Raw genomic sequence first — 288,358 nt, 5'->3', positions numbered from 1 at the left:
GTATTGCAGAAAAGTTGGCATCAGAGAAATAACCAAGCAGTTTTACTGTATCAGAATTTCTCAATGCTTTGTCTGTATCACAAGATTATCAGTTTTAATTGCTACATCTAAAGATTTGTTTGTTGTTTGTTAAGTAATTGGGCCTATTCCTACAACCTCAGTTTGAGATGTTTTTGGTTTGATTTCCATGTTTAGGGGGTCTTGTGTACTTTTTCTGAAGACTTTGGGAGGTACGATTGTTCAAAAATCTTTGAAGTGTGTGATTCCTTCTTTTTAAACCAGTAATTTGCCTTTTTTTCTTCACTTACGACTCCTCAACCTCAGCATGGGAGGTTGGGGGTGCCATTTAATTGCCACTTGTCAGCAGTCTCCTCCTGTCCTTCCTTCATGCTCCCTTATTTTTGGTCCCTTCTCATTACTGTCATCTTATTTGTGTTGCTCAGAGAGGAGAAAGTGGCTAAAAACAAGTGGCAATGACCATAAATTACATGCATCTGCTCCCCTTCCTGTTTCACAGATGAGAAGATAAATCTTGTTTTGAATTGAGGTTAATGTCACTTAACACAAACAGGAAAAAAAAAAAAAAAAAACTTTATTTCTCAGGATTTTACCTTTTTTAAAGGTTTAAAGCAGTCAAGATAGATTGTTAGACACTGGAGACTGTAGAAGATAAACTCAGTGGCGTGTCTTCCTCACGCTTTGCTTGCCAGAGGCCATCACTAAAACTCTGCTGTGTTGGTCTTGGTGCAGAGGTGATCATTAGCTAACATGCTTCTGGACTTGTCCCTCTACACTGGCACCAGGTCTAGTTTGCTGTTCTACAGAGACAACCTGAAAATGAGAGCATTTAGTATCCATGAATCCATCATCTCTGTTTCCACTCCATCCTTGCTTGCCACAAGGCAATCCAGTTTGTGATTTGGGATGTGATGCATTATTTCAAAGCACTGAAAATGTTTGAAAATGATTTTTAAAAAGAGCTAGAAAGACACAAGGTTTGAAGGACAAAGTACCATTTATGTCTGTTTCAGTGGTTGTTCTTTATAGCAAACAGTCTGTTACTCATTGAGTAAGTAAGGCACGAGTATTCATCTTTGCCTACTGTTGTTCCTGTTAAGTTAACTAATAAAGAACTACATTCACATCTTACAGTCAGTCTGCTAGAAAATCTGAGTCTCAGCAGGCAAATGTCTAACACTGTAGCTGCCCTTTCTCAATCCCAAACAGGTGCTACATGATTCAGTGGCCTCCTCTGAAAGCTGTTAGCATGCTGGCAGACCTGATACTCACTGAGTACTCAGTCAAGGCGTGCCACTAGCATTGACCTTAATCTGTATGCACTGAAGCATCTCACTGTAGTTCTTTGCAGATAAATGCCTGATTTCAAAAGAAGTCTGTTCATAGTGTCTGGGATTTAAAAGCAGACTCAAAGGCTGCAACACAAAGAGTTTGAATAAAAGTGCAACTAACTCTCCTGGATAAAAGAGCATTTTGTTTCCAAACATTTATTGAGATTTAGGGAATCTCATGATAATTAACCACTCAAATGCTGTTTTTATTACCATTATGTTGGCTTTTAGTTCAACCACTGCCACAGTATTAACCTCATTAAACCTCCTCATAGCTCTTCCAGGCTAAGGTCCCAAAAACACTGTGATAGGGCTCAAAGAATCACAAAATTTATTGTACCACGTCTTATGATGTGTAACTCCATTTGCTGGCAGACATCAGGTTAGTGTGTTCTATGCCTGCTAACTGGCATGGACTAAAAAACATGATGGTGTTGTTTTCTGAAGAGGATTTTTTAAGCCATGCAACACTAGATGTCATATAAAAAGTGCTTTCTAAATCTAAGTTCTGGTTAACCAATAAAAAGTGGAGCTGAGGTGGAGTTTATTCTCCTGGGGAACAGCTAGAAAACGCCCATATGCAGTCATACAGTGCCTATAAAAAGTATCCACTGCCTTGGATGTTTTACCCCTCTATAGATTTTATAAATTAATCACGGTCAATATAACTTGGCTTTTTTGACAAAGAAAAATACAAACAAACCTGTTTGATATAAAAGTGAAACAGATTTCTATAAAAGTAATGTCAACTGAATAAAAATATGTAATGTAAAATAAGTTACTAGATGAATATTCATCCCTTCAAGTCCATGCATAGTAGGTACACCTTGACCGCAATCACAGCACTGAGTCTGTGTGGATAGGTCTCAATTACACTGTCAGGTTACTTGGGGATTGGGTGTGAACAGCTCTTTCAAGTTTAGCTGCAAATTCTCTTTGGATTGAGGTCTGGACTTTGACTCAGCCGTTCGAGAGCATTCACCTTGTTGTCTATTACCCTTTTCTATGTAGCTTTCGTTGTATGTTTCAGATCATTGTCTTGCTGGAAAATAAATCTTCTGCCAAGCTGCAGTTCTATTGCAGACTGAATAAGATTGTCCCCCAGATCATCCTATATTTTCTGCATCATTTTTTCCCTTTATCTTTGCAAGCCTTCCATGGCTGGCTGGTGAGAAGCATCCCCACAGCATGATGCTGCCACCACTGTGCTTCATGGTGTGTTTGTGGTGGTGTTCAAATTTTGGTGTCCAACAAACATAACGTCTTGTCTGATACTTCCTTTTCTTGATGATGGATTGAACTGAACTCCAGGCTTGGATTTTTTTTGTATCCATCCACTGACACATCCTTTTCAAAAACCTTTTTGCTGAGTTGCTTGGAGCGCTCTTTTGTCTTCATGGTGTAATGGTAACCAGGAATACTGATGAACCATTGACTGGACCTTCCACACACAGGTGTCTTTATACTACAGTCATTTGAGACACATTCAATGCACTGAGATGTTCCCATTTCACTTGTTGTGAGAGTACTAGCACCAACCTCTAGCACTGACTACTGGATTATCTCAGCCACTTTAAATGGGGCAAATATTTATGCGATCACTTATTTTACCTTACATATTTTAATTCAGTTGACAGTACTTTGTAGAAATCTGTTTTCACTTTGACATTAGAGAGGTTTTTTGTTTGTTTGTTTTTTTGTCAAAAAAGCCGAATTATATTGACCATGGTTTATTGGTAAAACCAGTAAAAGGGTAAAACATCCAAGGGGTGAATACTTTTTTATGGGCACTGTGCAGATTATTAAGGCACAACTATCTCAATATTGTAAAGCTAGCTAATCAGGTCTATTGAGTAAAATAAAGTAAAATAAAAGACAATAAGTGAAATAGTTCTGTCCAGCACTCCTGATGCCTTGACATGTACATGACATGTTTTTTGGCCATCTCAGTGCAAGTGACAGAGTAAAACAGGAGTTAAAAAGTAATTGAAAATAAATTCAACCCCTGTACCGTGTGGGAAGGAAGTCATAAAGTGTAACACATTTGTTTTAACCATGCTTTGAACATGTTTGTGCTTACAAAATTTGCTTTTTAATATTTATATGTGACTTGCAGTGCTTTTGGATTTTTTGTGCTTTTTTTGCTTCTTATTAATATTTAATGGTATGAGGTTTAAGAATCAGTGGTAGAGTTTGTCCAATATGGCCTTGCTATGCACTGTATAATTTTCTTTACAGTATTTCTCCTCCATTGCAGAGAAGATTGAAGTACAGCATGCTTATTCACCGGCAAGTACGGAAAAATCTGACATGATTCTGACATTCCATTATTCATAAAAACAAAACCCTAGTGCCAGTCTGCCACAAAACTTGCCCTGGTAAGCAAAGAAATAAGGATGTATGTGCATGCATTACCTGTGCTTTTATGGGCAGGGGGAATGATTGCATTTTGAGTCCCTGTAATCAGTTTTCAGGGCATGTTTGTTCTGAGTGACAGGAGGGCTATTGGAGGAGAGGAAAATGCATTGGGAAGAAAAATCACATTGTTGAAGTGAGTAATGCTGCTAATCCACTAACATAATGATTAAGGAGTCACCCTGTTCTCTGAAAGGTCACATCTTGACATTGTCTTAGATTAAGCCTTTGATTTCTTGGTAGTTACATTAATGACTGATGTGCATTGATATAATACAAACAAATGAAGTTTGAGTGATTAGTTTATTTTACTGTGCACATATGGAGTTATTAATAAATTTGAGGAATGAAATGGTCCTGTTGATGTATGTACTTTCAACAGAGGGACACTAAAGTAATGAATCCCCTGAGACCCACACCTGTAATATGCACTCTCATGTGTCTCTTAACTGTTATGAGTCTATGGACAGTTGCCACCCGCTTGATATGGCTGACCGTCTGAGTGATTGCCCCATTTGTCCCGCCAATGTGCATCGATTTCATCCTGACATGGCTGCAGCCCCTCATCTTGGCGCCTAACATTGGACATATCCTTTTAATAGTGCTCTCCCATGTCACATAACTGAATGGATGAGATCCATAAGCATATCTACTTTCTTTAACAAATGTCCCCTCTGATACTCCCCAACATGATATGCAGTCCATGCAGTGGAAGTGTATGTTATCAGTAATGCACACAAGTGAATCTCTGATTCAGTCTGACCCTGTGAAGGAGATTATCTTGCTCTTTTGCTCTTCTTTTGTCTCAGATACTTAATAGTATATCACGTTATGTGGCAGGTCTGATATTAACAAGGAGCTGTGGGAAAAGATTTCTGTCCTCCGGCCATCTGTGCAACTGTGATGTTCTGTTTGCTACAAGGCACATACTCTATAGCATTCTGTTCAATGATTTGCCATAATGTTGGTGCTTATATGAACCGTTATATCGGCAGCTGAGCAGTTCCTGTTTTTTGGATGAATGCCCATTTACTGTTTTGTGGCAAGAGTTTGGTGCTGCATTGGTGTTGGGAATGTAACGAGAGACTCAACTGGAAGAACACATCTATCCAACTGTCACATCTAAAAATAAAACAAAAACAAAGGATATCAGTGTGTGACAAAGTACTCATAAATCGAGTATTATATCTGATGCAGGCAAAAATGAATAAGAGTTTTTCTTTTTTTTTTTTAGTTTTTTAATTTATTCCTTTTCTTTTTTTTTCTTTTTTTGTATGTTTAATTTTTTTACACTGAGAGCAAACTAACCACAGTCAAATTTCTTGCCAGTGGACCTGATTTGGATTTTAACCATGTGAAGTGGAGGATGTAATGCAATTGTTGGACATGCCTATGAAACAAGTCTCAAACATGTAAACAAAATGCTCTTATTGCAATCAAGTACATGTCTTAAATTATGAGAAATGTATTTCATCTCTCAATGTTAGAATCAATTCTACCTATTCAACACATATTTCACTGGCAATGGAGTCATCTAAATGTTCTGCTGGTATGTACAAAGCTTAAACCAGAATTGAAAGGAAACGACAATGGATTTAATCACTGTCATCAGAGCCAGTACTGGCTTCCCTGGGGCCCTAAACACAGTCATGCTATCTGTCATGGTCCTGACAACATTTGAAATGCTCCTTTGACATGGGAGTCCAGAGCCCTTGGGTAGTCTTTGAAACCACCACAGCTTTACATTCACAATGCATCAATGAAATGAAATGAAAACATGGGTCAGAGCTCTGAGTTTCTTTCCCTCTATGACAGTTATCATGGAGTGGTGTATGGTGGAATGGGGAAACAAATACATGACCACAGATCGATAAAAGGCCGGCCTCAGTTGTCAGCTAATGAACAAAAATGTGTCTCTCCTCCTTTTTATAGCCACTTGGCAGATATGTGTCTTGGAAAACTAACCAGAAATAAACCAAAATGTGTGTGGAAAACAAAAAGACTTAATGATAGATGACATTAAAGCAACATGCCCAACTGATGTAAGACTGCATTGGTTGATTAGGTAGTTTGTAAGAGGTGGTACAAGCAAAAACCTCCTTGTCTACAAGTACAAATGGGTTAAAGGAATCTGTCCTGTAAGCTTGATCAGTATTATAAAGAAATACCGCAAATATCACCTCAACATCTGTGCACTTGTATGTTGCAATGACAGATGCTTTCATTTAATCAACAAACCGAGTTAGACAGGTGTCCGTGGCATTAAGGACCTTGCCCAAGGGCCCACCCACACTGGATACTGATTATGCTCTGACCAGGATTTGAACCCCCATTAACCTGCACCAAAGTCAGTGACGTAAACCACTGAGCTATCCAGACACCAATTATTATCTTTTCTGTCAATACATATGACAGCCGATGATGTGAAAGACATCAAGGAGAACTTAGCTGCTTCAAAGTCATGACAACATTAATTTTGAGGGGGAAGAGCTGACCACAAATCAGCCTCAGGATTCATCCAAACAACCCCCTTCAACATTCCTTCTCTATGATCACAATGAAAGTTTGGCAAATTTAGCATGTGAATGCATTTAATTTACATTTCAAGTAACCACCTACAACTGGATTACACTTTTTAGCTGCCTGTGTAAAAATACATACTTTTTTTTAACAAAATTATGTCAAAGGAAATGGTTGTGAAGCCTAAAAAAATGTGTTGACCAACAAGGGCACAGGACACAGGAGCATGAAACAGACATGAATGTATTTTTCTTTTAATGTTTCAGTCATATTGGCATTATTTGGGAGGTGACCAAAGGCAAATCTCAAAACCTGCCTTACTTAGCTAAGACTCTTGAATAAGCAATCAGTTATAAGACTTAATGCCAAGGATCAAAATGCTGAACTCATATCGTTTGGGTTTCAGAGTGGGCACAATACTATTAACACTAAAGTTGTAAATGACATCACATCAGCCATTAACTGCTTCATTGACATTGGCATGTAGCTGCTTCGTGAGCATAGCTTTAGCTCAGTAAGCTCCGTAGCTCTTGTTAGCTTATGCAGCTACAATGTACAGCCTGTGAAAGTGACTGTTAGAAATGTACAGTCTGCAGCAAGACTGTTTTTTTCATCATTTAATCTTTGCACAGCAAGATTCCTTATTGGTCAGACAAAATTCTGATATGAAATACTGGATTAGAGAAATGTTTTCTTTAGTACTGCCACCATTAAATCAAAGCCACTTGATCAAATTTAGCTGTCTTTACCAACAGTGCTGTATATTCAGTGATGTTTTTCTTTCTTTTAATTTCAGTTTGACAGAAAGCTCACTTTTGAGCATCTGAGATTACAAGAGACCAAACTGGCAGGGCAACAGGCACATCAGTGTCAAATGTATGACAGCTCTTCCTTGTTATGCCTGGCTGAGGGCCTCTCCCTGATCTACTTGTTGGGAGTTTGGAAGGTACGCACACAGAATGGCCGAGCTGATCTGAATACACAAGCGAGGAGGCTGCTGACAGTGCTTGTTTTCAAGTTAATTCCAAAGTACATACTGAGCATGTGTTCCATCAGATGGGTGATGGGTTGTGTTTCATTTTCCAAGAGCGTTACGCTTCCTGAGAGTCTGATCAGGTAAATGTGAAAAATGTTTCCCTCCTGTGTATTCAAAAGATTTCCAACTTTAAAGGGGAGATCTAGAAAGAAGTGGAGACAACAGAATTTGCTGGCCTAAGGTAGAAAGTACAATTTAAGAGAAAAAAACACACTAAATTTCAGTCGATCACATAATAGCTGCACATCAGTTGCTGCTAAGGGAAATAAATGCACTTTTGTTCTAACTGCCAACATTTCAGGGAGTTTATGCATCCCTCCTTTTTGAACACCAAAAGAAAAATATGCATTTCTTTTAGAAACTACATGATAGCAAAAAAAAAAAAAAAATTACATAGTATATGTCCTATACTCCCCCCAAACTAGTTTAAATCATACCTCTCTGGTCACACTCAGTTTATAGAACTAAAATCCTTCAAATCCCTCCCTTTTCCAGTTTCTTCCAGTGTTTTCCAGGGCTCTGCTCTCCCCCACTTCTATCCAGTATCTATTTACTTCTTCTTTGACAAATACTCTGTAAATTCAACATCAACTTTTATCGCTACACAGATGACACACATCTCTACCTATCCACCAAACCTCACTGTGTCCTTCCACCCTCATTCCTCCGTGATTGCTTACAGGAAACCAAATCCTGGTTCTCACACAACTTCTGCAAACTCAACAATGATAGGTGGCACTAAATCCACCTTAGCAAAATCAGAATTTTTTTTTTCCTCACAAGGGATCTGAAATTTTCTCTGACATCAGGTTAAGAGACTGCGTGTCATCCTCAGCAGCACACTATCTTTCCAGTCACACATCAATAATGTTACCTGGTCTGCATACTTATATCGATGCAATATTAATCCATCCTTCACTCCAAAATTTGCTGCTTTAGTTCACATTCTGGTCACCTCTCAGATTTACTACCATAACTCCCTTCCCTTTGGTCTCACTCAGAAATCCCTCCACAAACTCCAATTAGTCCAGAATTCTGCTGCCAGTATCCTCTCCAGAAATCCATCCAGTAATCACATCACTACTGGTCTTCTGCAGCATCAATGGCTCGCAATCAACTACCGCATCAACTTCGAGCTTATGCCTCTCACCTTCAAGGCCATACATAACCTCACCCCTCCACACCTTTCTGACATCCTGCACATGAGCAAAACCTCCTGTACTCTCAGGACATCCTGCTCTATCTATCTCACTGTCCCACCAGCCCCTGTAGGCGGTGTAGAGCCTTTGGCCACTCTCCTCCCACCAGAAAGACATTTTAGACTTGCATATCCAGTCTGATAGATTTCAGTCTGCCAACCTACGCACTGTTCTATTCAATGTTTAAATTCACAGTTCATTTGGATTTTTTTTTTCTTTTTTTGGTTTTATTCACATCTTATTCTAACTGTACCACGTAAAATGACCTTAAGTGCATTGAGAAACCTATAAAGTGTCTATTATCATTATTATGTAATAAGAAGAAGAAGAAGAAGAAAAAGAAGAATATATATACATATTTTTTTCAATACATGAAAGACAACCATTTTCCAGTATTACTTGATAATATAAACACTTTATTCTCCCTTTAGTTTGTTGACAGATACTTGTAAAAGTAGCAAGAGAGACATAGACAAGTTTTTGCTACCAACCACTCTACAAGACATGCACTTTATACCAAAAAAGCTGGCTCAAGAAACATTTGCATACCCCTCAGTTCTATCACTCTCTATGTCTTTGGCAACCCTAAATGACTTATGTATGAGTTTTATTCAAAATGTTAAAACAGTGTCCCCACTACTGAGCTCTTCTTTGTTGGGAGCCATTTGCTAATGAAGCTGTGTTTTTAATTTTTAATACCTTATTGAAAATCTATAAGGGAAATGACTGAATACACAGGGGGTGGTCAGAGTTCACTAGGTTCTCAGTGGGAATCCATGTTTGAGGGATTAGTGGAGTTCATACAACACAGGTCAGGAACAGAAATAGAATATAATTACAGGAAAATCAAGAAGTTTAAAATCTACAGTGGGTTCCTTATATGCTAATGACATCAGTTATATTAATTTAAAACATTTGCATGGTTGTTTAAGCGTAATTCACTGTAATTTCTCAATGATTATAAGGACAGAATGTAAGGTTGTTTTAAACTCTACTTCACATTATACCTAGGCCACTCATATTTAACATTTCCTTACTTTGTTTTCTTCTTCTTCTGGTCTCATACAAAAGAAGGAATAAAGCTGAATGGCAATAAATCAAAGACTTATAAAGGGAACAGTGTGCTTCTGTTTAGCCGAGTAATGTTTCATTTTTAAAGGTCGCTATGAAACTTTAGTATCTTAACTGAGCTGCATTAAAACTAAATACAGATGGATGGGGTGTACGTCTCTCTTTGTTAACTCGATGCCAACACAAAATGGCCTTTAATGGGCTAACAAGTTTAGCATTGGATTGCACTTATTAAATAATCTATTACACTCAACAATATCAGGTAGAGTTGACCATTTAAAAGATCATTAAATTAAAATTTGTCTGTGCAGTTCATCATTCATCGATTTTTTGACCAACGATGTTCAGTAAAATAATTTAGTTTCTAAAGTTAATAGATGATGAGTCAGTTACTATTTCTATGGTCTGCAAGGCCACCCATAAGGGGGGCAAACGGGAGGGCTTTCAAGGGCCCAGCAAAACCAGTGGTCCATGGAGGTCTGCAAAATCATGGTCAAGTGTAAATTCAAGCTTGGAAAAACTTTTTTTTCCTGATTAAAACCTACTGTTTTACCATTTCTTGGGAAATGTTAACAATGTGTATAGGTACACTGAACTAAACCATAAGAAAAGTAATGCCAGACTTCAAAGCTAAGCCATAATGTGCACAAATGTCAGAATACCAAATACGAAGTAGAAGAAATTGAGACAACTTTAATGAAAAAATATCAAATAATTGTGAAAATGAGTTAAAAGAGGCAAGAATGAGGGAAAACTATTCAGATTGGTTAAATGTGGGTAGAAAAATTACTTTGACAGAGAAAAAGTTGTGAAAAGGGGTTTAAAGTGGCAAAAATTTACAAAAATAGTGGTGAAAATGGGTCAAAAGTGGTAAGAATTAAATGAAATAGTGGTGAAAAGGCATTAAAAGTGGCAAAAATGGACAGAAAAAGTGGTGAAAATGGGCTTAGAAGTGGCAAGTATTGTTGTACAGTGCCAAAAATGGGTTGAAAGTTGCAAAAACTGGAGAGAATAGAGATTTCATCATAAAAACGAAATAATACCTTGACACAGTTTTCATTTCCTGAATGAGGAAACTTAGAAAGGATGCATGCTAGCCCTGATGCTACTGATCAATACACATGAACTGATATCATCAATAAATCACAGGTGGAAATGGCTCATTCAGTGGGTTTTTCAGGGATCAAGCCATTTTATGGGCAGGCAGTCTGTACTGTCATACTATAATTGTGTCCTTTCACTAATGCTTTCTTCTTCTTCTGTTTATTGATAGTGATTTTGGAGACAGCCTACAAACAGAAATCTTCAGTATTTTAATAAATATATGAGCATTTGAATGTTTGAAAATTAAGTCCCATTGCAAGTGAACACTGAAAAATAGTCCAATGAGGACTGAAAAAACACTGAAAAATGGTCACCTCTCCTGTGGACACCTCCTGCTCACAATTTCGATTCAACAGATTGACTGGCTGATGGGTGGTCATGCACTGCCAGGGGTCCTGGTGTAAGGGTTTAATTGGTATTAATATTACATGACTACAGTTTTGACAGCTGCTTTACCTGTCTTCAAAAAGGGCTTGATAGCTAAAGAGAGTCTGTTTTCTCCATGTTTCAATTACTAATGTAAATAAGTCAATACGATGGCATTTAAGAACATCTCTGCTGTATTTATTTAATCTCTCCACTTATAAATACTACTTCTGCTCTAAAAATCATCAAAGATTGATATACCCTGTTTGCAGTTTTACTTTTTTAACAGTTTTTCACTTGTTGTGGAGGCACTGGGGACTGCTTGGCATATTTCTACATCTCTGCCAGATGCTCTTATCTGCTCCTGGCTTACTTTATGTGGGGTAGAAAGCAGAGAAAGGCAGGAAGGTGACTCAGAGCAAAGATTTCTTCTATAAGAATAGTCAGACAAGGATCTTTTTTCTGCATGCACAAGCCGTCATGATGGCCAAAATAAATCTAGAACTGTTGTTACCACAAGTTAATCAGTTAATCATCAGAAAAACAGTCTGAACAAGTCAAGGTGAAAAGGTTATGTCAGTATTCAAGTATGTGGGAGAACTGATTATTATTGTTTCTCTTCACTCTTCTTCTATTTGACCATGGGCTATATGTGGTACTATCTCTGTGCTCACTGGAATGATAGCAAACACTAACATCAACCTGCAAAATGAACACAATTTATATAATTTTAAATACTGTAACAAACAATATTAACAGTCAGTTTGAGTTCTATCATCACAATGTTTGATGCCAGCTTTTAGACTGATTAAAAACATAGGGCTCTTTAATGAAAGGGCCAAAGCTAACCACCCCTCCATCTAATCTATCTATCTATCTATCTATCTATCTATCTATCTATCTATCTATCTATCTATCTATCCACCTATGCATCCATCCATATCCATCCATCCATATCCATCCATCTATCTACGCATCACCCATTTAACCATCCATCTATCCATCTATGCATCCATCCAACCATCCATCCATCCATCCATCCATCCATCCATCCCTCCATCCATCCAATTACTCCGCACTGATGGGGAAGGCTGATATTTAGGCTTTGATGTAGGGAATTAACTATTCCCATTCATATGCATCTGTACACTTTCTACACCAACTAGGCAGCTGACATTTGGTGACAAACAGGATAAACTGCAAATTTGGAGCAATGACTCAAGAATGAAACCCTAATATAATAAAATGGAATTTTTTTCTTTTTTGTTTTTACTGTGATGGCTGCATAGGCTGTAGAAAGAATTAGACAAAGCCTGTGTGACATCAGCCATTTGATTACAATAGGCAGACTCAAACATCTTTTGAAGCCAGTCCATGGCGGCCTCCATATTGAACTCAATCGCTGCCTTAACAGATCTTTGGATCAACCTAACTGTAGACAAGAGCCCACCCACTGAGCTCAACTTACTGTCAGCTGAGCTGGAACTAAAGCTGGTCTTCTGGAGGTAATGTCTGCCTGTCAAGCTATCTGTCCATCAAATGAGATGTGCCAATCAGTCTGCAGTGAAGTTTCTCCTAAATATAATCGAAACAATTGTGGTACAAAAAAATTCACCCCCCATACAGGGAGAGGACATGAAGACATTAGCTAATGAGACATGTTTAGTTTTTTGAACGAGGCTGTAAGCCATTCCATTCATTGTGTAAAAAACTGCTTTTTAACATATGTTGTGTACGGGGCTTCCTGTGTTCCTGCATCCAGCCTTAAGTGGACACTCGACATATTGCAATTTTTGGCACTTCCGCATTTGCTTCATTTTTCAGGACCAGCAGTTGTCGCTTGGATGGCTGGGAGATCAACAACTGTGGTTTCAACACAGCATTTTTAGTCACAAACATTCTGAGAGTTTACAAAAAGTGTACTAAGCTTGTTATTGACTTGTTACATGTTCGGGTACTGTTCTTTCAAAAGATTTTTTTGAAAAAAGACTTACCATTTAAAATTTATGTTGTGAGCATTAACACAGTTGAAATAATCACAAAACAGAAAAAGAAAAAAAGAAAAGAAAAGCAAAATGACCACAAAAGCCCCAAAATGGCTTAGAAAACCTCTAAGGGTTAAATAGGTCAATAATTTGACCAAATAAAATTGTTACAGATCTTTGATCTGATTGAAATACTTTATGTCATGTACGTATACTTCTGTGTTGTTGTTCCTTCTCCTAGCTTACCTGGATTGCTGCCTTGAATAACTCTTGGTACAGAAAGACAGAGCTATCTTGAGAAGCCTTTCTCAGCCTCTAACCTCCCCAGCATGTTTTCTTTAATTATCTTGTATTGTTCTTAATTATGTTATAAGTTGCAAATAAACAAGCTTAACTAAAGTGAATCCATCTGGCTGCCACATTCACTACAGGTCAATCAGGGGACCAAAACAAACTTCCTCCTGGCAGTAAACTACATAGCGCGAGCTTGACAGGAAGCCACTGGCATTGTTCACTACCAGTGAAGCAAGATGTTGAATCCAACTCTTGTCCAAGCTGATGGGAAGAAGATCAAACACTTATTTTCTACTAAGGAAAGCTCTAAGTGTGGTTCTTTGTTTTTTAATTAAGAAATAATGTCAGCTTTTACTGCTAAAGCTGCATCTATGCTAATGTCTTTCTTGGGCTGCCATTGTTAATGGGGTTGCAGTACAACTAAACCACACCTGTAGCTACTGCCTCCTAGAGGACAGACATGCACTCTGGTCAGTCTACTGACCTTTGCAAGGTCATGTGGTGGGGTCATGACCAAAGAAGTATGAGAACCACTGCTAAGGACAAAATAGTAATTCATGTTGCGTGCATTTATTTTGGTGGGGGGGGGTTCGCAAGATTCCAGATTAAAAGTCCAGCCTTGAATTACACACACTAACTTGTCTGTAATAACGGAAGTACTATAGCCTGATGCTTCTTCCAAAGCCTAACATCTCAGACGACACGATAAAAGCCTCGGTCCCCATTCAGTCCAAATGAATTACTGCTCTTTTATATTTGTGCATTGCTAAACGTTTCAAAGTTATTATCAGCCATCATCTGCTCAGGGGTAATTTAGATGTATGACAGTAATAATCACATATTACTTGAATTGATTTGTGTATTCATTTTTAATGTGACAGGGGCTTTGACAGCATGCAATGAATATGGAATGTGCACATTTCAGGATTCCTGGAAAACCATCCAACTTGTACACGCTCACAAGACAAATGAGGATATGAAAACACAACATTCATCACTGCAGCATGCGTTGTGCTCTGTCAGTGTCAGATAACATGAATTTGAATGAAGGCTTTGCTCTAAAGGCTTGTTAAAAAAAAAGTCGGAAGAGAATCAGGTCACAGATTATAAGTTTGCCTTTGCTTGTTGATTATTCCAGGCATCATATTCTCATGTCATCACTCTGGAACCAGAACAAGCCCTCAAAATATGTTTTTAAAACCTTAAAATGGAGGGATATTTGTCCATGTTTTTTCTCAGTCACATGAGGCAAATTCCCTCATGGTCTGAGCTAACGATACAAGACAAGCTTTATGTAAACAAAACCTGTGGCAGTAATGATTACTTACTGAAAGCACCACCCCAGTGACACCTTGCAGGGAGGTTGTTGAGATGAAGAAGAGGCAGCCCCTCGTGTCTCATTGTGACAGCACCCATGACCCATGACTGTCTGTGACATTTAGATCCCCAGAACCCCTCCGTAGATCATTTCCAGGCAGCCTTAGGTCAGCCTCGGGGCATATTTGTCTAACTCCACAGACCATTTGGGTCTACAAGCATTTGGCTCGTGAGCAAAGCAGAGAATCTGCTGTTCCAGTTCTCTTGAGCATGTCTGTTTAAGGCATTTCAATATTCACACTCTAGGATACTGAATTAAATCAGTTACAACTTGTCGTAAAGAGAAAAAGATATTCCACAGTCATTGAGGATTATTACAGGCCTTAGCCTCAGACATTTACTATCATTTTAATGCAGAATATCAGGCATAAGTGCTCTTCTTGGCAAATCCTTCAGCAGTGAGATTCATTTAAACAACTGCAGGGATTTATTTGTTAAGGATGAAGAATCAGATAGCTTGCATGACTACTTGATCTCACATAATTGAGATTTTCTGTAACGTCTGCAAAGCAAAAATGAAACCTGGAAGCTGGAATGCATTATGATTTCTCTTTATCCCATTGCAAGAGATTTTCAGTGTTTTAAATAACCCGTCTTCTGATCTGAAACGGTAAAAAAGAATATCTCCTGTTCAAAACTAGTTTCCATTGAAAGTGATTCTGCTCTTGGGACGGTGATATAACACCTGCAAAGCCTCCTGCTGAGAAACAAATAGCGATTTTCAACATTTAGACCCTGTCAGCACTTCTGGTAAATAGGACACAACAGCTTGAGGGGGGTCAAACCTTTTAGTCTTTACTAATGTGTGTTACTACTCAGTGGGACCTACTGGATTGAAGAGTGAAAGGTTTGTTCGCACACTAAAAGCTGCTTTTAACAGATGCGCCAAGGTAGGAATTATAGTCTTCTACATGCTCTCAGTGCTATGTGGGGGATATCAGGTGTTTTGTGCATGCTGCATGCACTGTCTGTGGCAGACAGCCCTTCAAAGTCTCTGCCCTGTGTGTGTGTTACTGAGCCATCTTGTTAGCTAAAGTTAATTCTGAAACACAGGTTGTGTTAGACTGTCTTTTATTTTGACAGGCATTATGTATGTGCAGGCCTCCCAACAGAATAGGCCTCTGAAAAACCCAGAGAAGGTTTTCACACATTTTTTTGCCACTCTAAACCCATTCCTGCAGGTTTTTACCCATTTGTGAAACTTGTAACCTATTTTTGCCACTTTTTTTGCCCTTGCTTTCAGCTTCTTTTAACCCTTTTTTTTGCCACTTTTCACCTTTTTGTTGCCTCTTTTCAGAATTATTAGAAGTTATTTCTGCTTTATTTGATGTTTGTACACATCACAGCTTTGAAATCTTACATTACCTTCCGAATAGTTTGGTTCAATGTGCCCATGCACATTGTTAACATTAACAATTAAAAGGTCATTTAGTTTTAAGAAAGGGTTTTTACATTTTGAACTTTTATCTGGGCCACAGAGAGCTCTCCCCTTTATTCGTCCCCCCTTGTGCATGTGCAGAGAGGAATGAAGTGAGAGTGCCTTGATATCCAAAGTGCCCTTTTTTGGAATTTGACTTTTTTTCAACAGATGCTGCCAGTAGCTTTTTGAAGTGCCATTATTAATGACTGTTGTTGCATAGTAATCTAATTTACACATGCATTATGTCTAACCCAACCCAAAATGTAACCCTAGAAGTCCCTAGAAGTAGGGATGAGGACATACTGCAGTTAAAAAGTTACAGGTAATTAATCCTGAAGGCTTCTCAGTCACACTAACCGGCTGAATGTTATTTTTTTTGCACGACAAACGAAATAATGTGACACTAGTTGTGATGCTTCAGCAGCTGCCTCTTAGCTGCATAACCTCTTAGGCAATGCTTAGCTTAACTTGTGGGCCTTTAGGCCGCCCTCTGAACCCGTCCTTCCTTTCTGGACAGCCACCTGGTTGCCCTTCTGAACTTCTGCTCTTTGTCCCTTCTCTAGGCCCCCACCACCCTCCTTACTCCTTGTGATTGATTTTGGACTTTTGTTTTGTGATTTTGTTATTGTTTGGATATCCATCCCTTGGGGGGGGGGGGGGTCCGTCATGATCCAGGTTTTTTGTTGTCATCTTTTCATTGCTCCCCTCCTTATGTTTAACCCTCTTGTGTTTCTTTACAGTGTTTCCTTAGTTTTAGTTTCTGGTGTTTAATGTGTTCTTTAGTCTTTCTTCAATCACTCAGTTCCAGTGTATTTCTTTATAATAGTTGTCTTATGAAGTGTTTCATGTTCCCTGTTTTAATTTGTCATTATATGTGATTCTAGCTCTGTCTGTCTTGGTTTGTCTCTACTTTAATGGCCCTCGCCTGTTTCACCTGTGTCTTATTTTTTACACCTGTCTCTAATCACTCCCAGTCCAGTCAGCTTCTGTGTTGCTCTTTATTTTTGTCAGTTCATTGTCCATGTTTAATATTTCTACATCTCTCTCAAAGTTTGGATTTTTGAAGTATGTTTTTTTCCTCTTTGACCCTTGGTAAAATAAATTCAGCCTTCATTTCTGCATGTGGATCCACTTTTTCTTTTAACTTTTCAAAAACCATGACACATTTGATGTTCCAAAGTCAAAATGAGGCTGGAGAGCAGGCGTCAAGCCAGTTTGATGTGCATGTTTGAAGTAGAACTATTATTTTAAATGGCCAAAGGCACACATAAAACATTGTGTAGCTCATTAAACAGCCTTGACACATAAACTCTGACCTTCTTTGGCTTTAGTGTATCAAATGAGAGCCCTCTTATTATTGCAGCATTTCTGCTTTCCTTCTTCTCTTCTATATTGTTAACTTTCCTTCAGTTAGAAGACTAGAAATAAATAATTAAGAAATATGTTTTGATGCATAGATTTGGGAAAAGCTCCATTGCCAAATGATTTTTGTCACATTTTTATTCTGCAACAGTCCCATTAGGGCATTACAGCTATACACTATCTCCTTCAAACCATGAATCCTGTATGCATGATGTTAATGAATCAATCAAAAAAGACCCTTAAATTGTAAAATGCTTATCAAGTTTGAGTACAACTTGACATATTCATGTTTTTTTTATTTTAGATACAACAGTCCAAATCTCTCAAACACCTCATATAGGAGAAATGGCAAAGAGAAGCAGCAAATCTTTACATTTAAGAGGCTGGAATCAGCAGATAGATGTTTTTGTTTAAACAGATATCCTGATAATATCTTTTCCAACTGACTGAAAATGATCAGTCATCAGTTTGCAATTTACTGTTTTATACCCTTATGGATTTGGTATAGTTATATTCCATGTGCTCATTTTAATTTTGAGCATATGCCCCTCCAAAGGCCCCAGCGCTCCCTGACAGAGCCATAAAAATCCAATCATATGGTATAATTACCCTTCTTAAATTTCCACTTTTCTGATGTGTATTATTAAAGTAAAACTAAACGACACAAACCCTCTCTATTCATCACTGTTGAGCCACAGAGAGAGATTGAGTTAGCGATCAAACTGTCATTACTGAGTTGTTGTTGCACAGGTTTTCCTCTTTGTGGTGCCAATTAGGGGCAAACTAACTTTAGCTTGTGCAGGTTCGTTGGCCTATAATAGAAGTGTGCAAGCTTTTGCAGCATCTGTGCAGCTGAAACAGAATAGCTTTTGGTAGAAAGTTTTCACTGTGTAAAAGAAGTCATGAAGGTGGGATATAAGCTACAGCATACTGTTGGATACAGCCAGGCCTGCTAGAATAGACCCTCCCCAGTTTGTGATTGATTGATTACATCAGTGTGTGTTGGATCAGTTGCACTGATGTTAGTGTCCCAGCTAACAGTTACCTCATCTGGAGCTAAAAAGTGTTTCAAGCTAATATTGAGTTCTGATGTTCAAATTATTTATTTGTGCTACTTTTAACCACTTTTTATCACTGCTTCTTACCATTTTTTCCCCCATTTTGTTTCTACATTAAACCAATTTTTGCCACTTTTCACCATTTTTACCACCCACTTCTTGACACTTTTCTTCTTTTTATTTGCTACTTTCTCAATTTTTGCCTCTTTAAACACATTTTGCCAATTTATTACTAATTTTTGCCACTCTTTAACCACTTTTCATCACTTATTTTCTTCTATTTTTGCCCATTCTTGCCTTTTTTTAGCAACATTCACCATGTTGACCATCAATTTTTGCCATTGGAAGCCAATTTTCAACACGTTTTTTAACTGCTTTTCAATTTTTTTACCACCCATTTTCGCCAGTTTGTCCTTTCTTTACCCATATTGACTGCTCTATCCCTTTTTTGCCATTTTAACCAATTTTTGCTATTCTTTAACCACTTTTTACCACTTTTGACAATTTGTGCAAAGTTAAACCATTTTTTTGCCACTTATAGCCAACTTCTGTGACTCTAAACTGATTTTTGCAACTTCTCCCCTTAAATCTGCAATTATTCAGTTATTTTTCCCTTTAAGTTATTTCGGTTCCTTCTACTTTATTTTCTGGTATCATGATATCTGTGCAGATCATGACTTACATATAAAGTCTGACGGTACTTTCCTAAAGGTTAATTTCAGTTCCCCAACCACATTTTTAACATTGCAAATAAAAAAGTAATTATGTTTCAAGAAAAATGCTTTACATTTTGAGAATGCTGTATTGTATGACAGCATAAATGAATAAAATTCATTTTTGTTGCTCTGTCAAGAGTGGTTATTGTTCAGGTTAAATGTTAAATATGGTTGTAAATGTTAAATATGGTTATCACAGATTAACTTCACAATGAGCCATGTTTTTTTTTTCTTTTTTTTTCCCTCCATGGGCTCCCCATTTGGCTGGGTCCCAGGAAGCTTTCACCTCTACCCCCCTTATGGGCAGCTTTGGTTACAGCTGTCTGTTGTCAGACAGTCTCATCTCTATTCACTGTTCACCTGCATAAGTATGTGGGGAGACGACAGGCTGTTGCGAGTGATTCAGACTGATGCAGCTTCTCTGGCCATTCTGTCCTGTACAAAATCATGCAAACATTTGAAGGATTTTTCAATAATCACAGAAAATCCTTCAAAGATGGACAAATACTCAGTTAACATGATATTTTTTTCCTGAAACTCCAGTCAAATCCATCTGTTTTTGTCTGGTTTGTAAACCTATTCAGTGTATCCTTTGTGGGCACATTTGGGCACAAATTAAACTCAGCAGGCACTGATCATTAGTCCTTAGTGTTCACTTTAACTCTGCTGATGGATGTTGGCTACAGGCACAAAAATAACCCCAGGACCTCCTGAGAAACAACTGCATGTCTGACATTTTGTGTATGAAGACAGGAGGTGGAGTGGGAACAGATCAATGCTGATTTTATATCGCCACAAAACAAAACATCAACAGTACAAGAAGTGTGGCGATCAGATATCAAATTACATTGTTGCTGGTGTATCGACAGAACATGTAATTATTCATACTGAGAAATTTCTTACCATTAAAATACTGCAAGGATAAACAAACTTTACCATGGATTCAGACATAGATGGTTCATATTTTAAAGTCAGGATTTTTATTAAGACACAATTCTGTGCATTTCACACAGAGATGAATAACTTTATGTTTTGCTATAAAATTTGATTTTAAACCAGTTTTTCACAGTACAGAGCCATTTAGTATTTCCAACACTTTAAAATATGTTACTATATACTGCAGGTCAACCATATATAATGGCTGCAAAAGGAGCAAAAACAAACAAAAAAAGACAATAAATACCTTTTTTGTACTGCAGATAAAAAATATCTTGTTGCATGATGATCCCAGAGCAGTGTCTTTATTTTGCCAATAATATTTTGTGCTTGTCTAGCCTCTGCTCCAGTGCCTCCCTCCTCAGGAGAATTTAAACTGGCTGGAATCCCGACTATAATGAGGCAGCAGCAATATGCACAGTAGGGAAATACATTAAACCTACTGAGTTTGCTCTAACAAAACAGCCTACAAGGTCTTTTCCCTTCTCGTTAATTAGTTGACTGAAAAATAACAAGTTCCAAAGATACTGATAACTTGTGAACAGTTTATGTAGAGGTTAAAAACAAGCAGTCTATCTGTTTCTTTGTTTTTGTTTTAACACTGTGAAAATTAGCACATTTTCTACATTCTCCCATTCTCAGATCAAATGTTTCCCCTGAATCTCTCCAGCATTATATTTTCAGAGTCAGACTGTGTAACCATATTAAAGCACTGATCTAATTATTCAATGTGACTTCGTTCAGTTTTTAGGAGATAAGTCCTTTGAATAATTATGGAAGAAAAAAATCAAATCATTGGCTCTAAAGTGAATTAAAGCTGAAACAAGGTGAGAAATACTTTCATTTTGCTTACATGGATTCAACTCTAGTAAAGTCATATTTGACAAGAAAAATAATTGCAGAGATTTTTTTTCTCCAATGAGGTATATTTCAGTTTGCTGCCAAACCATCCACGCTGTGTCACTGCCTTTTTGTGTCCACCCTCCAAACAGAACTTGCAGCAGTCGCTGCTTCTGCTGGCGTCAGTGCAGAGGAGGGTTTGTTTGTTTTTAGCTCTGCATACAGTAGAGAGAGGGTTGGGCGGATGGCTCTGCAGAGATGCAAATACCAGGATCCATACTGAAGGACAACAGAGGAAAATCTTATAATCCACCTCTAAACCCCCCCCCCCCCCCCAAAACCCAAGGGAGTTCTTTTGTACGTGTACAGTATGTACATCAATCAAAGTAAAGACTGTATTTCAGTCAAAGTGTCCACCGTCTGTTGTGTTTGGCAGTTATAGTTTTAATTTGTACAGTAACAGCATTTTAGATTATTAAAAGAGAAGTTTTAAAAACTTTAGAGCAGTGGTTCCAAACCTGTTTACTTCAGGGACCCCCCCGTTACTAAGAAAAGCTAAGCCATGACAATCCATGACCAAATGGGAGAAGGTTTTTTATCTCAATTTGTTATGTATGTAACTAAGTCATATCAAACGAGGTTACTACACCGTGAATTAAGTCATATGAATAAGCCTTTTTAACATCTGCATTTGTTTGGTTAGTGTGGGGATGCTTCCCAGCAGCCACCTCTAGAAGGCTTGTAAAGACAGAGACAAAAATGAATGCGGCAAAACATAGGAAAACTCAGGAGGGCAATCTTCTTCAGTCTGCAAGAGAACTACGGCTTAGGAGAAGATTTATCTTTCAGCAAGACAATGACCCAAAGCTACACAGAAGTAGTTTAAAGACAACAAGGTCAATGTTCTGGAGTGTCAGAGGGTAAAGGGTAAAACATCCACAGGGGTGAATACTTTTTGTAGGCACTGTACATTCAAGCTTTGAATGGAAGAGGAGCCTAGCATGCTTGGCTGTAAAGAATAGGCACAGTTAGTGATACCATGGGCTTCTCTTGTAACTAAGTTGCTGCTGGGTCACACCAAACCCTTAAAGAATCTGTCGTTATTTATCTGAACAATAATTTCTTATCCTTTTTGTATGAGAAAGAGAGGCTAACTGTCCCTACTGAAACAGATTATCATCATGAGTCTTCATTTGTTTGCCCTTCTTGCCTCGCCTCTTTAAAAGAAAAACAAATACAATCTTTTCTCAGTCAACACAGACTCCCTCACAAAGACATTATGATGATTTTGGAAAATGTGATAATTTGCTGAATATAAAATGATAAAATGTCTAATTAAAATAAACACTGAAACCCTTAAGTCAATATTTTGTTCAACAAGAAAAACTGTCAGTGTTAATTTAATACTGAAAAGAACACTTTGTCTTTGTTAATATTCATTAGTTAATTTAACACTGGCTGACAGAATCATCCCTGGAGCCAGACAGAGTTCATGACTGAACAAACAACTTTGCAAACATTATCAAAAGAGGAGTAATAAACTAAATATGTGGTTGATGCTACATTTCAAGAGTGCCCTCAGTCAACATGTACTTAATACAGAAGAACAGTCTTTTAATGAGCACTGTCTTTCTGTTTTGGATGGAATTGCTCCTTTAAAATCCAGCCCCCCCCGTTAAATGATAGTATCCGCTCCTTTAAGCGAACATGCCGTAGAGTCTTCATGCCCACCATCAGCATCTAAAAGAGATTTTAGCTGATTTTAATAGTATGGTTAAGGATGCCAGAGCTAAATTTTTTGCAAATCTTGTAGCACAGAACAGACATAATCCTAGATTCCTGTTTCCTCCATCACCCACTCCCTCAATTTCTTCTGATGATGAGTGTGAAAGATTTCTTTCCTTTTTTGCACAAATAACTCCATCTTTTTCTTCCGCTGTTCCCTGCCCACCTCACCAAATAATTCTGGAAAAGTTCTCTCCAGTCTCCCTACAAGAACTAAAGAATCTGGTTGGAACTATGACCATTTCCTCTAGTCCCTTTGACATAACGCCCACCCATCTGCTAAAATCTGTAATAGATTCCACTGGCCCATACATTCTTTCAATTGTCAATAAGTCATTAGAATCTGGTCATGTTCCTTCATATTTTAAACATGCTGTCATACAACCACTTCTCAAAAAAACAAATCTGGACCCCTCTCTGCCCCAAAACTATAGGCCCATTTCAAAACTACCCTTTATTTCTAAAATTCTAGAAAAAGTGGTTGCCAAACAACTTACAGCTGCCTTGGACACTCATAACATCCTGGATAAGTTTCAGTCTGGTTTTCGTCAGTCCCATTCATCAACAGAATCTGCACCTCTTAGCGTTTTTAATCACCTCTTGCTTAGGAAAAATGTTCTGTGTTGGTTTTATTGGATCTCAGTGCAGCCTTTGACACTGTGGATCATGGTATTTTAGTTCATAGGCTAAAGCAGTGGGTGGATAGTTCTGGCTCAGCCATTGACTGATTCTCCTCTTACCTGTCAGACAGAACTTTCTCAGTCACTGTTAACAACCACAGCTCATCTAATTCCTCTCTGGCTTGTGGAGTTCCTCAAGGTTCGGTCCTTTCTTTGTACCTGCTCCCACTTGGCCACATAATCAACAGCTTTAAAGACATATCCTATTACTGTTATGCGGGTGACATCTGGCTACATCTTTTGCACCTCAAAAGTGTCAGTTCTACTCAGTTGGTTGAGTGCCATAAAAGTTTGGATGGCAGATAATTCTCTTCAGCTAAACAGTGACAAACCAGAGGTCCTTGTCTCAGTCCCAGATGGCTTAGTGTCTGGTATTTTGGAGAAGCTTGGTACCCTGTCCACTTGTGTAAAATCTGTTCTTCATAATCTCTGTGTTTCATTTAGCCACTCCTTGTCTCTAGACCACCATGTCAATAATCTGGTCAGTTCTTGCTTTTTCCAACTCAGAAATATCGTTCAACTAAGACACATTGTTTCTACAGCTCAGACAGAGATGGTTATTCACACATTCATTTCCTTCCGTTTAGACTACTGTTACTCACTTTTCACCTGTCTCAGTAAAACATCTATAAATCGTCTACAATTAGTTCAAAACGCTGCAGCCAGACTACTTACCGAGTCCTTAAAAAGGTCAAGCATTACACGAATTCTGTATTATCTCCACTGGCTTCCCATACATTTCAGGATACATTTGTAAGATTCTTAAGTTTACTTTCAAAGCCCTGCATGGTCAGGCAGCAGCATACATTTCAGGACTCAAAACCTTACAACCCCAGCAGGACTCTTTGGTCCTCCAATCAGGGTCTGCTGGTTGTTCCACACTCCAGAATGAAAACCAAAGGAGACTGTGCATTAAAAGTCATTGCTCCAACTCTTTGGAACCCTCTTCTGTTGGGTTTAAGATCAGTAGACACTGTTCCTTTAAAAAGCAACTTAAGACCTACTTGTTTGGTTTGGTCTTAACTTAAATCTGTTTTTGTATACTGTGTATTCTCTTATTGTACCTTTGCATTCATCGCCTGTGTTTCCTTTACCTCTTTGTAAAGCACTTTGTGACCTTGCTGTTCTTGAAAGGTGCTATATAAACAAACTTATTATTATTATTATTATTATTATTATTATTATTATTAATATTATTATTATTAACATTTTTGTTAAGTGCTCCTATTCAAGTCAAGGACATACTTTAGTGAGCAATAAGGCCTATGTGCATCATCTATACAGCACTAGATATTTCAGTTATTCATGTTTTAATGTAAGTAGAATCAAAATATTTCTCTCTTTTATGTTTTTTGAGCTGCTGCATACTTTTTAGTGACTTACAACCAAATGTTATACATCACACCATTATGGATCAGATTTATATCCAAAACACTATCATTTCTTAAAGATTATATCAAGGTTGAATTGTGTAGATAAGTTTAACAAGAAGAATATTTGTTTTTTCAGTAATCAATAAAATACGGTAACATAATATTGTTGGATAGTGCAGAATCTTATTATTGCATTACTCTCCTGTGGTATGGAGCATTAAAAGGTCTTATGTTTTATCAATCTGCCATTGTCCCTTTGGCCCCACTTCTATTATTGCTGCCAAGACCTTCCTGTTTGTACTCCACCTTTAAAAAATCAATACTGAAAATGAAAGGAAAAGGCCTCCAGCAGTGCTTTCTACTGGTATGTCTCTCTATGTTGTTATATATGATGAAACTGAAAACATATCTGTAGAAGCAGAAGAAAAAGACTCAGACATCACTGTAAAGACAAGTGTTTTCCCCCTCTGTTTCTCAAAAGGACAGACCCTGGCTCTCAGTGGAGTTGCTTAGTAATTTTCTCCTCAGGGAGGCTTTTTCTTTATAATAGAACATCAGCCGAAGCTTTAGGGCAATAGGCTATCAGCAATCAGCCCCACTGAATCACATTTTAGCTGAGGAATGGGACATATCGACATACTGTACGCTGCTGAGAAAGCAAATGTACTAAAACTGTCAATGACTTGCAGAGGTCTTGATTAGAGGAATGTATGCCTTGCAACAAAGGTTTTCATGTGGTGATTGGAAGGAAAGCAGTAACGTGCTGCTCAGACGTTATCTTTAAAATGAAATGGTTGTTTTTGTCGACTCAGAGCATCACTATGGAAATATCTCTTCAACATCTATCAGTAGTATGAAGTAAATCTGCTTAATGATGACAGTGAACAGGATCCAGTTACTATAACAGTCAAGGCTCAGATGCAGTAAGAATAAATTCTGAGGCTGCTGACAGGCTATGTGAAGCTGAGAGGGACCAGAGCTCTGCAGAATCAGATGAACTTGAGTTATATTTTCAAACGCAGCTCATGACCTAGCAAAGCGGTCATTTCTTTCCTAGTTTTGATAAGTTAGTGATTCAAGCTGGAAAAAAGAAAAACAAACCAAGGCTGAATACAAATTAAAACAAAATTACAGTGCATTACATAAGCACTTCACAGAAACCACAGTGTATCGAGGGTTCTTAGAGCTTTTAGAGAGTGACAGTGTAGTGGTCGTTGTCAATGAATGTGATCAAGTGACTTTTAAAAATACAAAAAAAAACCCCACTTTATTGTCTAAAAATCCCAGAATTCCTCAAATAACTTTCTGATTCCATCCACAAAAGGGAGTAAATCCTCATAACCCATGTGACAATCTCAACAATCTCTGTCTATCATCGTCTGGTAGAAGATGTACGCCTCTGGGAACAAATGTTAATCTTTTAGTCATTCCAGTGTAGCCAGCAGTACGCATTACACAACCTCCAGCCAAGACGTCCTTGTAAATGAAAAGTTAATGTTGCAAATGTCCTGTAAGTATCTTCATTTTTCTGTGCACAACATCCCTCTGAGTTGCATCTGTCCATCTCGTTCTGTGAGTCTCAGTTCAACAGTAGAATGTAAGTTATGTATTCACTGTGGTTCACTACAGCAATATGAGTCTGAAAACAAAAAGAAAAGAAGCACATTTTCTTGGGATTTTCCTCCAATTAACCAGGAGAAGGCTGGCCAAAGTAACAGAATTATGTTGTGAATTTGTAGAAATAAAATTGAAAGCTTTGTATTTATCCTGTCGACAACACCAATTATGTTGCAGAATTATTTTTACAAGATTTAAGTCAAATTGAAGAAACAAGAAAAAGGCAGAACTTGTGAATCTGAGATATTTTTGTTTCAACTAAAATAATATTTAATCAGACAGTACATGCAGTTTGGACCATTAGAATTGAATAATACAATATTTATTACAGTAATTATAGACAGAGACCATGACTCCAATATTTGCTCAAACAGTCCATAAAAAAACAGTGAGGCATCTGTATTGTTAGGAATGATAGACATGTTAGATAGAGTCCCTCTTCTTTTCCTTCTTTTCTTGTTTTGGACTGGTTTTCATGTTGGAAATAAACATTAGGTTAAGCTGTGTTGGATTGTGCAACAGTATTGAATGGACCATGCCAGCAGTGTGCGTGAAGCGACTGTGTCCTCTTTAAATGACGTCACAAGACTCAGGTAGCGGGGGAAAGCTGCCACTGAAAGAAGAAGAAGATGCCAACTCAGACTCTACAGCAAACCAACTCTCACAGACTTGAATGAAACTTGTCATTGTTTTTGAGTTAAAACCCAGCTGAACTAAAATTGAACAGCAATTGCGCGCAATCGGCGGTCACCTCAACACTGCTAGAGCGAACGAGGCCGGAGGTCCAGATGACACTGCGCATGCAGGTGAGCTTACCCTGCCTGTGTTTCCAATATTGAAAACCAGTCCTGTTTTCTTTCCATCCCTTTTCTTTAACACACTGGATGTTAGGGCTTTAGTTTCTGGCTTTTTTTTTACCCAGGTTTAGACCATAACAGTATTTTTTAACTTTTGCCTAAAAGCAAAGACCTGTCTCTAGTCAAAACCCCATGCTGACAACAAACAAAACAAATATGCTTAACCCCCCTTTTGTCCTTTTAATCCAACTTTGCTGCTTTTTGTCCATTTTTACCACATATCTGCCACTTTTAACCTATTTTGCCATATTTGGACACTTTCCTTCCTTTTCCCTCTTTTTTTGTCACTTTTTTTTGCTATTTCTAACCAGTTCATTCGGCCATTGTTTGACCAGTTTTTGCCCAATTTTTCCAATTTTTTTTCCACTTCGCCCCATTGTGGTCACTTTTAACCCATTTTTTTTTCTCTTTTCACAAATACTCATTTACTTTTAAAGTTGTCTTAATTCTTCAACTTTAATTTCTGGCATCTTGATGTTAGTGCAAATTATGGCTTATGAAGCTGACATTACTTTCTCAATCATTTAGTTCAGTGAGCCCATCCAAATTGTTAACATCGCCAATTTAAATGTAATTCTTTTCTAAGGAGTTTATATTATTTAGAGGGCTGTATTGTACCAAAGCATAGATAAATAAAACACATTTTTGTTACTTTGATATGAGTTGTAATTATGAAGGTTAAATTACCATGCACAGACCTTGAAAAGCATCATTTTAAAATGATTGTGGTTTAAATAAGCTAAAGCAAGGACTCTATCATCAGTCACTGCAGAAAGTTGTTGGTAGTTCCCATCTGTGTTTCTGGTAGTCTCGTCCTATTGAGAACAGTGCTGAAAGTGGTTTATATTTCATGGAGATAGCTTTAGGGTCAGATTCACTCAGGCTGTTCTTCCTCAGCCCTTTGCATGGGACATTTGAGAGGATTATTTTTGTTTCTGGCTCTGCACTGAAACCCCTCTGACATATAAACAGGTTCTCTCATTTTGTACTCCACCCTAACTTGTACCTGAAGGCAGATTATAAGTGTCTGCTCAGCCTCTTCTCTCCCAGGTGATTTATTTGGCAGGTGAAAAGCCCAGCCAGGTGACTTATTGAAAGACAGGAGTTTGAATCCAATTTGTCTCCCATGTGCTTAGAGAGCACCCTGGTAATGTGTGCTGTCTTCAGGCTGGGTCGAAAAGGAATTAACCTTTCCTCTCTTTCATCTGTCTCTGTACTTAATAATATTGTTGTACTCTTGCTCACTTACCTTAACTTTGTGATGTCCAGGATTTAAGCCTTCCTTTGAAAGGGTTCGATGAAATGTAGTTACTTTTACTTTGTCCAAGGCGTGATATCCCGTTAACCACAGCTCTTTTATTTAAGCTGGCCATCCCTGTCATAATGTCGATGGACTATGAATCAATTCAGTTTCCCACAAAACACCTTAAAGACGTTTCACTACCTCCAAATACCTTAAAGATTCATCTTTTATGTGTAAAGGGAAGAATTCACAGTGAGGATTCCTTTTACAAAGCTGTACACTGTTATTTGAGGACATATCTACTTAGCAGTCACTATCAAACTTGATCTGTCTGTCTGTGTTTGATGATCCCTCTGAAAACAGATGCTCTTGCTCTGGGTCTCTAAAAGCAAGGCTGGAACATTTTTACACAATTTCAAAGCAAATCGGCCAGCAATGAGTAAGTGGTTTAGCAATCACAGTGACATTAATGGAACCTGATATGCCCGGCTGCACTGAGGAAACCAGTATGCCCATGCTCCAAAGCTGACTTATGTCAAAAAACAAATTTTATTTGAAAGCAGGGGTATTTCCATGTCAACACTATAAGCCTTGATGTCATGCTGTCATAACAGCAGCTATGAGGCTGTGCTTAACCTTTTGGTGCCACAAAACTATTTTAAATTGAGAACAGGCAGTATTAAATGAAATTCTCTGCGGTTCAGCTTTTATTTCATGGGTGAAAGGGTGAAAAGGATAGCTTAAGCCCAAGACTCTGAATTACTCTTTCCATATTTGTGAGCACCTTTCAGACCCAGGTGTTCTGGATCACTTGGCAACAAGGATGAGAATCAAAATAAAAAAGTGGACACAGCTAACATCACACTAGCCAGGGAAGTCTGAAGCATTCAGTCTGGCATTCTGGCCATCACTGCCTTGCTTTCTCTTGTCTGGAGTGACCACATTTGTGTGAGGCAAGGAAAGGTAAGGTATTAGCTTAGCTTGGTCAGCATCATACCCCTGTGAATGCTGTAGCCTGTGATTCTTACAGGGTTGGAAAAAGTACACGACTTTGTAGTTAAGTATAAGGACAAAAGTAAAAGTACTGGTCTATGAATTTACTCAAGTAAAAGTAAAAGTATTTAATTTAAAGTTTACTTTAAGTACTGAGTACTGAGTAGCTACTGAGGAGATGTACAGTGAAATACGATCATTCCTTATCGGCAAGTACAACAGATAATAGTTTTCCAGGCTGTTCAGGTAAAGTCACACCTCTATAATAAAGTACAATACACAGCAAAATTGACAATGTCAATTTAAGTCATATAGAGTTAATCTAACCCTTGAAATGTCAATTTTGGTCCTAACTACATGTAGTTATTCTACACTTTTATACATGTTAAATATTTGACATGACAGAGCTGCAGTAACTCCAGAAAATCTGTAAGGTGGGTCTCCTCTGGCAAAAAACAAAACAGAGGGTCAATCTCACGGCAAGGCAATGCATACTGATGAAGAATACGCCCTATGCGTCCTTAAGGAGCACCTAAAGTCAGAGGTGGGAACTCTAACTCATTGGATAACTTTACTCATGGTGCAAATGTATCCCACATCAAAAACAACAACAATCCACCAAAAACATGAGCAACACAAGCCAATTACACAACAGACAACTTCCAAACACACCAAAATAGATATAAAACACATCTAAACACTCTGTCCAAGGGCATGATGGGGAATTCTACCCTCATATCCCCCCATATTTGAAATGGCAGAGCTTAGATCACATGACTCTTTACAGAATTAAATTAACACTGGTGGATCATCTCTGTCAAATAGCTCCAACACTGAAATACATTTTACTCAGAATAGAGTTACAATTTAGGATTAAAAATCAACTTCCTGGTTTGTGATGTGGAATCATTCTCTCTCTATGTGCTTCCATGTAGTCAACAGAGGTGGAAAAAGTACAAGAGCATAGTACTTAAATAAAAGTGCTGTTACTGGGCCAGTGGCCTAGTGGTTAAAGGCACTCCCCATGTACGTGGGCAGCCCGGGCTCAAATCCGGCCTGAGGCCTTTTACTGCATGTCTCTCCCCCACTCTTGACCCTGTTTATGACTCTATCCACGGCCCCCCCCCCCCCCCGAAAAACTGGCTTAAGTAGAAGTAGAAGTACTTTAGTAGAGTAGAATACTTTTGAATACTTTTTAAGTTCTGCTTTTAAAACAGTAAAGATTCTAAAAAAGATATTTCTGTATTTCTGGAGTTTGGTTGTAAAAGGTACTGGGTAATAGTAGCAGCATTAGCCACCAGTGATTTCAGTGAGCGTTCCTCCTTCAAACAGGTTCTGCTTAGCTGACAAGTATTGTTTCTTTGCTTAATTTTGCAAGTTGACGGTAAAAATGGGCCAAATGCAATGCTCAATTGTACAACACAGAATTTTATTTTTCACCCAGAAAGCCTCTGTTTGTCACTATTATCAATGCTACGGCTACATGCGCTTCCACCTCAGTGTATCTGAACAGTTGTTTGGGCATGTGGATTTCATCAGAGGAAACAACAAGTAAGCTAAAACAAAACTAAAATGAGCAATGTCAACTCAAGTAACGATGACAAACATGTAAATTTGTGTATAGGGATGTTTTTCCATGTTAAATCTGACAGGTATAACATCAAGAAAACAATCTGGTGTTGGGGAATCTCAAAACTGTCCAGCAGTGCACCATGTCTGTGTGTATTTTTATGGGACGATAGTGACAAAGTTTAAAGTGGACCTTACACTTCACAAGAAACTGTCTGCCATCTCCCCATATGTGCCCAGGTTACTGCAGAGAAAGGTACCTGCTGGTCTTTGAAGAGTCATGGGGGATTCTGGAAACAGCAAAGGAGTAGAACTGCAAAGGAATGAAACACTTACTGCACAAGAGGCCGCTGATCTGATCTGCCAAGATGAGGAAGCAGATGGTGATTTGGGGGAGGATGGATGATTTTTTTTCAATGTTTTATTTTAATTTTGGATTACAGTATATGGCAGTGGACGATTTTTAACAATTGTGATGCTTGTGTAGAAGGACATTAAATCAGGACTGTCACTGTGTATTAACCCTGTGATAGAACACCCCAATGTTAATATCAGCCTTATCTGATGTCAATCTATGCATGATCATGTAAAAACTATCCTACTATTATAAACTCATTAAACTGGTAAATCATCTCATAACTGATCATGTGTACTTCAGGATTGGAAGCACTTCTGTTAATTTGTTGTTAAAATGTAATGATTAATTGTGGCTGATGATTAGTTATGTTTTCACTTTTTTGGTAAATTATGACATGAAAGTGATATTTTTCTCCAAAAATGAGTAGCGTAAAACCTTTTTTTAAAAATCACTATCAGTCCACTTGAAAACATTAGGCAATCAATTTCTAATTTCAGGCAGACTAATTGGGCTTATATTAGATTCCAAATCTGTAGATCAGTTTAAACTTTGGTCAAGACACCTGTCATGAGGGAGTTGTGAAGACATACAGTAGTTTGAACACTGTGTAAGGGTAAATCTGTAAGTATTTTTCAGGTGTTTTCTCCAGTCCTAATTTTGTTCTCTTGTAATCTAAAGCTCAGGTATTTGATATTATTGCATCTCATTGTGAAATACGAGGCCAGGGAGCAGATGGCAGCATTATAAGGTTATTATCTAAGAACAAAAGGCTAATTAGGCCTGTGAGTGATGCAGAAAAAAATCACCCAGGGATGAGAGGAGCCTTACCCTGTGATTTTAGATTCTGAAAGGGGAATGTGCTTTGGGCATGTGGAATATAAAATAGATGATGATTGGCCTCCTGAGTTTTTTATTTTGCCAGGTTTTTTAATGTGCATCTGGTAGAATGGGGAATTAGGTTTGCTTGACATGCTTAAGGAAAGGGCATTGATAGCACTCCATCCGAGCAGTGATTCCCATGAAGGATGTTTCTCAGTCAGGGAGCATGTCCGTAAGAGGGAGAAAAGGGGAGAGATTTGGGCCCAGCCAAATGGGGGGCCTATGAATGTGATAACCATATTTCATATTTCACCTAAATGATAAACATTCTTAGTTTAAAAAAATGGATTTATGCTGTAGTAAAATGTAACCTTTTTGAAAATCTAAACCTTTTTTCTTAAATCTGAATTACTTTTTATTTTTTAACAGTCTCAAACTTGATATTAAATAAAGGTTGAATGAATAATATATATGGATGGACACATTGACTAAACCACTTGGAAAGTAATGCCAGGCTATAAAGCTAAGCTATGATGTGCACAAATGTCAGAATGCCAGAGAAGAAAAAGGAAATAACTGAAATAACTTCAACCAAAAATAATTAAACAAGTGCAAAAAGTGGCTAAAAAGGTGAAAACTGGCAAAAAGGGTTATACAGTGACAAAAATATGAGAAAAAATGTAAAAAGTGGTGATAGAGGGGCAAACAGTTGTAGAAGAAGGCAAAAAAAGGTGAAAAGAAGCAAAAATGTGAGATGATAAATGTGATTTAAAAAAAAAAGTAAAAAATGGGTGAGAAAATGGCAAAACCCGTCAAAGACCCTGTACGTCAAATCCAAAGTTTTTGTCTTGACACATGAGAAACGTTGGAATATGGTTGCTGTAAACATGTGAAAACACTGAGATCTACATGTGACTGAATTCTGGATTTGGACTGTTAGGAGGTTTTTCACCTCTTTCCTGGCTTGGTTTCATGTGGGCGGGGCCAATATGTGGGCTCAAATCACAGCGCAGTTCACCTCAGTACAGTCTGTTGTTAGCTGATGTCACTGCCTTCATTGAAATTTAAAAGTCAGTTAAATGCTGTTTTTTTTCTTGTGAGAAAAATTTGCCAAATCCATCGACTACAGTGGTATGTGGATCATTTTAAGCATCATAACAGAGATTTGAGCCAGAAAACTGCTGTTGTCTCTTCTCTGGCACAGACAAGACTGCATTCTGCTCATAAGGTCAACATTCACATTGCAACCTTTTTTAAACCTGAGAGGATTGTATTTCTCCTGAGTGGGCGTAGCTTCGGCTAACGGACACACCCACACCATCCTGGAGCAGATTTCACTGCCTCATTTTTCCCAATTTTGAAGCTTAATTTCCTAAACTTAGAGATGTTTTAGTTGACTGAAATTTGATTTAGGGGTTTATAACACAATGACCTGTCATGCAACAAACCGAAATACAGATTCTTTTTCACTTTACAGGGTCTTTAAACAGTGGCAATAAATAGCTTATATTTGAAAAGTGATTACATAGTGGGTACAAATGGGAGAAATGTGGCAAGAATGGATTAACAGAACCAAAAATTGTATAAACGGGGCAGAAATGGGTTCAAAGAAGCAAAAAGGGGAGAAAAAGGGGAAACAATGGGTTAAAAACAGCAAAATTGAGAATAAAGTGGAAAAACTTGGTTAAGAATGGCAAATATCTGTCTTAACTGGCAAGATGGATGAAAAGTCACAACAATGGGTTACAGAGGTAAAAATGGGCAAAATAGTTTCAAAAATCAGCAGCTAAAATAGTGAATAGGCAATATAAAGCTGCAAAAATAGGCTAAAAGTGGAAGGAAAGTAAGTGAGAAGTGGCAAAAATTGATAGAGAAAAAGGTGAAAATGCTTACACAGTGGCAAAAATGGGTGTAAATATGCCAAACTGGAATAAAAGTGGCAAAATGGGGTAAGAAAGGCAAAAAAGTTCCAAAGTGGCAAAAATGGGTGAGAAGAGACGACAATGGGTTACAGGGGCAAAACAGGCAAAAATGTGGCAAAAGTGGTAGGCTAAAGCAGTGAAGAAGTGTTTAAAAACGGCAAAAGAGGCAGAGCTGTGGAAAGATTGGGGAAATAAATTGGTGAAACATGGCAGGAATAAGTAATGTGAAAGTCAGAACTCAATAACAGCTTGACATACTTTTTATCTCCAAAATGAATAACTGTTAACCAGGACGCTTGCACTAACGCTACAGATCAACACTTATGCATTGATATCATCACTAAATCATGACTGGGGAGGACCCATTCTCAGGGTTTTCAGGGGCCAAGCCAATTCTGTGGGTTAGCCTTTCTGGAAGCAGACAGGTTTTTACTCATCCCACCTTCCCCTCATTGTAGAAAAATAAAGCTTTTCTTGTTTCCCACTATAACGTTCCTCTTTATTGATAAATGTTAAATGTTTCACTTAGCTCCTATTCTTCCTTTCCTCTTTCAATTGTTTGGGACATCTCTTTCATTTTTACTATAAGCAGCTTGAGTAGATATTGAGGCCCACTAGTGGTGATTGTATTTAAAGTTTTTTTCCCTCCACATTTATAGTGGATTAAAAACCAAATCCTGTCTTCTAAAGTATATAAGCTGCTGCCTATTGTCAGTTTTCTGCTCGTTCTGCTAATCCCTGGTTGACAGCTTCTGCTTTGCAAAGACCCTGTGTGTGGGTCTCTCTCTCTCTCTGTCTCTCTGTGTCTGTCTCTTGCAAATGCACCCACTCATTTTTTCCCTCACAAACTGCTTCTAATTTTCATACTGAACACATAGAAAAATCTAAAATGTTAAAAATAAGTATAAAGGCTTGAGCCCATTACTCATATATTGAAAATTCATATATGCTAATTTCCTCTTATTTTCTACTTCCATCATAGACCTTTCTTTGATATTTTAAACATACCACCACCACTAAGCTCAGAAAAATTCACTCAAGAATCCAGCAGGGATGGAGGCAGCATGTAAGAACAGGGATGAAATTGGCTATGGTTTTGCTGACTAATTACTGCGAGAATGGCGTGCCCTCCTCCTTCCGTAATTCTGTCTCATGAAAAATGGATGAAACCAAGGTCATGTTAGGGAAAGGAGCTCACGTTTAGCTCCATGTTGGCAGACGCTGGCAGAGGGTTTCGTTGCAATTTAAACCACATCTGATAGAACGCTTTAACCTTGACCCAAGCTTCACATCATCAAATCACGCCTGGCTGCTTTGTGGGCTGACTCACCCATCAGTTACTTAGGGGAGTCATATGGGACCACGTAGGCACACACATGCTAAAATTAAGACACTTGATACACATAGAGTCATAATTTATCATTAATGAACACATGAAGGATGTCAGAGGAATTTAGCTTTGGCAAAGCATGGCAGCTTATCTTAATTTTGCACCATTATAGGCTGATAGATTTTCAAAGAGTTGAGACAAATGAAGCTAGACAAGTAAGACCTTTCAAAAAATGTCAAAGGAGCTGTGTAAGGGGTGAGGCTAAAAGTAGAAATATACTAGCTTCTAACTACATACGAATGATGGCTGCCATGTGTCCCCTGTGTATGATTGGCATGTTGGTTTGACCTCAGAAATTAACATGACATCGGGGTGAAGTTGGTCACGCCCCATGTGCGTGGATGGCCCAGGTTCAAGTCATTCCCGAATCTCTTGTCACTGTTTCTGACTGTCCTTCTCACTTAATAAAGGAATAAGTTAAAGCTGTATCATGCAAAGAAGAAGCCACATGTGAACACAATACAGAAATGCCATCATCTTCTTTGGGCCAAAGCTCATTTTAAATAAACTGAGGGAAATGGAAAACTGTTCTGTGGCCAGATTCATCAGAATGTAAAATTATTTTTGGAAGCCATGGACACTGGTCTGTTGACTAAAGAGGAGAAGGCCATCCATCATGTTATGTACAGTTCAAAAGCCTGCATCTCTGATGGTACTGGCTTGTATTAGTGCCTATGGCATGGGTAGCTTACACATTTGGAAAGGCACTATAATGCTGAAAAGATATAGAGGTTTTAGAGTAACATGTGAACCCATGCAGACGTCTATTCTGGTGACGGACTTGCATATTTAAGAAATACATACTACATCCATCACAACAGCATGGCTGAAGAGCCCGGCCCTGCCTGCAGTCCAGACCATTCACCAATAGAAAATATTTGGTGCATCAGAAAACAAAAAGTCCGGCAAAGAAGATCCATAATTGTTGAGCAGCTAGAATCTAACATCAGACAAGAATGGGACAACATTCCTTCTCCAAAACTCCAGCAACTGGTCTGCTAACTTCCCAGATGTTTACAGACTGTTGACAGAAGAAGAGGACTTGATAGACAATAGTTAATAAGACCCTGCCCAAACTTTTTTGAGATGTGTTGCTACCCTCATATTCAAAATGAGCTAATATTTTTCATGAAATGGTGAATTGTCTCAGTTTCAACATCTGATATGTTTACATTATATTGTGAATCAAATTTGGGTTTATACTTTTCAAATTCTTGCATTGTTTTTATTTACATTTTACACAGTGTCCTAATTTTTTTGGAATTGGGGATGCAAAATAACATGGGGTAACACAGCACAACAGCAGGAGGCCTTCACATTAGTGAGTGGAAAACATGGTTGCACCAGATTGAGCTAGTCACTAATTTCCATCCCTAGAACTGATACAAGACTTACATAAAACCCCAGCATAACAAAGACCAACATCTGACAAGATAAGGTACTTTAAATACTTTGACAGCCATAGAAAACTAAAACAAAAAATACATCCTACTCAGTATGAATTGTATGAAAGTAAAAAAAACTCATTAGAATATTCACAGATATATGTCTTAATTCAAATTTACTTCATAGTTGGTACAATTGCATGAGTGACCTTTAAATCCTTATTTTTGTTCCTGTATTTGTGTTCCTGTATTTAGTTTTCTCTTGTTTCTGAACTGTCATTTATTAAAGCTGGCCCTGGTTCACTCTGACTATGGCGACATTACATTGATGTTGCTGACTTGATTCAATGAACGGTTGAGAACTGTGTTACTTTGAATAAAATGTATTCAGTGAATTGTAGGTTGTCTTCTCCTCTTTCCTTTTAAAAGTATTGTGCAGTGTATCCTGTGCTATAGGAGATAATAAAAAGAGGCAGTGCAGCTCCTTTTGTTATCTCTTAGATCATTCAAATAGCTCTTACCATGGCTGATGCCTGACTACTTCTTGGTCATCTACTTCTCTTAGGAGTCTTCCTAACCAAAAAAAGACTATTTCAGCAGGATATGTCTATAGCCCATGGCACACAGTAATTTGGGGGATGTCTATCAATATTTTGCTATCTCAAAGGTGAAAAATCCCAGAATGAACCCATGGAACAGAGCTCATAGAAGATGAAGTGTCTTGATTTTAATGGTTGTGTTTTAAAAATGACTTGAATAGTACCAATCAAAGCATTATCCCTCATTCCCTTTAAGAACCAAACACACATGTCGGGAGGCATTTTATTTTCACAGCAGATTTTTTTTATTTGATTCTTCAATGGACTGAACTAAAGCTGGCTCTGTAATCTTGTCTCCTTTCATTGTGCCACTGAACACACTAAAGAGATCATGACACAATAATTAAATAATGTAAAACCTCTTTATTGACACAGATAACATTCCTTCAGGCAGAAAGACTAAGATACAACAAAGAGGATGTATTAAATTAAATGTTTCAATTAAATTACTTCCTTTTTTTGAAAAGCACTCACAGTCAATAATATTTTGGGGTTTTTTGACAATAAAAATTACAAGTGAAACTCTTGAGTGTCAAAATGAAAACAGATTTCTGCAAAGTAATGTGAATTTAATGAAAATATGTAATGTAACATAAGTGACTGCTTAGATATACCCCGGCCTTCAAGTCAGTATGTAATAGATGCACCTTGGCTGCAATCACAGCACTGAGTCTATGTGGATAGGTCTCAGTCAGCCGTGCATATCTAGATACTGCAACTTTACTCTATTCTTCTTCGCAAACTGCTGAAGCTGTCAAGTTGCACAGGATCAGGCATGAACAGCCCCTTTTCAAGTCCAGCCACAAAATCTCCTTTGGATTGAGGCCTGGACTTTGACTCAGCCACTCCAGAATATTCACCTTGTTGTCTTTAAACCATTTCTGTGTAGCTTTTGCTGTATGCTTCAGGTCATCGTCTTGCTGGAAACTAAATCTACTCCTAAGCCTTAGTTCTCTTGCAGACTAAATAAGATTGTCCTCCAGGATGGCTATATTTTGCTGCATTCATTTTACCCCCTTCCTTTACAAGCCTTTCATGGCAGGTGGCCAGGAAGCGTCCCCACAGCATGATGCTGCCATCACTGTGCTTCACAGTGGGGACGGTGTGATCGTGGTGCTGTGCAGTGTTTGGGGTCTGCCAAATATGGTGTCTTGTGTGATGGCCAGACAGCCCCTATATGCCTTTTGGCAACTCTAGTCATTTTGGCATACTTGGATGTAATTCTGACACATTTAATATGTACCTATGATGTTTTGCTCCAGAGCAGAGCTTTCACATATATTTAAGAGCTGCCTGCTGATTTTCTCTTATGCACCCTGTGGTAGCAAATATGAAATATGTATTATATTCACAGCTATACAGCCATGAACGTCTTAGTGTCAATTAGATGCATGACTTCAGCATCTAAATTTACTCTATAATGGTCTCCATAATCACAGATCTTGGCTCAATTGCATGGACCGTGTTTCTTTGATTTTCTTGAACTGGGTTAAATATTGCTTTTAGCGTCAGTGAATGGCATGCAGTTGTGCGCAGTATTTATTATAATCAAAGGAATTCACAGAGAAATTGGCCAGTTCCAACCTTGCAATTTTGTAAGATTGAATGTGTTTTTCATTTTTCTTAAAGCACATGGACACATGCATTTTTGAGCTCTTCAAAGGAGCTCATATGTGTTACATTATAAGATATCTTAATAAAACTTATGCAAATACAGTGTTTAGAAGGGCTGTGGATCTGCCTAGATTTTTCTTTTTTTTAGTCTGGAGTAGCTCTTAATGGATTCTACTTATTCTTTTACTCTGTTCATGACCAGACTTTCAATGAAATGCCTTCAACTTAAGGTTGTATTTCTTCTCACATGGGAGACTGAGTGTGACAGTGCAGAGCCAACACTTTTAATCCCAACGGCTATAGGACAGACATGCTCCTTCTTTTCAGCATAGATGAAACGGCCTAGAGAGATCCACATGGGGCTGTTTTGCATGTACTGATAATAGTCAGGAAGGAGAAATCGGCTGGGCATTCACTCGTGCATTCATCCTGTGGGGTTCTGAAGCTGAGTCCTCTGAGATTTAGATCTGACCCCTTGCCGCTGGGTGTGGAGTTGTTCAAACAGCCACACAGGAAATCATGACCTTTTAACCTTTTTGTGTTAAATTTGGTGTCCTGGAAAGCATGGATGGTACCATGCCTTGACCTCCAGGCCTTGCCTGTGATTTCCATCCATGCGAAGAGAGACGATTAAAATGCAAGGGCTTATTCATCTTCCTCTGAAACAAATTTATACATTAATAAAAAAACAAGCCTTCATTAGAAATGCATTATGATAATAAAGTGAGGATTTGTGATAAAAAACAAAGCACTCAGCCCCTGTTTATTTCAGACACACGGTCAAGTACAAATGGAATCTCTGAACTAACATATTAGCTCGGTTAATTATGACCTTGCCTGCAGTCGTGACATAAATCCATAGCAATTGGTTCCAGCAGCTATTGTATTAAAAGAGATTCTCTCAGGGATTTCATTCATGTGACTTACTTATGTTGCCTTTTAGCATTTCAACCTCAACTGCTTTCCTTTTTCATAACGCAAGCTTAATTCCACACTTTCTAAGACATCAGCATCCTGAAAAAGAAGGTGAAACAAGAAGCTGTTCATTATGTGCCTACAAAATGTCATTTTAAACCAAATCTTTTGGGAATGAGATTTTTCAAAAGGCTTGAAGCCCTTGATTTTTAGTCACTTTTAAGATTTTCATGCATGCCTCTCTGCATTTTGTTCAGTGAGAGCCTGCCAAGTTTTAATATAAAAGGAAAATATCCTCTCTGCTTTTGTTGCAGGCTTTGCTGCCTTTCTAAGAAGATTCTGGCTCAAAGTAGGGCCTAGAATTGGATTATCTGAAATACTATGTTGCATTATTGATTTACTCATCCCCTCCATTAGCACTTAAGTGAAAGAAAGGGGTTCATACACTACGCCAAGTTAATTTAGGAAGAAAGATCTGGAAGCGGGGCTGTAGTTCATCACACAAAATGAAGCTTATCATTTGGCAGACTGCGCTGACTTAAATCAAAACACAGCCTACGTGATGTAATGTTACAACTTAAGCAGATGATTTATGCATTACACAAGTTATAAATTATTGAGTACATACACACTCCCTCCAATCGGCTTATGTCAACCTGTCGCATGCTAACATTAATGCACAACTCAGAAGGTAGTGTATAATTGATAAGCTTTTTTATCTTTCATAATCACTCACACTAGAGATTCCTCATGCCACTAATCTTTGTTTACTGTCACTTTCTTTTGTTTTTAGTGTCTTTGTTCTTCAGTTGTTCTCATCTAAGATTTACAATTTGAAGCCTATGTTTCTTAGAATGAAATGTGACACATCAGACGTCATCATACATCTGTTGTTTTAATAATGTAATGTTTTCCGGCAAAATGAGAGATGATCTGTAAATGCACAACTGGAGATGAAAATATTAACCGGCAATATTAGAGTCCTTTCATATTTTTACAGACCCTAAGTAAAAAGGCCAACTTCTTGGATATTCTACCCTTTCATTGAATTTATAAATCAATTATGCTCAATATTATTTGGCTTTTTTTGACAGTAAAAATACAAAAAAAAAAAACAGCTGCATTAGTGTCAAAGTTAAAACAGATTTCTGCAAATAAAAACATGTAATGTCAAAGAAGTGACTGCATAAATATTCACCCCCTTCAAGTCAGTATTTTGCAGACACACCTTTGGCTGCAATCACAGCACTGAGTCTGTGTGGATAGGTCTCAATCAGTCTTGCGCATCTGGAAACTACAATTTTATTTCATTATTTTTTGAAAAACTGCTCAAGCTTTGTCAGGTTGCACAGAGACCTGGTGTGATCAAACCCTTTTCAAATCCAGCTCCATATTCTCTATTGGATTGACATCTGGGCTTTGACTTGGCTACTCCAGAACATTCACCTCACTGTCTTGTAACCATTTCTGTGTAGCTTTTGCTGTATGCTTCAGGTCCAACACATGGACAAAAAAGGGGTACCCAGTGTGTCGCACACAAAGGAAAGGAGTCTTGAGCGATAATCACTATGTGACGAGTTGGGGGTGAGGATGTGTTGTCAACTCATCGTCTTGCTGGAAAATAAATCTTCTCCCAAGCTGTAGTTCTTTTGCAGACTAAATAAAAATTGTCCCCCAGGATTTTGCTGCATTCATTTTACCCTCTATCTTTACAAGCCTTCCAGGGCCAGGAGCATCCCCATGGCATGATACTGCAATCACTGTGCTTCACAGTGGGGATGGTGTGTTCGGGGTGATGTGCAGGGCTTGGTGTTTGCCAAACATGGTGTTTTGTCTGATGGCCAAAAATCGCCATTTTGGTCTCATCAGACCAAAGAACTTTCTACTACTTGACCATGGAGTCTCCCACATGACTTTTGGCAAACTCTATTTGAGATTTTTTTGTTTGTTTGTTTTCTTCTTTGCTACTCTACCATAAAGCTTTGACTGGTGAAGAACACGAGCAACAGTTGTTGTATGCAGAGTCTCTCGCATCTCAGCTGGTGAAGCTTGTAACTCCTTCAGAGTAGTCATAGGTGTCTTGGTGGCTTCTCTCTCTAGTCTCCTTCTTGCACCATCACTGACAGCCTGATCTAGGCAGATTTACACATGTGCTATTTTCCTTCCATTTCTTGATGATGGATTTAACTGAACTCGGGGGGATGTCCAGTGCCTTAGAAATGTTTTTTGTGTCCATCAGCTGATGTATAATTTTCAATAACCTTTTCTCCAAGCTGCTTGGGGTGTTCTTTTGTCTTCATGCTGTAATGGTAGCTGTGAATACTGACTAACCAGTGATTGGATGGACTGGTTGGACTGTGGGATTGGACTTAAAGCTCTTTGTTTTTTACTGATGTTGTTTCCTTCTAGTGAGATATTTTCTTGTGTTGTACTTTCATTTACATTGCCTAGGACAAAAGCCTCTGCTCATTGACATTGCAAAATTGTGATAACATCATGAAGAGCCAAAATCCTGTCCTGAATTTCTTTGAGTATTTCTTTTAAAGTGTTTTTTCTATGGAACCATTTGTAAATTCTTGGTGATTATTTACAAGTACACTGGGTTGCATGACAGTAAATGACAGTATTATAAAAAATGAAAATAAAATTAATTAGATTCCATTTCATAATTTTAAACCATTGACGTCAGCATCTCTTGTCATTGTTCACCTAGCCCAGGGTTTTATGAAGTGATACAGCACAAACATGGTTACAGTGCAGCGTTTAATTAAAAGCTTTCAACTGGCGAAATAAGTTGGGGCTTTTATTGTGAAGCGCTCACAAAAACTTATTATTAATAGCCACTGAGGTTAGGACTGACTCTGGTGGTTTCTCAGAAATGCATCTACATAACAAAGCAACATTTCTCAGAAGTTGTTTTGGTCCCCCTCTTGGTAGCAAATAAGTTTTAAATATTTCAGAGAGTAATGGAACAAGACTGAGCAGTCACAGAGCACTGTCAGACAAAGAGCCAAGGGCGACAGGATGCACACCTCCAACTCCTCAGGGTAACTAACTCCACTGCGCCCTGCTGTTGTGTGGAAAACTACTTCTACTGTGCACAGCTTGAAATCATATTACAGCTGCTCATGGGATGCTGTGGAAATTCCAATTATTGACATTCTTTGCTATTAAAAGAATGAGTGTTTGCTCAGTTGCACTGTAAACATGTACACCAGATGCTGGCTTGTAGCATTTCAATGACAGATGCCTTTTATGGAGACTGAACTCTGAAAGCTGTAGTTTAAGGGCCTACATCCACAGCCCACAGCTTTCAGAGAGGGTCTCAACAATGCTTATTGTTGGTAGGTTACAAAATTTGGCCTGTGCTTTGCTGTTTATCTTTAGACTTGAAATTTCTTTTATTTGGAGAAATATCACCAAGAAACAAATGTAGACATTGGAAACAACTCCTGTCCAGGTATAAGTAGCAGTGAGACAAGTTGGATTTTATTCTCCTCACTGTGCTTTCTTGATTTTAATTGGTCGTCAAAGAGCAGAGACACTAATAAGGGTGACTGCTCCAAGCAATGAAAACTGACACTGACAGCATTTGAGCACCGAGGATGCTGAGCATTTAAAATGCTGGACTTCCCTGGTTTAAAACTGAAACTGGGCATTGCTAGCGTGATCAGAGGTCTGATCTGGGATTGAATAAACCAGTTGTAGAAGTAGCTCCATGAATAGTGATTTGCTTTATCTTTCTTAGCTTTAGCTTACATAGCTATGTTAGCTACTTAATTAATGTAACTACATGAGGCTGTGTAGCTAGTTAGCTTTAGCAACATGAGTCTTAGTAAACATAGCTAAAGCTAATGTAGCTACATTATGAATGGCTCAACATTGCTTATGTAGCTATATTAGCTATGTAGCAATGTTAGTATGTAGCTACATAGCCAAAAATAGCCATGGATAACTCAGCTACATGAATAATATAGACACTTATCTGCTTGTGAGCCTAGTTCTATCTACATTAGCTATGTAGCGATCATAGCTATGTAGCTGCATTGTCCACATAGCTAAAGAAAACTAAAGATAACTTGGCTAACTATATGACGGATACATATCTGCTTGTGAGCTTAGCTTTAGCTGCACATGCTATGTAGTGATGTTGGTCATGTAGCTACATAGCATATGTAGCTAAAAATGGTTAAATATGACTTGGCTACATAGATAACATAGGTAATTATCGCTTGTGAGCTTAGCTTTAGCTGCACATGCTACGTAGCGATGTTGGTCTTGTAGATACATAGCATATGTAGCTAAATATGGTTAAATATTTATTGGCTACATAGATAACATAAGTACTTATCTGCTTGTAAGCTTAGCTTTAGCTACATAGCTATGTCAGTGTTTTTGCTCCATAATTTATGTAGCTTATGCAGGTAACAGAGCTCCAGAAAGCTACACGTGATTGTTTTTTTGTTTTTTGTTTTTTTATAAAGGATGAGTTTTTCACCTGTAAGCAGAATGTTTACTTGTCTTAAATATTTTGTCATCAGGTTTAGCAGGTCAAGTTTTTAACTTTTAACTTTTAGTATCCTAACTGTGATCTTACCTTAACCTTCTTAAGTTTAAGCATGCATTTCCATTCTGAGATATACTGGGTCTTAAATGAATGGTCTGTGAGTGGCTGTCAGAGATGAACAGTCTGCAGCCAGACTGTCTAGACAGACATAGCCCCCTAAAAATCAAATTCCACATAGTCTATGTAGCGATCTGCATGCAAAGCGCACTCCAGAGCAATCACTCCCTTGCTCCAGTTTCTCTCCAGTGTGTGCCTGATGCCCCTCTCTGCACCACCCGAGACACAAGGCATGTCTGTTTTGTCAGAGGCCACTGCTAAAATGCATTTAGCCACATCCAGCAGATTGATCCAAATAGGAAGAAGAATGTGCAACACATCTGGTCAACTTCAAAATACGACACAATGCACAGAGTCCTAACAGCATCTCATCATTTTATCAGCATTAGCCACAGGTCATCATTCAGTCAGAGGGACACGGTGGTAACAAGATGCCACGGATACTGAAAAGTTAACTTTTTGGTGGAAAACCTCTGGATTTTTTTTTAAATCCAACTATAGACTGTATTCTGTAAAAACATGAACATTCTACCTTCCAAATGTACTTACCTTAACCTTGTGTAGCATTTACACTCAGTATGCAGTTGGGAAATCTGGAAAGTAAAAATGCTAACAGGTAAGCAATGATAACCAAAAGTATTTAGTTGATGGGCTAGAGTCAAATTATAATTTCTAGGCTCACTCTAGGAGGCTGAGGACCAGTAACAACAAGCAGCAGACAGGTAAGTTGTATTGCAGGTACCTTTTGTATTATGTTATAGTGCAGAATATTTACAATACATACAGATCAGTCATGACCATTTTAACAGAAAACAAAACAAACTCTTTAACCCAACGATAACCCAATTGGTTTCTGTCCAATATGTATCAGCAGTTCATTATGAATCCGCAATCGATATGTATCAGCAGTTCAATGTGAATCAACAGTCAATTAGTATCAGCAGTTCAATATGAATCCGCAATGGATATGTATCAGCAGTTCAATGTGAATCAACAGTCCATTAGTATCAGCAGTTCAATATGAATCAGTAGCTCAATATGTTTCGACAGTTCAATATGTTTCAATTGAGTCTCCTTATATGCCCATGAGATCAGGATGAATTCAGTGAATGTCTTTCAGTTAAAGTCCAAGGAAGAATGCAACAACAGTTCAATCCAGAGCAGTGAGATGAGAGCTGTGGGGGGCATTGGGCTAGAGAGAACTAGAATGCAGATCTCCTACCGCACAGGTGGAGAAATCAATGCTGATCAGTTCAGGTTCAGGTTCTGGGTAAGCTCGCCATCTTAGATTGGTTTAGATCAGGAACAGAAAAAAACCCGGCCAATTCAAGTCGACTTTTAGAGCGTGTCACTCGCTTCAACCGGCTCGTTTTAGGTTGTAAACATCTGCTGCAGCCCTGTATGGAGTGTCCCCCACGTCTCCCGACTGACTGAACCGCCATGATTTTCAAAGGATCAGTTCACATGACTCACGTGCGTCATGTGACTGAGTTCACGCGAAGGCGCCGAAATACCGCGAGAACTACCAAAGACCGGCTCAGCAGTTAACTTATGAGAGTACTCAACTTTTTACAGGGGTTACACTTGCAAAGCAGATGGATACGCCAGTTTCCGTGTTCCTCCCTGGCTAATCCATCTTGTAAAGTTCCCGTCTGAACCGTTTAGGCCCGGTTAGAGAGTAACAGGACCAATTAGTGTCGAGGGGCAGTACTTTCGGGCACGGCAGAGTCATGATGTAAGCAAGCAGCATCAAGAGTCCGGTGCAATTATGGCGGAAGACATTAGCGTGAGTGCTGCTAAAGCACCAGTTTTATCAGAACTTGACAACATTTCAAGAAGAACAAAGAACAGCAGTGAGTTGTTTTCTTTTCAAAAACGACAAAAGTGGTGTACCGACATGTCTGCTGTCGCCATGGTTCGCGTTAGGCAGTTCTGTATGGAGTTTACTCCTTCAGTAGGGGCGCAGCTTGGTAGCAGCTACATCACGTGTTTTGTTTCTCTGATTGGCCTGTAAAGATGCGACAGACAGAAAGTTCATCCAATCACCCTCTGAGTTCTTTTTCAAAGGCTCTGCCCTTTCCCAACGGCTTTCTTTTTTTTGGGAGGGGGGCATTTTTGTGCCTTTATTAGATAGAGGAGGACAGTGGATAGAGTCGGAAACAGGGTCAAGAGTGGGGGAGAGACGTGGTAAAGGGCCTCAGGCCGGATTCAAACCCAGGCCGCCCGCATACATGGGGAGCACCTTTAACCACTAGGCCACCTGCTCCCCCCAATCGCATTCTTTGAGTGGCGTGCCAGGTTATACTTACCCAGGGTACAAGCAAAAACATCAAAAAATATTGAACTTAACAGCCAAAAATCTTCATACAGGCAAAGTAATCTCTCGTTACATGCTAGTCTAGTGTAAATTAGTAGTTTTCCAGTAATCTTGTGATCTTTCTTTATAGTGATTCTCTAAAATTTGAAACAGAAATGAATCTGGGATTTGAGGGTTTTACTATGCCCCATACAGGTCTGTATATTATTCAATTAAGCTACCAGTTTCTCAGTACAACTGAGTCTGCCTCCAGAGGGCTAAACTGTGATCTCCAGCATCCCAAAGCCAGGCCCCCATGCTAGCTCTCACCACCGACCATGCCAACATGGAGACATTCTTTCTCCTACCTACTCTACCACATGACCATTACAGCCAAAACAGCATTTTTACATCCATAAGGTGTGGCTTCATGGGAAATTTAAAAAATGCACCAATCAGTGATAAAAGAGTGCAAGGACCACAGCATCATCCAACCAGACCTAAATGACATTTGCAGGTATGTTTACATGCTGTTTAATGTGCAGCTGAGCAGCTAATTAGCTATCAAGCCTGCAAACTGACATTTGCAGGCAGCTCCTCCCAAGTGAATGGCCGTCGATCGTTTAACAGGCTATAACGAGGCCACTATGTTTGCTCACTCTGAGTTGGATAAGATGACTTTTTGTAGGAACACTGAGTGGATTTGCTGTAAGACTCATTGAATGAAGGTGTCAAGCAACACTCAAAATACAAAATGGACAGTAGAGTATTACACTGAATTTTTTTACAAGACACTGATATAGTTAGCTGCAACCATCTCCAAACACAGGAGAACTAGACATTCAAACTACACTTGAAACAACAGCTGTTTACTTATTTTCATTGTTGCATTAAAAAGCCATTCATTATAGAACTCAGTTTAAACTCAATGACCGTTCAGAGAGAATAAATTATACAATTTATGGATAAATGACACATCATAATTTAAAAAAAGGTTCCATATAATTTCAAGGTGAACAGAACATGTTAATATTTATCTTTGTTTAGTATGAGCAGAAAAACTTCTAATGTCAAATAAGATCATCAAAAGTACGATGAATTAATGTAAAACTAAAACATAAAATGCATCGGGGTTGATGTTAAAGGCTCAGCTAGCACAAACATAGTCCTCTTCTTCTTCAACTCCTCTGTCTGCAGGTAGATTCCTCTGTGTCTTGAGGCCAGAAGAAATATTTGATGCCGGGTCACACCAGAGGTTTACTACAAGATGGACAAGTCCAAAATACCTTTTATGTCTTTCAGTGGATAAATTGTTGATGATTTTAGCTTTGAACTCAGCTTTCTTTTGCCTTATTTAGAGCCCTCAGCTTCTCATACAGATGGACAAAGTGCCCTCACACATAGAAACACTGGGCTTCTCTGTTGTTTTTCTAAGATCATCAAAATCACAGCTGTATACTTGCCGGCTTATCCTACCAGCACATCTAATTTGTCATTTTTCTTTGGTCATTAGTTTTAATACATGATATAAACTAGGCCTGCCCACAGAATCTGCTGGGCCCCAGAGGAACTCAGAGAATGGCCCTCCCCAGTTAGGAATTGTTGATGGTATCACTGCGTGTATGTTGAATGCGACTTTTACACTTTTCACCCATTTCAATAACATTTTGCCACTTTTTTGCTAGTTTGAGCCCATTTTGTCACTTTACACCCATTTTTGCAGTTTTTCGCCCTTTTTTGCCACTGTTAAACCAATTTTAGCCACTGTTGCCATTTGTTGCTATTTGTAGCCCATGTTTGCCCCGCTTTGCCACTTTGAGCTGCACTTTTAACCCAATTTTGCTCCTTCCCACAAATTTTTACCACTTTTTTTTTTGCTGAGGTTTCTTTTGCCAGTTTTTCCACTAATTCATTTTTGTATGGTTCTTGCCCATTTTTGCCACTTTTCACCTGTTTTCGACAATGTTTTGCCTATTTTTTCCACTTTACGTACATTTTTGCAGTTTGTCTCCCTTTCTTGCATATTATGCCAGTCTTTGTCCCTTGTTGCCACTTGCAGCCTTTTTTTGTCTGTTTTACTACTTTTAACCAACTTTTACCCCTTTCTGTCCCTTTTTACCACTTTGCTGTTTTATTTTGCCTTTCTCTGAAGTTTTCCAATTTTTTCTAGATTTTGTCAATTTTTGCTACTTTTAACCCATTTTTGTCATGTAACACCCATCGTTTGTGGTTTCTCTCCCCTTTTTGCCACTGTTTCACCAGTTTTTGCCACTTGTTGCCCATCCTTTGTCCCTGTATTGCCAATCTTAACCCACTTTAAACCCACTTTACCCCTCTTAACTCATTTTTACCACTTTTTAAAAAATGTTTTTTCCCCATTTTTTCTCAGTTTAGCACATTTTTGCTGGTTTCACACATTTTTGCCACCTATTTTGACTCTGTTGCCCATTTTGGCAACATTTTGCTTGTTTTTGCAACTTTTCAACCACTTTTCATCATGTTCTGCCTCTTTTGTGCCCCTTTTATACATTTTTTGTCAATTAACACCATTTCTTTTTACTGTTATGCCAGTTGTTGCCACTTGTTAACACTATTAGACCATTTTTGCTGGTTTTTGGCCATTTTTGCGACTTTTGCTCATGGTTGCCACTTCTTTTTTTCATTTCTAAACAACTTTGCCATTTTTGTGCCGTTGTTTTATCCCTTTTTTCCAGTTTTAATCATTTGTTTGCCAGTTCTCCCAGTTCTCTCAGTTTTTACTTTCCAATTTGTTTAGTTCATTGTACCCTACATTGTTGACACCGTAAATTAAACAAAAAAAAAAAAAAAAAAATCATTTTTGTTGCTTTAATGAGAGTGATTATTATTTTGGTTTAAAATTAAATGTATTTATCGCAGCTTACCTTTACAATGGATCATGAGTTTGTTGACCTTCATGGGCCCCCAATTTGGCCTGGCCCCAGCCAGTCTTCATCCAAAGGCCTCAAGGTGTTGAATCATCCAACGTTCAAGGTATCTTTATTAGTCCCTTTTAGTATACAATTTAACTTCTTATATGTATTGTAAATCCATGTATGTAAATCTGTCATTTAATAATAGTAGAACAGGTAGAAAGGACCTGTTTCAAGAAATACATAGAAACATGGCCACAGGCCATTCTTCAATTTGAGGGGCTTCGTTAAAGACTACTGCTCTTAGAGACATCTGAGCTGGCAGTCTTTCAGCATAAATACTTCAAGGCATATTAAAAACAGACAGATTTCAAAGTTCAGATCTTATGGACAGAAGAGCTGACTAATATGGGATGAATTACACATCAACTGTGCAGACAAATTACTTATTTAATTATTTAATTAAACTTATTTAATTTAATTACTTAATTATTTAACTAAGACTGGATTAGTTGTATGTGACAAGAAGACACAAAGGTTACTTTTTCAATCATTTCTGCAACTAGCTTAGCATTAGCCATCATATTGTTTTCTCACAATGTGTAATGACAGGCTGTGACAACCAATGGCAGGCTGGGTGTTATACATAAAAAAAAAAAAGCTTTGAATTTTTATTTCTGTTTTGTGTTTTTCTTTTGTCTTTATAGTCTAATAACTTTGAAAAATGTCAAGGGATGTTATTGCAGCACACATATTCTTAAAGCCCAGGTTGTCCTGAAAAAAAAAAGATGTGGACACAGTGGCATAGGATGGTCTCCAGGTCTGAAGGTATCCGATTTTGCCCCTGAAGCTCACCATTTCTAATTAACAGCTAGAACGACTGGGGTATAATCTGACCTCAGACTAGAATAGAGTACAGCTATTCAGAGAGAAGATTTAGATAAAATACAAGGTCTAGGCGCCCGATATCAATCTTAATACCTGTGTGACAGAACAGAACCTGCAATTAAAATCCATCATGACTACCTGAGCAGCTCTCACTGCCAATATTCTGCATGTCCTTTCCTGCTTTATGCTTCCATGTATCAGCTCATTAACTTTGCAAAAATGTTGGTATAGCTCGGGTCATTTCAGCCGGTCCCTGGTGTGTCCCCTGTGCCTCTTGATCTGTGCGTCACTGATAGGCCTTCCTGCTGCTCATCAGGCCTGAAAACAGCTTGTGTCTGCAGCTTTTTTCAGCAGACTCTGATGGCTACAAACAAGAGCGAGCACATTTAGCAGTTGTAGCAGCAGCCGTTCAGCTTCAGTCACCTGGCTTGAACTGCTTATTTGACAGATAGAGTGGGCTGAGCTCGACAACCTTTTTTCTACCCTTGTTAAAAGAGGACACAGCACGGGGACACTGTCAATCAGCTGTCTAGACATTAATAACTCTTCAATGTAAAATGTACTTCTTTGCCTCAGCCCTAAACACAGACAATGAGATCAGAAGGTTGTAGCCCCAATCTAAACTCTTATTAAAGGCTCAAACATGAGCAAAGTTCTGCTAGTTAAACAAACACTATTAGTGAAACCAACAGAGGAAATTAGTTGAAATTTTCACATTTAATTGTCCACAAGAGATAAGAGTGTAATCTATCAGAAAGTATTATATGGTCCACATGTTTGGTGCAGACAAACTGAAGAAATAAGAATTTAAATATATAATCCCAGTAAAGCAGCAGAATTCAAGCATTAAATTCTTTGAAGGATGGTTCAATGGTGGTCCAGTTCAGTACAGATGTTTTCTAGGGTGTTGAACATCCAATAAGAGATTCATAAATTATTATGTACAAGTGTTCAGTGCACCTCTCTGAATAGAGGACCAGCAGCCTTGTTATACAGAATGCAGATGAGTGTCAAAGGAATCCTGGATAATGAATCTCAGGGTAGAGAGATGGCTTATTTCTTGTGATTACAAAATCGGAGAAGCAGCATGTCTGTAGATGGTAGAAACACAACTGAAGCATTCCACAACTGAACATTTCCTACAACTTTCCTACAACTTCCTGTATGTTTCTTCGCATAATGCAAGTTTTTGCTGAAGTTGGCTGATGATATTTACAAGATAAAATTGTATCTGTAAATCACGTTAGGTATCTTTAAATGACAAATGCCTCTATTTTACACTTCTTATTCAACTGTTGGCAATGGTGTAGCTACCGATTGTGCATCCAGTACATCAGGACCATCGCACTTTAGCCACTTGGCCAGGTATGGTGCTGTTCATGGATTTCAGTCTGCAGCCCTTGAAAATACAGGTGCCACATAGGCATAATGTCCTCTTCTTCATATAAAGGGGTTGTAATCATCTACATGTTAATTTTTCTGGTTTTTGTTTGTATAACATTTGTGGTCCAAGATGACTAATCATCTGTCAGCACTTCAAATACAAAGAGTGTATTTACTTCTTTCAATATCAACCAAACAGGAGTGATTCAGAATGCCCACTGGTATCCAAAGAAGGATGATATGAGCCCTGCTCATGTCCTAAAAATGATACTACATGCCTCAATGCTTTTCACTTTTCCAAACCGTGACAGAGAGGTCAATGGACTAAGCTTTGTTCATTTCTGGATCTAGTTAGACACCAGGCTCTAATCACAGTTTAGTTTTATTTTTTGTCTGTTGTCTGTCATTATTTTGGATATACATTGTAGTTTCCCTGGTTGAGAGGGTCAGTCTTTTAATTTGAATATCAATATTTGTCAAATAATTATGATATTTCTATTTAAATTGTAATTCTGAGACTGATTTTTGCTCCTTTTTGGTTGTTGTTCTCTGCTACCAGGGTGGTTCCCCCATTAATCTTGATTAATAATTGCATTTATTTATATCAACAATTATAAGAATTATAATTAATATTTTGTTAATAACCAAAATCTAGCAATAAAACCACATTGACATTATCTGATGGTGCTGTATCTTTCTTCTCCTTGAAGGAACTCCTTAATTTGAGTGAAGAGCTTTTGGACCTCTAGACTTTAACTTGTAGAAAAAAAATGTGGGCAAATAAACAGCAAGACAGACTGAGAAATCTTAAACTTGTATAAACTAAACATGGACAGTTGAGAAAATCTAGAGCATTTGCGGTGAAATAAAAGGTGAAATAACTTCTTGTTATGAAGATAATCATTAGCAGCTTTTTCACTAATGATGGAATTTTTCTCTAATTATATGCCTGAGTGAAAATGCCCACAAAGTTGGCCCTTAATGGCAAGTAACAGAAACATGCATTGAAACTCTAGTGAAGAAAACTTACTTTAACAAAGACAACATGTGAGATCATGGGTGCTTATTTGAGTTCATGCTGGTGGGTGCTCAAAATCAGTAGTGAAACCCATGTGCTCCTTAAATAATAAAACAGCAAGGACTGGCATGTACTTGCATGAATGCGGAGCTGTCCTTGGTGCTGAATGTCAGAAACCACACACTGCTTTTTAGCAGCTGCTCCACTAGCTCATTAATCTTAACCTGACATTAATTCCACAGTCAATACTCACAAAGACACTTTTAATGAAAAAAATAAGGCTGTAAATAAAAAGTTTATCTAACCATACACACCAACAAGGTTATAATTATAGTGCCAAAATTATTGTAGAGAGGCTCACAGAAACATACAACATGAACAAAATCCACAATATGAAACATTCTGACACCACCTATAAAACATGTTCCTTAAGTAAACCAGTTAAAACATCAACTTAACAGGAAAGGTTAATAAACAAACATATTCGCAGATTTTACAAATTCTAACTTAATGACATTACAAAAGATCAAAGCACATGCAGTCAAACACAGTTGATGAACCAACACATAAATCCTCATAGCTAACATATGAACCAAAGGTAATTGGGTCTTATGTCAGACCCAAAAATTCCAGCCTGACCCTTAATGAGCCTTTGCACACTCTGTCCAAGCCCAGCTCAGCCTGGCCATTAATATACTAACCGGCCTATGCCAGATATAAACCTAGCGGTTTTCAAAGGAGTTGGCATATGTAATATGAGTTTTGAGTACATTTCACAGTTGTTTGAATGACAGAAATCTGTAAAGATGGGATTGTAACAAGTGTAACACAAAAGAATGTATTGCAGACGTGATCTGTTTTAAAAGAGCTTTGAGGCTGATGACAGGGCAGGTAGACACCACAGTGAATGTGTAGGGTATTTTGAAGATCATTATTCATTAAAAGATGGCAGTGCCACTTTTAACAGCTTTTCTCCCTCATCATCAGAATCAGTTTCAGAGTAAAAATTTAAATAACAATAATACTATTATTACATGAACACTGATTTTCTCAACAATCAGATTATTATATGACAAATTAATTACAAGATGGCTCATGGTCAAAAAATGGCTGACTAGGACAAAAAAGTGAATGTGGCCAAAAAACATATGGCTACTCATGTGGATTCCCATGTGGCCTTATAAATGTTGAACTCCGAACAAAAGATGGAGGAAGAAAATTAAGCTCTCAGCTACATCTCAGTGTATCAACTTTCATCAAACAGAAACTCAGTGGCCAGAACCTGGTTAGATGGCAGTTACACTGATGTTTGTGTAGGTGAATGCACTTTACTGGATATATGTGGACAAAGTAAAGGCCTTGTTTACACAACAGCGTTTTGCTTCGTTTTCCGTTTTCATTTCCAAAAAGTTCCACGTTTACACAGGAACATTTTGAAAACAATCTCCGTCTACACAGAACACAGGAAACACAAAAACGCTGTAGTAAGGTGATTTACTGCACAATAAAACTGTCTCTACTACGAGGACAGTTCTGCACATTTACTGTTTTTCATGTGTTTTTGATAACGTGTGACATTTTTAACATACTCAGGTGCATGAGAGTAACTCATCAGTAAATCCTCCTCCTCATCACCATTGTAGTGCGGCAGTGAAATTTAATGGCACATACACAAATGCTTTGCTGGACCAGTCTTGTTATATGGAAGATACCCTTAGAGACTGATTTTCCACAGACAAATGTTTCTCTTACAGCCTTTAATTTCTCCTGGATTTTCTCAGAAAGTGCAGCGCTTCCTGCACCGCTGCAGGAAAAGGATAGCCTTTTCAGAACAATATTTCTATTTCCCCTTTTTCAATTTTATCTGCTTCCTAAAGTTATCACAACTATCTTTTTTTAACCTTAACCCGAAAGCTTCAATCCTGTCTCCTCCATCAGCTGCGCACTGATGTGCAGCTGATGGGGGAGGAGACAGGAGAGTCTTCAGGCTGAATAAAGTCTAAATCATTTCCAAGAAAGAGATATATTTGAAAAAAAGGGGAAATAGAAATATTTTGAAAAGGCTGCAGCTTCATAAGCAGTGCTGTGCTTTCTGAGAAAATCCACGTGAAATTAAAAGCTGTAGGAGAAAAATTATTCTGTTAAAAATCACTAATTCTCAGCTGATATCTACGTTATAACAAGACTAATCTTGCAAAGCAGTTTTTGTGTAAAGATAAGCCATGGAACTTCTCTGCCGCACTATGATGGTGATGACCATGATTATCATGATGATCAATAAACAAGGTAAATGTAATCATTTCCACAATTAATAGCACGACTTTATCTAAAGAAAGTGGCCTTGATAGCCCTTCAACAAGAATAATTTGTCCCCTTTTCTAAATCCAGCTGCCTGTGACGACCTGAATCTGTGAAGTTGAGCTGCCTCGGCTCGGTTCAGGGTGCTGTGAACTGCGCTTGACAACTGACTGCAGCCGTAGTGTGCGTTTTCAGAAAGTGTTGTTTTCCCTCTTTCCATGGAGACAGAGATGGGGGCGTTTTGAGAAACTTCCACTCTGGAGCCCATTTCCAAGTTGTTCCGTTTTCAGGCACCAAAACAACGTTCTCATGTAAACAGACAGCCAAAATGCTATAAAAGTTTTGTGTTTTCACCTGAAAACGTTGTCATGTAAACAGGGCCTAAATCAACAACACATAAGTAGAGACAACAAGACAACAAATGCAGCTTTAACAAATGTAAATAAAATGTTTTCTGTATTACTAACCAAACAAAGCATCTTACTTGTTATCTTTTTGTGATTAGAGTCTAGTGTCCAACTTGGTCCAAGAGTGAGCAGAGACCAGTCCATTTGTGTTCCTTCCACAGTTTGGGTCCTGTGGCATCAAGATTCAGCTTTTGGACGAGAGCAGGGCTTATATCATCCTTTGGGAGATGGGAGAAAAGTCTTACTGGGAGGACTGCCTACTGTTTGAAAGTTCCCCTCTAAACTACAGAAACAGGTCCCTACAATGTTGCTAGGCCTGGGTCTTTGTTGTCCACATGGCTGATTCCCAACATTGCAGTAGGTTAGCACTCAGGAAAGTTCTTCTGAAACTGTCAAAAGAAAAACAGACATAAACTGAAAAATATAGGGTAAAGATAAAGTTATTCAACTGTCTGACAGGAGCTCTCTGACTCCACCTGAACCTGACTCAGCTTGGGCTCAAGAGGAGAGATAGTGATCCAGGCTTGACTCTGATCAGGGAGAAGGGCATGTCCTGCCAGTCTCAGGCACGGGCAAAGAACCCAAACTCAATGCCATCATATCCAGGTTTCCTATTTTAAGACAGAGTCTTGTGACAATTCATAAAACAACATGGCTTTATTGTACAATCCCCTTTGAGGACAATTTTCAGGCTGTGTCCAAAAAATGACTATTCTGAACTGCAGGAGACTACAGGGACAGCCAGTCATAACTGAGACACTGTAGTTATCCTTTAACTGTGTTAGCTGATGCATTAGAATCAGTGGCACCGGAGGAAACTGTAACATCACTTTTCTCTACCACAAAGTTATAGTTTTATGGAACAAGAGAGCGGGTCTGCCTATTTAATACAAACATATTTGCTTAGGAAGGGGGGAATTTTGCTCATATTTTTTGAAGTTCCCCTATTTTGCATGCATACAAATGGGACATGTGAGCACTCAGGATGCTGTCTGCTTGGTAGTGCAGTCTGTGTCTCTTATTTGCATGTTTAGCACTAAGCTGCTCAATTCTTTTTGGGTTCAGGCCCTTAATGTTCTGTCCAAACCTGAGCATTTTCATAAGAATAGCCTCTGCATTGATGATTAAATCCATTGATTTTCCTGTAACTGCTACAGCTGTGCTCTTAAAGGGGGCTGGAGTGCAGAAGAACTGTACTTATTAGTAACAGTTATGTTCAAGAGCTATTTACGAAAATAAAATGTCATTATGGTGAGGGAAAGAGAAACAGGAGAGATAGGGCATCTGGCAACAAACAAGTGCATAGCTGTGAGTGTGTGCGTGTGATTAGTTGCCAAGAACATCTTTAGATCATTAGAACATTGCTTTCCCTGAGTGCATTGATGACAGGTCAGAGCTATTCAATTTTCTCTGCTTCAGAAAACCCATAAAAGGATGCCATTCTTGTGTTGACATATACTGTACCTACATAAAGCACAATAACATCTAGAGGCTCTAATAATATATATTAGAAAGGTCAGAATAAAGCAAAATAAGTGCAACACTGGCAGGCAGAGGAGTTGTGCTAATATATTTCTGTTTGCCTAACAAGCTCCAATCTCTGTCAAATACTCCTATATGTCTGCTAATGAATAGTACTGAATAAACAAATGCAAGGAAATTACATTCTGACAGAGAGTTTTTCAAACCTAATTGTTTTAATTGTATTCATTTTCATGATGATACTAAACTCATCAATTGCTATGGCAATAGTGTTAAACCTGTCTACCTCATATGCCTGCAACTAACAACTTCAGCAATTTATTATTACTGCAATTTTGTCTCACAGGTTCAGGTGACATTTTATTAGAGATAATATATCAAGACACAAGAAAAGTATGTTTATCTGTGTGGAACATTAAGATGACTTAATTTAACACTCCATACAGTCGGCTTAAAGTCTGCCTAAGGACCAAATGGAGGGCGACTTAATACACTGGACCTTTCCAGTGGTACCAGTGGTACCTTTGTTTGATTTTGGTCACCAGTTTTGTCCAGCTTTGCATAAGTGATGATGACTTTCCAAACATACACTTTATGGACAAAAGTATTTAGCCACACCTTTATTAATGACTTCAGGTGTTTCAACCAGGCCTGTTGCCATATGCATATAAAATCAAGCACCTAGCCATGTAGTCTCCATTTACAAAAATTTGTGATAAAAAATGGGTCGTTCATAAGATCTCAGTGACTTCAAGCATGGTACTGTGAGGGATGCCACCTTTGCAATAAGACAGTTTGGGAAATGTCTTCTCAGCTAGATTTTCCACCGTCAGCTAAGTGATATGATTGGAAAGTAGAAGCATTCAGGAACAACAGCATCTCAGCCGTGAAGTGGAAGATAATGTAAAATCACAGAGCAGGGTCAACGACTGCAAAGGTGCATGTTGGCAAAAGTTACTTACATCGGAATCAGTGTAAGTACTGAAACTGGGTGCGTGGAGCTACATGGAATGGGATCCTATGGCTGAGCAGCTGCATGCAAAGCTTACAGCACCAAGTCCAATGCCAAGCATCAGCTGGAGTGGAGCAAAGCACAGTGGCCTGTGGAGCAGTGGAAACGTGTCCAGTAGAGTGACCAATCACGCTTTTCTGTTAAGCAGTCAGGTGGACAAGTCTGGGTTGGCAGATGCAGGGAGAATGTTACCTGCCTGACTGCATTGTAGCAACTGTGAAGTTTGGTGGAGGAGGGATAGTGGTATGGTGCTGTTTTGCAGATTCTGGGCTGGGCCCCTTATACCCAGTGAAGGGCAATTTTAATGCTTCAGCGTACTAAGACATTTTGGACAATGCTATGCCTGCAACTTTGTGGCAACAGTTTGGGGAAGACTCTTTTTCTATTCAAACATGATTGTTCTTCAGTGTACAGAGCAAGGACTACAAAGACATAGTTTTATGAGCACAGTGGGGAAGAACTCGTCTGGCCCGCTCAGAGCCCTGACTTCAACCCCATTTAGCACCTTTGAGATGAACTGCAGCAAAGATATTGAGCCAGTTCTTCTAATTGTACATCAGTGCCTGACCTCATAAATACAGAATGAATGGCCACAATTTCCCACAGAAAACCCTCCTAAGTATCGTGGGAAGCCTGCCAGGAAGAGTGGAGGCTGCTTGAAAAGGGTGCAAACTCCATGTTAAAGTGCATGTATTTGAAAACTGTCATCACAGTCTCGGTTGGGTAATGGTCAGGCAGCCAAATACTTTTTTCCAAATAGTGATGCATAAGATTCATTATTGAAGCATGGTCTGGTGAATAATATGATAGTCTTCGGTTCATAGACCAACTAACTTTATAAATATTATTATATAGAATGTGCTTCCCATGAGAAACTGTGATCATCTAGTGCCCACATTACAGATATTACTATGCTGTTCACTACATGGAAATTCATAGGTCAAGTATCTGAGAGAAGCCCTGCTAAATGTCACCTCTTACATTGAATTTATTAGACCTGACGTGTAAATGAGCAGCCGGTATTAAAGTTAACCTCTAGTGTCAACCGGATGTGGCTGCAGTGCTCTCTGGCTCTGTCGTGACTCTCACAAATCTGTGACTGCCCGTTCGAGGTGCGAGCAGGGCTCCTCACTCAAGGCTACATTTCCACCAGTGACGGACTGTTTCCTTAAATACCCACAGCAAAAATGAGCTGTACTCATTTTTATTGCTGTCACTGTTGCTCCATTGCTTTAAAAAGAGAAGGGGGTCTGTCTTTGAAAACAGATAGTATGAAGAAAAAGATACTGTGGTACATTTTGACACCACTTCAGAAATATTTCCAATTTTCACGGCCAATTCCACATAAAACAAACTACTGGGGAAAAGTGGTGGATATTTTCAGGCAAGGAAAATGTTTACTTGACATCAGTTGGTGGAACTGAGTGAAAAAGTCTGAAAAATGTTTCTCATGTTTTGTGTAATGACTTTGACTGGCATCAATTTGTAGACAGTTTGTTGGTTTGCTTATCGCCCATCAGACTGTGAAAGAAGTGTCTTTCCACAAGGCAGAAAGCCCCAAACACCGCTGTGTGTAACAAACCCCTACAGAGAAGAGGGATCTATCACGATCAAACAGGTTATCACTCAGCTGGATCATCATTCAACCTAATTAGGAGAGCATGCATGGCTGTTTAGTTAGATCTTGCTTGATTAGAGTTGACAGCACATCAGCAATTCATTTATAATTTCCAGGAAGCTTTCTGATATCAACCCAAATCACACAAAAAGAAAAAAAAATGATTTAAAAATTTAAATATCTAATTAACACACAGTGTTGATTTTAAAAAATATATATTTATTGATAACAATATGGAGGAAACTATGTGACAGCATTGGAGTCAAGGATATATGTGCTTGAGAGGAAAATACAGTGAAAGTATATATAGTACATGGTATATTTATGGTATACTATGGTAGTTTATTGTATATGGTATGGTATGGCATGCCATGGCATGGCTTTGGTATATCATATTATTATGGTGGGATACAGTATTTGGTATGTTTTTTTTCATTATGGTTAGTTGTATTCAAAGTAAACTATTTCATGAAAGTTTTTTTTTTTTTGGGATTGCATTTTAATGTATTGTATTAATATTGTGAACTGAATGATTCTTATGTAAAGCATTTTGAATGCAAAATTAGCGCTCATTAATAGCAGAGTCTCTACATTACAGCTTACACATCAAGGGACTGCAGTCAGGTTATTTATCAGACTTTAGGTTAGAAAGATAAACATTTATGGTTAAGCTGAACCATATATATACATTTTTTATCTACACTGAACCACAAGGTATGAAGTGCAACTTTGGCTTTCACAGAAAGTGTGACACAAGCATGAAGAGCAAACAAATGGACACAGACCCTGGGCCATATAGGGAAGACAGGCAGTTTTCTGATCTTATGACATGGGTACAACTGGTAGGTGAGGAATGGTGCAAGCAAAGGCAAAAAAAAAAAGAAAAATAATATTCATCAGGCACAGAGGTAGGCACAAAAGAAATAAAAGGAAGATATGCAGCTGGAAAAGATATAGAGGAAATTCTAACAAATGAGAGGGTAATTTGGTGTCACTTTGAAAAATTGATCTTTCAAATTTCACATCTCCAAATTAGTTATTATGACATGAAATATGTCTACAAACTGATTTGATTTTACACCTCTAAACTAGATATTATCATAATGAATCTATTAACAGACTAATAGTATTAATTTTACACCTGCAACCCCGTTATTATGAGACAAACTGTTTGTCACTCACCTCCAAACTACTTATTATATCAGTTATGTCTACAAACTAATCATTTCAATCTTGTACCTTGGGAGTTATTATTATGATATAAAATAGTCTACATTCCCATCATTTTCATCTGGCACCAACAAATAAAATTTGTCTACAAACTATTAGTCACTCACCTACCAACTAGTTATGATGAAAACTATGTCTACAAACTAATCATTTCAATTCTGCACCTTTGAACTAATTAAATAAAATAGTCTACATTCCTATCATTTTAATCCTGCACCACTAAATTGAATATGAAAGAAAATATGTGTACAAACTATTTGTCACTCACCTTCAAACTTGCTATTATGATGAAAAATATGTCTATAAACTAACCATTTCATTTAAGCACCATAGAACTTTTTATGATTTTCTATTGTCATAAACTATATAATTATTACAGTTCTAATCCTGAAAAAATATATATATATATTTTGGAAACAATGCAAAGACTGAGGCTGACATTTACAACAAACTTTTAATCATTAAATAACTGTGAACAGTTTCAGTTTAAAAAGGTCAAAGACTGTGAGTAAATATGGCCAAAGGATATTTTTCGATTTGTGTATCTGTTATTATTTTATGATAGTATTAGTGGTGCGTTTGATATGCAGAAATTATCGTCAAAACTGTGAATGCAATATTCTTTACTAATTTCCACAGGACAGTCCCTGATAAAACAAGAGTTTTTGGATCTGTGCTATCATCCTACATGCACAGCCTGACCTGGCAGCCTACCTCAACCTGTGATGATCAACATTAAAGAAACCTCTACATACACCTCATATTTGTCTCATGTGTATAGTTTATTACAGAACTTTAATATATTTTCTCTGTAATATATATTAAATTCTGATTCAAATAATAAAGTGTCATACCACACTTGGTTGTTGTAATTATTTGTGCAGCATGTAGATTGTGACCTATACCATGTCCTGAATTTATTTTGCAGTTTGTAGAAAGGGGTGCATCGTTGTCGTATGTTGCAGCATTGACATACTAGAGTCCTGATGTTGCCCAGCACTTGTATCCACATCTGAGGACAATTCTCTGCAATGCTGACGGACACACCCAGCTGGCTGACTTGTTGTTGGTTGATGTTTGACATGAAGGCCTGGTGGAGGAGAACCTGCTGATGCTATCTGCTCACAGATGAAGCCTGGGTCCTGTGTAAGGCAGAGCTCCAGCACTTTTTGGGACTGATCCAGATTTAGTCCTCAAATTTTGGCCTGTTGAGTAACAGATAATAGGTCTAATCACAAAATTGTGTCAAACAGAGCTTTGTTTTATGTGTCAACAGTAGGTAGGTCAAAATAAACAGAGTAGTCACCGACAATATTGTCATAGTTATTGGTGTACTATTATTAGTGAACCATTTCTAAGTGGTCAGATCCTAACTCTGATCACACTAATAAATACCTCTCCTGTTTTTAAGAGAATAAAAGGTAAAAGAGACAAAGGAGGGTTACTGACTGCTCAGTGTAGCCAAGGATAAAGGGTAGAAACCAGGCATATGTATACAGTTTTTTCAAGCCTGGAGTGTCTGACTTCTTCCTAGGTAGGGTTGAGGTGAAAATGATAAGATTCATGGTGTTCATGAGTATCAGCATTAATGTGATACCTGTTCATCAGCGCTGACCGCATAGATCATGCAGTGGTCGTGTGTCCTCTCTGAGACCCTCTGCTCCCTGGCCTGTCACACGTCTCCAGCCTCTGCTGCCTCATATCTAACAAGAAAAACTGTTTTGATATGTTTAAGTGGTGACTGATAGAGACAGAACAAAGCCAGGTTGCTATGTAGGCACCGAAAACATTTAGTAGCCAAGTCCATTCATCCATCCATTTTCTATACTGGATCGATGGATGCAATGATGAATCAAAATAAACATTTATAAGAACTTTGTAGAGTGGCTATCCCTCTCGCTTTTAGCTTCCTGGCTAATCAGGTGTTGTTCAATAGCCAGCAGTAATTAACTCTAACTGTATTTCAGATTATTATTTTCAAAAGCTAACATGCTAATTTGAAAGCTGTAAATGCCAACAAGAGCCATGCTTCTATGTTTAATTTGGTAACATTAGGAGTACACTTCATGTCATGTAAACAGTGTGTGGCTCCGTCACCAGTAGCTCTTGCTGAGTCTTAGTCCATATGAACGTTGATGGACTTGTAAACTTGGTGGTGATGGGGAGGTGGAGGGTCGCTCAGAACCACGCCATGAATGAACTGATGGAGAGGAAAGCCAGATTTAAAAGGGGCAGCAATGATTTGATAGGCTAAGAATGAGGAAGTAGAGCAGTGCTATTGGATAGGTGTGACCAGGTGATGTGAGCGGATGATTATAATGTGGCAGAGAGCAGAAAGAGTGAGTGCATGAAATAGTGCAGGCATGAACTACTAAACCCACATGGAGAATATAGTCTTTCTGACTGAACTTACGCTAAGCTTCATTTAGGAGTCATGGCTTCGGGGAGAATCAGGGAGAGAGGGGGAGTGCTCCTGTGAGTGGTGTCTTTTCAAAAACTAGCTTACACAGTTCTCAAAATCACCTACTCCAGCTTTAACTATCACATATACTATATTGCCAAAAGTATTCACTCACCCATCCAAATAATTGATATCAGGCGTTCCAATCACTTCCAAGGCCACAGGTGTATAAAATCAAGCACCTAGGCATGCAGACTGTTTCTACAAACATTTGTGAAAGAATGGGTCACTCTCAGGAGCTCAGTGAATTCCAGCATGGTACTGTGATAGGATGCCACCCGTGCAACAAGTCCAGTCGTGAAATTTCCTCGCCTCTAAATATATTACAGTCAACTGCCAGTGGTATTATTACAAAGTGTAAGCAATTGGGAACGAAAACAACTCAGTCACGAAGCAGTAGGCCGTGTAAAATGACGGAGTGGGGTGAGCGGATGCTGAGGCGTATACTGAGGTGGCCAACTTTCTGTAGAGTCAATTGCTACAGACCTCCAAACTTCATGTGGCCTTCAGATTCGCTCAAGAACAGTGCATAGAGAGCTTCATGGGTTAGGGTTAGGGTTAGGGGTTAGGGCTGAGCAGCTGCATCCAAGCCATATATCACCAAGTGCAATACAAAGCGATGGATGCAGTGGTGTAAAGCACGCCGCCACTGGACTCTAGAGTAGTGGAGACGTGATCTCTGGAGTGGCAAATAGCACTTCTCCATTTGGCAATCTGATGGACGAGTCTGGATTAGGTGGTTGCCAGGAGAATGGCACTTGTCTGACTGCATTGTGCCAAGTGTAAAGTTTGGTGGAGGGGGGATTATGGTGTGGGCATGTTTTTCAGGAGCTGGGCTCGGCCCCTTAGCTCCAGTGAAAGGAACTCTGAATACTTCAGCATACTAAGAGACTTTGGACAATTCCATGCTCCCAACTTTGTGGGAACAGTTTGGGGATGGCCCCGTCCTGTTCCAACATGACTGTTCACCAGTGCACAAAGCAAGGTCCATAAAGACGTGGATGAGAAAGTTTGGTGTGGATGAAGGTGACTGGCCTGCACGGAGTCCTGACCTCAACCCGATAGAACACCTCTGTGATGAATTAGAGCTGAGACTGAGAGCCAGGCCTTGTCCAACATCAGCGTGTGACCTCACAAATGTGCATCTGGAAGAATGGTCAAAAATTCCCATAAACACACTCCTAAATCTTTGTGGAAAGCCTTCCAAGAAGAGTTAAAGCTGTTACAGCTGCAAAGGGTGGACTGACGTCATATTAAGCCCAAAGGATTAAGAATGGGATGTCACTTAAGTTCATATGCGAGTCATTGTTCATAGTCAAGGCAGGTGAGTGAATATGTTTGGTAATATTCACAATAATTTTCAGCTATCTGTGTGCTTTTTCATCTATTTTCAGCAGTTCTTCCACAGTTCAGCTCTCAGCATCCCCACACAATATCAGCTGAAATTGCAATTTGATCTAGTTTTAGTCGACAACATTCTAACATCACATTTTCTAACGGTAGCCTCATATTGGCTCCTTTAAATGCAACACAACTAAAAGATTAGAATTTTTCTACTGCTGTCTTAAATGGGATTTTATGCCTGAAGGTTTTTCACCCAAGCGCCCACTGAGAGGTACAGGTCATGTACTGTTAAACCTATTATTATGGGGATTAAATGTGCAAATATTTGTGGCAGATTAGGCAGGCAACAATCTGCTTGAATGCACCAACACACACCTACAAATATTCAGTCATGAATATTCCCTGTTTTCAATTATATTATGAGACATTAAGATTTGACTCCAACAAGATTACTGCTGGTTTCTTATGACATGTATTCACAATTTCTTTGAAACAGTGTACACACAATTAAAACACTTTAAATACAAGGTATGTAGTGACGTCACTTTCCCACCATGGCACGCCACTTTTGTTGGATTGAGTGGCAAAACAACATGAAACATGACCGCCTTCAGTAGGTACAATGATGAGAAATGTAGAAAATATTCTCAAATTAAGGACTTCATTATTTGACTCTGGCATTTAATAAAAAAGTCTAAGGGTCACAGCAGACCCATAAACCCTAAAATAACGCATTCCTCCGTGGTTTTTAAGGCTGTCACCACTTTCAGGCAAGAAAAACACTGCTGTTTTCTGCTACTCAGTGGACTTCCCTGCAGAAACTTCTGCCACTTTTGAATTTGCACATGAATTTGAATCTGAATCTGAATTCATGTTTGAATTCGAATTTGAATTAAATTTTGAAATTGCATTTCAAATTGGTTTTTAATTCATTTCAGTTTCAATGATAGAATTATCATTATCATTTAAATTAAAGTTGAATTCAAATTCAAATTCAAATGCGAATTCAAATTTGAATTTGAAACTGAATTGAGAGAATTCTTCAAAATGGAGTCAAATTTGAATTCTCCTGTAGATGGTGAGATATCCAAATTCTTTGCAATTTTTCGTTGAGAATAATTTTTCTGAAATTGCTCCACAATGCAGTTTCTCGTAGATTGGTGAACCTCTGTCCATTGTTTTTTCTGAGAGTCTCTGCCTCTCTAAATGTTCTTTTGATACCCAGTGGCCCAGCTGTGATGAAACTGTGGCCATACTTTAGCTACATAAAGCTTTTCACTACACTGGCAGCAGCTATTGCTACCAGCTTCTGGCACAATTAAACCCAGCCCGTAGCTTCCCCCTCATTCTCCTCAAATAATGCTGATTTGTCAGGTCCATTGTCAGACTTGGTGCAATCATGTCAGATTGGAGCTTTTTTTTAGGATGGATTTGCCTGATGATGGCCTAGTTTATTGGTTTGCTTTGTAAGGTTACCATCCACACATAAACGCTGTTTCTAAAGGTCTTTAGCTTGTAATATTTGAATCGATTCATTTTCAGGGATCTAAAACTCAGTTTGCATCAAAACACCCCCACCTACCCAACCCTCCCCCTACAGTGAATTTCCATAGACTTTTTTTTAAACCATGTATGTAGCTGCTTACTTTTTTTGTTAAGTAGCTGCTCGCTGAAGAACAGAGAGGAGTCTGGATGCAGATTGTATATTCCTTACAGCCTCTTAGACTGTTCATCTAAGAAAGTAAGTGTCGTAAATTGCCGGTACAACGTAATATCAGTTTAAGATATTCTTCTTAAAATTCAACTTTGGTCATAAACAAATTCTTATGGTTACATTTATGAAATAACCACATCACAAACATTACAAAAAAGACACATTTCATAAATAGAACAGAGAAAAAGGTTAAGGTGTAATCTGGGATTAGATGATGTAAAGACCTCATTTACAGGTAGTTACACGAACCGTGGCTTCTTTAAGCTTTGTTAGCTTTAGCTAAAGCTAACATAGTTACACTAGCCACATAATTAAAGTTACATACACAGTTGTAGCTAATTTAGCTTTGGCAACAGGAGCTTGAGAAAACAGCTAAACAGATAACGTAGCTATACAGTATCTTATGTAGCTGCTTTGTGAGCTTAGTTTATGCTCCGTTAGCTCCGTTATCTACATAGCTTACACAGCTAATGGCTAGATTACAGAGTTTTCATGGAGGACAAGTTTTTTTTTTTCTGTCAGCAGACTGTTCTCTCAGCTTTATTAAATGTTTTGTAATCAGGTTTTGCAGGTCAGGTTTTTTACTATTAACTTTTGCTGTTCTGTCCATTACCTTGATGTGCAAACACTCACCTTAACATGGGTCTGGATCCAGGTCTTGGTCAACTATTTGGTGATGATCGCTCCAGAGGTGTTCTTAGAATTGAATCTTATAAAACAAATGATTCAGTGAAGTGGAAAATTACCTTTTCTTAAAAAGCATCGCATTATTAATGGGTTTGTAAAATTGGATAAAACTTTATCTAAAAATAATTTATTTCAAAACATATTATAAAATGTTTAACATATTCACCTTTTTTTTTACTTGATTGGATGTGAACTGTGTGCATATTTTTGATTTTAGAGACTGTTGTTGACGTATTTGTTTGATGTTAGAAAGATGCATTCTATTGTTAGTGAAATGTTAGTGGTTAGTTTTTGCAGACATAACATTAAGGAGACAAACTGCATTCTTAAAGCCCACGTGTCACAACCTTGATTTATCCCAAAGTCAATGCACTCAGACAAGTCTCTTTTGTCTTTGAGTCGCCTGCTCTTGAATGCTATATTCATCTTTCCATGTGAAGCAATTGTATGCTTTCCCCAGCACAATTACCAAACCATGACAGCCCATTTCAGCTTTGTCTAACTCCTCACTTACCGTTCCAAATATATCCATTACCATGCAGATTGCTCCATTATCCTCTGCAATAGGACACTTATTTTCAAGTGAGATGTTGTGATTTTCTGTGTCAGAGTTGGAGGCCTTAAATGTTTTGGTCAAGAATCTTCCTGTTGCCTTATATCCAAAATTCTTTAAAAAATAATGAAAAAAAATCTCCTGTTTCCTGGAATTTCAGAGCAGTTTTGTACCGTAAAAATGATCATCTGACTTTACAAGACCTTGGTACTGCTTCAAAGTGAGTGGTGACTGTCTTTCATGCTTCAACTTCTGACAGATAGCCATTTCAGCAATCATAGCATGAGGTCTCTACGCCACCTTGAATATTACCATCCTATTTCCACTCTGCTACCACCTTAAACCCTTGGCATTGTCCCCTGATCCCAGTCCTGACAAAGACCTGCCAAACCTCAGCTACTTCTGATCCCCTACGGCTGACAAGCCAATCCATCTTCACCTGCGGAGCAACTTTACTCCGTTTGTCATCAGCACCCGCCCTCTATCAAGGAGAACTGAAATAGACATGCTAAAACATTCACTGCCTTCCCATTAGTAGTTGGATGTCTCCTTCTTTCATTTATATCAATTTTGATATCCCCATGATTGTTTGGTACTAAAATGTAAAAATATTCACTCAGTCATACCACACAAGCACTTAAAGTACATAGTCAGAATACATTTCAGCAAACAGACCATATCAGTGAATTGGCACTAAAATATGACTGTTATAATTTAATTCTATACAGTATATTTAGAGGGCAAACAGTTCGGTCTTGAATGTTCACACACCACCACAGAGCCAATAAGCAGTGTCAGGTTTGCAGCACTAACAGGATTAAGCACCAAGACTTTATGTCTTTTACAGCCGCTGCCAGGCACAGGCCTGGAAATAATGGGATCAGTTTTGAAGCAGTTCATCATGGAGGAAACCACCTCTTCCTACATTAGCTCAGTGTGAAGGGCCCCACTGCACACAGGAACCCCGGAACACGCCCATAAATCTTAAACATGTCATGGCTTCATGAGGAAACTCGCATGAAAACATCTTAAGATGAATATTTAACACATGGTTAGCAATTTACTAACAAGACCAACCATAATAGGAGACACATGCTTGTAAAAGAGGTTGCCACCCAGTCACCCATCCACTCTTAATGACAGCATTAACTAAACACGGTTCATAAAACCTTCATTAATTGGAACTGTCTCCTTATCAGACAGCCTGCACTTCAAACCAAGTCCGCCTGTCATCATTTCTCACTTTCAAGTTGTCTTGAGCTTTCTGCAGTGCATGTGATGTGAAACACATGTAAGAGACCCAAAAGTAACATGAAGGGCAAAGTGCATGGTTTATTAAGGTTAGAGTCACAATTTCTGAGGGGCATTAAAGCTAGCGTGGATAAAAGTCTGTGCTGCTCAAAAGTGATTTGCTGCTTAAATGTAAAAAATCTGTAATAAGATCCTCTGTGACACAAAGGAAATGCTTTAATGGCAACTGAAAACGTCATAAAGATCATTATAGTGACAATATTATCAAAACTCACTTTTGATCAAAGTAGATTCATGTTTTTAATAATAAAGAGTAATCCACTCTATGATCATTTAATTATCCAGTGATATTACTGATTCATCATCAAATTAATAATTTCTATTCCAACAATTTAAAAAAAGAATAGGTTCACCAAGTACGCCCTGCCTGCCTATGCAGATGGTGAGTCCACAGAGGAGTGTCTCCATGTCGCTCTTAGGTTGAACCCTGCCTGGGACTACAGAGAGAAGCCCAGCCACCAGACACTCACCTGTCAGCGCCCCCCATGGTCTGGCTGCAGGAGGGTGTCCTGGTTTCTTACATCAAAGTGAGGCATCAAAAAGAGATGGTTGAGGTGGTTGGAGCGTCTGATCAGGATGCCTTCTGGGTGCTTCCCTCTGGAGGTCTTCCAGCCATGTCTGACTGGGTGGAGACCTTAGGGAAGACCCAGAATGCACTGGGGGATTATATACCCTGTCTTGTCTAGGAACAAGTTAGGGAAAAAAGAAATAAGTATGTAAATAAATACTGCTTTCACAAACCATTATTATTATTATTTTATTTTATTTTATTTTTTTTTACTAAAGTAATCCAATACTCCACATGAGCCATATAATTACATCACTTAATAAAGCATGTGTTTGAGTGTGATTGTACATTTGAGAGTGATAACAGAGCACGTGCTGTGGGCTGTTAATAATAATAATAATAATAATTATTATTATTATTAATTACACATAATGAGGGATAAAAGCTGTTAAAAGTGGCCTTTCTGGGCTGCAGATGGCCTCATGGTTACGTCATGCCTCATGTGTGCAGGCTTCCCGTGTTTAAGTCAGTGGCTCCTTTAAAGCATGTCTCTCCCACACTCTTTCATCCCTGTTTCTGACTCTATCCACTGTCCCCCTCTCTAAATAAAGGCATAAAAAGTCCCAAAATATGTCTTTTAAAAAAGTGGTCTTTCTGCAAACTACTCCCAAAGCATTCTGGGATCACTCAAGATGGGCAATTTTAAAAGCCTTTTTCCTCCATCAGAAGAAATCCATCCATGTAACAAAGGCGCTGGTTTAGTGTTTCACTGATAGAACATACGACGTGCCAGCGTAGTCTCTGGACTCCCAGAAATGCCTTGTGGGGCAAAAACACCATGGGGCGGGGGTAGGGGGGTTGAATCCCATGTTATGGGTATGGGATCAAGCTACTGATTGCAACCAAAAGCAGAGGGAAGTTGTGGTCTATCACAGGTAAGCTTCATAAAACATTAATCAGATGCAGCAACAGAGAGGCATTCTCTGGTGGCAGTTCCACATCATCGTGTTACAATCTCTAACGAAACATCCATTGTTTTCCACGGCAGTTATGGCGGCCTCCTTGGCTTTGTCATGACGGCAAGCATGATAAGACACATCTTGTTACTAAATTAAAAAAAAAAAAAAAATAGGAATTTCTCTGGCTTTGAAAACTGTTGGAAATCAACTATAATCTATATAAAACAGGAGTGGACATTTATTAATTGATGTGGACATTGCAGTCCAAAAAAAATCTACATTTTGTAGTTTTAGTACAAAATATAAAATGTAAATCAGACAAACCAAAAGGGTGAAAAGGAGGTATTATTCTGACTCGTTGGGAATTTTCTGAATCCTTGATCAGCCATCACAATCCCTCCTTCAAACTACATTTTAAATAGCTGATGGAAAATTTAATTTTTATCATGACAGTGAAAATTTCAATTTTGAAAGCTTTATTAAGAAAGTCAACATGCAATTTCACAAATCGTTTAGATTATTTTTTCCCATGAATAAAAGCAAAGTGTGTCACACAATAGAAAAGTAGAAAGTCTGATTTGTTCTCATCTTTCTTATCTGTATGGAGCGCTGTATGAGTCCCCTGCTGCCAGGAACCAATTATCTGTATCAGAAAAATATGTCATGCAGTTTATCAATGGTCACTGAAATAAAACAGATTATTTTTGAGTACTTTCCTGACACTGTTAGCACATGAGTCAGTGTGTCATTTAATAACGACTCGCGGGGGGTGTAAATAAATAAATACAATTCTTACAATGTGTGTCTCCAGACCAGGCCCAGAGTGTAGAGGTGAGATGCATCATTCCCACAAGTCACAGACTTAAATCAATAAAAGAGCACCCCTAAGGCTATCAGTACAGTTTTCAAATTCTGCTCCATCCCCTGGTTGCTGGCATAATCCTGTAACCACTTTCTTTACTACCCAGACCTATGACACCATGGACTTGAAAATGCGTTGTTCTTGACCCAAACAATATCTTTGTACGTCAAAAAATACACATTAAAGCATAAAATGAGACCTCATAAAAGGGACAATGAAGGATGATAAATTTCTGTAAGAGGACAATTTTGCTCTATAAGAAAATGATCAACTCTCCATCCATGAGTTAAACTGTATCAGTCAGATTTATTTTACAGTCTTTCGGGTAAACACCAGGGAAATTCATCCAAGGGCATGCTGATTAGCCCAGGGGGTGAAAGATGATAAAATATAGTATCTGCTCCAGAGAGTCTCTGCTTTATTACTCTATTATACATGAAAGGAGCAGAGGGTCTTTAGAAGCCCTCCTTCAAAGCACCAATCATCACCTTACATCTCCCTCCACCAAGTTCCACTCAGGATCCATTAATTTCTGTTTATTCTGCTCCATATTTGCAAACATTGTTACACTGGTGTTCACAGCTCTGTGTGGAAAATATGACTGGAGGGAAAACAAAATTGCATTAATGGCACGCTATATTGTCCCTTTCAGCACACTTTGGGTTCAGATACTGCAACGTCTCCCAGCAGTCATAGTGAAAAAAAAAAATAGTACAGAATTGCAATCAAACAATGGAGAAAGTGAGAGGCTATCCGTCTCCACTATCTTACTCAGTGTTTCTCAAATCACATACTTCTGTTTCTATTCTGTAATACAGCACACTCAAATGTTGTACAGAGCATTTAATCACAGTGGGTAAGTATTGTCTCCAATCATGCAATGCTGTTTTGCACCAACAGAAAGTGTCTAACCCTCACAGTTTTATTCTAGTCCCTTTTTTTTAAAGCAGATGCCTAACAGACATTAGGCGATTATAACTGAAATTGGACAGCTATTCTCACTAACTATTTACTGTATTTATGTTAACACTGTTTGCTTCAACAAAACAAACTTTTTTGCCTTAAGTGCCTTTTTCTTGGTTGAAATGTTGCAATTGCTAATAACGCGTTAGCCAGCCAGCATGTCCTAGCGCTAGCTAGTACACTAGCATACTACCAGTACAACATCCACAAAGTCACTAATATGGGGTTCACTGACAGTGTCTATCATTCAACACTCAATTCTTCGATGTATTTGTATTGTATTGTATTTGACATTTTAGTTTTATGTCCTGTTAGTTAGAACTGATTATTCTGTAAGCCTAACATCCCAACAATTATTTGGATGGATAAAAAAATCAAAAGGCAATTTAACACTGAAAACACTTTTTGTATAAGTCTGTGAGTTAATTTGATTCCTCTATTAATTTGTGAATTGTAATATGGGATTTATGGGGACTGAGGTGAGACTGAAGCAAGCCTTGAATAGCCACTTAGGAAACTGCAGCTTTGGCACTTAACACAAGGTACACTGCATGTAGACTGTATATTTAGATAGATGGGGCGACAGCGGTATGCTAGCTGTTTTTAGGATAAAGCCAGGAATGTATAGATTTCACCTTCTGACTGCCTGCAGAATGGACCACAAACCCTGCCTTCTCCATGTAAACAGATGGTACAGACAGGCTTTGGATAATCTTATTCATCTTGCCACCTTACTGTAAATGATTTTTTTAATGAATTTTGCTTTGTTTTGCCAGTTGAAATTGATTGTTACTGGGGGCGTATGAGGTGCTTGGCTATAGAAGTGGCATTAGCCTCCAGTGATTTTATGTGTAATTTGATCCTGTGGTTACTACGAGCTCAGAGAGAGCCAGCGCACAGCAGCTGTACATGGTAATGTTTTGTCAGTATAAATTAACAAGTTTTACATAGAAATTGGCCAGGAAAACATGTTGGCTCACCTGTGCGCTGTGTTGAAAATGTACAAAGCACTTAATTTCTCCCAAAAATCCCCTCTGTGTCAGGCACTAATTTACAATGCAGCTTTCTCCATTTTGTATCCTTTCGCCTCCGCTCACTGTTATCCGCTGGTCAGCTGCGTGGGTCGCAGTGTTGCAGGGTCAGACATCAGTTACGACAACGCATTTTGAGTTTTTTATTCCATTTCCTGCACATTCAGAAGACGCTGCGTACTTGCGTTATTCTGGCTGTTCCAACAAGCACACCTCCTGGACACCATACAGATTTCAACGTATTCCACTACGTGACATTGGTCATCGCCAACTTTAGCTTGTTGCACCCCACCTTCTGCACTGAAAAAGTTTATCCTTTGCAGTGCCCCTTTACTAAGCAGGACTATTTACAAGGATGACCAAAACACATGCAGCCCAGAGGAAAAATCTACTGCTCAAAGCTTGCTCTTCTATTGCTTGTGAGACAAAGTTGTGATTCTCATCTCAGCCTCATTTTGGTTTCTATTGTATCTGAAATGTTTCTCAGCTATTTCTCCTAAAATTCACTAGGAAAAATAGGTGAGACAGAATAATTAGAGGGAGTCATTCTTGAGACTTATGAGAGATACCTTGCTAATCTCAGTTAAGTGTTTTTATTGGCTCTGTTGTTTCTCCATTGGAAAAGAAATGAGCATTACTTGAGCTACAATAGAGCAATAAGTGATTCTCACCTATTTCTCCTAAAATTCACTAGGAGAAATAGGTGAGACAAAATAATTAGAGGTTAGAGGGAGTCATACTTGAGACATCCCCGCCCCCACACACACCCATATATAGAAGAATAGATATATGAACACTCACACACAGCAATGTTGGTACCAGTAAGTCTTTATTAAAGTGCACTAACAACAGTAGTAAATTGACTTTGACAAACAGTTCAATCCCAACTGAGTATTTATGATAGCTGTAATAACATGTTAGCACTTCAACAACAGCTAAGGCTACTCCACCATTGTCATCCTTATAAAATCTGAACCATAAATGTGCCTCTTATCAGTAAAACTAAATTTTTCAAAACAGACATGGACAAACAATGTCTCTAACAATGTTTCGATTAGTATCAACACAGCTTTACAACACATAACATTCAACAACTTCTTTAAGGCCCATCATGCAGCATTGTATATAAGGGCTTTTTTAAACATGGTCATCTCATCAATTGTCCATGTGTTTGTAGCTCTCATGTGACATTTGTTTATGACAGCTTTTTTGACCTTACTTTTCTCAACCGGTGTCCATCCATCCAGTGTACTACAGTGCATGATGTAAGCTGCAAGAATAAAAGAAAGAAAAACAGCACTAATTAAAACTTGGATAATCTAACAGCAGTTATCACAACAGTATTGACATTTTTTATTATCCTGATATTGAAAATTTTTATTGTAATATCTCTATGGTTCACACAAGAGAACGCAGTAAAACTGGGGACACTGAAAACCTTGAAACAACCACAACATTAAATGTAGCTACATGATATATGGGGTCCCAATAGAAAGTATGGACCAATGTAGCTATATGTGGTGATGAATGTGAGGAGAAAGAGCAGAAGACAAAGGGAAAAACAAACTAGAAATAAAAACTAGAATTATAACAACTTCATTTTTGAAAATAATGCTGCATTTCTTTAGATTGAAAAAGTTGATGGTTAAATGCATGTTAATCAGCGCATAAGGTAGATGAAGCTTTACTGAAAAACAAAAACACTTGGTTGACACAGGTTGATGTTAAAACTGAATTGTTTTAGATTTGCAACTATTAGTTTAATGGTTATCAATTACAATTGATTAAGGGCATTTGAGGGAAATAAATTTCTGATACAAGCTTCTTAAAGGCCTAGTATAGAACTCTAGCACAGTCTTGTGTCACAAACCCAAACGCTTGTGTTGGACAACCTGGTAATGAGAAAGTTGCAGTCAACCATTCTCAGAGTTCCATATAGAAAGCCAAAGTCAACCCCTTCTAGTGGACCCTATGGGACTTTATTTCTGGAAAAAAATATGTATTTTGCTATCTTGCTTTAAATCGGATATTAATAGGAATGACATCATGATCTCGACCTTCAAAATTAAAAGAAGAATCGAGGATTTAGCATTGCCCCCAGTGTCTTGTAAAGCAGGCAGGCCAAGAGGGACAAAAAACACAGAGCATATTGTGGTTGTGGCCAGTGTACTGCAAGTGAACATTATCTCCTCTAACCTGAAAGTGCCAATTAAGACACCAAGGCAACTGCTGATATAGGAAACACATGAACCAAACTTCCTCTTGCTTTTCTGAAATCAACATATTGCAGTGTTAATTTTGTCGACTAAAACTATGACTAAAAATGAACGTAGACAGCCTTTTTTACACGAGAAAGACTAGACGAAGACTAACAAAAATAGATCTTTGATGACAAAAACTGACTGAAAGTAAGTTTAGTTTTCATTAAGATGACTAAAACTAGACTAAAATGTAAGTAAGTTTTTTTTTCAGTCAATCAAAATCCGTGATATTTCTCCACTGTGGTTAAATCTGTCAAAAAACAATGCATCTGTATTTCTTCTGCCTCTCAGCTGTAGAAAGCAGGTTTGGCAGAGTGCAGAGAACACACTACCATGGTTTGGTTCCAGATTCAGGCAAGAAAATAAATTGCTTGGATTAAAGGTCAAGACTAAAAGCTTTATGGACTAAAACTAGACTAAAACTATAAAAGGTTATAAATGTTTAAAAAGTGACTTAAACTAAACAGCATTTAATCTTAAGACTAAGACTGAGACTTAATTAAAAAAACTGTCAAAATGAAACCTGATTTATTGCCTTCCAAATGAGTTGTGCCAACAAAATTAATGTTGCCAACAATTATGTTGTTAATAAATTATCTCAATTTGACAATAAGGCTATAGTGTGGCACATTGTTAACAAATAATGGAGATTATATCACTCATGACACCATGTAAACCATCTTTTAAATGAAGAATCCAAAATTAAATGTGTTATCATTGCATAAAAGCAATTAATCTAGATTAGACAGTCTAAAAGTGGTATTGCCATCTGTGCTAAAGAGAACAGAAGATCAAGAATCTAATTAATCGTGACCCTAAAATTGAAAATCCAATCAAATAAAGGATTTGGAAAATCACGGCACCCCTAATATGTATGACAGTAAATAACAAAAGACAACTTAATTTCTGATCCCATGAACTGTGAATGACTTAAAAATGTGTTAATGTATATTACTACAAAATGTTACCTTGCTGTTATTAAAAAAATAAGCATGAAAATAATTAAGAATTTAGTAGTTTTGTATCAACCTGGACAGTAAACTAATACTCTCATCTTGCACAACATACTATACATCAGTAGCATGAGCTTAGCTGTTCGACGCACAAATGTATCTTGCCTGATGTGCTTTATCCAGTGACTCATGTTCCTTTTCAGCCAGATAGCCAAAGAACAAGCAAGAGCCAATGTAGCCAATATATGTGTACCTACATCCCAGCACAAAACACACAGGCATCATGTTAACACTGGATTCAACAGCTCTAGTTAGCATGACATCACCTGTGCAACTCTTGGGTGTGTTGTCTTTCTAATTACATATTTTCACAGTCTCTTACAGTTTTTCAACATCTGTGACTTTATGAGTTGTAATGTTGTATTTTAAATTGACCAGCATCATATGTGTAAATTATGACACAATTCGAACATGATCAAATGATTAGCTATCTCTTGCTGTTCACTGCCACATATATTTTTCCAAAATAAGGTCCCAAGGGATATACCTTTGGCTCTCTATATTGGGTTCCCACATGTTTTTACCAATTAATTTCCACCAATTTTCCATAACAATTATTTTTTTAACTACTAAATGATCAGTGTACTTACTTAGAATTCCATTGACTTTGGACTGATCCAGGACTGTCTTTCCATCTGGCACCTTTCCATGTTTCCCAAATACTACAGCATTTTGGCACTCCTCTGCATTAAAAAAAAATCATCGAAAAGAAGATGGAATAAGTGATGCAAGAAACATGCTACTATAGCCTATTGGTCTCAATTCTAATCCTCTTAGACCTTAGCACAAACTCTCTCTTTACTTATGCCTTTAAATAGCATTAAATTTAGTAGCCTAATTGTGCATTTTCCTGACACTTCTGCACTCACGTGACTCTTTTAAATAGTGTTCATTATTTGATTTATGCACTCCATATTCTATCTTTTCACTTTGTTTTTCATTTTATTATTTTATGATTGTGCATTTTAATTTTTTACACATTTTCTATGACACACCTGATGCTGTAATTCTTTGTTGTAAAGCACTTTGAGTTGCAATAATTGTATCAGAGGTGCTATGCAAATAAAGTTCACTATTATTAATGTATAAACCAATAAACTGTTGAGAATAGAGTAGGATAGAAAAGGGTCATGATCTGTGTCCAGGTGTGCTGGTGGGAGTTTTTTTTTTATGTGAGATAGTTCATTTTATATCAATTTTTAGCTTTTTACAATGCTGTTAAATGAAAAGATTGTATTTAGCAAACTTTTGTTCTTGATATTCTTCTGTTTTTGTCACCTTGGCCTGTCCTCTCTTTAAAATTGCCTTTAGTTAAGGTCAAGCTGCTGAAAATGTTCAGTAAATTGTCAATACATTTTAAACTGTTAAATCCTAAAATCAGCAAACAAGTGGCAAATCAACTTCTGCAGTATCAACTTCATACCTATTTGCAATTTCATGCCCTTCCAGGCAAAACAGCATCTAATTTTTCAAGTGAGATATATATAAAAAAGTAATAATAATAACATTTCCAAATCAATCTCCCAGCCCCAAATGTTGTGATAATTTGACCAACCGTGCTGGAAAATTCTTCCACTAAAATACACACAGTTTCAATTGGATTGGAGGATTACTCTTACTTCTCTGTCATTTCTTTACAAAAATCCTGTAAACCAGTGTTTGTGCCTGAAGCTGCAGATTCATTGATAATAATACCAGTTATAGATACTAGAGATTGTCAAACAGACGTAAATTCAAAATAACAGTCACTTTAAAGACAGCCAAGCCATGTAGTAAAACAATGGCTCAGTTACCATCTTGGTCATCTCTAGGTGAGTCAGGGTCTGGTTCATAGAAATATATCTTCTTCGTTGGGTTTTCTTGCTCTTTTGGGCAGCTCCTTTTTAGTGTTTGCTGCTGGGCCATCCATTCTGTTAAATACATACAAGTGCATCACATTTTAACTAGCCAACTTAAAAAGGTGCTTAAACTCCTTACTTAATTCATCCTGTCATTATGTCTTGTATTTGGGAACAGAGTACAACACATGTAGATATATTTGGATAAGTAGATCATGTTAATTTTACCATATCAGACCACTCAGGAACTGAAAAACATAATCTAAAATCCACCAGACACAACAGTAACACAGAGGGAATCTTGAAGGAACATCAGATAAAAATCCAGACTGTGACTGAGTATTTAAATATATATATATGTGTACACACACACACACACACACACAAACATAGTCTTACTAAATGAAAAAGAAAATGATTTTTTCCCCTCAAACTGTATGTTATTAACATAAATTGGGCATATAGGTGATTCTCCCATGATTAAATGTTACTGCAGTAAGTTAACAGTTAGCTAACCTACACAAGTTCCAAACTACATGAGGTTCTGGCTAACAGCCTCGCAAGCTAGCTTTACTTTTTACCACATATGCCGACCAGTTTCTTCAGGAAGTATCAGGACCAACACACTCGAACAACATACTCTAAAATGTACTTACTTTTATCAAAATTTCGTTTGACAAAGATGTGGCTTACCTTATTTTTCGTCCTGAGACGGTTTCGTGCTCCATTCCGTTACTCCACTACACTACGAACGTTAAATCAGCCCCGTTTTGCATTAACCAATCACGATGCAGTGTAAGTGCGTGATGGCGCTCTCTTCCAATGAATTGACGACGTTGCGGCTGGGTTCACAGTTCAAGATTTGGGCCAAATGCAACTTCTGTGAGTGGTAAGTGGATAAAGCAACACTTTTTCTACTATTTCTTTGTTAATAGCCCAATCTAAAGTTATTTATGTTGCATTTTAAGAAAAAGTATCTGCCACTGGGACGTTTTAATCAGTTGAATGATTTTAGGTATGCATAGGTGAAAATCAAGTGGAGGGTGTGTTTTGGACCCCCTCAATCAATTAGACAATCAATTAATTGCCCCCACCCCACCCCCCAAAAAAATCCTCATTTCATTGAAAACATGTAATTATGTAATACATGATATGCCTTGAATGCCCTTCTTTGGGTTGCATACACAAATTAATCTGGTTAAAGATTTTAAAGACCGTCCCTGTCCCCCCTCCAGTGCTCGAAAGTGGTTCGGTCCAACCTCCCTCTCCTCTCCCTGCAGTTGAATTGATCCAGAAGTTGTCGACACTCACGGACTCAAAGACGCTGATGATAGGAGGTAGGGAGTAACTGACGCGACTTCAGGGCATCAACTCTTTAAAAAACGTATAAACATGTAATGTAACTTAATTATATACATGAAAAAGACGCTACTCATCCCTAATTTGAGTCAGGTTGCCCTCTGCCTCGCTAGCTAAAGTTAATGGTAACTTGCTAAACAACGTCCCCTGTTTACTATGATAAACTTTGATCAGAGCTGAGTAAGGTACCAAATCATTAACTACTACGTGATAGTTTCATATCATAATGCTGAGGGAAATGCCTTTATCTGGAAACGACAAAATGCAAAAGATCCAGCTATAGAAGTTGACAAACACTGCATACAGTGTCCAGTTTAAAAGGCAAAAATCAGGCCCTCAAAAGTGAAAAAATTGTAAATAAAATAAAAAGATTAATTAAATGAGGAAGGAAATATTTAAAATTCTTTATTGTAATGGCCATATCATTTCAAACATCTGGCTTTTTAAATCATTACAACTGATTCATACATGTAGCCCAGTTTTATTTATATACCTGGTAAATTTTAAACAGCTGTGTAGCTGGTTGATTGCCCACGCGTCTTTAAGTCTTCCTTAATTAAATGTGTTGCTTTATTTTGATAGAATTAAAAATAAAATTGCGACCATAACATACCTTTTTTCATAATTTCAAAGATAAGAAAGAAATAATTTGTGCAAGTAAAGTTTCCGTCAGGTTTAATTGTATTCTATTTTTTATGCAGAATTACATTGTATGTACAGAAAAAAATATCTTATTAAACAGATTTTAGTCTTGTTCCAGCTAGTCAGCATTGCTTCTCTCATATTTGTGTAAATAAACTGTAAACTGTGTATGCATGCATGTTTGTGATCATTTGTGTTTTAAAAATAGATAGACATACGGTATTATGAATTTATGTTTAGTTTATGAAATGCTTATTTCCACTTTTGCTTTTTTACAGGCATATTTTAAATATGTTTGAAAATGGCACATAAGTAAGACTCACACTGGAGAAGAAAAGTGAAGAGCCAACAAAGTGCTTGCAAAAGATACAAAAGAAAGGTGAGGAAATTTGCATTTTATAATTTTTATATATTGTCACTTTACTAATACTTGCTTATATTTCCACTCCACTACATTTTGGAGACACGTTTTATTGATCAGTCCACTACAGTACAATATACTACTACATACTACATACTTTAAGACTGCTACTCAAGTACTATTCATATGGGTAACTTAAACTTTTACCAAATTCTTATTTTAACACCTTTACTTTTACTTAAATTGGACTTTTAGTATTTTATTTAAAACTGGCCATCTGTTTTTTCTTCTCTCAGCTACATTTCATCAGCTCCATTGCTTTTGACAACATTCTTTAATGATTTTATACATATAAAAAATCAATTAAATTTGAAAGGACAGTCTGCTAAGATCACATTACATACAATATATTCCACCTCTTTTGTTTTTCTCTAGAATTATTAGACTTGAGGCCAGATGACTGCAAGTGACCAGTTCTGGAAGGCTGATGACTGTACTGATCTGGAATACTGTTTGATCACAAATTTGTGTGACCTACATAACGCCAATCATACATCCCAGTGCTGTGGACAAGCAAGTGAGATGCATCACTCTGGACTTCATGTTGAATCGGAACCTGAACAGCCATTTCACATTGATACATTTGTTGATCACCTATCAGAATTTGTTAGGGAACGTACTTTGGATGATATTTGATTATGTCCTATTGTTTGATGATGACCTGTCATTTGAGGACAGTTCAGAGCTAAAAACCAAGAGGAGGGAACAGAACCCAAAAGCTCTACAAACTCTGGAGATCATCCACGTAAAATGTAATGCTTTTTTCAGCATTATATAAACCAGATGCAAGGGTCATAGTGTAGCATTCTGTTTTTTGTTCTGATGAATAATTTCATTCACAAATGTGTTATTGGAGGCAATGATAGTGGTATTTTTAAATGACATCTGGGGAAATAATATACAGGACTTTATGTAAATACTTTGTTGAAATAGACACTTTATAGCCTTCAAGTTACTAATAAATTTAGTTTTTTATTTTACAACATGTGTTACGTCTTTTATATAGTCCGTGACAAAACTGAATTACGTGCAGTGCAGTACTTAAAAGGATTTATAGAACATATAATTAATATAAAAGCAGAATATCTTTGCAGCCTACAATCATACATTTTAAACAATTCATTGTGCACAATAATAGATAAAAAAAAAATTGTGTGGATTACAATAAAATCAAAAAGATATCAGGTGAATAAAAACCACCAAAATACGTATCTAAATCTGAGAATTCAATGAGTGCTTGTGGAGAGCTCTCCATTAGCTCTGTGTGAGCTAAGTGTGAGATGCATGAACTTAAGCTGGGATGAGAGTAGATTGAGTTCATAAAGAGAGCTCTTTTATTTCTCTACCTGAGATCACAAAGAGACACAAAAGTTGAGAAACTCTGAGAATTAAATTAGAGGCTGATGAGATCTCTTCTAAAACTTCAATGGAGACTAAACTGAGATTCAGTGCATCTTATTTCTCAGGAGAAAAAAATGAGAGACAGGAGAAATACACCTTAGTCTCAGTTTGGTGTCACACAGATCTCATACTTGTCTAGGAGAAGTAAATGAAACATTTTTGAGATCTCTTTTTGGATTTTCTTTTCCTCTGGGAGAGGTTGAAGAGCTCTGCTGTACCTACCCTTCAGGTAAGCACTACTTACCAATGTAAAAAATAAAACACATGCACAGCCAAACGCTTGTGCTTTTAACTTTTGTTTCACATGTCGAATTTCAGTACAAACTTTGAAATGCACACTTACTAGGGGTTTATGTTGAGGGTAAATTACTGTTTAGCGTGTATTTGTGGCAGAGACGTGTACTTATTACTGAGTAAACTCCATACATTTACAGGCAAGTCCAATGCAAAGCCCAAGCCACAAAGCACAGCTTCCTGATGTCCTACAGTCAACTCCAAAGAAGGATTTAACTCAGAGCCACCAAGCAGCCCCATTTGCATTACTATTGAAAGTCCTTCTGACCAGCCCTGAACACCCCCTCCCAAAAGAGCGACCATTAACATCTGGAGCTTACTTTGCTCTTCCTGCTGTGAGGTCTGACCCAGAGGTAAGCATATGGAGCCACCCACAGGTCATTGGTAGTTCACAGACACAGCAGTCACACAGCTGACAATGAATTACTGTGAATAATGTGAGTTTGCAGCTTCAGTTCAAACTGTCAACATATTAGTAGTTTGTAATAAATAATTTCAATATAAAAAAATCTAATGCATATATATTTAAGAACATAGGTCTAATGTTTTTGCGCTGCTGTAAGTGACAGAAGAGCTGCCAATTCCGGGTCCAAAAATCAAGATTGAGTGGAGCTGTTCAGGTGGGCACAGTGGAGTGTGGCAGTCTTGTCCCGATGTCAGAGGAATGCCAGAGAACAGCCTTTTTTTGTTCAGCAGCCATTCTTTTCACTGGCAAAACAGAAACCAAAATTTCAGAGTGGGTTGATGTTTTGAAGTTGCAGCTGCCAAAGAGGACAACCTACTATACATTGCAGTCTCCATACCTTATACCAGTGGTTGACGAAGTTTAGAAGGAAATACAGGATGAGTTTCACTTTCCCTCCCCTTTCCCCACCTTTCAGAAAATGTGTGCTGAAACAAGATGTTTTCAGATTTTCCTCTCATGATGTCATCTGGGGGTATAGCACCGCCCCCAGGTTCAGTTGGCCCTCCCCTGTTGGAAGAAAGTTCCGCCTTCCTCCTCAGATCCTCCTCTTAGCTGAGTATTAGGAGAGCCATATCCATTAAGCCACATCCATTTCCTGAGAGGGGTGGAGTCAGACGGCTCGGTAACATTTAAAGCCACAGACCCAGAAACAGCTCAGTCCAAAAAAGCTGAAACAGCAGGGTTTTTAGACATGCAAAAATCCAACACTGGCGTGTTTTTTCAACAACAAACTTCACAGGCATGTTTTGGGGACCTCTGAGACCAATATAAACTTGTCTTAAATGGGTAAAATATGTGACCTTTAATATCAGTGTTCCTCCTATTTGGACTAACTTTTGTATGGGGGTAGGCAACAGACACCCATTGTACACATCAAAACAGAGTCAATAATTCCTCCTTAGCACCCATAGTTTCCTGCTTGATATCTTTCAAGTATCATATCTACCAGAAATGTGATCTTATTAAAAAATAAAATTTTGTAGTATGTGCTATTAATAAAATTCAATGCAAGCATTTAATAAAAAACAGATTAAACTGCATACATCTTCTGTATAAATGACACATAATAGTCATGCTCAAAGATCCACAGTACTATAAAAGAAAGTATATCAAGGAATTACTGTACTTTAAAAACCCCAAATCCCCATTTTGTCCACTTAGAAAATGTTGTTTGGCTGAGAAAGGAATGCTGTTAGGAAGAAATAGGTTTTCATGCTGTGATGGCATGTCAGTAGTGACTCCTGAGCTGCTACTGTGGGGATAAGATGTCATTAAAGAGCTAGGACATTGTGGAATTGCAGCCAGGTGGTCAAAGGTTAGTACAAGGATAGAGGAGCAACACACCCATAAGACACATCGTGCAGCCCTGAGTAAAGGCTGAAGGCAGCGTGAGGATGAGGGGGTGTTGCTCCCTTGAGGCTAGATGGAAAAAAACAAGAAGAATGTGAAATGCATCAATTTGGGAAGGCCAGAGACAAGGGCGCGAGTTGCAGAGGGCAAAGAGAGTTGAGAGAGGACATGCAGAAACTCAGGCCAAGAATGAGTCACTATAATCCAGCCTTTGCATTTCAGTCTAAATGTTTCATATCAGCTGGGTGGTGCTTTGGATGGCATGAGGGGATGCAGTAGCCTTTGGGTGTGGAAGTGAGGAGGGCAGAGTTGCTAGACTGGAGGAGGGGGATTGATAGTGCAGATTATGTAAGTGATATTTTGAGCCAATGCCTGCTGTCACTGATTTCAAAAAAAGAGGGGAAAAAGAAACCAGTGGTGATTCCTTCAGATAGGTCCACAGACCTCAGACCACTCCAAGAGTCAAGGGAGGTGAAGGAGAAAGACCCACCATCTGTTGACTTTTTAGAAATGATTATGTGAGCTAGGCTTGAGCACAAGACCCAGACAGGCAATGCAAGTCTGAGGCAATTCGTTATGTGAGAGAGCGGAAGTGTAATTATGTGTTCTGTCTTGGTTCCAAGCAGGATTTTGGCTGCAGTCCTGGGTAAGTTATCAGTGTAATATTTAGGGTGGTCTTGGTGCACCCACACATCACTGCAGGAGTCCCTTCAGCGTGCGACATTTTTAATCAATTTGTCAGCATCATGTAATCATTACTTCAGAAGATGTAGTGTGGGGAGCATGTTTTTCTGGAAGGAACATGGGTTCAGCTGTCTTACTTGTTGTTGGGGGAAAATTTTGAGATCCTTAAAGCATCTTGATAAGAATTAAAAGCTTGCTTTTTTTTGGAATTGGCTCCCTTGAATATTGTCAAACAATAATGCTAAGATTATTGAGAACACAAACTCTGACTCAAGGCCTTTACTCATGTATATTTTAATTCAACTACAATTTTTACCGCCAAGCTGAAGCCATTGGGGGCATTTGTCAACTACGCCTTTGTTAATGAAACATATACCTTCTTTCCAACTTTCAAGAAAGTCCCTTGTGGTCTAAATAAAACATCTTTGCATGCTTCAGTTCAATTATACTATGGATTGATCACTAAACACCCTCGTCCTCCAGGGATTGTGCCTAAACAAGTAAAGCTGCATGCTTCCATGGCTGTGGGTGGAGAACTATGGCTGGAGATAACAGTTAAGGAGCGCTTATAATAACTAGAAAAGCACTCAGAGAGCACAGATCTCCGCTATTAGCCCCATCTCCCAATAGTGAAGAATCCTGTAATATATTCCTGGATCCGTCCCCATGTGCCCCCCACCATGGCATTTGCCAATTACTGTCTCCCTGGTAGGGTGGAAACACAGTGAGGCAAAGCATTGGCTTTACTACGGGTGGACTGTCATGGTGGAGGCATTGCCTGCTGGCGCCAACAGATGCACTGACAGTCTCACCCATGGTCTCACTGGACGACGAAGTCATGGCTTAGGGTGAATATTCCTCTATTCCCCCCAGCATTGTGAGTATTCTCGCTACAATTCGCTGTCTTTCTCTCTGTTATGCTCCGACTTATCTCCTTGACCGGGCTTGCATCTTTCAAACTCTATAAACTCCAAAAGTTTGAATGGAAACATACCAAAATGCTGCTGGGAATGAAGTTACTCATGGTCGCCATCTTCTGGTGTAAAGAGGTAACAGCGCAGAGCTCCGCCATTAGCCCTATCTCCCTATCTCCTCAATAGTACAGAATCCTTAAAAAAATTCTTGGATCCAGACGTTGATCCGGATCAATCTAATCGATTTTTCCTTATGCCATTTCTGACATTGCCTGAAAATTTCATCAAAATCCATCTGTGACTTTTTGAGTTATATTGCTAACAAACTAACAAACTAACTAACTAACCCACCTGATCACATAACTTCCTTGGTGGAGGTAATAATGTGTTATTTTGATGTCAAAGGGAATGAATACTCTGAAAGGACAGGCGGGCCACGAACAAAGAACTGTATTGGCTGATTTCACATTTTGTGTGTCAGTGGATACTTTTTAAGTTATGAGAAAACTTCTGATGTTTGCTGTCACTAAATGAGGAGCCAGTATTCTCCGTAGGAACAAGAAGCTAATATGGATTACAAAGGCAAAGTAGAGATTTAATGAAATGGATTGAGGGAAGGACAATATAAAGAAATGATCTCGGATAACTTAGACAAGCATATTTAGTGGACTTTTTAAGCTATGTACCAACATTTGAATACCAATAAAGTAAGACACATTTTGTGGAAGGTGATGGGACAAAACCTTTTATACTTTGAAGCAGATGTAGACCTCATAGCATTAGAATGGATACTAAAGGGATCATCTACAGGTTGGTAAATCTGGAATTCCTCATTATCTTCAGAAGAACTGAATCCTTGATGCATGCATACAAGGAACAGCAAGTCTAAAACACCACAGTGAACGACACAGTTTTACCTTTTTTTAATAAGTACAATCGCAAATAACACTAAAGGTACCAGAACTCTTAAAGGTTATATCAGAAAATAGAAATTTCAGTTTACTTCAATTTAAAATAAAATTTACTTGGACCTAGATTTTATAAAACGAAAACACTATTTGCTAATTCAGGGTGAAGTACTTTTAAAACAATTGTTAGCCAATGGGGCAAATATATTTTAGGTTCACCCTGAAAGTAAACAAAGTTGTTTACCAAGTTGTTTACTTTGAGCATGGCATTGTCCTACATGGCAAGAAGAGACATGTTATTCAACGTTAAACTACTTATGAACCACAAATTGTAGCCACTTGTTTTTTCCTCTCAAAGCCATCCATGGTACCATTCTAATGACGCTATCCATGCCTTCGTAGCTCTTACAGAACATTTTTAATGAAACCCCGGAACTTGGGTGACTCTCCAGGGTCTTTAAACAATAAATCCATACCAGAAACTCTGATTTTAAAACTTTTTTTTCTCAAAACACAAGCATAAGAACACAATACAATAGTTGTGTACTTTTTTCATCTCTGCTGTTTTTTAAATGTATGTTTCTAACATAATGAGGGGAAAAGCTGTGTATTATAGTTTATTAAAAATGTCAGGCTTAACTCAGGCTAAGGCTTATTGAAGCTCAGAGAAAGTTCATGCAGGAAGACTGTTTCTATGCATTCATTGGTCACCACTTGTTCAGATCTCTCCACCCTTTCATTAATTCTCTCTTCCCGCTCCGGAGATCATGGGTGTTCACTCTCTGAAGTACTAAGCTAATCAGATTCTGCCACTACCTCATTTGTCCTATTATCATGCACCTGTCATATTTACCTCCGCCAAGGAGGTTATGTGATCAGGTGGGGTTGTTCGTTTGTTTGTTTGATAGCAACATAACTCAAACATCATGGACGGATTTTCATGAAATTTTCAAGAAATGTCAGAAATGGCAAAAGGAAGAACTGATTAGATTTTGGGACTGATCTCAATCACTGTCTGGATCCAGGATTTTTTTAAAGTATTCTGTACTATTGGGAGATAGGGCTAATGGCAGAGGGCTGCGCTGTTATCACTTTACACCAGGAGATGGCGGACATGAGTAACTTATTCAAAGTTTTGGAGTTTATAGAGTTTGAAAGACGCACGCCCGGTCGAGGAGACAAGTCAGAGCGTAACAGAGAGAAAGACAGCAAATTGTAGCGAAAATACTCACAACGCTGGGAGGAATAGAGGAATATTCACCCTCTGCCATGACTTCCACACGTAGCGAAGCCAATTCTTTGCCTCACCGTGTCTCCACCCCACCAAGGGGGAGTAAACGGCGAATTCGATTTTGGGAGTGATCCGAATCACCGGCTGGATCCAGGAATGTTTTTAAAGGATTCTTCACTATTGGGAGATAGGGCTGATGGTGGAGGTCTGCCCTCTCTGAGTGCTAGTTTAAATCTGTCATCCTTTCTCCTGCAGTCAGCCTGTCGTCTCATTGTGGACACTGAAACCCTCCTCCACCCCAGCCACCTCCATTCAGTCCATCAGCATCTAGTCTAGTTCCTCATTGGTTTTCTGCTTGTCTCATCCTGCATTCCTCAGTCTCCTCCGCCAAGCTACCTCATTGGTTTCCTGGTCCAGCCTCTCAGAAGTCTACTCCTCATCTGATCCTGCATCCCTCATTAACACCACCACCAGTTTCTAGACTCCATAGGGAGTATCTTATTCCTGCTAAGACAGTGCACATTTGTCTTTCATTAAAATTTGTAAAATAAATAATTTTTAAATTAAGTCTTTCCTGATTGAAATGCATAAAATGAGATTGGTCAGGCCAAGCTTAGAAAGAAAATGCACAAACTTAAGAAGGCTTTGCACTACTTATTTTGTTTCTGGCATTATACAGTGGCTGGAACAAGCTTTGTGCATTACCAGCTTTCACCGTGCTGATGTGTGCCTAAAGACAAGGTTTTTCATGTTAATATAGTTTTAAAGACAGCACCAAAATATCTTAGTTGGTTGAGAGAATCACCAGGTTATAGTGGTTTAGCAGATGTGTGAAACACGATATAAAAAGAAGTACCTTGAGTCTTTTTTTAAACTTCTCCATGGGAATTGACAGGTATGGGTGTTGGCCCCAACTGTGTCTCTTTTAGGCTCCATTTTCCTCTCCAGTAACTCCTAACAAAAATACTTCTAACATCTCCACAGTGCTCACGAGTCTGAGGCTTACTTTGTCTGTCAGTGCTGAGCAGGTAGTGTACAGTGGGATTTAAAACCTTTTTTTTTGTGCTGACAACAGCTACTCTCTGTGGACAAAAAATAACTAAAACAGGGAGTTAAAAGAAGCTGACACTCTCTGTGGAAATGATCGGGGAACAGCAGAGATGAATGAAAATACTCTGTAGGCTTGTGTCTATACGGAAAAGCTTCAAAATAGGCGACACAGTCATTTCTGATCTATTGTTAACAGTGCCTGCATTATACTGTATGTTTCTGCACAGTAGCTTCATCCAGATCACCTCATGTGATCAGGAGATAAACCTCCATGTGTGTTTAAGTAGTCTAAAAGCCCTGTCATGTCTGGAGAAGGTTTTTACAAGGTTACATTGTAATGAGTCTCTGCCTGGCCATTCTCTCATCTGATATTTCCCTGTTGCTGCTGTTAGAGGTCCAAATCATGCTATCATTGTGTATACAGGGCCAGCCAGGTCCATCATTAATACTGCTCTTATCGTTTTGTCCGCCATGATTTCCATCCAAGCCTTTGTTATCAGCCAGACCCATATCAAAGCGTGTCTGTCTTGTTGGGATGTATAACGGAAGATTTGCTGTTCGGCACACTCTCTGTTAGCTGTTGCCTGTCGGGCAGCAGAGCACACACCACAACCTTGACATTAATGATTCAATGAGCACAGTAATTGAGTGCCTTTCTCATTTCCTGGCAGCCACAATACAAAGCTGGTGGTGAGGAGACAGAAGAGATACAGAAAGAGGGGGATAAGGGGCGAAAGAGAAAGGCTTACAAAAGAAGAATAATAGGTATAAGAGGATGATAGTAGTGAGTGAGGAGGATAAGACACAGCGGGAGGGAAATATGGGAGGAAAGTAAAATGTGGGGTATGACAAGGAGGGGATCAGAAGCAGAGGACAGTAAGGGAAGAGATTGCTTCAGTTCATCATCCCAGTGGACCTGGCTGTGCTCTGAGGCTGACAGTCTTGAGAGCTCTTGTCCTTCAGCCATCAAATGTCCGCGGCATTAACCCCTACTTACCATAAAATGCCTGGCATTCATTGCTACAAATCACATCCCTTTTTTACTAGTTTTAGAAATAACATAGGAGCTCCATAATTCTCATCATGAACTCCATTTAGGCTTGAAATTACCTTAATTTCTCACATAAATCTAGCATGCTGAGAAGAGAGGCATCGGAAATACTGATTCATGAAATTATAGTGTAATATCTAGGGTCATGTTCGCTTGAAACCTTATGCTCCTGTGGTTTTCAACTGAATATTACAATCATTGGTGCTACACTTTCTGGCACAACCCTTCATTCTCTTCCAGTGAGAAAATACTTATCTGAAAACTACCATAAAAGTGGTTTGACTGGGTACTATTTTACAAAGAACAGCCTTGCCACTTATAGTAAGGTATGGATAAATGAAAACAAGTCTGAAGCCTGATTTTTTTTTTTTAACTCCAAGACATGCTACATTTTTTAAAACCTCAAAAGATTTTTTTGGCGTGTGAGCAGCTCTTTCAGACTCCTACATGAAAAGGAGATGCAGTTGCCAATGTTTCCTACAGGTTTCCTATTTGGTCCCCAAAAGACATAACCTTGCAAAGCAGATGGATTCACCAATTTCTGTGTTTCTCACTGGTGAATCCATCTTGCAGAGCTCCCGTATGAACAGATTGGGCCCGGTTAGAAAGTGACAGGACCAATCAGGAGTAAGAGGTAGCACTTTCAGGCGTGGCGGAGTCGTGATGTAAGCAAGCAGCTACAAGAGGCAATTATGGCAGAAGAGATTAGCATGGTTATGCAGTTCTCTATAGAGTTTACTGCTCGGTAGCGGCACACCTCGATAACAGCTACAGTGCTTAACAAATTTATTAGACCACCTGTCATATTTGTCTCAGAGACCATCCAGCATCATGAAGTGCTTTAATGCGGACTCTTTCATTTTCAGTGTGCTCTCCACGTTTTACCATTTTGAACAGGAATGAGGAATTTCAAACTGAATTCACCTTTTATACCCAAATTTGAGCCGGCTCACTGGGCTTCTCTGAGAAGTCAGAAGTCAGATCAAGCATAACATTCAACCACTAAAACTAATTTTTCTCTTCAGGAATGCAAGTAAATAACTATAATTTGACATATTAATCAAGAAAAATTAATGTGCTTTACTATTTTTTCAGTTTTTTTTGTAAATCAGAAAATTTGAAAATTCGTGCATAACAGTAACAATTACATTTTAGCATTAAAAATATCATTTGGGTTAAAGAGCTTCTACATATTGGTGTATTGACCATCGCAGAAGCATAAAAAATGATTTTGGTAATTACCAATGCTGTTAATTTAGGGCGGCTGTGGCATAAACCTTACTTTGGGCGGTGGTCTAATAAATTTGTTAAGCACTGTACGTCACGTGTTTTTTGCTCTGATTGGCGGGTAAAGATGTGACAGACAGAACGTTCATCAAATCACCCTCAGAGTGTTTTTTCAAAGCCTCTGCCCTTTCCCAAACACTCTCTATGGAAGGTTTTTCACACATCCATCTGGCATGTCAGGTTACAAAACTAGACTACTAAATTCAGAAAACATATGGTAGGGTATATTTTGTCCCATCATCCTATAGCTAGAAAAAAAAACAAAAAAACAACCTCAAAAATGGTCAGTATTGAAACAGTTGTATCCAGAATAACTTAAGTCTGACCCAGAAATTCACTGGTCAGCCATCATCAGTAAATATGGTGTATGAAAAACACATACACACCATTCAAGTCCTGGTTAAATCTGCAGTTTTTGTGTTAACTTTCCACTTCAGGCTCTTGAAAAATGATTATTTTCCGACCTGAAATTTAAAAGAAAAGACTTATTTCCAGCATCTTTTATTTCTCACCAATCAGGACACAACATATTAATTACAAACCCAGGAATGGACAACATAGAGACCCCAGGAATATGAGGCTAAAATATCTTAATTGCTTTCTTCAGGCTGGATGGGGTATAGATGGAGGGGGCTGATCTCATTGTTTATGTCTAAAATATACAAATATTAATACAATAATATGTTAATTTAACCAAAATACTTATTTAACTTTAGTTCATTTGAAGGTCTGGCCCCCATAGTGTCTGTCAAAACAATATATGGCACCATGTAGTTGTAGACCCATGGTCTAGGGGGTCCTGGGGAAGAATTTGTACATTTTGAAGACAAATGCACCAATCTTATGCACTTTGAGAGCATAACTGAGAGGCTTTATCTTTGAAAATGTTTTTTCTTTTTAAACATTTTAGTGCTCCTGTAGTGATTCAATCACAGGTGTAGGCACTGATTGTAATTTGACTGGTTGACTTTTACATTTTGTTTAACTTTAAACTAATCTCTGCCAGAAAAATTTCGTCAAACCCTGTCACTCTTTACATTTGTGAATGGGACTGAACTAATTTAAAAGCAGCAAAAAGGGTCGAAGACAGTTGTTGCTTAGTTTGACCGTTCAATTAGTTATACAGTGTTTTTTCATTCCTGACAAGTGGTGGTTTTGGAGATACAAGATTTCTGCCCAACACCAGTAATATGTATTTTTTAGCCCAAATAAAACAAAATTAGATGGTTTATAAAGATGACAGGTGAATTTAGTTGTGTCAGGTTCACATTCTAGAGAGCAATAACATTAACATTAACATAACATTCATTATTAACACTGTTCCTTCCTGATTGTTAACATAACTTAGGAATTAATCAAATCAAAGAAACAGAGATGTTTGGAGTAGCTGTATATTCTCTGGCTTCTAGGAACATTCTGGATTATCTAACAAATAACTAAAATTAGAGACTGTTTCACTCAGCAAGAACTGAAAATCTGTTATCTGACTGCCTCTTTCTCTGCCTTAAAATATGGGTGCAACAAGTTTTTCATTGTGTTTTACATGTTGCATAACTACTAAATGATAAATACTGATATTATTTCCTGTACAGTGATACGTCTGATTGAAGCTCTGTCCTCTAGTTCACATGCTCACACACTGAGGTTTTGTCGCTTAAAATGAAAGCAAATCCTGGAATATCTATTAAATTACACTTTAATGTACTGTCTAACCCAGACCATGCGTTGGTGAGAGAATAAAAGACAGCAGAAGCAAGCACATACATGTGAACAGCACTGATACACATATCCTTCATGGGCGTTAGGTGGAAAGGAACAAGTGCAGGGAAAGTTGCATGTTTTATTTAAAATGTTTCATAGCTTTGTCTCTGCATGTCTGCATATGTCTTTAGCTTAAACACACTGTGCAAAGCATTCGTCTAAAAAAATCTACAGCTGTTACTGTGCATGCAGTATGGCTCACATGAATGTAGGGGGTCAGTGCTGAGCATGCCAATGAGATGTCGGCTTTATGGGGCAAATTAGAGAAGTCCTCCCCCCACTGAAAACCCTTCATTGCACTATTCTAATCATACCACAGCTAGTGGCCACCATATTGTCTATTTGTATCCCAGAATGCATTGTGTCAACCAATGGCAGGCTGTTCCATAGTCATGTCATGCTTTGCTGAACTGTGCATGTGCAAAGAAACTGGAGAAGAGAGCCTGGATGATTTACAATAGTTTTGTCACACTTTTACTCTTCACTAGAACCTCCACTTTTGCCAAGCTGGTCTTGTACCTTTAAATATTTGGATCAGTTTTTTGCCTTCAATTGGCAATGCATGTTGAGAGCCACTGTAGTTTATGTGCTTACAAGTTTGATAAGTTAAGTATTTTTTTCCTCACAACCAATTTTGTTGGAAAGTCTAACCAGTTGATGTGGCATTTGTTTACGTAGGTAGTGGGAACAGCCCTTTGTTGTAGTGTGCTTGAGTCCACCTTACATTATTGCAGTTTGATCATAAAATAACCTTGGAAATTCAAAGGCAACAAATTTGAGACATTATGCACAAGTTAAATAGGTTAAAGGGCCATAAAAAAATTCACATTTAGTGGTTGAATCGTTCCATGGACGCTCTTTATTTAAGTCTTATATATTTCATGAAACACTGAGGAAACCTTTTTCAACAGCATTTTTACCCAGCTGTTTTGATGGCCCATTAAAATAGTCACAAATATTCCAGACATAATTGGAAAGAAGACAGCTGAGACATCTGGGACATTGTTGTGCCTTTGGGGCGTCAGAGAATTTCACCACACAAAGAAACTATTTGAAGTGGCTGGTGGCTCTAAATAGAAAAAAAAGGATGCAAGTAGTTTGTCTAATGGGAGAGGCAGTCACCATATGGTTTCATAGTGAGGGGTTATTTGTCAATTCTAAGATTCCGTAATGATTCCTTTTCATTGATCACATGTCCAAATAGGTTAATGAACTCCCTGGTGGCTTTTAAGCTGTGAGGACCTTTTAGCACAAGTGTTTGGCAGTAATGGTGCCACAAATAGCGATGTTAGCAGATTTCCAGCAGCTTGGTGAATGCATCATTGTGTTCTGAATAAAAATATTTTTCAGTAGCTTAACTTTTTTATTGATCAAGTGGTGCAATAGAGCCCAAACAAGCTACATTTCTCATCAAGCTTAGACTCTGTCTAAAATCAAACTTCAAAGAATAAGTGGAGTCCTGATAGCATGCAGATATGTTCTATCAGTGAGATAAGTTGAACCACCTACAGTTATTAGGGAACCTTTTTGTGTATCTATTAGTGTAAGCGCTATTTCTTATGACCCAAATGGTTACAATAATAGAAGAAGAAAAAATAGCAGGTTAAATAAAACCAGCTAAAGTCCAGCACATTCAACAAGATAATCCTGCCAATTTTCAGACAGATTCCTCCCTTCTAACTAAGTTAGCACAGCCTGATTATATTATGGTTCTAAAGATTATCCTGCCAGATTGTCCCATGGTGTTTTGTGTGAAGAGAGATCTTTCATGCTCTGATCTGCTTGGAAGATGATAGGAGCTGGCCAGATAAGAAAGATATTAAACATTCAGTATTTAAGATCAGATATCCTATTGTGTGGGTGAACACCAAAGACAGCTGATCTGAGCAGGAATGAGATTGTTATATGAAAAGTAAAATTAGTAAGTCATGAAGGAAGATGACGAAAGGAGGAAGCACAGCAAACACAGCCTTGACAACAATGGTAAAAAGGTAGATGGACATTCGAGATGGAGGACCACCTTGTTGACTATAGCAGCAACACAAGTATTAAGACAAGATGAATCAAAATCACAGCTAGCCACATTTAGCTTGTTTCCTCCAAGTCACCTTTAACTGTGTGAGATTTGGCATTTTAAAAGTGAAGAATCTGTCATCTGTCAGGTCTTTCACAATAAAAAAAAATGGCTTAAAGACCCTGTAAAGTGAAATCTAAAGTTTTTGTCATTAGTATGTCAGTTGAAATTTGATGTAGGCGTTCATAAGACAGTGACCTGTCATACAATAAACCTAAAGATTTTGTCATTAGTAAAATGGTTGCTGTAAACATGTGAAAACACTGAGCTCTACATGCAATTGAATTCTGGATTTAGACTGTTACAGAGTTTTTCACCTCTTTCCTGGCTTGGTTTCATGTGGCGGGGCAAATATTTTGGGCTAATGAATTTAATACAATGATGTCTATACAACTTATAACCTTTACTCAGGGTCAAGGAAGAGAGCTGCAATGAAAAGCCTTGGCTGTATGCACTCTTGAAATTTTCCTGAGTTGGTTTTCTTGTACCTAACAGTGGGGAAACTCTCCATGATAGACGGGTGGGGGATGTCTGAAGGCGAGACATTAGGTAAAAAGTGCAACACAGAAATGTCACACTAAACAACACAGTTTGTAACACAATGCTTTGATGACAGATTTAACCTTTATATTAGTGCTTCCTTGTTTGGCACATTTTCCAAATCAATATAACTGAAAATGACATGATGCTGTTTTATTACAAGCATGGTGGTCATACCTTTAACGTGCATAAAGTCCAGGGCCATGTGCTGGTTGCAGGATATAAACATTGTCCCTCCCTCCACCTCACTCCTAAAGAATTCTGACTATTCCCTGCTGTGTTCTTATATCAGCTCAATTTGCCTTCACATGGAACATTCACTAGGGTGCTGGCAAGTAAAAGTGGAGGTAAAATTGTTGCCATTTGCAGTCAAAACTTACTGACAATGCAAGAGGTTTTTGCACATGTAAAAGCGCTAGAGGGAATTGCTCTGAAAACTACCACTGCACTATCTACACCAATTTCTAGAAAGAGCAGAAATACTCACAACCACTTCAATTGGCACACCTGCGTAACTGCTCTGTAACATAAAATTCTATTCTGCAAATCATATAAAAGCAACCACTGCATTTAAGCATGGAGACACGAGTTTCAGTCTTTTGCACCACCTACCACTTAGGGTCAATATCTTAGCCCTTCCCCTTGGTTTTGTGCATTCAAGTCAGGTGAAGGGGTATCCCAGCTCTCTTTTGAATTGAGGAAAAGAGCTAAGGGCCAAGGCCTACATAGGGGGTGAAATGTTTTAACATCAGCGTCTTTTTAGGGGGGGGGCACTGATGTCTGCGATGTCTAGACATGGATCACTATTAGAAAATGTTTTAAACTGTAAAATCATTGATTTACATGGATTTCTTTGGCCTACATTTATACTGCTGCAGCACGTAATCCTGCCTTTCCTCCTCTTCTCTCCTTCATTGTAAGCAGCAGACAGGTGCAAGTGTGACAAGTTTATGTCACTGCTCATCACAGCCTTAGTCAGAGCAGTAAATCAACGTACACACAACCTTTTTTAAATAAAAATCAAAATTGCGTTAAAATAACATGCAGTCACTACTTTACTGCATAACCACATGTCTCAAAAGTTCATCAAATGTGTGTCATAATTATATATTTTTTTTATTTGGCAGTCTGTAAACAAGGCTGAAGTAAATGTGATGTTGAATTGCTTACTGTATGAACAGGCTACTTGTTTAAAGCTTCAGCTGCAGGAACTCTTTTTAAAGAGCATATACTTTAAAATGCAAATCAAAGTGTCAAAATGTGCTTAATAAACAGTAAAGTAGATTTTAAAACACAGACGAAGACACAAATCATAATTCTAAAGTGGTGCAGAAAATTTAGAAGTTGGTTCCAGAAGACAGAATAGATCAGAATGCAGGAAAAGAAATGTTTGGAACTTTAATATATTGTGGGATAAGACCTCTACAACATTTCGGTTCGGTACGTACCTCGGTTTTAAAGTCACGGTTCGGTATGTTTTCGGTACGGTGATTGAAGCGGATAAATAAAATTTAATTTTAATTTTTTAAATTAAATTCTATTAAAATAAATAGGCTGAATAAATTATATTTAAATTATAAACAATGCTGCGACCTCTCTCCAAAAGTTCTTCAATGATGAAAAATATTAATAAATAAATAAATTTTTGACTTATTTTTGACTCATTTTTGACTTGACATATTTATACCCATTCTTTAAACACTACAATTTCCCAGCTAACATGAACGCATCATCACACAACCAAGTTAGCTTGTGAAGTACGCAAATTAGCGTCTTTTTTTGCCGATTTCAGCACGGACTTCAGCACTGCACTACTTTTTTAACCAATGGGACCTACTACACAGTTTGGAAGAACTTTTCACAGCCCATCTTTGAGGATAAAGAGGTTAAAGCCATGTGAAATCTGAGGATAACTTTACTTATGACACAGCTGCAGAGTCCCTCTCTCACTCCTCCGAGGCTGATAGTTGAAGGTAAAGTTAATATGATTCACAGAGCCAGAGCACCATTGCTATACGGATGATTTAAATGAAGCCGGCGCCTCTTCTAACTCTACACACGCCGTCACCCTTCTTTGTTTGTTTTTGTAACTGCTCCTTCTTCTGTAATGACGGTTGCTGGCAGCTTTTAGGCTCATTGCCACCACCTGGACTGAAGTGAGAACTCGACTTTTTGATACCAACTCAGAAGTATTCGTCGTATTACTGCGTGCACCGAACCCTGACAGCCATACCGTGACAGTACTGGATGAATACAAATACCGTTACACCCCTAGTACACACACACACACACACACACACACACATATAATGCATTGGCCAACAGGATGGTGCAGAAGAAATAGAGAAAATCAGAGAAAAGGTTGTTTTTCTGGTCACTAACTTGCAAATTTGTCTTAGAAATTGAATGAAAAAAATTGTGATAAAATCGAGATTGTCATCTGGCCATGGTCCATTTGATTTACATCACGCTTTTAAGAAAAGTCTCATGTATTAGAAATGTCAGGTATTGTCGTCATTTGCGAAATGCCATTGACTAATGGAGCTCAGCAGAAGCTCAAGCAGGAAGCCTGTTTCTTACTCATTAATGAGTCACCACTCATATGTATCACTCCCTCCTTTCATTCCTTTTCTCTTCTTGCTCTGTTGATCAGCGGATTGTGAGTGTTCAGTCTCTTAAATACTCAGCTGATCAGATTCCCAACCTCGTTTGACTAGTCATCATGCACCTGTGATGCTTAAAGCCTCTCCCACAGTCAGCCTGTCATTTCAGTGTGGATGCTGCAACCCTCCTCCACCCCAGCAACCTCCATTCCAGTTCATCAGCATCTAGTCCAGATCCTCACAGGTCTCAAAAGTCTTCTGCTCAATTCATCCTGCATACCATTGTCTTCTCCTCCAAGCCACTTCATTCTTGTCTTAGTCCAGCATCTCAGAACTCTTCCCATAAACACCACCACCAGTGTCTAGACTCCATAAGAGGTTATCCTATCTTCTGAGCCTACCATGTGAATGTCACCGCAGGAATCAGGACTCATCAGACCAAGCAACAGAGCCTTTTTCTAAACTTTTTTGTCCAGTATTGAAGAGCCTGTGTGGAGTCAGTTTCCTGTCTCTGTCTGACAGGACTGGCACCCAGTGTTATCTACTGCTCCTGTAGCCCATCTGCTTCAAGGCTCAACATGTTTTGTGGTGATTTAAGTTATTGTTGTCTTTCTGTCAGCTCGAGGCAGTTTGGTCATTTTCCTAAGACCTCTGCCATCAACAAGGCATTTTCTACTGGAGAAGTGCTGCTCACTAGGTATTTTCTCTGTTTTTCTCACTATTCTCTGTAAGCCATAGAGATGGTTGTGAGTGAAAATCCAAGTTGATCAGCACTTTACTCAGACTAGTCTGTCTGGCACCAACACTAGTGGCACATTTCAATGAACTTAAATCACCCTTTCTCCCTATTCTGATGTTCAGTTTGGACTTACATCATCTAGGCCATGTCTACTTGCCTGAATGTGATGGTTGCGGCCATTTAATTGGCTTATTTGATATTTGTGTTGAGAAGCAGTTTAACAGATGTACCTTATAAAGTGGTCTGTTAGTGTATACCTTTTTAAATAAAAATATGTAATACAGAATCAATGATTTCATCTATATTCATCCCCTTTAAAGTGACTGACCTAATTCAGCAGAGATTTAGCCAATTTGTTCTAGTAGTCTCACAACTGGTGAAATGGGGATCACCTGAGTGCAGTGAATGTTTCTCAAGGGATCTTAGTATAAAGACAGCTGTGTCTGGAAGGTCCAGTCACTGGTTAATCAGTATTCTTGGCAACAAACACTTCACATCACCACAAACACACAACCCCCACTGTGAAGCATGATAGTGGGAGCATCATGCTGTGGGGATGCTTCTCAGCAGCCAGCCCTGGAAGGCTTGTAAAGGTAGAGGGTAAAATGAATGCGACAAAACTTAAGAAACCCTGGTGCACAGTCTTTTTCAGTCTGCAACAGAGCTACAGCTTGAGAGAAGATTTATCCTCTAGCGAGACAATGGCAAGCAGCATAGAGCAAAAGCTAAATAGAACTGGTTTAAAGACAACAAGGTGAAAGTTCTGGAATGGTCAGGTCAAAGCACAGACCTCGATCCAATCAAGAATTTGAGGCTGGATTTAAAAAGGGCTGTTTACGCTGATCCCTGTGCAATGAGCTTGAGCAGTTTTCAAAGAAGAATGGAGTAAAATTGCAGCATTCAGATCTGCAAGCTTGACTGAGACCTACACTACATTGCCAAAAGTATTCATTCACCTGCCTGAACTCGCATATGAACTTAAGTGACATCCCATTCTTAATCCATAGGGTTTAATATGATGTCGGTTCACCCTTTGCAGCTATAACAGCTTTAACTCTTCTGGGAAGGCTTTCCACAAGGTTTAGGAATGTGTTTATGGGAATTTTTGACCATTCTTCTAGAAGCGCATTTGTGAGGTCACACACTGATGTTGGACAAGAAGGCCTGGCTCTCAGTCTCCGCGCTAATTCATCCCAAAGGTGTTCTATCGGGTTGAGGTCAGGACTCTGTGCAGGTCAGTCAAGTTCATCTACACCAAACTCTTTATGGACCTTGCTTTGTGCACTGGTGCACAGTCATGTTGGAACAGAAAGGGTCCATCCCCAAACTGTTCCCGCAAAGTTGGGAGCATGGAATTGTCCAAAATCTCTTTGTATGCTAAAGCATTCAGTGTTCCTTTCACTGGAACTAAGGGGTCAAGCCTAGCTCTTGAAAAACAACCCCACACCATAATCCCCCCTCCACCAAACTTTACACTTGGCACAATGCAGTCAGACAAGTGCCATTCTCCTGGCAACCGCCAAAGCCATCAGATTGCCAGATGGAGAAGCCTGATTCATCACTCCAGAGAATGTGTCTCCACTGCTCTAGAGTCCAGTGGCGGCGTGCTTTACACCACTGCATCCGACACGTTGCATTGCACTTGGTGATGTATGGCTTGGATGCAGCTGCTCAGCCATGGAAACCCATTCCATGAAGCTCTCTACACACTGTTCTTGAGCTAATCTGAAGGCCACATGAAGTTTGGAGGTCTGTAGCGATTTATTCTGCAGAAAGTTGGCCACCTCTGCACACTATGTGCCTCAGCATCATTTGGAAATTTGGACTTGTTGCAGGGTGGTATCCTATCACAGTACCACGCTGGAATTCACTGAGCTCTGAGAGCGACCCGTTCTTTCGAAAATGTTTGTAGAAACAGTCTGCAAGCCTAGGTGCTTGATTTTATACACCTGTGGCCATGGAAGTAATTGGAATACCTGATTTCAATTATTTGGATGGGTGAGTGAATACTTTTGGCAATATAATGTATCACAAAGATCTTGAAACATCTTAATCCTAACCTGTAAGCGTAGGTTATCATGTATCACACCAGCTATTGAAAAAATTGTGATATTATGTGTATATTTCAAGTCACATTAATTTGTTATACCCCAGGAAGCTTTACCTTGATTAAGACTGATGCTGTTGCTCTCTAATCATAGCTTCATGACAAAATTTGAAGGTTGACAGATTGATAGTGTATCAGGTTGATATACGACATGAGCTGTGCATTGTGTAACTGAACAAATAAAAGGTAAATGGGTCAGTGGTTGTGTGTGTTTGAGTGTGCCGCCATGCATCCATTCTCAGGCCAGACTGTCTGACTCAGCCACCTGTCAGCAGGAAGAGGCAGATGGGAGACATAAAACGCTCGGTGCCTTGACAAGGTAGTCTGTCAAAGTTAGGGAGAACAGTCACAGGGGTAATGTTTTGACAAGGCATTAAATGTCTCCTTCACAGACGTCCTGTATGTCATTCCATTAGATTGATGTACAGATACAGATGGCTGTATAATGCATTCCTATTGGGGGTTCTGTGTGCTTAAGTCTTGACTTTTCCTATCCTCTGGCTCACATTTAGCTCTCTCAGCTAATGATTAGCCATTAGCCATGTCACTCCAAATCTCAGACATGGCTGTGTAACTGTGTGATTAAAATCCAATTATAGATAAATTTCAACGATACAAGTCACATCTGTTAGTCATTCATCCGGATGCTTTTCTCTCTCTATTTTTGCTTTGTGTCTTCTTTGCAGACTGAATTTAATACATGTAAGTGTAGTTTGACACGATGTGATTGCCAATTAGTTTCCTTTTCAGGGCTAAACACACTAATTAGTGTTTTCAGAGGCATTAAAACATTTCCTCTTTTATATATTTCCCTTCACCTTGCTCTCCTGTGCTCATCTCTTGCACACAGGTGTGTCAAAGTGTAGATGTCTTAATCCAGACCCAGACAATTATATCCAGACTTTGCCACAGGGCTTGCCCTGAGCTCCTACAGACCTTTTACCCCGCATCTATCCATAATGACCTTTTTGGTACCCAGAGGGTTTTTATTTATGTATTTATTTGTCTTTTAGATATTGTAAATGTATGAACACCACCTAAGGCAATGCCACTGGAAATGAGGAACAGTGAATTGTGTAGATGGGTTTACATTTCTATTGCATTGCTGTACAGTAGTTTAACTTCCTAATAACCTCAATTTAACAGAGCCTCTGTGGTAACCAGAAAATGCTGAGCAGACAACTGTAACCAGCCCTAGCAGAGCTTGAATCTCAGAGCACAGACAAAGGGTGTGTTCAAATTAGGCACATACTGTGACCAAGCACAAATGTCCCCCCCGTCCCCTCCTCCATGCTCTGCTTTGACATTAGTAACATCATTCCATGCCTGAACACACTTGCATATGTACAATATGTAGTTCAATACAGTAGATGGTGATTAAAAAATATGAATGATTTTACAGAAGATTTTCTAAAAAGCCTTATTTCACTGAAAATTCTGCCAAAAACATTACTGCACTTGTAGCACTGGGAAATTCCTTGCTAGAACACACCATCACTAAAGTACAAGTCTTAGCCTACCTCCAATCACAATCCTTTGGACATCCAGCTCGTAGACCACTATAGAAAAAAAAAAAAACAAATGTAGATATTGCATAGAAAATCTCAACGGATTAACATAACATCACAGTGCAGCACAAATCTGTAGGTTGGCTAATTGCTGTAAACATGGCCAGCCTCAGCTTTGATGCAAGCTCATTACATGATCTTTATAACTTGGTATATTTGTTCTTTGACAGTGGGACAAACATGTTAGCTGCAAGGCTGCAGTTTATCAACTGCAAACCATTGAAAAGCTTGTAAAACATCAACACTGTGGTGCAAAGTCAAGCTCTAAGCATCTTTTTTTTCCAGGACAACTTAATCTTTAAGAATATGTGTGCTGCAGAGAAGTCATTAAAATAAAGTTATGGGACTATGAAGATAAAGGAAAATAAAACGGAAATCAAAACTCAAAAGGGCAGACCAACCATAAGATTTTTTTTTTCTCTTAGCGAGAGTATTGCGCCCTTTTTGCAACTAATCCACTAAAGCATTAGTGCTGATTATATGCAGACATAAAACTGTCCTCAATTGTTGGCAGCCCAGCACGCTAAGCAGGTGTTTTTCCACAGTGGCACATAGGTGGCTGTGCGCTTTGATCACCAGCACCACAATGTCAGAGGGAAACAGAAAAATTAACATAACATTTTTCAATTTTCCGACCGGGATCACATTCCTGCAGAGACATGCAGCAAAACACATGCCGCATTAGATGATTATTAGATGTTGTGAAACACAGATGGAAAAAGTATCAGACAAACTAGTATGTTTAGAAATCAGTCGCTGGTCACTTAGAGCTGAAAGAAGTTATTCTGTATGGCAGTAAACTTCCTGCTGTGTATAGCAATATTTTATCAATTAATTCATTTGAACATCCAGGATTTTTATTTTTTTTTAACTGTGACAATTAAAATCAGCCCCCACTGAAACAAACTACAAACTTCACACCACACGTTTACACAGATGTGGTCTATAATTAGAATGAGCAGAGCAGTATTTGATGGAGAGAATGAGACAGAGGACGATGATGTCTGGATGTTACTGACCATGGCACACATCACAGTTGTTTTTACAGCAAGTCTTTTACAGGCAAATCAAATTATATCAGGACCGATGTGTTTATTTTATTGTGTTTATTTTCACTGTGCATAATGACAATCCATCCATCATCTATATGTGCTCTTCTTTCCCTTTTAAAAGAATAATCTTTGAAAACAATTTAAGTACTCAAGAAATATCTGCCTATGCTGATCCTTCTCTGTCTGACAGCAGGATGAAATATCTTGGACTAGTTTAGTTGTAGCACAAATGTAATCAAAATATCTCAATGTCGAACATACACTGCACGCTGTGGTGGAGGCTTTTTACTATACAGACGCATAAACAACTTACAGTCAAGCAGGTGTGGTAACGAGCAACTAATTATACCACAAACAGATAAACTTCCTCTAAGAAGTGTTAAGAGGTGAGCCTGTCTGTCAGCTTTCTCTATGAGCAGATTCATTTAAAGTTGTCTGATATTAATGTGCAGCGCTCTGATGTTTAATCACGTTTTTGTTCCAAACAGTATGTCTTTCTGATAGAGGGTGAGAGGCACACATGATAGCAGAGTCAGATGTTCGGTTTAAACGTATGCTATTCTAAAGCGGCTCATGCCGAGTTCCTTCCATTACAAGGTGTATTGTTGTTAATAAAAGTTTATTTTGGGACATACAGTAATGACTGACTGAGGTAGAAAGAGGAGAAAGGAGAGGGAGAGAGAGAAAAGCACAGATTTTAATACCTGCTTCTTTTTGGTGGTAAATTGCACCACTTTAACTGCCTGTTACAGTTATTGCTGGTCTCTGTGGATTAGGTGCTCCTCTGATTTAAATGTTAGGTGAGAAATTTTGTGCGGGACTTTCAGTAACCCTGCTCCTACTCCTCATTTACATAGTACTGTAAATAGGACAGGGGGGCTGTGTGCTCAGTTTAGCAGTTTGCATGCATTTTGTGTCCAGATACGGTGAATTTCTCCTTTGTGTGTTCTCTGTGGATCTGGTGCAATCCTTTTCTCCATTTTTGGAGCTAAATAATGTACAAAAAAGTGGCACTATTTTTTAGTGGCTCTGCCCCAAAGATTTCTATGTGTTATACACAGTAAACAATGATGACTTTTTTTGCACAAACTTGTTCTCCCATCACTTGGGCCCAAAAAGTGAAAAAATAAATATTCTTTGTTTTTTAAAAAAAGTATTTTACTATTACAGTATTTATATATTTACAAAAAAGTCATTTGCCTGTTAATGGCTGTGTTTGTGTCATATTCAAAGCAGTTCCTGTCTGAAGTGACACAGATGGCCACATCACAGACTCTCTGTCTCTCTTTCTCTCTATTATAAGCTATTCGGGCCTTTCCCACCTGTGCACTATAGAGTTGAGCAGTTTAAAAAAGCATGACACGACAGCAGAACAGCCTGCCATTGATTGTCACAGTGTGCCACAAAGCATTGTCGGATGCAAAATGGTGTTTAACATTAGCTGCTAGTGAAAGAAACAATTGAAAATTGATAATTGATAAATAGACCTTAAATATCGGATTTACTGGTGTAGATCTGTTTTTAAAAGACTCCAAATCATCCAGTATAAAAGCTTCTGTAAGGAATAGCTCCACTGAAATGGTAAAACGGCCGGCTCCCAGAGGGAATAAAGTAAGCTACAATTTATGGTTCAAAAGTTATTCAACTCTGTATAACCTGTGTCTCCTTTTATACAACATCAATCTCAGAGTGTTAATGTTAACTTAGACGAGACGATTTTTTAATCTGAAACCATTTTAAAACTGTGGGAGACGATAAACTTCAGGACAATTTCCAAAGATTTTTCATCTTTAATCCTCTGAACGCACACACTAGACAACCCAGCCAGACTGTCAGATCACACACCTGCTGACCTGCCTCAGCCTTGCGTGATCACGTCATATGATCCGTCTGGTGACGCTACCCGGTGTGCTCTCTCTCATTGGTTGTTGTGGGAACTCCGTCAGCGGCACTACGACCTAGAATCGTAAATATCAATTATGTTGATATTTACAATTCAGGGTCTGGGAGGCTACAACGTCATTCAGAGCAGTAAATTAATCATGTTGACAACACACACACATACAGACTACTCAGACAAATAATCGTTTGTGACGAGGCTCCAGTCGGTATACGCTCCCACAATCGTTGGGGTGGGGGGGGGTCAAATCATGCTTAAAATCGGGCTTAAAATCCTGTATTGTGTGGCTGGCATTAGGCAGCATGCCAGTTGTTTGAGGGGCTTGGTGTTAAGTCAACTCATGTGCTTGACCCAGAAGAAACCAACCTCTAACCAAACAAAGAGCAAACAATCTAAGATGAAGTCCTCAATGTCTTATCTGTTTTACTAAAGGCTGGCTTAGATTATTCTTAGATTATTATAATCAGATGTATTAATTCCTTTTCAGGTAGTACAGTCATTCTATTCACTCTTGTATAGTAAGTCCGAAGAAGTGTAGCTATTTAATTTTTGTTTTCATCATTTGCATATTTTATTCAGCGCTCAAAGAGGTTTTCAAAAATGTCAAACATAGTCCGATTCTTCTTTTGTTAGTGCTATTTTCAGCTTCTTTTTGAAAAGGTTTTTTTGGCCAGGTTGCAAACACCTCTCCTCCCTGACAATCTCCTGGAAGGACAACCTTAAGTATTCCCTTGGTAACACTCAGGGGTTTTAACAGACTGTGTAATCACTCCTTTAGCTCTTCATCTTGAGAGTAGGCATGCACATGTGTGTATAAAAACTCTGCAGCTGTTGCAGCTAATTTCCTTGAGGGACAGTCACAGTGGTCATACGTGAACAGCATTTAGAAAATTAAAATTTCCCTCCTGAGCAGTTATGGTAACCCCTTGCATGCTCACGTGCAGATTCATGTTTTACCAGATGATAAGCTGTGTTACTGTTGCATAAGCAAAAATGTGGGGCATTTCTTTCAAAACAATAGAGAGATAGTTGTGTTTTTTTGCTGGGGTTTACAGCTTTCAGCTTCTCTGCAGCAGCTGTGGAGTTTAATCCGTATTTCCTCAGTGTTGTGCCAAATGAAGCCACTTCTCACATGCCCCACACCCTTATTCTTGTGACAGGTCTCTGCAACACGGTCGTGCAAATTGAATCTGCCAGTCAACTGAAGCGCCACACTTATCTAATCCAACCTGTAATACGGGGTTATGCTCTATTGCCTTTGCATAACACCCTCTCCATGTCTGTAACCCCAGCCCCTCAGGTATTGTCATTTCACTTATTGTAAACCAAGGCCAGCTCCACCTCCAGCTAACACCCTTTTTTCGTTTTTCTGTTGCTTTCTATTATTGTCAGGAGTTCTCTCCAGGGCCCCAACACTAAAGTTCACATTACTCACATAATCACGGGCGCTTACTATGTAAATGCACACACAGTCATTCACTGTGAATGAGGGGAAGAAAGATACATAGAGTCACAGAGAATTCATGATGCCAGGGACTAATGCATTCTGCTTAAGTCAGCAAGGGAGATGTTAATGCTGCAGTGAGAATTAATGGAAGTATTGGCTTACAAACATTTGGTGATACATTATTGTGGCTGCGAGCGACCAGCTTCTCCCAGGGTTGTTTTTCAATTGCACAAGCCGCAGGGGAAGTACTTCCTGTTTTAATTAGATACTAGATAAGCAAATAGTAACTCAGATAAACTGTAGGCTCTGGGGTCAGCTGTTTCCCACTGAACAGAAATATATGGTCTAATTTTTCACCATAAAACTATGAAATGATTCATGACTGAGCTTTGATAGATGATAAAGTTATATGTAGGGATCAATAAACAGTGCCATGAGGGCTTATACATTTATTTTTGATTGAGAATAAAGAAAACATTAGCAAGAAAACTGGGAGAGAGAGGGATGTGCCAAACAAATATTTCATGTTTTACCACAAGAATGCAAGCATAATGTCAAGAAAAATACATATTGCTAGCTTACTTTCCTCACCCCTGCATTTAAAACTCTATTAATGAGTTTTAATGGCACAACTACCATAACGTCACTTATTACAACAGACAGTGGAAGTGCTTTGTTGCCGTAAGGCTGCTATGCAATACAGACTTTAATCCCGTTGGAGTTGCACAAACCTTATCTCCAAAAATATTGTTGTGTAAAATGCAAATTAAAAAACATTAAACAGTGTTTTGTTAATCTTTTCCAACCTAAATTCAATTGAATTTGGCAGAAAGACAAAATATTACTGTTCAAAAAGATCAGCTTTTTATATTTTTGAAATATAAACACATTCTGAGTTTGATGCCTACGACACGTTCCAAAAAAGCTGGGGCAGGAGCATGCTTACCAGCGTGTTACAACACTGTGCTGGTCTCTGGAGACTGAAGACACTGATTGCTGAAGTACTGAACGTGGAATTCTTTCACATTCTTGCTTGATTTACATCTTAATTTGCTCAAAAGTGTGGGTTTCCATTTTTGTACTTTGAGCTTCATAATAATAATAGTAAGAAATTTTATTTATAAAGCAAAGGTGAGTTATCAGGAGTGGTCTAAATGTGAGTAGGTCTGTGCAGTTTTGAATAGGCTATGTGTTGGGAGTGAGTTCCAGAGGGAGAGAGCAGCTATGGAGAACGCTCTGTCCCCCCCAGGTTTGGTGCTTGGTTCTTGATGGCGGAGGTGGGGTTGGTGTTAGAAGAGCGGAGGGTATGAGTAGAAATGTGATGGTGGAGGAGGTCAGTAAGGTTGGGGGGGGGGGGGTATCTTGCCAGTGGGTATCTTGCAGGACAGGGGTGATGTGTTATAGATATTCACCAGGAGACCGGATTGCATGCAGGCTAGTCTAGGGCCCACACTCTTTGACTGCAAGCTACTGTTGTAACTCCTGCAGAAAGTGTCTTGCTGGAGTCTTGCTGAAATTAGCAGGGATGTCGAAGCATATGCTGGTCCAAAACCTGTATGTACCTCTTTGTGTTAATGGTGCCTTCTCAGATGTGCAAGGTTCTTTTGTCAAAGAAGGGCTTTTTTCATTTTGGCCTTTATTAGAATTAAATCCCTAAATGTCTCAGACCTTGAAGAATGTTCAAACATAAACAGGATAGTTATTTTGAATTAAATATTTCATTAGGCTCCTAAGATCCTGAACCTGTAAGTCAAATAAGCAAATGTCAGTGTTGTTATTATCACTGAGCGATGATTGTATCTACAAAATGTAACAACAGAGAGAATAATCACTTATTATTTCATGTTTGTGTCATTTAATTAGAAGTGTTTCACAACAACCAGAAATTTGGCTGAGTAAAAGCAAACATTGGAAGCTTCCTACCTTTACTTCTCCTTTAGTCATTCCCTGGAACGCCTTTCTCTTTGCACTGGTCTACCATTTTCCGAAAGAGATGTTCTGAACTCCTTCCAAGCAGCAAAGGTTCCACTTGGCCGCAGGAGTCTGGCCCGAGTTTCATCAAACTGCTGCATGAATAGACCGTCTCCAGCTGTGGACACGGATGTAACAGTCAGTGCCAAGGTCTGACCAAGTGTTTGGGTCATTATGAAATCACAGGTGACAGATAACCTGAACATGACAGGAAAGGTATAAACATAACTGATATTAACTATTTTATTGTGTGTTTTAAACAGCTCAATATCAGAGTAAATATGACATTTGTATCAAGCTATCTAAATAAATTTGAAGTGAGGTAGATCAAGAGACCCTTGATTTATTTTCTGTAGAAATGATCTACCCCACAGTCTGTGTCACAATCTACAATAGCATCACTCACCCTCTGCTGTTATAGTCAACCCTCCTTGAGTTGCATTGTATGTGCACACACCTAAGTAAACTGAAAAAGCATTTCCTCAGTGGCATTTAAAATTAAAGTTTTCAGTCCACAGCTTTAAGCACTGCACTCCTTAGAAATGATTCTTTCAGACTGGGTGCATGGTTGCTGCCCAATGGCAGCGTCACAGTTTGATTTTCATTTTTGCTTTCAGCCTGTCTGAGAGAGTGCTACATCCCATGCTAAGAATTTAGAGAAAAGAAGGCCTATGACATATAATAGAGAGCCATATCTACCCTGTTTTAACAAATATCTAGGTCCACATTGGTAGAATATGTTTGCCATGTGTATCCTGATGACCCCGATGGAAGTTACAAGCCAAAAAACATTAGTTTGATAAAGCTGTTCTTGAATTTCAAATGTTGCTGGAGCCTCTCTTTCCACACCAGTAGAATATAACAAAAGGGAGATAAACACAGTGCCATCATACTTCCACTTTATGCTGTTCAAAGTAAAAGTCCAGTTTGGCATTCCTAGAGAAAGGAGAAACCATATGTCTCTTTGTACTTAATGGTTTTAAAACTAATGAAAAGTCAAATACTATTATAATCTTTGTACCTACGTAGCTTAAGCCAGTGTAGCTAAATCAGCTTTAGCAACAGGAGATCAAGCAGATTTAGCTAAAGCTAAAACAGCTTTGTAGCTGCTTTGTGAGCTTAGCTTTAGCCATGTTAGCCACATAGCTCAATTAGCTATGGAGCTACGTGAGCTAAGCTTGCTGCATTGGAATGTTTTCATGGAGGACAAGCTTTTTTCCTGTAAGCAGACTGTTTTCTTGGCTTTATCAAACATTTTGTAATCAGGTTTTGCACATTCAGGTTTTGAACTTTAAACATTTGGTATCCTAACCCTTAACATGACCCTAAATGGACGTTAAATCCAATTTGATTTTGAAAGTTTTAGTGTGTATTTCCATTCCGGTAGCAACTGCATCTCAGATAAACATCTGCCTCAGAAGGCATCTGAATTAAATGGATTGGCCTCTTGGATCAACCTGAAGTCGCCAATGTCTGATCCAGCAATTTTAGTCAGTATCAGATCAGGGCATCCATAATATTAACTCACTCCCAAAAAAAAAAAGTCTCCCTCAAGGTCCTTTGAGAGAGAAGGTAGAATTCTTTATTTTCTGTTGGTGAAAATGTTCTTTTATGAGGGATCCTAAACCAAAATTACAGAAGGAGAAAACCTATCCAGGCAAATCGTCCATCCCTAAAAGAGAGGAAAATTCCATCTCCACCACAGGCAATTTTCTTGGTGCTCCACATGAGAGAGCTGTGTAATATTTCTTGGCATGGCTGTATTATGTATGTCAACAGTGTACAGTTCACTGAGGATGCATACACAAAATGATTTATTCAGTTCAGAACCATCCTGGTTGAACCCATGGAGATGGATTGTGATAAAGGAGGGAAACGAGTAAAATGCCAAGGATTTCACCCACAAACCAAGGTTATAAACCATCTGTTTCACAATGCTACACAATGCAAGAAAGCAGTGAGTGGGAAAAAAGTGAAATCACAAAAGCATTCAGATGTCAAAATATGATTTGTATTTCTACATGTCAAATCTGTTGACAGAAATGTCCTGGAATCATTTCTGAGGCAAGTGCAGTCCACGATTCTGCCGTTAGACTCCATGTTTGCCAAATTAGAACAAATTATAAAGGAAATGGAAATGGCTGGATTAAAGAAAAAAAAAAAACATAGTTAAAGCAGAGCAATGTAACCATATTCTGTACAGAGTGGTTGTGCTTGTTTTACTTCAACCAAAAACTAGACAAAAACGTGATCTTTTGTGGAGGGCATTGTACTGAGCCTAAAATAAATTTAAGTTGAGCACAGAAAATGCCTTGCAGTTCTTTCGTTAATTGGCTGCAGCAAATGAACTTTGCTCACTAGCTTTATGTTGTGCCCATAAATTTGTGGATTTTCTTGCAAGCTGCGATGTATAGTTCACAAAGACCATAGTTACCTCTCAGGGGAAAGCTGACCATGAAAAACCTCCAGATGTTGCACTGCAATTTCCTTGCCCAGGCTGCTCTCTTTTTAACACTCAAGCTGTCATTCAGGCTTCTGTCCTGTCACAGAGAATGCTCAATAAGAGAGGAAATGGATGGAGGAAAAAAAAAAAACAGGGAAGTTTAGAGGAGGCAACAGTGTGAAGGAAAATTCTGACAATAAGCAAGTTGGTAAAATCACACATTTTAGGCCAAACGCAAGCATGAGTAGCAATTTTCATACAGCAGCATCTTTTTTTAGGTCTACAGTCAAAGCAAAAGCACGATCTACAGTAAATTCCTGGACAAGTTAATTAAGTGACGGTGGCATCAAACAAACACCACCATGTCACTAATTCATTTGTAGACCTTTAGAATAAATCTCACATTTGGCTTCAGGGTTGCTGCATTTTGCATAAGGGGATGTTGAACCAGAGGAAGCTCAGGGGAAGTTACAGAGTTATAAAGTCAGTTATATTCATTAATTGGTTAACTGAAAGCTTTTCTTAAAACATTGTTACTGACTGAAAATAATCTACCTGCTGACAACAAATTTAAACTCATTATGTTTAAAGAGAGAGAGAGAGAGAGCCTGAACATAGCCACTTCCTTGCACACTTCTTCCTCCTCCTTCTTTGGTGAGAAAAATGGGTCGACAAAAACACAACTTCTGAAAACTAGTTCTCTTATCAGTACTGCCAGCCTTCTTCTCTTCTGGAAAACCCCAAGTACAATCCTGTCTTTCATGCGCTTGTTTCCATAAATTGGGAAACAAACTTTGAATGAGCTGACAAGCCTGGTATGGTTAATGCAGAGAGCAGTACCTGCTTATTCGGACACCCAAAGGTGTGCCAAGTGGCATCACCAAGTTGTTCTTAACCAAAGTTGAATTCCTTTTATGAGATAGCATACCTGTACTATAAAGCTGATTCTGGCAAGTATCAGCATCTAATTCACAAAGAAACATGCAAATTGCTAAAAAAAAATAAAATAAATACCAATCACTGCAGAGGAAATACAGTATGTCTCTGTGTACTGGTGCCGTTTTTAAATAAGCCACCATGGAAATGAAAACGCTATACTGCCGTTTCGTTTTGGAAAAGTTTTCTGTAAAGACGGGATTGTTTCAGGAAATATCCGCGTAAACACAGAACCACTGAAACGACTGAAAACACTGTAGTACAAATGCCAAGCCTATATGTGGCTCTGTAACACTGCCACGGAAATGCACCAGAGTAGAAGAGGAATATCACAGAAAACTAACACAAACTTCCATTTAGTTGCCATTCTGGTTCTTCTCTGCGTTGGATTTAAGAATATATGGCGTATGCATTTCGCGGTGTGGTAAAGGAGCATTAGATTTTTCTGTAAAAGCCACAATAAGCTCTGTAGCTTCTGCAGCACGAACACACCCGTGTAGTCCACTATTATTGTTTTGGCCTAACCCGCGCAGGCGCCTTAAGGGCACTACGCTGTGTGACATAATCGTTTCAAGGAAGATGCAGATAACAGTCCACACGGAGATGAAACAGTATTCGTTTATGGATTTATGCACTCTGGGACCCGGTTTTAAAAAGTATCGTTTACAGTCACCCAAAACGCCATTTCCGTGAGGATGAAATGCCAATCCAACAAAAAACTTTTGCGTATACACCTGAATTCGTTTCCGTGTTAACGGGGCCTCAGTCATCTCCCCGAGTCCCGTGAAGTCATTTAAAGGTGACACAGCAGCAGCTTTGCGTGCACTGCTGGCATGAAACATTCAAGACTACCTGAACCTTCAGTCATGTTTCAACACAGTTTAACCCCTTGTTTATTTCCCATATGAAAACCAGTCCAAATCAATTTACACAACAGAGAAGAAAAGAAAATGAAGAGGAACCCTTCATTGCATCATTCCTAACACATACATCTAATATGATAATTAAAAAGGCAAAAGAATTTGGCCAAACTTCAACAAAGACATTTGTCTGTTTTTTTTTTTAAACAGGTGCGAAAAGTACCACCTTAAAGGTATTTGTCACATTTTAAAAACATTTTTATCCATTCTTCCATTTCTTATTGTTGATTGTTTTTTTTTCTTAAAAATGTTCAATCCATTTAAATAATGATTAAATTAAATGTTAACCCTTTACATACTAATTTGTGTCATTACCACTGATTTGCATTTGTTTGAAAACACCCTACTCGAACAGGTAATTTGATTATTATATCGTTATCCTAGGTCAGTAATAACCTATAACACTGTTTTTGGTGCATTATATTTTCTTTTTTGTTTGATTTTCTTTATCTCCCAATTTCTTCCTGTTGCCAAAATATGGTCATGAAACCCTGTGCTTGGCAAAATTATGATTTTTTTTTTCTATGAATTCTTTCAAGCTGTTATGAACTAACCTCTTATTTTTGTATATACATGTTCACACAAAAATGAACAATTAAAAAAGAAGACATGGTAATCACAGGCCTCATGCACGATCATTAGTGTGCACCACAAAAACAACTTGAGGAAGAGAATTGATTATTGCTTTTATTACCCTTTTTGGTGATTAAGTAGGAGTCAGTCTGCTACTTTTTCATGGATGGGGTGGTCAACTGTTTTTATTTATTTATTTATTTTTTAATCAAGACATCTAAGCATACCAATTTCCACTTCAATTAAAGGCTGGGGAATGGTCATGGCCAAAATAAATGCAAGAAATAAAACTCAAATGACTAAACAACGGTCAAAGTGGGTACAAGGGTTGATAAAGTCTGGGACTCTACTATAATACAGTGGCTGGTGTGAAGTTTAAATAAAATACTATAAGCCTTTCTGAAGGGCAGATATCCAATTCAGAAATGTTATTCCTAGACACTGATGATAAACATAGTAAAGCAGGATGATGTTTATTGCATGAAGTTTGTGTAATACCATTTTGTCAGATGCTGTTTGTCTAGAGCCTTCTGATCTGATGTTGTTTGTCTGAGAGCATTTTTTCTGAGGCGTTGGAGGACACCTCAGACATATTTTTTTAAAATTTATTTTGTCCAGGGAATGATTCATGATGTCTTTGAGCATACAACCATTCATCGATATGTTTCTTTCATGTTTGTTTTTTTAACATCATACATTTACCAGTGTTTGGTACAGCCAACATGCTCAGCATGACAATCTAATTCTGTAACCTTGCCATGATAGATCGCTACATGGATTGGTTTAAAGAAGCCTGCCCCTAGCAGTGACAGCACCCAGGAAATGGAGAAGTGAGTGGAGTTCATGGAGGGCTCTTTGTGCTGTGGCATAGAAGGGACTCTTTGAAGATCAAATGCACATCAGGGGGCACCAAGGCCGTCCCAGTCAAGCACAATTAAATCTCTGGAGATGACAAGAAGGGCCATCCTTTAATCCAGTCTAATGATGTTTGGATCCATGGATGACAATGGGAACACAGAGGCAGTAGAGGCAATGCTTTCTTTGGTTACTTTTTTTTTGGATTGAGAAATGTTGTCTTTTGTTGATGACACGTAAATTTTATGGACAAAAGTATTTGGCCACACCTTAATTCAGGTGATTTAATCAGACCCACTGCCACAGGTGTATAAAATCAAGCACCTAGTTATTTAGTCTTCAGTGTTCCATAAAACTCAGTGACTTCGAGCATGGTGCTGTGACGGATACTGGTAGAACATTACCTGCCTGACTGCATTAAGCCAACTGTAAAGTTCAGCGGAGGAGGAATGGTATGGAACTGTTTTGGGGATTTTTACTAGGACCTTTATCTCCAGTGAAGGCCAATCCTGATGCTTCTGCATACCAAAACATTTTGGACAATGCCATACTTCCAACTTTGTGGCAACAGTTTCAGGAGGGCCCTTTTATAATACATACTGTATATCAAATACATTTTTGTCATACCAGGATTCTGCCTAGTTACTTATTGTTATGCTCTTTTATATCTAAATATTCCTGCAATGCTCTTTAGCATGTTAGCAGAGTAGAAGAGTTCTAGAAAATACAATGAAAACTAACAATATAGTCAGTGAACCGTCGGTAAACTTGAGCATCTGCAAAGCAGATTCTGCTCTGCTGTGGACGGTGCAGACCTGTATTATTTTTAACGTGTGCTGCTGATAGCAGAAGGGGTTGACAGCTTTTGGTATAGTCCAAACTGCCAGCTTGCTTGTGCATGTCTCAGCTTCAAATTACAACACCGGTACAAAAATGTTATTGTCAGGAGTACTATGGCTTCAGTTTAGTACAATAAGAAGTGCTGTCCATCACAATTCAAAGTCAATGGGCTTCATTTACCAATATGTACAGAAAATGTTTATTTAATTTGTGCTGAAGAAGATCCACAGAAAATTTTCAAACAGATTCATGAAGCTAAGAGCACATGTGCACAAAATGCACAGATGAGGTATTACGTAGCACCAGAAATGGTTCAAAAGTTTTTTAGCAATTAGTTTACGTTGTTCAATAATATAAACGTGCTAAATCAAGGAAAACACAACAACAAATAACTTTGCAACAGCATAACAGCACTGGGATGGGCATGACAGTGATCTTAAGTGTTCATAGATGTTTGTAACTAAGAATAATTCAGTCATAAGAAACTAAGAAACACAAATTGAAAAAAAAACCTTTGGTGGATATAAAGAATCTTAATCTGGAAACAAAAAAATGATACATAAGAAATTAAATAAAAGGTTTAGTTAGGTTTTCCTCCTTTTTCTTTGTTTAACTAAGTCTCAAAATCATTGTTTTAATAATCAATAATCTCTAATTATTGAGGTTTATTAGCTTAATCCCTTTCTTTCCTTCACCCTTACACTCACTTGTATAGTGAGAGAAATGAGCCTCATCTCAACCTGATAAGATTTCAAATCAGAGCTGAAATTGTTACAGGTAGCAACTGGGTCAGTAAAATGGTTCAATGTTGACAAAGGACCAAAAGAACTGTTGGGGAACATTGTGAAGATTTTTTTGGTCAGTCACTGTGTCAGGATTCTTGATCGATCATATCAGACTTATGAATTTCCAGTGTCCTGAGATCAAATCATGGTATGATTGCTCAAAGATGTGTGCTGTAGCATGGAGTAGAATGAACTACTCAGTCCAGTCATTTCCAATACAATACTTTTTGTGTGTCCTCTTCTCTTATAAAGAGGCACACTGTGCCAACTTTTCCTTGATTCAGTCCCTCTGACATTTTCTGAAACTCCTCCGCCTTTTTCTGTATCATCACACTCAGCACGTGGAAAACTATGGTAACAGGCCCGGTAGCTATGAATGCCTTATTTGAGGAATTACAGTACATTGTATACATTGTATACCTGAATTATTGTAACATTCATATCAGCTCCCAGACGACAATGAGGGTTCTGATATTGTTAAAGACAGTACACAAAGATGACAACTGGTTATAAAAGAATTGTTTTTCTTCATTTTTTTACTCCTGTTGAGTGTACTTACAGACATTAATGTCTGATGAATATCAGTAGATGATAAAATTTTTGAGACATTCAGTTTGGTCACTGAGTATTTTCTACTCATATAGTTTCTTTTCTATTATGACTAATGAATTTCTGTGTGTTTATGTATTTTTTCATATCCCTCAAATTTTAAACTTGTTTTAAAAAAACTGACAATCAATCACTTATTCTTTCATGCAATTTCTGTTTTAACTACAGTATACTGTATGAAACTTGAGGTTGTAGGTTTGATCTATTATATACCATACATAGAGATATATTCTGAGACATAACCATGAAATAAGGGCTTTAGATTCACACACAGCCATCTGAAGGTGTTTTTGAAATTTTAAGTACACCCTGGTGCCTAATGAGACCTTTGCAAAGCCGTTACTTTGACAGTCATCAGTGAGTGATCTCAATTAAATAATGTGTTTGTAATGCTGCCCAGACAATGTAATACTTTAACCGCACTTTTCTTATGCAGTGCACACTGGAAAACAGGTTTTAGTTCTTAATGACATATGAATCCAGAACATGCAGAGAGAGAAGAAACATTTAAAAAGTGTATTAGTTGTTTTATAGAAGCACAACTGTTCCAGCAATGAATGCAGGACTATTGGCTGTGAGATGTGACCATGGCATGGACTACTTAAGGGGGTAGATTAATGTTCAGCAGGAGAGGAGTGATAAAAAAATAACAGTGTTCTTCCTAAAAACAGTCTGGCCATCGCTCATCAATCTGGTGTAGAAAACAGCACAGATTCAGGTGCAGATGTCGTCTTATGACAGGATCCACGTATGGTTTGTGGAAAATATGTATTTAGCCAGTCACAGCTTACATATGACTGGTTATTTAAAATGACAAGCCCCCCCCCCCCCCAAAGTTATAAATGCTGTATCGAAAGCATTTATTAAGCATTAGAAAATACTTAAGTAATCATTTATAAAGGGTTTTATCTACTTTATATGTCATTATTAACACAGATATAAACACTTTGTTGGCTAATTAATATAGCATTAGAAAAGCAGTAATTACAGAGTACAATTCGTTTAGGTTAGGTTAGTTTAGGTTTGGTTGTAACATTACATTACATTACGTTACGTTACGTTACCTTACATTACGTTACGTTCCCTTGTGTTACCGTACCTTACCTTACCTTTTGTTGGTTAAAGGTTAAAGGTGAGGTTACATTATGTTACATTACGTTACAAAGGTTAAAGGTTTACGGTTAGGTTAGGTTACCTTATGTTAAGTTGTGTAATGTAGGGTAAAGGGGAGGTTAGGTAATTTTGTTAGGTTAGGTAAGGTTAGGTTAGGTTAGGTTAGAGTTGGTCAAGTTAGCTTATAGGTTAGGTTAGGTTAGGTTAGGAATCAAGTTACATTAGGTCAGGTCAGGTCAGGTTAGGTTATAGTTTGGGTTAATTTAGCTCAGGGTAGTTTAGGTTAGGTTAGGTTACATTAGCTTGGGGTAGGTTAGGCTAAGTTAGCTCAAGCTAGACTAGGCCAGTCTAGATTATAGTTATTATTATCATTATTATAGTCTAGATTAAGTTAGCTAAAGGTAGTTTAGCCATTCCTTGTACAGTAAACATTACTTATCTCAGTATTGCCATTTTGTATATGTATATATTATCATTATAAAGTTGGGTTGAAAATGTCATAGATTTAAAATTCAAGGGCACAACATTTTTTCTGTTTTTGTCATGTACATAAATGGGAAATTCTTGAATCGCATAAGTTGTTTTTTAGGAGGTGATTTTGATATTCAACACTTGTGGTCAAAAAGTTTGGCAACATAGAATTACAGTATATCATTTGTTTGTTTATGTTTTTGAGGGTCATACTAAATGTTATTATGTGTTTTGAGAAAGAAGCTGGAAATGATGAGATTTTCTGTTTAATCCACAGAAGGTCAAACCATGTATGTACGACCTGACATGAAAAAAATATTCTCAGCTTGTGCACATATGTTAAATTACCATCAACATTAAACATTGTTTAAGGAATTCAAGGACAAATGAGGTTTTATGCTTTAAAGAACAGATAAGGAACAGTGGCATTACTCCATCAGTCATATGTGATATACATTATTCAATCTGGAAATATATTTCTGCTTCACCCAGATAATAATATCAGTAAGTGCCTATCTGCTCCTATCTGATGTCCTTCAACAGGTGTGATTCTCACAGTCTGACCACCCTCTTTCTGCCTGTGTCCTACATTAGCAGCCTGCACTGCAGCACGTTTTCTTTTTTCTCTGTTTTTTATTTTTTTGTGCTGCTCTTCCTCTTGAAACTTGACAGTATGACAGCTCTTATGGAGAAACAAAATGCCTGTGAGCTGTCAAGCTGAGAATGAAACAAAACTGCCTCTCTGTTTCAAGTGCTCGAGGGAAGAGTCGACGCAATCTAGACAGCTATTTGGACAAAATTGATATTGACCACATATCGGCTGCATGGAGTATAATATCAGATAAGACCATTCACTCAGGCAAATGTTCTCATGTTCATTCTTTTTGCATTACCTAGTCGTGCTCTTTCCATTTCCATGCAGGATGGGAGCGCTAAGCTAGCGTTTTTCCTTTCTGGTCCCCGACAAAAATTTGATTATGGATGTATACAGGAAACACTAATTAGGTTTTATGTCAATTTAAGTCTTTCTGAGTGCTGTCCCTCAGAGTAACGTGTCCTTCACTCCAGAGGGCATAGGTCCTGGATCCCAGACACACAAATGGCTTTGTAACAAGATGACCAACATGTTATGATTGGTACTTAGCATGGTTAAATGCTGCATAGTTGATCTAATAACAGCTTTGCTGTAGGGAATACGGGTTATGGTGGCATAATGGATTTCTTTTGGCTATTTTTTTTTTTTTTGGTAACATTTATGCTGGCAGTATAACTTCAGAGCAAAGAGAAAACTCCTAACACTTTAAGCCTATAAAGAGTATTATGTGACATTAGCTGCAAAACTGCATCAATTGAAATGTGATTATGATTGGAGAAATTTCCCTCCTCATAAAAAATGGTTTAAAGAAAAGGTTAAAACACACTCAATTGATATTACCTTAATGGTCTATTCATGATCTGTCCTATTCCATTATGTGGTTGCTGCATTGATTTTCAAATCAAGTTTTACCAAGACGGTAGCTGTGTGGTTTTAAGTCAATAGACGGCTCATCGATAGGTAAAGTGGAAACCAGAATCATAGTTATCTTAACATACAGAAGGCACACAACGTATATGACATGTACAAATGACAAAAAGCTATACATTTTCTAATTAACTCAGGTGATTTTTATCTATTTCAGAAAGTGACCTATCATACATATTCCTGTATGCATAGATAAAGCCCTGCCACTCATCCCGACTTGTCGAGAAATTAGAGCAGAGCTTCAGTTAAGCTATTATCTGGACAGCCTGAAAGCCATTACCAGCAATGATGGAAAGGATTCCCGTGGGGACAATAGATGGACAGTTACATAGATGGCAGGTGATGAGGTGGACAAGGGAACATGGGGAACAGTTATAGCTCCCATTCCTCATACTAAATTACAGTGCTGGGCTCACTGGAACCTAAATGAATTCAACTTATGGCAGAGATGTCATTTTGATCGTAGTTGGATGGGTAAAAACTGAGAAAGAGCAAGGTGGGAATGGTACGAATTTGTGATATGAAAGTGTCATGCACCTTGAAATTGTCCTCTTAACAAGGCTTGTGAATCTGAACAATTGGGCAAATGGCAATTAGATTTATTTTTTATCATTTAGATGTGTTGAAAGATTCAATGTATATGTTTTTTCAATACAAGCAAGTGCATGTCCTTATTGGCGGCTTACAGGAGACGTACAACAGCATCTTTGTCAGATTTCTCTTGCATTTACTTATACGATAGTTTCTTTGTTTGTTGGGGTATTATTATTATTATTATTATTATTATTGCCTTTATTTGAGAGATATGGCAGTGGACAGATCTGGAAACAGGGATAAGAGAGTGAGGGATGACATTAGGCCCCCCACGAACAAGGAGTGCGACCTAACCGCTGGACAATCCGTGCCTCCATCAGATAGTTTCTTCGAGAAACCATCAGATTCATGAAATGTTCTTAAACTGCTAAACTGTTTGTTCCTGTGCTCTTAAATTGATGAATGCCATATCCTTATAAGCTGGAAGCTCAAGCATGTTTCTCCTAATAAACCTAAAGAAACACACCTTTGTTTCCCATATAAGTACATGAGACTGCGGGGCTGTGTGCAAACACAGAAGGCACTAGAGAGTGAGATGAGCAGTTGTAAGACATCACAATGTCCAAATGAAAAAAAATTTAAAAAAAATATAAAAAATCACAGGAGTACAACTGTAAGAAATGAGTTTTTCAGTTTATTTGACAGGGGCCATGCACAACACAACTGTTGAGCCAGACTTAGCTTGAATGCTAATAACATATTCAGTCCCAAGGCAGGAAGATGTAAAACAAACAACTGAAAACAAAATAAGCTCAACAACAGTGCATTCACCTCTCAGTTAGAATTGCTTGTTTTGTTGACCTGCATTACCCAGTGGTACATTTCCAGTTATTGTTGTGTGCAAATTGATACAAATTTTGTGAATAAATCTTATGTTTTAAATTGGTAAAACTAGTCTTTTTGGACACTTAGACTTAGGGGATGCAAAAACTGGAGTATTGAATTCTCAGTGTTAAACATTTCAGAGTTGATTTTAAGTCCCAAAGTGTAATTTTAACTCCATTCTGAGTAAAATGGACTTCAGTGTTAGTTATTTGACAGTGCCGATCCAGTCAGTCTTAGTTCAAATGATCTAAGCTCTGCTCACTGTGATTTCAAATCTGGAGGGCAGAGTTTTCCCGTGATGCCCTTGGGCAGAGTGTTCACATGATTTTAGACATATGTATATGTGTTTAGATGTTTCCTGTTGTACAGTGATCACTGCTGGGATTCCTTTGCTAATGATTCTGGTGTTTTTTATGTTACATATTCATGCACCTTGATAGAAGTAATCCACAGGTTAATCACGTCCTGAGTGCAGCAAAGGTAGTATACTGTAAAGGGTGATGTACCGATTTTCATCAGATGGTGTTTCCTAGCTTTGCATTTAGCTCCATCCTTGCCATAAGACACTTGACTTTTCCAAAGGTCTTCAATACAAGGTGGCAATCGTTATTATGACAAGTGCATTGCATTGTGTCAATAAGTAAAACTGTTAGTACCTCAGATGTATGAGGGTTGATTTAACACCACTGATTTTGCTGTGTATGAGCCTCTATAATGTTGTGTGCTGGCCCCCTAGGCAAGACATAATAAAAAATACAAAAGAATGACATGGAAAGAAGGACAAAGCAGCATAGTCCATTCTATGATGGTACAATGAAAACGTTTACTTATTTGTCACTGCTGCCTGCAGTTATTCAAAATATCAGCATAACAGCAGAGCAGAATAGGAATCATAATAAGGCAGTCTCATTATGTGCATGCAGGTTGCATTTGTTACTGGGTACAAACATAACCACCTTTTCCCACTCACTCATGGTGAGTTTTTTGAATATTTCTTGCTGCGTTCACACATCAACTCTTCTAACTTCACTTGGAAAATTAACAGGCCGACTGAAACAAAATTCACACAAGGAAAAATGAGCACTTTTCCATTTGCACATGCAACTCAACATTAAACTTATAATAGGTGTGCAACTCTATTTTGGAATGCTGTTGTCAGTGTACAGATGAAAATAAGTAATTAGCTGTTTGCACTCCATTTTAAAGGTGATACATTTAAACATTATTATTACTCTTATTATTATTTGGAGATTCAGGAATGCAGTGGTCATACAGCATACCAAAAAATATTGTCCCTTAAGTGAAATTTTTATGATTAAAAAGTTAAATGATTTATTAATGCCTATCTATCTGCTGAACTCTAAAAGCCTAAATCTGTCTTGTGCAGCTCTGACTGTATAAAAGTGGGGAGAGTGTGGGGGGGGGAATGAATAAATAAAAAGGCTGAGCTTGCTTTCCAAAGGCAATATGCTTTTTCGTGGTTTAACAGGGTGTATTTTATATTTTCCTGATTTCCTGCAGCAATGTATGACTAAAAAGTATCAGCAAGAGTGCTGAATGTTAGTGAGTAAAATGAGAACTCACAGAGCATCTCCTCCGGAGACCTTAGCAGTCAGACAAGCAGACACAGGCAATGTTTTTGTTGATGTTTGAGCATCATCCCTCCCTCATGACATGCAGCCCCACAAAACCCTCACGTACACAGCCCTCCACTGTTCAAACTGTCTCACTTCACCCAAAAGGCACATCTAGTTATTTTTAACTGGTGGCCTATGGTGGCAAAGGGACTCACAGAGGTGGCCAGAGCTTGTTTTTTTTTTTATTTGCAGTAATTACATAGCAGGTATAAGAATGCTAAAGATATGCTACATGTCTAGCACTACAGTCCACTGATGCCCTTTCTCTTTATGACATTTATAAAAGTTAAGTCAATTAAAAGTCAAATGAAATCAAAGCATATTTCTCATGATCAATTATGCAGATTGTCTCAAATGTCATGGTTATATTGTCATTCTCCTCATGTTGCAAGGATAAATAATCAAATCTGACAGGCAGCAGTGACATCACTCATCAAAAGATGAGAGGCTTCTTTATATTAATCACTACAAGTACTTGAAAGACAAGTCTGCTACATGTTTGTGTTCAGATTAAATAAGAAGAGGAGAAACAAGTGCATTATGATGCTATGAATGTATATTTTGATTTGCAGATAATAAAGGCATATGGCTGATGCAATAAGAAAACAATGCCTTGTTGATGTGCAATCAGAGATTACAGAAACACAGATGAGAGAGGAGCGCACTGTCAACAACAGCACAAGCCGTACTCCTATGAGGATGTAATAGGCATCTCATTTAATAGAGGAGACATTGTACACTGTTTGTTTTGATTTCTTATCTGGATTAAACTAGAGGCAAATTCATATCACAAGAACTTATTGAGAGGAGAGAGGAGGTGTGTGGACTCTGAGACAACAAAATGTATGGAGAGAAAAAAAGCATGTAAAGCTCTGCTAATACAAAATAGACAATCAAAGCAGCCCTAATCTTTGATGGCTTTAGGCTGCAGTTGAACTTTCAGTTTACAAAAATACTAGCTCAGGCATTCAAAGGCTATATCAGGACAGAATTAGTGGACTGGAGAAACAATTTTACCCTTTAAGGCAAAGCATGACAGAGCAGCTAGAAGGGTAAAGGCACAGTAAATGCTGGATCACATCAGGTCATTTGGTTTATAAAGTGCAATGTCCATTTTTGTCAAACTGGAAGCTGAAAGTTTTGTATATATTTATTTTTTTTTAAACCTTGAAAGTTAAATGAAAGCCCATCCCTGACCATACCACACACAACCAGTGTTAACTGGTGCTTTGAACTCCAGTATGTGTGCAGTTGTTCATGGAAGGACTAGGATGTCCACCTTAGTTTGTTAGCCTGTTGCATTTTAATCATTGTAATTTAAACTTTAAAAATCTTTTCTATTTAATAAGTTAAGCTCAGTTGGTTTCTGTGTGTTGTGTCCCTGCACAGTCCCTCCCTATAGCATATAAAAATACACTCCTGAAATAAGCTGCAGAAATTTGTGAAAATTCTGATTTGGCATCTTGGCAGGAACTGACCAAAGGGACCTTTTTCAACACTGACTCTAAACCTAAAAGCATCATGTTGTCAGTTCATGGGTTATGTCAGGTCAGGTGTAGGAGCATATGCTGGTTTAGATCTTCAATGTGTTAACCTTGGCCCTGCTCCAGCCTCCTGATGGCCATTGTCATATCCCTTCAGATATCCTCCCAGCTGACCCCTCCACAATGCATTTGGTCGACCCCGGCGTCTGGTCCCACCCACTAGATCCTGGACACCCAGTATGCAGTGATCTGGATCAGGTGCTGGAAAGCACACAAGGTCCCAATAAAAGCGCAGCTGCTGTTCCTGTATCAAGCAGTTGATCCTTCACATCCTTGCTCCCCTGAGCATGTCAGCTTTATGCTGGCCACACACTACATGATAAATGTTTCTCAAGCTGAATCCCTCCTTCCAAAGCACTACCAAAGTCAGCAAAGGCCTGATTATCAGATGGTTCTTAGGATTATCTTGCCAAGGTATCCTGTAGTGTGTGGTGTGTTACTAGTGAATTTTCCCCTCCCTGACCTGATCGTAGGTGCTCCAAATGGAGATTGTAAATATCAAACATGTCAAATATTTACGACCAGAAATCCTGTTGTGTGTGGCGAACACCCAGGACAGCTGAGCACACACAAGCAGAATTGTGATGCGAGCGGGAAGCAGGCTGACTGAAAAGAAAGTAAAAGAAAAACACAGCCATGGAAATCATAGTAAACAGCAGCACTATTGATGGAGCAGGTAAATGGGAAGCATAAACTTGTTGATTTGTTGATTTAACAATGTGTACTACCGTCAACGATCTAACATGGGAAACTGGACCAAAATAGCCGCCATAATGGACTTAGCATGTAGCTAACAGCTAACCACAGTAGCTTCTGCCCTTCATAGTCACATTTGACTGCACCAGATTTGGCATCCTAAGAGACAAGGTAGTCCGTGAACAGAATCTGTACGTGTGTTGTGTCTTCTCTCATTCTACACCACGAACAACACAGACAAAACTGTTTGTTGCCATGTGTGGGTCTCTCACATTGTAAAAAATGGTTAGAGTGTTAAAAATCTTTGTGTGTGTGGCAGGCTTTAGACAAACAGTCTTGCCAACGACACCGAACAATGCACCAAAGTGTCACAAAGGAGTCTAGCCAGCGTATAGTAAGACCTAAATTCATTGCATCAGTGCAACCTAAACAAGTAGCGACCACTTTAACTTTTTTTGTTTTCAGCTGTACACTGAAGCATCTGACTGAACTATAGTAAAACACATCAATGCTGGTGTTATGTCTGACATTTGCACCAAACTGATAAAAATCTGCATTTTAGGACTTTTAATTAGCTCAAACAGATCTGCTTTGAAAATCTTTTCTGAAGAGGCGGGGCTTATGTGATGTAGAAACCGACTGATGGCCATTTTCTGTGTCACAAACGTTATATAAAAGGTAGAACGTTAACACCTCTAACTGACTTTACCATTCAGAGACCACTCCCATCTTCTCATGCACCTGCACTGCTTCAGCTCTGAGAGTAACGCCAGTGATGGAGCCAACGGCCCAAAAGGGTAGTGCTCGGGACCACCACGGTCCACCACCACTCCACAGCCTGCTTCAGGGGACTCTGGAGGGGAAAATCCTCCACCTCTAAAAATCACTCTGAGGCAGCAGTGCTGCGAGACTCTGTGTCGCTTTCTGGCAAAGGAACGTCACTGTCACTCCCGCCTCATCTGGTAAACCCTGTCCTTAAAAAAAAAAAACAAAAACATCCTTTTCCCCTCCTCTCAGTTACAAATCTCCCAACTTCTGTGCATTTTTTAAAATCCTGAAGTGGGCAGAGTTAGCTTTGAGCTGGGGGTTCACTTGCACTTGAATAAAATGCAACCACTCAACTATTGTCCATATTAGTGTCCGTCATCGTGATGTCCTTCCAGATGTAAGTACCATATTCATTTAAGTGTTTGTCAGACATTAGGTACCAAGGTTTTTGTTGTGAATGTTTTAGCTTATGACCAACAATTTTATGTCAAAATGGCAACCTTTCTTGTATTTCAACCATTCACTTACAAGACAACAGCATTTTTTTGGTGCCTTTAAACAAAAACTTTCAACAACTATTTGCAAAACGCCACCAATTTTGTTGTCATGTACTCTCTCAATACTACACTCTCTCTAAATACAGACTTACACACATTCACATTACTGTTACAGACAACAGCCATGTGTGATTAGACACATGCAGAGATCTTTAGAGTCTTAACCTTTTTTTTCAGAGACCCCACATGTGGTGAATTATAATCACTGATTTTACAGATTTGTTCGTATAATACAGTATGTGGTGTAGAACGAAAGGTTAAACTCAGCTCTTTTGTTGGTGGGGAGGGCTCAGCCCAGCAACCACCATGATTATTGTGTAGCGTGTGGTCTATACTTAACACAACGATGGTAGACTCCTGAGGTCCATCAATGCTGCCTATTCCCAGCTGACATTTTCTTTAAAACAGATTCTTTTTCATAAATGAGAACAAAGAAGAAATGTGTGAACAGGGAAAAAAATGTCTGATTTAATGCTTCTTTTGTCTGTTTGTTTGATTGCTTGTTTGTTTTCCCAGTTGTGGTATATATGAGGCTTTATATTTGAATGAAATCACAGGTGAGGAATCGAATTTGCAAAATTATTTTAAGCAGTCTTACCAAAAAAGGCTCAAAATTACAGCAAATCCTACAAATATGTTGTATATATTTTTGACATATATGTTTTATTGACATTGTATATATGTTATTGACATTTAAAGTGTGTACATAATTGATAAATGCCAATAGCAATGACAAATCAATTCTTTAATTACTCAGTATAAATAATAAAGCTTAAAAATTGCCATGAAATGGCCCAGAGTTACTGTATATTTGAATTAAAGACTTGAAAGATTGTGGACTTTTGAGAAAAGTGGTTGCTTAGGGCCTGTGAGTCAACTTGCTACTCGCTTGCTACATCGATACACTGAGGTCAAACGAGTTTTTCCACTTTCAGGTAGAAAATCAGGAAATTGACACTGATAAATGTCAGCTAACATTTCTGTTGGTAAATGGGATATTTATGTAGTGTACATCTTCTCAAACATCCAGATTATTGGTAAAATGTGGACAAAACTGCAGTGATTGGACACAATTGCAAAGTCACACAGCATTTAGAAGCATAGTTTGAATTTCTGTTAATATTGGATCACAACATTGCTATTTCCACAAGAAATTGATGATAGGTAATGATTTTCAATATGAAGCAATCAGTTGTAGATGAGGTTAAAATCCAGTAGCTACAGTACAGTCAAACTCAGCTATAGATTAAATCAGTGTAAGTGTCCATTTTAATTTAGAAATGAACTCACCTCAAAGATAAAAGCTTTAAAAAGCTTTTTAAATGTGTTTGTGCCTCCATGTTGTATTACATTTATTCAGAGTCCCACCTTAATCTCCAGCATCTTTTAGCTCCGTTACACCGAGGCGCTGCAGCCTGTGAGGAAGTCAGGCTTTCTTGCTGCATCTTCAGCCATCTGCAACACTTCACAGTCATAACATTGTCTCAGCAGGATTTTAAGTATTTCCATTAAACATGAGGATTTGTTCCCTTTGACCTAAAATATGAATCAGTGCTGAGCCTTGATGCGCTGACAGAGTATTGTATTACAAGGTAAGTTAACATTTGAACTGCACACACAGCAAGTGCAGCTCCTTGGTTCTCTATCAGCTTTAGAGTGATAACAGCATGTTGGCATTTATACAGCACTAAAGCTGATTAATCTCAAGCCTGACAGTAAATGTGCTTGCTTTGAGTCATGCACACCCAGGCCATGGAAACATTACTAAATGGCTCAAGTATATTTTTGAATGATTCTGCTCTCCTCTGAGCACTAACAAATGGCCACTGGCAGAGAGAGAAAGCAGCTGAGGACAGGTATATGGTACATTTCATTAGACATGGAGCCTTAAGGGAGCTGACTACCCTGTATGTTTGTCACAGAGGATTGATGACTGCTTTCTATAAAGATAAATAAATAAATAATTGCAGTAATCCCAGAAATGTGATGGTCATAATGTTTGCAGCAATAAAAAAACTGCAACTGAGTCTTGTGATAGAACTTTAATTCACCATGCACTGTCTCATTTATTTATTTATATAACTGTGTCGTTTATCCATGTGCTGCTGAAAGATTAGATTCTCTTTGAATGCAAAGCTCACTGGGTTATCAGGTTTACTGACACCTATTAAAGCATCTGCTGCTTTCAGAACCCAATGAGATGCCTACATATTTTTTGGTAGAAATATGAGCTGAAGAAAACTTAAAGCAAAAAGCAAACATGTTCCTTTTAATCGGAAACATCTTTAGCCAACAGTTCCCTTTCTTTCTATTAATTACAGCAAAAAAGGTAAAGTAGCTGCAGCTGTGGATGGAAGAGTCCAGGTATTTTAGAAAAGGTGTTTGTGTTGATGTCTGGCTTTCATTGTGACAGTTCAACTTCTGTTCAAATGGAGGGCGAATGCCTAACCAGGGGTCTGTACCTGGCACACGTAACTTCCCATGCAAAATATGTGACCCATGAAAATAAAATGGTCAAATGTGTGCACCATTAAGCTTACTATGACCCATATATGTGCCCATTCTTGGATTAGATGCAGTATATTTCAGAACAAAGAAAAAAGCTAAACTTGTGAAATAAATTATAAATAAAATAAAATAAAAATAGAATTATAACTTCTATTCGGGTTTGGGGTCAGGGTCAAGGTAATGATAAGGACACTAAAAATCAAAACGTTTAAAACCTGACCTGCAAAACCTGATAACAAAATGTTTAATAAAGCCGAGTTTACTTGCAGAAAAATCGCTAGTCCTCCATGGAAACATAGCTTACATAGCACTATTAGCTCTGTTAGCTACGTAGATAATGTAGATATGTAGATAATGTAGCTACTGAGCGAACAGAGCTAAGGTTAAGCTCACAAAGTGGACAAGTAAGCTTCGATCTGAATTATCTACCAAGCCAAGTTAGTTACATTTGCTAAAGCTAAGTTAGCTTTAGACACAGAACTACATAGCTAATGTTACTATGTTGCTTAGGTGGCTAAAGCTAAGCTCACAAAGCAGCTATGTAGGCTACATTTTCTACATAGCTATCTTAGCTTTGGCTTCAGCTAATTTAGCTACATTAGCTTATGTAGTAACATTAATTTCATAGCTAGCCTAGCTATGTTTGCTTTAACTAAAGCCAAGGAAGCTAAAGCTATCCACAATTCGTCTAACTTCTTCTGTAGTTAGACCTCTGATGTTTCTCTCTGTTTATTCATGCATAGTCTGTAATGTTTGCAAAGTGGTTACTTTATAAATGTTAACTGCCAGACTTTGTTTATGACCAAAGTTGAATTAAAAAAAAAAAAAAAAAAATTAAACGATCTAATCTATCTACCGAGAAATGACTGCACTTCCTTTTGGAGATATGCAGTAGGCCAGGCCCCTCTCTACACACATGGTAAGGTGTTGAATTAAAGCCATATTATATACTGATGCCTACGGAACATTTATTTTTCACAACATGCAAAAGATTTTTTTTTCTACATCCTGTTTCATCAAAAGCTGTCTTTTTCATTTTTATGCATGCCAGTGAGCCATTTTCTACTTTCTAATATAACATTTGAAACTCTGAATCTTAAAAAAAAAAATAGTCATCCTGAGCACAGATACCTTAACCATCACAAGGTCGTTTGATGTTTAATCACAAATATCAAAAAGTTTGAAACAGCAGTAGATGATAGCAGCAGAATTCAAAGAATTTATTGATTTATTTTTTTTTAAATTGTTTTCAGTATTATAAAACATAGATATATGAGCAGTGGTTTTCAACATACCAACCCCCCAACACCTCTTTAATGAAAAATAATGAGACAGATATCTGAAAATGTTGAACCAATCATGCTCATTTAATGAACAATGCTGCAGTGTGGGCCCTTGATGGAACAAAACACGTGATCAGATAAAACAAGTATTTTGGAAGTACAGCATTTCAGAAGCCCTGGGAAGACATGTGTGCAAACTTTTTTATTTTACCCTTTTCCTGTGATAATAGATTCTTTTCTCAACTGATCTGGAGAATTTAATACATTACCATAAAAAATCCAGCTTTGTTTCACAAACTGATGACATAAATAAGTCTTTAGAAAACATCAAACATTCCAGCCTAAATCATGGCAAAGCCGAGCAAATAAACTATTTGGATGTATCTCTGCTTTGTGCTTCATTACATTACGATTATCTGTTTTTTTTTTTTTGCCACCATTACAACCCATTGAACCTTCACAGCCCACTTTGGGGCCCTGACCTGCCAGTTGAGGGCCTCTGGAGTAAAGGTTAACATGGTGCCGTCTGCTCAGCACTCAGCCTCCTAATAGTGTGTAAATGAAGCCTGGACATTCTGGATTCTAAAAGAGAGCAGTGCAGATAGGTGTGACTGCATTTGGTTTTAGAAATCCGAAATATTTTGGCCTAATGCCAATTTCAGGTTTTTGGTTCAGATACACTTGGAGTCTAAACACAATTTAATGGACGAAACAGTGGCTCTGTTTTTTCATGTACAGCAATAAAAGATAGCCTCACTTATCAATAAATGTTGCAACCAAGTTTTAAAATTAAATGTTTCCCATTTGTTGTCGCTTTTTTTGGAGAACCTTTATTCACTGGTTGCTTTTTGCGCCCCACATATGGACAGAGTTAGTGCAGCTGTTGCAGAGAGGAGCTTGATATGTCTAGCATTCATTTAGGAAGTGATTGAAAAAAGCAAGTTCTAATGGAAAACGTCTTTTTTTCCTGGTTAATTTATAAATCATAACCTCTGAAGATGAACTGTAACCTTCCTTTATCCTACATTTCCAGTAGGGCCTCCATGGACTGTACATAGCTGCATCTCTCTGTGGATTTCATCAATACAGTAGACTCACTCTGCAATCCTCTCCACCTGAACCACTGAATAACAGACCAAGGTCAACTCATTATTGCTGCGTTTAACTTCTATTATTGTTACCTGCTTTGTAATGTACATGAATGCCTGCATGATATTCCTCTGAAGGAAAAAAATCTGCCTCTTTACACCACTACAATACCACTGACTGAAGAGTCTTTAACAACTAAAGGTTGTCTTCAATCTCCTCACTGATCACAAAGTGGTATTAACAATGAGACACTTTCATTAACAATTAAAAAACTCTCTTTTGACCAATATAGTTTATAATCTTTCAGTAGACCTGGACTCTTCAATCACAAACATTGTTTTGCATCACCAGTAATTATAAGTCACATCAACATCACAGGACTCCCTGTCTGTCCTGCCTGCTGTGTTGAAGTGAAAAACTGACACATTGAATTAGAGGCAGGAAATATGACGAACTAAAAGCTCATGTTTAAGTAACTTACATTAGTATGCTGACTTATTCAAACTGAAAGCAAATGGATATTTCACATATTTGTTTATTCATTTGTAAAATATGCATGGATGGCACATGCATGATTGTAATAAGATGTTACAGTTGTAATTCACCTCTTGAGGTTAAATTTAATGGCTAGAAAAAAAACATCAGATGCAACATAAATGATAATGAACACAGCATAAGGCATGTGAAGTGAAATAAGGGATGTTTGAGAGGAATAAGTCCACCTGTATTTTACTTATAAATGTTTTGGTGTGACATCTCAATCAATTATGGAAAGATTGCCACAACTGTTACGATTTAATCAAGAAAATCACTATTTTAACTGTATTATTACACAAAGAAAAATGATATAAAAAATGAAAATTAAAAGAAAATTAAATGCACTGAGAGAAACAAGGCAAGTTTAATTCTATTCAAGGACATCAAGAAGACTGAACTCTAAATCCTTGTAGTTGTTGTATATGACTTCAGATGCTGTAACCAGAGCACCTCTTACTACATTTTCAAGTGTGCTGAGGAGCATCTTTATTTAAGCACTCTATTATGTTGAAGGACATCTTTTGAATATCAGATGATGTCATTCTGGGGGCTTTACATAAAGAAAGACTAAATATGTGCACTTGGGCCAGATCCACAAAAAAGTAGCACTTTTTTTTTTGCCTGTGCTGAACTTGTGCTGATGACAGAAGACAGAGTCTGACTGAGAGGACGTGCACAGGGGAGATCGACGCAAACTGCTCTGTCACGCAGACAGCGACCTTGGTGCCTTCGTCCCATTTGCATGCATGTAACGAGGGAATATTTGAGAAAATTTTGGCCATAATGTTCCACTCATATGCATTAAAGTGTTGGTGAAAATTACTTAAACAGAATGGGCGGCACTAATAGCCTCAGACAGTAACAGCATTCAAACTTGTACCGTTCTCCATGCATGAGTTTCGGTGCATGTCTCTGAGTTCTTGGTCTAAAAATTGAATTTTTCTTATTGTTTTTCCCGTCTTACTTTTTTATAGCAGTTTCTGCGATTGCAAAACCACAGCTTTTCTCCCTCAATATGTGAATTTCACACATGAAAAGAAAAGAGAAGTTCAATGTTCTCAAAATACACTTTGTGGACTGCAGTTTATGTTGAACAGACTCCTCAACTCAATTATTTTGGTCCATCACAAGTAAGTAGCAGAAAACATGAGTGAGATACAGCAACAGAAAGGCAGCTTACAGTTGCAGCTTAAACTTCCTTATATGGCAGACTTTTCAACACAGTGATTAACATTTCATTTCTGTTCCAGTGGCCCCGTACACCATGCTGTGAATATTAAGGCATTCTAGCTATAAAATGGCACCTTGGATAGTTGATTTTCTTTTTTAATTTTATGACTATATGATTCCACGTTTGAGAGAGCACCTCAGACATATCCTTTTTATATCCAGGAGGCACTCTGTTTCACATATTTTTCAAAGAAAACCTCATTTACTCTTTTAGAACAATTCCCCTCTTTCATAACAACGTACCCCCCCCCCCCCACAATTTAAGAAAGAGCTGCTCTACCAAAAAAAAAAACACATCCTTTTTTCAATATTTATTAAAATTAACAAATGAATTGTTGATCCTCATGCAGCAGGTTAATGTATCAGCTATCAGGTTTGTTTTTCCTATTTTGAGCTCAGTCATAACAACATGGAGAAATGGTGTATTTAACAATCTTGCCTCTAAAATGAGCCGGCTACAAAGGCCGCAGCACACAGGATGAGCTTCTCCAAGGCCATTAAATGCTAAATCTATCATCTGACCTGCATAAACATGGAGCTCTGTCTTCCTCTGCTGCAGACAAATGACCACAATAATGCTGCACAACAACAGCAACACAAATCATCTACCTGGGAATGGAAACACAAGTTTAGTCGGTATTAGGTCATTTGTTCACACTTTGACCTGCCTACACCCATGAAGCCTCATCTTGTTAATCGAGTCTCTGCCAGCCCACAATGGAAAGAAGGATGGGCGACAACAGATTGTTTTTGAGTTCATCACAGGGACAACGCAAAGAGACAGAGAATCATTTCCTCATCTGTAACTACAGATCATTTACTTTCTTCAATGTAACTGGACTACAATGTCAGGAGGTGGAGAAAAACACAGGAAGCCTTCCACACTGCCTGTAATGTGTCTTAGTTTCATTGTGATTGTGTCACATACAGAAAAATCAATGTCAGTCAGCAACATATTGATCTGAACATGGCAAACTCTCACTCCACAATATGATTTTAGTGCCATCTGCCTTTGCTCAGTATTTATAGAGTAGTTTCATGTAGTTCAAAGGCACAGTGTCAACAATTCATGTTGGTGAGCTCATTGGGAGGAGTTTTTGTCCATACTTGATTCAATAATATGTAGGTTTGTACTTTTCAACAAACTTCAACTTTTTTTTTAGAAAGTAGTCACAGTGACAGCTGTTTTTGTTTCATGGTGGCAGTGATGCCAGAGTTTGTAAAAATTAACTGTGGAAAGTACATCATTAAAACTGTGATTAATCACTGCATTTCAATAATTCATGTCAATTAATCCCCTATTTAATATTATGTTTAAAAATTCCTTTATTCTTCATCATTTCAAAATTATTTTTATGTCCATTTAACAGTTTAAGGTACCAGTGTCAAAACTTTGGAATCAAATTAACATCACAAAATAGGCTGTATGTCCTTTCTCTTTTGAATTTATTTGTTAAATAAGCACTGAATTGATTCACCTGTGTAGTCTGTAGTCCTTACTTGCAAATTCCAAATTCTTATCTGTGCTGTGCTCTGGCGGTAGGCTTTTTTGCTTTAACTGGCAGCTGGCACTCTGGCCCCCTAGGATACATTTCAGTAGTGATGCATTTCTAAAGCAATGTGCTTCTGGAGTGATGCATTAGCAATACATTTCTAGAGCAATGCAATTCTGGAACAAAGCATTTCTGAAGCAATATGCTTCTAGAGCGATGCATTACTGTAACAATACATTTCTGTGGTGATGCATTTCTGTAGCAATACATTTCTGGAGCGCTGCATTTCTGTGGTGATGCATTTCTGGATTTATATGCTTATGGAGGGACTGTAGGGACATCACTGTAGTGACATATATCTGGGGCTATGCATTTCTGGAACACACTCCAACAATGAAAAAGGTGCATGACAAAAAATACGTACAAAACTGAAAAAAATGTCTTGGTAAGACAGTGGCCACAACAGACGCGTTTCAACTCACAGTCTTCTCCAGAGCCACAAGTCGAAATACCTTGCCAAGGAAAAATACTACTTTAAAGGACATTTTTTGAGTGCTGACTCCTCAGTTGTGTATTCCATAGGAGATTGGCTAGGCTCAGCCTTAGAGATAGGGTGAGGACCTCAGATATCTGGAGAGAGCACGAGGTAGAGACACTCCTTTGCCCCTCATTCGGATGCTTCCTTGACACCTCCCTGGGGAGGTCTTCCGGGCACGTTCATCTTGGGGGAGACCCTAGGGTAGACCCAGGACTCGCTGGAGGGATTATATATCTCACCTGGCCAGGGAATGCCTTGGAATCAAGAGTTAGAAAAATGTCTCTTGGAAAAAGGATGCCTGGGCTGACTTGCTTAGCCTGCTGCCACCATGACCTGGCTTCAGAAAAGGGGAAGAAAATTGATGGATGGATGGGAATATTCCAAGGAAAATAAAGGCAGAATAAAAAAAAGTAGTGTTAGTAGATGACTAAATCATGCGCATACACCAGGTGGTTAACAGTATTCTTTTAAATACAGCCTATGATCCTGCTGCAATGAGTCTGCATGTTTTAATGTGAATACCAGAGAATTGTCATAGCAAATATGCAGGGACATTCTGAATTTCCTAATTGAACCTATAGAACAATGTCTTTTAAACAAATGTATTTTTTTCTTCTGTCAAAAACCAGTAAGTATACTACTGGCTGAAAGATAATATGTCATATAATAGGTAGGACTACCATAATATTGAAACTAGAGAAGGTGCTGTATAACCAATGAGATTTGTATAGGAAATGTTGTAAACCTGCACTTTTAAGTCTGAATTGCTAAATCTACTGCATGTACTTTATGCCTATGATGACTTGGGTTCATAAACATTACTCTTTCATCTTGTTTCCAAAGATTGGGGTTTTAAAAAATGCACACACATCTTTTTTATGACAAGACGGCTGGTCTCTGTTCGATTGTTTATTGGGTGGGTCAGTCATACCACCAGCAATTATCCTCATTGATTTGTGTAAACCTCAAGGGCCCCTTTCTTCAGGTCCTTTTGGGATGCATTATAATAGGCATTTGATTTATCAGTCCCTAAGTCCCTATAGGTAAGCACAAAAGAGACTTTAGTCATCATATACTCTCATAAAGAATTATACAAACCCCAAAAGAATGAGGGAGAATATGTTACCATTTAACTGTATCTTGTTATAGCATTACCAAGGAAAAATAGTGTTAGAGCTATTTAATTTAATTCATAAAATTTGGAGAAGCTTAAAGGTTTAATCTCTGTGTTTTTGAATGAGAAGGAGAAAATTGGTGTTTGATGAGGACTGAATTTCAAGTGAGAGGACTCGACACAATCAAGACTGACTATATAACTTTAAGTGGTTTAATCCGTGTCTCTTAAAGGAGAAGACTCATACAGGAAAATAATTATAACTGAAGGAACTGTTTTAAATGCTAGCCAGAACAGAAAATGGCTTTATTTTTTAATAAGTCATTCTTCTCTATAGGACCCTGATGCTCTGCCCATTAGATCAATACTTTACTGATGTCCAGAGGAGTGCAATTGCAACCAAAGCCCCCCAGGGAGCACAGCCACACTCCATCCTCAGCACCAGCCTCCCTGATGACCTGAAGACCTGGCCCACAATTGACCTCAGAGCTAACCACCAGGCCAATTAGCAAAGGCTTTCCCCAGGGCCTACCTATCCACACGTTATCAGAACGCCACACTGTCAGGCTGAGGTCTGGCTCTCAATCAGGATGTGACCACAGAGAGACCCCAAGTCTGAGGTGGCTCGTATCTGCACCAGTTTTTTCAGTACTGTATGAAATAAAACACATTATAGACTATGTGTTAGATACAATCATGTTTATAATGTAAAAGTTATGTAACTGAAAGCCTCTGCTTTACAGGAGGGCCTTGTTCACACTGTGAAACTGACTTTGAGGACAAGGATGACATAATTTACAGCTAGAGTTTGAGTTAGGATATGCCTGCCCATAACTCAGTGGTATCTTTTAGTTACTGCTTCGTTCAACTTTGATTAATATTGACAAAAATGGCCTATTCAACCCTTTTTTGAACTTTCTATAAACAAGGCTGTCTTTATCAGCTCATCTTTTGAGATGTTATTTTGCTTTGTTTAGGGGTGTAAATCACCAGTTTAATCACGATACAAATAAAAAAAGTCTTTGTTCAACAAAAACATATTTTTCATAATCAAAAAATTTGCAACCATATGATTATAATTCGATTCAATATAGGAGCTTACTGTTGATATCAGATGATTTTATGTATTAGTTTCACAAAGTAAAAGCAGTTTTTTGCTAGTTGATTGCTAAAACGCATCTGTGTTTAAACAAAAAAGCAATCTTTTTCACTTAAAAGAAAAACAAATATCTGCATTTGTTTTTCTGTACAGTAGTCTTTTTATCACCTTCGCCAAGGAGGTTATGTGATCGGCAGGGTTTGTTAGTTTGTTAGTTTGTTAGCAACATAACTCAAAAAGTTATGGACGGATTTTGATGAAATTTTCCCAAAGTGGCAGAAATGGCATAAGGAAGAGCTGATTAGATTTTGGGAGTGATCCGGATCACTGTCTGGACCCAGAAATGTTTTAAAGGATTCTTTACTATTGGGAGATAGGGCTAATGGTGGAGGTCTGCGCTCTCCAAGTGCTTTTCTAGTGTTGCAAATGTTTTTATCACTTAAAACTAAGGGTTTCTTTAAATTAGAAACATGAATATGGTCATTTTTATCAAAACGTGTACAATTTAAAACAGAGAAACATTTCACGTACCAAACATTTTTTCTCTCCCCTCGTCTACTCTGATCAGTCCAAAGCATCAAAAATGCACCTGTCCTGCATACTTTTGTAATCATGATCAAGTCTTCTGGCCTTTTGACCGGTTTTAAAATTTGTCTCAGACACATTTACACATATAGACTTGATTTTTTTCCTGCTCTATTTCAGCCCTTCATACTTTATGTAATGTGGCATATAGGCTAGTTTAAAGTGTCTTGATTACGAGACAGATCATAATCATGAAATCAGGATTATGCAGCATGACTACCTGTTTTACAACATCTGCACCACATGGATTTATCAGAGCTAGAAACTCACATTTAGCCAACTTCTGCCACTTTTAATACATTTTTTCCACATTTTTTTACTGCTTTTCACAATTTTTTTTTTTTTTGCCTGTTTTGCCACTCTAAAATGCGCTTTTAAACCAGAAACTTCAAAAAGCTCCCGGCCTCTAGGGGGCTCTCTAGCAGGAAGAGCACGGACTTGTGATTGTGTTTTGGAAGGAATGTTATTATGTTGTAATAACACTCATTATCAGTTATGTAGTTACATCAGGGTGCAAATTGCCAGGGGGGATGGGGTCAGATTTCCCCCTTTCTGGTTCTGATCCCCCCCCATGATGATACATTTTCATCTCTGAAGGGTGTACGTTTTATTCCTGCCTCTGCTCAAACTGAATCTGTATCCCACTGTGTTGATCTATTCTGAGCGTTCACTGTGTGATTAAAATGTTCATGACATGAAATTAAAGATTTATGTTCTCATACTGCAGTCCAAGATCTCACACTGGCGAGTGAAACTTTGTCTGAGCCTATTAACATCAGAAGTTTAAACCATTTGATTGCACCTCTAAAGCTAAAGTGTTCCTCTTATTGAATCTGTTTTGTTTCATTTGGCTTTTGCTGGCCATTTAACACTTACCGGCCACTGTATTAAAGTCCATGTAAGTTTACCGTATTGTCTGGACTGTAAGTCGCACTTTTTTCATAGTTTGGCTGGTCCTGCGACTTATAGTCAGGTGCGACTTATATATCAATATATATATAATTTAACATGTTTTTGAACGTTAATTCATACTGACTGACATGAACCAAGGAGTAAACGTTACCGTCTATAGCCGCTAGAGGGCGCTCTAGGCTTGTGACAACTGTATGCTGCTCCTGTACCACTGAAAAAATTAACTGAAACATTAACTTAAAGACAACAGAAAAAAAGTTTGGAGTGAGTGAGAAACTTGTGAGGGACTGGCGAAAAGCATAGGTTACTTTTACTGCAATGAAGAAAACAAAGAGAGCTAATCGCAGGCTGAAAGCAAGATGGCCAGAGCTGGAGGAACGAGTCCACGGATGAGTGCTTGAACAACGTGCTGCCGGGAGAGGCATGTCAACAGTGCAGTTATGCCAAGGAGAGGAATATAAATGAATTTGCAGGCAGGCCTTCTTGTTGTTACCGCTTCATGCAACACAACTGCCTCTCTATCAGAGCACGGACAGTGGTGTCAGAAACACAATAAATAAGTGTGACTTATAGTCCAGTGTGACTTATATATGTTTTTTCCTCTTCTTGACGCATTTTTTGACTGATGCGACTTATACTCTGAAGCAACTTATAGTCTGGAAAATACGGTATGTTGCACTGACAAAAGAAACAAAAATAACAGTTTGCATTAACAAAAGTAACATTTACCTTTTGCCGTCATGGCTCAGGTTGGACAGACATTGTGATGCCAGATGCAAAAGTCATAAATAAATGGTGACTTTGGCAACTCAGGTTTGAATTTTATTTATTTTATATTATTTTTTGTGAGATGGTTTAAGCCCCTGATCAGTTCATAAGTGTGCAGTTCATGCTCGCCCTTCTGTTCCTGCTCACTCACAGACACAAACACTTGACAAACTGAAATGCATTTTTATTAAGTTCCCTCCAGTTATGCATGCACGCTCCTACACTGAAAATTAGTGGTGCCATGTTGACTGCATGCAAGTCGGATCTGCTGATGACAGACATGGAATATGACCATCTGATCACTGATTCATGTGATTTACAGGGTTAAAAGGACATTGCATGGAGATAGAGACTGAGGATGTAAATAACATGCAGGAAAATTAACCACAAGTTGCATAAGAAAAATCAGCTTCGCCTCAGCACATACGTATGTAACTTTACATCTAAGCCACTGGCATCCTATCCGATTAAGTTTTAAGCAAAAAGCTCTTTAGAAATGTTTGAGCATTTTCAAGGAAAACTTTTTAAACAATTCTTCTAACACCTTTATTAAACTTAAATGATTTTAACTTCTGACATTTTTAACAATTAATTTGATTTGAAGTCACTTCAGATAGTTTTGATTTTTTTGTATTAGTGATCTTTAAAAAAAAAAAAGTCATCCATCACAAAAAAAGATTGCAGGAGAAAAAGAGCTGAGATAGCAGACACACACTGAGGAAGCAACAGAAAGAGGAGGGTTTGGAGGTTGTTTGGTTTGAGAGAAGGGATGAAAGTGTGTTTGTGTGGGTGGAGGATGGAGCAAAATAAGAAAATTCAAGTTTCTGTGGGGAAACGCAAAAAAAGGAGGTGGATTATGGTGGAACAACAATTTGGCATGCATTGCAATTCAAAACACTCCACTTTGCCATTATCAACAATTATAGTTTATTTATGATTTAATAGATAGAAACAAATATAAATGACTGTATTTTTTCAGTTATAATTTGACCTTTAAGCACAAGAGCTTTGTTGCCATTACCTGATCCAGTGCTTGTGAAAAAGCCATCTCGACTTTTTTCTAATCTTACTGTTAAAGTTGCATCTTTAAAGAGACAGTCTTTTCAGATAATTCATTCATCTAACTTAACACCTCTATGTACATCTCGACAAATATTCATGGAATAGCTCTGACAAACAGTTAGCTTCTATGACCAACTTAACACTAATCTGTCAGGCAATGTGTTGACTGCAGCGTAGATCACAGTATATTCCCCTCATTTAGTCATACTGGCAATTCTTGCCAAAGCTAACAGCAGTGTGTGACACATTGCCACATATTACAGTAACAGCGTTTGTATAGGCGACACAGTGTCATTGGCCCATTTGCCCAGAGGCCTTCACAGACAGGATGCTTTCAAAATGCAGGGCTTAGATGTATTTAACTCCACACATACACATCCACAGGCCCTTTCTGTGGATTGGCTTTCCTTCCAGATGGACTCTGCTGTAGAGCCATGCTTGGAATAATGACACCTTGAATATATGCTACTTTGAGCTACACCATAGCGATGCAGCCATTTCCTTTAAAATTGACGCTGTCTTCGTGCATCTTCATTAAACCAACAATTTAAAGGTGCGATTTGTAATATTAGAGGAACACACTTGGTAATAATGGAGCATACATTTAAAATAGTGTGTAAACACCTACATATGGTTAAAAAATTGTTTTAATGTCAGTATTACCAAAAATAAACCTTTTATTCATACATTTTGTGGGTCATGGATATTCAGGACATCCATTATGTGTGCAAAAATATTATTCTTGTCTTTTCTTTATTATGGATCCCCATTAAAAACATTTTTACCATCTTTCATCTGATCTAATTGAAATTAAACAGGACTGGGGATTAAATGCATCAATTACTCACTGACCAGGCGTCCCATCAGAAACCAGTAAGTCAAGGACATTGCTTTTGTGCATGGAGCGCTTGTTATCAGACAGAGCTTTACTATCACCCCCCTAGTGAATATGCTTTTTCTTAGGCTTGCCACTGTATGTGCTTACTGCATTAATGTTGTTAATCAGCATTAAGAGCTCAAGTACGCCACTTCACTCGTGCTGTGTGCCTCAGGCTAATGTAGGCTACAGCAGGAAGGCAGCTGCTAGCCAGAAAGATTCATGCATTTCTGGATGTGCTGAAGTTTGCTCCAACCAACCCTGTGCACCTTCTATCCATTGGTTGTTTCTGGGTAATGCACAGCAAAGAAGGGCCCTGAGCAGCAAAATTTCAAGTTCATGTAAGAATTGTGTGTAAACAACAGGTCACTCTGCCTTTATGAAGTTGTTTGCTGTTCACTTGGATATACATTTATATTAGACATCCAGACTTGCCTAAATGTATTCCCAGACTGAAACACCTCTGAAGCCTATGAACTTTTAAACCTTTGGACTGTGTTATCATGACTGTTTTAAACGTTTTAGAGGCAGGGACTTAGCACCTAATGCCCATTATTGTTTCTTCTTCTTCACCCATTTTAGTCATTGCTTTTTGGCAATTTTTGCCCATTTTTCACCCATTTTTGCCACTTTTAACCCATTGTTACCACTTGCCACCCATTTTTTGCCACTTCTTTTAGGAACATTTTGCCTATTTTTGCCACGACTTGGCTGCTTTTCACCCACTTATGCCGCGTCTTTCTGGCATGTTTTTTTTTCCCATTTTTGCTGTTTTTCACACTATTTTGCCCATTCATGCCACTTCTTTGCCACTTAAAACCCATTTTGCCACTTCTTTTTGGCACTGTATGCCCATTTTTTTCCCTTTTTTTTTTTTACTCTTTTTCACACTATTTTGCTTCTTGACACCTGTCTTTGCTCCTTTTCTTTTCAGCACTTTTTCCCATATTTGCTTCTTTCCATACAGGCCACTATTTCTGCATCTTTTGTTTTCTGGCATCATGATATTTTGTGCATTATGGCCTTGCTATTAAGTCCAACATTACTGTCTTCATTGTTTAGTTTGGTGTGCCCATCCAAATTGTCAACATTACCCATAAAAAGTAATTTTGTTTAAAGAAAAGGGGTTTACATTTTTAAAAGAGCTACATTGTAATACATGAAAATTTTTAAAAATAATTTTTGTTGCTCTGGTAAGAGTGGTTATTATTCAGGATAAAAAAAAAAAAAAAATATATATATATATATATATATATATATATATATATATATATATATACAGTTATCATGGCTTCACTTTACAATGGACCATGGTTTTTGCTAACCTCCATGGGCCTCTATTGTCTGGGCCCCAGAAAACTCCCCTTCACTCTCCATATGAGCAGCCTTGCTGAGATCTGTAGAAAACATCCTTTAAAAGTCCACTGGTAATTATAGATCTCTCCAGTACAGATTATACTAAAAATGCCAATCTCAGTCTCCATACCCTTAGAGGCGCATGCTTTTCAGTCTCCATAAAGAAGAGTATAAACCTACAGAGGCATCAATCACACGATAAGCTTTTTCTTCCCCGAGTACACAGGGTTGCTACCACTATTACCTCTGCAAAGAGCAGATCCACATACTAATGATGTGGTCAGATTGATCATTCTGTTGTGCCAATAAGGCTGGTCCCCTGGGCCTCCCTTCACCTGTTGTTAACAACATTCTCTTAGGGCCTTCTGTCAAGTGCTGACAGAGGAAAAACATATGGCTGCCTTCATCTGTTAAAGCCGTATGAGAGGAATCCCTGGGAGGCTAGTTTGACCCTCTCCAGCAGTCTTCAAACCGCAAATTAAACAGAAATTGTTTTCCTACCTAAAGGCACTGAGGTTCTCGATGACTTTGTGCTTAAGGGAGATTGTAAGACAGTTCAAGACACGGGAGGCAAAACGCTTCGGAGAACGACATAAATGATTAACAGATCCTTCAGCAGCTGTCAGTAAAAGATGAGATCATATCATGTTCAACACTCCCCCGAAAGCTAATGATCTACTTTTATCTGTCTTATGATTTCTAATATGTCCCAATTATAAGCTGTTTGAAGTGGCTTTTATACAAAATTTCATTAATTACAAATATCAAGGTTTGTAATTAGCTGAATTAGAAAACATCTATTCCTGCATAATGTTCGTCCTCCTTGAAGTGTCCCCGTCATTCCCTTCTCCACGTGATGATTCGCATTTGCCACTTCAAGACAGATCTACAGAGAGCGCAGAGGTTGTTTGACGGCTGATGGTTGCCTGTGGGCTGTACAGTTCTAGTGGTGCTTTCGAGCTGTTTGAAGTGAGCTGCTTATGTGAGAGATGAAAAATTCATGAAAAATAATTGAGAGTAAGAGCCCTCTCTCATGCAAAGGTTAGTGCAAAAGAGTGGAGACACTTTCCATGCCACCTGCACTGGTCCTCTCCTTCTGTCCTCTGCTCTCTTCCTTTTTAACGTGCCAAATGAAGGAGAAGAAATTCTGCTGATGAAGCTTGGGAATTTTTGGATTCATGCATGAGAGACTCTAGCATAGTACTGAACTGGTGAGATAGGTTGGTTCACAATCAAATAAGATCATTTTTCTTACTGGGGACACACAAGAACCAAAGCTATGTTGCTTCATAGAAAAGAGGCACTTTTATGAGTATACACTTCCAAGTTGGCTCAAACTGATTTTTGTTTTTGTTTTTTATTTTCAAATATGTTTTTTAAAAAGTGGGGTTTTCTTGAACAAGGGTTCTAGAATTTAATGTGCAAATATATGTTCACAACAGGCTTGTAATCTGCTATTAGTGCTGTGAGTATCTCTCATGATCAAGGCCACCCATGGGGGGGGCTTTATGGGGGCCAGCCAAACTGGGGGCCCATGGAAGTCAGCAAAATCATGGTCCATATTGAACTTAAGCTGTGACATGCATATCTAATTTTTAACCTGAATGATAACCACTATCATCAAAGCAACATCTTTTTGACTTATGCTGTAGTATAATGTAGCCTTTTTTAAAAATATAAACACATTTTCTTAAAATTAGAATTACCTTTTCATTGGCAATGTTGACGATGTGGATGGGCACACTGGACTAAACAAATAGAAAACAATATCAGACTTCATAGCAAGGCCATAATGTACACAAATGTAAGGATGCCAAAAAAAAGCAGAGAAAACTTAAACAACTTCAGTGAAAAACAATATCATTAATTTGAAAAAAGGCAAAAATAGGCAAAAAGTGAGAAAAAAAATGGTAAGAATGGGCAAAACATCCAAAAAAAAAAAAAAAAAAAGGCAAAAATTGCCAAAAAGGGTGTGTAATGGCAGAGAATTGGCACAGATGGGGGAAAAATGGCAACAATCAGCTAGAAATGGCAAAAATGGGATAAAAGTGCCAAAAAAAAGTGGTAAAATGTGCCACAATAGGCAAAATAGTGGCATAATGGGATAAAACTGCCAAAAAGTAGCATCAAAAATGAGTGTAAAGTGGCAAGGATGTGGCCTAATTGGTAAAAAAGAGGCAAAATAGTGGCAAAAATGGCAAAGAAAAGGATAAAACTGCCAAAAATGAGTTTTGGGCAGCAAGGAGGTGGCAGAAATAGGTGAAAAGAGACAAAATAGTGGCAAAAATGGGTGAAAAATGGCAAAACTTTGATAAAAGTGCAAAAAAGAAGTGATAAAATTTAGTTTTGAGTGCAAGGAAGTGGCATAAATGGGTGAAAAAAAGCTATAATAGTGGAAAAAATTGTGAAAAATGGATAAACTTTAATAAAAGTACCAAAAAGAAGTGGCAAAAATGAGGATGTGGTATTAATGGGTGAAAATTGTCAAAATATTGGCAAAAATCAGCAAGAAATGACAAAAATTGAATAAGTGCCAAAATGAAGAGCTATAAATGGGTGTAAAGTAACATAAAAGGGCACGAACAGCAAAATTTGTTGAAAGAGGCAAAACAAGGATCAAAAACTGACGGAAAAAGTGGTGAAAAGGAGTTTTTATTTCCAACATCACAACCCAGTGATAGTTGATACGCTTCTCAGGTCCAGAATGAGGTAACTATTAGCCAGGATGCTAGCACCAATGCTACAGATCCAACACACATGCGCTGACAATTACTGCTGACATTATGTTGTCGTGTTTTTGTCGTTTTTATGTATTGTGCGTATTTGGTGCTGTTTCATGTAAGGGCACCCTCTTAAAAGCTTTTGGAAGCTTACCTGGGATGTCCTTTTCATGCGCCTATTATTCCTTAGTTGTTTTGCTCAATTTCTGTTGTTCACTTAGTGTATGAATTAAATAAATGATGATGATGATGATGACGACATCATCACAACTGAGGAGGGCTCATTCTCTGGGTTTTTCAGTGACCCACAAATTCTGTGGGCAGACCTGCTCATGACTGTGTACATTCGCCACTCACGGCTTCAGTGATTGTGAAAGTAGCAGTTTTACCATTAGCAAAAGACGAGGACTTTGTGGGGCCTCAAAATATAACCATTATAGATGTGCATTGAATGTATATCTAAAATTACATCCAATGATGGAGACAGATATTTTGAATGTAAATAAGGGGTCAAGAGTGAATTAAAAAAGACATCTCAACAGTTTTTGACTATCCAAAAGAGCCCCTAGGGAGGACTCCAGGCCCCAGTGGCAAGGCCCAAGCCCCAAAATGTCTATCAAGCAATTTCTATATGGAGGATCCCTGCAGACATACTGAAAGAATGAACTGATGGATTACTGTGTGGTAAAATGCTATGCAATAAATAAAAACGGATGATTTGTGGCAGAAAAATGAATCTCAAACTAATAACAAGAATATATTTTCATATGTGTAGGATATACCAGGTGTGTAGAGAGATGTTATAATGCTACAATGTGGTGGGTTTGAATTATGATGTTCTTCTAAGAGGTGACAAGCCATTGCTGTTGAATTTTTGTAGCTCACATTTGGGTGTATCCTGTAGTTATCTGGCTGTTAACCTCCCAAAGCAGGTGAATTGGCCAGATTCCATGGCAGTCATCAGGCAAATCCATCTTGCAAAGCTGAAATCTGAAAGGACTGTGCCAAGTCAAGCCAAGAAAAGTGACCTGACCAATTCAGAAGAGTGAGGCGGTAGCTACACCGGGGTTTAGTTGTAGTGTAAAACAACAGCAAGCACCAGTGTACTAATGATTAGCTTGGACAAAGCTGTGGTATTTCTATATTAAAACAAGAGCAGAGAGCCACACTGAAAGCTTTTCTTGGATTTTTTTGCTCTTCTCTTGTTCAGCATGAGTTACTGGAGCTGCACGTGTGCTACCTCATGTTGTCTTCTCCCTCTAATGAACGTGACAGTCTTTCTGGTGTGGTAGATTAATAAATATTCTTGTTTTTTTACCTGAAGGACAGAAAAAACATCTTCATTTTAAAGACAGAAAGAAAATACCTGAATGATATCTGAGTGTCTTCTGGATTCAAATCTTTGAAGAAATCAGAGGTAGGGGTAGAGCCTAGAAGATCCATGTAAATAAAAACTGTTAGTAAATAGACATGGGATTGTGGAAATGGGCTGGAAAGGTAATCAGAGGCAGACAGAAGACACCAATAACTCCTCTAGGAGGGAACCAGCCATTTCCAATGGCACTTCTTATTTCTATTCGCCACGCTCTAAAATCCTGTCAAGCCTCTCTCAGACAGACAGCAGCTGCATTTCACGCTATTCTTTCTACAACTGAGGGTTGCCCACTCACTTTATACAAAAAGGGGTGGCTCTATGCTGCATTTACCTCTGCTGTGTTTTTCTCTTTTGGCTAAGATTGAACATTTCTCAAATTTACTTCAGCTATCTTTATATGTTTAGTGAGTTTAAGATTTCTGCAAATTAAAAAGCGTCACTTAATTCAGCTTTATTGTATATTTTCCAACCCTCCACTTTTAATTTTAGTTGCATTAAATGCTATTTTATGAAATCTGAAGTTGTACAATGCATTAGGAACCTTCTTTTTGAATCAGGTCATACTGCTGCACCATGCAAACTGGCACTAACTTCTGCCTGATTCTCAATTTCCTCCACTGCCCTTGTCATTTATTCACTCCCACTTGACTTTTCACCCTCCTGGTACCCCGATAACATAATGACCTTCCCTCTCTATGTAGAATGATACTATAATCTGCAGCAGCAGTGCACATCTGAAAACTCACTTCTCCAAGAAATATCAAAGTCACCCTACACTCCACTGACTGATATTCCATCTGCACTTGATTTAGTCTCTGATAGCTTGAAATTTGTTGCATAAGACTGCTACACACCATGACTATTACTACTGCCTAGCCCCACTAAAACCTTAGAACATGTGGTGTGTTTAAATTCAAGTGTTTTTGTCAGCAATATGCCTTTTACTAACCCTCCGGTATCATTCGTGAGCACTACCCTAATAAGCCATTCATGCAAGCAAGCACATAAATAAAGCTCATTTATAGTTAAAGTCATTTTCAGTCCATAACTTTAAAGGATTTTGTTTAAATGGATATGGTTACCAGCATGGCCAAAGGGGGACATGATTTTATCTCATTATTTATCTTTATTGTTCAATTTAAAGGGAGAAAAAGCCCTAAAACCTAATATCTGGTTATTTGTCTACACCATTTGACTCCATACCTCCATCCTTAGTTCTCTCTACCACCCCATGGAGCTCCATTTTCTTCCTCTTCAGCTCTGACTTGCTTTTCAATCAATAGAGCTGCAGGTCTTTTTATAATGTAAAATTTTTAAAAAATCAAAGGGAAAAAAAGAATTATTTGTACATTATGTACCTGCCATTTTAAAAACAGGAGCAAATCTAATGACAAAATATTAAAAAAAAAAAAAAAGAAATAATATAAAATCTGCACACCATGAAAAATAAAGCCTTTAAATACGCCAACTTACAAAAAATAAAACACTAAATAAGCTGTGATCTCAAAATTCTGATGCCGTGGTTTGGTCAAAGTAAATCAAACACTAGTGGCAAACATGGATGCCAACTTTAATGAAATAAAAACCCACTACCAGCCATTAACCCAAATCCCTTCTGTGACATTGTGGCATATGGTCTGCTTCATCCTGCTGGCTCTAATGTAAGAGACTTGATTGCTTTAACCATGACTTTTTGCTCAGACTAGAAAGTTCCTTGAATCTTGCAGTGTAAAAATGGAAACACCAAATTTAAACAGTGTCAAAGCAAAGAAATTTTAAATACCAAACCAAACTAAATGTGTGAAATTGTCCAAAAAGGGAGAAAACCAGGCACTCCAACCACAAAAGAGTGCAAATGAGAAGGAAATACTAAAATGCCTTTATTGTAATGGCCACACCATTAAAAAGCCAACATGTTTCGACCAAACTGGTCTTCATCGGGGCTAACAAACATTTGTAGTGTGGTCACAACTCTATGTAGACTGCAGCCAATGAAGGTAGTCACATGAATCAGAGCAAAGTGAAGCCAGGTGAGAGTCTTCACACAGGGTTCACTAATCAGGTATTGGCCTCTCCCAATACAGGTGATGACCAGAGAAAAGAAGAGATCAGAAAAGAGAAAAGATCAGAGAAAAGACAAGGCAGGTGAGACCAGTTACAGAGTAATCACCAACACATGAAGACACAGAATGAACACAAGTAATAATGATAATAATTTAAAAAAATAATACAAATCACAAACAATAAACAAAATAAAACCACTCAAACAAATAAACATCTAATACATAGGTTTGTGAGAAACAGGAAGGACACACTAAAATACATTAAAAAAACATGATAGGTCAAATTCATCATTCAAACCAGGATGTCATAAGGCATTCAGCTGATGGATCCAGAAAGCTTCCCTTCGACTGAGCTTCTGGATTCTGTCTCCTACTCTGACCAAAAGTTTTACATGTTCAATACCTTCAATGCGCAATAAAAAATTTGTTGGCATTGTGGGATTCTTTAAAGTGTCTGGCCATAGGGTTATCCTGATTCCTGATTCTAATGGCACATTTATGCTCAGCCAGGCGATGCGTCTTTTTGTGCGTCCTATGTAGAAAAAAACCTTCCTTACATGGACAAAACAAACATATGACAAAAGTCGTGTTACAATTAATGAATTCCCTTTGTTTGTAAGTTTTTTTAGTATGGACGTCCACAAAACCTTTTGTTTGTGCAACATTATCACAGTGAGGGCAATGCATGCATTTAAATGTACCAGCTGTTTTTTTCAACCAAGTTCTTTTCTTGTCTGCTGGAAGATGTGAATGCATTAACCTGTCCCTAAGGGTTGGTGCACGTCTGAAAGACACAATAGGAGGTTCAGGAAAAACTTTAAATGTGTAAAATGTTGGTGTGGTTGACTGCAGAACAAACTGATACAGTAAGAGTAAAGGCCAAAACACAAAACGGTCGCTCCCATTATTCCCACCAAACAAACCTGGCAGTCCACTGTCAGCCCGCGGACACACCAATTTAGCCCACTGCTCTATTCCTATTCTCCCGAGGGAACAGCTGTTTTGTCCATCTTGGCTGCTGTAGTAGCAGGTCTGTTTGAGAGTGGGAAAAAAAAGAAATCCAGCACCATCTTTTGTTCAAGGTGTAGAATAGACAGGAGGCCTGAGCTGCTGGTGAAATACCACCGCTCCTATTGTTTTTTCACTTACACTTTGAGGCAGGTAGGCCTTGGCTGTTGATACACTCCTGTCGGTGGGTGCTGGGGACTGCAATCAAGCCACGTCAATTGATGCGACGTGCTGGTCGACACAGTTATGTTTTGGGCTTAAGGGGGAAAGATATATTACCCTGTGTTAGCTGGGGCTATTTCAGATCAGATTTAAGCCTGGTTTCTGCTTCTGTGTCAAACCTGCTGCATGCCAGAACTACGCCATGGTGGCCGAGCCATAGTGAGAACCACATCCATGTGTACAAGCATGCCCTGTTTTTCTGCAATACTCCAGCCATGAGCTTCTTCTCAGTGGGATTATCACGCCGTGGCTTCCTGCTGTCCCCACATTACCTGCTGGTATGTGTTCAGGAATCCATGGCAGCTGAAACCAAGCATGTTTATGTTAGAGTTTGGCCTGATAAATATTTAGCAGCAGTTGATTATACTGGTTATTTCAAAGAACAAGAGGAGACATCAGAGGAGATGGAAAGAGTGGCCGCTGAATCAGCTTTGGCAGAGGACAGGGGATTTTTTACACTTATTCAGGCACTGAGACAGACATGAATGAGCAAATACAGATCTGATGTTTTTGGATCATGCTAATAGAGCTGTTTTTCCATCGACTATTAGCACAATCACAGGGCTTGTCTTCTGGGTTGTTTCAATGCATCTAAATGTTTAGGAGGCTGATGTCTACATAGGGCTATGACATGTGCTACAGTAAATCAAAGCAGAAGCATAAATCAGTTTGAACACAGAAATCAATGCAGTTTAATCCCTATTTCATCATCAAATAATAGTCAAATATTTCTAAGATTGGCTTGTCATTGAAATTAAAGTAAAATTATCACGACATGCTTTTGATTTAACAGTGAAAATTATAGACTGATTAAAGAATCTTTTACTCTGTCAGTCACAGGCTTTCATTATTATCTCCTCTTCCTCCTGCCCTTCATCCCCCGAATAGAGAACTGAAGAAAAGAACATTTTTCTCTGATGTTTACTCTTCATTCATAGACTGGCACTGATCAATGGATGATTTTTGACCTGTTAAGTGCCTATTAGTGGTTTAAAAGAGCCCTTTACAGCACAGTATTGTGTTGCATTGATCATATGTGCCAGTCTACGACCTCTAATAAGATAAAAATGACTAATTCTCACTTCAGACTACAGATAAAAATAGACATCTGAGAGCTCATCACACATACGCTCTTTTCCTACATAAAAGAGCTCACACCAGGTGTAACTCTGAGAATCACTGACGTCTTGTACAGACATCATTTCCTGATACCAGACATATTATGTTCATCTGTAGACTCTATTGAAGCAGGCTGGTGTTGATAATTCAAATGCATTAGAAGAAATGACTTAAACGTCATCTTTCTTACTTGGTTTATCAATAGCAGTCTCAAGTCTGCAGACTAGTCTATATCACACGCCAGTGGATCGAGATCAGACACAACTGATGCAAAAACATGGTTTGTTTGCTTCAACTAATTTTGCATCTGGTTCAATTCCCTATGGTAGATTTAAAGGAAAATCAAAGATGCTACTTTATTAAGTATTGAATGTATCAAATGAAATATCTAAAATAATATTCTGCAATATAAAATAAATGCAATCCACTGTGAAACCAGAAAACTGTAAAATCTGAGAGGCACTGGAGGAGCAGACATCAATGCATATAAATGCTATTTCTTGAATCTGATCTGGACCTGTTCCAAAATGAAATGGGTTTTTTTTCTTGGCCCATGCCTCACCCTCATGAACCAATGTTCATATAAAAAAAGAGAAGCCGTCCTAGTTTTTTCTTTAATTCTGCTAACAAAATATATTGTTAAGAATGTAATGATTCCTAGTGAGATAGTTTATTTATTGATTTGCCTGCTTTTGACCAGGGATGGAATGTTATGTGATGTGGGGGGTGAGTACATTTAAAATCAGTTTTTTTACTTCTACTTAAGTAAGTTTTAATCAGAGTACCTGAACTTTTACTTATGTAAAATACTTTCATACTTTATTCACCTCTGTTGACTACACAGTAACACACAGAGAGTGTTGGAGCTATAGGACAGTGTTAATCCACCTGTGTTGGTTTAACTCTGTAAAGAGTCCATTGATCTAAACTGCTGGCCACTGCAATCTTAATTCTGGGTGGATGAGTTCCCCATCATGCCATTGGGTAGAGTGTAGGTGTGTTTTAGATGGGTTTGGTTGTGTTTGGATGTTGTTCAGTGATCCCTGCTGGGGTTCTTTTGGTCATGTTTCTGGTGGACTGTTGTTTTTAATCTAAGCATTTGCACCATGAGTGAAGTTACCCATTGAGTTAGAGTGACTGTATTTTAACTTAATATAATTATTTTTCCAACTCTGTTGGCCACACAGTAAGTAAGTATTACTTACTATTATTAGGTAAGTATTACTTTAAATAAAGCACCTTGTATCGATTAAAGCGTGTGACACAGCGTAATATGCAACTGTATATAATTTTTGGCTGACCACTGAGGGCAGCCCTACAGATGGCTATGTCCATGTCTGACTGAGTGAGTGATGCTACTTTGAGGACCCTAATATAAGAGGGTTGGGTTTGCTTGTACTGAATGCTGTTGGTAATGGCTGCCTCCATTGTGTTAACTAGAGCCATACATACAGAGTTGTGCTATGGGTGGGGTTTAGTTGTACTGAAAGCCCTCTAATGGCTGCCTCCACCGCTCTAAATACTCAAATACAGCTTTAGCAGTGAGTGTGATAGTTAAAGGGAAAGTACTGTAAGCAGAGTGGTTAGCTCGGCCTTAGCCAGACCAGCACTTCTGTCAGAAATGTCCAGCATTTATTCATCACAGTTAGCACTGAGAGCAACAGGGACATCTCTCTGCGACCGTAAACGATGTTGTCGCTCATCTGCCGACCTGCTGTGGCATGACTGTGTGATAGTTACAGGAAAGGGTTAGTTGTATACAGCTAAAGAGTATTGTCCTAGCTAATGAGGTAGTGCAGTCATTAGCTGGGACTGAGCTGTGCTTTTGTCTGCACAACCCAACATGTCTAAATCCAAACAAGCTCAGAGACAACACTGAAAGCTTTCCGTCACAGAAAAAAATGTCCTTGCTCTACTCCCGGTCAGCATGACTTTCCGATCATGGCAGTGGGTTTGTCCCGTACTCTCCACCGTTAGCTGTTAGCTTGGATGTCACAGTAGGACCGCTGCAGTTTACTCCGACCTGGACTGCTGTTCTTGTTAAAACCAGAGCAGAGAGCCACACTGACAGCTTGTCTTGTGCAGAGAGGTTTTTGCCCGTTTCTTGTAGTGATGTCTCCCCTCCTCGCAAAGAATAAAGACAGCGTATTTTCTCATCGCAGTTCTCTAACTGCAGCTGAGTCAATGTGTGTCTGCGTGTGTTTAACCAATCAGATGCGACAGAAAAAAAGCAGGAGGGGAGGGGGGATGACGCTGCTCAGGGTTCATCTCCACACACACAGAAGGAGACAGAGAGAGAGAGGGTAACATAGCTTTTTACATTTCAGTAACCACTTACTATACATTTGGCTAAAAATAACAAACAAATAACAATCATGTCAAATTCACTCTGCCAGACCACATATTTCAGTCAGGCACTTTAACAGGCATCCCTGATGGTTGTGTTCAGCCATATAAGTTTCAACCTAGTCTTCTCTTAAGAGGGAATATAATGGCTTAGATGTAACTTTTTTTTCTTCTTTTTTTTTAAAGGAAAACTAACACAATGTCGCAGCAGCTGATGTTGCCACTAAAGTGTTAAAAATAGTAAAATGAAAGCAACATCTGTTTTTTCATAAGATGGAGGCACATTTTAAAACTGCTAGAAAGGATTTCTAGACACAGAAAGGCTGCACTGTTAGTATTTCTTTTCATTCTGGTCCTTGCTTATTTTGAAACTCTCTGCATAAGTTTAGATGTAAGAAAACCTGAGACAAAAGAGAGAGTATCAGCCATCAATGGACATCAAATAGTTTGGTTTGGAGGAGGAGAAGCAAAGCGTTTTCTTTGTGGAAAACTGAAAAGCTTTTATTAAGTGTCTTTTCTTGCTAAAAAATTATTCTCTTTCTTCTTTCATGCGTCTACTTTGAAGAAAAAGTCCCTTTTTAAGTACCCTCCACAGTGTTTCCCTTTGTTCTCTGCTCCTCCCAGGAATGTTGACATACGTTAAGAGGCTAATGGGTGTACCAGTCATCCAGGAAGGCACGGCAATTTCATGCTTTGATGTAAACATCTGAAATGTCAACGTGGTCCATAGCTCTGCGTGGGTAAGCTCCAACACAAATAAGACTGTCAATCCTTTTCCTTTGTGCGTGTGTGTGTAGTAATCAGAGAGACATGCCTCTGCCTTGTTGTGGGTTTGTTTACTTTATCACCAAGTTACAAGGAGCCCTGCAAATGTCTAACGCTGCCCACGATTATCCCTGTTCACTTCTTATCCAAGATCCCCGAGGTGTGACACTTAACTTCTCTCCTGTCCCCTAATAACCCTCCACTTTTGTCTTCAGCAACTAGTACACCTTACTTTAAAAAATCATGCTAATCGATTAATTAAAAAAAAAGAAAAAAATGAAAATAAATTTTTGACCGGGTTTATTAAGCTTTTTTAAGTCAAACTACTCTGAGGAGACCTTCCTACACTTAAAGATTCTTTTTAAATTCAACTCAAAACTACGTTTTCTATCCATTCCAAATTCCTCTCATATCTATCACATACTTTAATCTCAACTTTAATCTTAAACATTTGTGCCACTCAGGGTAATCCGACTTTCGTGACATTTACTGAAAGGTACATACTGAACTTCTGTCATGTTCAGTATACCATCCATTGTGTATTTTGATGTTACCCAGAGGCAGGACTTCTCTAATTGAGTCAGTAACTTCACTTATGGTGCAAAGGTGTGTAATGCCCTTGGGCATTCTGGGAAAACTTGAATATAGCTGTGTTTTTTATCCTTACATTCATACAACTAAACTTTTTTTACAACCTTCAACTATTCTGTCTTATGATTAAAATCTGAATGGTGCATTGGATCGAGAGAGTGCACTTTCAAAGGGTTCAGTACATCTTTCCTTTTCTTAGTAAAAAGTACTCAATCATTCTAAGTATTTTTGTAATAGCACTCCATTTATTTGACCATCCCTTAATTCAAGCATAGTTTTCCTTGACTGCCTTTGGGTATTAGACACATTTGCACCATGAGTGATGTAACTGACTCAGTCAGGGAAGTCCCATCTGTGGAGCACAACCACAAAACACAGTGGATGGTGTACTTAACATGACAGATCTCCTGGTTCAGTTTGCATATTTCAGTTAGTCTCACTTAGTCATGTAAGTTGGCCTACGTGGAGAGGCATACATGTTCAAGATTAAAGTATGTGATGGAAAAAAGAAAATATCACAGTGATGAAGAACATTTAGCATTAAGAAAATTCTTTAAAATGTTGTTTTGAGTTGGATACAAACAGAATTTTGTTTAGCGTAGTGTAGTTCAACTGAAAATGTTAACTTATCTCAACATAAATGCAACTTAATATGGCTAAGTACCTACAAAAGTAATGTTTTTAAAGATACTTAAATTTTTTATGTAATCAGATACCTCTAATGTTTAAGTTCTACTAACTTATTAGGGATTGTAGCATGATTTATTTATTTTGCAGGGCTGCACGGCAGCGCAAGCGTTAGTGCTGTTGCCTCACAGCCAGAAGGTTTCTGGTTTGCTTCCTGGTCAGAGCCTTTCTGTGCAGAGTTTGCATGTTCTCCCCGTGCATGCTTGGGTTCTCTTCGGGTACTCCAGCCTCCTCCCACCAACAAAAAACATTCTCATCAGGTTACTTGATCACTCTAAATTGGCAGAAGGTGTGAGTGTGAATGTGCCTGGTTGTGTGTCTCTGTATGTCAGCCCTGCGATTGACTGGTGACTAGTCCAGGGTGTACCCCGCCTCTCGCCCATTGACAGCTGGAATGGGCTCCAACCCCTAACAGGATAGGTGGTATAGAAAATGGATGGATTGTTTATTTTAAATTGGTCCACTCTATATTTTTCAAAAAATTTTAGTGTGTTTAACTTGTTTGGTTTTACAGTGCACAGGCTGGACTTGATGAGATGATTGTCAAATAATTTGAGTATAATAAAAACAATACTTTAAGTTATTAAGTAATGTCTTAAAACTAAGTATCTGCTCTGTTACCTCAGAAAAAAACTGAAATAGCTATTTTGAAATTTTTAAACATGACATTTTTAACAACCTTCAACTGTTTGGTCTTACAGTGCGGGATAATTGTGCGGTTTCTCCTCTACTACTTTATCAAGAACAGCCGAAGTAGGAAAACAGAAGTTTTCATGCTCTGCCCATTAGATAAACTTTTTTTGTAAGATTCACAAAATATTACAAGGCTGCTCTTTTCAATCAGAACAAATATGCAACTTTAGACCATATAATACCAGGGCTTTACCTCATCATTTCAAAAATATCAATAGAGCCGCATGGAAATTGAAATCACAGAAATTTTGTGTTGCACTCACCTCTGTTTATGGTATGGGCAAACTCAGCTCAAGCATATGCTCAGACAGCTCTGACTGTTGAATTTCTTCTTCTTTCTCTACTTGTTTAAGTGTTGCTTTAAACAGGTTACTGCCACCTACTGGACAGTGGTGTGAACCAGCAAACTTGCAGCCCAGCAGTTAGAAGCTACAGCAGTTCAATTTAAGTTAACTTTAGTTCAAACAACAGTTAGATAGTTTCCTCCACCCTGCAAGTAAACATCACTCCATAAAACCTAATAATAAGTACATATACTTTATTTCTAGGTAAAGTTGACTTCATTTGGCTGGATAGCTATCAGGGTGTACAGTGTACTTCTTTGGGACAGAAAGAGATTGAATTCTTGAAGCTATGCAAAAGAGATGGAGCAAAAATGCTTAAATGTGAATGCTAAGAACAACCAAGAGGGTCTGGCTGCAGACCTCGACAAAACCTCTACGCTGGAGCGTGCAGCATGTTAGCTGTTGTTAGCATGACTACACCGCTGACTCTTACTAGACCTTAGCATAGCCCCATACGTTACAGGTCTATGCTGGGCCGTGCAGTAGCAGACCCCCACCCCTACGTAGAGGTCTACGCTATTAAAACCCGAACGGTTCGGTTTAGGCATTAAAACCCAAGTGCTTAGGTTTAGGCATTAAAAGCAGAGTGGTTAGATTTAAGGTAAGCCAGTGGGCAAGCGGCTAGAGCAGAAAATTTGGCTCGGGTAATATACGTCATTGCCCCAGCATAGAGGTCCGCGGGCTCGGGCAAAGTTCGTCACGCCCCAGCGCAGAGGTCTGCCCCAGCGTGCAGGTCTGCGGCTGAGCGCCCCAGCATGGAGGTTTGCTCGAGGTCTGCAGCCAGATGCCTCTCAGAACAACTGAGATCAATCTGACTCACACAAAGGAAGACAGAGGCACAGCTAGAGAAAAAGAGAGAAGTAAACAACCTCCCGTGATGTGTCTTAAAACTCCATAAAATGGCTTCAAATCACAGCAGGGACATTAAGGAGAGAAGAGGTCTTTCTAGTTTGATTTACTTTGAAGCCCTCACTTATCCCTTTGTGGTGATTACCATGGGTCTTTGGAGTGCCCGACCTCACCCCAATCGTGTTAGCACAATCAAATTTCTGGGCACTATAAAAGTCGCCACGAGCCAGCTCTCTAATCACGAACAGAGAAAGGGAAGGAAGAATTATCCATGAGTATTTGGCTGCTCAAAACGCACATACTGGGTCAATCATCATTATCAAAGCCCATCCTTCTGGGCTCACCAGGGATTATAAAAAGAAGGGTTGATGAACGGGGACAGGACAGAAAAAAGAGAACAAAAGAAAAAATTACAGCGCTTCTGGGTGCCTTTCAAGGTTTAAATGACGGATATAAATTGCTGCTTTCAAAATAAGTCTCTCTTACTTCTTCTTGGAGTCCTGCATCAAAAACAAGTTATTACTTTGTGACAAAATGACAATGTTACTTTTAGTTGTTTGTCCATCAGCAGGAGCTTCTGGAGAGCTAACAAAATGGGAGTCCTTTCCAATGCCTCACAAAACTGCTGAGATACAAGACGGACTTCATTTTTCACTGCAGGAGTTATGAGCATCGCTTTTAGCTGTGGAAGACAAATCTGTTTCCCTCTGATATATTCCAGAGTATATAAAGGCTCAGTAACAAATCTGTCAGCCTCTCTTTAACCTGACTTTCTTTTTTATTTGTTACCACATGTATCACAGGAGCAGCTGTGGATTTAATGTAGTTTTCTGGGTTACTCATGAGGGTGCAAAAAACAAGGTTTGATATGTTGTTTAAAGTTGGTGTAAAGGAGCCATCTGTTCTTAATTATAAGCGTGTTCAGTTCTACTTCAGCTGTACTATATGTCTCCTCACATGTTTTTTCCTTTTTCTTTTCCTCTACTTTCATGTAAATGAAACATAACTCTTTAGATGTGCTAAAATCACAAAAGAACGCTTCTGCAGTACAACAGTACAGAACATCTGCTTTGTTTTGCAAATATGAGGTAAAATGCTCAATGCTAAATCAATCGTGGTCCATATAATTCAGCTTTTTTGAAAAAAACAAAACAAAACAAAATAAAAAAACACAAGAAAAACTCTTTGAAGTCAAACTGAAAACAGATTTCTACAAAGTAGTGTCTATTAAACAAAATTATGTAATGTAAAACAAGCAGTTGCATAAATATTCACCTCTTCTGAAGTGGCTGACCTAATTCAACAGAGGTTCAGCCAGTTGGTGCTAGTAGTCTCTCAATTAGTGAAATGGGGATCACTTGAGTTCAGTGAATGCATCTAAAGTGGTAGTAGCATAAAGACACTGGTTAATCAGTATTCCTGGCTACCATTACACCATGAAGACAAAAGACAAATGCCAAGTGACTCAGAGAAAAAGTGACTGAAAAGTAGAACATAGGGGATGGATACAAGAAAATTTCCAAGCCACAAGACATTCCCTGGAGTTCAGTTGAATCCATCATCAAAAAATGGAAGGATTATGGCACATGTGTAAATCTGCCGAGATCAGGCCGTCCTGTGTGGCAAAAAGAAGCCACTACTGATGAAAACTCATATTAAATCTAGAGTTTGCCAAAAGGCACGCAAGAGACTCCATGGTCAAGTGGAAGAAACTTCTTTGCTCTGATAAGACCAAAAATGTGCCTTTAGGCCATCAGACAAGATGCTGTTTTGTGGACACCAAACACTGAACGTCACCACAAACACACCATCTCCACTGTGAAGCATGTTGCTGGCAGCATCACGCTGTGGGGATGCTTCTTGGCAGACAGCTCTGGAAGCTTGTTAAGGCTTTAAGCCAACCTTTTACAACAACGTTAAACAGTTGTTTAAAGCTGGTGACGAAGCCATCTGTTCTTAATTGTAGCCATACCACAAGTTCCTTACATGAGGTTTTCCATTTTCCTTTCCCCTGCTAATCTGAAATGCACTGAAATATTGGGCACTCCAGACTGTGCAGGAATCCTGAGCAATTTCTTAAAGATTTCTGTTTTTACAACTGGAAATTTCCCAATCTGTTTAGCATTCAAAAAAAAGATAAGGCATTCCAGAAGGATCTTTTTTAGGACCTTTCTAATTTCAATTTTATACTTTTAATATTGACATGGTAGGTTTCTATGATGCACTGAGACACCTGGTGCAAGAGGTTATGTACCCTTTCTTTTAACATGTTATTAATGGTTGGTCAAAAGATGCCATCTTTTCTTAAGGGTTGAACCACCCTTTCTTTCACAAAGATGAGAAAACTCTACTTCCTCTACTCTCAAATCTCTTAAATCAGTGAATCACTTTGCTCCCAGATCCATACAAGAGATCCCAGTGACATTCTGTGTGTAAAACTTTTTCCCATACTCATTTCTTGTGAGCACTTCCTGTGGAAACTTTCTGTTGAAGCTGTCAACTGAGACATTTGAAGTGGATAAAGTTATCCGATTTGCAAATCAATGAGTCAGTTGTTCTTTTGGCAAAGTTTTGGGTGAGCAAGATGTTCTCCAGTGTGACAGTGTAAGCCAATGTTAAAGTAAGTTTACTGTGGATTTGTTCCACTTTTTAGATGTCAGTTGATGAACTGGATATTTGAATTTAGGATGGCCAAAAACTAGAGTTGGAATGATTAAACAAATTTCATGCATGCTTTCCTGTTTTCTCATAGTGTTTTTTTCCTGTGTGCAAACTGCTTGAAAATTCAGTGTGGACTTAGATTCATGTAACTAGGGACTGGAATTATTTTTAAAAATAAATTCATCCACGTTGAAAGGTAACATGGTATAGATTGAGTGCAAGAATATGATTGAATAGATGGATGGATGAAGTGACACTATGACAAAACTTTAAAGATGATTTGTTGAAGGATGAGTCTGCTGTTGTCCTGCAATGGGGCCAAGGTGTCTTTACCTAATGAAACTACTTCAACCTATCTCAAAATGAAACATATACGTACCTTAATTAAATTTCACTGTGTTCAGTGTGTTAATGAACCAGCCAGTTAGGTCTGGTTTCACCTTCTTCATTTAAGCTATTAATTCATAAAAAAACTGCAAATAAATGGGTATATGTACATATAAAACAATTAAAGCAGTGATTGGATAGGTCCCAGGCATTTTCTTGACAGATGTCACCTTGGTGGTACTTCTGTGTGTGAGGTTTTGTTTTTGTGAAGACGCGTGCTCAGGGGAAATCTGGGAGTAGATACTGAGGACAATATTTGGCAAGAGAGACATCTGACAATCCTCCAGCACTAAACCTGTCACACTGTCAAAGCATCCGCACAACTCCCATATCTCCAGGCACTGAGCATGTGCCAAGAGTGAGAGTACAAAAAATACATATTTATTAGATTCTGTGAAATATAAAATCACAGAACCACACAACTTAAGATATTCTGTTCGCTGTGAGTCTAGGGACAAAGCGAAGTCGTAACACAGCGAAGAGCACAGCAAGAGAAATGTACACAGTAGAATAGCTCTATAGTGTTTTGTTTCAATGAATTGAACCTTGTCATTGGTGATTTTATTTTTATAAAAGCATCCTCTCATTTAATTGGCGTGCATGTTATACAGACTTTTGCCTCAGGACCCTCAGGAGCTTAAAAGGGACCTTTAAGTATCATCCCTTTGCCATCCTGGGATGAGGAATGAGCCCTGTCTCTGCTACAGCAACATTTAAAATTTTATAAGTCCTATAAGATATCCCAGAGTATGAATGGACAAGCAACGGAGGAAATCGGGAATAAATTATGAAGGCTAAATTTGTAGGTTTTCTGATCCCTTCATCTAAGATAGCAGTAAAATCTAGTCAGGCTCTTAAAATTTAAGGTTAAATACAAATTAAATAATACAGCATGTGTTCAATTATGTCTGATTCAAGCACTTAAATCGAAATACTATGACTATCTGAAGGATTACGTCTGATGTGTTTCCGAATTGTGCAAGAGCACTGAATGTCCCTTTAGTCTAAGGAGCAGTTAATAGCTTTAATTAAGTTTGGCATTAGGTGGACTAGGGCCAAAGTAGGGAGGAAATAAGACCATGTCCCTTTAGCCCCATCAGATTTTAAAAAAATACAGTATTTCTCTCAGGTCATACCATTTGAAAATGTTAATTTTCTGTAATATGTAATAATGTTAGATAGTATTTAAATTTGGATGTATTCTCCTTCTAATACCACATCATACCTTAAACATGAGTCCCCCTGCTACAACACTGTAGACCAGAGGTGTGGACTTGGGTCACACGACTTGGACTCGAGTCAGACTCGAGTCACAATTTTGATGACTTTGGACTTGACTTGACAATATCATCAAAGACTTGCAACTCGACTTGGACTTTGACATCAATGACTCAGGACTTAACTCAGACTTTAGTCCGATGACTTTAAAATACTTGAGATTTTTTAGTGAGTGTATTGAGTAAAATGTGCCCCTATTTAAAGTATTCAACCAACTCAGTGATACTCAACCCGCGGCTCTCGAGCCACACGTGGCTCTTTAGTGTCCAGTTGCAGCACTTTTAAGGCTTACTTTAACAAATCCTCCTGAAATCCTCCATAAATATAAGTCCACACAAAGAAGATGGACTTTAACTTCCAAACTCAAATGAAAACTTGTATATGATTACTGTCGGATGCACGCTGGACAGAGGAACGTGCATAAAAGAGCGCAGAGGAAGTCTGCTGGTGGCACGTGTCCTCATTAAGTTAATTCATAGAGGTGTGCTGTCTTGTGTTCAAAGTGGAGCTTCTAATGCCCTTGTTTTATTTGATCTTAAATGTACTAATGTTACTGCCAAAAGGGCAGAAACAGAAAGATGAAAGCAACAAACTGTCAGGGCAGAGTGATTTGTGAGGGAGAGCTGAAGGTGTGGGGCAGGGCTGGCTTTAGCCAGTTGGAGGCCCAGGGCAAAGACCAATATGGGGACCCTCCCCCTTTAGCTAAAAGCAGTAATAATCAGAGGGAAAAAAATAGGAAGCATAACTTTAAGTTAACAGAGTCACAGAACTACAGTAAATGTCAAAATATTAAATAGAAATACCCAAACAGACACCCATAATTCATAAGTAAATGATTGTTGCGTATGAGTGTTTACTTGTGGATTGTTGCTTATTGTTCCATCCCATTACTGTGACAGCAGCTGTATCATACTGTGTCATACCGTATCATAATCTGACACGCCAGGTAGACTGTTTCATATATCTATTGCATGCATATTTCATGTTCACCTTGGAAGCTTGCTATCAAGATATCTGGGAAGGGCTGGACTTTAAAAAAATATATATCAGAAGGTGATTGGATGAACGTTCTGTCCGTCACATTCTTCACAATGAGTGTGATGTTGATTAAACGCTGTAGTCACTCAGAAGAAGAGCAAAAACATCTTCTCTGCCAAGAAGAGCTTACAGTTTGGCTATTTGCTCTTGTTTTGGTGAAGAAATCTGGTCCGGTGTAGGTACCAGATATGTTGGTTAATAAATAAAAAAGAAAAAACATTTTTAATGTATAATTTATTTTTTTCCAAAATATATTATTTGTTCTCTCTCACTTGTTAAGATACTGTTTAAGACATCAATCACAGATCATCTTTCTGATAAACTGCAAAAGCAAACTGCGAGTCATTGCCATTTCAGACAATTGACAGATTTAAAATTTTTATTCAAACTTTGTTACACCCTCAGCATCACCGATAAACATACAGAGTGTTGAAAGTGGGTAATTCAGAGGTAAAGAGAACATCAAAGTATGAATAACATTAGGACACTGAAGTTAGCATTCACCGTTAGTGTCGTGGAAAGCTATCGGTTTAGCTATCCCACTGTGTGAGCCTCCAGCCAATAAAAATGGGCTACGCTATCACAGCCAATCACAATGTGCCACGTATTCAGCAGTTGAGGCCCTCAAACATAGCTGGCAGCCTGGATCTGGTATCTACACCAGTTCTGATTAGACTGCCGCTATACTCCACCAAGCTAATGGTGGGTAACACAGAAGTTGCTGTCAGTACAACTAAAGCCCGCCCGTAGCTACCGCCTCGTTCTATTCAATTAACACTGATTTGTCCGAACAGCGTCTGGTTCACCACAAATGTTGCAGACAAGAGCTTTGCAAGATGGATTGTCCTGATGGCAGACAGAGAGTTTGGCCAATCCACTGGCTTTGCATTGTATTGTACTGTATCAAATTGCATTGCACCTTATCGTACTTCATTGTATTATATTGTATCCTCTAGCATCATTCCACATAATATTGTATCGTATCATATCATATTGCATCGTTCACTATCATATCGTATGATATCCTGTTGTTTGTATCGTATCATATGTGGTTATATCGGTCTGCACTGTATTGTGTCATATCAAATGGTACCATATTGTATTGTAAAATTGCAGTTTCATTAAAGTTATATGGTAGCCAGAGAAAAATCTTTCATCCTGTAGAATTGCGCATAACAGAATAAATATTTTCAGGTTTTTATTGTCAGTTATTTTGTTTTGTTTTATTCATGTGCACCAGGTTTATGTAAAGCTTTCTTCCCTTTGTTATTTGATTATTTCAGGCCAATCAGAGGTGGATGTGAAGATGATGTCATCAGACAGGTAAAGGTACTGATCTGTGGAAAGCAGGTAAACATGAAAGGTTAATAAAGATGATGACATGATTTTGATAATAATTTTAACAATCAACAGCTGCTTGTCAGGCCACTGATTCAGGTTTAGTCAGTTTGACTGTCTTTGGTGTTGAATTGATCTAATAAATGAAAGCTACATGAAGTAGCAAATAGGAAGTAAGAAATCTGCAATATTTGTTTTTGTTTTTCTTTTTTTACCAAGATTTTAGACTGATGAAAAATAATGTCTCGTATGCTGTCTAAAAATGACACCCTTAGCCCCGCTGGAACATAAGCCCCCTCAAGAATTATGTCTTCCATGATGCCCCTGTTTAAGACTTGGGGAGATTATGATTGACATATTGGTTGAGCACTCTCATCATTGATATATTCTAAACACCTAATGATGAGCAGCGTAATAAAAATGTCCTTTATGTGAGGTAGAAATACCCCCTTTGCTGAACTGCTTACAGCATGCATTTCAACACCAAGAGAAACATAAATTCTGCTGGAGGTCAATTTACATTTTTATTCAGCTGCATCATCACATTTTTATCTGCTTAAAATAGTTACAGTTGAGGGACACATTTCCTCAAAACCCCAGAGTGTGTGTAAACACAGTTTCTGCATGTTTTGAAGTTATTTGCATCTTATTAATATGCCTGCGTAGTTTGAGGGCTGAAATAATATTCCAGTTTTTCCTTACACCTTACCAAACTTTAAGATTAAAATGCTCTGGCACTGCTAATAGGTCTTATCCTTTATCAGAATGTGCCACCTGAGAAATCGCTGCCTGCAGGGTGACATTTAGCATCACACATTCACCGATGAAAGGGATGGAAAGTCTGAGCATCAGCAGGTTGCATGCATGTTGGGTCCTCAGTAGCACCTCCGTCTGTTTCCCTGGTAATGCAATTTGCCTTTAATTTCCTAATGTTCTTCTAATCACCAAGCCGGGTGCATGAAGGCTAATAGAGGGGTCACAAGTTCGAGTCTGTCCCGAGGAATGGGTTTAATGGGGAACAGAGAATGCAAACTGCATTATAAAGCACAGCTGCTTCTTCCTAACAGCCCCGGTCATTGTCTGCTGCAAGGATAAAATGAGCTGTGCTCATACTGATGGAAATGCATGTCATACATTCTCTGTTTTAAGTAAAGCAAAAGCCAGACATAAATCTCACAAGAATATACATTCCATCAGGATAATTACATATCCCCAGAAGTCTCTTAAAGCCACATATGGGATAAGCCAGTAAAATGTTCTCATAAAATGTTCTCTAAGAGTTTTAATGCCTTGAAATAATGACTCACAGTTGAGTAACCAGGCAAAAAGGTTGGGCCTTTTTTGCTATAATGAAAATATCACTCCATTATTTAACACCCAAAGGTGGGTTAGACGTATTAAAAATTAGGGAAATTATTTAATATTTATTCTGTATTTTGGCTTAGATAACAGTTTAGTGATTCTTCGTTTTAATATAGTATTTATTTACCTATTTAAAGTCGGTATCTCCCAGGACACCCATTCAAGGTATACATATTTTATGCTTTTTTTTTTTTTTTTTTTTTGCATTCAAGGTTTATATAAATTCAAAAACCTGATCAATAGGTATTCACGTGCTTTAAACTGTAATCTTTGAATAAAGAAACAACACAAAAAGCAAATATCTTTCTGTTTTGGGTTGTCCCTGTACTAGACCTATTCAAAGATTTGGATCACAGCCAATACAAGCCCTTGACTTACACTTTGGACACATGCTCAGGGTCGGTCCATTAAGCATGTTCACTGTTGAAACAATCAATAAAACACATTTAGGAGAGAAATAAAGCGTCATCTATGCGTCTTTATTTCATTGGTTCTGTCAAAGCCATAAAAACACAATTATGTGTGAGTAATTATCCCTCTTTTCTACTCACATCAGGACTCCTTTAATTCAAACATTTAATTCACTTTCAAATTTGCTTTATTGGTATTCAAATGGAACTTAAGACCTGGTTTTAAAAGTTGTGAAAATCCAACTAATTTTTTTCAGCAAGAACCAAGAAAATGTCCTTTAAAATATTTTCAATAGCAAGTGTCTTTATCACCACATGCAACCATCTTGGATCTTGATGCAAATGCCTTGAACTACCGTAAAATACCAAATAATCGCTGGGTCCCAATTAACCGCCGAGTGTGGAAGTACATTTTGACAAATAAACGCCTGTTCCAAATAAATGCCGGGTGTAATTTATTTACAGCTCCGATATGTGACTGAGATGAGAACCGTAAAGAATCAACCCCCAACTCCCTCTCCCTGTTTGAGCTCCGTAGCTCCACCTCTCTCTTTACGTGCCTCTTCGCTGATGAGAATGTCTGCTGTATTGAATACTCACGGTGGCAAAGCGCTTGTGGAGTGATTTTGCTCTGCTTTTCCACTGAAATCAATGGCAGAATCACAGGCAAGAAAACACCTTATCTTATCATGAACAAATTCTACACAGGACCGAACACCGCCGTAATTCTGCCATTGAATCAACTTCTCACTGAGCTGAGATACGGAAGCTACAGCGGCCAATAGGAGCGCTCCCTCTGACCTGAGCCTGATTGGCTGCGAGTACTATGCCCCAGTGCAGCGAAAAAAAATAAAAAGTACGATATTAACTTTAAACTGTCTTCAACTTTGTGTTTGTTTAGTTCTTTACCAGTATTTAAAGTGTTTAGAGAGTGTTGGGTTGACAGAAGAAGACAGAAGTATAACTATAGTACTGTAATCTTGTCTTAAAAATGTAAAAGTGATATTCATACTGGTGTACATAAATAGTTTGATTAAAATTACCATATTTTTCCAATTTTTGCTAAGCAAGATTTTTGTGATAAAGCAATTAATCGCCTGTTCCAAATAGCCTCCTGGTCCCAAATAAACGCCTGGTCTGCTCAGTGATTGAGACAAATAAACGCCTGGGCTATTATTGGGTATTTTACGGTTCTTGAATGTTGGAATAAAGTCACATGAGTATTAGACCTTAACACTCTTCATGATAATGAGTACCCCCTGCTTTTTGTATTCCTGATGATACAGATATGATGCAGAAAACATTAAAGCTGATTTTGGATGACCCCCCATCCCACCCCCTTCTGATTGTGTTTTGTAAATGAATAAATAGTGTTTTGAACCATCCTGCTTTCATACTAGACAGTTGCTTGGAAGGCTACATGCAGTTACATCAAGCTTGAGGGTGTCAAAATATAGGCTAAGAAATGCGTAGTGATTGAATAGATCCAAGTGGCTAACACAGCATGCAGTAATTGTTAATGATTATCAGCTGACCAATCAGCTGTCGTAATCCTTCTATCTTTATAAAGGCATTACAAATTGAGATATCTACACTGGCTTTCAATATCTATCTAAACATCCTGTGTGACAGACATTAGACCAGGTTGTACTTCAGGTGGTGTAAGGTGCAGACTTTTTTTTTTTTTTTTACGTATTCTTACATTGCCAAGACGTCACAGAAGAACGTAGCCTTTGTGCCTTTAGCTAAAGAAACCCCTACAGCCAGACACAAACAGGAAACTATACTGCACGTGTTCTGACTGAAAGGTCGTATCCGTCAAAACCTTGTACTTGAAGTGTCCAGTCGAATACAGTCTCCAGTTGTTGCAAGCTTTTTTCTCAAGTGGTCCCACTTCAGCCATTTCAAGATACATTATCAAAACCAATAGCTTTATTTAATCCCCAGCTTTAACCCTGTAATCTTTACAGTCCGCTTTATGCTTTAACAATGGTCATGGGGTGAGTCATGAAACGCATGCTTTCAATTATGTCCTTCATCAGAGAGAGCACACGAATATCTAAGTGTTCACATGTAGTCCTATACATGAGCTCAATAGCTTCACCCTATATGTCACTGACTGACTGGCTAAACCTACTTGTTGGATATTTAACCTGAAGAAGAGGAGTTAAAAAGTAACATTTGTTGGGGGAAAGGTGTTTTATATTGGTACAGTGCCATTAAAAAGTATTCACTCTCTCGGATGATCAATTATGGTCAGTAGAATTGGATTTTTTTGACAAGAAAAGAAAATTTAAAAAGTATGAATTTCAAAGACAAAAACAATTTTCTACGTATATATGTCAGTTGAATATGTTAAATATTCAACTGATAGAACAAGCTCTGATCTTTGAGATAGGAAGGGAGAAGCTACTTGGTAAGAGGAATCTGCTTTTGGTTGTTTCAGTTGGAAGTAGGTTGTTGGCAGTTTTGCTTAGGCTGAACGTGTTAGTTTCACTCTCTCTGCAACAATAGGTGAGGCAGTTGACGCGTGTGGCTCCCTCTATTGATTGCTAAAGTGAAAACTGCCGGGGCGGAGTTTCACTGTAGTCCAAGCTTTAAGAGAGTTTGAATCTAAATTTGCCAGCTGGGGCGGTTAGTGGCTGTGCACAATCAACTCAATTGTGCACATCTGTGGCATATCTCTCTATATAAGTACACAGACTGCGCTGAAGCGTCAGTGTAAGCGTCAGCCCTTTTGGAAGCCCAATTGTGTGAAGACCACATTGGGTAAAGACCAGCGAGTCTACCTGTGCGAGTCCACCGAGCAAGGCCACAGACAGGCAGCACTGCCTCATAACAGTCTAACGCACCCCAGCAGTCTAACGCAACATGTGCAACCAAAAAATACAAGTCATATATGGGAACAGAAAGAAGCACAATAGTTACAGAAAACGAAACCTGCATAATCTATCCACTTTGCAGAATGCCTCTTTTCCACAACCTTTTATCACAGTTGGCCTCTGGAACTGCCAGTCTGCAGTTAACAAAGCAGAATTCATCAATTCCCTCACTAAACTGTCTAACATTCAGGTCCTAGCCCTGACAGAAACTTGGGTCCGTCCTGAGAACACTGTAACACCAACTGCTCTATCAGTTGATGCAGTGTTCTCTCATACACCTCGCTCTTCTGGCTGAGGAGGTGGCACAGGCATTATTCTTTCTCATAGCTGGAACTTCAGCCAGTTCAAACCCTTGGACAATAACACCTCATTTGAATATCATGCAGTACAGGTCACTGCCCCAATAAAGGCTTACATGGTTGTGGTATACCGCCCACCTGGGGGTCACCTGGACAACTTTATTGTGGAACTGGACATGTTACTCTCAGACATCCCTGATGATGGCACACCACTGGTTGTCATGGGTGACATGAACATCCACTTGGATAGAGCCCAGGCTACTGATTTTATTTCACAACTGTCCTCCTTTGACTTGAAACTGGTTCAAACGCCTCCTACACACAAGGCTGGTAATATACTGGATTTGATTCTAACTCGCAATTGCTCCACGGCTAATTTGAGTGTAACACCACTTCACCTCTCTGACCACTACTTCATTCAGTTCTCACTTGGCTTACCTGAACTTCAACAATCTACTACTCAATTAAGATCATACCGCAGAAACCTTCAGTCACTTGACCCAACACAGCTGTCTGACGAGGTCTCAGCTGCACTAGCCTCATGTAACGAGTCCTTCACACTCACTGTTAACGAGGCCACAGACACATTCTGCTCCTCACTGACCTCCTCTCTGGACAAACTCTGCCCTCTGGTGTCTAAGCCTATTCGGAATACTCCACCTTGTCCCTGGCTCACTGAGGTCATCAGAACCCAAAGGGCAGGGCTCAGGGAGAAAATGGCGTAAATCCAAACAAACCTCGGACTTGAGTGCTTATAAGCAAAAACTGTCCTGTTTTACCTCTGCTCTAAAATCTGCTAAAAAGGCGTTCTATCAATCAAAGATCTGTGCTGCCACTGATGCACGCAAACTCTTCTCTGCTTTTAACTTGCTCCTCTCTCCTTCAAACCCACAACCCTCCAGTATGTTGACTCCAGACATGTTCGCCTCCTACTTCACTGACAAGGTTTCTACCATCAGCAACCAATTCTCTGAGCCTGTCCAACTCAGTTTTCTGCCACCAGCTAGTGATGCATCACTTAGCTCATTCTCTCCACTAAGTGAGAGCGAGGTCACCAGGCTTCTGCTTGACTCTAAGCCCACAACCTGTCCCCTCGATCCGATACCATCACATCTCTTGCAGGTGATTGAGCCCACAATCAACCCTGCTGTGAGTTGTATCATTAACTCCTCTCTTTCCACAGGTGTTTTCCCAGCTGCTTTCAAGCAAGCGCGGGTTACACCACTGCTCAAAAAACCCACTCTCAACCCAGCCCTGGTTGAAAATTACAGGCCGGTCTCACTTCTCCCATTCCTATCAAAAATACTGGAGCGCACAGTCTTCAACCAGCTCTCAGAACACTTGCAGAACAATGATCTACTTGATCAGAATCAGTCTGGCTTTAGGCGGGGCCACTCTACTGAAACTGCACTTTTGTCGGTAACGGAATCACTTCGCTTGGCCAGAGCAGCTGGTCAGTCCTCAGTTCTCTTACTGCTGGATCTGTCCGCTGCCTTTGACACAGTAAACCACCAAATCCTCCTCTCCACACTCTCTTCACTTGGTATCTCAGGATCTGCCCTACAGTGGTTTAAGTCCTACCTCACAGGGAGATCTTTTAGAGTATCATGGAAGGGAGGAGTGTCTAAACTGCATGGCTTATCAACAGGGGTGCCTCAAGGGTCTGTGCTTGGTCCCCTACTTTTCTCAATACACACCACCTCACTTGGTGCAATCATCCGCTCCCATGGCTTTTCTTATCACTGCTATGCAGACGACACACAGCTATTCCTGTCCTTTCCACCAGATGACACAACTGTCTCAGCTCGGATCTCATCCTGCCTCGCTGATATTTCTAAATGGATGAGGGAACGTCACCTTCAGCTCAACCTGCCCAAAACGGAGGTCATTATCATCCCAGCCAGTCCCACTATGGAACCGCAGATCAGTATCCAGCTTGGATCAAATAATCTCTTGCCCACTAAGTCAGCCCGGAATCTGGGTGTCATGATTGATGACCAGCTAACCTTCAAGCTCCATGTGGCCTCGATTGCTCGGTCCTGCCGTTCGCCTCTACAACATCAAGAGGATCAGACCCTACTTGACAGAGCATGCTACACAACTCCTGGTACAGGCTCTTATAATATCACGTATTGACTACTGTAACTCATTACTGGCAGGCCTACCTGCATGCACAGTTACACCTCTGCAGTTGATCCAGAACGCAGCAGCACGTCTGGTCTTCAACCAACCCAAGAGAGCTCATGTCATGCCTCTTTTAATCTCTCTACACTGGCTTCCAGTTGCAGCTCGCATTAAATTCAAAACTCTAATCATTGCTTACAAAGCAGTAACTAAAACTGCTCCTGTTTACCTGGAGTCCCTCATCCAGGTCTACACCCCTTCTCGCCCACTACGCTCAGCCAGCGAAAGGCGCCTGGTACTTCCAGCACATCATGCTCCTAAGTCACTAGCTCGACTCTTCTCCTCTGTTGTCCCTAAATGGTGGAATGAATTACCCAACTCCATTCGATCTACAGACTCCCTGTCTACTTTCAAGAGAAGGCTAAAGACCCAGCTCTTCAGAGAACACTTTGCACTTAGCTAGGCAATTCTCTACTGTTGTCCCCAGTAGTAGATTGAGTCTCAGCCAGACTATTCTCCACTGCTGCCCCCAGTGGTTGAATGAGTTTCCCAACTATAGTTAGCTCGCACTGTCCTGCTCTACTTCTGGGATTTCTTTGCCCAGCTCTTTGGGAATGATCCAGCACTTGGTACTTGGTAAATAGTTGTTGTGAAGTCTAATGAATGGCGATTAGTGATCCCACATTTTCCTTGATTCATTGTTGCTGTCTAATAACAAAAAAAAAACAAAAAAACAAAAAACAAAAAAAAAAAACAAAAACAAAAAAAACAAACAAACAAAAAAAAAAACAAAACAAAAAAAACAACAACATAAACAACGTATATTTTAGGTACTTTGCCTTAAACTCTACACGGCAGCACTTGCGTCCAATTGGACCTGAAGCACTTGATGGCACTTACTGATGTTGTTTCTTCTTGTCTAGATCATTGCTTGTGTTGTTCTTGCTCTCAAATGTACGTCGCTTTGGAGAAAAGCGTCTGCTAAATGACATTGTAACATTGTAACATTGTAAATAAGTGACTGCATAAATGTTCACCCCCTTCAAGTCAGTATTTGGTAGGTGCACCTCTGGTTGCAAACACACCACTGTGTGGCTGAGTTTTGCAAATTGTCACACCGCATCTGCACTACTGACCAATTTTCTTCCTCCCTACGACCTTCCTTTTTCAATCTTCAGTGTTTCGAGCTGACAGTGACAGAATAATTGTGCTTTCTTGTGCTTGCTTTCTTACTTACAGAAAGTGTATTATCACAAATAAATTAAAAAAGGATATGCACAAAACAGGAAGTGACACTAAATCAGGGATGGATGCAGTAAGAACAATAATATATTCATGTATTCAGTGTTGTTTTAAAGCATCGGTGTAAGTGCACAAAGCCTCCACTTAATACTCTACTGCAGCATTTTTCATGGGTTTTAAAGGCTGTTAAATATATTTCAATGGAAGTGCAAACAAATTGGTAAATTGAGTTATTATTTTTGACTGAAATTGGTTAAAACAGTTGGAAGAGCTTGAGTAGATGTCCAAATAAAGCAAGGACAGATAGAAAAGAGGTAAAATAAATCTAGCAGACTGAGCTCAGACATGACTTTTGATGTACTTAAATGGTCTTGTGAGAAGTTATCTCAGGTAATGTTTGGATATGTTCTGTATAACAGAAAAATATTTAATGAAGGAATATTAATTTCCTTCAAGTCCCTGTTCAACAAAATCAGATATTTATATATATATATATAAAAAATGATATGTTATAATGAAGCTGCTGTAAAAATGTAAAGACAGAGCAATGAGTGACTGAATTTCGAATTTAGACCATTAGAACTTTTTGCAACTTTTGTAGCTAGGTTTATTTTGGGTGAATGTAATGCTGAGTGAGGCACTAAAGCAGTAGGTTAATCATGCCTCCCTCTTTATGCTACAATGATATTAAAGCACTGAGCACTTAATCATCATACAGTCTGCTGTTCAGGTGTGCCCCTTACTGCCTATCAAATAGAAATAAATTTTGTTAAAAAAAAAAAAATAATAATAATAATACTCCAACTGAAAGTAACATGAATTATTTGAGAAGAAGTGGTGAGTTTGACCACTCAAACAAGAACATCACTGTAATGACGAGGAACAACAAAGGGTGCACTTACATGAGGCCATCCGTGCCGTGCCTGGGCCCGTTTCCGGTATGTCCGGTACGTCTGGCCAGTGTGAGTGCAGTCATTCCGTGCCTCTGCGCGGCACGCTTCACGACCCCGGCACGGGAGAACGAGGTGGGCCTAGGCATGGCACGGATGCAAATGAAGGAGCACAAGCGCAGGAATGTGGAAGAGGACCTGCTTGAGAGCGCAAAGAGCACACCAGGCAGCTGAATGCTAGAGACAGCAGGATTTTTCCTAGAGAAAACTATGTATTTTGTCTCATTGTATTTCAACAAGTTACAAGGACTTTATAAGAGCTGAAGAATTTAAAGGGATACTTAAACATTTTGGCAAATTCACCCATTGCCATAATTCCTATAGCCTTAGTAATAGGTTTGTTTCTGTTAGTTGTCGGTGCAAGCTAATTCTAGATCTAGGGGGACCAATATACCAGCTGCACAGCTAACGCTATGTAAGCAGATGGTATTTTTTGCTTTCCCTCATCAAACTCATCAAATACACAATCCAACAACTCCAAAACGCTCTTGTGGACAAGTTGTGACCAGCACATTCACCACGCTATGAAATAATAACGAATAATTATGTAACATTACGACACATGAAGCAAATACTCTGAACTATTTCTCGAGTAAACTACTCGGCTTTGCACTTAACTTTAAAATATCTCCGTCTCATAACGTTCCATGATTATTTCAGCTTGTCTTGCGCAGAGGAGAGGTTTTTGCCGGTTTCTTGTAGTGATGTATACCCTCCTTGCAAAGAATAAAGACAGCATATTTTCTCATTGCAGTTCTCTAACTGCAGCTGAGTCGTTGTGTATCTGTGTGTGTTTAACCAATCAGATGTGATAGAAGGAAAGCAGGAGAGGAGGAGGGATGACACTGCTCAGTGCTTCAATACACACAGAAGGAGACAGGCAGAGAGAGAGTGCAACATGTAGCTTTTAACATTTCAGTTACCACTTACTATAACTTTGGCTAAAAAAAATAAACAAATAATAATCATGACAAATTCACTCTGCCAGACCACACATTTCAGTGAGGCATTTCAACAGGCATCCCAGATAGTTGCGGTCAGCCATATACTAGGTTTTAACCTAGTCTTGTTCTTAAGTTTTGCCTCTGAGGGGGAGCCTATTGAAACATCTCTTGTAAATAAATATCATAACTGAGCTACATTTAGAGTGATTTTGCAACTTTTTTCAAGCTGATATTTCTGTTTTTAATCTTTTGTAAAATTACTAAAATTATTTTTTCATTTGGGGTACTGAAATCAGATTAATGAGAGAAAAATATATTCAATTGACTGTAGCATCAGACTGCAACATTGTAAAAAGTCAAGGAAGTCTGAATACCTTCTGAATGCACTCATTTGAAAGCTTGAAAGGCTATTCTCAACAACAAATTCAATGACTCACAAAGAAGTGAGGGGCACATCATTCCTTCAGCTTCATCATGAAATATGTACACAATAATGTTCGTTTGGCCTTTTTCTCTGTTTTCAATGCCATTCTTGAACCAAATCAAATGTTTTATATTCATGACTATTAAGGTAGCTGGTTTGCTTGGTTCATGCATTAGAAGTCTTGTAATAAGGATTTAGTCAAATGCCTATGGGGGATTTGAATGGTGAATTTTACTTCCAGAATCAGAACTGTCAGAGTGGGCTAGCACTGTTGAGCTCTGCTAAAGAAGGCATGACAAAAATGATACTTGCAAGACTTTATGTTGTGAAGTTGTGAGGTGTCTTAGAAGGGTTTTGACACAGTACATAGGATAAATATGACACGTTTTTGAGGCCAACAGGTCCCCAAACCTACAACTGTGTTTGAATTGTGCTGAAAACATGTAGTCTCTACTTTATCATTTTACATGAATTTAAAACCAACAATTTGTCTTTTATAAATTCATTTTATTCTCATTGAATACATTCTTCACTTAAAGTGATGAAACAAAGTAAATAACCACATTCCCTGAAATTAATTGTTTTTAATGTTAAATATGAACTTGTTTTAAAGCATCTGATAAGTTTATATTGTTCTCAGAGGTCCCCAAAACAATGTCTGTGAAGTTTATGGCTGAAAAAACACTCCAGTATTGGATTTTTGCATGTCTAAAAACCCCTCTGTTCCAGCCCTTCTCTGAACGAGCAGTTTCTGTGTCTGTGGCTTTAAATGGTAATTAACTGTCCGCCCCTGACCACACACCTTTCAGGAAATGGATGCAGCGCTCGTGATATTATCAAGCAGCAACCTCTGGTCCTGAAAAATGAAGCCAATGCGGAAAAATTGCTGTACTGCAAGTGTCCACTTGAGGCTGGCTGCAGGAACACCGGAAGTCCCGTCTACACACATGTTAAACAACTGGCTTACAGCCTGGTTCAAAACACCAAACGTATCTCATTAGCTAGTGTCTTATTGTGCTCCCACTGTACGGGGGTGAATTTTTTTGTACCAGGATCGTTTGGATTATATGTAGGATGAAAGCTGATTGGCGCGTCTCATTTGATGGACAGATAGCTCGGCAGGCAGAGGCTCTGTTTCTGTCAACCAGAATGCTAGCTAGCAGGCTGACAGGAAGTCGCGCTTAGTGGGCGGGCCGTTAGGTTGATCCAAAGTTCGGTTGAGACTGCAATTTCAATATGGAAGTCTCCACGGATTGGCTTCAAGAGCCGTTTGAGTCCACCTATTGTAAGCAGACGACTGACATCACACGGGGTTTGTCCAATTCTTTCTACAGTCTATGGCTATTACAGACACTTTTTTTTTTTTTCCAAAGTTTAGACTGGGATTCAAAACATCAATCTCCCCGACTACAGTCAGCAGGATAACCCACTGAGTCATCCAACATCTCAGCTGGTAGCTGAGAGGATCAGTAGAGGAGGGCGGAACTTTCCTCCAAGTCGGGGAGGGCCAACCAAACCTGGGGGCGGGTGCTTAGGCCCCTGGTGAGGTCACTAGATGTAAAATCTGAGAATGGCTTGTTTCAGTACACATTTTCTGAAAGGTTCAGAAAGAGAAGGGAGGAGAAAATGGATTTTTCTGGTACTTGAGGGGATTGTGGACAGGGGCACATATTCTTGTTAGAAAAGCCGGAAAAAGTGATTTTTTTGCATGATATGTCCCCTTTAACATGCCAGGCTAATGCTGCTTGTTATGGCAATGGGAAGGTGAAGAGGTAGAATAAGGGATGCACGATGTTGGATTTTTGCTGATTTATAGATTTATAGATTTTAGCCAATAATGATATTTAAATATGTTTTACGTAACTAAAAATTCCATCCTTTTAACATGGCCAAATTTTAAAGTTGATATATGCTGATATGCACGGCAAAAATATTGGATGTAAATATCGGCAAAAATTTTGATATCTGCCAATACTGGTATTTGTTTGTTTTTTTTTTTTTGTTGTTGTTTTTTTTTTTTTTTTTTGTGAATATCTGCCAATACCGATATTTGGCCGATAATATCTTGCATCCCTAGGTGGAATGTTAGTGTCTGGATTTTTTATGGCTCCTTTCCTCTTCGTCTGCTTCCTCTTCATAGCTCCTCTTCCTCTTGTTCTGTCTCAGCGAGTCAGTACATTTTGACCTGTCTTTTTCTGACAATGAACTCGAGGCATCTACAAATTCCTCTTCCTCAGACGTGACACTACCGTCATCGCTGTCATAGTAGCTGTCTGAGTCACTGTCCTCCCACCACCTAAACTCTTCACTGCCGCTCTCACATTCTCTCTCGTTCTTTTCACTTTGCCCTTCTGCCTCAGCAACCAGGTTCTTTGTCTGTACTCCTGCAACCTCATCTTCATCATCACTGCCTTCACTTTCATAGTCGTTGCTCTCTGAATCAGTGTCAGAGCTGCTATCCAGGAACTGATCCCACCAGCAGTTTTCCTCCTCATCATCAACATTTTCCTCCTGAGCTCGTATCTGTTCTACAGTTAGGGCAATATCAGGACATTCAATTACATCCACAACATTGTTGTCTAAGTTGTTATTGCCATTGCGAGTCAGATGCTGAGGATGTTCGGCTATAATTGGCCCCTGAGGACCGTTAAGATTCTGGGGGACAATGAGTCTGAATTCTGGATGCATGAAAAGGAAGATTTGGTTCCTCACATGCGTTCCATCACCTGTGTGGGCCAAAACTACAACTTTTGAAAGAGAGTGTTTTGAGCACAAGCCTTTACTTCGGTAGGAGTGTCCCTGCTGTATGACACCTTATGGACTACACAGATTCCCGGACTGGTGGAGGAGAGAGTTATTGATCTACATAAGCAGCACATGGCTAATTGAATATTAATGAGATAAACACAAGTAGAAGCTGGTTATAGCGTGCTAAAGGCTATCCAGGCTCACAGCAGTGAAGATGTAACTTCAGTTGATGGAGGGATAAACAACCAAAAAACAGCACTAAACTATCGGAGGACAACACTTAACTATTACTGAACCAGAGGACCTATTTTTCTTTCCATGGCGAGGCTGCTCAAAGTAAAGCATAGTGGCTGGATGTTAAAGTTTAAGGTGAACAGTGGTTGCAGCTGAATTCATCAGTTTATGAGGACCAAAATCGTCAATCAGTGAGCAACATATGTCATTTGAAATGCAGTTTTTTTTGTTGGTGTTTAGTGTGGAGGATATGTGGCTGTGAGCTGCTAATGACAGCTAATAAGCTATGGGAGTTTACTGAAGCTACTGGTTGTTTAATGTGTGAAATGCAACAAAAGGCAAATAAGCAGCTCGCCATACTTTATGATCTTTTCTATTCAGCTTGCAAGCAAATAGATGGAATTATGACTTTTATCAGTCATTTTTAAGTTCCAGTCATGTGTAATCTGTGTTAAAAGATGGGCTGTAGGGAGCGCAGATGGTAGAGTGGTTTAAGGCGCTACCCATATATGCGGGCGGCCCGGGAATCTATCCACTGTCCTTCCTCTATCAAATAAAGGCATGAAAAAGCCCAAAAATAAATCTTAAAAAAAAAAAAAAGAAAAAGATGGGCTGTAATAACAGGATCGTCAGCTGGGGCTAAGGTTCGGCTTGGTTTTTTATTGTCTTGAACTCAGGTCAAATTTTGTACAGAAATATGTGACTCCAGCCTTGCTCTTGTGAGACATGATACTGGATCTGTGTTTGTTTTTTTGTCTGTTTTGTTGCTGTTAAACGCAGGTTATGCCAGATAGTGGTATCCTGAATTTTGGAGGTTGGTCAGTTACGAAAGTCTAGTGTGAACTCTGGACCTAATTTCACTTTTTTTTTTTTTTTTTTTTTACATTATTTTCTAAATAGACAGACATGAGTAAAATCCTTAATCTGTGAAATATAACTGAAGTCATAGCTCTCTGATTATACTACTCTTGTGTTTCTGTAAGGTTTTTATTACAAACATCTCTGCCGCTGTCACAGCCAGCAGATGGTAGTGGACACTGCAGTAATGGCGGCCACTCAAAATGGCGGCGCCCACAAATCAACCGTAGGATTGGTCTATTCCAGCAGTGCTGGTTCCGGAAGCAAATTTCACCAATCAGATCCCCCATAGACATTTCATAAAATCTTTAGTACAATGCTTTGAATGCATGAATCAAGCTAACCAACTGCCTTAGTAGTCATGACTATGAAAAATTGATTGAGTGCAAAAAACTGTGTTCAAAACCAAAGAGAAAAGGCACATAAAGGTACAAGATTTTGTACGTATTTCTTTTCGAGGAGAGAGGAACTACATATCTCACATTACATTCTGATACATTTTATTTGTTGGAAATGCTTTTAAAGCTTTCAAACCATCTATTTATCTTTCTCCTACACTTATCTTTATTATGGCGGTTATATGTGAAATGTCAATGTACTGTATATGCTTTAATTGGAGCATTTATCGTTTCATACTGTGGCATGACATATTGTTGCCATCCATAGTCGACATCATTGGTAACTGGAGACCCAACCAATCAGAGACATTGCTGTGTTTTTGGTATTGACAATTGGTAATTAAAACCTGGAGTTAATGACAATTGGTATTAACAAGGGTTGTTGGTATTGTCGTATTTTTGGATACTATAAACAATGTTTTTTTCTTAAAACAAGGTAGATATCTTTCAAAGTTTTTTGTCCTCTGCAGGAGCATATACCATTGTTTAACACAGGTGGCTCATGGTAAAGGTCTTCATACATTGGGTCCATTCTTTTCGGATGGGTATTTTTCAGATCCCTGATCCAAAAAAAAGGTCACACACTCAAATGTTGAGCCTGCTGCGTTTTTTTTTTTTTTTGCTTGAAAGTTCATAGAACTGGCAAATTGTTTGGTACAGTTAGCCTGTGGCTCTGTCACTCCTCTATAATGGCTCTGAATCCATCCTTCCTGACCAGGGTTGCCAGGTCCACAGTAATTTGGCTACTTTTTACGTACTGTCACGAGTAGATTTTTTTTTTTTTTTTTTTGTCAACGGGTTGAGTGCACTCATTTTTGATATCTTGTGTATAGGTATTTAATATTCAAAGCAGAATAAACTACTTTATTTACCCTCAATGCAACTAAGTCAACCAGCAGAGAAGCAGGAAAACAGTTAAAAATGGCACTCAACAAAGACCCTCTGTGCCACACAGGCACATACACACCACACGGAAGCAGCACACCTGCACACACAAAAGTAGTACATGATGTGTGGCAGAGATACATGGTTGATAAGTATGGTTGAAATGTTTATTGATAATTGAATTTGGGTAGTTGGTTGTTTGAAATACAGTACATTGCATTACAAATCAGCATGCATTCATATTAAACAAGTTGGAGAAAATAATGTGAAACATAAAGATAAACATGAAATAAATACCTCACTGGCTGCACACAACCGAGAGGAAGTGAGTCCTTACGCAAAATAAATCTTCCAAAAGTAAAACTGTAGAAAAGACAGACTTAAAAATCTTCACCTTTTGTGAGTATTGTCTCTACTTGTTAAATGCATGGACATAATAAAGAGTAGACGCCCCATTGGCTGCTGGGGCGCAAGAAATATGGCCACCTTGGTCCAGTCATCCTACCTGTAAACATAACCTGAAGCAGCAGAGAATTAAAGATGGCAGAGCACTGTGCAGCGTATTCCTGTGCAAATCGGCCGACTGTTGAGAACAGGGCTCAGGGGATTACTTTTCACCAGTAACTACACGAGAAAGAAGCTCTGCAAAACAGTCCTGTCTCAGGGCTTTTAGCTGATTTAAACTTTCATGAGCAACTTTGTGTAAATATGGTTTGGGGCCAGGTGGTGTCATGTTCTTGTGTTAAAGGATTTCCCTAAATCTATCAATCTATCAATCTATCAATCTATCTATTTTCATTTTTTCTGATATATACAGATTTTCATTTTTTCTGATATATAACTTCTATTGTGTTATATTTTATATATGCATATATAATGTATTCATGTATTGTTTCTTCATTTTTCAACTTAATAAAATAGCTGAGTAGTACACAATCTGTTTCTGCTTCTCTATCATATATTAGTGTTTGTATGTGTGTGTGTGGGTGTGTGTGTGTGTGTGTGTGACTCGTGTGTTTTGCAAAATACCTATCATACATCACATATATCACCTACCCAAATATTCTATTACGGTTAAGCCCACAATGAATATTAAAATACACCGAACCATGTGTCCTGTATCATACCTACATGTATGACGTTTGCAGGAAAAAAAACACGTGAAAATCAGTTTAGTATTCAGCCAGTTATGATTGGTTAATTGCACTGACACTGTATTGCGCCTGCCAAACAGATTACACTGAGTGGAGCAGTTGACCTGACCAAAATGGCGGCCCCATGGCTCGTCAGCGCCAATAAGTAGTAGCGGTCGCGGTCGATCCAGCGTCTACTCTTTCTTATGTCTACAGTTGCATGTGCTTCTCCAATTCTGTGCAACAACAAAAGTTTCCCCCTGGACAACAAGTACCAGCTAAATAATTCCTACCATACATTAGGCATGTAAAATCAGATACTTAAAAAATAAATTACTAAATAAAATATGCAAACAAATAACTAAAATGACAATATATTTATGTCAGTTAAACTATGATGTGTCAATTTAAGGGCAAAATTGAATATTTTCAGATATTTTCAAAATATGGAATGAAACAGGATGGATTGGTGGGGCAGTCTGAGCATTTGAAAGACATTGCGTCACCCCGCCATGAGCCATGCCTGGACTTCCTGTTGCTGTGGATGTTGAACTTGAGTACTTTGAGATTAAAAAATTTTTTTGCATCAAAGGAATGAGGAACGTTGAATGTTTAGTGCAGTTGAAAACTGATTGAACATGGCCACCAGTGAACACATCCACGGATGAAGTCCATCATTCTATTCATCAAAAGCAACATGGAGGCTTTCTCTGCTGCCTTCTTTGTGGATTGTTGTTCTCCTCTGGTCCCCCAATGCTCTGCAGGATGTAGATTCTGTGGACAGAGTGGTCTGGAAAGCTCTGCAGCCTTCTTTTTGGATGATTGTTCTTCTCTGGTCCCCCAAGCTCAGCAGGGTGTGGACTCTGTAGACAGTGACTTGGAAAGCTCTGCAGCCTTCTTCCACTGAGTGGTTGAGTCCTTTCTTTATGATTCCAGCAATCCTGCAGGAGTCCCCATTACTGAGGGTATAGTCAATTTTGTTGGGACAAGCTATCCTCTGACAAAATGACAATAAAGTTGTTGCAATATGTCCCCTGCCATGATGAGTGCAATTTGCATTGTGAAGAGCTGTTGTTTGTTAACGCAAGAGACCTCTGAAACTTACTTCTGCACATGGCCATGGAAGAAGTGTTAGCAGTAATCTCCCAGGGCCTTCAGGTAGCTGCTCAGGATGAACTCAGCGTCTCTCTCTACAAACAGAGCAGATGAGACCATACTGGACTTGCCTAAAAAAGCTGGAGGTTTGCCGGGCAAGGAAGAGTTGTCATTAAGAGCTTGGATTAGAAGTAGTATGCACTATGGGCAGATGCCATTTCAAGTGACCCTGCACTGCACTGTACTATCCCATCTCAGCTAAGCCAAATGAAGCCTCATGTTTTCCATCCTGATGTTCTTGTTCTGCTGTCCTGCTGCTCTGACCTCTTCCTTGACAAACCATTTTCTCCCATTTCCCTGGACATTATCTTACTTGCACATCGAAATGGTGCTCACACCTGATCCTTTACCACTGCCACTAACCTAAGTACTAGGAAATGAGACTTTAGGGTCTTTGGAGTCTCTGCTGTGGTGTGGGATGACCTTGGACTCTCCCATGAGGCTATTAACAGGAAACTACCAGGATGTTAGTCTTCCCTTACAGAGGCTACTTAGGCTTCATGGGAAAGCTAGCCACTGAGGAGATATCTTCTGATCTTACCCTCCATCATATCTACTTATTTGGTAGGTACACCATCAACTTTCAGCCAAAGGATCTGGAGCATGCCATGTTGGTCTATCCAGGACTTTAGTTTGCTGGTCAGTCCTGACCTGTCCACTTTGCTGAGCCAGGTCTCTAGATGGATGTGAATGGTGGCTGCATCTTTGAGGCAGTGGTTAACAGGTTTAACTAAATTGCTTATTGGTTTTTCATTGATGGATGGGATTTTGTTGACATCACCAAATGTCAGACATTTTAGTCATAGGCTGGAATTAGTTGGTGAACCTCTGCACTCCACTCCTCATCTGACAAGTCCAACAACAAAATACTGACGGTAAAACGGCCACTTAAATAATCAGTGCTTAGTCCTTGTTGATAATTGTTTGTCTATTCAGATGCTGAACACTGAGAACAGCGTACATTGGTAACATAGGCATGCATACCCAATTTAATATTCTTTACATAGGATTTTAGTAAATCAGGCCCCTGGATTATCCTGGGAGTGTTCATGTTAAATGCTCTGCAGATAGTTAAAAAATGCAAACTAGTGCGTCTGAAATTGAGAAAAATAAAGTTATTCATACTGTACTGATGTGGACATGTTAGTGGCGCAACTTCTCCACTCTCTCAGACTGACCACCACTTTCCAGTAGCATGAACAATAGAAAAACAGGCTTGAACAATGAATTACAGGAGTTATCTTAACACGTAGAATAAAAATATATACTGATGGTAAACTTAAATAGTCAGTAATTATTCTATATTGTCCTAGTTGTAACTGTTTGTCTATTCAGACGTTGATAACTGAGAACAGTGTAAACCAGAGACACATCCCTTGTTTGTGTTCACATGCCTGACCCCTTGAACTGATTCTGATTCCCTCAGCTGCTACTGCTACCAGCCAGACACACTTTTCACAGAAAATAAACTTTCTAACAGAAATACTGAGATTAATGTGTCCTTACAGAATACCTGTGGGACTTAGTGAAGTGTTCTTTATGTTTAATTACAATAATATTCTGTTTATTATTATATTTTTTTTATTTTCAGTTTTTTAATGAAACAAGGAAAATATATTTTGTTTTTAAAATACAAAATTACCCAAACCAAAATATATTGGTACAAATGACATTGATAATCTCGCATACCAATCACCATCTACCTGGACTAGGAACATATATTTCAGAGAATTCTGCCTTGCATTGTTCTAATTTATGGCTCACAATAACAGCTCACGATGAAATAATATGGGCGTATGATGCATCCATTTGAGTATTCCAGTGTTTGAGTTTTGTGGCCATAATGTCCCTAGTTGTCACAGACCTAAAAGATAGCAAACAATTTAGGCAAAAATTGTGAAAAAATGTGTGTAAGTGACTCTTTGAAGAGCTGCTGTCACCTCATTACTTGACAGAAATAATTAAAATTGGGTGTAAATAAAAGCTTAGAGCGTCCCCTTTAAGTGAAACCAAACACAATATCACAAAACATTTACAAATGTCCTTAACATTTGCCTAAAGCAGGATATGCACCAGCATCTAAGTGGCAATTTTCAATGGGGGATGGTTGATTTCATCAGCTGATAACTATCACTCAGCTACCACTCAGAAAAGTCTATCAGGCCAAAAATATAAACTAGAGACATGGACCTTTTCAAAAATAATTACAAACCTTTGCCACCTTGAGTGGTACTGATAGCTCATCTGGCCCATGCCTAAAGCTCTGTGAAATTAGTGTATTGAATAAATCTGTATACTGTAGTAATTTGTTTACACAGCTAATAGAAGGTATTCTGGCAAAATGTTCATTTTAGCATCTTCCCTGAATGATGCTAATATGTATCAAAAGCAAAGCTTCAGTATGAATAATAATTAACCAAGCCTGGTTTAAATTCATGCAAAAATGATCAAAGTGCTCACTTTGTTTTAATTTTGAGCTTTTATCAGCAGGCCGGACATTTAGTTTCTGTGTAAAAGACATGCAGACCTCAGCTCTTGATTTAAATGTTCAAAGTTGTGTTGCATTCCAGTCATTTAAAAAAAGAAAAAAGAAAAAATAATGTACACCATCATGGAGAATTAATTCAAAAATGATGCAAATAGTTGCTGTTTTGAATCAGTTTAGCATTTTTGCTGGCACCAGTGTTCTGGAGGCAGCGCTGCTGTTTGTTTAGGATGCTTTTCCAACTCTAGAAGGAGAGAGAGAGGGCTTCAGAAACCTCAGGCTCTTTAGATTGAAGGACTCCAGCTGAGTGGAAGAAGTTACAAACAGCAGGAGTCAATTTCATGTCTAAGCAGGGCCTCTTCCTGTGGATATAATGCACTTTAAGAACGCTCCAAACTCTGCTGGTGTGATTCTCTTCACTACAAGGGCTTTTACCTTTTTTTCATTTCCTAAGCAGTCTTCTAACATTGAACCACACTTGATGCTTATTCATGAAACATTTGTCTAAAAGATCAGTTTTTTGAAGGAAAAAAAAAGCTACACAAACAAGCTATTTTTTTCTGTGTTTTAAAAGTTGTATCATGGCGTGAGTTTAAGTGTTATGGATCATGGTAGTGCATGTGCCTGTGCACCTTAGGGAAGCTAGGGTCTAAATGGCTCTGACTGCACTCATAGCACACTAAGAAAATTATTCAAAGTGCTTTAAGACACGAATTGCAGCAGCACTTGAGGGTGTGTTTTTGCTGAGTGCCCTTTCACACTAAAATTTCACCCTTGGACATTTGTTATTGAATTGTCTGAGTAGTCGTCATCATCATAGTAGTCAAACTGGGAAGATTCCTGATGGGCCAGGCTAGTTTTAAAAGGGGCATATTATGCAAAAATCACTTTGTCAGGCTTTTCTAACAAAAATATGTGCCCCTGGCCTGCCCACAATCCCCTCAAGTACCAGACCCCCCCCACCCCCCCCCCAACACACACACACACCTTTCAGAAAATGTGTGCTTAAACAAGCCGTTCTCAGTTTTCTCCTCATGATGTCATGTGGGGAGTTCACACCACTCCCAGGTTTGGTTGACCCTCCCTTCTTTTAAGAAAGTCCCGCCTTCCTCTTCTGATCTTCTTCTCAGCTGCCAGATGAGAGTAGGTTTAGGAGAGTCACATCCATTAGGCCACATCCATTTCCTAAGAGGGGCGGAGTCAGGCAGCCTAGTAACATTTAAAGGCACAGACACAGAAACAGCTTGTTCTGAGCAGGGCTGAAACAGGGGTTTTGAGACATACAAAAATCCTATACTGGAGTGTTTTTTCAGCAACAGACTTCAAAGGCATGTTTTTGGTACCTCTGACACAGATAATAAAGTTGTTTTAAAAGGGTAAAATATGTTCCCTAGAGGGCTGATGTACAATGACAGTTAAAAGATCATACAGGCTGCACTCACTACAAAAGTGTACGAGTAACCTTTACAAAAGCAATATTTCACGAGACGGTAAAGGCCTTCGCACACTGAGTCTGTTTCTTGTTCTTAATTTTTCACACGTTAAGTAAAAATAATCGAGGTTGTGTTGTTCTAATCATGTTTGCACACCTATGCTGAAATTTTATCCATTCTAATTTTTTCAGACGCATGGGTGTGAGCTGTTTGAAGCTCTCTGTCAGGAGCACGGTTGCCAGGTCTGGGTCACAAATCTACCCCAATAGCTGAAAAAAAAAACTAGTCCAAAACCAAGGCTAATGCTGAAATTCAACATAAACCAGTAAAACCTCTGCCACACCACATATATTGCTGCTGTGCATGGCGTGTAGGTGTGTATCTCAGTGTGACACAGAGGGTCTTTGGTTAAGAGCTATGTTCTATGTTTTCCGGCTTCTCTGCTGGTTGATTTAGTTGTATTTGAGGGTAGATAATGTAGTTTATTCTGCTCTACATATTCAGTACACATACATCGTTGTCCGCTCAATCTGCAGACAAGCCTCGTCACATCTGCGACAGTAAATGGGTTTGGCTCTTACCATTCAGGCTACAGAAACGTAACCAGGTTTCCTTGTTTGATGCTCTGAAGTCAAAATGAGGTCGAAGTGTGGGAGTTAAGTCAGTTTGACAAGCAAGTCTGAAGACCAGCTGTTGTTTTAAAGGCACCAAGAGCAAACGCACCTCATGCATTATAGCGCATTAAACTATCTTTTACGTATGAACTCTGACCTTGTTTAGATTTTTGAGGAGCTACTTATAACACAGCAGCTTTTCTTCTTTTCCTGCTTTTCTCCCGCTTGGAGAAGAAGTGGAGAAAGTAAGGAAGAAAAAGGAAAAATACAACATGAGAAAGGAGAGGGAGTGAAAGGCAGCGAGATCTCAGCCTGGGTGCTCCACTCTCTGCTGCATTCTACATCTCATCATCAGTGATAATCAAACTCAACCAACAGGAAAAAAAATATGTAGATACCTTTTCTTCATGCAGTTATCACACTTGCAATAAATAAGTAATGACACACAGATTTAGCATTGTAGCCATAGAGCAAAGCTGCTGGAAAAGGAATGGTATTTACCATGTGTCACACCTTGATCTGTGCTCTTCGGGCCTTTTTATCATTGCCAATCACATATGTGAGTGTTAAAGTATACAGTGCCCCCTTCAAAGTGGATATTGTTTATGCATTATGTTAACAATACTGGATGTAGCTGCAGAGGTATGTTAATTGTTTAGCTAAACAGTTAAAACAAAATCTTCAGTTGATCTGCTTGACTGGAGAAATTCTTTGTGATCAAAAATATTCCATTGGAAGGATCAGATAGATTTTTTTTTAACATCCTGCTATATCAAAAATCAGTAGAATTCTGGATTAAAAAATAAGAAGGATGTACAAATTAATAATAGTGGAGTCAGAAATATTTTCAGGGACCTGGCCAAAAGAAATGACTGTAATAGAGTACAATGGTGTCCTTCCATTTCCTTTTCGTTCACCAGTGTTTTAATGTTGTAAAGACTTGTTTTAAACTCAGTTGTATATATTTAGGTTTACTACTCATAAGTTGAAAGGGCAAGCAAAAAACACAGATTTCACACTTCAAATTTCAAAAGGATTTGCAGGAAAGTAGAAACCCAATAAAAATGGATGCATGGCAGACCTGTGTTATTTCAGCAGAAGGCACAATAGGAACCAAAGAGAAAGTAGTCTCACTTTAAGAAGAGAAGAAAAGTCTCTGATTGCTTCCCTAAATAAGACTAATTTACATGATCCATTACATTCAGATGACCTCTGACCTTAGCCGGTACACAAGTGTTCAACTCGGATTTCAGAGAGAGCTACATAAACTCAACCTGTGTATTGATCAATGATGTATTATTTCTCCCACAACCCAGGGTGTCAAATGTGAGTCATTTACATTTTAAATTGTCTTTCATTTGTCTCTTTTCTCTTAGTAAGTGAAATCTTGGCACTCTGTGTCAGCTGACCTGGCCGACCTGCTTTAAACAGGTTATGTTCTTATTGATTGTTCACACACACGCTACAAAGCTCAGGAGTAAATCTCCCAGACAAAATACAGCAGCAGGCAAGCCAGCATTCAGAGGAGGAAAGTGAGCTCGAAATAGCCTGGAACATGAACCCACTGTGGATACAGTTTTTCATTTTAGGGCACAGAGGGGGCTTTTGCTCGTATATCTTTGCAGGTAAAGTTTGGATTTGCTTAAGCGAAGTGAGGTCAGTGACCTAAGAGATGTGATAAAGAATATGCAGGGCACTAAATAAATGATCAGATTTGTTAAAAGCAAGCTCAGGGCCCTAATTTCTATTTATGGCACTTCAATGACTAATAACTGCAACAAAATAGGCTAACATGGTATATTACAACAGCAAAATAGAGCATCGACACAGACTTATTTTAAGCTGACAGTAAAGTATTGAACAAGCATAATATAAGATAGATTTTAAATAAACTGATGATATATTATGTATATTTTGACTAATAATCATAATAAAGGACAGATTTGATATGGTAATATTATATCTATTAGACCAAGCTTTTCCATAGAAAGACGGGAAACACGATCATTTGAAAGTCGCATTAGTTTTATTTACATATCCCTGAATCATCATTTTTTTTCTGGGCACCTTTTCATGTAGAACAGCTTTATGCTGTACTCTTTTACATTAGCATTGGCTGAATCCTGCCCACCCACTCCCTTGGCTTGTGCTTGTTAGTGGTAGTGACTCTTCCTCACTCAGTTACCATTTACACACAGACAAGTAATTTTCAAGGTGCTAATGAAATATTTTGCTGAGGGAGATTACTTCCTTAGGCAGTTTGTTGATAGTGCAGCAGCAAATACAAAATACAGCAGTCATCAAATTCAGAATGAGCCAGTTGAAACATGTGGGAAACATTCAAAACAAAACACTCTTCAAACACAGGTACACAGGTAAGGGTTTTTTTTTTTTTTTTTTTTTTTTCAGTTAGCTGATGAAGTAGCTGATGTTGGTAACACGAAGCAAACGGTCCCAGTTACCCGGTATGTGGAGTCCCTGTCTAGCTACTACTACTGACACTGCTGGTGTGACCTTAAATCAGCATATACTGAGTAGAGTGAGAGAACTAGATTTAGACTCTGTTAATACCATTAGACAAGGATATGATGGTGCTGGGAATGTGAGTGGAAAAGTAAGCTGTACTCAACAAAGAACAGTATCCTGCTGCAATATATGTTCACTGCAGAAATCCATCAATTCAACAAAGATCCCTGCAATCAGACACACTGAACACCTTGCATGAAATGAAGGCTCATAACTGCCTCTCCAAAGCACCTACATGGCTTACTGAACAATAGTGGCAACAAACACCTTTAAAAGTTTTCTGCAACCCACTGGTCACAGCATGATGTGTGCCTGTCTCCTTTCAAGTTATGACAAAGAGTTAACAACCTTGGTTAAGCTGAAAACAGGTGGAAATGCAAAATGTGGCTCTGCCACATCTCCCCTTACATAAACCATTGATTCGTTTGAACCTGTTCTATGTAAAATTTTCACCAAGGGGCTTCTTCACCTGCTGAGCAATGGTTTACAGAGCCTAAACTGTGAGTTACCACTGGCGGCTCAAATGGCCAAGGATACTGTGATGGTTGTTGTGAGCAAACTATAGGATTCAAAATAAAGTGTTGCTTTCTGGCTGCTACTATTGACATCACACCATCATGGCCTCGTATAGCTAAAACACGAGCTCAAAGGTCCAACACACCTGCTGCAAATCCTCAAGAGCACTGGAAAATAATATTTGCCCTTCATTGCTCATCTAACCTCAGAGGTAAAAGATAGAGTACGCTTTGTGTTGTCATGTCTCCAAGACCAGTACCTTCTTCCAAGGTTGGCAGACAGTCTATGGCGTGACATAAAAGAGGAATATGGGGCTCTGATGCCCAGTGTCAACACTGCAGATGTGGAGCTTGAACTTTGGAAACAGCAGATTACACACACGACTGCCAATAGGGACATCTACCAGGTTTTTTAGATTTTCTTCAGACTTCTACCTGAACATAAACACTGTGCTGAAGGTTCTTTTGACAATGTCTGAATCTACAGCAAGTGCTGAATGCTCCTTCAGCTGCTTACATCGGCATAAAAACATAAGGAGTGCGATGACAAGCAAACGTTTGAGTGGACTGGCACTGATTCATTCGTATCTGAAATAATTAAGAAATTGACTTTATTTATTAAGTAGAACCTTGAAAGAGTTAATTAAGATCTTTTTTTTTATTTAAAGGAATAAAAATATTGTGATAATTTATTCATTTGGCTTTATGGAGTGCACATGCCCACACAAGAAAACACATAAACATTTTTTCAAACTAACTGCATGATATGATCATGAGTGATAAGATGGAGTCAGTGCAGTTGTTTCTAGAGACTGTCTTTAATCTTAAACAAAATCTTTTTTTTTTTCTTAAGTGCACTGATAGAGTATGTTTTAGAGCTTTGAAAAGAGAGGGAGATAAAGTAAAACTGTTTTATAATTAGGTCTGAAAAAAAAAATAGAGTTTTGTTCCCTATATCTAAATCAAAGTCAAAAATATGTTTTTTGAAGCCCACCATACTGTCATCTTCTGGTGTCATTATTTTTAAAGACCCACATAGCAAATCTGGTATCCAACACACTTGAACACACAGCGCTGATGCTCTTAAGTAGGAAAATACAGAGCACAGAAGACGGAGATGGTGTTCAGAAACCCTGCTGAGATTCTTCTTCACTCCAGGCCAGATTGTGGATGTAAAAGCTGTGGTTTAATAGAACTGAACACACCAAGGGACGCTGTGTGCTCCTATTAGGTGCTCAAAGATCAAAACAGAGGCTTGTTACTACCTCATGATTTTTGATTCAGGAGGCCCCAAGTTATACTCGGGCTGCTGTCGATTCAGCATGAACGTTGTGGAACAGCTTATCAAAGTCTTCCTGTGGGCATGTGATCCTGGCAAGCGCATTCACAGTTTGTTCCTACTGTATAATGCTGCTGATAGACAAACATTAGCAGTGTGCCGGTACACCATTTGAAGAGTTTAATACCCACCCTGGCGTTATGGAACATTAGGGACAGCTAAATCTCTGAAAACATTCAGTCATTTGTCAGTGGGACTGCCAGTGCTTCCTCTAATACCACCATAAGGTGAAGGTGTTATCATCTGCTCTAGAAGTAAAGCACAGAGTTGTGCATAATGAATGGAGGTCTACAGGAACTAGTTCAAAGGGGGCATATTGCTAACTACCACAGCTGAATCGGACGTGCTCTTGTCAATAAATCAATTTTCCCACTGTTCTAGTAAACTGGGACAAGGACAGAAGGCCAGTTAAGTTGCCTAAGACTTTACTATGCATGTAAATGTAATGACTGTTAGATGAAGCAGTTTGCAGCTTGTGAACCAAACATGCTTTCTGTCACATTTCCAGAGAAAAATGCAAAGTGAGTGTCACTTTAAAAATTGCAGTTTTTTGGGGAAAATTACTTATACAGGACATTTGTACATTTGCGATTTATCACTGATCTGGGTTTTCGGACCCATCATTGTGTTTCATATGAGAAACTTGGTTGGTTGTCCTTATACAATAGAAGGATGGAACACTGGTGTATCTTTCCTTATATGGTCATTTTACATGAATTACCTTCTTATCTTTGTTCTTTACTGACTCCAAAAGCTGTCAGTAGCTGTAATCTACGCTCTCATAGATTCATCATGTATGAGATTCCTCGCACTCACTCTGTCTTTGGTCAAAGAGCTTTTAATGTTTTTGCTCTGTCATCTTGGTCAGAGTAAAAGGGTCATCTTAAACTTGAGTGTTGAGTTAGTTTAGGAGAATTCAAAACTAGAATTTGGGAACATTTGACCAGTGTGTGCACACGCTTTTCTGCTGAAAGCTGCTGATTTGTTGATTGGTGTAATCTTTGTTCTATGTCCTGTTTAATGCCCTATGTGCGAAACTTATCATGCTGCTGTCTTGGCCAGGACTCCCTTGTAAAAGAGATTTCCGTTTCTCAATGGGAATAAATCCTGGTTAAATAAAGGTTAAATAAATAACAAATAAATTTGTAAGTACATAGGAGTCACCAATATACAGTACCTATAAAAAGTATCCACGCCCATGGATGTTTTAGTTTTTTACTGATTTTGTAAATCAATCATGCTTAATATAATTTGGCTTTTTGAAAAAAAAAAAAAAACACAGAAAGACTATTATTTCTCAGATTTCTACAAATTAATGTAACTGAATAAAAATGTGTAAAGTAAAATAAGTTATTGCATAATTATTCACCCCCTTTAAAGTTTCTGACCTAATTCAACAGAGGTCCAGCCAACTGATGCTACTAGTCCTTGTTTGTAGACAGTTTGTAAAAAGGGGATCACCTGAGTGAAGTCAATGTGTCTTACATGATTGTAGTATAAAGACACCTTTGTCTGGAGGTCACTGGTTAATCAGTATTCCTGGTTACCATTACACCTTGAAGGCAGAATAACACCATTAGCAACTCAGAAAACAAAACGTATGGAAAAGTTTAAGTCAGGGGATGGATACAAGAAAAAAAAAAAAACAAAATCCAGGGCACCCCCTGGAGTTCTGTCAAAATCCATCATAAAGAAATGGAAGGAAAATGGCACACTTGTAAATCTGTCAGATCAGGCCGTCCTCCAAAACTGATTGACCGTGCAAGAAAAAGATGAATAAGAGAGGCCACTAAGACATAGATGATGACTCTGAAAGAGTTGGGGAAAAATCTTACATACACATCCAACCAAATTGCTGAGCCAAAAATGAGACAAATAATCCACAGAAAAAAGTCTTGCTCACTTCAGGGCTCCAAAAATACAATTATTTACTCTGAAGGACCTAAAAGCTTCAGTAGCTGAGATTGTAGAGACTCTGTCTACATTAGTGTTTCCCAGGTTCTTCCCCATTAAAAGATTGATGGCAGAGTGTTAAAGGTCACATATAATGCCAAAAAACACCTTTGCAGGCTTTTTCATCACAAATATTTCCCCCTGACCTGTCCACAACCCCCCAGTAATCAAAATCACAAAAGGGCTGTTCACACCTGATCCCCACGTAACTTGACAGGGCTTGAGCATTTTTGCAAAAAAGAATATCTGTCCAGATTGGCAAGCCTGATTGAGACCTGACCTGAAAAAACAGCTCACAAATTTAGATGTTATTCTATATGGTGTGTATGATTTTGACGGATTTGTTAGTAAATTTGTTTTCTTAATCTTATTGGGAAACCACAACACTCATAAATGACATGTTAACATGAAGTGTTTTTGAATGTAAGGATCATAGGCTCTGCTGTCTTATAGGCTATTACTCACTGTAAATGTGCATTTATGAAAATGACTGAAGGTATATACATATGTGCCATAAACTGGGTCGCATGGTCTAGTTACAATATATCAAATCATTGTTCACTGCATGCAGAAATACCATGCATCTTTACTTCAATCCACTTGTATCTGATTCATAAAATTAAAAATTGAAATGACTAAACTGGAGGTCTGAGTGCTGTTATATCAAAGATTACATGAAGATTTCCCAGGCATCTGTTCCCTTCCCTACGAAGGTTTCTGTGCCAAGGTCCTCGACTCCTCCTAGCGCTCGTGCTTTGGGCCTGAGAACTCAAAACAGTCTTGCTCAAGCGCACCCACATGGCTGGGGTCACGCACACAGTGGCATGCCTCAGTGACAGATGGAGCTTGGAGAGACAGAGAGATGCTCTGATTGGATGCAGTACACAAACCTGATGTAAGTATCTGACAAATTACTGTGTGGATGCCCAAACCCAGAATGTCCTGATGCTAATTTTTATTTACAAAGGCCACATTTAAATGTTGAATGTGTACACAAGGGTCATGATCTCTAAAAGTGCCCTGGTTTGTTATTGTAGTGCATTTGTAGTTTAAGATGTATTTACCAATCATCTATCAGCAGGATTTGGGAAATACAGGTAAAAACTCAGGCGCAACTTTGTCTTACCTGCTCCTCTAGACTGTATTCCTATGAAGATTTATTTGTCTCTGTATGCAGATTTATTCTATGAGCAATCCAGTATCAATCAATCATTTGAGCCACAGATCTGCTTGTGTGGTCAAAAAGAAAAAAAAACAACAACAACAACTCAAAAGATGTTTTCTTCTCCTCTGATGACCAACCTAACAAAACTTGACTTTTTACTTTTAGCTAATCTAGATTATATTTTCCTCAAACTTTATTCCCATTATTGTGGGTAATTCTAATTGAAACTAGTTGCTTCTTTTGAAGTGAGCCCAAGTGATCACAAGAAAAGGACATCTTGTTTGTAAGTCATTCGACACAAACTGCTGGCTTCTTAATAATGTAGATATCCCCATCTGTTCCCTGATGCCTACATCATCTATCAGATGATAACTGACAATCAATGTCTTCTTTGAATATTCTATGAACATCGACAGTCAGAAAGGTATGAAAAAGGACGCTGATTTACATCTCCTTAATGCTAAAGCCTCCAAGGGCATCACATCCAAAGAAAAGCAATGCAGAAACATATGGTAGGATGTTGAATACTTTATATATTGTCACCAAGCAGCAATGAATGTTGTTGAAGAATGAAGCCAATAATGAAGTGCTGAAGAGTAGTCTCTTAAATGTCAAGCTAAAGCTGCCACAACATTTTACTTTGTCATTAATACATGTTATAGGGGTTGTTTTTACATGTAAATCACCCATTTGGTAACAGTTGAGATTAAAGTTGTGCATTGGGAAGGGCATGGCTTTATCACACTAAACAGCTGAGCTTTGTAGCTGTTAGCTTGACGGCCTAGGCCCGTCAATCAGTTTGCATTTCCAACATGAAAAATGCCCTTGGTAAGCTTCAGAACTGTTTCAGAAACCACTGAGGACGTCACTGAAACATTGCCAATATTTTATAGAGTACATGACTGTTACAGCTATCCATACATTTTTGTTGCTTAAACAGTTTTTTGACTAAACGTGGAACTTCCTAACCCCGCATGCCACACAGACAGCTATGCACATCCATTGTATGGATATATTTTAGACTCATCTGGGAACCTCTCTTTTAAAGTGTTTGGAAAACTCACATTCAATACAGGCCAATCAGAGCGACAGGACAAAATGAGGTAGTTGGGAATGCGTAACATTGGTTAAACCTGAGCTGCTGCCATTTGTGAACAGCTGTGCTCATCAGTGGCTAGAAAATTCACGCCAAAGGAGACCTGGGAAAATATCATCTCTCCTAAGAGGTGCTTTTGGTGTGGTTCTTTGCTTGTTTTTTACAACTGCATCCCAGCTAATGGTTAAACTCATCCTGAAGCAGGTCGGCGGAAGAGCACGAACATCTGTTCTGCCATGAAAAGCTTTCAATGCTCTTCTTTGCTCTTTATTTGATAAAGAAATGTTGTCCAGTTCTGCCACTATACTATAGCCCCATCTGAGCTAACAGCTACACTGGTAGCAGCCATTGCTATCGGCTCCCAGTACAACAGAACCCTGCCTGTAGCTACCGCCTCATTCCCATCAAACAACGCTGACTGATCCGTACCATTTTGGGTTCAGCACAGAGTCTTAGACTGGAGGTTTTCAAGATGGATTTGCTTGATGAGGGACATGGCGTCTGTTTTGTTGAACTGACTTCCATAACATGCCAATGGCTTCTCTAATAGATGTATTTTTCCTCCTCCCTCATTGTCAGAAATTGTTGCCTACTTTAATCCAGGTAGTTAACGATGATGTCAGGAAAGTAATCTTTATTATTCCAGTTTGCCAAGGTAATTAGACAATGTTGGACAGTAAAGTGTCAAGCAGCTGTACTATAGGGAGTTGTATCCTATGTACTTAGTTACACTTTACCTATTAGATTAAAAACACTGCCTTTTTTAAAGTATGGAGTACGTATGCAGCTTAGGAGTTTAAGGCTGTAGGTTTTCACATCTTGTTTGAAATAAATGATATGAAACTGATTTTCTGAGTTTTACAGGCAGGCCAGATTTGATTTTGAAGGTAATCAACATCTCCATCTTGCACTCCAGGAAATATCAATGTGCATTTTACACCTTTATCTCATATGTTACTGACTAAGTGAGAAAGTCATCACTCCAGAGAATATTCAGAAAATAGCCTGTGAGAAAAATTATGTTGATACAGTCTTGATAGAGGAACTTTATGTAAAGCTAAGTCTGCTCCACTATAGATGTATTTTACTACACTTTCATGGAAGATCTAAAACACACCAAAATAAAACTGTATATATTTAGATTTTAAAACATCACATTGTAACTGAGAATATCTGACAATATAAAAGAGGCAGAAAAGGAGACAGCCTCTGATTTATCTTCTCATCATGCATTTTACTCAGCATGCCTGGGTTTTAATATACCTGCAAAACTTTATTTTCCTTTCAACTTGATCCTCCCATCTGGTAGAGGAGATGAAAAGACAATGCAGACTTCATTTGCATGAAAGCCTCAATGAGTCAGATGCACAATTGGAAACAGCTGCACCTGCTGTTATTTTCACACAGTAATAATCTGGGCCGTTACTACAGACAGGACCGTATGTATTGTCTGCATTGCTCTCTTTTTGCATTGTGATTTTTTTGTCATTTTTACAGCTTTGATGAAATGAACAGAAAAATGGCTTATGCATAATGACTGCTCTAATTCTTTTCACAAAATGTACCTTATCCTGCAATTCATTATTGAAAGGGATTAATTGAAAGTGATTTAAAGGCATTTAAAGGGCATAACCCCTCTAAGTTTCATGATTTAGTTTGTTGAAGATAGATTTTGCTGTTTGACATGATCTGGTACATCATGGTAAGTATCCTAAGGTCATTTTTTTGTGTTTATTTGTTTATTAATGCCATGTCTTGTTTTCTATACTGGTGATACTTACCCTTGTCTCTGACTAAATGCTTGTACTACATGCATGTAATGCATATAACTTTATAAATGACTTTCCTTTCTTGAACACCTTTCTTAGTCTCGAGTGAATCCACTGTGTGTGGATCATTGTCATCATCAAAAATGTGTGTGAATATAAACTACAAAATTAAATTCAACTATCTAAATATGTTCATGATTGATGTTAGTTTTTATTGTGAAAAAAAAAAAAGCTTCTTTTTGGGACTAGAGTCACTCAATCATGAGAAAGTGAGAAAAGTTCTCAGCTCATATAAAGCAAAAGAAATCAGAACATCAAAAGACTTCGGATGCCTCCTTGAACTTAAAAAATTCAAATATCTCTTTACACGCCTGTGATCTTCATTTGAATTTTTCCGATATCATTCTTTCTGCCAAATCTTTTAAATTACTCCACATGCCCCCTGACTTGCCACACACGCGCCTCCCCCCAGCATCTTGTTTTCCCGCTGCTCTTTGATCTTAGAAGTCAATTCTCTCTCTGATGCTTTTATTCACGGACACATTATTTCAGCATTATCATTCTGCCAACATTGCCAAAGTTTGGGAAAACATGTTGGCTTTTTGTGACCTTGGTTCTTGAATGACAGGTTATCTAATATGGCCTGCAAAAAGGCTCCTTTGTGTAAGTTAAAGGTCTCACAAAGTTCCAAAAGGATCAATTTAAAATCTGATCTTAATGCCAGGGTATAAAGAAAGAGACACTTTTAGGTGAATTATCGGATTTGGGATTCCTCCTGCAAAAAGCATCTGTGTGTTGAAGCAGTAGTTCAATAATACAAATAATGAGTTAACAGTGATTTAATTTAGAGAGAGGGAGCACTTTAGGTTGGTCTGGTTATACATTAATGATACATGCCTTTTAACATATTTTAGTAAGGTTAGGTGTGCTGGATTTTTGTAAGATATAATTTGTAACCTGACATGCCGGATAGACTTTTTCCACGTATCCATTTCATAGGATAAATTGTAGGACTTTATCTTGTAATTTCTCAAGAATAAGGTTGTTATTACCTAGTAATAAGTTGACAATTCTTTGCTAATCAGATGTTTTTTTGCAAAATAATTTCTAAGAAATAAGACAATACTTGTCTATATAAGTTGCTACATAATTCCTTGGTAATTTCTTTATTTTGACATTGAGATCAATGTGTGACTGAATTTTGGATTTAGACCGTGTTTTACCTCTTCCCTGGCTAGGTCTAATTTGGACAGGTCAAATATAACATCCCATGATGTCACAGGGCGCTCCAAGGATTTACCCTGTCCACTTATTGCTGAGCATCTTATCTTAATACAGTCTTTTGTTAGCCGATGTCACTGCCTTCATTGAAACAGCCTGCTACATGCTGTGTGTTTGTTCATTCTGAGGTAAAAATGCCAGGCATTTGGGCTCTGGATATAATTCACCGTAAGGTCATATTTTTCTATTCTCCATGTGATGGCCGAAGCCACACAAGGGTAATATTACTCAAACCCACACATTAACCTCCTATGTTCCTCACAAGCCTTTATTTTACAGTAAACCACATAAACATTAGTTTGATTTGTTCATTTTACCACAAATAGTTTACACAATTTGATTTGGTATTAGATTATTTATGTGTTTAATCTTAGATTGTTTGAACTAGGTGCGCACAGTTTGGTCAATGTAAGATTACACATGTTTCTTTTGTTCTAATCCTTGTTTCTTTCTTTGAGTTACCTGGATGGTGGGGGAGGGAACTTCCTGGTACAGACAAAAGGTGTGGCCAAGGGCAGAGAGGACTTTTATGCTGAAGCCACATCATTGGAGCAGACCACGAGCCATGATGTCATGGGGGGGTTTTGGGTTTAGTTAGGTTTGCTTTGTATTTAGTTTAGTTTAGTGTCCAGTTTGTCTACCCCTCTTGTGTTTCATTTGGTTTGGCCAAACCTATAAATTCACTCCCTTTGTCTCAGTGTGTCAGGTCTGTTTATTCAGTTTACACCTTAATTTTGTTCTGCTTACTTAAAGTTCTATTAAGTTGACCTCTTTTATAGGCCTTGTTCATATAAGTTGGTTTGTAAATTTGGTTTTCCTTTGTTTGGGTAAAATAAAAGCCCACATTTTCTTTAAAAGTACTCCTGTGTCTCATGCCTTACTGCCTGGTCCCTGACACTCCACTTGAACCGGGCACAGCAGGAACACACATCTTACCTGCTGAAGGTGTGTTTTAATCCATATTTCTCTTGTCTTCAGTCCTGGTTGATTAAAAGCAGCGGTCTGTGGCTTTGTCTCTCTCAAAGCAGCAACGGTTCAATCCCTATTGTTGCAAAGTTTAGTAGTGTAAGTTCAGTAAACTATTTGATGATAGATGCGATCTATTCCTGCCAAGTCTGTCACAGAAAGTCTCCTGGCTGAGAGGTCTCACATGAATGCAAATTCAAAACGCTTTGCAATAAGAAAGAACACAACAACATTTGAGAAAAACACAAAAACAAAAGTTCACAACACAAATACAAAAACTTGCTGCAGCGCTTTTTGCAAAGCGTTTTGAATTTGCATTCGTGTGAGACCTCTCGGCCACCGTACCTATGCAAATCTTTATTGAATACTTTTATTTTGAAGAGCAACATCAGGAAATTTATTTTTTTCATTAGCAACTTAACAAAGAAGTCTCATGAACAGAAGAGAGACTTAATTCAACATAACTCAGAAAGTGAAACAAAAGGAATACCTGAAGTGTTAAATACAGGATGAGAAAACATAACTGAAACTTTTTAGCTCTAAACTGTCTGCCTGTCATAACATAGATGTGATTGTGTCTCTGGTGGCTTAATAAAGTGTTGTAACATAGCAAAATAGCAGACAGATGATTCCTTTATTCAGATTGTAGCAATTTTTTTTTTTTTTTTTGAGAGGATCATATTTCTCGTGAGTGGGTGTGGCTTCGGTGCATTCAACTGACATGCCTACAACATCCTAGAGCAGATTTACTCAGTTATCCCTGACTGCACACTGCAGATCGGGGTGGAGCTCAACGCCACTTCATGTCGGCATTTCACTGGCTGAGTTGAGTTTGGGGGGCAGAGCTCAATGCCATTCCATTGGCTGCGTTGGAGCTCAACGTTGTTAGCGGTATTTAGAAAGATATTTACTGATTTGCAGTATTTAGAAAAGTATTTACTGATTTGGAGTTTATGTAGATGAGTGGGATAGAAATTTAGGCTTTTTTTTAGCTGATTAGGTGGGGGGGTTTTCTTTGTTTTTTTTTTTTTTTGTTTTGTTTTTTGTTTTTTTGGAAGGGTAGGGCAGAGACAGAAACGAGGTTTCAGCTGTCTGTGGATGAGGGGAGAGATGAGGAAGACTGCTGGATATGGTCCGGAGTAGATGATTATAGACAAGATGCTTTTTATGAAAGTCAGTCATGATAATAACAGTCAGCCTCCTTACTTTTAAGATTCGCTCAGCTCTAAACTCTCCTTATGAATATTAGAGGATACTACATTAAAGCACATCAGAACTTATGTTAGATAGGGGCTAAACCACAGGATGAATAAACTCTTTAACCAACCAGTATAACTCATCACATATCATGTTAACACGTTTTTAAAAAATGAGCTGATGCTCTAATAAAATCTTCAGTGACACACAGCTACCTATGTGTCTGTGTAACCTGCAGAGAGGATCTCATGCAGTGTCTTTGGATCAAACCAACTACGGGGAGAGGGGTGGATGTTTTTGAGGTTTGGATATAAAGCACAAGTAGAGGACTTGCTTTGACTTGAAAAATATTAGAGATGACAGGACCATACTTAGAAATAGGGAGATAAGCGGCAAAAATTACAAGTCAGGAGTCCAGCGGGAGACAGGGTAAAAAAGCAGTTGCAAAATGAAGTGAAGTTGTATGTAACGAGACTGAACGTGATTGGTTTATGGAACATTGAGATGGGTGGAGTCAAATGCCAAACGTTGAGCACTGCCCAATCTGCAGGCTGCAGCCAGGGGCTTCTCGATTTACTGCCTCCTTTTAATGCTTAGTTTTATAAATGGCCTGTCATATAACAAACCTGAATGAAGCAGGAAAGTAGTCACAAGCTAGGTTTGCATTCAGGCCATCTGTGTTGAGAACAGCGGCCACTGTACATAATAGGTGGACAAAACTATCCAACTGGTTCATTTTTCTGTATTCACTTTAGTAAAATTATATTTTTGCTAGCAGTGTCTCAGTGGTTTCAAGAAAGCTTCATAGCAGCTGGCCTCACCCCAAATACTGTCAGAATTGTGTCTGATTTAAACAGGTGCTACAAAATCCTCAATGAAGTTAGAAATATCTTGGCCTAGTACGTCACTATGCTCAGGCAGCTCCTGAGCATACTGCTTTTTTTTTTTTTTTTTTTTTTTTTATGTGGTGAGACTGATTGTGGTGAGACTGGTTGTGGTGCTACTGGTTGTGGTGCGACTGCCTGTGGTGCGACTGCTTGTGGTGCAAAGGAAGTCTATAAAACCTGTACAGGAAGAAACCCTGGTGCACCTGTGACTGGGTCAATCACCTACAGAAGTAGTATCTGAGCCCCCATCGCAAGGTCCACTATTTGGTGTGACTGCTGGATAACCTGCAGCTGATTGGGAAACATTCTCACAGCTGGCAGCACTGCAGGAAGCTCCATCCCATCAACTCTCCTTCTGACTCTCCTCTTCATGCCATAGCTGTAACTGCCGCACCAGTCAGGGTACAGCTTTCTGTGGGCCAGACTTTCAGCCCCAGCCCGGCTGAAATTAACCCTCTTGTGCTCCGCTGGCATCCTTGGTTCTCTGGTTCTCCAGGTCTGTCTCTCTCAGCATCTGCATCTTGGTCTGAAGTCATGGCTGCCAAAAGACCACTTTAAAGCATGCACAATGCAAAAATCCAAGATGGCAGCGTCCATAGAGGAAACCCTCTCCATGAGTGAATAAAGGGCTTATTCTCAGTTAATTAAAAATATGATTTTTTTTTTTTTTTTTTTTTTTGTATTCAGGAGATTAAACACTAATTTAGATAGACCTACTTGTAAATATTACGTTTCTTTTATTTGTGCTTTTATGTTTTTACATTGTGGGAACATAATACTTAATGCATACCTATTACCATGTGAAAAGCAAAAAGAAGAAAAAATAAATAAACAGAGCATACTGCATATGAAGTCCATCCTTGTCCACACCTGTCACAAGATATGAGAAACATCTTTGAAAGTTGCAGTTTTGATAGTTGTAGACAGTGTAATATTTTGAACTGAAATAGTCCATAACTGATCCATAGAGAAGAGGTGTGAAGTTGTCCTGAGCTGTTTTCTATTAATTGTCTGTGATTTCCACTCCAAGATCTTCTTCCAGGCCTTTTTTTTAACAAATATCTGAGTAGCTTTTTACATAATTCTATGATTTTTTTTTCTGTTATTGGTGAAATATGAGGACAGTCTGGACAATGAATAAGTGTTTTCCCCTAGGGTGGTATTTATTAAATGATAAATCTGAGAGAGTGAATTTATTACTGTATAGATGGTCCATCAGATTTAACTCAATAAGAGATGTTTGTTTCCTGACTTTGATCCAGGGTGAGTATCAGTGAATAAATTATCACCTGATATGAAGAAGGGAAGTAATTGTGATAACACAACCTTAAGCCACCTGTCCCAGCGTGTGACACTAAAGACAGAGCATACATTACAAGACTAGTAATCGAGCTGGAATCTGTCCCTTGTGTGTGTTCCCAGTGCTTTTGGTCTCTGAAAGAAAGCTTTCCTAATTCTTGGGATTTTACAACTTCCCTGCTTTCAATCAATAAGCAGTGCCTTAGATGTTAGAGTGGCAAATTTCTCAGGTACTGACCTGAGTGAAGAATACACTAATATAAAATGTGGCATTAACGGTTTGTAATCACTAATAAACAGACAAGTCTTCATGCTTTTGAGCAACTGTGTTAATTATCTGTTCCTTTATGTAAAAATTGAGTTCAGGATTTTTGCAATTCTGTTCATGGTGTGACAGGAAACAATGGTAAAACAAAAGAAAGTTTGGATTAGAGACTTTTTACCCAGGGTCTGAAAAACCTAAAAGCCTTCTATCCTATTTCAGTTTGGTCTTTGGAAACAACAAATTGCACATTAATGAACAAAGGTTGACCTTAACATCTGTCAAGATTAAAAGAAATAAATGAAGATATACCAATATGCAGGATGGCATGTACTTAAAGCAGACAAGTACTGCAGTAAAATCCCAGTAAATCCTTCAGCTTCCTCGCAACATACTGAATGTACTCCTTGAAAGACAAGTTTTTGTTAGGACAAAATCATGAGTAGTTAAAAGAAGAGACCAGCTCATGCTGTCAACCGACTTTTGCAACAGCTTTCTTGGGTGATGATCTTTTTGTTGTTCTTGAAGATGCAACCAACATGACTTTTGTTTTTTTCTGTTTGTTTTATCATAATGTTGCATTAAGAACAAGTGACAGATGATTTAAGACTAAATTGACTGCATGGTGAAGATCTGCAAAAGCGTGGTCAGGCATAGGCACAGGTGCACAGGAGTAAACAACACTATCATCAGCATATAAAGGAAAAAAGACTTTGATAAAATCCATCCAAGGCAACTGATATACAGTCTAAGTTTTAGGTATCAAGAATGCTAAGGACTCATCACAGGGCCCTCAGTGCTGAAACCCACGTTTGGAATTGGGTCAAGCTCCACACATGTTGACATACTTCTGTGTCGCCCAGCAGCCAAGGTCAAGCTTGACGGCATTTCTTTTGTCCGGGCCTCTTCCCCCTGGTATAGGACATCCAGAGCATATAGCCAAGGTTGTGTGAATCCTTTTTCCAGCCTGATTATGCCCTTACTCACCATATTAATCCCTACTTCAACCTCAATTTAAGGCCCAAACTGTCATGTCTACAGGTTTTATTTAGTATCTTATTTTATAATTCATTCATCCTCATGTTTCTTGTCTCGTGCTTCCTGTTCTATTTTGTGATACTTGTATTGTGTCTCTTTTAAGATTGCCACTTCCTGCCCATCCTTACTTGTCTCCCATGTCTGTGATTACCTCATGTGTTTCACCTGTGTATAACTGTCTTCCCTTCCCCCAGAGTATTTAGTCTTTCCTAATCCTTTCCTTCCCCTGCCAGTTTGTCTTTTCCTCTGTGTAAGCTTACTCGAATTTCCTTGTGTTTTCCAGTTAGATCTTGACCAAGTTTTTTTTTTTTTTTTTTTTTTTTTTCCCAACCTAGTCTTTAGTCTTCTGATTTGAGTACCTTTGCCTGTTCTGCTGGATTTTTTTGTGTACCGACCTTGCCTGATTAAACGGACTTTGAATTTTGCCTTTTATCTCTGAGTCTTGCATTTGAGTCCTTTGTTTGGTTCAGCGTAACACAAACATGCCTAAAAGTTCCTCACAGAAGAGTGGTCCCAAAACCGAAACTTAGAGTACCTCTTGTGAATTTGTAGTACCTCTAAGGTAAGACATTTTATTGTATAGCATGTTCAAACAGTAGTATGTTACTTAATTGCTGTACAATGCATAAAAGAGCCATGCATGAGTCCGTGTCCGTACAGTATGTTGGCAATAAGCTGCTGTGACAAAATCAGCTTCATCGAATTGTTTTCTTTTTTGAGTCTCCTCACTGATATGGGAAAAGCAGTGCAATGCTAAGCCATTTTTCAGGTATACCTCTTCTCCAATAAAAGAGCTTGTCAGCTTGTTTTACACAGTGGATAGTGGTGCATTCATAATATCTATATCCATAATTTAAATGTGCTTTGACTCGTGTCAACAGTGGGGAAACTTTATTCAGCTTGCTGCTGTCAAAGGCTTATCAACCAAGCATCTCATTTCTGTTTTTCCCTCTTCAAAACTATATCACCAGATGTCATTAGGTAAGCTAGGGGGAACTCAAAATCACTAAGCAGAATATTTATCAGATGCAGTGGACAGCAATTAATTATAGATGATGAGTGATGCGAAGCAATATCTGATGCTTGCAAGCTGCTGAGACATTAGAGCCACAACACATTAAAAAGGTAGAAGAGACAACAACACAATTAAAAAAGAGATTTAAAAAACAACATTTTTGGATTGGTGTTTTTGTCATAAAAACTGTGGTAGACAGGATAGTTTTAGTTGCAACAGCATTACATAAAAGAGCCCCATGTCATGAATACAAACAACTACTGTTTAGATGCAGTTACAAGTACTTTAAAGTGATGTTTGTCCTCTTTTAATTTGGTGTTTCTCCCTTAAAGCTACTTTAGCTGTAGATAAAAATATGTTGTTATTATTAAACCAGTCATTTTTTACAGAAAAATAAAAAAGGAAGAAAGCATGCAGCCTAAAATAGCAGGATTTAAACTATAAGTGCTTCTTTGTCATCTCAGGAGAGCTGTTCATTTCCTTTTAGTGCCTTTAAGATTATGGCAGTGTGCGACCAGAGTGGAACATAAACAGAAATAAAAGGTTATGGATGAGCTATCCAGTGTAGTCATCTGAGGTCCATGGGGGCATTGTCTGCTGATATATTAAGGTGTTCTCTTAGTTAGAGAAAACACTATTTTTCAGTAAACAGGCAGTTCAGAAGGCTTAGCGTAATTACCTTTTAGTGTTTGTGTGTCTATCCTGAACAACTGAATGGAGATAAAAAGATTCTAACACAGATTTTCTTTGGCTGGATGCAGCAGCTGCTGGATGTTGAGTTCCAAGCTGAAAAAAAAAAAAAAAAAAAGAGTATATGATGGATGATACTGATAGAACATCCAAGCTTCACACCATCTTCCCAATGTGGTTTTCTACTCAGCAGAACGCAGCATATCTGTCCATGAAACCTCTTCCGTTTTTATCTCTAGCTCGGCGTATGGCTCGCAGGTCAGAGAAAAAGCAGTTAGAGTCCCACCAGTCTGCTCTTGACCGAACCATCAGAATGATAAAGTGGCCTGACAGCCATTGAATGAGCTAGGATACACACCATCTTGCCATGTATTGCAATCTTCATTGCTAGAGGTTGGTGAATGAGCAATAAAAAGGGAATCAGTGTGGAAAGGAAAGTGGTCAGTCAGCATCTGGGATGTGCTCAAGCATGTGCAGGGAGTCTGCTCGTATGTAATCAGGACAAGATCATGAACACAGGACAATGGGATGGATAATGTCTTCCTGGGACGTCTCTGGTGAAATGGCAGCGGCAACTGACTTTTTCACTCTGGTAAGTAGACAGCTATATTTTCCTGTGAAGTGCTACAGAAATAGTGCAACAGTACCAAGTAGATGGATTGTACAGGTAGGCAGGGGGAGGGGGCTGACTTGGAAGACACTGCAGCGACGTCAGGCAGCACCGTAGAATGGATGGCCTTGAAAGAGCCGAGTTAACAGAAAACAGCCAGGGAGATGCATCATAGGGCTCTAGCTGGAGGACGTGCCTGTGCTGTTCCGTATCAGGGGGCCTGAACCGTGATTGGCTCTGCCTGTTTTGTCATTTGTTAACTTCACTCCACAGCTCCCCCTCCAAAAACACCGTCAGCGTCAGAGCAGCATGGATAATCTTGACAAGAACCTATCAGAGGCATCTGTTAACATGGAGTGTGCTGCTTTGTAATTTAATGTGACTGCTGTTGTTGGAGCAGTGAGCTGAACAGCAGATATAAAAGGGAGGGGTCACTCCTCCGCCATTAAACTTTTCAGCACACTAAAACTTGTTCAACTTTTTACAACAGGGTAAACCAACTAAAGATTTATACCAAGACTTCAATGAACACAGGGAATTCATATTTTAAAGCAGAGGTTCAGCACTTAGGGGTAAACCTCAGTATTTTCCTGGCTCAGAGAAGCACAAGCATAGATTGTTTTAGACATTTCTGTTTTTTCACCTTGAAATACCTGGCATGCATTTTCTAAATTTCTTAGTATTATTTCCTAGCTGTTATTTTAAATGAAACATAGTAATAATCAGTGTAACTTTGTCCACATATTCCGTATATTATCCCTGACAAAAGTTTCAGTTGGTCAAGTCAAAAAGCCACAGTCTAACCAGCTGGTATGCACAAATACACTATATTGCTCACCTGCCTTGACTTGCATATCACCTTAAGTGACATCCCATTCTTAATCCATAGTGCTTCTATGTGCTTCACTGCAGTCAACAGAGGTGGGACAAGTGCAGACTACTCAGGTAAAAGTACAGTTACCCATACTTGCGTGGAAGTAAAAGCACTGACCTATGCAGTAACCTACCATATCATTGCACACCATCCCCTTTCAATTCTATACCATATCATATCAGATAATACCTAACCATACCATACCATATCATATAATACCTTACCATACCATACCACACCATACCATACCATATCAGATAATAACAGACTACTATACTATACCATACTATACCATGCCATACCATACCATACCATACCATACCATACAGTACTATACCATACCATACCATACTATATAAAACCTTACCTTACCATACCATACCATACCATACAGTACTATACCATGCCATACCATACCATACCATACCATACCATACCATACCATACCGTACTATACCATACCAAACTATACAATACCATACTTTACCATACCATACCATACTATACCATACCATACCTACCATACTGTGATCTACAATGCAATACCCTTGATACCATTATCCCTTTTCAGTGGTATACTATACCATACCTTACTGTACCATACTATACCATACATACCATACCACATTATACCATACCATACTTTACCATACAATACCATATTATACTATACCATACCATACTATACCAAACATACATACCACATTATCCCATACCATACTTTACCATACCATACCATATTATACAATACCATACCATACTATACCATACCATACCATACCATACCATATAATACCTTACCATACCATACCATACTATACTATATTATACCATACCATACCAAACTTTACCATACCATACCATACCATACCGTACTATACAATACCTTACTTAACCATACCATACCATACCATACTATACTATACCATACCATACCAATCCATACCATACCATACCATACTGTGATCTACAATGCAATAACCTCTTTACCATTATCGCTATTCAATGCTATACCATACCATACCATACCATACTGTACCAAACTATACCATACCATACCATACCATACCATACTATACCGTACCATACCATACCATACATACCATACCACATCATACAATACTTTACCATACCGTACCATACAATACTATACCATACCATGTTAGACCATACCATGCCATACCATACTTTACCATACCATACCATACTGTGACCTACAATGCAATAACCTCTATAAAATTATCCCTTTTCAATACAATATACCATACCATACTAAACCATACAATACTATACCATACCATACTTTACCCTACCAATCATATACCATACCATGCTCTACCATACCATACCATACCATACTATACCATACCATACCATACCATACCAAACCATGCTATACCATACCATACCATACAATCCTATACCATACCATACCATACCATACCATGCCATGCCATATGTTACCATACCATATCATACTATACTACACCATACCATACCATGCTATACCATACCATACCATACTATACTATGTCACACCATACTATACCATACCATACCCTGACCTACAATGCAATAACCTACCATACCATTAGACCTTTTCAATGCTATACCATACTATACCATACCATACCGTGACCTACAATGCAATAACCTACCATACCATTATCCCTTTTCAACGCTTTACCATACCATACCATACCATACATGCCAGTTAGTCAGCTAAAACAAAATCATGACCTCTGTTTGTTTCAGAATCTCTCTGATGGAAAGTAAGGAATCCATTTTTTTTCTCTTAGTGTTTTGCTCAGGTGCACATATATATTGCACTGTAACTTAGAGACACCACAAATCATCTATGTATGACACAAAGCAGAAACAATGAACCAATAGTTCATTATGACAGCTTGCACACCGCCACAGACTGATCTCTATTATTATGTCAGCTCTTCAGGATGCTCCAACTTTATTTCCCCAGTGTTATCTGCAATCAGCTGTCCATTGTTTGATCTTACTGACTGCCCAGGCCACTGCATCCCAGCAATGTACCTTGACTGCTACTCCATGCTGTGTGCTACATCATGCATACACCATGATTTAAAATCAATAAGCTCAAGTGGTATAGAGCTTACATAACACAACAAATTCAAACCATCACATTCAAAACAAGTTTTTCCTTAGAGAATTTATAAGATCTGTATCAAGCCATATTGAAACAGATTACCTTAAGACAGAATCCCAAAGTTGCTGGTGTTACAGGTTGAAATCAAGCATGCAATGCCAGAGAAAGCAGTTGTCCAAAAATGTAAAACAATAAAAGCAACAAAATGTAATGTTACCATCTTTTCACTGAGTGTCCAGCTGTCCATTTTCAGCACTGTGCAACCAAGAAGGCTGCGGTTCTCTCACAAGAATACTCTACAGATTTATGTCACTATTTTACCAGTCAGTCTAGAGCTTTAGAGAGGCCAGCTAGCCTTACTCAGAACTGTTTGAACTAGAGATTGAAAAAGATGGTGACAAATGAAGCTTAGAAAGGAAAAAGAAGGAGTGATTTAGCAAGAAAGACAAAAGTAACAGAATGTTCATCCCTGCAGATATTATTCATGACAGATTGGGACAATACATTATAAAGCACTGTCAAAAGAAATGATAAACAAAATTGTTATTGATACCATCATTGTCTAGTATATATTAGGTTTTTCAGGTGCAGAAATTTATCTAACCCAAGTTATGTCCCAGACTTATAAAAAATAAGTAAATAAACTCATCTTACAGCAAATAAAGTTGTGTCTTTTCCATGTTGATCTTCAAGTTACCTTATAGATCTCTCTCAACTGGCATGGATTACATAATACTCCCTGATGTAGCCATTTAGCTGCAGACAGTAGACCCCATGATAGCAGTTTAACACACATGATCAACATGCTAGCTTAGTCATATTTGTGCAAAATCCTGAAATATTACTGCACCCTGTCAGTTGACATGGTTCCTTGGTATAGCACATCATATTTTCTTGCTTGGCCACCCTCTGCTTGTCAACTGATACATATTGTGTAAGACTGAGCCTGAAAGCACTATGGGGCAGATCACACTGATTTTTTGCTGTGCGCTAATAGCGCAGACTGCAGCGCAAGAAACACACCCCACAAATAGCTCTTCTTTGGCAACAAATCCACTAAAGAATTTGAACTAATTATATGCAGGTGCAAACACACCCAGATGGTTCGAAGCTAAGCACAATTTGGGCTTATGATTGCAAGTAGAAATTAGGTATATCAGTGGTGTTGTGCCAGGATCACAGTGGACACAATGGCAGAACCTGACAGAAAAAGAAAATGAAATTTTCTGGTCAAGACCTCAGAATTCTTTCTGAGGAAGTGCAAAAATATTTCTCTATACTTCAGTAGAGAAGTGTTTCTCCAACTGAGAGAAACCATTTATGAGACTCCTTAGCACAATGTGTTGGAGCAGTTGGTAATGGTAAACAATCTCCTGCAGAGTGCAAATGATGGTGGACTGAGCTGAAGTGGAGGACAAAAAAATCTTTTTAAAATAACAGTCAAGCATTTGCAACTGGCAGGGGCTCATTAGTTGAACAGGCACTTACAAAAGCTGAAGAACAGCTTACCCTCTAGCCTGAACAGGTTGTAGGTCTCCAAGGTATCACATACAATCCTGTGTCACACAAGTGTGTTTTTTAAAAGTTTTGTTTTCCATTTAAATAAATATATCTAAAGAGATATAGTTATATATAGATGAATATATCAAAATGATGCCTGTCCCATCCCCCTATCAGACTAGTGGCCACTAACCCATCCCACTACACGCCACCCGCTTCCCTGCCCAGTCAAATTCATCCCCCTCTGTTCCTGTACTTCAAATACATCACAATGACTTCGACTATCTCCTCTACATGGAGCAGCATTAGCTGCAGCACTGGCTGGGATCAGGAAATTGGTTGCGAGGCATCAGGCAAGACATGGAAGCCACAGCCAGTGAACTGGTCGGAGGCCATGATTGAGGAGCCTTTACCACGATGACACAGGACAAAAAAAGTAAAAATAAATATTTAAGTTCATAAAAGTTCAAATGTGCAGGACATATGACAGTTTCATTATGACCCTACTTGCCATTCACCTTTAGTTCTCTTCTTCCTACTCAAGGTTTGAATTTATTTTTTAATTGCTTGTTGTATTTTTTTTTTAGGTGATGTGGATTACCTTTAATTGGTTTATTTTTGTCATTTCTACCAATATCATTATTAAACTGTGCGATTGCTTGGAGCTGTCTGTGGTCCTGAATCTTGCTTACTGACTTGTATGGTAAGGATGGAGCTCTCCATGGTCCTGATTTAGTAGATCTGCAGTGAGGCTGGTGAATTGATGTTTTCTGGGTGAAAACTTGAGCTTTGATTGCTCGGGTTTCTTTGGGTTCTTGTTATATAAATGAGTATTTATTTGAGAAGCATTCAGCATGTGGTGAACAGACTGCTTAACCCCTGAGAGACAGACACTGTGAATGTACGAATCATATGTGAAAAATTTTTAAAGACTTCATTTAAACATGAATGTTAAGTTTAGTAAATAAAGGGGATAAACACAAAGGATATTACTTAGGCTAGAAGTCAAGTTAGTGGCACAAACTCAATTATGATCTCATTGCTTAGCCTAACCCAAAAAACATGTCTGTAAAAGAACAGCTAACATTTCTCAAAATGTTGACACAGAAACCACAGCATAGAACTGGAAATAACTAACATAAAAAACACAGCAGAGTTCCATTTTATGATTGAACATTTACATTAAAATAATTAAGAATTATAAGTTGTGTGACATGTCAGCCCTCCTCTGTCGGCACACCAGGCAGTGGGCTAGGTCACTATCATCCTCTTGTTGCTCAGCAGGTAGTCCAGCCCTCGCAGCTACTTTGTGGAGGATGTACACACCACCACAGTCTGGCATACCTTCATGGTGCTGTATGGCAGTTCCCCACCACTGCAATCGAGGAACCAAAACCAGCTTTTAAGGATGTCGAACGTGCCCTCTATGACAGTGGTTCTCGACTGGTTTAGTCATTTAATAAGAAAAAGTAGAGCTTGGGCCTAAGACAGTACAGAAGTTGTAACAAAACAATGCAACAGGACAAGACATGCATGTTTTATAGAATCTCACAGACAATCTGGTTCATGTTTTTTTCCAGTCACACATCCGCAACACACTGAAAAGGTATTTGCGGCCCACTTTTGGGTCCCAACCCACCAGTTGAGAACCACTGCTCTATGACACCCTATGACTGTATGTGTGCTTTGATCCATCCCAATACTTTCAACTTTTGTCATTTGTACCTCCTTCACTATTATGGTGAAAATCAAGGTCAATGTGAAAACATGGTTCCTTGTTCGTTTATGGAAAAAGAAAAATCCATAAATGTTTGCAGTCTGTTATAATGGAAAATGAACACATATAAAGTCAAATGAGAATCTACTTGCACATTTAAAGATTACTGAAATCAAATTTTCACTTTACAACACATGGTGAGGTTTTCTTTAGATTTTGAACTCTTACAGAGGCAAGACATGACTGTATAGAATAATGTATAAGTAATGATTGTACCGCCAGTTTTATCTTATAATTCCAATAGTAGACTTATAATAACCACAAAAAAATGAATAACTAAGTGAATTTTAGCAGTGATAAGCCTTACATTAAAAAATGGAACTGATGTATACCTTTTCAGTTTAATGAAAAGTTATAAAACTGACCAAAAATCACACCTATTTTACAAGTTATACTTTGAAATTTTATAAATCAGTGATATTTACCCCTGGAACTCTCTTTAAATTCTTACAAATCGGTGGCAACTTGCACACAGCCCTCAAATCTGTGCATCATTTTTTCTCACTAGAAGTCCAAGGAGCAGAGCATTGAATTCATGTGGACAGCGAAAAGGGGAAATGAAGGAGAACAGGATGCTCACATGGGAGTAGTATATTGAGCCAGACCTCAAGATTCACAACGGATCAACCCCTCTTTGACCCGAGGGGCTAATCACAATTTTAAAGCATCCCTGTGCCCCACCTCGCCGTGACCCCGAGGGCAGACTCATGGGCAACCTTCTCAGGAAGGTGTCCCCACTGGACTCATTAGAAATGGATGCTGTGTTTCTGTCAGACATGCTGGACGTGAGGGTTTTGATCAGCTCTGACAAAGGAGAGACTTCACCAGTGGGCTCACACCTTGATGTGGAAAACTGTCCACAGGATGTTTTAGTCATAAAGAGTAATCCTGAGTTCAGCGCAAAGCTCTGTCCTCTTCGACTGCGCAATCTAGTGATGATTGTTCTCTCTTTTTAGTCTTTAAGAAAATGCATCTTCCCTCTCTTCTTCAAGGTTAATACAGTGGGTCATTTCATTCTCTGAAGAGGAAATTAAAAGCAGAGAGTAAGCCTTGAAAAATCTGGGTGCATGGCTCCATTACTTATATCCCATAATACATCTTTGTGTTTCATTATACCCTCTGCCTGCTTTTCGTCCCAGTAAGCAGTCCAGGAGTCAAATACAAAGATGGCAGTTACTAAGCAAATGGCTCCCCATGCAGAAGCTTTTTTCATTTTATTTCCCCCCTCCTTTTTTTATTTTCTCTCACTCAACCAATTGCTGCAGTCTGTGTGAGAGCATAAGAGCATCCTCCTTTTTTTCCCTCCTTCCCCAAGGGATAAAAGTCACCTTCTCCAAATCTCATTGAACAAAAAAGTCACAGAGAAAATAAAAGCTAAACTCTATATTCCGCCTGCACACAGGGTTCAAGCTTAGAGAGAACAGGGTTGGCACTTTTTTAGTTCCCTCTTTGTCAGCAGGAATAGAGAGAGAGAGAGAGGGAGAGAGAGAGACACCAAGGTAAGCGTGTGAACACGGGGGGATGACAATAAAAAAAAAACAGTATTTTTCTAATTTACTTAGAAGTGCATGTATTCAGTAGGAAGTGCTTGACTTCATAGACTCCATCTCCTTTAGTAGTTTACTTCAACTCACTTACTGTACATAATTCACTGTCTCACACTCCCTGCTTCTCCCTGTGTGCATTGTTTCCTCTCCAAGATGAAGGAGTGGAACAAGTGAATCAGGTCGTTGTGAATCATTGATGAGATATGAGAGGCATGCAGAAATTTTAATCTGACAGGGGAGCTGGAAAAAGCGGCAAACAGGTACTGCTGACTGGCTTCGATTGACAGGTATTTATTTCTCGAGGGCTTTGCTTAAAATGAAACTGCCATTTGGCAGAGCTCACAGCTGCTCTTGGAAATCTTTTTTAAAACTGGTAGAGATTAAAAGGTTCCGGTATTTATTAATGTGGCTTTTGAAAACAACTTTTTGCTTGTCTTTTAAGGTCAGCATCGTGCTTTCTGTAATTTTTATTTATTTTATTAATTATATAAAAGAAACTCAAGAGCCAACTTATCACAAGGTAAAAACATCAGAGAGGAAAAAAGGCCCCATTTCAAGGCACACTGATATTTCACTGAGTTTCAATAGACAATGGCAGCAATCATCCGCCTGACCACTGTTACCATGGGAACTTGTGTCTCTGTTGCTGATTGACGACTGACACCATTTGAAATCTGACTCACCTCTGCAACAGAGAAATCACTGTTTATCCAGTTAAGTAGCCAGGAGAATGTAACTGATGTACAGTGCCAATAAAAACTATTCACCTCCTTGGATGTTTCACCCTTGATTGATTTTATAATTCAGTCATGGTCAGTATAATCTGGATTTTTAAATACTCATCCCCTCTTCAGTATTTAGATGCATCTTAGGCTGTAATCACAGTACGGAGTCTGGATAAGTCTAAATCAGGCTTGCACATCTGGACACTGCAATTTTACTCCATTCTTCTTTGAAAACCACTCAAGCTCTGTCAGGGATCAGGAATGAACAGCCCTTTTCAAGTACAGCCACACATTTTTTATCGGACTGAGTTTTGACTCAAGTCATTGTCTTGCTGGGAAATAAATCTTCACCTAAGCTGTAGTTCTCTTGCAGACTGAATAAGATTGTCACCCAGGATTTTCCTATATTTCACCCCCTCCTTTACAAGGAGCCAGCTGCTGAGAAGCATCCCCACAGCATGATGCTGCCACCACCATGCTTCAGAGTGGGGATGGTGTGTTTGTGGTGATGTGTGTTTGGTGTCTGCCAAGCATAGCATCTTGTCTGATGGCCAAAAAGATCTTCCACTAGACCACTAAGTCTCCCACATGCCTTTTGACTAACTCTTATCAAGATTTAATCTGAGTTTTCTTCAATAGTTACTTTCTATTTGCCACTCTCCAATAAAGCTTTGACTGGTGAAGAACCTGGTCAACAGTTTTTCTATGCAAAGTCTCTCCTATCTCAGCTGCTGAAGCTTGTACTTCCTTTCAATAGACTCTTTCTTGAATGGTTACTCGGCCTGATCCAGGCAGACTTACATATGCACTATTTTCTTTCCATTTCTTGATGATGGTTTTAACTGAACTCTGGGGGTTGATCAATGCCTTGGAAACTTATTTTTATCCATCCCCTGGCTTGGAGTGTTATTTTGCCTTCATGGTGTAATGGTAGCCAGGAATACTAATTAACCAGTGATCAAAGCTTCCAGACACATATGTATTTATACTACAATCACTTGTGACATTCACCGCTCTCAGGTGATCCACATTTTACTAATTGTGAGACCATTAACACCAGTTGGCTGGACCTCTGTAGAATTAAGTCAGTCACTTCAAAATGGGTTGAATATTTATGCAATCACTTATTTTACCATATATATTTTTATCAAATTAATTAGCTTTGTAGAGATCTGTTTTGACTTTTGCATAAAATTGTTTTTTTATGGGGGGATTTTCTCTGGTAAAAAGAAAAAGCCAGATTATTTTGACCATTATTGATTAATGAAAACAATACAAGGATAAACACCAGTGGGATCAATACTTTTTGTATGCACTGTAGAATGTATTGAAATGAGACTTAAAAAATCTCTAATGCTTGACTGATATAAAATATCTCCATAATCAGTTAACTTCCTTCCATCTTTTAATTAAACAACATCACTAAAACATTTTCTCAATTCTTTTATGCACAAAATCCGTTAACTGGGTCCCTTGTGAACAGTTCCAGGGTTATTTTTGCTATTTTGTGCTTTTATGCCCACAAAATGGTTAAAATTTAAAAAGAGCTTCAAATATGTCAACATTGATCCTTGGACTTAAATTAATTAAAAATATATTTTAAAAAAAATTACTTTTAGGTTAATTAAAATAATAATAATTTTAGCTTCATGGGTATTTTCTTAGATTTTGTCACAACTATAATGGATAAGATTATTGCAGAGGGGTCATTCTTAAGAAGGATAGCTACCCAGTGAAAATAGGCACAACGTTGCAAGTGGCATGGAGGTGTCATCTGTTTTGTCTGATTTAGCACCTGGACTTGTTTACAAGAAGACTCCTGCTCCTCTGCAGCAGCCGTTATCCACAAATGGAGAAAATTGGAACAATGGTGAACCTTACAGGAGTACCAGGCCTACATAAATGACTCCAAGGGTGCAACAATGACTCATCCAGGAGGTTACAAAAGAACCCAGAATGACATCCAAAGAACTGCCTCAGTTAAGGTCAGTGTTCATGACTCAACTGGGCAAAACTGGCATCCACGGGAGAGTTCCAAGGCAAAAACCACTGCTGACAGAAAGAACCCAAAGGCTCGTCTCACATTTGCCAAAAACATCCTGATAATCGAGACAGAAGCTGAACCTTTTGGAAGGTGTGTGTCCTGTTACATCTTGCATAGAACCAAGACACCATTTCATAAAAGAACATCATTCCAACAGTCAGACAGGGAGGTACTAGTGTGATGGTCTGGGGCTGCTTTGCTACTTCAAGGCCTGGAGGACCAGCCATAATTGATGGAACCATGAATTCTGCTCTCTACCAGAAAATCCCAAAGAAGAATGTCTGGCCATCAGTTTGTGCTCGGCTAATCTATCTTTAATTATCTGAAACATTTAATTGTGACCAAAAAAAAAAAAAAACATGCAAAAAGCATAAGAAATCAGGAGGGGTAAATACTTAACACGGCACTGTAGATCATTTCAGGGCCTCAGGTCAAGACAGAGAGGTCATGAGTGGCTGCTGAAGAAGTCTGCTCATCCCTGACCTGATGGTCATAAATTTACTGTGCAAGAAGGTGGTGTGAGATAAGGTGCTTTGTTTGTTCTGACAGTCAAGGTTGTTTCTTCACATACTAGCCTTTCACACAGTCAGAGAATCTCTGGGAAGGCTACACACTTGTTGCATCAATCAGTGAGACAAATCTGTTATTCGTAAACATGGTAAAGGTTAAGGTTGCTCAGCAGGGATGAATATGTAAACAAGTGGAAGCTCCATCAGAGAAATGGTGTTGACACCCTGCCATACTTGGAGCTGTCGTTTGTCTCCTTGGCCAAGATCTTAGTAAACCTTGCAGCTTGAGACATCTGAGCCTCCTGTATCTTCTTCTACTCAGCTTTTAATTACATCCCTCAGTATGAAGAAAACAATATTATTTGGAAATAATGATGCACAAAACAGAACGTTAAACAATGGTTATTGTTCCAAACACCTATTTTAACATCAAGACGCTTAAATTGTCCCATGCAGTATTTCCTGCAGAATGGTGATACACCAGCACCAACAAGAGGGGTCTATGGAGTTGTATACACAAACACAAACACTGATTTATATCTCCTCTTTCTATGCACACAGTAACACGTTCCAAATTGTCCAAATGTGTCAACACAAAAAAGTTGTACTTGTGATTCTGGTGTGCCATATTCCATGCATTTATGGTTGCAAATGGGTGCCTTTTTCAAGGGAAATGTACATACACACATACAGGTGCATCTCAGACAATTAGAATGTAAAGTGGTTAGTTTTTTTTTCCTGTTATTTACTTAAACTTTTCCAAATTCTAGATTTGTCTCAAACTCTAATAGTTTTTTGTTTGTTTTAATCTTGATCCGGGTGCACAAGCAACAGGGATTAGCTCAGCCTTCAGAGGACTGTCAAACAAAGCAGATTTGGGAATTTTTAAAAATGTTTTAATTTCGGGAATGTCACAAGGAGTGGACTGAGGCTGGCATCAGTGGATAAAGAGCCACCACACACACACAGGCCCAGGGAATGGGCTACAAGTGTGGTGTTCCAAGTGTCTAGCTACTCTAGAAACAAAGGACAAGATAAAACTTGTCTTGAAAAGGACTGACCTGTTGCTCAGTGGTCCAAAGTCCTCTATTCAGATGGAAGTACATTTTGAATTTCATTCGGTAAAAAGGTGAAAATGAAAATGTACGCATTGTATTACTAACTTGCACATTGTCTCAGTGAGATTTGATTGCTTATTCTATTTATCATATTCTATTTATCCTCTTTTCTATACCTGTTGTTTTTCACCAGTGGCTGGGCTAATCATTATCCCCCCCCCCCCCGTGTATTGCCTGCTTTTTCTTCTCCTTCTTGCTGTCTGACCCCCGTTTCCTCCTCCTTTCATTGCATCACCATAAAAGGACTCATTACTGACCATTTCTCCTGTCTGCTCATTTATCCAGAAAATCTGCTCATCATCTTGTCCTCACCACTGATTCTGATTACACACACAAACAATGTGTTTACAGTTCTAAATTCTCCCTATAATGAGCTGACACTAAGTACAATATTGTCCACCTAATGAGCTCGTAAAAGCAATATGGCATCTTTCTGGAGGCCCAATGTTATTCATGAAAGAAGACTGTAATTTGAGGGGCAGGAGAGAAGAGGAGAAGAGAGATGTGCTTGGTAGCAACAAATAATTAATTTGGACAAAATTAAATAAACACAAGTGCAAGTAAACACATGAGTCAATATTTTGATTAAATTAATTATGTTATTCTGAAAACACAGAATTAATATTGTGTTCTTGATTGCAAAAGCAACAACTTTTAATTGATGTCTTCATGCATGCCTGTTTAAAGTCCTGGATGATTTCATTCATTACAGTGCATTCTGGTTCATACATTATGAATCTATATATACACATCACAGGCCTGGTGTTGAAAAGATTCCATCGTGGTGGTGCGACAGATCAAATATTTCCTGGTTTCAGAGATCAATGTAAACATTACTTAAATTGTAATAATAATAATGATAATAAAAATATATTAAAATTCAATAATAGTAATAATAACATGACATACAAGATAGCCTGTTTCATATGTTTACTATATCAGCATGAGATACATTTCACATCCATCTGGGCAACCATCCATAGTCTGTGTTGGAGAGAGACAGATCCTTTGAAAACATTTTGGAGCATGATTAGATGAATGTTCTGTCCTATTCATTACAAGCCTTTCAGAGGGACAGAGCATACATTGCAGTGGGCATGTAAGTCATGATGGTTCTCTAGACTCACATAAATTAACTTTACTTGATAGTCAAGTTATGTACATATTATAAGATTTTATCGAGTGAAGGAAACCATTTAACTATTTTTTCAAGTAATGTCAACTTAAAGTTAGAAAGCAACATCTCAGGGCTGATTCACACCACTGTCCAGTCTGTGGTGGTAACAATGTTAAAGCAACACTCAAACAAACAGAAAAAGAAGAAATTTAACAGTTTGAGCCATCTAAGCATGTACTTGAGCTTATTGCCTGAACGGTAATCAGAAGGTGGAAACATACGATGTGATTTCACTTTTTCACTTTTGTGCCACTCTAATGATGTTTTTGAAATTACAAGGTAAGGCCTAAGTACTTGAGCTAAGTATTTTTTAAAATAATTTTAGTTAAAGACCCTGTAAAGTGAAACCCAAAGTTTTTGTCTTAACACTCTAGAAATGTTGGAATATGGTTGCTGTAAACATGTGAAAACTCTGAGATCTACATGAGACTGAATTCTGGATTTAGGCCATTTCATCTCTTTCCTGGATCATGTGGGCGGGGCCAATATGTGGGCTCACGATGTCATGAGCCCACAGTAGAGAATGACCCCGCCCCTCTAACACTACAATATTGTGGAAGGAAGCAGGGACTTCTGGTTCATTTTGGGCAAAGGAATTCAGTCTGATGCCCTTGTACCATTCTATAATGTTCATGTTTCATTGCAAAGTTATAGTTATGCATGTCTTGTTTATTGGTTCATGTTTTAAGGGCAAAATATTTTCCAATATGACACCATAAGTGAGGGGGTTAATGCTGCAGACTATCCGTGTCCTGAGTGGGCGTGGTTTCAGCTCATTCAACAGACACGCCCACACCATCCTGGAGCAGATTTTACTGCCTCATTTTTCATGATTTGAAGCTTAATTTTATAAACGTGGAGATGCTTTATGTGACTGAAATTTGACCTGGGGGCTCATAACACAGTGATCTATCATACAACAAACCTAAAGAGAGATTTATTTTTACTTTACAAGCAAAAATCAAAACTCTAAAGTTGATTTGCAGACTCTTAGTATTCAACTGTGATTCAGTTTTGTACTAACTCGGCTGTAAAATGTCATGATATACGCCTGCTTACTCAGTTGTCAGTGAATCCAAACTCCCCTTTTCCACAAACACTGAGGAGTCGTAGCATATAGCTTGAGGCAGATGAGCAAACCTGGAGTTTGTAAGAGGATAAAGAAAGTAGAGGATTACCTGTGTGTTTCACCAATCCTCTCTCATGTTTTCATCTCATTTTCTCTCCATCATTGCCTCCGTGGGCTTATTGACCCTTAAAAGACACCAGAGTTATCAGTCAGGGACAATTACATCCAATAACAAAATTCTGAAAAAAGAGTCAATAAGTATCCATGCTCAATGTCTTTTATCTATTTGTTCCTTCGCACTGGAAACACATCCTTTTCTTTGTATCATTCCCTGTTCACCAGCCCTCTAAATCACTGAACCCTACCTTTTTCCCTGCTGGTTGATCAGTTAGTGAACCCCTCAGCTACACCACCCCCACCTCTCCTCAACCCACCTAGCCTTATTCTCAGGCTTATCTGGTCACCCAGGTGTACAAGATAGGGCCCAGTGTGCAGTGGTCCGTTTGTAATGGTAGTCTGTGTTGTGTGCTCAGTCACCCCGCTGTTTCACAGATGCTGTGCTTTATCTAAGGCGGGTTACAGTTATTACTATATGGGAGGCGGTAAGAGACACTGTTCCCATGAGTAAATATATATATACTGTGTGAATGTGTGAGGATAAAGTGCGTGATTAACAGTGTGTCATGGATCTTGCACTGATGCCAGGTGTGTTTCAACAGACCTCTCACACACTGTAAGAGAAAAACAGAAACATATCACTTAACATCCAACCAGCAGAGGAAAGACACCTGAGTCCACATGAATGAGCTTCTTGATTTCTTCAGCAAGGTTAAAGAGGCTATTTAAGCTTATTCTAAGCATTCTACCGACATTACGACAAGGATCTTGTCATAATACCTGACTGCCTTAAGCAAAATATGAGGAAAAAGCATGAAGGCCTGTATCATTCAATAGATTTCACACTGGCACCACCCACTATCCAGATTTGAGATTCCTTTGGAGCATTGAAGTTGACCTAATGTCTTTTAGGATTGGTTTGAGTGTGCCTATTTGCCTCATCCATTCATCCATTATCTAGAACACTTGTATAACTGGGGGTCATAGGGGACCGGAGCCGCTCCCAGCCATCAGTGGGTGAGTGGCAGGGTCCACCTTGAACTCCATGCAATCACAGGGCTGATACATAGAGACAAACAAGAAGTCACAGACACACCTATGGGCAATTTAGAGCCACTTATTAACCAAGCATGTCTTTGCAGTAAAAAAATAATCCAGCCTATGTTGTCAGTTTTATCGGTTTCAATCACATAACAAATTTCCTTCCAGTTGAGTAAGATAATGTGGGGTTTAACAAACGCTTGTGTAGTGAAACTGAATAAAACTGAGATGATTAAACTGATAATTTAAGCAAGTATAGCTCATATAGTTAAACTAATATACTTATATTGGGCTCATGTAATTTGGTTAATGGGCCTGAGGTTAGGTAGCACTTTTCTAGTTATGCAGAAGTCACACCTTTACATGGGGAATCAAACACCAGTATCCCATTAATGCATCTTATACCACTGGTGCAGGAGATAATGCAATGTGACTGTGGCAGCTGGGGATCAAGCCCAAAACCTTCCAATTTAACAACTGAGCCTCAGTGCCCATGGCTCAGTGGTGGTGGGCAGTAAACGGGTACCATCACAGGTAAAATTTCTGCCATGAAATTTGATTTTTGCAGCACAGTCATCATCAATTTAAATGCATGTACTGTTTTGTAGTGCACACAGGAGGTATACAGTTGCAAGAAAAAGTATGTCAACCCTTTGGGATTTCTTGGATTTCTCATAAATTGGTCATAAAATATGTCCTGATCTTCATCTAAGTTACAACAATAGACAAACACAGTCTGCTTTAACTAATACCACACAAAAAATGATATGTTTTTATGTTTTATTGAATAAAACATGTAAACATTCACAGTGCAGGGTGGAAAAAGTATGTGAACCTTTGGATTTAATAACTGGTTGACCTTCCTTAGGCAGCAGTAACCTCAACCAAACGTTTCCTGTAGTTGCAGATCAGACCTGCACAATGGTCAGGAGGAATTTTGGACCATTCCTCTTTACAAAACTATTTCAGTGCAGCTATATTCTTAGGATGTCTGGTGTGAATCGCTCTCTTGAGGTCATGCCACAGCATCTCAATCAGGGTTGAGGTCAGGACTCTGACTGGGCCACTCCAGAAGGCGTATTTTCTTCTGTTAAAGCCATTCTGTTGTTTATTTACTTCTATGCTTTGGGTCGTTGTATGTTGCATCACCCATCCTCTGCTGAGCTTCAGTTGGCGGACAGATGATCTTAAGTTTTCCTGCAAAATGTCTTGATAAACTTGGGAATTCATTTTTCCACCAATGACAGCAATCCATCCAGGCCCTGAGGCAGTAAAGCAGCCCCAAACCATGATGGCCCCTCCACCATTTTTCACAGTTGGGATGAGATTATGATGTTGGTGTGCTGTGCCTTTTTTTCTCCACACATAGCGTTGTGTGTTCCTTCCAAACAACTCAATTTTGGTTTCATCTGTCCACAGAATATTTTGCCAGTAGTGTTGTGGAACATCCAGGTGCTCTTTTGCAAACTTCAAACGTGTAGAAATGTTTTTTTTTTTTTTTTTTTTTTTTTTTTTTACAGCAGTGGCTTCCTCCGTGGTGTCCTCCCATGAACTCCGTTCTTGTTTGTTTTACTTATTGTAGATTTGTCAACACAAATGTTAGCATGTGCCAGAGATTTCTTTAAGTCTTTAGCTGACACTCTAGGATTCTTCTTCACCTCATTGAGCATTCTGCGCTGTGCTCTTGCAGTCATCTTTTCAGGATGACCACGCCTAGGGAGAGTAGTAACAGTGCTGAACTTTCTCCATTTGTAGACAGTCTGTCTTACCGTGGACACATGAACATCAAGGCTTTTAGAGATACTTTTGTAACCCCATTCAGCTTCATGCAAGTCAACAGTTCTTGATTGTAGGTCTTCTGAGAGCTCTTTTGTGCCAGGCATGGTTCACATCAGGCAATGCTTGTTGAGAACAGCAAACTCAAAACTGGTGTGTGTTTTTTATAGGGCAGGACAGCTTTAACCAACACATCCAATCTCATCATATTGATTGGACTCCAGGTTTGCTGACTCCTGGCTCCAATTAGCTCTTGGAGAAGTCATTAGCCTAGGGGTTCACATACTTTTTCCACCCTGCACTGTGAATGTTTACATGTTTTGTTCAATAAAAACATAAAAACATATCATTTTTTGTGCAGTATTAGTTTAAGCAGACTGTGTTTGTCTATTGTTGTGACTTAGATGAAGATCCGAACACATTTTATCGCCAATTTATGCAGAAATCCAAGAAATCCCAAAGGGTTCACATACTTTTTCTTGCAGTTGTAACTGATGCCACCGTTGGTGTAGCAGAGTGATATGTGACAGACAACAGCTCAGTCTGAGTCCAGTCATCAGTAGGTTTTACTCTTGTTTAAAGTCCATAAAGAGTCGAAGCACAAGGCTGTGGCTTTAAATAAGGTCAGAAAAAGGGGGAAAAGTGCATGAGTACTGCTTTTAATTTCTTTTAGATATTTTTGGGAGGCTTTTTATCGCTGTATTCAGAGAGGAGAACAGTCCTCTCAGCAGTGCTGCTGTGTTACTTTTGTAAACAACATGTTGACTAGAAGATTTCTCTTATAATCTTGACTAATCAAACAATGGTAAACACAACAGCCCACAAAGGCCAGGGATAACCTTGCTAATCCTAAATACAAGCATGCAAAACAATATATATATATTCAACCTAAAAACAATCAGTATCAGTTATGGCAATTATTTATTATCGCTAAAGTTAAATGTGCAAGTTTCCTTTAAATTTTCATTTTAAAATGGCATTAACAGAGACAGGCACTAGTACAATAGGCATTCATTAAAACTGCACATATAAAAGATATTTGACCATTCTGACTGAACCCTGAGACACAGGGGCCTTCCTTTGACAGCATCTGGTTAATCAGATGAAGTCCCAGACAGTCATCAGCTCTTCTCACATTAATTGGTGTGACGATATGATGGCAATTTTAATGATGGCAAGAATGATAGCTGAGAAAAATGCCAGAGTCAGGAAAATATGGAGACAGAACTTCATTTAAGATTCAGGAAGGGCAATGTGTTGCATAAAACTAGCAAATGCTCTAAATTTTTTCATTTTACTCTTACTTATTTACTTATTTACTTACTTCTTTTGAAAATACAGAACAATAAAAAAAGACCTTGGATCTTTTGGCATTTGTTTTCATCATGTCTAAAAAGCTTTTGTGGTCCATTATGACCAGTATGTATGATGTCAAAGGGTTAATATCTTCATCAGTTTTGTAATGCTTAATATTTTCTATGATTAGTTGACCAAAAACAGCATTTTATTTTGATATGCATGCAAAAAGATTGTAAAAGTCACAAACCGAAGAATAAATAGGAGTGAATTTTATTGTCTTGTATTCCGCCACATCATCACATCAAATCAGAACAATATTACAGCACAGCAGTTTTACCTTAAATGGTGTAGGCCTTTTTTTTTCTTTCTTATAAAACTGTTGACAGTAGGACAAACACAGTCTTAATAATGTTGGTTATGCCTTCAGAGGAGAAATTCAACGTATTACCAACGTGCTACAAAACAGTGAACTGTCAGAAACCATTTACTTTATATTTGTTTACTGCTTATAAATGCAAAATGAAGAAAACTCAAAGTGAAGTTGTACCTGTGCAGGTTAAGTTAAATGCATCTGTTCTACACACATTAAGTACAGCATTTCCAGCTATTTGCATTTGAGCCCTGCAGAGTCACAGTGACAGACTTGTCTAGTTAAGTGAGCGAGGGAAAGGTTTTTAGCCTTCCGTTTGCTTTCAGCAAGCATAAAAGGAATGCTTGCCTCCTGAGGAGGGAAAATGATAACGTTTTCTTCTTGCAGGGGTTGGAAAGCACACTGACACTCACTTAAAATCACAAAAATGCACACATAATGTACGGCATATGTGCTGTCAGGGAGCACATACAGTACCTCTAACACAGGTTTGCCCAGATAAATCCATCATGTTGAGCTATTATGCTCCTAACCATGTTGGGGAGAATTGCATGCCCCATGTCTCATCAGTGCTTTATTTTCTGCTAAAAAATAAGCAGTCAAATAAATAAAACTGAGCTCTGAGAAGACTTCAGCAGTCAGAGAGGCTCAGCATGATCAGACTGACAGTTCAGGACATTGGTATAGATTTGAAGTCTGAGGGTTAATTCGATCCTGAATGCAGTTTGTTTGTCGTTCCATTACAGCACATTTGAAGAGGACTGCATGACCCATTGAAGGTAAATCAAATGCACTAAGGTGATATGACAAATGCTATTCAACTCAAAGGACTTATGTTTGAGACCTGATAAAAATTCATGCTCAGATTTACCCTCAAGTGCAATGATTGGCTGATGTCGTGTGGGGGTGAGTCACCACATCAACAGGAAGGATTCTGGCTATGGTTGATAGTAAGAACAAGCCTGACAGCCAATGTTCCCTGCTCACCTCTTTAAATGTAGAGCAATAAGATAAAGACACACTATAGTAAGTTCATGCACATTGTCAATCCCCTGTTTGGATAATTTCTTTCTCTCTTCTTTCTCTGGGCCGCACATGGCCCCCAGGCCGCTAATTGAATAGGCCTGCTTTAGTGGATCTGCCCCTTATTGTCTTTAAAGTGTATAAAACACCAACCCTGTGGTGCACAGTCATGCTTGAAGCATCCTTTTTTAGGACAACATTGGCTTTAGGAATATGTGTGCTGCAGTAATATCATTTTGATTTTTGAAAAAGTTAAGAGACTATAAAGGCAAAAGAAAAAAAAATAATGAAAATTTAAACTCAAAGATTTTTATGTGTGACGCACTGTGAGACTGTTTTGCACAAACTTGTTCTTCTTAAAAAAAGTGAATGAATTATCATTCTGAGACAAAAATCTTCAAAATATTAAAATTTTTAAAAAAGAAGTCATTGTGCTTCTTTTTGTTAGCTTTATTAGTGTCATTATTCAAAGCAGTCCTCGTCTGCATTGACACAGAGGGACACATCACGGGCTCTCTGACCCTTTTCCTCTCAATTATGAGAGGAAAAAAATAAATCTGTCTCGGGTAAATCACGAGATTTGTTTCATTTTTGGGCTCATAACACTTAAATGAGCTGGTATGTTGCCACAGTGTAACTTGTAGTTTACCATTCAACCAAGACTGAATAGATGAATGGATGGATGTTATATACAAAGAAATGATGGTTTTCATATTGTAGACAAAAATAGTGTATGGAAAAGGAAGCCATGTTAACTTGCCTCACTAAGAAGTTCACATCCATTCCACAGGCATAGATCATTTACCAGATGATGATAGACGATGACTGCTTTTGGGCTCCCAGACTGGGTTGATATTGACGCTTTAGGGTTTTAATAACATCAGGTCCTGGATAAAAAATTATGTGGTTGACACATTGGGCCAACTACGAGTACAGGAATTTATGTGTGTACTAAACAAATTTCTACTTTCATATAAACTTAATTGCTCTTCTGGAACTCTTTTAGTGCCATATGTGACACAAATCCTCCATCTGGATAGCAAATACTCTAAATAAACAAACTATTTGCCAGCACTGTTAGATCCAAGTGTGCCTGTGTCTGAGAAAAGAGAAAGTCTGCAAAGGGATGAAAGGCTGCTGCTGGTGATGCTGTGTTTGTTTGCTGGGCTGGGGGACGTTCAGCTTTATAAGCCGTGCAAGGTCGAGGAAACGTCTATCGAAGAATTCTCCCACCTCCTCAGAACCTCCGCCTCATTTCCTGACCCCTCACCCACCTTTGAAAGGAGAGCTTTACTTGCATAAAAGCGCCGGCTCCAAGCAGTGACTCTGTTTATTCCTCTTTTTTTCACTCTCTCCTTCACTCCCTCACCCTGTTCCCCCTGATACCGAGCACCATGAAATCTACACAGCTTTCAAATTAAATGTGAATGAAGGGTATGTTTCCTTAGGATCGCATGGCATGATGGTTGAAATCCCATAGTAAATTTGACTTTGGAGCCAACAGTATCTCTGGGGCTGTAAGCTGGGAAATATTCTGCGCTCTTGCACTTCATACAACCTCTTCAGAGAATCTGATCCGTTCCTGAGGCTTATAGAAGTCAGTAGAGTTTCCCTTTTCAACAGTGCTCATATGAATGGAAGATGGTGGAAAATGGTGCAAGTTGTACTAATATTAGTAGTGCAGATTTGTGCATAAATATCAAAGCATTTTTACATTTGTGCAGCTAAACTCGGAGGAATCAAGTATAGGTTCTTTAGTGCAATAAAAATCTTTCAGCAATATCTACTTTAGTCATGTTTTTAGCTAACACTGATTGTCCAATGTTCTGTTAACTTTAAGAGTTAATACTACTTAAGCCAGTTCTCCTGATTAAATGCATTTATTTGTCTGTTTCTCTCCTTCTAAGCATGGGTTTTCAAACCTTTTGTCGGCATCGCCAAGTAAATTTCCAACAGCAGTCTGTTTGATTCAACAGCAGGACAAATCCAATGCTGGTATTTTCTTCTATGCAACCTGCCCATTCTCCATGGTATACCGATGGTATACAGAATGTTGGTCCATGACAATATGTCTTGGTAACCAAAGAGTGTTTTCAAATGGATATCAGATGACATTTTACATAATACTTGCTAAATCACATGGAGCAACCGCAACTGACTGTGGCACTTTATAGCCTGACTTCCTTGCCAGTGGCCCAAGCACGCTCACACTGAAATCTCTGGAGGATAATGCCATTACTGTTGCCAATTATTGTGTACAACTAAACTTCAAAAATACTGACTTTTCCCTTTAAGAGCAACATGGAAATTTGTCAGTTTTTTTCCTGGCACTCCATTGACTTTTATGTGGTGGATTAGATGCTTGAAGTCTGAAGACACAAGACATATTGGCAATTTGACAATTTATTCATTCAACAAACAGGAGCCTCAGTAGCATGTGGAAGAACCATAAAAACAGCAACAACAGCCTGGCTCCTCCTTCTCATGCTGGTTACCAGCCTGGTCACACACTGCTGTGGGATGGCATCCCATTCTTTGACCAGCATTTATTGCAAGTCAGCCAACGTGGTTGTGTTGGTCCCTCTGGCACCAACAGCACACCCAAGCTGATCCCACAAGTCTTCAATGGGGCTGAGGTCAGGACTGCTGGCAGGCCATTCCATCCTCTCCACTCCCAAATTCTGGAGGTAGTCTCTGATAAACCTCGCTCTGTGGGAGTGAGCATTGTCATCTTGGAGGATAGAGTTCGGTCCCAAACTGTGGAGATATGGGATTGCCACTGGTTGCAGAATCTCATCAACATATTTTTCGACACTGAGATTGCCTCCAGTGATGACAAGCCTTGTTCTTCCAGTGAGGGAGATGCTGGTGATTATTTTTAATATTACAAAGCTTTATCATTTTCATTGGTAGATACTTGACTGAGGCACAACTGTATATTGAAGGATCATATAATTTATTATACATCCTTTTCAACATTTAAAAGACTAATGATATAATGTCTGTAAAAGATATAACATAATGATATTTGAGGAGTAATTAAATATATTTCAAATAACAGTTTTCCTAAAATCTGTAAGTCTTAAGAGTTGCCCCAACATATTTTCTTAACTATGGTATGATTCCAGTAAAATTCACACATTTTCTACACTTGTTTCAAAACCACTGAAAAAAAGAAAAGGAAGTCCTAGGCGACCAACAATTGATCATCTTTTTTAAGTTACCAAAAATACTGGCAAACTCCTGCACTATGTCTAAAATTCACTAATGGGTGACTAAACATTTGTGCAATCCAGCCAGTCCTCTTTTGCTCTTAGAAGTTTTTTGGTGAAAGATATGACTAAAGATCTGTGTGATCCATCTACAGTAGCTTAAGTCCCAAAATGCTCTGCGTTCTTTAGTGGCACGTTTTCACTACTTTCGTCATATGTAATCTTTTCCTACATTTCACGACCATGTTCTAGCTTGATCCTATGTTTAGTAATTACACACAGCTGAATATGTCAGTCTCAGAGCATCAAGTTGAAAGTCTCCAGCCTAACTCACTGGGGGTCAGCAGTGCACTGGGGGATTAGGAAGAAGCTTGGGTTTGAAGATCGTTAGCCAATTAACTTATCATTCCCATGCCTGAGAAACACGACAAGAACAGGCCACATTGATTTTTCTTTGGTTTGATGTTCTCTATCTCTTCCTCCATCCTTCTTTTCCTGTCCCTCTTATTGCCCTCGCCGTGTCTTTCTTGGGGGATCTATCATTGTGTCCTGTGCTTGTTTCTCTCATTGACAGGGCTCGCTGATAGCAGCAGCTCACAGGGCTGTAAAGGCTTATAGGCAAGGTTTCTATGTGGAAGGCCATCAGTGAGAGAATGCTGTCATTATGTTGTCTCTGACTATAGCTTTTTAAATCCATTCCAAAAAGATAAAACAGGGAAAACAAAGGAAAAGATAGAGCTCACTTCCCTCCAACTGCAGCCGTGCACAAGTGGTACTTGGTGCTAATTGCACAGATTATGTCTATGTTGTTCAAAGTGTGCAGGAACAAGGCAGACTGACCTTGCCTTTTTATGTGCAACCACTGTTTTGCTGCTGAAAAAGAGACACAAATTGCTCTATAGGGGGAGATTATACATTTCTGTACACATACATATTCAACATTGGATAAATGCTCATGTGAGAAAACATGCAATAACAACTCAGAACGCCCACAAACACACTGCTTTTAGGCTTTTGTCTGCTTTGGTGTGTTTTTGTGCTTTCAGTTGAATGTATAGCCTATTTGAAGACACACACAAATCTGTCTCTTTGCCTTTCTCTCTTTCAGGGAATTTTTATACTGCAGGACACACATGATCACAAATTGGCCATAAAAAATCTCAGCCACGCTTGGACATTCTTCTTGGTAACTAAACCCTTAATACTTTCTACAAAGGGCTATTAAATGGGAAATGCATGTTGTGAATGTGACCCAGGGTCAAAGACATGGACACCCTCAGAAAAAAAAACACAAAGTGATGTAACTCAAAAGAGAAACAATGTGAGCTATGAAGGAGTATACGATTTATGCCACATTATTAAATATAATCTTCAACCTTGTTACATTAGTGTTAATTACGTGTGATGTCGTTTGTCATCCTGAGAGATAAAATATCCCTTCATTCAATTTTCTACACTTGATTAGAGGGCATGGTTTGAAGTCTGAGAAGATTGGCAGGGGATGGCAAAGGCCACCTTTGACTTTAACTAGCCACCCTAGGTATCATCTTCATTATCCTAAACTTTGGCCTACACTACGGTTTTCAGCTATGTCAGGCGTGGGACTTGTGTTTCAGTATATTGGGATTTAGTCTTATGGCATTTCAATCCATATCATCATGTGTCTCCTTGAAAGTGGCTCTAAAAGCACTGGAAGTCCACTTGATGTTATTTTTTTAAACAAGGCTATAGACATGTTTATTCTGGTCTAACCATCTGAGCTCTACGCTGTCTTCAACCTTGTTTGCTTTGACTTACTGTCTTAGAATGCTTGTAAAACCTTTTCAGAAAATGTGTGCTGTAGTAACGACTAGCACTTTTTTTTGCATGGACTGGATCTCCCATCTCGTGGGGACCAAACAGTGAAAAAACAATCATTCTGTGACAATCTTCAAAATATTGACTTATTTACAAAAAATCCTTTCTCTTCTTTGTGTTAGTTGTATTTGTGCCATTATCAAACCAGTTCCCATCAGCAGTGACATAGAGGGCCACATCACAGGCTCTCTGTCTCTTTTTCTCCATTATGAGCTATTCAAGCCTTCTCCTGCATGTTCTAAGTGCTAGGGATATGAACAGTTTGACAAAGTATGACGCAACAATGGGAAAAACTGCCATTGGTTGTCAGAACCCATCACAATGCATTGTGGAATACAAAATAGACAATATGGCAGATAGCATTAGCTTCTAGCAGCAGAAATGATTAAAAAAAGATTAAATAATGGACAAGACATATGATGTGGGAGTGACTGATGTGGATTTAATCTTTAAAGACCCCTGAAAGTCACCAAAGCTACAAGCCTGTTAGATAAGCCACCATAAGGGCTACAAAGACACGGATAGCATCATTAGAACAGCAAAATGAAGGAGTTCCAAAGGAAAAAAGTGAGTGGCTATAATTTATGGTTCAAAAGTTGGTTCACTTTTTGTAACCTGTGTCTCTTTTTGTTGAGATGACATCTGTCTCAGACGGTCAAAAAAGCAGAAATATTTTGTGTTAAAATGACATATTTCTGCTTTAAAAAAAACAGAAATAGACATGCTTACAGTTTCAAAAATGCAGTTTGAGTCTAAACAGCTAATGCCTGTGTTGGTACAAAGTGTATGGGTGTATAATGTTGTATAAGCCATCCCTTTCCATCAGTCTAAGGCTACAGTTAAGAGCAACAGTTAAGACCTGCCTTGGACTAACCTCTTTTCCTGATCCTAGGCTGACAGAGCATTTGTATGAGACATCATTTGACATCATGAGACAACATGCTTTCACTATTTAAATCACACTTTTAATGTTTCGAAACCCTGGACACTTACTAAAAGGTAAATGTTGCTACAGACTTATTTCCTAAGGGATCATGCAGCTAAAAAATGTCAAACTACTATTTATTAAATGCAAACCTCCTTGTATACATGTTTGTCAAAGTTATAATGTGTGCTTGTTGCATGAGTGCAGAGGATGCAGCATGGGTTTGCTGAACTTCTCTAAGGGCCACAGTGACCCCTGCTGGATGGGTCAAACTGATGAGTTGCTCTAAACTTGGAGCCTCTGGGAAACAGAGAACAGACGGACACTCAGAGGAAAGGAGCATTGGAGTAATTTAGATGTTTGCTCTGTGGAAGCAAATTATCTCTGCAAGGGTCAGCAGGGTCAAAAATACTTTATTGGACTTCACTTAATGTGCTCCATTGATTGTGGGAATGTGATTAATACATTCACTGCTGACATTTGGCGTGTGTTTGTGTGAGTGAGAGAGAGAGATGGATCTTCCAGTGTACTAAGCAAAAGGAGGAGGAGAATGTCTGACAACAAAAAAAAAAACCTCTGGCAAATTATAGACAAAATTGTCGACTACTGAAGCTGCAAAACATCGCCAGTGTTATGGTAAAATGTCAGTTTTTAATTTTAACTTTAGTTTTACATCAGAGGCCTATGTTTATCTTGCTCCGCTGAGCTTTGAGTGAAACTAAACATTGAAACTAGAGCAGAAACTTACAATCTTCTCAGACATTGAAAAGGGTACAATAAAATGGAAAATATAAAATAACATTAGTGGAAATATCAGATTGCCTCAACCTAGAAATGACTCACTCGCAGCAGTCCTATCAGCCCCAACTCCCTTAATATTATTCAAATAACTGACAGGGCCTGAAAAATTGACAGCAAAGAGCTGTTTGATCAAATGTGATCTGACTTGTCGCTAAATGTGTAATTGTGGCATCTATCAGTGCGAGGAGGAAGAGGGAGCTGTCAGAGGATGTCTCTCCCCCATGGGAGGGCTAATGGATTTACAGTAGTGCCTGACAGATTTTAGAGACCTTACATCATGTTTTTCAAATATGTATTTCTGTCATGACTTTTAAAAGTGGAAGCTCAGGGTTGGCACTCAAGCATGAAATGAGTCAAATCTGTTTGCCTTTCAGCTCTGTTCAGATTTCTCTAAATGGCTCTAATGGTTATATTTAGCTTCTGATGTTCACTGTTTTTGGGAGTTCTCTTGAATGAAGAAGCAGGGAAGTGAGCTGTGCTGCTCATGTACCTATGAATTTGTATAAGCCATTTATTCACTAAACATTCAGCGGGTGACTCTATGGCAATACGCTAAAGCCTTGAATTTGAGGTCTTTGAAAATTTTTGCCTGTTCTGCATCAATAAGAGGAGGGAATAACATGTATTATATTTGAATATGATGAGTTATGATACAATATGATGCCTAGCAATACAGTACAATTTGATATACTATACAATACCACTGGCTCCATGATAAGGATAATAGGTAGCTCTTCATTTTAGTAGGCCCTAATTTCCTGGTGATGTTACAGCAGTAAGTGGTCATTATCTAGCAATAAGTTGTCATTTTACCAAATATTATAACAGTAGTATTAAGGATATATTTACAAAATAATTATGTATTAATCATTAAGTAATTCCTTGAATAAATTATCTGGTAATTAGGTGGTACTTTACCATAATCTTAACCCTAACCTTCTTACCCTAACCCCAACCCTTGTAATATTATGGCAATTTTCTGGTAATCAGGTGGTATTTCACCCTTACCTTAACCCTGACCCTTCTAACTCTAACCTTCTTAATGTTGGAAAAATTGTGATTTAAAAAAGTGATTATAAGGGTTAGGAATTTGGGGGGTTAGGGTCAGAGTAAACTACAACCTAATTACCACATAACTACCATAACATTACAAGGAATTACTTTATAATTAATATATTATTGCTAGGTAAATACTTCCTCAATATTACCATATTTCTGTTTTTCTTGTAAAATGCATACTTTTGACAAGGTATTTACCACTTTATTCTTGAGAAATTATAATATAATTACAACATATTACTGAAAATTACTAGGTAATTAGGGCCCACAATAATAAAGTGTTGCTGGATAATATTACAATATTACAACAGCAAATCTGCAATAATTCATATACCTACACATCATGATATCTGATGATCTCTGAGAGGTTATAGGATTCCCCTTAAAATGTAAGGAGCAGGGTTTGTATATTTATAGTAAAATGGATGTTACTAACTGAAAACTTGTCATAGTTCAACTTTTAACTTCTTTCTCCTTACTTCTGGCCTTTTCCTGCCTCCATCTTTGACTTATTCAAATTATTTTATTCTCATGTTACCTTGATTTAAGTCATAATTTTATGAAGTTGTGAATCGCAAGTTATACATCTATTTTGCCATCTTTTTTCATCTGAAGTATCCTCATTTAGCACCAGCAATTTAGTTATTGCACCCGAGTGAAAACATATTTCTAAAAAAGTAATGACAAACAAAAACGTGTAAAATGTGCAATTGCATCCAGTTAAACCCCCTTTAATGTCACGGATCTAATACAACAGAGGTCCAGACAGCAGTAGTGTAGTTGTGTCACAATTGCCTATGTGCAGTCAATGTGCCTCAAGTGATCATAGCCCCTGTGTTTGGAAGGTCCAGTCACTGGTTAATCAGTATTCCTGGCTACCATTACACCACAAAGACAAAAGAACACTCCAAGCAACTCAGAGAAAAGCTTATTTGAAAAGTATACACAAGGGGATGGATACAAAAATAATTTCCAAGGCACTGAACATTCCTTAGAACTCACTGAAATCCATCATCAAGAAATGAAAAGAATATGGTGCATGCTTAAATCTGCCTGGATCAGGCCATCTTCAAAAACTGAGTGACTTTGCAGGAAGGAGATCATGTTTCCTTGTTTCTCACTGGCGAATCCATCATGCAAAGCTCCCGTCTGAACAGTTTGGGCCTGGATAGAAAGTGACAAGACCATTCAGCAATGAGGGGCAGTACTTTCTGGCGCGGTGGAGTCGAGACATAAGCGAGCGGCAACAAGAGGTCGGTGCAATTACTGCAAAGGAGATTAGTGTGGATGCTTCTAAAGCAGCAGTTTTATCAGTACTTGGCGACATTCCTTCATTAAAAGAAGAACAAAGAACAGCATTGAGTTGTTTTCTTTTCAATGTGTCTTACATGTCTGTTCATGAGTTAATGTGACCAGTGGTGTCAACAGCACTTTGAGTAGTCAGACGACTAGAAAAGCACTATACAAGTTCAAGTCCATTTATATAACCTGCTTCTAGTTCAGGTCAGGTATGTGAACATAAGTCGGTTCACAACCTTGGCCTTGTACTGCTTCAGCCTCCTGATTGCCAGCTTACTGAAAACTAGCTGCTTATAACAGCTTATCTCTAACTCAGTATAACTGAGACTCTTACCGTAGCACAGGCCTCAGGCAGGTGACTCTGCAGTATGATCACTGTGAACCACACATGTATAAAGATACCATGTTGACAAAAATTTAAGAGGAGATGTCAGGTAAGCAGCCCTACCAGCTTGGACCACATTAACATTCAGATCACTCAGCTCATTACTGTAATTTTTCCCGTAGCTTCAGACGAGAATCTATTATAGAAGGCAGGACAAATGCCCATTACCAAGCTAGCATGCTTACACTCTCACTTTGAGGTTTACAAATGAGCGTAATGTAAATAAGCACACACTAGAACCCCCCAAATACTCATTATCTCACATTCACAAGCAATGTGCCGCTGGATATTGACTACATTATTCTCCCTGCAGGGCCTCCAAAAGGTTATTTGGCTAGTAGTTGCTAACATTCCTTTTGGAGAGAATTAAAAACAAAAGCCTCCCAAACAATCCCAGAACTGCCGCACTAATTGGGTTGTGTGCTTGTTCAATGTCAGATATTATCTTTGAATAATGAACTCTTTGATGGAGCATCCAGTGGCATAACAAACATGCAACAAGGAGAAATGTTTAGATGAGAGGAGATGCAATTCTCACTGAGCTGAACCTGATGATGTTTGACCCCGTAGAGTGCAGCTTCCTTTATACCTTCCGCTGAGAGACTCAACAGGCTTAATTGGACTCTGTTGTCTTTGACCAGTGAGGCTTTTGTAGTCTGAGCTGTTTGCTTCCTCTTAAAAATGACTGCACTAATAAAGTCTGGGGCATCATCATCATAAAAAACACCATACACTCATTTCTGGCTCTCCTGCCTCCCCTTCAATTGTGTCTCTGTCTGGATAGTGTTTGTGTCATTGTTTAACATGATCTAAATTTAAATTTACAGCATCTCTATGTGACACATCTCTCTGTTAAAAGACTTGGACACCCAGGCATCGTGGATTGCTTTTTTCTGCCCACTTTTTTTCCAACATGTCAGATTTTTCAACTTTAATTCAGCTCCTCACTTTTAAAGAAGCTTGAAATATTTCAGTGAAAAGACGCTATATTTGACGCATCCAAGCTACACTCTCTGCTGTCAGCTGCTATACAGAATATGACTTATTACACAGATTTTGTAACTCTCACTTAAGAGCTTTGTGTCATTTGCCGTGATTGAACAACCACGTTATCCCTCTTGTCACTAGTGAGTGTGTGGTTTGTCTGCTCCTCTTGTGTGGCAACATAAAGAGAAAAAACATTCATTGCCACATGGGACTGATGGATTGTTCTCACCTTCAAGTTGCTAGCATTATTTATCTCTTTATCCTGGGCACTACATTTTCATCAAACAGTTCTCCCCCTCTATAATTTGCTCCCATGTATCCCTCAATCAGGGGAGCATGGTGTAATGAGACACTTACAATGAGGACGGATGTAATTCACACCCTTGGACTGTGTTTATTGGACAGTCGCGTCTCCTCACAACCTAACCGGGAGCGATGAGATGCTCACTCATCCATCTTTATGAAAGAAATAACATCACTGTAGCATTTAATATTTTTCTTACATCCTATCAGAATTCCCCAGCAGCTATATAGCATTGATTTCGAGGTGTATTGCACTTTAATAAGCCTTCCTACTGTGTAGGACTGCTAGATTCTTAATATCTAAGCTGCAGGACATTCACTTGAGCAGATCGTGTCTTGAAAAGCAAAGGAATTAGTAAGAGAGAAAAGGCATTGCTTGTATACTTGTAAAAACAGACATGGTTTTATGATTTGACCTTCCGGCCTCAGGATATTACATAATCATAGACAGTCACGACCTTTTTGACCCTGTGTTACAGGCTGCATACAGTTAAACAAGAGAGATTTTTGCTCCAAGCAGCTTTCACTTTAAAGCAACAAAGGTCTAAAGATGATAATAAAGATACAGGGATGAATGAAAAACAAAGAGCGTAAACTACTTTTTATTTATTTTGTGTGTGTGTGTGTGTGGGTGTGTGTGCAGTGTGTAATAGTTTGCCTAGTATCATTTAGCAGAGTAAACTTGAAAATAAAAAGAGGAACCTAATATGTATTAGTATGGCTCTCTAACTTAGTGTTTAATCATTTCCTACATGGAAAGAGTCCCCTCTTTGGACTCTATAGTAACACAGAAACACAGAAAAGAGCTAATAACAATAAAACAACTAGCCTATAGATTTTTTTTAGGCCAGGAGGCCTAATAAAAAATCTTTAGGCCAGGTTGGACTTACATAAATAACAAAATATGTGTTCATTATCAGTGACATATTTCTTCTCATACTATACAGATATTTTATGTTGCCTATTGCACCCCATTCAACCACACAGTAATTCATCAAGTCATTTAATTTTAACTATGAATCAATTGATCCATGGTGGTATTAAACAGCACTTCATCAGAGGTGGTGGACTATCAAGTTGACTTTTCTCTATTTCTGTGACAGGTTCCAGATATAGTTAAAAATCCGTACTGCTGTCACAGTCAGCAGGCAACAGTAGACACTGAGGTTTGGTCTCACTACATCTACAGTGCTGTGAAAAAGTATTTGCCCCCTTTATGATACCTGATTTTTTTTTTTTTTTTTTTTTTGCATATGTTTCACACTTCAATGTTTCGGATCATCAAACCAATTTTTATATTACACAATGACAACCCAAGGAAAGACAAAATGCAGTGTCTGAATGACTATTGGATTTTTTAAGGGGGGGGGGGGGGGTCCAGACCTATCTGGCCCTGTGTTAAAAAGTGATTACCCCCCCTTGTTAAATCATAAGTTAACTGTGATTAGCCACAGTGTTTGGAAAGCTGAATTCAATTTCATTAGCCACAACCAGGCCTGATTACCATCAGATTTGTTGAATCAAGAAATCACTTAAATAGAAGCTGTCAGACAAAGTGAAGTAGGCTACAAGATACAAAAGCTATTTCACTGTATTTTATGGCTTGGGTCTTTGGGATGAGTCATTTCCTTGAATCTTAGGCTGGCCACTCACTAGACGATTTTTTTAATCTGAAATTATTTTAAAACCGTGGGAGACCACAAACTTCAGGACAATTTTCAAAGATTTTTCATCTTCAATCCTCTGAACGCACACACTAGACGACTCAGCCAGATTTTCAGATCACTGGAGACCACACACCTTCCGACCTGCCTACGACCTCGTGTGATCACAAGACTTCAGAAAAAAAACACGGATGTCGATACCGTCTTGTTGTCTCTCCACAACAGAGTGTCCTGCATGTGTTACAGGTGCAGCAATAATCACAAAACAAGGGAAAGACTCAGGATGAAATCCTGGCTGGAATTAAGGTACAGTTGTGTTCATGGTTGTGAGCAGTGAAAGTACATATGATTTGTCTGGTGATGCTACCTGGTGTGCTCACTCTCATTGGTTGTTGTGGGTACTCCGTCAGCACCACTACGACCTAGAATTGTAAATATCAAACATGTTTGATATTTACGATTCAGGGTTTGGGAGGCTACGACGTGATTTGGAGCAGTAAATAAATCGTGTTGACACCACATACATGCAGACTACTCAGACAAATAATCATTTGCGACGAGGCTCCAGTCAGTATACGCCCCCATGATCATCGGGGGGGGCAAATCTTGCCCCAAATGGGGCTTAAAATCCTATAGTGTGGGGCTGGCCTTAGTCCCTCCCACCAGAGACTCATGGAGAGACGGGCAGAATCAAATCAGAGGACCGAAAACAAAAGGCAGATGTTTAACGTCCTTTCATCTGCTGCATCACGTGAAGCGACGTCAGTTTATGATGACGGTGCTGATCATCAACCGACATTATGTCTGTGTAAATTTGTACTGTATTTATTCTAATCAAATGTCCACATTTACAGTGTTTGGTCTTGTTGTGGGATCACAGACACCTGAACATGAAGAGAAACCTGCAGTCTATTAAAAAACATGCAGACTCTTTCTACCAGCAAATGCTTAATTATAAAGTTATTTCATTAGCCTGATTATTCAGTGTGAATACTAATATCAAACCTTTTGCTCATTAACGATCAGACTGATATAAACTTTTACCCGTGATGATTTAAAACATGCTTCTTACTGACAGACTGCTGCTCTGTCAGACTTTAATTCTCTTCATAATCTAATAAACAGAAATAACTTTGTAACAAAGAAAATACTTACATCTGATTTGTTTGCGTTTATGAACTTTGACACGTTTTCTATTTGATGGCAAACCAGAAAACAAATCAAACATTAAATGCTTTAGTCCTTCACACTTTCATATTAATTCCATTTATTTTTAAATCCCAGCCCATCAGTTATTGACCCTTTTAAAACTGCTGATGTTTAAATTCTGTCTGCAGTCTCTTGTGTCCATTTATTTCTATTATAAGCTCAGTTTCTCCTTTGTTATTTATCACAGCTGGGTTTGTGAAGTTGCATTGATGTCCACTGTGTAGCAGCGTCCCATCAGAGAGTGATATCCAATAAGGGGGCGTGACTTTGAGTAAAAAGAGTTCTGGGAAGCCTGTTGTCATGTGTCTCCGCTCATCGGTCTTCAAATCTCACCTTCCAGTTCTTGGTATTCCGACCAGCTAAGGGTCTTTGGGATGGTCTTTGGGACGGTCTTTAAGATGGCAGGTCAGCGCTTGTGTGTGAGTTGAGCAGCCTGCCCTGAAGTGGCCACACTGGAATGATATCATCTCTTTTACTGTCTGACCAAGTTTCAGATTAGTCATAAAAAGTCAGGGGTCCACTGAATACTGAGTTTTTGTCACTGTATATCAAGCTGCCCAGTGTTACTTTAAAGATGACGGTCACACCCACCTCTGCTGTTAAACCTTGTAAACATGGAGCCCATTCCTCACTTGTCTCTTGTGAAGACATCTCACAGGTTTGGAAACTTTTTGTTGCCGTCATATTTATGCCCTGTACATCTAATAAAATCCATCTCTTTTTTTATATCAAATTTGTTACATCAAACAAAGCAGCAGGTGATGTTGAATATTTCTCCTAGCCTCATCTTCATCTATTTATCACTTCATCCATTTTCCACTCCACACATTCCTGCAATCATTTACACAGCAGATTATTGCCCCTGTCCGCTCATGATAAAATATGGCAATAAAATGAATTAAAGCCTCAAGTATGTCTTCCCAATGCTTATGAGTGAGGCTGGTATATTACCATGTTTATATGACAGTGTCCTCCTGTAAACCCTGGTAAGCGGAAACAGAGGCAGCCAGCCTATAAAACAAGCTGCCCTCCCGAGATCCCAGTATTTATGGGAATAAAAACAACAGCCTTTAAATCAAAGCTCAAGAGGGACTGAAGAATAAACTGTGAGACCATGTTGTGTCCATTCCTTTACTGCAGCCTGCTATGAGTTTATTTGGCTCCATTTAGTGTATTAAATGTGTGATAAAACCAACAGCCTGAATCGTGACTTCATTCCTTCACTACAACTTGGCTGTTGATGACTTTTTGTTGAGTATTTACTTCAAGAAAAATCTTCTTTTTTTAACTGTATGCTATCCTGTTGTTTGATTATGGGTACAGGTCAATGCTCTGTGGTTGGAAAGGTTAAAAGTGTGCCTTGTTTATGGGTCTAGTGACAAATGATGCTGTGAAATATCCATTATACTGCAGCCTTATATTGTCTACATCACTTGCATCCACTGCCCCTGCCCACTTGTCAAACTGCCTTTTGTTTAAAACAGGAGAAATAATGTAGTCAGGCCTCAAAGCAGATATCCCCTCTAGGTACAGACTAAGCAACACACAGTTGCTCTTGTAGTGTTTGTTTTCAGTGTCTGGGGGGCATGCTATCAATCAGGAGCAAGAATAATAACACTGCAGTGAGATAAAAAAAAAAAAAAAAAAAAAAAAAAACAGCCTCAGTGAAAATGATTGCCTCTCATGACAGGTGAGTGAACATGTACAGTCAACAAAAACACGGAGGCAAACTAGGTCCAGGAATCTGCTGCCCTTGACTAAAAGAGCTCTTTTTTGTGGATTGGTGGAACTTTTTTCATTTTCACAGGGTGTTTTCTTCCACATCAACATCATTATACCACTTAATTTGAAAACACATAATTTCGAGTGCAAAACACCCAGTCTGGATCATTATGTTAATTGTAATTGTCTACAGTGAGCAGTTTGGGTGCTACTTTTCTCATTACAGAGAAATAAAGGCCCAAATCTTTGTAAATATTGTCTGGCACAAGTGCACAACACATCGTAAGTGAACTGTTTCACAAAAGATGTTTGGAATTTCTTTGAAAAATCTGGTAAAGGGCTGGAAGAAGAAAGACAAGGTCTGATGTCAGGCAGCAGGGCAGCAGTAATCAAATCGCCACGCTGTGTGTGATGTCATTGGAATTTTTTAAATTTTAGATAAAGGGGAAATGATTTTTCACAGGTTTAACACAGAAATAGATCTGGACCACATTTTCAATTTTTACAAAACCTGAGGGGGAAATGCTAAGAGGAAAAAAATCACAAATTTATGTCTGCTCTGTTCTTCTTTTTAGATAAACGGTACTGTGCAGAACTCTTAGCCATGTTTGGGCCAAACATTGAGATTCAAGTTAGGTGTATAGGGATTAAAACTGACACAATGCCAGTCGTGTTTTGGATGTCTTTGCATATTACTAGGGGCATGGGAAAATAATCCGTTAAAAAATAACAAAGTCCACAACTTTAGGGAGGAGTAGGTGGATGTGGTGAGTAAACATGGCCTAGTGTACCATTCAACTGGAGAGTAGGGTTGCCACATGCTCCTGGTTGTGCTGTGGATGTACCAAGGGCCTGAAAACTTCTGGCCGGTTCCAGCTTTTCACCAAATGTGAAAAGGCCTGGACAAGAAATGCTTTTGAGCTTGATCTTGGCTGCCAAGAGACACGCGCGTGTGTGGGTGTGTGTATGGGGGGGGGGGTTGGACATGCGTCAAGGTTGCCTCTGGCTGTCCCATCAAGCCGTGGGGCATCATCAGGCTCGATGTTTGACAACAAGAAGGGATGTTGCAGTTGGACCAAAATCTGGCTGAATTTGTGTAGTCTGGGCTGTCCTTTACAGACAATGATCCCTTAGGTGGTCATGTACAAAGGATGGTTATGTCCTGCAGAGAGCTTCACCATATGATGCTGTGATTGACTGAAAGCACTGGGCCCCGTGATGTACAGTATGTAGCACCCTACATGCCAAAAACCTAAAGACATTTGTGTCTTTTATATAAGTAATTAGAGGCTGCAGTAAGGAGTGTTATGGCGAGTTAGTCTACCTGAAGGCCCCATCAGGTGGGAAGGAGGATTGACAGAACCCCCTGTCATGCTCTGGATGTCCTTGTATATTACCAGGGGCCTGGGAAAAGAATCTGTTGAAAATGTAAGAAAGTCCACAACTTTAGGGAGGAGTAAGGGGTGGGTGTGGTGAGAAAGCATGTCCTGGTGGGGAGCACACCACCTGTTCAGCATAGCTTACTCATTGTAATTGCATTGCTCCATTTTACACTGTGTTATGCTGTGGTTTTATTGTATTTGTTATTAAATCTGTAAAGTGTCATTGAGTGCTGAGAAAGGCGCATATGAATCGAATGTATTATTATTATTAAAATGTATGTACATGACTATATTTTGTACTTTTAGTACCTTTATTCAGAGAGGAGGAAAGTGAGGAGAGTGTGAGTTTTAACCATGGAAATAAACTCATTTTAGGAGTCATGCTCCAGTGACCATTATGAATACTGTTTGGCTTTGCTTGAATAAGGCTAATGACTGCTAGCTTGGTCAGAGTGAAACCACAGTATACACAAAATGTAGCAAACATAAAATAAAAGGAATTTGCTGGTTTATATGAATTTTAGTTCATTTATTTATTTATCTAAACCAAAGGAGACTTGATGTAGACTTACAGCTTTTTTTTAGAGACTTAAGACTTGACTCTGACTTGTAGTTTGTGACCTTTTCTGGTCTCTTGTTGGTTTGAAAGTGTTTTCTTGCAGTCTTTAAAGACAGAATACTGAGAAGGCTGAATATGGCTGCCAAAAATGACAATCTGCACAAGACATTCTCCTTCTTTTTCTCTCACACTATGCTTTCCACGTCCTTACAAAAAGTTGACTTTTTTAGGACACAAAGGGAAATGGATATAATTAAAGTTGTGGTTTAGGGAGGCAGGCATAATGCTGAGACTTAGACATGTCCCTTAGCCAGTCTATAATTAATTAGCTTCAGGGCTGTACCGTCTGGTGTCTGTAAAACAGATTCTTCTGTTCAAATCCACCTCAAATTCTGCAAGACCTGTCATGGTATTATACTCTCTGAATATGTTGTTCAAACTGTCTCTAAATCCACAATAACTTGACACTGCTTTGAATTCAGTTTGACTAGAATGGGTGTCAGCAAATGCACACTTATGAGGAAGTATGTCACACTTCAAACTGTGAGAAGAATTTTTTATATCCCAGGAAGAATTTAACAAATTAACTCAGATGTCCTCACATATTACCTCAGCAAACCTACATTCATGCAGAGGTGAGAATCAAAGGAAGAGTACAAAAGAGAAAGTAAAAGAAAAAAAAAAAGACAAGGCCATTTAGCAGCTGCAGAAGAGGATTATATTTATTTCAAAGAAGTGGCAGTGTAATCCAGTTAACATTTGGGTGTCTCCACCCTTGGGGAATAGGGGGCCTTCACAACTGCAGTGTTTAAGCAGTCATCATGGCCTCACGGAGCAATGTTCAGTCTCATTACCACTTAACAGCCTTATTAAAGTCCAGCGCCAAACCCCTTACATGACATCAAACGTGTTCCATTAAATTCTGACATCTTGTACAAAGTTGTAGAGGCCGTTAAAAGGCAATGGTGAGGAAAGCGCTTAACACAAAAGTGAGTGAAACCTTTTGGATGTTTTCTAAAGCTTCATTTAAGGAACTCCAGCAGCTCATGGTGATTGTGGAAAGCTTACCACTGAATGGTTCCCTTGAGGAAAAGTCTTACAGTAAGTGTGCTTCCCACATGATCATTAACCACAAACATCAAAGACACTTGACCCAATCATTTCTGGTATGGTAGGACTAATGCAGCTTAATTAAAATCCTCTTAAGCATCACTCTGGGTGACCTCTGGAATATGCTGTTTACAGCATTACAGGCAAACTTCTCTCATTTGGAGTCAACATGAAGTTCTCACATTAGATATTCTTAATTTGTTTTCCTAATCATCATGCCCTGCTTCTTTTATCCTGCTTTCCGAGACGAGTATTAGCTCAAAATAATGAAATATTCTCAGATCACTGAAAGGCAAAACCAAAGCTTTATTATTAAACAGCTTTCAGTGTAAATGCACTCAATCAATTTAGTGTTTTTATGCTTTAGAGGGACTACGTTTAAAAGAAAAACACATAAATGACCTACTTAGCGTGTGCAGTAAGTGGACTATTTGTAGCCCTAGTAGGAGAGTGATAAATTACTCGTTTTGTCAAGTGCGGGGATATTGAAGGTGGACTGATGTGGTCAGCCAAAAAATAGTTAATTTTGACACACTAGGGTTAGGGTTAAAACAGGATGATTAAGGAAATTGGGTATGCAATTATTGTGTCGTTACAAAGGCACGGCATATGGACAAAAGTATTCAGCTGCCTGACCATTACACCAACAGAGACTGTAATGACCAGAGATGGGGAACACGTTACATTTACTCTGTTACATGTACTTGAGGTTTTTTTTTTTTTTTGGTTTGTTTTTTTAATTCCTACTTCTGAGAGTAGTTATTGAGCAGAGTACTTTTTACTCCTACTCCGTTACATTTGTGATTAAAAAATTATACTTTTACCCTGTTACATTGGGCAATGCACTGGTCGCTACTTTTACTTGTCTATCATTTATTTTTATTAAGTATTAAGTGTTTCTTTTACTTTTGGCAAGTTATGCTACTTTATTTATGACAATGTGCAATTTAAATTACTCCCCCTGAATAATATGTCGTAATGCAACACATTTTACTAAATTGCACAAAATAAAGTTACTCATGAAGTTACTCACAACTTGAGTAGTCTTTTAATAAGGTACTTATTTACTCTTACTCAAGTACTTATTTACTTAAACATGGAGTTGCCACCCCAACTAAAACAACCTCCACTCTTCTTGGAAGGCTTTTAACAAGACTTATTCCCATTCATTGTGTAGAACGTTTTTGAGATCAGGCCTGGATCTCAGGCCAAGTTCTCATAGAACTGGCACTTTAGCAGCCTCTACTCTAATATCCTCTGCAGTAATTGCACTGACCTCTTGTCGCTGCTCGCTTATGTCACGACTCCGCCGTGCCCGAAAATACTGCCCATGATTGGTCCTGTCACTTTCTATCTGGGCCCAAACTGTTCAGATGGGAGCTTTGCAAGATGGACTCGCCAGTGAGAAACACGGAAATTGGCGAATCCATCTGCTTTGCAAGGTTATGGAAGCATAGCTGTGTCCAAAAATGTCTCGGTATGATGAGGCCTTACGATAGACCCTCACTGGAGATAAGGGGCCTAACCTTAACCCTGAAAAACAGCCCCCTACCATTATCCCTCCTCCACCAAACTTCACGGTTGGCAAAACGCAGTCAGGCAGGTAATGTTCTCCTGGCATCCACAAAACCCAGACTTGCCCATTTGACTGCCAGAGGAGCCTAATTGTTCGCTCCACAGAACACATTTACAGTGCTCAGCAGTGTATCAATGTGCTTTACGCCACCCCATCTGACATGGCGTTGGAATCACCAAAGTGTTGGCCACTTTTACACACCATGCACCTTAGCAATCGTTGACTCCGCTCTTTGATTTTACATGGTCACCCAATTCATGGCTGAGTTGCTGTTGTCCCTTAACGCTTCCACTTCTAATATTATTTACAGCTGGCGGTGGGATACCCAGCAGGGATGACATTACAAGAACCATCTTATTGCAAAGGTAGCATCCGTCACAGTACCACGCTTGAAGACACTGAGCTCTTCAGGACGACCCAATTTGTATCACAAATGTTGGCTGCATGGCTAGGTGCTTGATTCATTCACCTGTGGAAATGGGTCTGATTGAAACACCTGAATTTACTAATTAAGAGGTGTGCCAAGTAATTTTGGCTGTATAGTGTTTATATCTCTTATTTAATTTGTTAGGATAATACTGCAAATAAAAAATGTAATTTCTTGGATCTAGACCTGTCTTTCCAAACCAGGGTGCCACAGCACCCTGTGGTACCATCTGGCATTGTCGGGGGTGCTTTGAAATTTTTTTAAATCAACCAGAAATTACCCTGAATGTGCACCTCATTAACTATCCAGCATAAACTCAAAAGATACGTACAATTGTCTCATATGCTCTTTTTCCTATAATCATATAATATGCCAAAATGTGTCATATTGTCATTTTAAAGTGCATGACCTTTCTGAGAAAAATATTGACATTTTCATTGTTTTAAGAATTTTTTTTAGATATTAACCTCTTAATGCCTGTTGTCGCATATTTTGATACATACCTTTATGATACCTATATCTAAATGTATGTATGTATAAATGTTATGGAAATTTTTTTTTTTTTAAAATTTCAGTAGGAAGTTAAATGAACAGTTCAGTTAAAAAAATAGAATATTTATTATTTGTGTTTTTAGGCTTTAAGGGGTCAGTTCTATTATTACATGAATTCTCTGCAGTCATGTGAATGTAGAATGTTACTTTTTCATGGATACGTTTTGACTGGGGTCATTCTAAAACTTTCCAAACTGTAAAATGGTGCCTCAAAAAAATCTGAGCTAGACTATAAAAAAGAAATGTTTTTTAATTACAAAAGTTTTAATTACCAGAAAACTGGTCCAGGCAAGAGCTGAGACATTATTCAATTTTGCACTTTTTAAAAATACCCAGCAGTAAGTTTGCATCAAGTTTAGATGGAGTATTTAATTTTAAACACACTTTCTGCCAGCCATATGAATACAATACATTCAGAAGATTTCTGAGAGACTTTCTGCAGCTCTACTTTGCTTCAAAATGAAGTAAAAAGACAACTAACATGTTTTCTATTTCATCTTCTTCTAGATCAGCTAAAGGGTCTAATGTGCAACTTTCTGTCCAATAAATGTGTCAGACCAAAACAAGTGCACTCTTACCCCTCCCTCAGTGTTTCAGCTGAGAACAGCCATTTAAGGACTGATCTCCCTATGAACTCCAACGTCTCATCTGGTGTGTAAAGTCTGTTTGTTTGTCTTTGATTGCACTTAAGTGACAACAGGCCCCCACTGTGCTTTCTTACTTTTAGTGCATATTTGGGCCAAATCTTTGTGCTCAAGTAAGGAGAGATATGGCTCATAAGTCCACCTAAGGGCACTGTCAGGTGGTAAGGGAGACGGACACAACCCCTCTAGTGCTCTGGATGTCCTTGGATATTATCAGGGCGAGGGGGAAATAACCTGTTATAAAAATCCCCATGTGTTCACTGAAATTGTTCTGTGGAGTAGCATGAAATCCTTTCATTGAGCAGTGAAACTACAACTAGATAATACAATTATTAAAAGGCTAAAAATAATTAGACTGTTTCAACATGCTAAGTTTTGCAAAAAATAGAAAATGGAGTGGCTCAGTGGCTTTTAAATACATTAAATGATTTATTTTTTACAAAAAGTTAGTTGAACAAATTTGTTAAGATTTGAGATTTTTGCATGTCAAGCTTTGAAAGAGTTGCAGACACCTTGTTTTAATCTGTCAAATATATTTAAAAGAAAACTAAAATTAAAGAGAGAATGATCTTCAACTGGTCGACTTTGTCATGTTTTTTTAAAAATAGATTTTTATGGTCTTGGTCTTGTCTCTGTCTCAGCTTGTCTCAGTCTTGGTCTTGATTCTGTTTTGACCCCAAAGTCTGGGTCTTGTCTTGGTCTTGGTGCAGTCTGGTCTGCTGTAGTCTTGGTCTGGAGTACAACACTACTGTGCATATATGTAAAACCGGTGTTTTAATTCTAAGAATTTGAATGTTTTTTGGCTTTGGAATAAATAGAGAAACTTATTCAACCATGAAAAAGGGAATCAATAATTTCATACAGTGCATGAATGATTTGGGAGTTAGTGAATATATCCTCCAGCAAAGGTCTCGCATTGTTAGGTTTAAAGGCCTTTGTCTTTTGTTTTCTCCTACATACTTGTTGCAAATATAGGTCAGCTATGTGCAGTTTGTTTCAAAAGCCGGTAAAAAAAAAAAAAAGCTCTGTCCTTATGCATATTTACATAATGTATTTTAAGCACATGCAGATAAATGTGTATAATATAAGAGCAGCATTTTTCCTTGCTGATGCTGCTTTTTCATTAATTCTAGGCTAAGCTCACACATATATACTGAGTGTGGCTACGTAGGCGCAGCACCTCAAGCAAGTACACATCCTCTAAATGCTCTCTCAGCTCTGACCTTCAAACAAGTCCTCTGAGCCGCACTGGCCACCGTCACTCCTAGCCATACATCTGAGTGTCAGAAGACGCAAGCATGGGTCGACAAAAATGTAGAACGTGGTGCTTATTCCACGATTCTTTTATTAGATTCTGCCTCAAAATATATCTGAGAGAGTTGGAAATGGAGCAATGCCTGAGAGGACCTTCAACTATATATCAATAGAAGTCATGGCATTTAAATGTCACACTGGATTAGATACTGGCGTCAGCATCACACCTGGAACTCGGCTTAAACATCCCCCCATGAAAAAAGAACGCCTCTGTCCTTTGTTATAGGAGCAATGTATTGAGATCCCAAAGGAGAGCCAGGATGAACACCACAGATCTCACTGTCCAGCCTGCACCTTTCATTTCTCCAGCCTCCCCACCTCTTTCTCCTGGCAAACCATTTGGAGAGGGGCTGGGATCATGTGGAGCCAAACCCCAGTTATCTGGCAGAGGATCACACAGATGGGCCAAACTGAGCCAGCTGAACCCACAGGCAGCTGGGTGTGATGATGCACAGGATGCTTCCTATCAACAGGATGTACTGTAGCACAGAAGCTTCACAGGCTGACACACAAAGACAGACAGGAGCAGCTGAAGGAGGGCCTGCAAAAAAAAAAAAAAACGCAAAGAGGACAGTGGGATAGACGAGGGAGGGTGGGCAGTCAAATCAAGAGGAGGGGCTCCAATCTGGAGACCTCAGAAGAAGGGTTGAAGTGTGGGGGAGAAAGAGGAGTGGAGAAGGTTTGAGTGCATACATTGAGAAAAAAAATAACAGCACGATGATAAAGAGCGAGCTTCCAGAGAGAGGAGAGGGGAGATAAGCTTTGTGGTGAGTTGTAAAGAGAAGGGAGGCAAAGTGAAGGAGATTGACAGGAAAATTGAATATGTGAGAGGAGAAAGGAGAATGTTGAAAGAGGAACGGGAAATATATTTGGACTACAAAGGACTGACTGTTATGTCTTTTCCTAAGGATAATAAAAAGGCTGGCAGGAGTGGAATATAGGTCTTGCTGAGGGTGGATTGTTGTTGACGTTTCATTTAATTCACCACAAGGTTATATTACTCCAAGTCTCTTACTCTTGTGTTACATAATGAGGCTTTAATGAAGCAATGGCATACAGCTAACTGCAAATGAGCAAGCAATGCTCAATACTGTCTCTTTTATTAAGTGCTGGGACTAATTTCTGTAGAGATTCTTCCTTTAAGTCTCTCATTTTTCTTTGACTCTTTATTTTAGAAGTCATCACTCATAAGAGCCAAAACCTTTTTAGGATTCCCTACATTTCCCAGAATACTATTCAGCAGCCTCCAGATACTTGTGGAGAGGGTATCACTTGGGTATGGATTATAAAGAACTATTTCTGTTGGGAATAATGACAATAATGGTAGTTTACAGAGAAAAGCTGCAGAGGAAGCATGAAATGACCCAGTCTTTGAACAAACTTCTTGTGATTGCATTGGATGTTTATATTTTATTATTATTCAGCTTGCTTTTGTTAGAAAAAAAAAAAAATATTCATCCTCTTTAGGAGACTGTTTGTTTATAAATGTTGTCTGGATCTTTTACATGCGACATCACAATGCCTGTCTGCAGCCTTGGGTTTACTGGATGCAAGAGGTGAACAGGCCAACAGTCTCAGACTCTGATGGCCACTCCCACAGACCATTCATTAGAGACGCCACTTAATTCAGAACAGAAATTCACACTTACATTTTCTAAATAGAATCAGATTAACTTCTGTTTAGGGTTAGCGTAAGGGTTAGGGTAAAGGATAGGATACCAAAAGTCAAAAGTAAAAAACCTGACGTGCAAAACCTGATCACAAATGTTTAAAAAGCAGAGTAAATAGTCTACCTCCAGGAAAAAGATTGACCTTCATGAAAACATTCAAGCCCAGCAAACATTATGTAAATGACATAGCTACACAACTATCATAGCAACGCAATGTAGCTAAAGCTAAGTTCACAAAGCAGCCATGTAAGCTATACAGCTACGCTCTCTACGTAGCTTCATTAAGCTTAAGCTACATTTGCTAAAGCTTATGTTTTTAAAAGCAAACTTATGTAGTGACATTAATAAGGCAACATAGCTAGCATAGCTATTTTTGGCTTTAGCTAAAGCTAACGTAGCTAAAGCTAGCTACATTTTGTTTAACTACATCTAAAATGGGTCTATACATTATTTAATCCTGGGTTAGACCTCTGATCTTTTTCTCTGTTTAATTTATGAAATGTTTCTTAGTCTGTAACATTTGCAGTGTGGTTATTTCATGAATGTGACTGCCAGACAGGGTGTTTGAATAAAATTGAGTTTTTAAAAAAATCTACTGGAAATGCGTTGTACTGGAAAATTACGGTACATCCCTTCTGAAATAGACAACATCTCAGATGAACGTCTGTGAGAGCGGCTGTCAGAGAACTCTCACAGACAGTGAGGGTAGTTAAAAAGGGGCCACAGAGAACGACAACTTCAACAGTGGGTTTCATTCCCTACTGTGACCTGAGTAAGCTGACATTCACCAAAGTGTCCTTATCTGTGATTAGTTCTCCTCTAAGAACAAAATCTAAGAACACTCCAAAGCACTCTTACAAATATTTGAGTGCTGATATAACAGGATAAAATGTTTAATTTTGCACTGAGCGCTCAAATATGAAAAATTAGGGATAACAGAAAAAATTGTTATTCATTTTACTGTAATAAATAATTTGATTTTTGTTTCATTTTTTGTGTATAAATTGAGCATGTTTAAGTGGACACTTTATTAAAACATTAAAAAAATCTTCACCAACATGCATTTAATATCCATGAATTTAATCAAATTAATGTGTTTGTAGCATATTTCTATGCATATTCACTACAAGTGCTAGAACTATAATTTACTCTTCCTCTTTGGTGTCATATGTATTAAGACTACATCCACTTTTGAACTATCAAAGTAATGCAATTGTTTGATTTATTTAACTTGGATGTTGCTGATGTCTTCTTTCTTTGCACACAGCCCTTAAATGTCATTATATGGGCATAAAAAGATTGTTTCTCTAGGGTAATTAGGAGCTTACTAGCACCTGGCATTGATCAACATAGTAGCCTAATGTGGGTGGTAATATGGGTTACATTAGACAAAGATGTCACAAGTTTGCAACTGGTCAACCTAAGAAAATTGTGGTTTTAAGTATAAAAACAGCAGAAAAGACAGATGTACACTGTTGTAAAATTACATTAAAATTACGTCTATCTTTGCCCATTTATCCTTTAGAATTTAAGCAAGAATCCTACACATCAGCCAAAGTTGGGCCAAAAATTCAAAGTAAACCAACAGGAGCAGCATTAAGCACTTTAATCCATCCTTTAATCCACCTTTAACCCCTTCCAGAGTGTAGGATGCATTTCTTCTAAAAAGCTGCAGCAGAAATAAAGTAAAAACAGTCAGTCTTTGAATCTGTATATTCTTGGGTGGCATCAGTGAAGCAATGCAAGAACAGGGCATGCTTGGTAATCGTATGGTCGTATTGACGCATGTAGTGTGCATGGTGACAGGCTAACAAACTCTGTGGCACCTGTCAGATTATGGAGCCGCTGTGGAGGAGGAGGAGGAGGATGTTTCACCTGCTGAGACAGTAAATAGTCAGAGGAGAAAGCTGATCCAGCTGTATCCAAAAAACAGCACGCTGTATTGTAATGCGCTACATATTTTTTAACAGCTGCTTGAACTGAAGAAATACAATAAAGTCTGATTGGAATACTTTGAATTCATAGTTTTCCTTAAAATTTTCCGTTTGTGTGGAAACATGGTGTGTCATAGTACAGTGTGAGTCTTTTTTATGCAGTATATTCACATCTATTTCCTTTGAAAATATACCCCCTGAGAGCGTTAAAAGGAGTCCTCCTCTATTTCTGCCTGTATCATGAGGTCTGGTAAATGCAGTGTACTTTGTATACTGCAGATAATATGTAATCATGTCCTGGCAAGCACAGCAATTTCAAAGAGAGGAAAAGGTTTGAGGATTTGCACAGAAAGTGTGTATGTCTGTGTGTATGTGATGCAAAGAGCTGACACAACATTAGTGAAGATGAGTTCTGACTAAAAACCCAAAAAGAAGAATCACAAAACTTATTTAGGACAGTAGAAATTAAAAATAAAAGCAATAAATGTTATGCAGAGAGAAAATAGTGCCACTTTTTGTAGCTTTGGAAGTGTGACAGTGAAGAGAAGTGCGACACATAGTGTGACAGAAAGTCTAAATTTACACTTTACTTTATAATAAGACTGAGTGGGAAGAGCATGTGAGATAGCAGTTAGACTCCTGACTCTGTTACAGAGCTTACATTTAATGAAGTCACAGAGGTTGTTAAATTCATTGACAGTAGTAAATCAGCTGATTTTTAAACATGAACAGATGGTGGTGTGGAAACATAACTAATGTTGTAAAGAACAACAGCATGGCTCCATTTAGAGGGGGGCTGGTTTTGCATTTCCAAAATACCTTGTAATGGGCCCATGGGTAATAATATCACAATACAGGGATTCTGTTCTAATTGAGATTATGCAAGACAAATGACTAATAACAAATCACAATGTTTGAAAATGATGCCCAAAAATAGTCAGGTGTAGGATAAAATAGTACTTCACTGCAGTTTGATACCAGTTTCACCTTTTGTCACACTTCAACTGTTCATTGTTCTAACTTCTCACTGCTGTCCAGCATTCTCCCTCGTCTTCTTCCTCCTGTATTTACTGTGAACTGATCCTGACTCATGAGTAGGATGCTGTGTAGAGGGCTGCATTTTTAAGTTAAATCATCATCATTTAGCGCCACTGTTTACATAATTAAATCGCAAGTCACGATGATGATATTTATATAAATTGGGTCTGTCAAACAGTTAAAGTTTTTAGTGGTGATTCATCTCTGAATTTCTATAGCTAATTGTGATAAATCACCCTTTTGTTGCATTTTAAAATTGCACACCGAGTCTGTTTTTGAAATCCGAATTTTTCACACAATAAAAAATAAAATCGATCTCACGTTGGTCTAACTGCATACTGACGTCAAAACTTTCGCCCATCATTATGTTTTGGAACACCTTAGATTTTATGCAAATGGCACCCAGGAAGGGCGGATACGCAGTGATTTTAAAGGTGTGACAGATTTTGCCCAATTAGATTTGTGCAATTTGAAACAGCATGACACAACAATGGAACAGCCTGCCATTGGTTGACAGCCCATCACAAAGCATTCTGGGAAAACATAATGGAGGTTGGCATAGCATCTAAGATGACTAATGTTCAAAAATGGATTAAAAAATGGATCAAAAGACTTCAGTATCCACTGGTGTGGATTTAATCTTGAGAAGTCACTCAAGTTCCAAATGGATAGCGTCTTTGGAACGGCACAACTGCTAGCCTCAAGAAGAAAAAAGTAAGAAGCTCTGATTTCGGGTTTGTGTTCACAGCCAGCTTTGTTAGTGCTGGCAGCGCCTATAACCTCACTTTCAGAGCGCTTTTCCCCTGCATTTTTTGTTGCTACATTGCAAAAATGAATTCTGTTTTCTTCAGTAGAATCCTTAATACTGCTTAAAATAGCTGTGTGCTTCATGTTTCAATATTCCAAGGAAATTTCACACAGAAAATGTGAGCAGTGAAGCTCACCATCTGAGTGCTAAAAATGTCAAACTAGAAGATTAAAAAAATCCTGCATTTCTCTTTGGTGTTCCAACATTGGACTACATTATACGACACCTTTCAAATGCTTGGAAATCCTGGAGCTCGATATATGTGACCAAAGCTGGTAAAAACTCCTGCAAGTCGTCCGAGGTCATTTTTGAGCTTTTTTACACATGATGAAAGCGTAGATTCCAAGCTTTCTAATGGTGTATCATACACCTTAATCTGATCATATTTTACAAAGATATGCTCATTTGAATGTTAACTTCTAGTTCCTGCTTCTTCTGAGAAAACCAGGCTCAAAGTTTCAGGACTTCTCCTACCTTCAGGCAGGCTGGGTGATGGGCGTGAACAACAGGGCCACATTTACATTAGTTCCACCCAAACCAAGCTTCTGAATCGGACTGGTGACGCTCATCTGTTGATAATTCTTGCTGCTTCCTCATCCTCTCTTCTACTTTTCTTCGCTGCAGCGTGCATCTTGAGGCTTGTTGTTAAAGGTGATAACTAGAAACAGCTGTATACGTGCCGAGGGGGGTGGCGTTTGAGCCATGCGGTGTTTGTTATTGTCCATCTCAATGGGCGAAACTGGGAACAATGGCAGACTGAGTGTCCAATTATCACCCCGCAGTTTCGCTTTCCCCTCCCCTCAATATCCTCGCAGCAACTGTGAGAATAGGGCATTTTAAAACACAAAATTAGTGCTTTTAAATATCACATTTGTGTTACTTTTTTCATTGAATGAGTAGTTTAAATGTCGGACTTGCATAAAATGAGAAAAAACAAAATATGATCATTTTGAAGAAAACGATCCATTTTTCTCAGCCACCGGAATGCCGACATGCAGGAACTTTATCTGGCTTCGGTCACATATTGATTAAGTGCTAATGTCGGCATTAACAAACTTGAAAATGTTTTTATTTATAGAAAATAATAGGACTGGTTCATAATGCTAGTCAGACACAAATGTTGTGTTTCAGTTGGTGGCTTTTCGTAAAACAAAAACCAGTGACTAAAATAAAATGTTGAATCATTTTTGGAAGATGTTTTATTTTTTTCATATTACAGACACTTGCTAAAAAAGATATAAAACTGCCATTCGGCTTGCCAATATTGAGAGCGGAGCTGGCATATTAAAAGAGTTTTGAAAGGTTAGGACACCGCAGGGGAATTCTTCAGAAATAAAATCACAAAAGTGTGGCACTAAAAGCCTGATTACACCACTGTAATAATGAGAGAGAGCACGAGGAAGTCTGTTCAGCATTCAGCATTGTTGACATTTGTAATATGTTTGGCATGAACAACAAAATATGTCCAATTTTCTCGAGCTTACTTTGATTTACAGGCTGCGAAGTCATCCAGTGTTGTGTTTGTGTGGAAGGCTGCTCGGGGGACAAGCCCGACCAGTAATTGCTTACAATACCTCATGCAGCTTCATTTCATGGCCACAGTCAGATTAGCAGATGTTTGATAGTGTCACCCTGCCTTGGAGGAAGATATTACACAAACAATCACATAGCAGAATGCACACAAAATGGATGGAGAACTCAAATAAACTGCCATAACACGTCCATCCATTACAAGCCTAAAGAGCCACGTTAGGTTACACGTCTGAACTGTAAACGCTAATATTTTATAGTATTAAATAAAATCATGGTGAACCCTCACTACATTAACGTGACAGCTGTTAACAACCTGTCAGTAAAGCTGATATCTGCCTTCATTTCAATCGCTTGACAGTCTAATTATACTGTTGGGATTAGATCACAAAGACACAGGTTATTAAAAAAATCAAAAGTTTGACATCCTCAGTGGAAAAGTTAACATGTCTGATAGCAAGGGCATCTCTTGGAGCCATGGATATCTGTTTAAAACTCTATTAGGGAAAGATCAATATGTGACAGGACTTAAGAATTCCTCACACTGGCCTGACATTTATTTTGGGGTGGCGAGCGCTTCAGCATGAATACAGAATGGACAAAGTGAGGCCACAGGATCGTTCAACTTTAAACATCTTCACTTCAGGGGCGCAAAATAACAAAGATGAATCCTTTTTAATTCACAACAAGCAAATCAGGAGACACATCCATGCTTCACAAAGCATTTAAAACAAGTGCATGTATGGGACAAAATTAAATTGGTGACAAAAAAAATGAATGAATGGATAAATAACAAAATCCTTTTCATAGGTGTCAGAAGCATAGAATAGGAGTGGATGCTATTACATTTATTTTGACTGCATTTAAACATGTTTGATGCTTCATTTGGCTAAAACATGAGGCACTATGTTTGAAATGATGACAGAGATTGAATGATTATGAGTTATTTTTACTCCTCCTGCTGTTATTTTTTTATTTGGATTTATAAAATTATCAGTCAAGATAAATTGATAAGGGGGCACCACCCTGAAGACAGGGAACAAGCAAAAAGTTGCAAAAATCAACCTCAGAGTCAAAACTAAAACACTAATATTATTAATGATCAATAAATATTGGTTTGTAAACAAATTCAAGGTGTGAAATCATAAACTGACCCTCTCAACTAGCAGATTATTACAGTTTGCATGCACAATGATCACAACAGCTTAATTTGAATTATATAAATTATTTTTTTAAGTAGCATCAATCAGAATGAATGACATATAAAGAGAGAAAATAAAGGAGGGAATATGGCCCAATCACATGTGGTTACATGCGCTTTTTTAAAAGATGGTGGATGGACAACAAAGGATGGAGCCATGTGGCAATGAAAGAAACTTTAAATCTCAGCTACACACTCAGCATGGTCACCTCACCACATAGAAACCCAGCTGTCAGACACTGTCTTCTCTGGGTTTTTTTCCAATCAGAGAGGAGAATGTATCCTTTCACACCTCAGTGTGAAGTGACGCAAGGGCTCCTGGGAAGATGAGACTCCCAGGTTCTTTGTCTGAAAAATTCCCTCCAAACTCCTGAAACCAGATTTTACAAGGACTGTCTTTATTCTTGCATAGGTCCCTGACATTATTATTATGATGATAATTCTTATTAATAGTAGTAGTTGTAGTAGAACGCACTGTTAAGTAATTTCAGTCACTGTAATAATAGAATTTAATACCAAGTCACCAAACATACCTAAGTTAGGCCTTCTTTTAATGAGTACCTTTGTTTTCTGACAAAAGTTTTTGTTTGGAAAGCATGAAATCGCTTTTTACAACAGACAGCAGTTAGTCAGTTGAAATAATCAGATTAACAGAAATTATAACTTTTATTTTCCGTTTACAAAACACATCTGTCCATGTTTCGGGGGATTAAACATGTCACACCCAGTGACTGTCACATAAATACATAGAAACAATCAGGCTGTAGAGACTTTGAAGCTACCTTCACACTGCAGTTAAAAGTGACCTGAATCTGATTTTTTGGCTCACATGTGACTAGTATCTGATTTTTTTCTGACAGTGTGAACAGTGCAAGTCACACTGATTCTCACCTTTCGAACCAAATTCAGGATACTTTTGTATGTAGTTCTAAATCAAATACATACATATCTAATCTTTTGGAAGTTGACTGCTGAGTGAACAGGCAAACAAAAAATTCAGAACTGAGAAAAGATCAGAATTGAGCATTAAGGCCCGCAGTGTGAACGTAGCCTACGTGAACAGAAGCAAGGCTATAAGCAACACGGCGCACTCATTACCAACAATTAAATAAATGTGCAACTAGTGAGTGTTCAAAAACCTCTTTTGTTCAATGATCTGTGTTTTTCTTCTGAATATTAGCGCTTGATTTACACGTAACACAGCCTACAGATAGCAGTGAAAGCATGACATGGAATATAATAATAATAATAATAATAATAATAATATCTTGAATTTATATAGCGCCTTTCAAGAAACCCAAGGAGGCTTTACAGGAACACATATACATGGACAAACTATGTGTGGGGTAGGATGAGTGTAAGGGGTGGTTTAGTGAAGACTGTAGGCTGTGGTGAATAGGTGGTGCTTGAGACGTTTTTTTGAAAATGTCTAGAGATGGAGCGCTACGAATGTCTGCAGGAAGAGTGTTTCAGAGGGTGGGAGCTGCAGCACTGAAGGCTCTGTCTCCATAGGTTCTTAGGTACTTGATAGGGAGCCAGTGGAGGTGGATGAAGGTCGGAGTGATGTGTTGCCAGGGTCTAGTGTGGGTGAGAACTCTAGCTGCAGAGTTTTGGACGTACTGAAGCCTGTCCAGGGTTTTGCTAGGAACTCCAGACAGGACTCCATTACAGTAGTCCAGGCGGGAGGTTATGAAAGCATGAATGAGTGTTTCAGCCACAGAATCAGGGAGTGATGGTCGGAGTCTGGAGATGTTCTTGAGATGATAGAAGGCAGATTTGGTGACAGACTTTATGTGGGACTGGAAGAAGAGGGTGGAGTCCAGGATGACGCCCAGGTTTCGGACCTCAGAGGACGGACAGATGGAGGTCCTGTCCACATCGAGCATGAGATCTCCAACCTTCTGCAGCAGCGCTTTGGGGGCCACCACCATGAGCTCTGTTTTATTGCTGTTAAGTTTGAGTTGGTTAGAGGTCATCCAGGCTTTGATGTCGTGGAGGCAGTTTCCCAGGGAGTGGGGAGGGAGCTGAGTGGATGGTTTGGTGCTGAGATAGAGTTGGGTGTCATCTGCATAAGAGTGAATGGAAGTTGTCTTAAGTCAGCATCCTCAATGAAAAGTGGAATAGATTACAAGGAAGCAGTAGTAGTGAAATTTCATTGATTTCCTCATTCAGTCAACGAGAAAGTGGATTAGATTTGACTGACAATGCTGTGAAAAAAAAAAACACAGCAAGGCCAAACTGCTGTGCCGACTTTGTGACAGAGTGAGTCGAATGAGGGATTTTAACAAGTCATTCACCCATGATCCTTTTCAAAACAGCAGAAGGCGCTAAAGCACAAGAGATGTGCCACTCTATTCCAAGAGATGGCTTTTTTTTAAGTGGGAATAATCTGAGCTGGATTCCATTTGTTTTGTAAAATTATTATAATTTTGTTCTTTGTTAGATGGAATAAAAGGATGACCTCTACTCCACACACTCCACAGCATGCACACCACACACTGAGGACCGGTGTTAATTAATGGTAAAACTTGTCTCCAACACAATGCTACCTCATTGTGGTTGGGGGATCCTGGGCGGCACTGACAGAAAAAAAAAGTTGTTGGACCTTATCTTAAATGGATGCTCAGCTTTATACTCATCATTAAATCTTCTAAACAACACAGGTCACATGACCATCTCTCAAGTCATCTAAGATTTTAACACCAGAAAACTTTCTGCCACACCTTTCATATCCAAAAGTGATCCATCTGACTGCACTTCAGTCTTTTAAATCACACTCAAGCTGAGGTTTTATCATATCTATTCCACCGTAACCAAAGATTATTACCAGAATATTAATTATATTATATTAACATACTGCACCCAACCAGCTGAGCCTGCAGGAGAGAGAAAGACAAAGAGAGAGAGACAGAGGCAGCGGGAGACTCCCTGGCAGCTAGAGTATGATCCATTATGAGCAGAGAGTAACTTTAAGTCAAGGGATGCAGGGAGAGTGTTTATTCTGAAATGTTTCAAAGCTTTTCTCCTCTAATGAAGAGCAACTTGCGTTCTCTCTGCCCACACGTTAGCGTGTGTGTGTGGATGTAGCTCAGGGTCCATCTGTGGATGTGTTCATCTGGGCTGTGCACCCCAGAGCTGTTTGTTTGCTGTGTGCAAGGCATCAAACTGTTTGTGCCATGTTGGCTGGAAATAAGTGATACATTAGCTTGAAAACTGAATCATATCAGGACAGATTAGACTTGGCTGAGCCGACATTATCTAGGTAATTAGCAGGAGACACTACGAGAACATTTATGTTACCTGGGATGTCATATGTCCCTGCTAGCCATTCAAAACTTTGCAAACTTGGCTGATAAAGAGGAACGGTAAGAAAAATGAAGAGCTGAAAGAACCAGCGTTTCTTTCTGAGCTGAGTGAAATAACTTTGCGTGATCAATGTCACTGCATTTCTCCCATCTGTAAAAAGATGACTATAGCAGGTAGTGAACTTCACTGCCAAAGTATCCCACAGATACATGACAGCCTGCCCAGCTACTTAAGTATTTTCTTTTCTTATGCATGCTTAGAACAATATCTGCTATTGATAAGTTTCCTTGTCAACAGTTCATCTTTGTACCCCATATGTATGCAATGTGGCACAAATGCCACCACAGACTCTTCAGGTAACAGAGAAAGAGAGAAAATGGCCACCTTGATCGAGGTGCAATCCCTCACAGCAAATACAGACCTTGTGCAGCCTACACACAAAGCTCACCTGTTGTGATACCAGCATTGGTACATCATCAAGCTGTGAGAAATGAACCAGTTATAATGCACTGCAAAATCTAGACTAAAGGTGAACCAGCAGTCTGTTTTGTGAAGAGGGGGTCTCCCAGAGAGAACTAGATACAGAGTGACAATTCCCATTGCTCTCAGCAAAGTCCACAACCTGTGAAGCTGTGCATCTTTTTTTGCTGTTTTTGCCATGACCAGTTTACACTACTGCTCCCTGCAATTCATGAGTTGAGCTCTGAGGTGATGGCGTTGCACTACAGGCAGTCCTAGAGGTATGCTTGTTGAGTTTAGCTGGTCAACTGGGGTCCTTAAATGCTGTTTTTCAGTCACACCAGCTCTCCACAAAGTTTGTTTACACCACCGTTTTCTTTAATGCAGGGAGAAAAGCAGAAAAGTTGCCTTGCAAGAATCCTGTCTGTGAGCTCTGCAGGCAGTTCCTTTGACCTCATGGCTTGGGATTTGCTCTGACATGCATTGCCAGTTGTGAGGCCTTCTGTAGAGAGGTGCCTTTCCAAATAATTTCCAATCAAGATGTAGAAACACCTCAGCAAAGACTTGGAGAAATCGGAGGAACCTAAGCTAAATTTGACGTGTTTTTGGAAGTACTACTTATATTAGTTTATATTTTTCATAAATTTTGCAAAATTTCTAAAGGTCTGTTTTCACTTTGTCATGATAAGGCATGAGTGCAGATGGGGCAAATATTATCATTATTTTTTTATTGTAGCATCAGGCTGCAACATAAAATGAAAAGGTGAAGAAGGTTTGAATATTCTGAATGCACTGTATATTGAATCAAAAGTTGAGTATAGCTTAACTGATATCAGGTTTGACACCACTTTGATGTTTTGGGGGTTAAATCTGATCACAAGTCGTATTCATCTTTTTATCCCAGGCAATGCAAATGTACTGATTTTTCCTGCAAAGTGTTTTCAGCAGCCTCCCTTCTGCCCGTTAAATGGGCTTTGTCTCCTACACCTGAAAGCTCATGTAATGGAAATACATTCAATGCAAAAGCAGCAACAGCAACATGAAACTGTCGGCTTTCTTGTGTGCATGAATAGATTAATTTAATCATGTGTGCCTTTCCTCTTTGAAAGGCAGGCACACAGAAAAACACCTACACATGGAATATCTGAACCATGAATGTGCTGATAATTTGAAATAAATGGCTGAATCTGTGTGCCGTAACAATATTGTGTTGTATTTCAATAGGAACAAGCTGTGACCGCCTTGCAGATGACAATAATTGAAATGTGGAATTGTTAAGGACAGGGATAGACTGCCCAGCCACCCTGAAGCTGCACAGCTGGTTTTGAGGAGACAGAGCAAACAGTTCCTGATCTCCTGCTGTTCTAAATGAAGGGGCTTCATGCCGTTCAGCGTTAGCTGTGTACACATACTCACAAACACCCACAGGCTCTCATCAGAAAAAATACTTGACCCATTTATCTGCATCATCAATGCACTTTTATCAGTGAACAGATGTATTATGTATTTTTTTTTTAATTTATATTAATTAATGTACATGCTGCACAAGTTGTAATAAGATAGATTTGACCTCTGATCTATGGCCCTGCCATCTCAGATGCAAATGTGTTACACAATACATACATACATTCATACCTAGCAGTTGAAGAGAAAAGTGTTTCTTTCAGTGATGTTTAAAAGGTTTCTACCACTGCATATGTGACTTTGTCAAAGTAAGGCACTGAGCTCATATAGCCCTCTTTAAAAACAGGCCTGGTGGCAAGCTGTGAACCTGCGATACCTTGATTTATTAAACATAATATTTCTTTAACAATGTATTTTTCCTCTCCACGAGACTGTCTGTGAATTTAAGTATTCATGCTAAATTAATTCATTAAAATGCATAATGTATAAACACTTAAAAGGACATTATTCTGGGAAGACATTTATTGTGAGCTGCGACTTTCAAATTGAATAAGAAAATAAGAAACAGGGAGCTTTATGGATCTCCCGGGGGACAATTGATTTAATAAATGTGACCGTACTCTTATTGTCTGCTTTTAACAGGCGCATGAATTAAAGGAAGTCTTCAATACATCATTCAGATGAGCTTTTGCTTTAAAGTAGTTTTATAAGGTGCTATATCTCTCCAGTACATTAAAAGAAGTGATGCAACACACTCAGTAATGGGATCCCATGCAGTCTTGAGTAATGGATAAATTAATTTGAAAGCTCTGAATGAGCTTACAAATACGACAAACATTTGTCTTTACTACAAAAAAAAAATCTACATGGAAGACGTATTAGCTGGTCGCACACGGCTTTATTAAATAGCAATGTGTCTCTGAGCAAAGACAGAAACAATGTCCCGGTTTTGTTCAGCTAATGCATTTTAAAAGGCTCTATCTGTAGATGGGTTCTTGGCTCTTTATGCTTGTAATGGGTGTATACATTTAATAGCAATCAATGAAACCATCGTGGGATGTTAGTGCAAGCTAATATCTACTTTGAGTCTTCATGTGTACATTTTTGTTCTTTTATTGGCTGTTTGTGTGTTTTTACTGTACACTAACTAGCTCCTAAGTTATGCATGAATCAGAGCTTGACCACGAAGAACTTATTGGTAAAACATGTCAGGCAATTTAACCACGGCAGCCAAACTGCAAACAGTATTCTGAGTAATGGATCTCTTACAGATTAAGGACTGCACATGGCTGATCAATACGTTTGTATTTGGTGCTTACTTGGGAACAAAGTGATTTGAAGAAAAGACTGTATTTTTAAGGTCCTGGAGAGTGGGTTATTAGTCTGAGTAATAAGAGGCTCAGTCTCATGCAGATCTAAGTCAACACCCCTACCCCACCCACATACAGTGTTAAATTTGCAGGCTAAAATAAGACTTAACCATTCACCAATACCTTTTATTTCCATGAGGAAGATGAGACAAAGGCTAGCTCAATCAATCAATCTTTATTTGTAGCACCAGTTCATTACCAAAGTTATCTCAAGACACTTCACAAAAATAGATCTTTGATAATAAAAACTCTGTAAAGTAACTTTAGTTTTCACAAGACTTAAATATAGTAATGGACATTCAAAATCTCTGATATTTTCCCACTGTGCATACAGTATAACCTGTTTAAACATAAGCAAAGCAAAGGTGGGGCCAGTTTAGCTCAGTTGAGCAGGTGCCTATAAAAAAGTATTCAGCCCCATGGATATTTTACCCTTTAATTGGCGTAAGTAGTCTCACAGTTACTGAAACGGGGATCAACTGAGTGCAGAGAATGTGTCTCAAATGGTTGTAGTATGAAGACACCTGTCTCTGGAAGGTCCAGTCACTGGTTTATCAGTATTCATTGCTACCATTAAACCATAAGGACAAAAGACATCTCAGCAACTCAGAGAAAAGGTGACTGTGAAGTATAAACAAAAATCCAGAGCACTGATCATCCCCTAGAGTTCGGTTAAATCTATCATCAAGAAATCGAAGGGATATGGCACATGTGTAAATCTGCCTGGATTAGGCAGTCCTCACAAATTGAGTGACCGTGGAAGGAGAAATGCATTAGTGAGAGAGTCCACTAAGACACCTATGACTACTCTGGAGGAGTTACAAGCTTCAGTCGCTGAGATGGGGGAGACTTTGTAAACAACAATGGTTGCCTAGATTCCTCACCAGTCAAAGCTTTACGGGAGAGTGAAGAGAACTGTTGAAGAAAACTCATTAAATCTCCACCAGAGTTCACCAGAAGGCATGCAGGAGATTCCATGATCAAGTTGGAGAAAGCTTTTTGGTCTGATGAGACCAAAAGTTGTGCTTTTTGGTCATCAGCGTGCATCACCACAAACACATCATACTTACTGTGATGCACAGTGGTGGCAGCATCATGCTGTAGGGATGGTTCTCAACAAGCCCTGGGAGGCTTATCAAGGTAGATGGTAGTGTTGTGGGACTCGAGAACGGTCTTGGTCTTGTCTTGGTCTCGGTGCACACTGGTCTCGGGCAAGTCTTGGTCTCGGATAGTGTGGTTTTGAGTACAACACCAGTAGATGGTAAAATGAATGCAGCAAAATAGAGTAAAATCCTGGAGGACAATCTTAATCTTATATTTTGCAACAAGACAATGACCTGAAGCATCCAACAAAAGCTACACAGAAATGGTTTAAAGAAAACAAGGTGAATGTTCTGGAGTGGCTGAGTCAAAGCCTAGACCTTAATCCACTAGAGAATTTGTGGCAAAATCTGAAAAGGGATGTTACACCTGATCCCTGCGCAACATGACAGAGCCTGAGCAGTTTTGCAAAAAAGAATGGAGTAAAATTGCAGGTCGCTGTTCTCTGTGCTGTCATATGCATGTGTTCTCTCTCTCTATCCCCATATTTCCTGTCTCTCTTCAGCTGTGCTATCCAAATAAAGGCAAAAAAAAAAAAAAAGAAAGAAAATCTGTAAAAAAAAAAAATATAAAGATAAAAATTAAAGGTCATAAGCAGAGCAAAACAATTCACCAATTAATCTAACTTTTTTCATGAATGAATGAAAGGAATTCATTCACTACAAACAAAACAATTCACAATGTCAAAGTGAAATATCCTCATTTCCAAGGTTGTAGTCTGAAGCTAGAGCATACTTAAACCTACCCCTCTTATCTCACAAAAACATAACCATCACATAAATAAATTCACAGCACATGATTTTTATAATCAAACATGATGAAAATCATGATAAAATCATACTATGGCCTGTATTTGGTATGTTGTGTGGGATTTAAATATATTGTAATATCCACTGATGTAAAATGATCTGTTTTATTGGGAGGGTCTCCCTGTAAAATCAATTTTTAACTAACATAGCATTCATCTGGCCTGTTAATACAGACAGACAGAGTACTGAGGGTACAGTAGCTGAGCTGTGCCTGCTGAGACAGTAAATGCCTGGAAACTACCCCTTTTCTGGAGAGCTTAGTCAAGAAAATAGGGCACTGTATAATCCTATTAATTGCAAGCTTTCCAGTGTATGGGCTTACATAAGATATAAAGGGAACAGGTGTTTGGTAATGGATGAAGGGGTTTCAACAGAATTGATTTTGAAATCAAGGAATGTGATGATTCGCTTTCCAAGAGAACATCACTGACAAGCACGACTGTGTCCCTATAGTGCCAAGAAGACTTAACAGAGATGCCAACTAAGATTATTAAAACCACATACAGAATAAATGTGCAAAATGCTGAATGCTTCTGCTGCATTATCAGAAGTCATAGCACATGAGCTTGTTGAGTGCTGCTAATGCAGCAGGTTCCAGTGGTTAATTCTTAGCTCACCAGGAGTCAATTTCAATGATTCCCACAGTAAAAGTCAGTCCAAATCGACTCCAGAAATTCGGGTGTCATGCACCGCTAATCTGCTCATTTTCATTTGTGGGTGGTAGCAGGTGCAGGGCTCAAAATAATGAATATGCAAATCACCATTGAGTGTGAAGGCTCTATAGCTGGGGCAGAGGGTTACCAGTAACCCCAAAACACTAGGAAATAATAGAGTATAGCACCAAACATTTTCCTCTAAAACCATGGCAACGGCAATCATTTTCTAAATCACAATCACAACCTGAAATCCAGTCCACAAAACAGGGCAAACAGGCGCTTTAAAAAAACCCACATGTGTTCAAATAGTGTTTCCATACTCAGATGTGCTGATGTAAAAACAATATACCAATGTACCAATGTTTACTGAATGTTCACTGACAATGATTAACATCATCTATAGTTTTTGTTGCATGAGTTTTTATTTCATGATACCTTTATACTGTTTTAAAGGATTTTTTCATCATTGCCTAAACTGAAAGATAATTTAAATGTGACTAATGACTGAAAGTGCTGGTGCTTTATGGCCATCAGACAAGACCCCAAATTTGGTGGACACCAAATACCGCACACCACTAACACATCATCCCCACTGTGAAGCACAGTGGTGGCAGCATCATGCTGTGGGGATGCTTTTTGGCAGACGGCCCTGAAAGGCTTGTAAAGGTAGAAGGTAAAATAAATGTGGCAAAATATAGGCAAATCCTGGCGCACAATCTTATTCAGTCTGCAAGAGAACTACGGCTTGGGTGAAGATTTATTTTCCAGCAAGATACAACAAACGCTACACAGAAATGGTTTAAAGACAACAAGGTGAATGTTCTGGAGTGGTCGAATCTAAGCCCAGACCTCAATCCAATAGAGAATTTGTGGCTGGACTTGAAAAGGGTTGTTCATGCTTGATCCCTGTGCAACCTGACAGAGCTTAAGCAGTTTGCAAAGAAGAATGAATGATAGAAGAATTTATATAGTAATGAAAGCAGATGAGCTCTGTAGTTAAGGAATAGAGGCCATTCACCCTTCTGAAAGTTTTTGTACTGTTATATTATTAACTTTGAAACTTCTGTCTACGATGGAAAAATACCTAATTGTTTGCGCTGATAAATATACAGTGCTTAACAAATTTATTAGACCACCCTAACCCTAACCAAAGTAAGGTTTATGCCACAGCTGCCCTAAATTAACATCATTGGTAATTACCAAAATCATTTTTTATGTTTCTGCATCGGTTAATACACCAATACGTAGAAGCTCGTAAACCCAAATCATATTTTTAATGCTAAAATATAATTATTATTGTTATACATGAATTTTCAATTTTACTGATTTACAAAAAACTGAAAAAAATAGTAAAGCACATTAATATTTCTTGATTAATATGTCAAATTATAGTTATTTACTTGCATTCCTGAAGTGAAAAATGAGTTTTAGTGGTTGAATGTTATGCTTAATTTCTGACGTCTCAGAGAAGCCCATTGAGCCGGCTCAAATTTGAGTGAATTCAGTTTGAAATTCCTCATTACTGTTAAACATGGTATAACGTGGAGAGCTCACTGAAAATGAAAGAGCAAAAAATCAAAGAGCATAGCATTAAAGCACTTCATGATGCTGGATGGTCTTTGAGACAAATATGACTGGTGGTCTAATAAATTTGTTAAGCAGTGTATGTACAGTTGCAAGAAAAAGTATGTGAACCCTTTGGGATTTCTTGGATTTCTGCATAAATTGGTCATAAAATGTGTTCTAATCTTCATCTAAGTCACAACAATAGACAGACACAGTCTGCTTAAAGTGGGGGAATTATGCCTTTTTTCAAGGCTTTACACCATCTCTCTGATACCCACGTAGTAGCATTACATGGTTTACAGCTCAAAAAACTCCTCATGTTTTTCACACCGGCGTCCTTAAAAACCCTTATTTTAACCTCCGTCTGTAACGCTTCAATTTTGCTGCTGTCTCTTTAACACCCCCCGCTCCACGGACCTGCTTTCCTCCGATTGGCCGATTTTCCGGAGGCTGGCCGGCAGCAGGACTCAATATTGAAAACTTTGAATGAATCGGTCCTACTGAGTAAAGTATGGAGAATTTTGATATACGTCCGTACGTGTTAGACCCGGAGTCTGACCCTGATAGTTTGGAGATAGAGGGGGAAGATAACCAGCAGCAGCGAAGGATAGAGCAGGACGTATCTGTTTGGTAAGTGTTTAATTACTGTGTTGCTAAATGGCTAAATGGCTACAGGGCCTTGCGGGGGCGGTCTGTTCTGCTTTGCCGGCAGCAAGGACGAACCATGAACCAGTCAGGAGATAATACTGCGATGACCTCATAAGTTTGCTCCATCGAAATCTCGTCTTGGTAGAATCCCGGAGAGATTTTCAACGAACCGTTTTCATCAATTTACACACTAATTCCAAGATTTCTGCTGCATTCGTTTATCTTGCGGTTTGAAAATTTGCATACGTGGAGTATGGACACCTAACATTGTGACTTTATATTTATGTTTTAAAAATCAGAAAAGTATAATACCGCCTCTTTAATACCGCACAAAAAGTTATGTTTTATGTTTTATTGAGCAAAACATGTAAAAATTCACAGTGCAAGGTGGAAAAATTATGTGAACCTTTGGATTTAATAACTGGTTGACCCTCCTTTGGCAGCAGTAACCTCAACCAAACGTTTCCTGTAGTTGCAGATCAGACCTGCACAACAGTCAGAAGGAATTTTGGACCATTCCTCTTTACAAAACTGTTTCAGTGCAGCAATATTATGGGGATGTCTGGTGTGAATCGCTCTCTTGAGGTCATGCCACAGTATCTCAATTGAGTTGAGTTTGAGTTGAGTTGAGGTCGGGACTCTGACTGGGCCACTCCAGAAGGCATATTTTCTTCTGTTGAAGCCATTCATTGTTGATTTACTTCTATGCTTTGGGTTGTTCTCCTGTTGCATCACCCATCCTCTGTTGAGCTTCAGTTGGGGGACAGATGGTCTTAAGTTTTCCTGCAAAATGTCTTGATAAACTTGGGAATTCATTTTTCCATCAATGACAGCAATCTATCCAGGCCCTGAGGCAGCAAAGCAGCCCCAAACCATGATGGCCCCTCCACCATATTTCACAGTTGGGATGAGGTTTTGATGTTGGTGTGCTGTGCTTTTTTTTCTCCACACATAGTGTTGTGTGTTCCTTCCAAACAACTCAATTTTGGTTTCATCTGTCCACAGAATATTTTGCCAATAGTGCTGTGGAATATCCAGGTGTTCTTTTGCAAACTTCAAACGTGCAACAATGTTTTTTTGGGACAGTAGTGGCTTCCTCTGTGGTGTCCTCCCATGAACTCCATTCTTGTTTAATGTTTTACTTATTGTAGATTTGTCTACACAAATGTTAGCATGTGCCAGAGATTTCTGTAAGTCTTTAGCTGACACTCTAGGATTCTTCTTCACCTCATTGAGCATTCTGCGCTGTGCTCTTGCAGTCATCTTTACAGGATGACCACACCTAGTGAGAGTAGCATCAGTGCTGAACTTTCTCCATTTGTAGACAGACTGTCTTACCGTGGACACATGAACATCAAGGCCTTTGGAGATACTTTTGTAACCCTTTCCAGCTTCATGCAAGTCAACAATTCTTGATCATAGGTCTTCTGAGAGCTCTTTTGTGCCAGGCATGGTTCACATCAGGCAATGCTTCTTGAGAACAGCAAACTCAAAACTGGTGTGTGTTTTTTATAGGGCAGGACAGCTTTAACCAACACATCTAATCTCATCACATTGATTAGACTCCAGGTTGGCTGACTCCTAGCTCCAATTAGCTCTTGGAGAAGTCATTAGCCTAGGGGTTTATATACTCTTTCCACCCTGCACTGTGAATGTTTACATGTTTTGTTCAATAAAAACATGAAAGCATATAATTTTTTTGTGCGGTATTAGTTTAAGCAGACTGTGTTTGTCTATTGTTGTGACTTAGATGAAGATCACAACAAATTTTATGACCAATTTATGCAGAAATCCAAGAAATCCCAAAGGGTTCACATAATTTTTCTTGCGACTGTATAAGACAAAATGAAAGAGATGTTACAGAAGTGTGCTGTGAGTCATTTTATCCAACACATCCCCTCTGCCAGCAGTTTTAGGCATTACAAACAACTACATAGAACTGATCAATCTTCTAGCTTGCAGACTTGTTTGCTTTAGTGACACTGAGACATCGTTATTAATTTCAGTCCATCTCAATCAGTTTACAACTCTTCAGACTAGCTTTAAACGGAAGTGACTGAATTACTCCAATCAAAGATGACTGCAAAGATCAACCTTTATAAGGGTTTAATCAAACAGTCACAACTTTTACAAAAATGTTTTTGCAGTGACACTTTTAGTCATAACATCTTTTTCTTGTCACAAAGTGCCTTTAGAAAGAAAAGCAGGAATAGTGAGGGAGCCAATTGAGCGGATGCACTTAAAGCATCGTCTTGATTATAGCAACAAGTCAAGAAAGGGGGGCTCTTCCTGAGCCCTCAGTCTGTATGTCTCCTCAGAGGAGACAAACAGATCTGTACAGTGATCCTAGATGGCTTTTCAGGCTGGTTGGGGGGGGCTGGGAGGAGAGCAGGGGGAGGAGGCAGGGGGGGCATCCACGTACAAACAAATACCTCTTTAGAATTCTACACAGCACTCCGCTGCAGCCCGTTTGGTTTCCAGGCAGCACTGCATTATTAATGCACCCATCTACCCTGTACTCCTACCCCCAGAGCAAAGAGAGGTGGGTGGGGACACGGAGACGAGGAGGGAGAACAAGCTGGGTGGGGTTAAAAGTAAGAGATCAAAGTTGTACGTAGAGGTTGCTAATCAGCACTTGCTACTTGCAGAACTGTTTGATGTGGAATTTACTGAGTCGATGGCAGTTAAAGGATTTCAGGGATGTAAAGATAATGCAACTAAATGACTAAAACACGAAATGTATTACCCTAAAAGACAGAATGACAGGATTTAAGCATACCAACACCAACACTCTTTTTTTTATTCTATATGAAGGTATTTAAGTAGCTACATATTTCTGGAAACATATGCTAACTGATTAGAAGCAGCAGGTAGATGTATTTATACATTCCCCTTTCCAAAAAAGTTGGGACATTGTATTAAACATAATGTGATGCATTTCAAAACATTTAACCCCCATATTTGATGAAGAAGATACTCTTTTTACTCCGTGTTTATGACAAGTAATTTTCATATGATGGTGGGGAGACTCAAAATAAATCTTGGGGGTATCAGGGGGAAATCAGCACATTCTGGAGTTAAACACATGGATTTTGTGTACTTTTAGAAAAAAATTAGGAGGCTAACTCAACAAAATCATTCTTTCCACTGAACCTGTCAGTCTGTCCTACACAAGATTGGTGATTGTTCGGTTTTGGAGATACTGGTGCCATATATACAGCATAAATAAACACTCATGTCATGGTTGTTATTGCTTATTCTTCCCTTATTGCTACCATCATTATTGACATTATAGCCATATTCTACAGAATAGAGGATTAGTTTATGGCCACAACAGTCATGAATTTTTCTTCCATCTGTTGCTTTTTTCTCTCTTTCTCTCTTTCATACTCTCTAACCATCTACCCGTCTCCCCAGTGGGGCATAACTTTTGTAATATTGTTACGTTTTTCCTGTCTAGATTTGGGCTTTTGTTTTTACTATATAAATCATACCAGTCAGTTTTGTCTGGGAACACAAAGGTGATGATTTTGTGCCACAGTTTAGAAAATTTAAATGGTTTCAAAACATTGACTTTGGTAAACATCTAAGTGAAATAATCTGTGATAACAGTACAGTGTTTTTTTTTTGTTTTTTTTTTTTTTTTTATCTGAGAACACTGTAAAAAGCAACATCCATTTTACTCATAAACATTGAGTTGAAATTACTCAGTTCTTCTTAACCTGTGCTAAATACTTATTATAAACAAGTTAATTGTACTTCTTGGCCATAACAGCAAAAGGGCCCAATTTACTTAAGTGTACTTAGTTTAAAAAAATTAAGTAAAAAGGGGGTATAATTAAGTTGTGTTAACTTAAAAATCCAAAACAGCAATTTGAACTCTATTTTTATGAGCTGATAGAACTTATTTCAATTTTAAGTGAACAGTACTCAAACAATTAGCTAACTCATATTATTTGAGTTATGGCAAATCTGCAGTTTTCTCAGAATGCCTTTGGGCACTAAACCTTTATGCACTCTGTTTGCTGCAGCTGTCTTTGCCAGGACACTTTTGAAAAAGAGATTTTTAATCTCAATGAGGTTTTCTCCTGGTTAAAAAAAGGTGAAAAAAGATGAATAAATAAAATGCACCACGAGTGAAGTTACTGTCTCAATTAAAGATGTCCCGTCCATTGGAGACATTGTCACTGATATCAGCATCAATGAAAGTTGTATGGCACACTGTCATTAATGAAGTGGGTCGCCAACAGCCATTGTTGCAATTGGTGGCACAAGATAATCCACCTTAGGTGGAATGATAACATACAAAACTTTTACAGAGAGTACTAGCTGATGTTCTCAGGTAAACAGTTGCCTACGATGTTTTGAGTGCTATGAACTTATCAGTGTTTACAATGCACTAAAAATGTTAAGTATTGCACACTCTAAGTAGATGATTTAGGCTAAGTCCTGCAAACTTAAATTAACATTAGAATCTCAGTTGTGAGAACTTAAAATAATTGATTTTATACTAGTAGTGAATACTTAAATAGTTCATATAGAACAAGTACTGCACACTACTAACAAACAAGTTTGTTAAACTCACAAAAGTCAAGTGTAGTTTACTTGTTATTATTGAGGCAACGACTTTCCATAATTTTTTTAAGTAAGCTCAACTAGTTTTTTCTTACAGTGTAACTATTTGTTACATTCAAAAAATATCTATATGTTTTGGCTAGAAAAATGAGTTATATAGGGATAAATTAGGTCTGCAGAAGATAATTAACAAATACAAGTTCAAAACTTGAAATGTTCATAAGAGCTAAAGTTAGTAATAAAATCTCACAAAACATTGAGTGATAATTCATGTATTATTATGGATATATAGTCAAATACAATCATAAATGTTTGCTGAAACTAACTAATAATGCAGCAATGTTTATACCAAATTTGGCATAAAAAAAATTGTACTATTTTTACAAAAATTGACTTTCTATTGACTAAAACTAGACTGAAATGTGAGTTTTCTATTACTTAAACTACACTCAAACTGAAAAAGGCATAAAGGACTAAAATGTTACTAACAGTGTATCTGACCTGCATGTGACATTGTTTAAAAAATGGACTTGTTTACAGTGATTCATATTTTAAAGTCCTGTCGCCTAGAAGTGAAGGTTCACCATTTTTCACCCATTTGCCTTGTTCCAGTTTTTCTCTGCTGCTGGCATCGAGATGGACAAGGAGCCAGGGGAGAGGGAGATGACATGGAACCAGGAGTTTCAGGAATGTTTTCTTTCATGTCTCTTACTCACTTAGCTTGTCTTTTTTACTGGGGGGGAAACGGTGTTTCATGCTGTAATCTGTGGCTTGTGTTAACACAGAGGCAAAACAAGATCATCAGCATAAAGAGTCACTTCCTTTTCTTTACAAGGGAAAAACTGATATAACAGGGGAGAGAATTAAATATTTAATGGGCCCAATATGGACAGCAACCATTGCTTAGCAATGAGACACAATGTGTTGGTCTCATGATGTCAGGACGTGATGTAAAACTAGAAAGCATTTTTATTAAAGGACTAGAACAAAATCCAAAGTAGCTCCCAAAATTTACACAGACCCCTGGTGGCTGCTCTAAAGTTTTATTATTTGGGAATATGGTTATTCATATTCTGGCTGAGAAGACTATCAGAACATCCATACTAATCTCTTATTTTCAAGTATGGACCTTCAGTCGTGGGGTTTAAGCACAAAAAAAGCATAAAATATAAGGCTGCCTTAGATGGGTATTAGGCCAAATTAGGCTCTGCTTTAATGACAGCACATAACAGGATCAACTGACCGAACTTTCAATGGAATTGACACATGAATAACGTTCTGAATTTTAGTATGACCTTTGAGAATTCAAACTTTTTTTGGTAAAAAAAAGATGCCAAGTCCACAGTGTAGACCGACACTGACAGCAATACCATTTATCATGGAGTAGCTATTTTCAAACAAGGTCTGGCAAAAATGTAACCCAAAGATCTTTATCTGATGATTTCTGACTACATAAAACCAGATAACTGTTTAAACTCCCGGCAAGACTGCCAAAAAAGAATCCTTAACACGATAGAAAGTCTCTCTCTTTCTCCCTCTAATTAACAGACCCAGACATGCTAGGAATACGAGGAACTTGGCAGTGTGAGAGAGAGAGAGAGAGAGAGAGAGAGAGAGAAATTGAGATAAAGATTCCAATTTCCCCACTCACTGACATAATAAGGTACACACTGTGTGTACTCACAGATTGGCATCGAGCACACCTTGATGCTGCAGTCGCCACAGGGAAAATGTGAAGACTTAACCTTTGGCAGCTCAAATGTGGTTATGTTTTTGAAGCTAGCAGATTTCCCTCAGCTCTTTTAATTCTACCTTTTTCTGGGGACTTCATTTTCTATTCAAGGTAATGGGTTTGGAGTAATGAATTCTTGCAAAGTCCAAACTCTGTCCCCCCTGTGACCTCCTTTCTGTAAATGAAATAGTCAGCAGAGCATCGGGAAGAAGGTTATTCTAGTGTACAGCCTCTACCCGCAGCTCTGCAGGGAATATTCAGGGAGAGTCTCCTCTCCATCATTTCTAAGTGGAACTTTGAAACCATTGTTTTGTGTGTTTTTTTTTTCTCTAAACTGTTTTTTAGAACCCAGCTCAATTTGTTCTTATTTCTTGGCGTTGAAATTTTGAGGCAATCCACCAAGGATGTCAATACCCATTATCTTTTGGTCTTTTATTCCGTATGAGCAAACAAAAGAAAACAAGAAGCAGCAGCATTGAGCTCAGAGACTGACTGTTGTCTTGTGTCTCTGATGTGCTACTTGACCAATCAAGCTGTTAAGCCGACACTATTTCTGTATAGTGGAGTTGAAGACAGAGGAAAGCAGAGACGGTGAGAGGTTGAAGGACGGCACTTTGACAGAATGGGCAGGCAGGATTTTCCAAAAGGAAATTTGTGTAAACTCAAAGTAACACTGGTGTCCAAACCCCCCTACTGCTCAGAGCTGTACTAAACTATGGCAGGATTAATGTGGTCATCATTCGATATGGACGAGAGGAAAACTTTCTCTTGCAATTCATTTATGTACCATACTACTTTTAAGTCTTCATTAATAAATCCTTTTTATGGCATTTTGTGCACAAGAGAAAACAAAAACATAAAGGTATCTTGACAGAGCCAGTTTTTTTATTAATGCATTCTCACAGACTTTGAGGCTGTCTTAGAAGAAAACGGATTCACAGCATCCACGTCTTTGTGGTTGCTTTTCAACTGAGAGGAAGTGGCATCAAGTCAGTTGTTAGATTTTATTTGTTTAAAAGCCAGACAATCTGAATTATCACCCTACCAAAACATCATATTTGTGCTCCCCATCCCTAGTTTGATATTAATGGAATATTGCCACGATGGAAATATGGTTACATACAATGCCAATCAATTATTGAATATTACAGGGCCTCATGATGTATAATCTCTTTGATTGCACTACTTTATTTACATGGTGAGATGTTAAGACTGACAGAAATTCCACTTAATAATAATAGTGATGCATGTATTGCATGTAATGCATATGGAAATGCACCAAAGTGTGATAGCATTGCTATCACAAAGTGTGGCCCAACCGATACATCATCTGGCCAATTTAATAAGCTGAAAATAGCCAAAAGTTCACTGATAGATGCTGATATTAACTCACCCAACAATAATGGGCGGGGGATAAGACTTGGTTCTACTTTGACATATCTGTGTTCTGTTATTTATCCATTAGAGGGCACTCTGACCCCTTTCATGTCACAGGCTTCATATTTACAGGGTTGCCAGGTCCGTGGTTTTCCTGCGGAACTGGACTACTTTGTCATACTGCCGCGGGTAGATTTCTTTGTCCGTGGGTTGATCGGACCCATTTTTTATGGCTTGTGTATGAGTATTTAATATCCGTAGCAGAACAGACTACTTTATTTACACTCAAATACAATTAAAACAACCAGCACAGAAGCAGGGCATACATACATACACGCCACACACTGTCTTATTTAAATTTCAGCATTGGGCTTGGTTTTGGGCTAGTTTTTATCCGCAATTGGGCTAATTTTGTCACACAGTCCTGGCAACGCTGCGTATTTTCCTCCCCAAAGCAGAGAGACCAGAGCTCAGAGCAGCGTGGCAGAGCATCAGATTTGTTGAACAGTTTTCCTGAATTACTATTTTAACTTGTTTGTGCAATAAGCAATAACTCGATACGTTTCCAGTTTCAGTTCAACATGTGCAGTCTGCACACTCAAAACTTGATGTTGAATGAGATTCATGTCACACAGTGCAGCATGCCAGAAGCTTTTAAGATCACTAAAAACATACAGTCTATAGGAGGCTTTTGGCCGTTCTCAATTGTGATTTACATCTCCATACAAGGATGGTGCAACAGCAAAAGATGAATGCTCAGCGGCTACCATCTGTGTGCAGAAAGTTTCCCTCTGCAAAAGTCTGAGTCTGTGAGGTTCTAAAATTGTCCAGCAGCCATGTAGATGCTTTTGTCTTCCCTAGTCACAGTCCTCAAGGTACATCTTGCATCATGCAGAAACAGTTAAATGTCAAAGGTTCAGTACAGACTATCAACAATGGATCAAGCACAGGGCTTCTCAATCTTTGTCATTTCTACTGTATATACAGGTTATTTTTACACCTGATTATCAGGGGACTCAGTTTGGTTGGGGGCTGAAATTGCAATTTTGTTGCACTTTAATGTGGTTTGGTTCGCTTTCACATTGCACTTGTTCAAACAAACCAAACTGTCTGATCAAGATCAAGCAGTTATAATTACTGGCCGTTTGTGGCGGTATCAACCCAAAGAAACAGCAGTGAAAAAGAAACGAAGACGGCGAAAATGGCTCATCTACTGGCCAGAACAGAAGCTGGAAATCTATCTCCTTCCACCACCTATTTTGTCACATCAACAAGGGAGCAACAAAAATGTATGCTGTCTTGGGGTTTCTGCGTTTGCTTTGGTGTTCATATGTAAGTTTTAAAATAGGGTGCCCAGGATGAGAAGCAAGCATGTTGTTCTTTGAACGAGCACCAAAGAAGAGAGAAAGCCAAAATGTGTGTGACTGACATTCTTTAGTGGTTCCACAGACACAAAGCAATATATTGACATGTATTTAAATGTTAAATAGTATATATATCCATAAATCATAACACTTTATGCCACTTCTTGCCTTTGATTCACAAATTGTTCCGCTTTGCTTTCTCACCTCAAAAAAAAAAAAAAAAAAAAAAAAAAAAAACAGTTTAGAAGTTAGTTTAGCAGCAAACCAACACCCTTGTTTCCAAGCAGACCAGGGTTCACTTTTTTGGTCCAGAGTTTGAATGAGCCTTCACACCACTCTAAACAAACCAGACTATGCAGGGAATGGGGCCAGGGTTCATTTAAAGAGGGCCAAACAGCCCTGGTGTGAAAGCATCCTTCAGTGTATTTGAGGTTTGCCGGCCTTTGCAGTAACTTCAGCGTGTGTTTAGGGCTACAGCAAACTTTCTAAGCAGAATTATAAATCAGGCTTTAATGATGTTTCTCAAGCAAATTTAAAAAGAAAAGGCTAATTAGATACAGACGGAGATTGTGGGTTGACTGAAAAGAGCGAAGAGTCAGCCACTTGTTAAATTTTATTGAAAAATAAGACTGCAAATTGAGGTGAGATGCAGACCAATAAATTGATTCATAAGCAGACTGACAAACACTTTTCAAAGTGAACTTCTCTGCTGTGACATTTACTGCTGCCTTTCCCATGAGGCTTGGAGAGCACAGGGTAGATAAGGGCACTTTTAACTATTTCTGCCGCTGTTTTCCCTCATCCACCGCTCTCTTTCTTCTTCAAATAAAATGCTAACAGTCCCCCAAATGGTGATTCTGTGTTTATAGTTAGGCAGGAGCAACAATGTAATGAGCAAGATTTTGTTTTATAGCTTCCCCCATGTTCTCCATCCTCCCTATTCTGTCATCTCACTCTCTTTCTGTGTGTCCTTCACCTTGGCAGAGATGCTGCTGTAAACGTGTGCCTTTGAAAAGGTGTCTGGTAAAATTTGCAGCCTTTTGCAAACAGAGTAAACAATTCCAGGAACTGCTGTGCTGTGTTTACTGCCCACAGCTCACTTTGTTATTGCTGTTTTGTTTTGTTTGTTTTTTTTTTAAGGAGATTTGGCAGTCCACACCCATTAATATTTCTTGCTTGACCGATTGAAGAGACAGCCCAGAGCGATGAAAGTCACTCAGGGAATTGAAAGTTGGTCGCTCAGCAAGTTGGATAGAGAGTAACACCCAGAGGAAGTCAAAGGGCTTATCCCCACAGCCGGAGGAATGCTTCTGAGCAGTGACCCTGCATGAGTCCCATTCGGGGTTTTCTTTTTGATTTAACCTATGTTAAAAAATGCTTATTGATCTTAGATATACTTTCCTGGATTCTCATGCAACCAGTAAGTACACAGACAATTTCCTATTAATCCTTTTATCTGACCTCCACCCATACCTTTCAATCTTAGGCCCTGTTTATACCTTGCATTAACACTGTTTCAAATGAATTAGCACATTAATCCTTTATAATAGCAGGCCATTTAAGGGGAGATGGCCCTTATTTGCTTGTGTGGACAGCCTGGTCTTTATTAGAGGAAATACAGTATATTGGCACCTGAATGCCCTGTCAGCTGACAAAATCTGTGGTTTACTGCCATTAAATGAAAGTCATGGCTTATGTCTATTCAGTTTAATTAGTCAGATGGGATTTTCCATTACTCTTTTTAGATCCAAATCATTTGGATCATCTCATTTTGTCAATGTTTTTTTTCACTTAAGGTGTTAGCTAAATAGAACTCAGTGAAAGTTCAAACAGGAAGACTGTTTCTGCTCATTCTTCAGTCACCCTTCATTCACATCTCTCCCTTTTCGATTCTTTCTCTCTTCGAGCTCTGCTCGACGATCAAGCTCTAACGATCAGCTGTTTATGGGAGTTCACTACTTAGCTAAAAAGATTCTGCCACAACCTTGTTTGACCAATCATCATTCACCTGATTAACATGAAGGGAGGCCGCTGTAAGAAGAGAAAATGATTCTGACAAAGAGCTGATAAATACAGTCATGGACAAAAGTATTGGCACCCCTGGAATTTTTTCAGAAAATACACCATTTCTCCCAGAAATTGTTGCAATTACAAATGTTTTGGTATACACGTGTTTGTTTTTCCTTTTTGTGCATTGGAACAACACACACACAAAAAAAACCAGAAGAAAAAAGCCAAGATTGATGTAATTTTACACAAAACTCAAAAAAAAAAAAAAAAATGGGCCAGACAAAATTACTGGCACCCTTTTAAAACTATGGGTAAATCCTTTTTTTTTCAAGCACGTGATGCTCATTTAAACTCCCCTGTGGCAGTAACAGGTGCTGGCAATATAGAAATCACACCTGAAGCCAGTTAGAATGTATAAAAGTTGACTCAACCTTTGTGTTGTGTTTCTGTGTGTGTCACACCAAGCATGGAGAATAGAAAGAAGAGCCGAGAATTGTCTAAGGACTTGTTCTGGGAGAACATTTTGTGGACAGATGAGACTAAGGTAGAGCTTTGGAAAAGCACGTCATTCTACTGTTTACACAAAACAGAATGAGGCCTACAAAGAAAAGAACACAGTATCTACAGTCAAACATGGTGGAGGTTCAAAGATGTTTTTGGGGTTGTTTTGCTGCCTCTTGCACTGGGTGCCTTGACTGTGTGCAAGGAAACATGAAATCTGAGACTATCCAAAGATCTTGGGCCGCAATGTAGGGCTTAGTGTCAGAAAGCTGGATCTGCATCAGAGGTCATGGGTGTTCCTGCAGGACAATGACCCCTAACATACCTTAAAAAGCACCAAGCAATAGTTGGAGACAAAGCGCTGGAGAGTTCTGGAGTGGCCAGCAATGAGTCCGGATCTAAATCCCATCAAACACCTATGGAGAGATCTTAAAATTGCTGTTGCAAGAAGAGTGGTCCAAAATTTCAGTTGAGAGGTGTAAGAAGCTTGTTGATGGTTATGGAAAGCGATTGGTTTCATGTCAATTATGTCAATTTTGGCTTTTTTCTTCTGCTTTTTGGTGTTGTTCCAGTGCACATAAAGAAAATAAACATGTGTATACCAAAAACATTTGTAATTGCAACAATTTCTGGCAGAAACGGTGTATTTTCTGGAAAAATTCCAGGGGTGCCAATACTTTCGTCCATGACTGTATGTTCAGAGGAATTATTTCATCCTATAACCCAAATGTAGGTAAAGAAAGCAGTACAGTGATAGCACAATGATGCCATCTTGATATAAAAAAATATCAACTGATATTGATCTGTTAAAACACACCAAGATCACCTGACCACAATCTATAGCAGTGGTTCCCAACCATTATTCCTTGGAGTCCCCCCTATATGTACCCAACAAAAGTGGAACCCTCCAGGACCCAAGACAGAAGAAAAAGCGACACTCTGCCATCAAAGATCAACATAGATTTTAATTCTTCCACTAATAAAACCCTTAAAAAGTGTCTATGCATGCTTTTCTTATCAAAAGATCAACCAATGGTCTATAGGATCAACTGAGGATGACAAGCATCACTGGCTGAAAATGACTCTTTTCTTAGAAAACATGAATAACAGACAGCATGGCAGGAGCACCAGTAAAACTCAGGAGTTAGGCAGATAAGAAGTTTGGATTTTAAAATGCACTCTCAATTTTAAGTTAGAGTAGTTAAGCTAATAGAGCAGAGGTCAGACTTAGGATTGGGTGGTATTCCTTTTTAAATACCATTAAACCTTCCCAAAATTTTCCCATGTTATACAATGTTACCACTTTATTATGAGGCATTTAATAGCCTCATAATAGAAGAAGCACAGGGACCAAGCGCTTGCATGCATGTGCATGCACAGCATGTGCCTATAAAGGTGTTTTATTTAATCCTTTAACATCCTTTTATGAAATGATCTTGTTTTCCCCTTTTTCTCAGTTTTGTCAAAAGGGTTAGGATTCAAATCAAATTGTCTTCAGAAGTAACAATTCATACCCCTACCTGCTGCATTGGTCTGCTCTGCTGGTCCCAACATGTAACATGTGGAGATCATAAATTGTAGCCCATTTCCCTTGGAAACCCTAAGTCTTAAATTTCATCATAAATCTGAAAAATTATTTAAAATACTGAAGCTTTTGATTAGTTCGTTAAGAAACTCTAAAGCACATTGCAGGAACAAACTGTCCAAACATATCATTTTCTAACTCAGGCTGTGATACTTAATAATTTGCATGAGGGTACACAGCATTCCTGTATTGTATTTGACTGTCTGCTGATTACTAACATTGCACCTACATATAGGAACGTCTCTTCCTGTGATTTTTTTACATCATCTTTATGCAGTGCTTGATGTCAATTTTGTTTTTTGTTTTGTTGTTGTTTTTTTTTTTTTTTTTTTGTCATTCTTTTGTCTCCGTTTCGCATTGTTCTTTTTTGGAGTATATTATTGAAAAAAAAAATTCTAAAAATTCCTGCATCAGAGTCCCATCCATTATCAGGAAGCACAGGAAACACTCATTTGTTGGCTGTGGGGGCTTCAGTTGTGAACAAGAAACAGCAGCCTAGTTTAACGGGGACATATACAAAAATCACTTTTTCAGGCTTTTCTAACAAGAATATGTGCCCCTGGCCTGTCCACAATCCCCCAAAGTACCAGAACCCCCCCTTCTCCACCTTACAGAAAATGTGTGCCGAAACAAGCCGTTCTCAGATTTTGCCCCCAGGTTTGGTTGGCCCTCCCAACTAGGAAGAAAGTTCCACACTCCTCTCCTGATCTTCCTCTCTGCTGCCAGCGGCGATGCTGGAAAGCTCTGTGGGTTACCCTGCTGACTTAGATCTGGGAGATTGCTGGTTTGAGTCCCAGTCAGGTCCTTAACTTTGGATATAAGTGGCTGTAACATCAGGAGTGCCACGACAATTTCCCTGAGAGGGGTGTGGTCAGGGGCTGAGTCAGACAGCTCATTAACATTTAAAGCCACAGACACAGAGATGGCTCGTTCTGAGCAAAGCTGAAACAGAGAGCTTTTTTGGACATGCAAAAGTCCAATACTGGAGTGTATTTTAGCAACAGACTTCACTGGTATGTTTTGAGGACCTATGAGAACAATATATACTTGTCTTAAAAGGGCAAAATATGTCCCCTTTAAGAAAGATGGCATTGTTGGGTCCGTTGTTGCACACACAGCAATATCTGGATGGTCCTGCTGTTCCTTACAGCATCGCTTTTTCCTGTTGATTCAGTCATGATGAAAACTGAAACTCCCCTGGACCAAAAGTCTTGTCTCACTACTCTACCTGCTTGCTTGCTTATCATGAGATCTCTCTTTAAAAAATCAAGAACATTCAACTCAACAGTCCAAAGTTACAGGCACATACATATCTTTAAACTCAGTGTCCACCGTTCTCCTTACACAACCACTCAAGAATAGAGCAAACTCATCATACTACCGTTGTAACTAGGTTACATATTCAAGTAAATAAATAGTGTCACTTGAACACTAAAAGCCAAGCCAAGAATAGCTTTATTTTTAACATATTTAGTGGCATGATTTGAGTTTGCAAATCTAATTTTAAATACAGCTCCTAGCTAAATAAGAGCCACTAAATAAGAGCCACTAAATAATTGCCCACATTATCCAATAAGTCGTTCAATGTTTCAATAACCAGTGACCATAAAAGGAGTCGTTGGTAGCAGCCCTATAATCTTAATGAATCCATGCAGTGAGCCTTTTGGCAACAACTCTCTGATTGTGTCTGAAAACAGCTGAGAGCCACTGTCAGGCACAATACACAGTCTGCATGAAGGGTGCTTTTAATGACACTAGAATGAAAGGGCTGCATTAAAGCAACAATTCAAATGAGAAAAAGGATTATCTATATGTCTATATTCTGTTATGATGGTATACATTAGCTAATTGAGTAACCTAATATGCATACAAGAATTTTGGTGTGATTTGTGTGCTGACAAGCTTTATTTTAGAAAAGGTAATTATTCTAAATAGTTTGATGCAGACCATTGTTTGTAGGTATGTTACAGAGGTCAGGACATCATCACATAACAAGACAGAGGAGTGTGTTTTGGTACAAATAATGATGTAGAATCACAGAAAAAAACAGAGGAAAAGGCCTCTGTCACAGTTATTTTGAGAAGGTTTCAGCATCACACAGGTCACTGTTGTTGGGTTAGCTTCAATCAGGGGTTTTCTGTGGGTGTGTGACCTCAACAGACTGTGCTCAGGGAAGCAGGAAATGTGAGTCATGCTGGCAGTGTGTTTGGAAACACCTTTACCCCCGAGTCATAGTGAGATGTCACCTCTGCCTCTGGAGCCCCATGGACCAACTCAGTGTAACAATCTATTTATTTTCTACTTACTACAAAGATGGGAAAATGTGTTGTTTTCCAGAACGATAACAAGCTTTCATTATAGATTTTAGTATAAATGTCGAATTATACCTGGACGCTAACAAGCAGCAGGCTGGGTAATGTGGAACAATACAAAACCATAAAATACAATGCAATGTGATTACAATATGAATATGAAACAATATGATATGAAACAGTGCATTATATATGGTACAACACCACATCTCTGTGGTCCAGATAAAGAATAAAAACTACCCTAACAGCATTTCACGTTGGGAAAGTCATTTCACTCTTCTGCTGACCTGCTTCAGCATGAGTATGTGACGGGGGGAAAAGGTTACTTGTTGTGAGAATACTTGTATACAATGCCTGCTAGTGGAGCGATTAGCTCAGAAGCCACAGCTGCACTTTTGTCTGAACCAGACATCTCTTTATGAAAACAGGCGCAGAGAGCAACAATGAAAGCTTGCTGTGACAGAAAAGATGTTTCCGCTCTACTCCCAGTCTGTTTCGGAATGGGTTTCCGATCATTACAGTCGGATTGTCCGGCCTGCTGCTGTGTTAGCTGTTAGCTTGGATGTCACTGTAGGAACGCCAGTTTACTCAAAACTGGACCACAACTCTTGTTAAAACTAGAGCAGAGAGCCACACGGAAAGCTTGACTTGGCAGAGAAGATATTTTGCGCGTCTTCTATAAGATGTGCCCCCTCCCCACACAAAACAGCGTAGAATAAAGGAAGTATACTCTCTCCTCACCGTTCTGCTAACAACATCAGCGCTGTGATTGACTCGATGTATCCGTATGGGGGCATGTGTTTCTGTGTAGCCAATCAGATGCGATAAAAGACGAGCAGGAGGGGAGGGGGGATGGTGTTGCTCAGGGCTCTGTGTACCATTCAGTCTCCGCACAGAGAGAAAGGGAGAGGGCGAGAGAGAGAAGTAAATTGAGCTATATAAATCAAAGTCACCAGTAACAATAAATTCCATATAAATAAGGACTGTACCAGGTTGTGTAGCATAGCTTATGTAAAATTTAGTCATTCTTTCAGTGTAATGGTTTATTTCTTGTTCCTTTGCTCCATTTAGAGTTTGATTTAGTTGGGAAATATTTTGACAAAGCAGTGTTTTATATTTCATTAGCTTTCCAAGATGTATGTGAAATATATTCATGCAACGGATATGGGTCAATCTGGGCGTGGTTAGCTGTTCCCTGCCGACAGAGCTTTATGTTTTAAACTTTTGGGATCCTTCAATAATTCTCAACCCACAGACATAAGGGGCAGCACAATTACACACCCCAACAAGAAATCACTCTGCCAGAACACCAATTTAGTACGGCATTTCAACAGGCATCCCAGATAGTTGCGGCCAGCCATATACTAGGTTTTAATCTAGTTCACATCTTGGTACCATCGACAAAGATGTTTGAGCAATTTCCTACAAAACTGGAGATTAGTTTAAGGCCACAACTACTATAAACGTGTCTTCCATTTGGTGTTTTGTTGTTTCTCTTGTCCCTCTCCTCTTCTTGTTTTACTCCTACCCATACTCCTACCCATACCCCCCCTTCTCTGCTCAACATTCCTGCCCCTTAAGGGAGGGTTTTTGTTGCCTCTGCAGAAGGGCTAATTACTGTTAGTCTTTATTATAATTGGGTATTGTCTTTATTATAACATTGTTTAACACTGGTTTATTGTAATAAGCCACAACAAAGAGTACGATCTGGACCAGCCCTCTTTGTAAAGTGTCTTGAGATAACTTTGGTTATGAACTGGCTCTAAACAAACAAAGAGTGATTGATCATAACTCTCTTTACCCTAGGTAAAGTACCCTAAGTAAGTTAATGTGGGTTGGTGTGACCTGTGCTGTAAAAGCAGATGACTAGAAAAGTGTTCTACAAGCTCAAGTACTTTCACCGTGTTGATGTTTACCATAATGATTGTTGTCCCAGCCCTTACACTGAAAACAACAAAATGCTGCATACTCTCACCAAAACAACAAAGATTGTGGAGGAATCTCTTTCTGTACAAGTAATTTCACTTTTGACACTGAAGCACCCTTTACCTTTACTTCTCCTTTACCTTTACTTGTGCCAAATAATTTGAATACTTCTCCACAGCTGATCTTAAGGGCATCTTGTCCTGAATAAATAATATATATGCACCCTGCACATTGAAACGCACTTGTCTGCTTGCTTCTTAATCAACCTCAGCCCTGAGATCAATAGCCTGCGAAGGACAATCCAATCAACTACTCATAATAACACACCAATTAAAACATAATCCATTTATCCTTCACCTTTAATAAGCATATTTAATTTTCAATGTGATTCTCCTCCATCCACACCATTCATAATGAGAATTCTTCTCCTGCAAGGGCAAAGTGGCACAGGTGCCAACAGCACACGAGCCAAAAACCTGTTCTAAGAGATGCATGCTTTCCTTCTTAATATTAACTTAGCAGCAGAGTGTTGACCTCTGACAGGACAGGGCTCATTGAGATGCTAACTGACATCTAAACTTCCAGAGAGGGAGTCTGTCGACCATGTTAGGGCAACGAAGGGGAGCCCGTCAAACAGCACAGTCTGAGCTTTGATGTACTACTGAGTGGGCACATCCTCAGTGGTTCTCGGCTTTTGTATGTTAAGACAAAAGACCTTCCATCTTCACTAAGAAAACAAGAAAATGAAGATGCACTCTCACCCTGTGGAGTAACCACACACCACAAACTTTCTCAAACGCATGAAGTAACTGTTAAAGATCACCTTGAAGACATTCATGTGTGCAGTGATGGATAAACCTTTATTGATGGTTCGACAAAGCTGACAGAAGCTGAGATAAATATGGTCCAAAGCCTGCCAAATGCTGTCATAACCACTTGGCCCTCCAGTTG

Source organism: Cheilinus undulatus, linkage group 9 (genome assembly GCF_018320785.1).
Source record: "Cheilinus undulatus linkage group 9, ASM1832078v1, whole genome shotgun sequence".
Taxonomy (NCBI): domain Eukaryota; kingdom Metazoa; phylum Chordata; class Actinopteri; order Labriformes; family Labridae; genus Cheilinus; species Cheilinus undulatus.
This window is presented reverse-complemented; position numbering follows the sequence as displayed.